Source organism: Podarcis raffonei, chromosome 11, assembly GCF_027172205.1.
Source record: "Podarcis raffonei isolate rPodRaf1 chromosome 11, rPodRaf1.pri, whole genome shotgun sequence".
In the NCBI taxonomy this organism is placed as follows: domain Eukaryota; kingdom Metazoa; phylum Chordata; class Lepidosauria; order Squamata; family Lacertidae; genus Podarcis; species Podarcis raffonei.
The window spans coordinates 18,414,975-18,703,332 of record NC_070612.1 but is presented as its reverse complement, the minus strand read 5'-3'; the positions used below and the strand labels follow the sequence as shown (position 1 = coordinate 18,703,332).

Genomic DNA, 288,358 nt, shown 5'->3' with positions numbered 1-288,358 from the left:
AGAGGTATGAGGAATGTGTATGTGCTGTCATGTGAGGTTGGTGTCCAAATAGGACTTGGGTTCAATTTCCCACTCAGCCATGAACCCCACTTTACAGGCTTAGGCTAAAATAGCTCAGTTGGTGGAGCATAAGGCTCTTAATCTCAGGGTCATGGTTTAAAGCCCCACATTGGGCAAAAGATTCCTGCATTGCAGGGGGCTGGACTAGATGACCTCATGGTCCCTTCCAACTCTACAATTCTATGATTCTATGTTCTTCATTCTTTCATAGCAGAGTTAAACAATGGTGATTGCCCCAAGCACATTAAAACTTGGTTAGACTTACATAGCCTCAGGCTACAACAGAGGCTGTGAGTGAGACAGCTTTGTTTTCAGCTCTGGACAAATGTCATATTTCCACGATTCTGTATTTGTGTTTGGACAAGCACATGATATTATGCAGCTATTTGGAGGTAACATCATTGTTTTGGGTGTCTGTTTTGGAACAAGTTCTGTTAGTAAAGATTCTGAACCATATTTTTGGAGTGGGCCATTTTTATTTCCAGAAGAATCCATTTTTTTATTCATCCTATTGCTTCCATGTGTGCCATATTAATAATTGCAACAGAGGACACAATCAGTGATTCTGGTATCCTTTTCCACCTCAGAATATGAATCAGCAAGCCACTTCCCACAGCCACATATTGAGCCAGAAAACTGTAAAATACACTGGAGCAGCCATTCCGACATTACAATATAACTGCATCCTCATCAAGAGACATAATGTGTCAAGTGAATCAGGATACTGTTTGTAATGACTTCTGAAAATGCATCTGCATTTAGAATCATGTTACCATGACTGGAGCCATTCATGAAAGCTTGCAACCATCTTCCCCTGTTATTATCTTTCTCCACCCCCCGTTTTTTAAAAACATTTCTAGGAACCTGCTTTCCAGTTTGATATCCTAAATGCTTCAGAACAAAGAAAGATGATGACATAAGCATATCCCTTTTCCCCAGGCGGATGGATTGTGTGTGATTTAACCTTTAGCTCCTGCCTGTTGATGGAGGTGAGATGTCAAATATTTCTAAGTGAGTTTTTGGCAAAGGCTCATGTGTCTTTTCATCGGACATCCACAAAGCCAGGGAGGTTTTTACAGGCTTAAAAAAAAGTGGCTGTGCTTTGCTTTCCTCCTCCTGCTCCCCCGCCACCGCCCGCCGCTCTCCCAGGCTACTTCCTTCAGACAGAAACAGGAAAGCCCAAGACAATGAAGTGATCAGCCATGTCCCCTCAGTAAATCTGTAAGTACTTCAAGTGTCACTTCCTGTTTTTGAAAGCTTGTATGGCTTAGGGGCCCATCCCAGAGAGCACAGGGCATTTTCTTTTTGTAAGAGCGGAGCATCCACATTCTGCAGTCTGGATTTTCTCTCCAGAGAAAAGAACACAAGGAGAGCCTTCTGGATGAAGCCACTAACCCATCTATTCCAGCATCCTGTTGCGTGTTGAGGTCCCCAAGTCACCCCAATAAAAACACATTTCACACGTGTTAAGGCTATCGGATGGTTGCTCGAGAGCAATCAGGCAAGGTGCCTCACCGGTCTCTTCTAAAGCTATATTATTGGCGCTAAAAACCTTTACAATGCAGAGTGCCTCTATTCCACGTCTTGCTCATTCACTAGCAGAATCTGAGAATGGCGGTCCTTGAATCTTCCCCAGCAGAGTAGTCTCTTCACCCCCAGCCTACGCCTCCCCTCTCTGCGCGAAAGTCTTCTGCGCAAGGAAGGCGTGGGTAAAGGGGGACCTCCCTCCTCCCCGCTTTGCTCAGGCAAGGTGTCCTGGCACCGCCTTGCATCCTCCGAGCCCTGCACCTCCTCGCCACTAAAGGTGTGGCTTCCTTCCTCCGCTGAGGAGGTGCTGCTTCCCACAATCTTTGGGGGCTCTCTGTAATCCATCCGCCTTTCTCCCACTCGCCCCTGAGCCGATGGCAGTTCCCTGACAACACAGAATTTTATTTAAGGTTTTTGGCACAATTTTGGCCACAGCTTTATTAAAATACAAAATACGTGAGGGGTTGCTTAGGCATTGGCTGCGACTAGCTAACCCTGCATGGGGACAGACTGACATTTGCACACCCGTGAAGTCAGAAAGGGAAAACGTTTTGGGGAGAGCGATGGAGCAGGGCACCTGCCCTCACCTCTCCCCAAATGCTCCCAGGGGCTCTTGCATGGCCCTAGCCCCTTGATAGGGGTTTGGAATACCCTTGCAGCAGCAGCACTGGAGGGGCAGGCACAGCCAATCCATGCCCCTCCACCAACCAATTCATAAAGCCAGTGCCTAACCGCTACCTTACGAGTTGTGATGGTTTGCTACGCAGTAGGCAAAAACCAAATGGCCCCAGCCAATCAGCCAAATGGACAAAATTCCTACCGGGCCCCTGGTCCAAAAGCAGACGACCCCATGACAGGCATAGCAAGGTCAAAGCAAACAACCCTAGAATATAGGGAGGGTGGGCAGGCAATCCGATGCGCGCAGCAAAAAGAGGAAGCTCAACGCTGCGCGCAGGGAGTTTTAACTCTTCTGGCTGTCAATCACAAATGGCAACATCACAATTTCCCCAACGACAAGGGGAGCCCAATCAGAATGGTGGCCGACTAGTTTTAACCCGCCCAGCAACAGTGGGGCGCTGGCCCCCACCGCAACACGTGCTCTCCATGAAGGAGAACACGTTTTCTCACAGTGGCAGGCGAGATGCTTGTGGGAAGCTCACAAGCAAGACCAGAGGACAACAGCAGTCTCCCCTCCCTTGGTTTCCAGCAACTGGTGTTCAAACGCCTCCATTGAATCTGAGAATGCCAAAGCAAAAGCCCTCCAAGGGCTGTAACCAGACAAGGCTGCAGGCCTGAACAAGGCAACCGCTCTCTTCTGAGATTAGTTGCCCAAATTGCCGCAAGGTTTGCTGATTCATTAAAGCAAGGCCTTGATCCTAAACAGGTTAACTCAGAAGTAAATCCCATGGTTTCGACTTGCTTCTAAGTATATATGGTTAGAGCTGATCGCTTTGGAATGAATTGGCTCGACTGCATGCAAATGACTGTTCAAATAATTGGCTACTCAGGTGAGTAGTAAGCAGTGTAATGATGGAGAAGCCTAATTAGTCGATGGAGGTTCCCTGAGTCAAGAATGCTGAAGATAAGGAAATCCCTGACCACTGAACCCGCTGCTGCATTTTCCATAAGTATGTTGTTCTTTGACACTACACTACTCTCTAGATAATATATTTTTTTTACTGACCATTCCTGTGGGTCCCCTGCTGTGGAGTCAAAAAGTTTTTGTGAACCATCCCCCCAAAAAACCCTAACTTAAAAAACAAAACCTACTTTTACACTTCAGCCTCTCCCACTTTGATACATGGCCCCCAGAGGCTTGAGCGTGAGTCAATATGGCCCTCAGCTCAAAGAACGTTAGTCCTCTCTGCCCTAAATTAAATGCACTTGACTGCAAAAATGTAGAAAGAATCTGGCTCAGGGTCAGTTTGTGTTCTGAAGCTAAAAAATCAGCTGTGCTGCTTTGTTTTGCTGGGTGCATTTCATTGCTGATACACTTGCATAGCTGTCAACATTTCCCTTTTTTAAGGGAAATTCCCTTATTCCGAATAGGATTCCTCCCAAGAAAAGGGAAAAGTTGACAGCTATGCACACATGACAACGGGGGGGGGGGAGCATATTGAACAAGAACCAAGGAAATAGGTTAAATGGGACTGACTTTGAAGTTCCAAGTCTCATACACACCGGCTGTAGGTTGAGGCGACTGTCAGTGTGTAACAGAACTGCTGTTCTATACAGTGCAATGTTTATAATGAGTGAGAAGAGATTGAGACCTCCTGGAAAATAATTAGGACATTGGTGTTATTTAAATAAATGGGTCTAGTAATTTTTCTCTGGGAAGTATGTGGATCTAACAAGACAAACGTTCTAATTTATGTTGTTGAATATTTGGTCAGAGGCAGATTTAGGGGAGCATGACCGGTTTGGTCACACTGGGCTCACAGCCTCGGGGGTGCTGCAGGGGGCACTGAAACTGTAAGGCGAGAGGTAAAGTGAGCTGAATTTTGGCATCACACAAGGCATCGCTGAAATTTGAGACCCCAAGTTCCTTCACTGATTTGGTTTTAAATGGGACTTGATGCCACAGATTCATATACTAGTAATCTCATTGTAGGCTTCCTGCTTCCCCCAACACCTTTCTGCACCCAATCCCTTTCAGATCCAAACTGCATGAGTTGAGAACCCTCCTTACGCATTCTCTCTATACCATGGAATGGTAGATCTCAGGCCCAGAGGCAAAATGTGGTCCTTTTAGACCCCTCTCTCAAATATTTACTAGAAGCCTTGCACCCAAGGTTGCTCAGGAAGCCTAAGAAACAATAACAACAACAACAACAACAACAACAACAACAACAACAACAACAACAACAACAACAATAATCAGTACAATTTCAAAATCAGCGATTGATATCAATGCAATTTTGAAAGTCAGTGTAAACAGGAACCGAGCAGGAAAAGCGGTTTCTTGTGCATTGTGAAGCTTTGAAGCAATAGTTACTGAGACCTTCCACAGACACCATAGGAGGCACTGGCAGGCATACTGGTACCCAGAGGTGCCATTTTGGTGGCACCTGTTGGGATTTTGACTACGTGCCATTCTGTGCAGCTTCACACAAAGCAATTAGAAGTTGGCCGAAGGCCAAGAAGACTGAGCAGAGGAGTTATCCGCCTAGAGATATGAGACCTTGGATACAGCTCCACCATTGGTTGAGGTCTCACACAGGCATGATGACTTATGACCTTACTGACTGGATAGTTTGTTGGTCAGTGTGGTGTTCTGAGTTCTGAGAGTTGTTTGGAGTTTGTTAAGAGAGAGCTAGTTAAGATCCGTTTCTGTTCTTGTATATAGTAACTTGTAGAGTCTGCTGTAAATAATAAACACCTATAAGTAACTAAGTTACTAGTAACAGTGTCTTGTTCCTGCTTCGTCCATACTGCCTGCAACTGATTGCTTTCTGGAACTCTGCGCATGCTCTGCTAAGGTCTGGCTAAGGTCCTGCCACAGGTCAACATTGCGAAACCCCAATAGCACCTGCCTAAGGTAATCCAAAATCGCTAATGAAGGAGGTTCTACTATCTTCTGAGATGTTTCTAGTTAAAAGCATCAAGTTTTAAGTGGAGGGAAAGGCCTCTCTTTGTCCCTGGGGAGCCAGAACCAGTAGAGAATAGTGGACAGAGAGTCTGAACTGGTATAAGTTAGCTACTTATGGTACAAGTTAGCTTCTTATTCAGGGGTGGGGATTATTGAGTTAGCTTTCTTGGTTATAATGCTAGTGCTTTTGTTTGTTTGTTTGTTTCATAAAATGTATATACCGCTTGATTTTTAAAAACCTCAAAGCAGATTGCAAAAAGATACAACAACAACAAAAATCAAGGGGGGGAATACAACCCTACTTTAAAAGCATACAGAAGTTAAAATACTAAAACAGATTAAAATTACCTCAACTTCCTTAGCACGTAGATAAGCTTGTCTAAACAAGAATGTTCAATGAGCGCACAGGTCTGTGTAGCTGCGTACACAACAGATCAAGAAATGCACACTCACACTAGTATATGTGTACTAGAGAGAGCCTATGCCTGTGTTCAGTGTAAGATGTGGGTCTCCAACCCCTCGCTGAATAACCCCTAACAAAATTTCAGGATCCCTGGGTTCCTTGAAAGCTCCTGTTCAAGAGATCTTTCCCAAAGACCAGCAGCAGTCCCCTCTGGCAGCAAACAAATCATTTCAAAGCCTTCCTTCTCCATGCCAAAGTAAAAGTAAATCCACCTGGCATTCATTTGGAGTTCTGCACCACCTTCTGCTGGCTTGCCAAGAACTTCCTTCGTTGCACTTAGCTGACTGGTCAGTTGGTGTGTCTTGTGCCTTGCATCCCTGAGGGCTGGCTCCCCCTCCACACGGCCCAACTCCCCATTTTAAAACAATCTTGCTGTCTTGGCAAGCGGATCCAGGAACTGAAAGTGCAAGAGAAGGCAGAATGAATTCCAGGTGGGACTTAACTTTTGTTCCCCTTTTTGGCACGAACCCAGAGCTTTTGAACTGGCTACAGATATATAGATAGATATAATGCAAAACATTACTTCTGGTATTTGAAAGCTTCCTCAGAACAATTCAACACAAAGAGGTACGGAAGACTGTAAATGGTTTGGTTTTTTTAAAGACAGACCTCTTTCCTCTCAGAACAGTGGGCTCCTCCAAGACAACCTGTTTGCTGAGCACCATCCTGACCTATTTGCACAAAGCAATGCAGAGGTTAGACAGTGTCCTTTCTTGAGCGTTTTGTTGTGATTTGGTTGTGAGGAGGTTATATGGCAACGAGCCGTCACCCTGAATTCATCCTGGTTTTATATGGTGGTGTTATATGTCTTTCCATCCATCATGTGTTTATCCCATACTTTTCGGTGCATTTCACCATCACTTTCTGAAACCCAAAACTCCTGGTTGGTTGGTTTAAGTGGATTGGATGTGTCAGGGTGACAAAGCACTTGGGTCCACTTCAATTGCACAAGCCTGCAGATGTTCTTGAATCCTTCCTGCAAAATACTGACAGTCTGAAGGCAACTAATGCTGGATCTGCTCTGTGAACAGAAGTGATACTAAGAGAAGTACTACTGGCAGGTTTGAGGGGGTCCTGGGCAAGGCATCTTGAAAGTAGGGATGCACAGATTTGTCAATTTTGGTTGCCTTCAGTTTCTAATTTCTTCAGTCTTAAATTCAGTGCTCCAGATTTCCACATCAGCTTTTTTTTTAAGTCCCTATGAAAATTCATCAGCATTTTTAGTGCAAATGTATACAAGTTCAGTAATATACACATTTTTGCAAAGCAACTTTCCCTAACATGATGCATTTTTGTATGTTATTGTCATTAATATATGAATTTTTAATGCACACTTTACCCCAGGATATGTCTTTTCTGCAGATAACCCATCTGGAGAACTGCATTGCAAAATTCAGCAAAGTGCGAATTTCCAAGGACTGCTATACTATGTTCCATATATTGTTTCAGAAAGTGTGGGTGAGATAGATTCACCTTTAAATGCCAGCCAAATCAAATTTCTCACCCATCTCTAGGTGTAATGCCATAAATCTGGAGGACCTTCAGTTAGTGAAGGTCGCTCTAAGATTACTGATTATTCCAGAACTCAAATTAAACCTTTCCAGCATTCGTTTCCTGCCCATTTCTGTCCCTTTCCATCGTCAACACTGCCCACAAATTTCATTTTAACATTGATCTGGATCAAGGAAGGATTTTCAGAGATCTCCTCTTCTTGAGGGTTCTCCCTCCTCTTCCCACAGTCCAAAAAATATTCCTGAGAGCCGTGATTTGTGCCAACGGATTGGGCTGAAGAGCTCATTCTTACAGCAAAGAATAGCTCCTGCCCTCCCTGCCCAAAGTCCTGCCCTTCGAGGACTTTGTAATTCACCAAGCTCAAACCACTGGGGTTAAAATAAGCAACACTCCTCAGCAGAACTTGACAAAGCCATCAGGAAGAGAAAACTGACCTTGGTGTCATGGCTATGGACAGAACTATTGACACTGGCAGAGCCAGCCTTTGCCCAAAACTTACCAGTTATTCATTGCATCACATGTTTTATATCCCACCATGGTACTCAAAGCTGTATACATATGGCTGCCAAGCATGCTGTTATCTAGGTGCTGATAAGACCCAAGTCTGCTTAGCTGCAATGAGCATTATCTATTTCTTTTTTATTAACTGCAAAAAATAAAATAAAATTATGCTGCCAACATTCCGGAGGGGGGGAAATCCAATAAAAATTACCATCCATAAAACAAGTTCAAAATACTTCACAGATCAGTAGATCAGATACAGGGTTTCCCAAACTTGGATCTCCAACTTTTGGACTTCAGTTCCCATCATCCCTGACTACGAGCCCTGCTAACTAGGGATGCTAGGAATTGTAGTCTACTCCTCTTTACAAATAGGGACGTGGGTGGTGCTGTGGGTTAAACCACAGAGCCTAGGACTTGCTGATCAGAAGGTCGGCGGTTCGAATCCCTGCGACGGGGTGAGCTCCCGTTGCTCGGTCCCTGCTCCTGCCAACCTAGTAGTTCGAAAGCATGTCAAAGTGCAAGTAGATAAATAGGTACCACACCGGCAGGAAGGTAAACGGCGTTTCCGTGCACTGCTCTGGTTCGCCAGAAGCGGCTTAGTCATGCTGACCACATGACCCGGAAGCTGTACGCTGGCTCCCTCGGCCAATAAAGCGAGATGAGCACCGCAACCCCAGAGTTGGTCACGACTGGACCTAATGGTCAGGGGTCCCTTTACCTTTACCTCTTTACAAAGATACGGATGTTTATTTTTACAGACAGAGGAAGAGGCATTGATGACCTAGCAGGAATAGGAGACCTCTCTAGTTCTGGGGTGGGGACCTGATCTAGCTCTTATGGCCCCTTGTGGGCCAAATTTGGCAGGCAGGCTCAAAGTCACTTCCTATCAGTCCATGGGCGGTGATTTCAACCCTGATTTCTGCAGGGGTCGGCTGTGCAGTTGAGTTCCCCACAATGTCTGTACCTGCCCTACACCTGACATCACATAGGGCATCAGGTGTGGAGCAAGTGGGCATGGATTGGGGGACGTGGCCCCATAGGCCACATTGGGACCTGTGTAGGGCCAGGTTGGGCCTGTGGGCTGGAGGTCCCTATCCTTGCCATATTGTAAGGAAACAAACTCTTAGCATCTCAGCCACCCAAACAATGGAACTCCCTGCCTAGTGACATCAGGAAGAACATTCACTGCTGAAAACATTTTTGTTATATATATATTTATTAGTTTTTAACATATCATTTTCAACAATAATTAAACATACTTTTACATCTTATACCTTTTTTTTACTTCCATCAATCACATCTGAAAATTTTCCAATCTAATCACTTATTCCTTACTTTCACTATTACATTTAAATCTCATAACTAATATCTCTAATCTTTCTCTATTTTGCAATGTTTCATATATTTCTCCTTACAAAACTTCTTGTAGTCCTACTAGCGTAATTTGTTGATTACAGTTGCTCTTCAAATAGTTCGTATATTTCTTCCAATCTTCTGTGAATCTCTGGTCCCGCAGGTTTCGAATCCTTCCTGTCATTTTATCTAATTCTGTGTAGTCCATTAATTTTGTCTGCCATTCTTCTTCGTTGGAATTTCTTCTTGAGGAAACATTTTTGTTAGCCTACCCTGATATGTTGACATCGTTTCATCTGCTTTTAGTTGATCATCAAAGTTAATTATTTTAATGTTATTGTTTTATTCTTTTTGTAAACTGTTTTGAGGTTGCTATTGTTTTATAAAAGTTTCATTAAACAAAATAATATTGCATCGATCCTAGCCCTAGAGGCCTGCCCTGACCTTGAAACAGACCCTGCCTTCTCAAATGAAGGGAGTCCACACATTTGTGTTCAAACATCATCACTTCAGCCAATAGGGTGTGTAATAAAATGAAGCCTAGATCACCGCAGGGAAAGATGAAGGCAGGCAGCACTTGATCAAGGCAAACGTTTTTGCAGACTGTGCAGGAAAAATAAATAGCCAAAAGGGGAAAGCTCTTTTCGACAGTCATGAGAATGTATGACTAGCATTCATTTCAGCTTGACTCAATTGAAGTCGGATCAGTTCATTTCATTTTTTCCCCACTGAGACGGTTGGTTTCCCTGGTTTTCATTTAAGATGTCATTTTTGATACACAGAAACGAAACCGGGATGCAAAGGTTTAATATCACCATGTAAGAAACAACAAAGATATTGGTGAGATAATCCCCTGGTTTGTTTTGGGGAGCGGGGGAAATCTTGTCCGCAAGAAAAAGAATCTTCCACCGCCCATCGTATTTTCTTCATTTTGACACTGCTAATATTCTTCAGGAAACTGTGATGTCATTTCCTCTTTGCTGCCTAGTTACATAAATGCTGGAAAACAGCCATTTCAAACAAGCCTCCAACAGATGGCCATGTGTATAAAATGCCAGAAAGTGAGAGCCGCCACTTACTGTAAAAATGTTCCCCCACATATGGTATAATGTTTATTTTATAACCACCCCTCCCTCTCTCTCTCTCTCCTTCTCTGGGTCTTATGTGGCTCATTCTCCTAATTTTTTCCAGGCACAAATCCCTAGGAAGTGACTGTACAACAGCAAAGAAAAACAAATTAAAATTATTAAAATATAAAATAATCCGAGTAGAACATGGCTTTGCAGCTTAATGTTTAGCAACCAGAATAAACAACCCCAAAGTGTGAGGGAGTTGGTGTAAAATGCTTCATTTGCTGGAGTACTCTAAAACTTAATTTTAAAAGGCCTTACGGTACAATCCTACGTGAGTCCGTTCAGTGGGACTGACTCCCACATAGGATTGAGGCTTTAAACCACGAGAACTCCAGGAAGTACAAATATCAGTAGTAGTGATAATAAAAGTTTACTGTGGCTTTGAAAGTTTGGTGTGCTGAGTAAGTTAAGTTCCACAAACCTGCTTTTGGTGCGGTAAAAATATCTGAAGCATCCATGTGCAGATTCATTGCATGACACACCCCTAAGGGGAAACAGATGAGCTTGCAGCCTGATTCTGGATTGAGCAACAGAGCAGCAAACAGTCAAGACTAGAAGTTATCCACACTATGAGGACTAGATTCTTGTCTGCTTGTTTTAAAGTTGCTAATATTGATATAGTATTGGGACATCTGTTTGTACATGGTTCTTCATAACTATCATGTGCGTTAGATTAGGCCAGGGGTCAGCAAATTTTTTCAGCAGGGGGCCGGTCCACTGTCTCTCAGACCTTGTGGGGGGCCAGACTATATTTTTTTTGGGGGGTGAACGAATTCCTATGCCCTACAAATAACCCAGAGATGTATTTTAAATTAAAGGACACATTCTACTAATGTAAAAACACCCTGATTCCCAGACCGTCCGCGGGCCGGATTTAGAAGGTGATTGGGTCGGATCCGGCCCCCGGGCCTTAGGTTGCCTACCCATGGATTAGGCTGAGAGTCAGGGATTTGCCCAACTCCATGGGACTCTGTTCCTGTTCACATGTGCATTGGTATCATTTCGGAACCGTGCCGTCAAGTAATGCCTTGCATTTGTGAAATGTTACAAATCATATGTCAGGGGAGAAGCTTCTCAAACACAATACTGTGTCCTGTTCTGGGAGCCGCATTTTAAGAAGGATACTGACAAGCTGGAACGTGTGCAGAGGAGGGCAACCAAGATGACCAAGGTTGTGGAAATCGAGCTGTAGGTTGAAGTAGTTGGATATGTTTAGCTTGGTTAAGAGGAGACTGAAAGGAATATAATAGCCATTTTCAAATACATATCAAGGGCTGTCACGTGGAAGATGGAGCAGACTTGTTTTCTCCTGATCCAGAGAGTAGGACCTGAACAAATGAATTTAAGTTACAAGTAAGGAGATTCTGGCTAAACCTCAGGAAGACCTTTCTGACAGTAAGAGCTGCTCAACAGTGGAACGGACTCCCTCTGGAGGTGCTGGAGTCTCCTTCCTTGGAGGTTTCAAAGCCAAGGTTGGATGGCCATCTGTCATGGACGCTTTAGTTGAGATTCCTGCATTGCAGGGGATTGGACAAGATGATTCTTGGGATCCCTTCCAACTCTATCAGATGCACCTATCAGATTTTCATTTGCCTATAGAAAAATTTCAAACATGAATGCATCTTTCTCTCACCTTAACAACAACAACAACAAAAAGCATCTGGTACAACTCCAAAACTGTATCCTACTTCCAATCCACTGATTTTCAGAAGGCCTCAGGTTCATTCATTTGCAACTGCAGCTACATTAAGGTTACCAGACGTCCCCGTTTCCCAGGGACAGTCCCCGGATTTACAAATCAGTCCCCGGGCAAAATCCTATCATTCCTACTGTAGCTGAAAAGCATCCCTGGATTCATTTTTAAAAAAAATAATTTTTATTAAGTTTTCCATTTAACAATCCAATCATATCACATTAACTATTCCAAATTATACCAATACATATTATAAAGTCTGAATATTTTGCCAGATTTTAAATTTTGTTGGGGGTTCCCATGTTTCAAGTTCAGTGAGGGTCCAATCATCTCATATTTCTGCTGCTTTTGATGTTCACAAATCCCATCTTCCAGTCTTCTTGTTGTTATCATTTTTCTTCTTAATAACCTCTGAGTTGTTTCCGCAGGCGAGTTAAACCAAACATTGTTTTATTTCTGTGTGAACTTTGTAAGGCTCTCCTTAAATCACCACATGCTGATCCAAAATCCTGCTCGAGCAGCAGGCGCCATTTTAGTCTGTTCCGATGTAATAAAGTCTAAGCGTCTGCTCATTAATTAAGTGTCCCTGGATTCATGGGGGTGGGGAAATCTGGTAAGCTTAAACTACATTCGAGTGAGACCCTTGTCTGAAGTCCTGAAGATTTGCTGCCACTCATTGTAGACAATACTGAGCTCGATGGACCAATGATCTGGCTCAGCAAAAAGCAGCTTCCTGCTTTCCTTTGCACTTAACTATTCTCCCTGTAAACATTTTTGCCTCTCACCACCCTCAGTTCAATTTCGTTGTGCCTTTCTGCCCCCCATGTAAACATCCAACATTGTTGGTTAATCTGCGGGATAAATAAAAGACACCTTTGCCATGTGTTGTCTCTCTGGCCACGTGGGTAAGCGAGATGATGCTGGCAACTGCCAGTTAACTGCAGCTCATTCGTCTCCCTTTTCTGTGGCAACACTCTTGCACATCTCCAAGGAGACAGGCTGACCCTTCCTGCCAATGTCCCCAGAGATGGAGGAATCCAAAGCAGTGAAATCACAGAGTCTTGCCCTCTCACTACATTACATCACTCAAAGGGCCAGGGATCAGTGCAATTAGCCAAGAGAAAAATGAAGGGGTTGCGGGGGGGGGGGTTGTGGGTAACTTAAAAACCCACAAAAACACCATGGTTCCCTCCCTCCCCCCTTTTCACTCTTAGCATTGTACAGAGATCCTTGGAAAGAGACCAGCATCCCTGGTCGTGATGTACCCTTGCTGCTTTCGCGCATGTACCAGATTGCAAAATAACACATTTGGGGAGATGCTCATTCCTAAAAGGTAGGGCTGTGCCCTCCAACTTTGCAAAGCTTCTCTTGGGATGGGCTGCCTGAACTTTACCAAATATACTAATAAGTTCCATATGCCCTATTTTTTCCTCTTTTTTTGAAGAACACATTTTCAAAGCAGCAAATGTTTTGACGGATCGGCTCGCAGAGGGCCTGAATGCTGTTATACACATCGTTTAGCATTTCACAAGGCCCCCACTGTTAAATTCTGGGAACAGGGCCAGAGTGACCTACCTAATGTTGAATTAACTAGCTCCAAAAAGAGAGCAAAAGGTTTGGTGTGTGGGTGGGGGAGATGGGAGAGGGAGAACTCTTAACTATTGTGTTGCCCTACAGCAGATCTGGAATGTGAACATTACTTTGCAGCGCCGGTCATTTCTCCAGGAGGCAAACTGGATTTGGTGCCTCTTGGCGACTAAGACAAAGAAAAGCTTCATGCAAAAACAAAACAGAAACATCTCTGAGCACCAGCAGAAGCTTTACACATTTTACAAACTATGCAGGATGCTTAAAACCTGATCATACAAACATTCATTCAGAAGAAGGTCCCACCAATTTCAGTGCGACTTGCCCCCAAGGAAGTGGGCAAGTTGCATTACATCTCTCTCCTCCACTACTAGGGATGAAAGAAGGCATCATTTTCCATTCCAACCCATGTTCATTGCATGCAACGCTGCTTCCGTTCTGCTGCAGTTTAGCTTCTGACAACATTATTCATCTCGTTGTCTGCTGTGGTTGAATTTTATGAAATTAATTAATTACGCTATTCCACACCATTCATTTCAATGCAAAGAAAGTACAATGGAAATGGGGGGGGAGTTAATCAGTTACATATTGCTTGAGGACTGAAAGCAACAACAGTTAATACTGGTTGTATTTGCTGGATTGATTTCTATTCCAGACATAGGAATAGAAAGTGAATATTGGCAATTTCTGCTCCTGTTTTCATTTCCATCTGAATTCTCTGGCATCCATATCCACAACCACTCTGAATAAATGAGAGGGCTGCTGTGGGCAGAATGGGACACCACCATCGTTATCCCCCAAAAGATGTGTTCCACTCGGTTCTATTCATCCAGAACATTGTCTCTATATGCGCTCCAATCTTGTTTATGGTCCTTCTCCACTGACATCCTCATTCGGTTGTCATAGTCCCAGGAATTGGTTTGCTGGACTTTCAGAAGTGTGAACCTTGATATGACCCATTTTATGAGAACTCCGTTTATGAGGACAATAATTGTTACTCCAAGGAGGTTCCACATGTCCTTCCTTCACCACTCTTCCAGCCTCTCAAGGGTGGTAGCTCCTTCCTTCCTCTCTGTTAGCCCAGAAAGTTTTTCTTTGGTTGTTAGAGCCTATGTGTGTAGGAGAGATGGTGATCTCTTTTTATTTACTTTGAAAGACCAAAGTAAGCCAGGAGCCAAGCTGATGGCTGGGTGGAGTTAGTTCCAAAAGTGGGTGGAGTCGAAGCCAGAAGTGGAATCAAAGCCAATTCTCCACCCCTAGTCTATATACCTAAGAATAAATCTTCCATAAATGGAATCTGTGTGCTTGGGGCTACAAAGTGCTGGTGACTATCTCCACTACGATGTGTCTTTGAATCTGAGTAGTGGCTTCTGGCCAGGTCATTACTGGGTAGAGCGTGCAAAACAAGCCAGACCTTTGCTCCAAAAAAGCAAGGCAATACTTGTGTTCTTATTAAGTGCCAAACATTAGAGCGGGTGGGTAGGACTGAATGTGTGCCATAAGCTGTATTTTAATGAGTCCTGGGTTGGGAGGAAAGGAAGAGAAAGTGGGGAAGTCTAGCAATGTGAAATGGTCCACTGTGAGCAGCAGATTCCAGAGAGGGCGGCAGAGACCGCCTCCAAGTTGGGCCAAATTACAGTAGATGGGACCTTAATTGTGCAAATAAAATTAATGCACACATTTGATTGGTTCAAACAACACAGCATAGAATAATAATGGCAAAATGAAACAGAAACAGAATCATGTGTACAGTTCTTGTGCAAGTAACAAATAAGAAAGTTATTTATTGTTTTTTCTTGGAGGAGATAGATTAGATAGATAGATAGATAGATAGATAGATGATAGATAGATAGATAGATAGATAGATAGATAGATGATTGATAGATAGATAGATAGATAGATAGATGATAGATAGATAGATAGATAAATGATAGATAGATAGATAGATAGATAGATAGATAGATGATAGATAGATAGATAGATAGATGATAGATAGATAGATAGATAGATAGATAGATAGATGATAGATAGATAGATAGATAGATAGATAGATAGATAGATAGATGATAGATAGATAGATTCATAGGCCTCATCTGCAGAGATTCTGGGTAGCTACTGGGCAGTTGTAGCAAGAAAACAGAGTAAATAAAATCCATGATTCTGTGAACCAACTATTTGGTTGGATGTGCCAGTAGTACTCAGAAGGGCGTTTTGAAAATGTCCTTCCTGACATGTAGCAAATAAACACGTCATGTTATTTTTTTTAAAGAGTCTGGGATGTCTTGTCCTCTAATTGATGTGTTATTTTCTCCATAACTGAAAGATTCCATGCGGACCGATAGCATAGAACACGCACATTTTGAAAAATATAAATAGCAGCTTAAGGAGAGACGGAGGGCTTATCCACACTAACCTTTCCTCTATGCTTTCCAAGTAAGGTCCACATGTTAAAGCTCTGTGTTGAAGTGCTCCTTTCTTCTCTCCAGAGATTCCTCCGCTCTTCACCTCTGAATCAGAGCAAACAGCAATCCGCAGAAAACCATTCATCATGGGGTTTCTCAGGAAAAGCTTGGCAGCAAAAGATAAGTGAGGATAAGCCCTGATAGGCATTGAAAATACTACAGCTACTACTGATAATAATAATAATGATAATAATAATTTATTATTTATACCTGGCCCATCTGGCTGGGTTTCCCCAGCCATTCTGGGCAGCTTCCAACAAAATATTAAAATACAGTAGTCTATTAAACATTAAAAGGTTCCCTAAACAGGGCTGCCTTCAGATATCTTCTAAAAGTCTGGTAGTTGTTTTTCTCATTGACATTTGGTGGGAGGGCATTCCACAGGGCGGGTGCCACTACCAAGAAGGCCCTCTGCCTGGTTCCCTGTAACTTGGCTTCTCGCAGCGAGGGAACCACCAGAAGACCCTCAGCACTGGACCTCAGTGTCCAGGCAGAACGATGGGGGTGGAGACGCTCCTTCAGGTATACTGGACTGAGGCTGTTTAGGGCTTTAAAGGTCAGCACCAACACTTTGAATTGTGCTCGGAACTGGGAGCCAATGTAGATCTTTCAAGACCAGTGTTATGTGGTCTCGGTGCGTTTTTTTTTATTTTTCTCCAAAATTTCCTAATCTGATTATATTTGCATTTTATGTTATCTTTTACATGATGTAAAAAGCACATCTGGAAATCTAGCAGAGTCTAGTGGGAGTTAAGAATAAACAGTCCTGTGAATGCAGCCAGAGAACATGATTTGCCCTAAATGTGGGGTATGCCAAACCTTTACTGTTTTTGATCATAAATAGACCATATGGACCATTTTGAAAGTAAATTGCATTCCACCTTATTTTGAGTGCCTTCGTAGGCACCTGTAGATGTTCCATTCATCCCTCAATGGACGCACAATTGCTCACATGTCACAATCCAACACAGGGCTGGGCAGTAGATAAATAGGTACCGCTCTGGCAGGAAGGTAAACGGCATTTCCGTGCGCTGCTCTGGTTCACCAGAAGCGGCTTAGTCACGCTGGCCACATGACCCGGAAGCTGTACGCCGGCTCCCTCGGCAAATAAAGCGAGATGAGTGCCGCAACCCCAGAGTTGGCCACGACTGGACCTAATGGTCAGGGGTCACTTTACCTTTACCTTTAAGCCCCACTGAATGCAGTGAGACTTACATCTGAGCAAATAAGCATAGGCCGGTGCTTTAAAGTCTAAAGAATTTAAAGTAATTCATCTCATAGGAGCCAACTCTAAGGGGCCACAGGTGCTTGGGCACCCACAATAATATAATTGTGGGGGCTAGGCACCCACAAAGACAATGAGGAAAGCCAGAGAGAGAGAGGCAGGCAGCCAGCCTCTGTGGTGCTGCCTCCAAGAGAGAGTTTAGCTCCACCCTCCACAGCCAGCCAGCTAGGCACCCTTTTTGGGGAGCCCAAGACCCTCCCCATGGAAAAGGGTGCCTCGCTGGTTGCGGAGAGGAGAAGGAGGACATTGTGGATGTGCAACGTCACACACACATGCCTTCATGTAGTGCATGTGCTGCCACATGTCCAAAGTGCCATGTTTTTAGAGGAGCAAGCCCCTCTCCAAAAACAAGACATGATGTCGCGTGTGTGACGTCACATGCACTATTTGCAGGCGTGTGCGTGTGATGTTGCAGGTCCATGTTGTGGCAGCGTGCGCCCACAATCCTGAGGGTGAGATGGCGCCCCGATTCAGCTTAAGTGTCCCTTACTCAATACTGGCTTCTGGGCTTTGCATTAATGGTTGGGTTGCATTTAAATGTCTGTCTGTGCAGCAGGATCAGCAGGAATGATAAATGTGGCATTCTAGAGACCCTTTTATTTACGACAATGCATAGAGCATGGAAGTGAAACCAGACAGGATCTGGTTTATCAGGGCGTTGACTTGGTCAAAATTGCAATGTAAATAATGGTGGCTTCCTTCTTCCCCACCCACCCCCCTGCTAAATCAGCAATAATAGGTGGAAGACAGAAAAAAATAGAAAAGGCAAAGAAAGATTTTGAGAGTTAGAGTATAAGCAGCTATTCATAACTTGCTGCAAAGAAGGCTGAGATCAATCTGAGGACTCACAGAGCTCACAGTCCTCACAATCTGAGGACTCACTTGCATGCAGGAGGTCTCAAGTTCAAACCCCGGCATCTCCAGAAAGGGCTGGCAAAGACTGCCACCTGAAACCTTGGAGAATCACTGCCAATCAGGGCAGACCATACTGAGCTGGATGAACTGTTGGCCTGACTCCTATAATCCTATCATACAATATGCTGCTGCATAGGGAACACAATGGCTGCTGAACCAGCATAACATCAGTGTGATCAGTTAAATCCCCAAAGTTATACTGAAATATATAGCAAGGCATTTTGTTTTAGGTGCAGAGATGGAATCCTTTAAGGACTTCTCCGCACTTTGTCTTTCCCTTGCCTAGAAAGCACTGATCTGAGAGATGTTTTCATGCTTTCTGTGCATGAGCCTAGTGGTTTTCCTGATTGGTGACTGCTCCAATTTAGCGGTGAAAAGAAGGCTTTTTGGAAGGAAAGTGGTGGGACAAGTCAGTGGCGTAGCGTGGGTTGGCAGCACCTGGGGCTGCCCGGAGGAAGGAAACAGATGGAGTATGCATGCACGTTCAACTGCCTAACCGAGTCCACATCACCCAGGAGATTGCAGCCACAGAGAAAAGAAAAGAAGAGTTGTTCCATTGTCTGGACAGGACAGACAACCTGGTTCACATGGAGAAGCCGTTTTCAATGGAGCCCAGCGACAGAAGTGCACAGCTGTATTGGGGCAGCACTGGGTGTTGAAACTTTGTGCCACTAACAATTTTGTGCCCGGGGCAACCACCCCTGTGCCCCCTATGCTGTGCCACTGGAACAAGTGGAAGTGTGGATGAGCTCTCTTACATGCTGACTGGCCCCAACTCAGAAGGCCGCAATGGTGTGATAAAGTTTCTTTACAGTGGTACCTCGGGTTACAGATGCTTCAGGTTACAGATGCTTTAGGTTACAGACTCCGCTAACTGAGAAATAGTACCTTGGGTTAAGAACTTTGCTTCAGGATGAGAACAGAAATTGGGCGGTGGCGGCATGGCGGCAGCAGGAGGCCCCATTAGCTATAGTGGTGCTTCAGGTTAAGAACAGTTTCAGGTTAAGAACGGACCTCCGGAACGAATTAAGTACTTAACCCGAGGTACCACTGTATTTGGTTGTTGGTTAAACTGTAAGCTACCTTCCAGGGCAAAAAGGTCTCACACACACAATAGCAAATAAAACACACAATAGCAAATAGAACGCCATAATTTAGAAACATCTCAACGCCTATCCAAACAACCAGCCCAGTTGTTGTTGTTTTGAAAAAAGCAGTAAAATAGCCACACGTCATCCACAACCAAGTCAAGTTCTTAAGCAAAAGACAATTCAGCTAAGAGCAATTTGAAGCAAATCAGTTCTTATTTAGAAGTTCAGAACTGATGAACGGAACAGTGGAGGAGTCTGTAAAAGTGGATCTGCCTCAAAGGAGCTCCTCACATTTCTAGTGTCCACCAGTCTAACTGATCTTGGAGGTAAACCAGCAAGCAAGGTTCCTGAAGGACTGTTGTACAGCAGATGCTCTTCCGCTGGCTCAGTGATTCATCACTTCTGGGTTAGAACCAGTATCTGGAACAGCTAAGCAGCATTATAGATCTCATTTTTGCGGGGGCAGCAGGAGGGAATTGTGCATCTACAGCAGATTTTCTTTTTCTGCCTGCCTGATACTGAAGAAAACTGGGCTACGTTGAGGGCCAAGCATGCATCCGTCAAGACTCGCTGACATGAGAATGCTAAAGCAACATATGCGTATCGAGAGGGTGCAACCGCCCAAACCCTAATTCCATTGAGATGCAAGCCAAGGAAAGCCCGCACTCTAGGAAAACATTCCCAAAGCATGGGTGGCCTGAAAGGAGCCTGACCACATGGGGATACCCCAGCCAAGAAAAGCTGTACTTGTAGGATTCCAAAACCCAGTTAGAAAGCCTTGGCTTGCTGGTCCTGGTGTGTATGTATGGGCTTTGCAAGGATGCAGCGGCCACGAGATGATGTTTATCTTATGACACAGCTCAGCTCCAGTTCACCACATTCGGTGGCTCCAGCTCACAATTCCTTATGGTTTTACTTTCGCTAAGGCTTAGCCACTTATCTTGAGCAAAGCAACAACGATCGCCTGGCACAGGATTTGACTAACGCACAGCTTTTGGGAAGTGACACGGGTGTTTACACTGTCTCCTCGGCCATTTTCTTTTGGTGATGCCCATTAAACCTCCTGGTGGATTGTCAGTTCCTGCCAAATGCTATGGGTTGTGACCAATGACACCTCCTGAGCAATGTGCCAGGCTCCATGTTTGTTGAGGTCCTGCTGCCTCAAGGAGCACTGGGGACTTTGAGTGTTAGGCACCATCTCCCCATCACTGGTACTGCTGAGCCATTGACTCTCTAGTTCATCACTGTTGACAGACAGATTGTCACTCTCCTAGGTTTCAGAAAGGGATCTTCCTGTAGGTGCCAGGAATTGAATCTGAGACCTTCTTCATGTCAAGCACATGTTCTTTCACTGGCTTCCTTCCTTCCATGAACACCAGTTTTCAGGTAATCCAGACTGCCTTCTTCAAAGCCCCCTTCACTCTTGAGCCACCCCTTTCTCCATAATCTATCCCTGGTGCTGCATCCTTCCTAAGTAAGTGCCTGAATTTTATGAAGTTTGGCTTGATACTGGTTGTTCTGCCCATATGCTTGGCTATTCTCTCCTCCACTCTATCATACCTCCTTGCCCCCCCCTTTTTTTGCTTATTTTGGAGATATTCATCGATGTATCTCAATGCTCCCTCAAAATTGGCACTCTAGTCAAGCAACTTGGACAGAATTCATAATTGCTGCAGTGCAGTGGGGGTCCAGCTTAACTCTATTGGCGCAGATTAAATTGTAATAAGCAAAAACTACCACTTTTATAGACTGGGTAACCAAGACAGCGAAAATCTGTCTTTCTTACTGTTTCTTGCAACAGCTGTCCAGCCTCCATCCAAATGGTGAGTCACTAAAACCCCACACCCTTTCCCCACTACTGTTGGAAAACATAGAACATGCTTTTATAATCAGAAAACCAGCCATGCCACATGCAAAACCATTGCTTATTTTGATGATATGATACAACATTTTGCTCCTCTAGTTCACACAAAATGCCCAAGGTGTTGCTTGGAAGTGAAGGTGATTTGGACCACAGGAAGCTTCTGCCTCTTATTCCCACATTTCTGGAATAATGTACAAAAATGGATGCATGGGCTTTTAAGTGCACATGCTGCCTCTGCTGCGTCCGGTGCTCTTGCATTTAAAATCCACATGCTTTTTCTGATATAGTTTCCTGTCAGAGTGCCCTCCTTTTCAAAGTCCAGCATCTTACTTACCTGGCTTTAGGAAGGCAGCACAAGTTCAGAGGGGGAGGTGTGCCAAATATTGCAGAAGTCACCAAAAAAGTCATCGAGGGCCACATTCAGCCCTCACACCATGCATTGGACTACCCTGCTATAAATGCATGGTGTGAATGTATCCTGACCCTGGGGAGCCACTGCTAGATGGTCCAAGTGTCTGACAGCTTCCTATGGCCCAAATCTCTCTGTGTGTGAAGGATTAGCACATCAGGGGCACACCAGGTATGCAGCCTGGAAGTCATTTTGGACTTACAGCTGTCCGTGGAGGTGCAGGTCAATTCTGTGTCCAGGGCAGCTGTCTACCAGTTCCATCTGGGACGCAGACTGAGACCCTACCTGCCCACAGTCTGTCTTCCCAGAGTGGTGCCTGCTCTAGTTATCTCCCGCTTGGACTACTGCAATGCGCTCTACATGGGGCTACCTTTGAAGGTGAGTAGGAAAATGAGGGTACCCCTAAACTTTTTTTTTAGAGAAAAAGCACTGACTAATCCAGAATGCAGCAGCTAGACTGATGACTGGGGGTGGCCACTGAAACCATAATACACAGGTCCTAAAAGACCTTGATTGGCGCCCAGTAAGTTTTCAAGCACAATTCAAAGTATTGGTGCTGACCTTTAAAGCCCTAAATGACCTCAGCCCAGTATACCTAAAGGAGCATCTCCACCCCTATCGTTCATCCCAGACACTGAGGTCCAGCGCTGAGGGCCTTCTGGGGTTCCCTCACTGTGAGAAGTGAGGTTACAGGGAACCAGGCAGAGGACTTTCTTGGTGGTGGTGCCCGCCCTGTGGAACACTCTCCCACCAGATGTCAAGGAAATAAACAACTACCTGACTTTTAGAAATCATCTGAAGGCAGTCCTGTTTAGGGAACTTTTTAATGTTTGATGCTTTATCGTGTTTTTAATATTCCGTTGGAAGCCACCCAGAGTGGCTGGGAAGACCCGGCCAGATGGGCAGGGTATAAGTAATAAATTGTTGTTGTTGTTATTATTATTTTAGAATCACTAATGTGCTAGCTTTCCACATACAAGGATGTTTGTGTCATGAGGGCACTATTCAGACATCCAGTTTGCTCTCCTTCCTGTGAGGTGGCATGGTCCCATGAGGACCATACGACGAGCCTTTCCTGGGCCTGTTGAATTGCCTCTCTCAAGCTTACTCTTTCTCTGTTATTGTTAAAATGCTCTGTGGTTTTCCAGCTCCAACTTGATGCATGTAGGTTTCATTCATTCCTCTGTTTGATCATACAAAACCAAATCTGATATGCATGTGTTGGAAACAATGCCATGCTTTTTCCACAATAAGTCACAAGAACAACTCCCAGGAAAACGACATAAATTTAGCTAAAGTTCCAACAATGGAGAACAGCTTAAAGCTGACCTTAGGACTTGCTTTGGCTGGATGTTAACTAAAACTGGAACAATTATTGCCAAGGCTATTTGCATGGCCCCGTCAAGAGCAGTGTGTGTCAAATGTGTGACATGGCCCATGTTTTTACCTCAGCGACTCCCCTGCCTCCCCTCAAAAGTTTCCTGTTATTCTCTGGAGCTGAAACGGCAACAATTCTTCTTCTACGCTTCCAAACACTGAAAAGAACCAGCCAGTCTTTCACATTTGGCCCAGAGGTGATCTCGACAAGCAGGACCACACAAGAATAAAAAAGAGCCTTTTGCTGCTTGCCAGTATCCCTGACAAGATTCTTGAGATTGCCGGTGGTTTCTGGATAGCAGAAGGAATGGAAAACTACCTTCATTTCCTGTCTGAAATGTTAAACATTAGAACAACTTAGTAACCCAATGACTAAACTGCAGTTAAAACTTGCTAATACCTGGGCAAAAGGTACACAAACACTACTGTATTATTGCAGACTGCAAGCCCCTCCTGATAAGATAATCACTGGTAAATATAGGGGGGGTGCAATTTCTTTTGTGGTGGGGTTTGAAACAAAATTGTACTTCCCTGAGCCTGCTGTGAAACTAGACTTGCTTGCTTGCTTGATAGCCTGGTTCAAATTGCATCCTCTGCTCATTGGTTGTTTATTTATCAAATCTTCAAATGAGCAATAGGTAAATAAGCAGGTTGTGTGAGTGATTTGTATTCTGAATATTCAGAATTTTCTGTCCAGATTTAGCTATTTTATGCTTGTGTTTTGTGTCCTGGTTTTATAGAATAAAATTAGATGGGCATTCTCTGATACAGTCCCTCATCACCATTACCCCTTTCACTGCCTGCAAATCAGACGCGCCGCTGCGGGTTGCGTTCTTTTCATGTTGCGAACAGCCCTCCGGAATGGATCCTGTTCGCAACCAGAGGTACCACTGTATATAGAATGGTTGTGATCAAACATTTGTTGTAACTGAGCTGAGTTCCACTGAATTTGACTGAGTTGCAATAAAAACCAATTTCGCTGCTTTCGCTGCTTTGAATTAGAGCAAATCCATACCCCCAACTTTCATATGTTTTTGGAAATGGGTGCTGCTTCTGCTTCTCCTTTGCAAAACAGTATTTAGGAAGGGCTGGTTCACAGGAGCAAAGCAGTGTGGAGGAGGGGTGCTTAACCCTTCTTCTCCCTACTGTTTTCCCTCCTGAAACTTCCCTCAGCTGTTTTCCCCTCAATCAGATTTCCGAAGAGAAGAGAGTGGCATGTTATGATATTGTATCACCCCAGGCTGGGCACTGGACTTAGTTGCATCTTCATTGTTGAAGAGAGTCGATCAAAGTTCTCCTAACTTCCTTGATGGTGTGATTTTTGCTTCCTTCCCTACAAACACTCATGGGTAATAAGATCAGCAGAGAGGGCCCTACTAGTTGTCCCACCATCCTCAGAAGCTCTGGGAGGTGATAACCCAGGAAAATGCTTTTCTTTCTTTCTTTCTTTCTTTCTTTCTTTCTTTCTTTCTTTCTTTCTTTCTTTTTTTGGAAGCCCCTAAGCTGTGGAAACTCCCTGCCCACAACTTCATTATACAACTTTTGGCAAATTCTGAAGACACGCCTCTTCACTCTAGCTTTTGACACTTTTTGGGACTACCTTATTTCTGTGGTTGAAGGTTGCTGGAAACTGTTTTAACATTGTGTTTTGATTGTTGAAGCCCACATTGGGACCTCGGGGTGAAGAAGGAGGAATAAATTGTTATGATAATGATACTGATGATGTGTTGTTGCAACCCAGAGAACATGGGAAGGTAGCAAGCTGGAAATGAAATATAAAGCACTCTTCAAGAATGCAGGTTCCCCTTCCAGTGCGTGAAATGTTTCCCAATTGTTTTTGTTCTGAAGAAGTTCCCACTTTCTGTATTGAGCAAGAGTAACTGTCTTCCGTTACTCATCCTACTCCTTCCAAAAATGCAACTTGTACAAAACTTCTGTTTGTTCTTCAAGAAGGGTTTCCTGGAATGAAAGTCATAGGCAATGCAGCAGGTCCAAGAGCAAAGTCATGAACATCTCTTGCCACATCAGCTTCCAGCCTTGCCGTTTTGAAATATTCTTCAAAACATGTCCTTAATATAACAAGCCATGCTTGAGAGCCAGTGTGGTGTAGTGGTTAAGAGCGGTAGTCTCGTAATCTGGGGAACCGGGTTCGCGTCTCCGCTCCTCCACATGGAGCTGCTGGGTGACCTTGGGCTAGTCACACTTCTCTGAAGTCTCTCAGCCCCACTCACCTCACAGAGTGTTTGTTGTGGAGGAGGAAGGGAAAGGAGAATGTTAGCCGCTTTGAGACTCCTTAAAGGGAGTGAAAGGCGGGATATCAAATCCAAACTCTTCTTGTTGTTGTTGTCATGTTGCGAGGGGGGTGGCAGAGGGGAGTTGCTACCAGTTATTCATAACGTGCCATAAAAATTATTTCAAGGATGAAAGGAATACTCCATCTGTCATGTATCAAGAGGGACTATCCCCAATTTCGCAAAAGTCAAAGAAAAAACGATTTATAGGATCATAAAACTAACAAAGCAAGGCTTTGTAACAATTTTCTTAAACACATGTAGAGATCGATGGCTGATGCTTAGGGGTAGAGCTACAAGGTGACTAAGGACGGGGGAGAACATTTGGTTCTATTCACATCTTAAATATTAATCTGCATTTCCCTAAACAATGTGAAAACCGAAGCATCACACTTCACTGAATTTGGCAGATAAGTTCTCAAGCCAACCCAGTTGTCATGGACTGGTTGGATACAGAAGAATGGTGGAAGGCACCAGCTGGGATACCTCCATGGGAAGAAGGCTCACAGTAGAGAAATTGGTAGTGGGATTACGATGAGCGGTCAGAGGGAGAAGAGGCAGTAGACTGGAAAGAAGCTGTGTTGGAAATGGAAGAGGTAACAGGGTTTAGTTAGGAGGGAGAATCTGTGGCAGACAGAAGTCCAGAATCAGAAGTGGAAGCCGAAGCAGGAGAGGAGGGAGGCCAAGAAGCAGAGATGAGTCAGGTTAGTGAAGAAGCAGTGTCTCCCCCTCCTGCTGCAACAAGCTCCCTTCCCCACCCCCCTGTCTTCCAGGACCAGGAGAGGTATGAAGTGGGAAATGCACACTGGCATAGTCTCAGATTGCTTGGACCCAGGAGAGGGGAAGACTTAGGCAGCTGTGGGAAGTGTGGGAATGTTGAGGATGGCAGGAGAGGATATATTGTATATTAATATCCTTCCTAACTTGCACTAGTAAGTTTCTTCACTTAGCAGAGTGCATTCCCCTTCTTACACAGCAGAAAGGTGGTGGCAAACTCAGGTGAGTTTCTTAAGACAATAAGCAATTCAAACTGGCTTGTCCAGACTGAGAGATGTTCTAATATTCCTGGTAAGACCCCCTTTGAATCCCTCCTAAAAGAATAAAGACACCACAGTCTTATTTATAAGTAACAAAAAGTAGTTTTACTCGCGATCAGGCAGAGCACAGTGTGATCCCTGAAGGCTTTAGGCTTAAAGTTACAAACATGTAACAAACGTGTTTTATTGTTGTTAGCCACCCTGAGCCCGGCTTCGGCTGGGGAGGGCAGGATATAAATTATTATTATTATTATTATTATTATTATTATTATTATTATTATTATTTACAAACAGGTTTACCCCATATGGGAGATAACCTGGGGAACTGCTGTGGCAGCCAGCAGTACAGTCCAGGTGATGCAGGAAGCAGACAGGGCAAGCAGGAAGGTTGAAAAGAGAGAAAGGTAGCAGCGTGACTTGGCCTTTAGCAGGTCTGGAAAGGTCACACCCACCTACTAGTCACATGCAAGGAAGGATGCTCCAGGCCAGAAAGAACAGGAAGTTTCGATTGGCTGGACCAAACATTACCTTGCATGTCCACACCTTCAGGCTCTATAACTGTCTCATGGGGCAAGACCTACCAAAGAAGAGTTGCTGTGCTCATTAGGCCTGACATTCCTGAGCAGAGCCTGATTCTTCTAATAAAGAGTTGACTTCACTTACTCTGTGTGATTTATTGCTGACTCGCTCCTGAAAGAACGTTAACAAACCAATAAAGAGAAGTTTCCACCAGAGATCAGTCCGGTAATAGCATAAGGCGGAAATGCATGCACTAGTGAAAGTTTAGCCCGAAGTTTGAGGGAGATACCAATTGTAAGGCCACCTTTAGGGCTGCCACCATTCGTTGACGGGCTAGCAGGCAGACATATAAACTCAAAGCCATTTAACTCAATTTCCTCCTCCACCCAAGTTTCTTGTAATAGTATGATAAGAAAGGAATTAATATATTTTTGGAATTCTAGATCTAATTTTTTACTTTTCCATCCAGCAATGTTCCAACTTAATATTGAAGGCTGGGGTTTCCCCATTCCTCCAATTGACTGTCATTCGGAAAATTGGCTCGACTTTAAAATGGGAAGAGGGGAGCCAATAAAGAAATCAGTTACCTTCCTCTGATGAAAAACCTCTCGTAAAGGCTGAGTGGGATTTACAAGGTCATCTGGCTGTTGAGCTTGGCCACTCGATCTACTAGGAGTAGGACTTTGAACAGGGGCGGACCCCTTTTCCAAAAGAGATTGGTGGGCCACCCGGGGTGGACCAGCTATCTTGTCAGAAGTTTGGACTCTCTGTAGCCTGCTACTGGTCTTTTGGGCTACTTGATTTATGTGGCCTGTTGGATCTTCAATCAGTTCCGTCACTGGTCTTGCTGCTGAATCCATAATACTCCGCGAAGAGGGATAAGGCTGGGCGAGAGGGCTATTTGGGAAGGTTGGCAAAGGCACCTCTTCTCTTGATTGGTCAGTGCTATAAGAAGGTTCCAGGTCTGGCATCGATAAATGTGTAGAAGGGGATTTTTCCTGTTGTGTGTTGCTTTCTTCAGGTATGTTTTTCAATGGACGGTCAAGTAAATCTATTAAAAGCACAGAGGATTGTTCTGCTTGGAGGGAAGGACTGGTAGTTGCTTCTTGGGGTTGTATCTTATCCTCCATTGCCGACATACATTTAGCATTAGATATTGAGAGATCCATATGATCTGGTTCTTCTGGGGAGTCATGTTCGCTGTACGTGAATATTCTGGTGCTGAGCTTCCTAATAAGTTGGGTTTTAAGCGATTCCAGTCTATTAATAATTTCTTTTTGTTCCACCACTGGTAAATCTGCAAAGGAGGCAATGAGTTCGATCTCTTCTGGTGGTGTCATGCCACTTTCCGGATGGTCATTGTTCTTTGCTAGGGGAGTGGAGGCAAAAATGCACATATTAGGGGGAAGTGTGCATAAAAACAATGCATTCATGAAAACAATATGAAAACATGCAGTACATTACAGGAAATTACTTTCAAAAATGTCTATATTTGTCAAAACGGAATACAGAAATGAGTTTATTAGGAGAAATTCAAACTAAAATGCTGGTGAATTTTCATAATGATTTTTTTAATATAGAAAATCGCAGATCACTGCAGAAATGTGGAGAATTCAATTTAAGACTGGAACTTCGACAAGACCTGAAAAATCAGCAAATAAATCCATTCCTACCCAGGATGCCTTGGGTAATTAAAAAGAAAAAGTAGCGAGGGAAACATTCTTAAAGCTGCTTCTCCAGTGATTTTTCTGCTAAATCTCCCTGCTCCCAATGCTTCTATTTCCAACCTAGAGAAAGAGGTGTTGTCCTGAAAATGGGGTGAGGGAGAAATTTTGGGGAGGCATTTTTAGCAGAAAAAGATCGGGCAGTGAAGAGGTTAAGAAGCCCCTTTGCTTCATGCAGATCTTCTGCTGTGGACTGGAGCCTCAATGACTGCATTTTGAAATAAATAAAATGATTGGGGAGGGGCAGAATTAGACATGATTTACCTTGCCACCCAATGTATGTGTACCCGGAGACTAGCCCATTGAGTTCTGGATTCCTCATGGGAAGTGATTCATAAATGAAATCAATAATAATAATAATAATAATAATAATAATGTGACTCATTAAGGAATGGACCATAGTTCAGAGGTAGATCATCTGCTTTGCATCTCCAGGTAGGGCTGGGAGAGGCATCCCTGCCTGAATTCATGGAAAGCCACTGCAAGGCAACATGGACAACAGAGAACAAGATGGACCAATGGCTTGCCTCAATATACAGCAGCTTCCTATGTTGACTTAGAAGCAAGTCCTGTTGATTTCAATGGGGCTTACTCTCAGGCCAGTGGGGTTAGGGTCTCCTAAGGTTTAGGGTTGCATGTTGCATATAGCTTGGCCCTTATGCTGCAGTCTTGTGCACCTTTGCCTAAGGATTAAGCCCACTGAATTCAGCAAGCAAACTGTATGTGAGGTTATTACACAATGTCCCTGTTTTGTGGGATGTTGGAGGGTGCCTCTGCAAATGCCTATAGTCAACATCGGAGTGGGATGGTGAGACAACAATCAATTGCTGATGGTAAGCCCAAACGCACAATGTAAAAACAAGGGAAAATGTAACTGAGAGTGGTTGATGTTGATGTTGGCAGGAGCTCCTGCTGAACAGCAGAGAAATACAGGATGCTCCTGCTGTTTCCTTTTTCTTTGCGAAATACATTTTCTCTAGATCACTTGGATGCATTCCCTGAAGGCCACCTCTGCAAACACAAATAGCCCAATGTAAATTAGGGGTGGTTTCTTCCCCCCCACAACTGGTTCAGCTTCTGGCTTTTGCTGAATCAGGAGCAAAGAACTTTGACAAGCGTGTGCTCAAGATGGCAAGTGATAGCAAGAGAAAGTGGAGCATTTCGGAGTCTCTGCAAAGCCTATCTCTTACTAATAAAGGATAATGGTATTTGGCAAAGAGCAGCTCAGAACCTTAAATGACTGCGCTGCCTTACTGTAAGAACAATGGAAGCAGGGTAGTCCAAGTTGGAAGAGGCAGAGCAGCCAAGTCTCTTGGACTACAGCTCAATTTAGTACGATTGGACGGGTCCCAACACAAATAAATCATGTTCTAGTTAAAGAACCATCTTTGCTGGGAGGAAAGGGAATGATATCGCATGATGCATGCCCTGAATCAGGCCATCCAAAACAGCAACCAAAAAAAAAAAAACCACCGCTACACAGCAAAAAACAGAATGAGCTAGAGAAACTGCAAAATTACGGTTGTAACTTTTTTAGTGATAAGTTTTCTTGTAAATCACTCTGTGGGTTTTTTCTGCAATTAAGCAGTATATAAATTTTATGAAATAAATACATGAAAGAACTGAAACATGAATGGTCAAGGATCACCAACGCCACACATGTGTTTGTGTGTGGGGTGTGTGCTATCCAGTATATTCTACAGAGTGTCAGGTATACCACTATCTTCCTGCTGAGCAGAAGTCATGGAGGTGTGCTTGACGCAATAAGCTCCTGGCCTTCAGGGAACATATTTGCTTCCTTTAGGCCAAGGTATCTGATTTAAGGAAATCAGCCCTGAGTGCTCACTGGAAGGACAGATCCTGAAGCTGAGGCTCCAATACTTTGGCCACCTCGTGAGAAAAGAAGGCTCCCTGGAAAAGACCCTGATGCTGGGAAAGATTGAGGGCACAAGGAGAAGGGGACGACAGAGGACGAGATGGTTGGACAGTGTTCTCGAAGCTACTAACATGAGTTTGACCAAACTGCGGTAGGCAGTGGAAGACAGGAGTGCCTGGCGTGCTCTGGTCCATGGGGTCACAAAGAGTCGGACACAACTAAATGACTAAACAACAACATCTGGCTTAAAGAAGCTGACAGAATCAGAGGGGTTGGTGGATGAGTCCCTCAGGGATGTGGTGGTGGTGGTGTTGGGTGTCAACTCCCACAAAGTCACAGAGAAGGAAGGTCTTGAAAAAGGAGTCACTCTAAGGAAAAGGCAAATGATCACCTAGAAGGGACCCTGGCAATGGCTCCTGGTAGCAGTTAATTCAATCATTAGGGACATAGATAGCTGGATTTGTGGTGGATATTTATTTATTTATTAAATTTATATGCTTCCCATCGTCCAAGGATATTTCTACAATATAAAACTGCAAAGATACATGCAGACTGCATGGTAGATTTCCTGCCTACTTCAAAGGTTGCAATTCTCATGTCACATTTAGATGGTCTGGCAGATAAGGCTGGGGGTGAGTCAGTGGTCGTGATGCATATTGGTGAGAATTATGTGGGGTTATGTACTCCTGGGAGCAAAATATAGGTTACTAGGCAGGAGATTAAAAGTCAGGATATTAATATTTTAAATTCATGTCCAGAATGCTTGGATTTTATGTTCTTAAGTCCGGATCCAACCCAATACCCATGAAAGTAGGTATAACTTTTCATTCTCTTCTTTTCTTTAGGAATTTGGTCCTGTAACTTGCTCGGAGATTAAAAGAAAACATCGCCGAAGTCTTTGAGAGCTGGAAACTGAAAATATGGTGGACTGACATTATTACGGTGTCAAAGGTTGGTTCCTGCTGCTACGTGAATTCCAATCAGCCAGAGCTGAGGCATTTATAGAATATGAATCTTGAAGCAAAGCTGACAAGTTTATTTTTTCAAAGCAGGAGGCAGCTGTCCCAAAGCAACATTCTGCATTAATGACTTCATCATCTCCACTACAGCAAAGAAGCAACGCCAAGTTCATTTATCTTAGGCAGACAGCACTTAAGAATTCAAACCCAAGATTGCATTAAAACAAGTGGATTCAATTAGGGACAAACTGAATCCCCCTTACTGTCTTTCAAACCTCATTTTTTTTGTTTTCCCCATTATGTTGTCCCCCCTTGTGGGCCTTTGTTCTCTGTGACCATCTTTCACTTCCCATTCATTCTGCAGACAATTTGAATTGTGCAGTCCTTCACTTAAGCTTCTGATGTCATCATGCAATCCATCAAGACATATAATGTAGTACATTCCCATTTTTAAAGTGGTTTCTGGTTGGAATCCCTGGCTCTGTTTAATGATGTTCATGGTGATAGCATGACATCATTACGTACCATGAGATATGGTTGTCCTGCAGTCTGACATCATCACACTGTCTCGTGACCAATTCATTTCATGTGATACCTGGGATCAAAATGCATTGATAGCGTAGAATGTCTTTGGGCTCGAGGCATAGGGGAATTGTGCCAAATGGTTTCAAACTAACACCAGTTGGGAGGAAGGATAACAGGGCTGCTTGTTCAACAACAAAAATCTGGATTTAACTGAGCTCTAATGGTGTCTGTGGGTTAAATCATAGAGCCTAGGACTTGCCGATCAGAAGGTCGGCGGTTCGAATCCCCGTGACGGGGTGAGCTCCTGTTGCTCAGTCCCTGCTCCTGCCAACCTAGCAGTTCGAAAGCACGTCAAAGTGCAAGTAGATAAATAGGTACCACTCCGGCGGGAAGGTAAACAGCGTTTCTGTGCGCTGCTCTGGTTCGCCAGAAGCGGCTTAGTCATGCTGGCCACATGACCCGGAAGCTGTACGCCGGCTCCCTCAGCCAATAAAGCGAGATGAGCACCGCAACCCCAGAGTCAGTCACGACTGGACCTAATGGTCAGGGTTCCCTTTACCTTTACCTTTAATGGTCTCTGCAGTTCTGTCACCCCATTTACTAGCTGAAAAATTGGAGGGGGGACATTTTGGTGATTTTCAAGAGTGCCACACAATTTTCAGGGGATGGAAACTCACAGGAGGCCTCCAGTGGCTCTGATCAGTTGGTGACCGCCATTTTTTTACACCAGAATAGGAGCTCCCATGAGACCCCCTACTACTAAATGCAGCCATAGAGAAATAGCATGTCAGATAGGACTTGGCCAAATGCTTGTCCTAGGTAAGGAGAACATTCCCATTCACAATGCCTCAGCAGCAGCAGCCTAAAATGCAAAGCCTTCCACCTGATTTTTGCTGACTGCGGCTCAAGGTGTGTGGCTGGATTCACTGCTAGATTTTGCAATTCACCCTCATGCATTTTGCAACCTGCTGCCTGCTCCTTTCTGGTCTATCAACTCCGCACGTCACGACTTTATGCAGACGAGCCTCAGAAGTTATTGTTTTACTGCAGTGATGAATGAAAAGCAAATAGTTAACAAGTGACTGGAAGTCTCTATAACTTGCTGACCTTCAGAAGTCCATATAATGTGATTTCAGGCCACCAAGTAATAAATAGACGGGGGTAATATTTGCAGACATGTCTGGAATGCCATAACTTGCTCGCTCTCTTACGGGAAAGTCATTAATGATCGTGCACGGAGGTTGACGATTACATGTTTCTCCAGGAAACATGTTTCTCTTGTCACTAGTTTAAATTAAGCTTTTCTATATCGCTGTGAATGGCTGTTCTCTTCATTCTGTTTCCCAAATGAGTTCTGTTCCTGATGGGTTCAGCAGTGCTTGCAAGCCCTCATTCCCAACAAATGAGTCCTCATTCAACAACCGGAAAAGGGTATAGAAACAGCCTCTCTTACGGCGTTTGGATCGAGAAAGAACAAGTTCTTCATCTGAATGGAATTTTTCCCCCTTGTCGAAAGTACAAACTGAACCATTTTCTTTGCTTCTGGCAAGCAGATCGTACTGCTTTGAAATACGAAGACGTTTGGGGGAAAAGGGGGAAATGCGGGGAATCTGTTCCATTAAGGAGTCAAAACACAGGGGAAGACTCCTTCCCTCCTCCTCTCTCTCTTTCCAAATACCAAACCTGCTCCTGAAAACTTTATTGAGTGATTGGAAAGCTTCACCATTGGTCCCCAGTGACTTTGAATGCTGGGCTCTGCTGAGGATTTACTTGGTTAAGAAAAGATGAGATCCTGTTTCATGATTCCCCCCCCCCCAATCCATTCTAGATCAAATGCACAATATTTTTCAGTTCCATGAAAATGCTTGGTAACTCTTTGCAGCTGCCCTGAGGCAGTTGTCTTTAAATTCCATAATATCACTGAAGGCAGAAAGGAGGAGGCAGTGTGCCAGTTTTCGCTGATCATGGCGTTGGCGGTAAACCTCTCCGCTGTGGTCTCCAAAGCCATTCTGATTATTACTGCCTTGTTCCTGCCTTGATGCCAACTCCAGGAAAACGCATGAATCTGCTTCCTATTTAGAACTGGAATGCAATAACAAAACAATCCCATAAGATTATTTTAGAATATCTAGCTAAAAATATTTCCAAGGGAGAGAAAGCAGCCATTGTGGCATGGACCACTAACCCACTCTTCTCAATGGGGTTTTCAGCAACTCAGAGCCTCCCAAGCTCCAGGAATCAGCAGGAGGAAACCTCCCTTAAAGCAACAGAATTGGACAACATATAGATTAGGAGTAGTCAGTCCTCTTACTGTGGAGGCTTGTTGTAAGGATAAGATGGGGGGAGAGAGATATTTAGCTTCTTGGGGAAAGGGTGAGATATCAATGAAGAAAATAAAGCAGCAAGTCATTTCAGTTATACTAAGCTAGCAGTAGTTAAAATTCATTACGAAATACAGTCTGAGTCATGAAAACACAATGGGAAGAATTCAGCGTCACACGCTTCTAATCACTCCATCAGCAAACTTGCCAGATGGAGCAATCCCGACTCTCTTCCCCAATGCACTATTCAGAATGTTCTCCCAACACTCTCCAGAGCCAATTTTGGGGGTGCTTGGGGGAGGAAAAGGTGGAAAGCCCTGCTGTGCAAGCAGAAGTCCTTGAACAAGGCTTCTGCTGATGGAACTAGATTAGCTAGATTAATCCTAACCAATATCAATTGATACTATTTGTTTATCTGTATGCATATATACACATATGCAACCTGGCAACTTTATATGATCCATATTTGTTTTCTCATACTCCCTATAAAAGCATCCAGACAGTTCCCAGATGTTATCATTTGTTGACGTCAGGTGTTGACAATATGCTGATCTCCAGACGTTTTGAAGTACAAGTCCCACAATTTGTCATCGTTGGCTATGCTGGCTGGGACTGTTGCGAGTTATAGTCCACAACATCTAGAGGGCTTCACGTTGGCTACCCTCGCCTTATAGGTGATAGGTGGACCAAATGGCTGCAAGCGTAAATACATCACTCCATTTCTCTGACCATTCCCGAAGTCTTACTCATTTACTTGTGGAATGCTGTGGCATAATAATAGAGGTGACTTGTGACTTGTCAGCTGTACTTTGTTCTTTTTACCAGTACTCTTAAGATCCACCAAACAGAGCCAGGTGCAAAGGAATATTTGTTAGAATTAAAGAACTTTTAGCACATTCAGAGCCTATAATTTTATTTTAGTATGCAAACTGAAATGAGCTCACAGAACTTCTACACAAAAGCCTGCTCCTGGTTAGCTTTCTTCATTTAGGTGATAATAAGTCAGTTTGTTATAGGGACGCGGGTGGCGCTGTGGGTTAAAGCCTCAGCACCTAGGACTTGCCGATCGAAAGGTCGGCGGTTCGAATCCCCGCGACGGGGTGCGCTCCCATTGCTCGGTCCCAGCGCCTGCCAACCTAGCAGTTCGAAAGCACCCCCGGGTGCAAGTAGATAAATAGGGACCGCTTACTAGCGGGAAGGTAAACGGCGTTCCGTGTGCTGCGCTGGCTCGCCAGATGCAGCTTGTCACGCTGGCCACGTGACCCAGAAGTGTCTGCGGACAGCGCTGGCCCCCGGCCTATAGAGTGAGATGGGCGCACAACCCTAGAGCCTGTCAAGACTGGCCCGTATGGGCAGGGGTACCTTTACCTTTTTAAGTCAGTTTGTTGCTGCTGTTAAACAAGTGGGAATCCAAAATCCTCACCGATCTACAGAAAATTACCCAAGGATCTACTCTTCCAAGGGCAGCAAAGTTGGTGACCTGAGTCACTGTAGGATTCCAATCAGCCACAGCTACCATAAACAATGGTTAAGGATGATGGGGGTCATAGTCCAACAACAAATGGAAAGCATCCAATTGGCTATCCTTGTTCTAGTAGATCCTGATCTACCTTCTGCCTACCCCTGCATTAATCTAAAGGGAAATGACTTAGCTATTGGCTTCACTACACAACAAGGTTCAGGTCATGCAAGTTCTTCTACTGTTATAAGCCATATGTTAAATTGGCCTAACATCCTCAGCTTTATTTTATATGCAAGGCTCAGAACCTCGGGCATGAAATTATTTGCCCTTTATTAAATGCTCTTTTTCATTTTAAAGTGAAAGCTTATGGCAGAAACCTCAGCCCGTGCTTTCAAAAGGATGTGCTTGGCTTTCCTGCTTCAGGAAAGGAGCACTTTCAGAAAAAGCAATAGCCTTGGGGTATTAGAGCAAAACACTGAGACATCTGATCCAAACAAACAACACATCTGTCTTCTAGTTAAACACTATGGAATGATGATCAGCTGGATACTTATCTTGTTCCCCCTGTTTGGAAGTGGTTTTGTTTTTGGGAGATACTAAAGTTGAGATAACATCATGTCCAGTTGCCTTTGAAGAAAGAGAAAATATGAAAAAGTTGGAAATATCTTCTGTATTAAAGCTACAATAAATAAGACTGCGGTGCTCAGAATGACCATACTATCTGGGGAAGTGAAGAACTAGGTCAATAAGACCAGGCAGCTATAGGTCCAGTCGAGAAGGTAACAGAATGCCATTTATCATTAAAGTTCTCAACCAAAGCATCTCCAGCACATCATCAAGGGTCCATAGCCCATCCGCAAAGACGATCCTTCTAGAGAAGGGAAGGGGAGCCTGTGGTCCTCAAAATGATGTTGGACTACAACTCCCATAATCCCTGGTCATTGGCTTTGTTGACTGGAGCTGATGGGAGTTGGAGTCCAACAACATCTAGAGGGCTGCAAGTTCCAGATCCTTGTTCTGGAGGAAGGTATATTTTACCACTAGCTTGGATTCCAGCTTGGTCCTCATATTTGCTTTGGCAATATTATCACAGAACCAAACAATATCCAGTCTTTTTCACCTGCACACACAGATGTAGGCTGAACAGAATATGCAACCGAATAAATAAACATGAATCAGGCATTTAAAATGCTGATACTTAGAAACCAGCATGGGATTATATTGATTGCCCAGATCCTTGAGTGGCAAGCCAACCATCGCCCAGCTGTGAGTCGTAAAGGCTGCTTCCTGCAAGGCCCTTTCCACCTGGCCTAGGGGGCGGGACCCAGACTCACCCAGACCTACTAAAGAAGAACCTGGTGAGACCAGAGGGACGTCACTATGCCTGACAATAAATCCTAATTATTGGTTTCTTTTGCCCCATCTTCTCGTGCCTGCCAAACCGCTGTGTCATGCTTATGATAATATTTTATTCTCTTGTTAATTATGCTGTTTTAAATGTGCATTTTATATTTGACTTCACTTAGCATTTTTTTAAAAAATATTTAAGATTTTTTTGTTTTAACTTGTTTGTGTTAAATATGTATTTGAAACTTTTAAGATAATATTTTAGTTTCTTGTTAATTATGTTGCTTTGACTGTATTTTATATTTGTCTTTCTTCAGAAATGTTTGATTCCAGATTGTTTTATTGAGGTTTTAATATGCTGTAAACCGCTTTGAGATTTTTCTTAAAAATATAAAGCGGTATAGAAATGGGGGTGGGGGGAGAGACCAACCATTCTCTGCAACCTGTCCCACCGTGATAGATTGTAAGGTATGCTACCAGGTATTTGATCTTCTTACACCTATTCATTGCCATTGTCTGCTGGTTGAATCATAGAATCATAGAATCATAGAGTTGGAAGAGACCACAAGGGCCATCGAGTCCAACCCCCTGCCAAGCAGGAAACACCATCAGAGCACTCCTGACATATGGTTGTCAAGCCTTTGCTTAAAGACCTCCAAAGAAGGAGACTCCACCACACTCCTTGGCAGCAAATTCCACGGTTGAACAGCTCTTACTGTCAGGAAGTTCTTCCTAATGTTTAGGTGGAATCTTCTTTCTTGTAGTTTGGATCCATTGCTCCTTGTCCGCTTCTCTGGAGCAGCAGAAAACAACCTTTCTCCCTCCTCTATGTGACATCCTTTTATATATTTGAACATGGCTATCATATCACCCCTTAACCTCCTCTTCTCCAGGCTAAACATGCCCAGCTCCCTTAGCCGTTCCTCATAAGGCATTGTTTCCAGGCCTTTGACCATTTTGGTTGCCCTCCTCTGGACATGTTCCAGTTTGTCAGTGTTGGGGGCAAGTCCCCTTTCATTGTATGCATTTAATTGGATTCTGTATTCATTTGCAATTCACAATGTATAGCAACACATGATCATTCGATCTTTGCACCCCGGCGGCGCATATGCTAAAGACGGCCCTGTCTACATTGTAGGCTCACATTTTATATATGTATAAATAAACCACAATCTCCGCTGCCCCTAATTCTGAAGGAAACAAGAACTCTGGAACTCCTGGAATCTCTCACTGCTCAGAGATTGGGGTGGCATGCAACAATATAATTACAGTCAGTCAGTTTGCTGTGTTTTAGCAAACAGCTTTTATACACATGAAAATAATAGTAGTAGTAGTAGTAATAGTGACTTACATTTGGACTCCTTAACCTTTAAATGATAAATCCTTTCCCATACCCGCTTTAAGTTTTATGCAGAGCCTTAGAAAGAAATTTAGATATTCTGAAGGATATGTACTTCTCTACATCAGACCGCAAAATACAAGTCTTTGCAAGAGATGACCTTCTTTTCTGCGATCTTAACAATGGTTGAATATCATTGTTTCTAAGATCATTATAAATAAGTGGACACTTCCCTGATGAATGAAGGAGGGCAAGGCTGAGGTTAACCCAACACTTTGAAAGCAATCTGCCAAAATAATAACTTGCCAATAGGCATGTGTAGAACACAAACCGAAGACCCACTGCTGAACAACTTGGTGTGACAATCCTTAGAAAGCTAACTGTGAGATTCACTCTCAACACCTCTGGAACTTGACCCAATTTTCAATAGTTACCCTAATATCGAAAACAAATTTGGGGGACACACACACACAAGGTGGGTGGTATAAGAAAAATAGTTGTCATTGATGCTATCTCTTTTTCTGTCTTAATTGTAACCCCATTAATATATAATTAGCCCATCATTTATGTTTTTATTAAGGCAGGATTGTACCTTGTTTGTTTCTAAATCCCCTTGGAGAATTTCAATTAACTCTTCCTTTGTGCAGCTAAGTGAGCTCTGATTAAACATGCATTAGCATACAAATGGAAAGTTCACCCCAGGAGAACAGCATCAAGCCCAGATCATGGCTTGTAGCTAACAGCTTAAGTCTGAAAGGCCAAATTAAAAACCCTAAATACAACAACTAATGCAATTTTGAGGGAAGCGAGGTTGGTTCTGACTTGTCCCGGTCTCTAATACGGGTGATTCATTCACTTCACCTCCCTAGAAGTTTCTTTTCAGTCACTGGTTCCAATTCTGAAGCAGATTTTTGCCAGTATGTAAACAGAACTCCCCTATTTTCAGATCTGTGGTTCTTCTTTAACTCCTTCTGCTCCTGAACCAATTGTCCTCCCATTCCACCACCCTTCTGCTTTTCCCCCCTCCCTCATTGAATTCATCCAGACTCTCATGTGAGCCTTTGCGTTGTTCTGCACCCAATGATGTAAGCTTCTCAATTTTTAATTCTCCGATTAAGACGTCTCCTTGTCTGGGTGGCTTCCAATTGTAATGATTCAGCAGCGTTAATGGAAATTGCGTTGTGATGAAAATGGTTTTGGAAAAACAAAGATGCCAACACCAAAAAACCTCCAGTCAATATTATCTGTGTCTACCCTTCTGGAAGTAATTCAAAGGCTCATTCATTCAAGAGAGCCACTTGGCACAAATCCCAGCATTATCAAGATACGGATGGCAAACCATTAACACACTATATACTGTTATGCACTTTGCTAAAGAGTATCCTGGTCTGCAGATCAATGCAGAACAAGGTGGAAGGATGTGGGTTGGAGGGTGGCTACTAAGATCTTTGAGCCTCCTAAGACATTTTGGTACTATCCCCCAGCTTTAAGTAGAGGAGCAGGACTTAGGTGGATTCCTGCTTCTAGACCTGTGTGTCAGGGATAGGAAACCTCAGGCCCAGTGGCCAATGTGGCCCTCCAGTTCTCTCGGTCTGGCCCCTTGGGACTCTGCCCAGGCCTTCTTGGGACTCTGCCCTCCATCATCACTTTTGCCTGACAGGAACATGCTCTTGAACTCCGATAATGCCTCTTTCTTGCTTGAACGGAGGATTGAGAAGGGTATGTGTAGAAACCAGTTTACTGTACAAAGACAAAATGTACATTTGTTGCTGCATCCACTTTTGCTTCTGACTCCACACCCACTACCCGCATGTGGCCCCTGGAAGGTTATCCAGAAGGGAATTCGGCCCTCAGGCTGCAAACAATCCCCGACCCTTTTCCTAAATGTTTCTCTCACAGGGATGAAATGTCAACCAACCACCACAGAGTAAGCCTGGAAAGGAGATATGATAGCCATCTTCAAATATCTCAAGGTCTGTTCCATGGAAGATGTAGCAAGCTTGTTTTCTCCTGCTCCGAAAAGTAAGACCCAAACCAATGGCTTCAGTTTATGAGAAAGGAAATTCCAACTAAACGTCAGGGATAACTTTCTGACAGTAAGAGCTGTTCGACAGTGGGATGGACTTCCTCAGAAGGTGGTGGACTCTCTTTCACTGAAGGTTAAACAAGGTGGGATGGCCATCTGTCAAGGATGCTTTATTTGAGATTCCTACATTGCAGAAGGAGGGTTGGACTAGATTGGACTTGGGGTAGTTCCAACTCTATGATTCTAATAGCTAGTAATCTGCCCAACAAAGCCATAGCCAGCTGGCAGTTCTAGCAATGTTGAAGAGCAGTCTTGGGTCTTGCCGTAAATCTTCCTTCCCCACTACTACACCAGAATCTCTTTGTTTCTGCCCTCTCCAAAAACAATGAAACGACAGCTTCTGCCTGACATCCAGCCTATAAAGGATTCAGCTCCAGCCACGGGCTTAACTTGAGTCTTGACATTCAAGTTTTCAAAAGAGAAGGGAAAAGGAACAAGGGGGGAGATTTGGAACTTGGCAGGCACATGGTGTGTGTGTGTTTTTTAAATGCAGCCTTGCAGACTCCCAAAATACATGCTGAATTCTCAAAATATGCTGAAGCAGGAACTTTGGTTTCTTATAAAATTAGAATGTATTATTTTCGCGTTGCTGGAATTGAACTATCTATCTAGGATGTCAAGGCATTAAGGCATTCCATTTTCTTTCGCTTTCTTTCTTTTTTTAAGAAAAGAAAACCTCTGAATCCTGGTGTTCACAGTAGGAGCTGCATATTATGGCAGTGTTGTTGCAAGTCTTGCTCCAAAGGAGAGAAATGTTTTTGCAGGGTCAGCTTCCAAGTCATCATTAATGTTTACAGTTTCAATAGCAGCCGGCATTGCTATAGTAACCCTTAAAGGCACATTCCTCCAAAAGACCAGTTTGGAAGAGAAACAAATCCTTGTAATCCCCCTCTGCCCCCCACCCTGCTGCCGCCGCAACTCAAAATTCCTAACATGGCAATTATCAAATGCACACTCTTTTTTTGTTTTCTTTTGTTTTTTACAGATAGGTCCACAACAAAATGGGTGTCTTGCTCCAAGAGTGCATCAGTTTTGTATGGAGCTTTGCAAAACGATGTGTTATGGAGCTAATGGAACTATGGAATGGGGGAGAAATTGAATTCCAATCACATTTAAAAGGTGAACCAACCCAATTTGCACTTTCTGAAATAATACACAAAGCAAAACACAGCGGTCCAATGAAAATTTGCACCATTTCCCTACCCCTAAATGGAACCCAGGGATGCAGATGGCGCTGTGGTCTAAATCACTGAGCCTAGGCCTTGCCGATCAGAAGGTCGCGATTTGAATCCCCACAATGGGGTGAGCTCACGTTGCTGGGTCCCAGCTCCTGCCAACATAGCAGTTCAAAAGCACGTCAAAGTGCAAGTAGATAAATAGGTACCACTCCGGTGGGAAGGTAAATGGCGTTTCCGTGTGCTGCTCTGATTTTGCCAGAAGCGGCTTAGTCATGGTAGCCCCATGACCCGGAAAAACTGTCTCCGGACAAACGCTGGCTCTCTTGGCCAGTAAAGCGAGATGAGCGCTGCAACCCCAGAGTCGTTCGTGACTGGACTTAATTGTCAGGGGTCCTTTACCTTTACCTTTACCTTTAAATGGAACCCAACGGGATTTGGACAAAAACCTGTCTCTCTTTTTAGAAACATACCTTTATGCCAGGGGTGGGGAGTGAATTCAGTTAATGGCTAAAACACATAAAAGGGCTGGGGAACCATTTTGAGGCAGAGGGCCACATTTTGTTCTGAGCAGCCTTCTAAGGGCCACATGCCAGTGTCAAGCATGGCCAGGGTCATATGCTGATGGGGCAGCGCATGTAAATCTTGCCTTTGTGCAGCAGGCAAGTTTCTAAACCCCCTTCTCTGTCCTCCATCCAGAAAAGCAAGAAGCGTTATCAGCATTCGACACATTCCCACCAGGCATAGGCCACAAATCCCATTGCCTAATCTGAATTTTAACCATTATTTGAAGTGCTGTTACATCTTCTGTAAAATGGAAGCCAGGGTGAACCTTGGTGGAGAAGACCTATTTTGCACACAGAAGCTCCCAGCTTCCATCTCCAGACAGAGCCGCAAATAGTCCTGCCCGGAACCCTGGAGAGTTGCTGTCAGTCAGTGTAGACAATACTGAGGTGGGCGGACCAACAGTAGAAGTTCCTTCTATGTTAACCATAATTAAGAAGGTGGGGAAATGCAGACGTGTGTTGGGAAAAAATAACTTAGCTGATGTCACTTGATTCTAGAAAAAAAAAGATGAATGGACTGACACTGAAATGATTCATCAGCGAAAGGCAAGAGTGTGGTTTACCAAAGAAGTCTCGGATTCTCTGGTGTACAGAAATGTCAAGGGACTTGTTTCTTCTCCCCATCAAAGGGCGTCTTTAAGATTTTCAGCAGGTACAGTGACCAGCAGGCGCAATGAAGGAGAGGGACTATCCTGTATGGCCTGGCATGTCCGACACAAGCCTTTAGAGCAGCGGTTCTCAACTTGTGGGTCCCCAGATGTTGTTGGACTACAACTCCCATCATCCCTGAGCTCTGGCCTTGCTAGCTAGGGGTGATGGGAGTTGTAGTTCAGCAACATCTGGGGAGCCACAGGTTGAGAAAGGCTGCTTTAGAGAATGCAGAGATGGGAAACCCCAGCCTCAGGTGTAAAATGTGGCCCTCCAAGCCTTTTTATCTGGCCCATAAAATTATCCATGGCCACGCCATATTCCCAGACCGCTTCCCTCACTGCCCTTCCTCTGTTCTCTCTTCCAGTGCCTTTGCCTGGCTGCACTGTGTCCTTGAAGTGTGGTAACACCTCATGCTTACCTCGCTGGAGGTGTGTACAGGTGTAGAAATCTCTGGATTGTGTGTGACTGGAACCTAGACTAATACACAAAGGTAAGAGCTCATTGCTCCATCCACTCTTTGCCTCTGGCCGTTCCCATCAATGGCATGAGGCCCTTGGAAGCCTGGCTGAAAGGAAATGTGGCCCTCAGACTGAAAGTGTTCCCTGCCCCTGCCTTAATGCAGAAGACGGTTCATCTGAACCCCTCTTTTGTTACTTTTAAGCATAGTAATTGCAGGGGCGAGATGGTTGCCAAGGTTCGCTCCTGCAAATTTAACTTTTCCAGCCCGTCAATCTTACTTGCAGCTGACAAGTGGCACCACTGGCAATTCTCTTTGTTGCTTTCTGAATGTTAATACTGTCTAAACCGGCGATTATTCTGCTTGTTGGGATTTCATTCTGAATGAAGATTAGACATGGGTGGGCAAGGCAGGAGAGGATTACGTTTAAGCACTTGTCGGCAACAAGAGTCCTCCGTGCGGGAAAGCTTCCAGCTCAAAAACATGACTATTTTGGAATAATAATAGCAGCGGAATGAAATGTAAAAAAAAGACAAAACAAAACAGCAAGTAGTCCCAGGTTAGATCTCCTCACACCTCAAAGTTCCCTCCTCAAATTTTTATTTTTATTTATATGCGTTGCGGGTCTGAAAAGAGATATGATTGGGTGAAGAGACAGCATCATGACTCCTGGGATGCCACTACTAGCCAGGCCATTGACAGGAGGGTGTCTGCCACAAGGGATCAACCATGCCATCACTGGAGAAGAGGCAATAAGGGTCTGGAAGTTCTTGCCTTCTCTGGGCCATCCCTCAACCAATCAGACTTGAGCTACCATGCTAACGCACAATCCTATCTGGTGGTGCTGTTGGTCATTTCACAATGACAACCCTCATCCATGCTACGACTGTAGATAATGTAGATCATCTGGTGTGTACTACCAAGACTTGGGTGGATGAGATGAGGTGACCAGATTTGACCCAGATTTGCTGCCTGGATACTCTGTACAGCAACAGCATTGCAGTTGTTCTAGGTCCTTCACCACCTGGGGATGAGGAGTGAAAAATTTTACCTGGCCAGAAAGACAAGAAGGGGATTTTGTTGGTGTATTACCTACCCAACTGCTCAGCAGCATCCCTGACTGAGATGACAGAGATGGTCTCAGGTGTGGTGTTGGAGAACCCCAGGCCCACCTTGTCTGATTTAGATCAGGACTTCATGCATATCATAGCAACCATGTGACTGTCTCGGTACATCAATGGTCCAATGCAAGTCATACTCTCAGTTTTGCTACTAGTTGGGTTGGAGGTGGGGGCAATGTCACTCTGTTGTCACTGATATATCATGTCTTGGTGAAGTTTAGATTGATTGTGACTGATCCCCCTGTACAGCAAGAGGATGTATTAAGATGCCGCACTCCTAAAAACTTATGGAATCTAAGGGATTCCTGAATACTCTGGGACATGTTCCTGCTGGCATGCAAGTTGCTCCCATTGAGGCCCTGGGGTGCATTCGGACATTCAGAATATTATGTTTGTTTTCCTGGTTACAATGCTAGCACTTCTGTTCCATTTTCTAATGTTCCTTTCACACTGAAGTACTTGTTACATTATGGAACTGTGGCTTTCTTTACCAATATACCAGCATGCCACACTAAGTTTTATCCACACCAGTAGATATGCCCGTGGGGCGAGGCAAGCTGGGGCATGACGCTCCGTGGGGCCTCCAAGGAGTCTGCCTGCTTCCTCCTACTCAGCCGCCCTACAGCTGAGGGGGAGGCGGCAGGCAGACCATTTGGGGCAGCGCGGAGCCTGTGGGCGCTCAAGCCACCGCATCACTCCCAGGAGAGATGCGTGGCTCGGGCACACTTCAGGCCCTGCGGCAAGCGCCACCCGGCATTTTGACACCCCCCTCAGTGGTGACACCCGAGGCGGACTGCCCACCCCACCCCCTTCCTCCGCCCCTGAATACGGTGCGACACAAGAACGAGCCTCATTGGACAACTTTGCTACTCCCCCACCTTTTCTCCACATAGGTACTTCTGGTCCCCCATGATTCCCTCATGAAAATGGCAGGATAGAAGCATATACTGCCCCAAATGTTGTCCCTTCACTCCCACAATTTTCCTGGCAAAGGGGGTTGCAAATGATTTGGGGGGGGGTCAAATAACATGGATATGAGCACTAAATATGAAAGTTCCAATATAATGTAGAACATATTCCAAAATAATGTAGAAATCAATTATTACGGAAACACTGGGAAAATTGAGTAAACTGCCAACATGGCTGACCTGCACTGTGTGTGTGTGTGTGTGTGTGTGTGTGTGTGTGTGTGTGAGAGAGAGAGAGAGAGAGAGAGAGAGAGAGAGAGAGAGAGAGAGAGATGAGGAATCTCAGGCCCCTCTGGCCTTGCTATGTGGCCCTTGGAAGTTTCCCCAGGCCGCTCCTCTCGCTGACCCTGAGTTGCTCCTAAGTTTTTTTCACTTGCTGCAATGTATCCTTGAACTCTGATGATGTATTCTTGCATTCCCGGAAGGACGATAAAGAGGAGCATGTGTAGAAACTGGCCTGCTATACAAAGGTAAAATTTACAGTCATTGCTCCACGCATTGCCCAGGCCACCATTGGCAGATGGCTCCCAGAAGGATTTCCAGAAGCGAATGTGGCCCCAAGGCTGAAAAGGTTTCCCCAGACGTTCTATGCATTTTAGGCATTAACATAATTGATTTGTATTCTGTTACATCTGACCTCCTTTAGGGGAAAGGGTGACACTTAAATATAATTAATTGCATTATAGCATATAATGACTTAATTAAATGTAATTAAATAAATACATTAAGCAGCAAAGAACTTGCAGTCTGTTATAGACATCGGGGTGGCACCTTCCTATACTCTTTCCAACGCCTGAGAAAAACATTTCAGTTTAGGCAAATGTGTCCCGACACATGCAGAATATTGACGTGTGTTTTAATCTGGATTTCAGCTTATCATTTATTTTGATTACTTTTTTAATGTTTCAAATAACTATTTTTAACTGTTTGCCTTTCAATGTTTTATTCTTCCTGTAAACCACTTTGAGGTTTTTATTTTAACCATGCAGTATAAGAACCTCATGAAGTTGACAATGAAAACCAATAGTATCACTGCAACGTTTTTCAGGTTGCATTGAAATTTGCATTTGCAGCAACGATGCTGGTCCCTTTCAGGGTGGAGGGGGAGGACTGCTAGGGTAATTCGGCCATCAGATTTCACAGGAAGGGGAACATACCACCCCAAATAATCTGCAACTTGATGGCGCAGCATACATTCACATCCTGGATTGCAGTGTCTGCCTGTTCTTCAGATTTACTTGCATCACTTCCTCTTTTCCCCCTCACTTGCTTTTTATAGCCTGATTTTTCTGGCTCTCTGGTGGGGCTTAATTTGAGCCAGGGAAATGGTTTGAAGCACCATAGCCCAGCCTTTAGCATTCTGTATGTACAGATTGGAGGGACATAGGGTGGCCGTTTCTGCATTGTTACCTTTTTACAGGGGAAAGAAAAGTGAGGAGGTCTCACTGCAGAAGTGGAAATCCTTGCACTGGCAGGACATGTTAGCTGGATACAACCCAAAGGCAATTTAATTAAGTCCATTTTTTACTGCCTGGAAAGGGGAGAGGCACTTGAAGGCTTTTCTGCCACAATTATTTGGTTGGATTTGGCCAGAATTATTTGGTTGGATTTGGATTTATTACTACTACTACTACTACTACTACTACTACTACAACGACCTTAATCAAAAGATCTCAGCAGGGAGGTTCACAGAATAAAATACAATATAAAACACAAGCAAATAATCAAACCAAACCAACAAAACAATAACTCCCCTCTTCCCACAGACACCTTTAAAAGGCCATAGAATATTAATCTGCCCAAGACTGATTAATGGAGTTCTCTCCCCAGGGAGGTTTGCCTGGTACCTATGACTATATAATGAAGGCGCCCGGCAAACCTCCCTGGGGAGAGCATTCTGCCAATGGGGAGCCACTACAGAAAAGGCTCATTCTCGTGTTGCCACCGTCCTATATGTGACTTGGCTACTCTGTTCCAATACATTTTGGGTCTGGTGGTGGGGCTCTTCTCTGTACTTAATGGTCTGATGGCAAGCCAGTCCTGCTGTGTTTTGGAGCCCTGATGTACATGTTGTGGAGTGGGCCCCTCCACCTCTTCCCCAAAGTCCTACCCTGAGAGCACCACCATACACATATTCATTATGACATCTGCAGAGTGCATCCATATGTGGGATTATTTGTGTCTGTCATAATGAATGAGCACTGCTTAGAGATGGAGCAGCTCACACATAAACACACAGATTGCTAGTTACTGGAATAATAGAATTGTAGAGTTGGAAGAGACCCTGAGGGTCATCCAGTCCAACCCCCCTGCACTGCTGGAATCTCAACCAAAGCATCTATGATGGATGGCCAGTCAACCTCTGCTTAAAAACCTCCAAGGAAGGAGAGTCCACCACCTTCTGAAGGAGTCCATTCCACGGTCAAACAGCTCTTACCGTCAGAACATTCTTCCTGATGTTAAGTCTCCTTTCTTGCAACTTCAGGCCACTGGTTCGGGTCCCACCCTCTGGAGCAGGAGAAAACAAGTTTGCTCCATCTTTCATGTGACAGCCCTTTGGATAGTTGAAGATGGCTATCATATCACCTCCCGGTCTTCTCATGTCACCGCTGTCCCTCTTATCTATAAAGTAATTCTAGCAGTGTGGACCTATCAATTGGTTTAATATTTCACCAGATATACTCCTGCCACTTCATTGCTATGAACCAAGGTGACTCACCCGAGTTCAGGTTTCTGAGTTTGGTTCATTCCAGGGGACTGTGGCATTCTCCATTGCTTACTGCCCTCCCCCAAAACTCCCCCCACAGGCTACAGGTACAGTAGTTCTCATTTTCTTTTTTTCTTTTTTCTTTTTTAGATGATCTTTATTGAATTTTTAGTTACATACTATGCATACACATACATTATATTTCACATTTGTTCTTGCTCTCCCAAGCTGACTTCCCTCCTTCCTTCTTCTGGCTTTTTTATGTCGCCTTTAACTTTTCACATTGTCTCTGTCCATTTTATATATAATTGTTCTTCTTCAATCAGTAGTTCTCATTTTCATTACTTATTAAACAAGCCTTCATCTTCTTTTTTAATCCTCCCAATTTGCTATAATTATCTTAATGCATCTGCCTTAAATGCTCTTAAAAGACATGTATCTTTGAAGTGCATGTATCCCATGCCATATACCATTGAAGAATGCTAAACCTGTATCATATACTCTTCATAACAGGTGATGGGCACAACCCTGTAACATATTGTATAAGTGTTTAATTCCAACAGAATTCAATGGCTCTACAAGTCTGAAAAAGATTAAGTCTGAGGTGACTTGTTAATATTTAGCAAAAACAAAACAACTACAAGGGTTTCAAAGCTCCAAACCATTTCCAAAGGAGTTATCCCACTGCTGGATCAAAACAGTGGCGCATATTATGAGAATGATATTGTTACTAACCCTGGAGAGATTGTATAGAGACAGCATATACACTGTATGATAGATATCATACAGGCATCTCATAGTGTTATGCCTGGATAGCTCAGTTGGTTAGATTGTGGTGCTAGTAATGCCAAGGTTGCAGGTTTGATCCCCGTATGGAACAGCTGCATATTCCTGCACTGCGGGGATAGGACTAGAGATAATAATCAGGGTCCCATGCAACTCTACAGTTCTATGATTCTATGAAAATGGTGCTGCTCAGAATCCTGGAGATAACATACAGACTTCATGATTAGCAGCCCCCGTTTGTCCTTTAAAGCCTTCTAAGTTGGTGTCCACCACCGGATCTCATGGCAGCAAATTTCACAATCTGATTACACACAGCATGTAGGACTACTTCCTCTTTGTCAGTCCCGGATGAACCCAATCACCAGATGAACCCAAGTTCTAGTATTCTCAGAAAAGAGTGATACAGGCTGCTTTGCAAAGAAGGAAGGTGGGGTTCGAGAGTTTATGGCCCTTCAAATGTTGTTGGGCTGCAACTTTCATCCACTCCAACCAGCATGGCCAATGGTCAAGGATGATGAGGGGTTGTTGTCCAACAACATCTGGAGGCTCACAGGTTCCTCAGACCTGGGATAAGGGATACTGAATTTGGGATGGGGGCTGACCAGGGCTTAGCACCAGAACTTTCTGTTTCATGGCTCAGGGGAGTGCCTCTGAGCATGTGTAGAATGTCTTTCTTTTTCAGCAGCAGTGAGGGATTTGTGGCCTTCTAGATACTGCTGGTTTTCCCAGTAGTGATGTATGGAAGTGAGAGCTGGACCATAAAGGAGGCTGATCGCCGAAAAATTGATGCTTTTGAATTATGGTGCTGGAGGAGACTCTTGAGAGTCCCATGGACTGCAAGAAGATCAAACCGATCCATTCTGAAGGAAATCAGCCCTGAGTGCTCACTGGAAGGACAGATCCTGAAGCTGAGGCTCCAATACTTTGGCCACCTCATGAGAAGAGAAGACTCCCTGGAAAAGACCCTGATGTTGGGAAAGATGGAGGGCACAAGGAGAAGGGGACGACAGAGGACAAGATGGTTGGACAGTGTTCTCGAAGCTACGAACATGAGTTTGACCAAACTGCGGGAGGCAGTGGAAGACAGGGGTGCCTAGCGTGCTCTGGTCCATGGGGTCACAAAGAGTCAGACACGACTAAACAACTAAACGACAACAAGATACTGCTGGAATTCAACTCCCATCATCCCCAATCATTGGCTATGTTGGCTGGGATTGATGCGAACTGGAGTCCAGCAGCACCCAAAGGGTTGCAGATTCCCCACCTCTGTCTACATATATTTCTAATGTTGGGGGCAGAGCAAGAGTTTCTTGTTTAACCCTGGCTCAGCTCTGGAGGACATCAGCCTATAACCTATTGTTTTGGCTGCTTTGTTAGGAAGATTACTGGATAATAGCCCAGAAAAGCTGATTAATGTTGCATCATTGAGCATAAATTGGTTAGGCAATTGTGTCCTGATAGCTGGAAATCTCTGTGTTTTTGAATGAGACACCCATCAAGAGTTTGTAAGAGGCAACATCCCTCCAGCGGAGGAGGGGGTCCAGAGACAAGGTGTGAAAAAGGTGTTTGCAGTTTGGAAGAGAGAGTTAGACACAATGAAAGAAAGAGGAAAAAACCCAAGTTTCCAACTGCAGGTATTGGAGTTAGCCAGAAGTGAGGGTGCAGTCTTGGAGAGCTGCCCAGGTTCCTCTCTGGGGGATCTCCTGCCTCGAAGGAGTGCCAGTTGCCTCCACTTGTGTTGTACTTGTAGATTAGTTAATAAGACACCATGAGTCTGCAGTGCTCTCTCATCCAAAGAAAACTAAGCCCTGCCCGGCCCACTGCTCAGAGATGTGGGGAACATGTAACACTTATAGTAACAGTAGTAGTAGTAATAGTAATAGTAATGAGACAGCTAATTGATGCTTTTGAATTATGGTGTTGGAGGAGACTCTTGAGAGTCCCGTGGACTGCAGGAAGATCAAACCTATCCATTCTTAAGGAAATCAGCCCTGAGTGCTCACTGGAAGGACAGATAGTGAAGCTGTGGCTCCAATACTTTGGCTACCTCATGAGAAGAGAAGACTCCCTGGGAAAGCCCCTGATGTTGGGAAAGATGGAGGGCACGAGGAAAAGGGGACGACAGAGGACAAGATGGTTGGATAGTGTTTTCGAAGTTACCAGCATGAGTTTGACCAAACTGCGGGAGGCAGTGGAAGACAGGAGGGCCTGGTGTGCTCTGGTCCACGGGGTCATGAAGAGTCAGACACGACTAAACGACTAAACGACAACAAGATACTGCTGGAGTTCAACTCCCTAATCCCCAATCATTGGCTATGTTGGCTGGGATTGATGGGAACTGGAGTCCAGCAGCACCCAAAGGGTTGCAGAGTGCCTGGCGTGCTCTGGTCCATGGGGTCACGAAGAGTCAGACATGACTAAACGACTAAACAACAACAACCACCACCACTCTTCAGACAGTTGAAACCTCTATGTACATGGCACTATTTTGAGGGGGTTTGACTTAACCGGGTGTGTAGGAAAAAATGCCAACAAGGTGGTTCTGATTACTTCTTCCCTCTCCCATAGAACCAAAGAAAGAATGGACATTTTTGCAATTTCCAGTGCACAGAACCTAGTGAGAATCAAATCCTATTACACAATCCGTATCCGTGGCTGAATTCTGATGCTATTTTATTTTGTTTTGATTAATTGATACATTGTACTTTTATTATATATTTCATTTGTATTAATGTATATTGTTGTTCACTGCTTTGGGAACCTTGAGTTAAAAAGTGGCATATAAATAAACCACACCATAATGCCGATACACAACTTTTGTATGGCCCTTTTAAGTATTCAAAGTGTTTTGCATGCATTTTCTAATAATCCTCAAAACAAGTAAATGTACACAAAGAGGAATTAGAAGTGTGTTAGAAATTGCATGCAATTTAAATGCAAATTTTTCACCTTTAAAAATCCACAAAAACCAGGACGGAATGGACCAATGACTGAGCACATGACAGGCACGGAACAGAAGCAAGCTGAAAAAACAGCCTTGTAAGGCAGGGATGGGAAAGGCACAGTTGGTGTCAGGTCTTTTATCTCTCCCCCCTCCCCCTTGCCAATGATCCCATGTGGCAACTTTGACAGGTGGTTGGTGCCAAACTTGAATAAACTATTGGGAGGGCCCAGTAAGCCCCTCCCCCATAATCAATCACAAGGCCTGGCTGTACCCACCATTTGAATGACAGTGTCCATTAACTTTGTAGAGGGCCTGGTCCCCGCAAATGTTTTATGGGGAGCAAAGGGACCTTGGCCCCTAGGAGTTGGCTCCTAGCCATCACTTGCACACACACACAAACCAAATATCCCAAACTACAAATGACTTTTAACATTATAACCACAATCCTCAACCCTTTTAGACTACAAACTTACACTCACTGGGAGCAAGCATCACTGAACTGCTTTGAGAAGCCATTAATAGGATTGAGCTGTTACTCATCTACAGGCCCTTTTAAATCCCATTGAATTTGATGGAATACAATGAAGGATGCAGGGATGCGGGTGGTGCTGTGGGTTAAACCACAGAGCCTAGGACTTGCTGATCAGAAGGTTGGCGGGTCGAATCCCTGCGACGGGGTGAGCTCCCGTTGCTCGGTCCCTGCTCCTGTCAACCTAGCAGTTCAAAAGCACATCAAAGTGTAAGTAGATAAATAGTGGGAAAGTAAACAGCGGGAAGGTAAACAGCGTTTCTGTGTGCTGCTCTGGTTCGCCAGAAGCGGCTTAGTCATGCTGGCCACATGACCCGAAAGCTGTACGCTGGCTCCCTCAGCCAATAAAGCGAGATGAGCGCTGCAACCCCAGAGTCGGTCACGACTGGACCTAATGGTCAGGGGTCCCTTTACCTTTACCTTTAATGAAGGATGCTAGGTTGAAAAGTGCAAAGGAAAGAAAGCAAAGTGATTGGGGCTCTGATCCTGAACAGAGCATTTCACAGAGCCAGGTTTTTTTGAAACCATTGAGACTCCCAGCCTGTGTGTGCGTGTGTGTGTGTGTGAGAGAGAGAGAGCGAGCACAAATGCATGTGGGAAGGGTGCCAAACAGGGTCTTTGACCCAGATGAAATAAAGTCTAGTTCTGCCTCTGCATAATCTTCTCAAATACACCCCCCCGAACCCTATAAATTTCAAGGAAATGGCAGAAAGCCCACCATATGAGGGAAGGGCCATAGCTCCGCTGTGGAGAAATGTCCCAGGTTTGATCCCTGGCGCCTCTGGGTAGGGCTGCCCTCTGCCCGAAACCCTGGAGAGCCACTGCCAGTCAGTGCAAATGATATGGAGTCAGATGGGCAATACTTAGAATCATAGAAATGTAGAGTTGAAGGGACCATGAGGGGTCATCTAGTCCAGCCCCGTGCAATGCAAGACTCTCAACCCACACCCCACCCATCCAATCTGAAACCATATTGGATGGACCCTGTTTAGTTTTGCAAACCTGCTGACAGTTTTATTGCTGCACCACTGGGGACTCGGTTTGGGCAGCTCCCTGGGCTCCTATGAATTTGTCCCATTCATAACGTCCTGATCCTAAACTCTGCCAAACCCTTCTTCCCCCACCAGTACCAGCCCCAGCTCCTGCTCCCCCTCCCAACTTGCTCTAACCACTGACTCCTCCAGCCAGGGCCGGATTTAGGTTTGATGAGGCCCTAAGCTACTGGAGGTAATGGGGCCCTTTATCTGTCCAGCTGTCCTTTGTCAACAACAAATTGCTGCTGTTTTTTGTGTTGAATATATGCTATATGGTAATTTATGGACCTAATATCTAAAGCCATTTGCACATGTTGCCATGCAACCAGTCCATGCAGAATGTAGGCACCCTATATATAGAAACGAGCAAACCAGTGATATTTTAGGGAGCAGGCGGGGCCCATTACTGACATCACAGGAGCCTATACAACACAAAACACTGTAGGTTTTATTTTATTTGCTTTTTATATTATATGTTGGAAATGTACATCAAGGGTTTCTTTTCCTTTAATTTTTTTGGGGGCCCCAAGAGTGTGGGGCCCTAAGCTATAGCTTGTTTAGCTTATACGTAAATCCAGCACTGCCTCTAACCACTGACCCCTCCAGCGCGCGCGGCGCCGGACTGTTTCCCATCCCCACTCCCCATCTCTTTCCTCTCCGGGACGGAAGGAGTTAAGTTTGGGAGCGCAAGACACGTTGAGGGGGAGTCGCCCGAGCCGAGGCAGCAAAAACATCGGCGCGCATTCCTGGGCAGTGCTCAGCTGCCAGCAGCTGATTAAAACCATCTCTCTCGCTGTGAGTGGCTCAGGCCGCCGAAGGCTCGCGCGGGGCTCAATATTTAAGCGGAGCCGCCGCTGCGTCAGGGCGCTTGCCGGCTTCCCGTGGCGGGATCATGTGGGGAGAGGCGCGGCGCTGAGGCTGGTAAGGAACGCGCTTTCGGTAGGGGAGGCAGGCAGGGAGGCTCCGGTTTGCAGCGTCTGTTTGCAGCCACGACAGCGGCTTCTCGGAGGCGTCCGAGTGACATGTCCGCGTTTTGCCTTCCCCACCTCCCAGGAGGTATCATGGGGAGGCACGACGAGACCGGCGGAGCTTTGGGATCGACCGGACGAGCTGCCTCGCAGCCGGGGAGCCTCCGAGGGGTGGCTGCTGTCGGCTCGAGGGGGCCTGTTCTGAACAGGGTTCACACGCACACGCACACGCGCAAAAAACATACCCTACACACACGCTGGGTCTCGGTCGGTCCCCAAGGCAGCTGCGCCTCCGAAGGTCTCCAGGTGGCCTTGCCAGACTTGGGAGGCAGGAAACAATGGCTATATTTTGGCCTCTTGAATTGGGAATTTGCATTCCACTCTCTAATGCTGGGTTGCTTTCTGTAAAATAACTACAGTGTTTCCTTAGCTTGCTTTTTTTAAAAAAAATCACCTTGCAGCCAAGAGTGCTGGGAGCTGCTGCTATTATTATTATTATTATTATTATTATTATTATTATTATTATTACTACTATTTGAGTTTAATCTTGCCGCAATTGTATGGTTGAGTAATGGAATGAGTGGGGAGGGCGACAAAGTAGCCAGTTCTAAATGTGGTGTTTTGCCTGTAGTGTAAATGTAGCAATCCGGCTTGAGGCTAATGTCCCTTCCACAGCTACCCCTTTAAGAGACCAGGACTCCCGGCATTTCTTAGGAAGGGGTGCGGGGAGAGCGGAATCCTAGGAAAATAAACAAGCATTGGAAGGGGGCTAGGTCAAGGCAGGCAAATGTATACAAAACAATAAATCTTGCCATTGAAATGGTCGCGCTGGAGAGCTTGGTTTGAGCAAGCTGAATAAAATAAGGGAGCAATTAAGCCGCGGAAAGTCGGAGGAAGCATCCCTTGAGACATTGCTATTCAGTTGGCACAAGGGTATCCTCCAGTCTGCACAGCACTATTCAGGGATGAGTGGAGCTAGAGTGCATCTGTTGTCCAATGTTGGCTATCTCTTGTTTGCATCTGCAGTGCTTCGCTGATTGGTTAGACTTGAACTGGGCCCTGGAAAATGTCATGGGTAATGGTTTTTGTGATCCCTGGCTTGTGTCCTAAACGTGGCAGCTTTCCCTAGAGTAGGGCACCTTCCCAGGTGTCAAATGCTCCTGTAACTTCTTCCTTGCCCAGGTGGAAACAGTGGTCCATTTAAAAGCAAGTGGGGAGACAATAGAAAGTAATAAGTCCCCAATCCCTGGCTGAATGGGTGGTTTAGTGTGTGACTTAACAGCTAACCCAAGGGCTTATCCCAGGAGTTCGTTGGTATAGGGTGGTTTGGAAAGGCAAGTTAATATTTTTAAACCTCTGGAGTTCTGGGATCGTGTTGTCTTTCTTCTTTCCCTCTCCCAGAGGTGGTGGGAAAAATAATTTCCTAGAGGATCAAATATTGGATTTAATACACATGCATCTGGAAGAGAATTTGTAGGGCAAGAAAATATGTACAGCAAAAAAATTTTTTTACAGAACTCTGGAAAGCTGAATGAAATAATACTTGAAGCCATTATGGTTTCAGGGGAAAGGGGTTGAGTCTTGTCAACTATGGTTGTGGGGAGGGAGATATTGAAAAGTATCTGAAGAACTTAGGACTAATGCGGCCAACAGGTTCATGTCTTGTGTATGAAGAAAGGTTTGCCACTTTATTGGCCTCCAGGATCAGCAGAGCATATACAAGCTTAGTTCCATACCAAGAAACCTCACCTTTCATGTCCAAAGCCTTGGCTGACTTGTTGAGGCACAAGACCAGTAAAACATGGCAACTCTAGAAGCATGCAGTCTCAAAACCCTTATTTATATCAATTTGCTTCACTGAGTTCCTTCCACTCGATCAGCAGTCATTCAGTCAGGCTATAGAAGGTGGATCTGCCAGACTTCCCCATCTGCTTTGCTGATAGACTAGTGACTTTTGGCAGTTTCTCCTTGAAATCTTTCTAGTGCCAGAGTTGGTTTCCTTCCTCCCAATCCCTTTTCCTTTTGTAAGCATGGAGAGGGATTGTCATATGCTTGACCTTTGACTAAAGAGCAGGATCAATGTGCTGTAAAGAAATAAAATTGTTGGCCCCAGAAAGCCCTTGATGGAATGCCTTCAGTATCGGCATGTAGACATCATGGGATTCTCTTTCCAGCACTTCATTTGAAGCAGGGTGGTGCCGCCAAACAATTATTGCCCTAAAATAGAAATGCATGTTTCTGCAGAAAAGGAACTAATGGAAGATGAGGAGCAGGTGAGTTGTATTCACAGGTGTAAGGAGGAGAGGTGTGGTAGGCTAATCACCAAATAGCCAAAAGCCATGGCTTCTGTTAATGGGATCAAGTGTAGATGGGCTGAAAGGAGGTTTTCATGTTCCACTTCTAGTAGTTTTAGTGTAACTAATTGGCTGGACTGCCTTTTTTTTGCTATACAGCTGCTTGTTTGAATGAAAGTAGAGTTTGCAGAAGTAGAAGCATTTCAGGCAAAGCTACTGCGACTTGCTTTTTTCCTCCTCCCTCCCAATCCCTATTCCTTTTCTGCTGTATCATTCTTAGATAGCAAATAGGTCAAACACTTATCATGGAGGCTTAAAAAAACAAAAACCTGCTTTGCAAGCAGAAAGTGAGAATGCCTAGACCTTTCTCTCTGCAGGTGTAATGCTTAACTGTGGTTAATAATCATTATGTCTTAACAGGACTGTAGAACTTGCAAGCAAGCCTCTGATCTAGGAGTCCAACTTGACTGAAATCCAGAACTTTTATTACCCCTTTAAGCTTAGGGGTGGGCTTAACATTTCTGCGGCAGATAAAGCAAAGCCATTTTATTAATCAGCTGCCCCTTTCGAGGAGCCATCGGAGATCTTGTAGAGTCACAGCATTCTTTAAGGCAGGGAAATGCCTAGTCATTCCTTCGGCCACAGCAAGGAGATGAAATGTCAAATGGGAACACTTAACCTAATGAGTTATCTTATCACACTCTGTGCATCTGGGATAAGCAGAGTTCATCACCAGGCCAATCTTCGCTTGGAAAAAAACACCCCAGCTCTTACTAAATGTATGTGTGGATGTTGGAAGCATATGCATTAATCAACAGACACCTTCCGAAAGCATGAGGTTTTTAACCTGGTAGTATGCATGTTCATTACCTTAGCCACTGGGGGTGGTTGTGTAGAATTCACCGACTGGTTGGCTAGATTGGTGCTCCCTGAGAAGGAAAAGAGCCCCTAATTAAATGTTCTCGAATAATCCTTGCTTGAGGTTGTTTGTTCCAAGTGGGGCATGTCACTCAGCAGTGTTCTAATGGAATTATTTCAGATGGCTGAGGCAGAAGTTGCCTTTGGCAGAAATCTCGTTTTATGGAAGTAAGGGGACCTCTGTAACGTGGCATGATGCCCCTAATCCTTCTGAGAAGTTGCCTTAACTGGAAATGAGGGTTTTGATGGGATGGCAGCTTGGATTAAGGGTGGGGAGGAGGAACAGAGACTTGCGCTGGGCTGAGACGACTTCCCGGAAAGTATTGAACTGTCCCATATTAATGACAAGAAGCTCTGCAGAAATAGTGTTACTTGATAGGAGAAGGTAGCAGATTGTGTGCTGTGTAGGCCTTGTGCTGCTCCTCTTTAAATATTTCAGAAAACTTGAACTTCTCAGAACTTTACTACTAACCATGTAACAGGGCCAGCTAAGGACAAAACATTGGCAGTCAACTATCCATCACTGCCTGCTCAGCAGTTCAGAATGCAACTGAGTAATAAAATGGGGGGAGCTATTGAAGCATAGGTCTCAACCAAAGGATGGTGCTACTTACCCTGACTGTTACCATGCATGTTTTGCTATATGCTCCAGGATGCACCAGCTGATAACCTCAGATGTTCTGTAAAACTGTCTGATGGCCGCAGAAGGACAGTTTTTCCTTTGCAAGGAACTGTGTGCGAGAGAATGCACCAGTTAGATCTGTTATGTTGAAGCTGGCTTCTAAGTCCAGCCAGTTCCTCTTGCTTGACAGGATAATCGTTGAAATGAAAGCTAACCACAGTACCTACAAATTCCACTTGCAGTTGCAGAGCAGTTACCGGTAACTTACAGGTGGCTGCTGCTAATACTGTATACTCTTGATTGGCTACTGCCACGATCATCCTGAGATTGCAAATTCTTTTAATGCATTTGGTTCACACAACAATGTTATAATTCTGGGGCCCACATGCCTGCAATGAATAGACCTTGCATTATTTGATTCAAGGCCAAACGCAAGAACTTTCTGGCGCTGACATAGCAGGCCATGTGACAAAGGCAGAGCAGAATTCCAGTGATGCATTCCTTCTGGATTAATACAGGCAAATCCTGCAATTTGGTCAAACTTCGTTATGGTGTTCTAAACATAGCTGCTCACCCCAATCTGGAAATCACCCAGGGTATATCCCCTGGTTCTTGCTGCATAATCCTTATGTTTCTTCCCCATTAACTTGCCATAGCTGGGCTTGGAGCTATTGAGGGCTGGGGAGAATAGTCCCAGGCATAGGTCCTCCTTTTGAGAGAATCCTCTGTTTGAAGGGCTGTGGTCAACATCTAAAAGATGAAGAGCCATTGGAAGGGATAGCAACAAACTTGGAAGTTTAGCAGCAGTTAGTACCTGGACAGCAGACTGAACACGTATGCTAGTCTCCTGGTCTCTTTCCTACTGCTGTAAATATATATTGTAGTTCTAAGCTCATGTGTTATAAACAGACTTTACTACTATCATTTAACCCTAAACATTTTTTTCCAGGGGGACCATTTTATTAAGGGAAGTACATGGCTATATACTGTTGAACTCCCTGATTGCTGAGCTTTCTCCATATATAACCTAGAAGGTTTGTGTTACTCTGTCACTGCTGTTGTTGGCTATGACAGCTAAAAATGTGGAACACTTGATAGGAAGCGCTGGCCACATAATCACCCCATGGAAGTGAAAGCAGGACGTGGGAGGTGACCCAAATGGGATTCATCTAAGTGGTTGGCTAGCTCTTAGTGTTCTTACAACAGAGGAAAGATCTCTTGGTGTCAGGGTGGTTTTTGCAGCCAACGCTGTCACAACTGTTTAGCCCTTTTTAATGAAATGACTTGACTCTCTTCCACTGGAGTTTTTTACTTGCTAAAAGACTCTCTAGGCAGCTGTACTTCCAAGAATGTCTGTCCCATGATTTTGACTGGGATGCTTGACTCAAGCTGTGCACACAGCTTACACTTAAAGAACATGACTTCTCCAAAGAAATCTGGGAAGTGTAGTTTAAGGGTGCTGGGAATTGTAGTGCTGTGAGAGGTAAACTTCCCAGGATTCTTGGGGGGGATGCCATGTGCTTTAAATGTGTGGGTGCTTAAGCCGCCTTAGTGTCTAGTGACCTGGGAGCCAGTTCACAGAAGTGCCTTAAAACAGTTAGAAACCATTGGCATCTTTCAATGAGAGATGACTCCCAGTCACCTAGTAATTCTCATGGTAGTGTGATCAGAATTCCTCTGGGTTTGGTGGGATTCTAGGCCTCAAGTTAAAAACCTTTTTTACAGGCAGCTGCAACTGAGTGCAAAATCCAAAGCTGTGCCAGTTGCAACAGACTTTGCCAAGTGTAGTTTTGTGAAACTGCTCTGGGATGATTAAACAGTGTGATAAGTGTGAAGCAATCTAGAACAGCAGCATCTGGGTTTAGTTGTACAAGTCTGTATGTAATATATATCTGGGTGTTAATTCAGCCTCTTCTAGGGCACAAAAGGAAGATAATGGCCCACCTGTAGCAGTGTTGAGCATGTACATCATCCATGTTTCCCTGCCAATATTTCAGGTCAAATATAGGCAAGTCCGCATGACCAGGGCCCCTCCCACAATGAGCAGGAGGACCACAAAATGGGCATCAGTTTCAGGGCTGACTTATAATTATATTGTGATGTAGCTTGCAATGCCTTCTACAAGAGGGGTCCCCCAGGAAGACCATTCAATCCAGAATCTGAAATTGTCCAGCTGAGGCCCCACTTACAGTGCAATGCTGAAAGCTGCCCTTTGCACCCTCTGTTCTTTATCCTTGTACTGTGCCCTAGATCATCCTGTCCTGGTTCCTGAAGCAAGGAATGTTGCAAAATGTACCCATAAACCTAACTTCAGTGGATCTGGTTGTCTTCAACAGAGAAGCTGCACCATGCTGTTGGATTTAAATAGGCTGTTGAAGTGAGTGGCTGGGAAGCACCTAACCCATGTAATGGGGCCTTCTTTGTGGTGGCGCCCGCCCTGTGGAACTCCCTCCCACCAGATGTCAAGGAAATAAACAACTATTTGACAGTCCCATTCAGGGGTGTAGGAGGGATGGTGCGGCCCACCCCGGGTGTCATCCTTGGGGGGGGGTGACAAAATGACACACTGAGGGGGGCAGCACTTACCGCGAGGCCTGGCCTGTAGCACACCGAGCCATGCCTCTCTCCTGGGAGTCATGCAGTGGCTCAGTACCCCCGCTGCCCGAAACAGCAGTGTGGGGCTTGCATCTGCCAGGCGGACTCCGTGGGTGCCTCGCCGTGGTGCCCACGTGTGCAGATCACCACAGTGCCCCCGTGTGGTTCCCCCATGTGCAGATCGCCACAGCACCCTCGTGTGGTGCCCCCATGCATGGATTGCTGCCGTACCCTGTCCCCACTGCTCTGGGTGCCAGAGCAGCTAGCTATGCCCCTGGACCTGTTTAGGGAAGTTTTTAATGTTTGATGTTTTATTGTTTTTAATATTCTGCTGGAAGTCGCCCAGAGTGGCTGGGGAGGCCCACCCAGATGGGCGGGGTATAAGTTGTTGTTGTTGTTGTTATTATTATTATTATTATTATTATTATTATTATTATTATTACATACATACAGGCATGCACCGTAAGATGGCATTCCCGGGGTGGATGGGTGTTGTTGTGTAAAACATTAATAGTCAAGGAACCCTTAATATCTTGCAAAATAGGAACAGTTACCAGAAAATAAGCATTTGGAACATATGGTATCTGTGCACTACAGACTTAAAATAATTTCCTCTGCCCAGGGGATTCCCATTAACTGTGGTCTCATGGCTTCTAGAGAATCATTTGCATTAACTTTAGGTATAGGATGAGGAAGTTTGTGGCAGTCAAAATGGTATGAAATCTATGTGCTGCAAGGAGGTTGCATTTGATAATGATAAACTTGACATAATTTGGTAGGTGCCTTCTAAACCTTTTTTAGATCACTCTTGGCTTTTAACTGCTAGAAAGAACAAAGATGGGAGCAGGCGAAGTTGCCAGAGTAATCCTGGTTTTATGTGGACACCATGTAATTGCCATGCCACAGATGTTGACAGCATGGGGTGCTCTCACCATAAGAAGCTGCCCTTGCACAGAATCAAACCATTGTTTCAATCTAGCCCATTCTTGTCTATATTGACTTGCAGTGGCTCTCCAGGATTTCATAGAGGTTTCCTTCCCAGCCCTGTTTGGAGATGTCAGGGGTTGAATCTGGGAGCATCTACATGCAAAGCAGATGCTTTTGTCACTGAGCTCTTGCCCAGGCATGGGTTTATCACCTCATCTGCTGTTTGAGGAAACAGTGTCATTCAGCTATATAGTGCTTTTTAAGAATACATGTAGTCTAACGCACCTTACAAAAATCAAAATGCAGTAAACCACTTAAAAGTAAAGCTAAGCTGGTATAACAGCCTTACTCAACCTTGGGTCCTCAGATGTCATTGGACTACAACTTACATCATCCCTAGCTAGCAGGACCCAGTGGTCAGGGATGATGGGAGTTGTAGTCCAACAACATCTGGGGACTCAAGGTTGAAAGAGGCTCTGGTATAGTGTACTGCCTTAGATGATATCTTAAGTCATACTTGGAGTAAAGTAAAGGTAAAGGGACCCCTGACCATTAGGTCCAGTCGTGACCGACTCTGGGGTTGCGGCGCTCATCTCGCTTTATTGGCCGAGGGAGCTGGTGTACAGCTTCCGGGTCATGTGGCCAGCATGACTAAGCCACTTCTGGCAAACCAGAGCAGCGCACGGAAACGCCATTTACCTTCCCACTGGAGCGGTACCTATTTATCTACTTGCACTTTGACGTGCTTTCAAACTGCTAGGTTGGCAGGAGCAGGGACCGAGCAACGGGAGCTCACCCCGTCGCGGGGATTCGAACCGCCAACCTTCTGATCCGCAAGTCCTAGGCTCTGTGGTTTAACCCACAGTGCCACCCATGTCTCAATACTCAATAGGAGTAGACCTATTGAAATAAATGAGCTTAAGTTATTCATGAATGAATGTTTAAGTCCACTGATGTAATGGGTCTACTGGTATTACTTGATTGGATACCATCCTGAGCTATGAATCAAGAATAATGTGGCTGATATCTTGCCTCTTCTGGGAACTTGCTAAGTAGACTTAGGAAAGCTGTTCTCTTTTGGCCTAAGTCTCCCCACCTGCAATTTAGGGGATAATAAGGTAGGTGTGCCTTACAGCAGCCTTTCCCAACCTGATGTCTCCAACCCATAGGATTCCCAACCAATTTATGGTGAGCAGCAGGTTAGTCAAGACTGCCTTACAGGATGGCTGTAACTAGATTATGAAGTGTTTCTGAACACTTGAAAGCACTCAGAACAAATGTTTTTCAGTATTAAATATTGGAAATACTAACTAAAAATTAAATCAATTTTTGGTTAGGCATTTGGAGGAAGGTTTCATGTTAGCTCCCCACCCCCTCCCAAAAAAGTAATAAGCAGCTTGTATATTCAACTTACTCTGGGCACCAATAATGGGAATCCTTTGACCCCACTCTTTCAGAGGATGTATGCTAATCGGCTTTCAGGAATAGTGTACAAGAAATGCATTGTGTCTTCAGCATCAGCTTTGCAACTTGCCTGCCCCTTCCCCTTGAAATAGGTAGCTTCAGGAATGACTGTCCCCCTCTCTTTGTCTTGCCTGGACCTATGCATACCATGACACTTAGTAGAATAGGCACAATAGATAATGCTGTCTTTGCAAATACTTGACATAATTGCTAGTGCTATATTCTACTCAAGTGGAATGCAACCAAGTAATACTGAATTCATGCGCATGGCTGAGCAAAGGATAAAACTGTCAGTGTTATTTCTAGTGGGAGGTGCAGTTACTCCTTTCTATTCCGGATCACACTCCTTAGCTGCTGTTTCCAGGACATTGCAGGCCAGATGAAAAAAATGCTCCTTTGTAAAGTACAGTGAATCTATCTTAATACTGAAAGCCAGACCCTATGTAGGGATGGGTAAAGGAGAAATGTAGTTTCCCCCTGGTTGTTGGCAAATAATAACCTATTTTCTAATAGGTAGTAAAGTGCAGGTCTCCCCTTGTTGCTTGATGAAGGGAAAGTCTAACTGGCTTCAGGAAGTAGGGGTAGAGCAGATCCAGAAAACACTTGTTTTTAGAGGTCTTTCCTGTAGTACACATGAAAAGGATCTAGGGGTCTTAGTGGAGTGCAAGCTTAACATGAGTCAACAGCTGCAAAAAATGCTAATAGTCCCATGCTATTCTGCCTGGTCAGACCACGCCTGAAATACTGTGTCCAGTTCTGGGCACCACAATTTAAGAAGGATATTGACAAGTTGGAACATGTCTGGAAGGGTCTGGAAACCAAGCCTTCTGAGGAACTGTTGAGAGAATTGAGAACGTTTAGCTTGGAAAAGAGGAGACTGAGAGGAGATGTGATAACCATCTTCAAATATCTCAAGGGCTGTCACATGGCAGAGGGAGCATACTTGTTTTCTCCTGCTCTGAAAGGTAAGACCCAAACCAATGGCTTCAAATTGCAAGAAAGGAGATTCCGACTAAACACCAGGAAGAACTTTCTGACAGTAAGAGCAGTTTGACAGTGGAACGAATTTCCTCAGAAGTTGGTGGTCTCTCCTTGGAGGTTTTTAAGCAAAGGTTGGATGGCCATTTGTCAAGGATGCTTTAGTTGAGATTCCTGCATTTCAAGCGGTTGAACCAGATGACCCTCAGGATCCCTTCTCACTCTACAATTCTATGATTCTATGAAATTGTGTACCCAAGAAGACAACTTTGGAAGTCCCAAGTAAAAGCCAGCTGAATAGCATGGGTTATTTAAAAGGTGATAGCATACTCCTTAGACCAGCCTTTCTCAACCTGTGGGTCCCCAGATGATGCTGAACTACAACTCCCATCACCCCTAGCTAGCAAGGCCAGAGCTCAGGGATGATGGGAGTTGTAGTCCAACAACATCTGGGGACCCACAGGTTGAGAGCCGCTGCCTTAGATTGTGGCTTACTGCCCTCCTGCTTGCGGCTACTTTGCTGTCTTTTAGGTAATATGTAGTTACTTAAAAACCCAGCTTGTGTATCTCAGATACATTTCTTGCCATCCACGAGTATCCAAAATAGCAACACTTAATCTCTTACCTTTTTAAAAGTCTCTAATGCTTTAAATGTAGTAATATAAAGATTTTTAAGATCCTGTTCTGGATAAATGTATGGAAAGCAGATGTGTCTCTGAAAGTGCTTTTGGTTCTTGGAACTTAAAACCTCCTACCCTGTAGTACTTCATGAATTACAAGTGAGGCCTAGGAGAAGGGCAACTCCACTGGGGCCCTTACAATTTTCTGCAAGTATGGTGAAGGCTGTAAGCCTGGATTTGGGGGCTGGCATAGTCATTGGGCACAGTGAGGCAGTGTCCTTGGGTAGAAGATGGCTGGGATGCTGTGGCAAGGTTTTGGGGGAGAATTGTGTGGCATATGGCCTACCTTGCACTGGAGGAGGATGCTGTTCCATTGCTATCGCTGAGGGCAAGGTAAGGACTGCCAGTCTATCCATAGAATGAGAAAGGGCATCTTGTCCTTCACCAGTGGTGGCTGGCATCCATTGATCAGAACACACAGGAGCCCAACAGTAAGCAGAGCCAGAATCAATGTCAGGTGGACACAACAATTCTTTTCTCCCATTTTCCTCAACACAGCGTTCTACAAGGGCAACATTGAGGCTTGGGAAGAGGAAGTCAAGGCTACCCCCTGGACTGGTTGTGGTAGAAAAGAAGGCAGGTGGGGGCTGGCTGAGGTTGGTGGGCAGTGCCCCATTTGCCCAAATGGACAACCCACCACCGTCCTTCCCATTTGGCAGTGAAACACCTTGGGTTGAACTCTAGCCACATGGCTCATTGATCACCAGTGGTGGGGGAAACCAACGACGGCAACTTGCATAATAAGACATTTTCCCATCTCTCTCTAACATAACTTGTGATGGTAAACAACAAGTACTGATATGAACACAGTGGGCAGATGGTTCATAGAGCTGTTGCTTGGTTAAAGGACACTTAATCGGCTGGCATGTTATTGACACAGTACATCTAAAAAGAAGGGTGTTCTTCTAGAAGGTGTGTGTGTGTGTGATGGGCTGATGCCAGGGGTTAGCATTGTTGGGCGCTTGCAAGCAGAGCAGCATAGCCCTGCTGCAGTCCCTTGACTGTTTCTGCCCACTGTTTGTGTCTTCTCTCATTATACACTGGCTTTGCTTAGTCAATTGTTACCAGGATTTATTTTCTCTCTGGAAGAAGAGTTTGGATTTGATATCCTGCTTTATCACTACCCGAAGGAGTCTCAAAGCGGCTAACATTCTCCTTTTCCTTCCTCCCCCACAACAAACACACTGTCAGGTGAGTGAGGCTGAGAGACTTCAGAGAAGTGTGACTGGCCCAAGGTCACCCAGCAGCTGCATGTGGAGGAGCGGAGACGCGAACCTGGTTCACCAGATTACGAGACTACCGCTCTTATCCACTACACCACACCGGCTCCCAGGACACCACCTGCATTATTTAAGTGGCTTTGCTAACAGTAGCAAGGTTAATACAGCCTAGTTATGTGGAGCCTCTGGCCCAGGAATAGCAAACATGGCATCCTCCAGAAGTCTACAACTTCCATGGACCCCTGCCAGTTTGGCCAGTGCTCAGAGTCGTAGTCCACAGCATCTGGAGGGCATCTCATCAGCTACCCCCAGCTCCAGCCTAAAGCCAAATACTGGCCTCAGTCTAATCGCTGGCACTCACTACAGACCCACACCAAGCTTCCTTTCTCCAACTCACTGTTCTTGTTCCATTCCTTCCATGTTTGTACTGGCATCTGTGGCCACTTGTGCAGCATTGGTGAGAGGCAAAGGGGACTGCAGAGGAATGGGGCTGAGCTGGCAATGGCATTCCTCTGCCACTGGCAGCTTGCTGCATTTCCCTGCTGCACACTCTGAAGGGGGTTTACCCTACTCAAGGCTGAGTTTTCAGCAGACTTTGTATTTGTAAGTGTCCTAGCAGGTCAAGGCACATGAATGTGCTATTGTGCTGCAGATCCAACTCGGCTAGGCTTCATACAAAATCGCAGCTCTTTGGGCATGGTTTTGCAACGTGGTGCTTCAGCCCTACTCCAAACACAATACAAAATATATGTAGCTGGGATTAGGAATAGTGTAAATAACATTCCTTGCTGTGTGTTGAGACTCCTTCGAACAGTTTTAAGGGCTGACTGTTGGGTAGGGTGAGCTAGTAGCTTCTACGTCCCCCAAGCAACTTTCTCTTAAGAAGCTGCTATGGGCAATATTGGGCTGCTCCCCTTCCTCTTCCAAAGGAAAGAGGGGTTTTGGGGTAGCTTCTACCTTCAAAAGTTACAGTGCTTTTTGCTGAGTCCCAGGCTGTGGGTGTTTCATAGGAGCATCCCTATGGGAAACTAAGCTTTGTGCAGACTTTTCAAGGGGCAAACAAGCCCCCACAGTTACAGCTTGCTCAAAGTGGTATAGAATGGAGGTGAGGTGAGTCGTCCTCATCCTGTCAGGTTCAGCTGTTCATTCTTCAGTGAAGGATCTCTTGGCTCAGTGGCAGAGCACATGCTTTCCATATGTGAAAAGGCCACTATTTCAGCCTCTGGTATCTCAGGATACCACAGTATTGGTATAGGCAGGTCCATGGCTTGACTTTGTATTTGGCAACATCCTCTGTGTGCTTGTGTATTAAGCTTCTTTGAGTGTTTGAAATATGGGGTATGCATCTAAAATGAATAAATAACACTTTCAGGAATGCCACCTTCTGGATCCAGTTTTTTCCAGACATTGGAGTGCTTATACTGTACATATGTGTCTGTTCCCTTTAGCTGACTGGAGTAGTTGCAATGAAAAATTCAGAAGTGCAAATTTTGCAGGACAGCTGTGTGTATTCTTTGCATATTGCTTCGCTTCGGGACAGTTGGGAAAGTCCACCTTTCCAAATGCAGACTGAAATACAAACTGAATCGAATTTCTCCCAGTCCCTAGGAAGAACATTAGGGTTGTCTCTTTTCTCCAAAAGGGTTTTGAGAAATGTGGGGCTGGTATATAACTGCATCTCTAAATCCCAATGTATTGAAACCTATTTATCATCTGTGTCTCGGGCAAAAGAGGCTCCTTAGGACATAGAAACCTACTTGTCCTAGACTCGGATAGCTTTGCATCTGGAAACTGGCAAGAAACTACCTGAAAGCTGTTGACTGACCTGCCCAGATAGAACTGGAAAAACATACTTTGGCACTAAGCTATTGGTTGTCGCTGGTGTATTTTCTTGATCTGCTCACCAAAGGAAGTGCCAAGGCAAATGTTGCATGGCTTTATTTTCCAACGCTGGTGCAGCCCATAAGCAATTTGTGCTTGGGATTTATTGGGGGATTCCCGAAAAGTCTTGTGCCTCTTCAAAAAGTGTGACAGGCTTGCAGTGTGCTGGGTGAGCTGCGAGCATGCAGGCTGCAAACATGAACAGGCCTGCTGGTTGTAATTGTACCAAGAAAGGGGACGCAAAACATACAGACCTAGCAATCATGGCTTTAAGACTACCTTTGGAGTATGAATCTACAAAATGTAGTCCTGGAAGATCAGTCTTGCTTCTATTCTGCTTCTCCAGTCATAGGAGCATTTACTCAAATGCCAGTGGGCATGCCTTCAAAAGAGGAGATCCTTCAGGACCTTGAGCGAGATGTTGGGTAGAACTAGACAGAACACTGACTTTGGGTAGTTTATCACCTAGGCAAAACTGCTAAACGGATGACAATTTTTAAAATAAGCACACATAACATAGCTGCATCTGTTTTGAGAAGAAAACAGTCACAAGACACATCTAGAACATATTATGGTTCTAGGCCATGGACCCATGCTCCCCTGCAACCTACTGAAAGTAGCCAGCAGCCTTCTGGCTGCTTCTCCCAGTAGTGTTTACTACAACCAGTAGCTGAAGAAGCAGTTGCGGGGGAGGAAGAAAGTTGTGGGGGCCCTTCCCCTGCTATTCCTCCAAATGTAGAAGCAACCAGTTGAATAACATCTGTGTTCTTTCCTTGACTCATACAACCGTTGGCACGCATGTGGTCATGAGACAACAGATCAGAATTTGTGCTTAATAGAAGAATGGAGAGTAACAGGATTGAGAACTTGCTCAGGTACAGCTACATTCTAAGGAGTGGTCACATGATGTCAAATCACCTTTTGAACCTCTGCCTTGTGCCCTCTTAACACATGGCACAAAGCAGAACTGCTTATTAATTCTTTTTTTTAAAAAAAAACACTGTTAAGGTACATCCCAAGTGGATTTAAGCCCATTTTGTGAACTCCATACAACCATACCTTTTAAAAAAAAGGCAATTGTAGTGTTTACAAAGGTGCTAAGACAGGTAGTAGTTTTACGTCCCTGCAATATTTCAGTTGCAAAGATGATGAGGGACTTGGGTGCCATGGCCAAGCAAATGGGTGCAGAGGTGTAGACCGTATTTGTGCCACCTCAACACAGATCTTCAAGCTGCCTGGCCTCTGACCATTCCCCCCCTAATCTCATGGTGCCTGCTGGTGCAATGAGTTCCTTCAGCTGAAATTAAAGGAGCTTGAGAGCTCTATCTCGGAGGGAAACTGTGTTCCTTGGCCTCTATCTACTTGGCTGAAGAGTATCAAAGGAATCTCAATCACTAAAATATTAACTTTGTGAAGCGGCAACCTTTGTACCCCTAAACAACCTGGTCAGCATTCCACTTGCTTCAGCTGAGTGATAACAAACAGCAAGCAAGAAGTAAGCATTCCATCTTGAAGAGAAAACAGGTCTCTGGAAAAATAAATGAAGCTGTTCATTTAATTTTATTTGATTTTACAAATATTTATGGGTGGCTCCCTCATATAAAATATCCACGTGGCATGCAACAAAAATTGCACACATAATGAAATGCCGTAACATACCTAATTATAAAACTGGCAGTGCGTCTTGAAGATTTTAAACAAATTGAATAGGCCTGTTTTTCTTGATTAAAATGGGGGCTGTGGGAAGTAGACTATGAGGCAGATGGAAGTGTAGCCTTCGTGGTATTCTGGAGCAAGGAGGGGCTTGTACAGAATCCCTTCCAAATCCCACACTTAGGCTTGGAATTGGTCCACCTCTATGCAAAAGCATGTGGATGGCACTGCTGCCGCCATTGCTTGTCCTAACCTGAGCATGCAGCTATCTGGTGCTTAAAACAACTGTGTCCCTTACTCAGTATAGCTATGTTGATAGGGTACCTGCCTTGCATCAGATTCCCAGCGCTGTGTAGTAAGAATAGACTGCATAGTAAAACACTGAATTATATTCTCCGTAATGCTTGTATCTTAAGGTGCAGGGCTTGAAGTGTCTTGTGAATGCTTTGGATTGTTTGAGGCTGTACGTTATCTGTTGAAACATCTTCCACAAATGGCTGAACAAGTGACTCACTGGTCCACTGAGGCAGTGCTATATTGCAGTTTTGCTGTATTGCAACTTCAAGTCTGCAAAGCGGGGCTACTCAAAAGTAAACACACACCCCAAGACCACAAGCGTTTGATGCCTGCATCCCATGCCCTAAATACTTTGAAATACAGCCTCAGCTAGAATTTCTAGGAGGTCAAGCTCGGCAAAATCAACTCTGCCAACACCAGCCGGCATTTCAAAGCTGAACCAAATACCTCTAACAGAAATGAAGGCCAGGTCTCATGCATATGGACATTGCATAGCTAGTAGTGACCTTCCTGTCCTGAAAACTGTAGATGTCCAAAGGCTTGCAGCTGATCAATGCATGTAGAACTAGTCATATGGTGGAGCCTTCCTGGTGCTGTACCACTGAAAGCCCAACCCACCGACCACATTCAAATAACACTCCCATAGTGTAAAAACCAGTGGGAGTGGTAGCTAGGGGATAAGAGTTCTCAAGGAGTGTACAGATGACCATTCCATATTTTAAAGTGGTGCAGACTGCATAATATTATTCCCTGTCCATTACTTCTAAGGAATTGGGATCTGCTGCATTTGTGTACCATAACTTACAAAGTTTCCCTAAACTAGTGGCTAAAGGTAGCATTCTGAAGAGCCCTAGAGAAGCGCAACAAACTCCCTTGCACAAACCAGAATGAGGTCCCTATACACAAGGATGTGCAACCTCAGTAGCTACTTGAAGCAGGTGTCTTGGTGACTGGTTTACTGCTGTTTGATCTCTCCTCTGCAACAGACCCCTGTGTTAAATTCCCTTGGAGAAAGCCCCCCCCCCCTTCAAAACCAGCAGAGTCTCAGAAGTGAATGGAAGACAGGATTATAGCTTGCAATGTTTGTGCCTTGGGTAGGTTAGTTGCTTGCTAACAAATCTGTTAGCATGATGTTATTCTGCTAACAGATGGCAACGAACAGGAGATGGAAGGGCCAGCATCACTGATTCCACCCACGTTCATTCCTATGCAAGCTAATACTAGGCAAAGGCACATGCTTCCTTTGTGCAGCAGAATGTCTGGAGTATCTCCCTTCAGCATATCGGCTGCAGACTGTGATCCACAGTCAAATGAAGTGATTGGTGGATGTGTTTCATGAGAAATACCTTTGAGAACCTTTATTTACCCAGTGGCAGGATGGCGGGGAGTGTGCAAGACTTCTTGGTCCATGTGTGATGGTCTTAAAGTGCCTTGTCCTTTCATATTGGTGGGGCTAGATTGTACACACATTCCCAGCCTCAACAGGTGTCCCCACTTAATCTAAATTCTACCACTACTGTAAACTCTGAATGGGGCCTGCTAAGCTCCCCAGGTTTGTACCCATAACGTGGATGCAACCATCATTCTGGAAAATGAAAGTGTTTGTTATACAGCATGCCAGGATCTTTGAAACTGAATCACATCAAGTCTTCATGAGTAATTCTTCACTGCGTCCTAAACTTATTGTTGAAGGAACATAAGCTCAGTGGCAGAGAACAGAATAATAAAAAAAATTATGTGTTGCCCCTCTGACTGGGTGGCTTCCAGGAAAAAAATATTAAAACAATAAAACATTTTTAGAAATTTATCTATCTATATGTGTTGCATATATGTATATGTTTTGCATATAATAGGTCCAGTTTCAGTCACTCTCCAACTCCAGTTCAAAAGGCTCAAGTAACAGATAAGGACCGCCTTCTCTAGTGCTGTGCTGAATGAACAAATAGTCCTGATATAAAGTATCATTTTATATTCCTGTTTCTTGAGAATTATGCCTTGTAACTCTTCAATGCAACACAGTGGCAACACTGAATTGAATCCCAATTTTTGTCTCCTGAAGGTCAGAGTAGTATGCCTGTCTGCTGCTAGGTGGATTCCAGTCACGTTCCCAAGTGCCGCATTTGCTCCTGGAGTTGAGACTGGCCTCTCTCACCATGTCGAATGAAGCGGAAACAACTAGTGGAAACAGTCCGCCTGCCCAGCAACAGGCACCACCAAAAGCACAGCCTTTCAAAAAGGAGAAGAAGAAAGGTAAGGCAGGAATGGCACCAGGAGGCAGGACACCTCTGCAGCTCCTAGTCGGCAAACTAAGGCCCGTGGGCTGGATACGGCCCACCGGGCTCACTAATCCAGCCCGCGAACCTTGCGGTCAGTCCCTGCGCTAAACAGGCATGGTGCAGAGGCCTTGCCGCACGGAGACTGACTTCCGTGATGCGGCATGGCTTCTGATTGGCTGCAGGAAGCTCCTACAGCCAATCAAAAGCCACGGGTGCCTCTGGGTGGGCAGTGACACTGGCACGGTTTCTGATTCAGAAGCCACGGATGCCTCTGGGTGCCGCCCCTTCCTTCCCGCTGAGGTGGCCAAGCAGGAGGAAGCAGTGGCGGCACGGAGGCTGCCCAGGCCAGCGGCATCTGGGCGCCGCCCCTTCCTTCCCACTGAAGCAGCCGAGCAGGAGGAAGCAGCTGAGCGGGAAGGAAGGGGGAGCGGCGAGAGGGCTGCCTCTGCCACCCAGGCCAGCAGCATGAGCTCTGTGCCCCGCTGAGACAGAGGACGCCAACACCGCCGAAGACTAGGCAGTGTCGGCGGCTGCAGCATGAGTGGCATAGGTGGGCGGGCCTTTCGGGAAGGGGGTCTTTCGGGAGGCGGTGGGCCCAGCCCACCACAAGGTCTGAAGGACAGTGGACCCACCCCCTCCTGGGAAAGTTTGCTGACCCTTGTTCCTAAGGAGTTGCCAATAATTAAGAGTTGCTGAAAACAAGCAGCTGTTGCTGTGGTAAATACTCGATGACAGGCAATGTAGTCAATTAGTTCTCAACATTGCAACCTTATGGTCACAAAGCCTGTCCATCATTAGCCCTTTTGACGGGTTAGTAACAAAATCGTGGAGACTCCCACCTGCCCAACTGGTTTTTGGTTTAAAAGGAGTCATAAAGCAGAGCGTTGAAATAAGCTGACAAGCAGGAGTTTGGCAGAAGGCTGCCACCTAGGGGCTTTGCCTTGGATTGCACAGTCACAGATGGATCCGTGAGTAAGCAGACAGTGAGCAAGGAATCTGCCGCAAACTCTGGCTCTTTACACCTAAAATGTTTGTGAGTGGATTGACCCTACTCTTACCCGAGAGCATTCCACTGCCAGTGTGGGGATGAAACGGTGGTTACACACTGAATGTTGGTATAGCTGATGGTGAAACATACTACTATATTAAATTGCATCGTTAGGAATGAACAGAGATGCAGGTTCTGATTTTTTTATAGCCTGTGCTGGACAAACAAAAGCACATGACCATAAAACTGGTTTTTTCAGGACCAGAAAAGACAGAAGAATTTCTCTTGGCCAGATTTCAAGGTGATGGTGTAAGATACAAGGCCAAACTGATCGGTATTGATGATGTCCCAGAAGCAAGGGGAGACAAGATGAGTCAGGATTCAATGATGAAGCTGAAGGTGAGTCTGTCGTATTTCCTGCCTCTTCATTTTTTTAAGGGGCCAGATGATGATTGTAGCTTCATAGAGGCTAGGGATTACTAATGGCATCCTTGCAAAACTGCAGTTCCTAGAAGCTATTTTAGCAATGACAATTATACAACCTTTCCTCAAGTATCTTAAACTAGTGGAGAATGGGTCCAAGCACATACCTGCAGGTTGCTTATAGTGCCGATTCAGATAATAATATCTATAAAGTGGCAAAGTCGAAAATTTCAGGTTAAGTGGAAACATTGCTAGAACATTATGCTGTAGATGGAACTTGCATGCTGTTTTGGTGCTCAGGTTTGTTCCATTTAGCTTCTTAGGTGAAATGTCACCACCTCATGTCAGAATTTTGTTCATTTCCTCCCGCAAAACAACTTCATTAAGACAAAAGAGTTCTTGCTTATGTATTGAAACAGTGCTGGTAAATTCCTCTGAGACATGACTGTTCATAACACTGTCCTCTCACAGTGTTGTCTGAAGGCCACACATGATGGCTTCATGTAATGAATAACCCTCTGAATAGCCTCTAGGTGTGGTGGTAATGACTGGGGGCTGCTTGTCAACAAACACTTTTGAGTTTCTAAATTTTACTGACCTGGAATGCAAGACAACGGTTGCAAGACAATCCCCCACCCACCCAATCATGCAATAAATCCTAAAATGTGAGGGAACTGGGGAGCAGTATATAGCTGGCATTTGACTTGGCATTTTCATAACTCAGATAGAGGGAAATTCAGATATGCTAAAATGAAGATTGCGTTATCCTCTGGTCAGTGGCCATTTTGGCTAATGGGGAGTTGGAGTCCAACATCTGGGAGAGAAATGGATTCTCCATCCCTTAGCCGTAAGCTGCAATAAGTTTATATTGACAGTACGTCTTGAATACCGAAGTGTCTTTGCTGTTCCAATTGTAGGGAATGGCGGTAGCAGCCCGTTCTCAAGGACAGCACAAACAGAAAATATGGGTGAACATCTCTCTTGCTGGGATCAAAGTCATAGATGAGAAGACAGGGGTAAGTTCGGAGGAGGCCAAGCTGAAACCATTAGGAGAAAGTGTCCATTCTCTTTTCTTTCTTTTTTTAAGTGCCAATCTAACCTAAAACTTGTTGGGGTGAAGAAACTTCTAAAAATGTACTGAACCCAAACAGCAGCTTTCCCATTGGAGACATTTCAAAGAAATGCAGAAACTGGCCCAGGCCAGTTAAGTTATCCATCTAGTTAATTACCCATCCAGGTGAAGTATCTCATAATGGACCAAACTCTAGTGCCAAACCTCTAGTGTGGGGACTGCTGTAGCTTTTCTAGCAAACCTTGACTCATCTCACAGGTCACTTCAGCCCTATCTAGGAAATTGTGGCTGATGAACACCAAGTGAAAATTTTAATTGGGGCATTCTATTTTTCTTGGGCTAAAGGCTATGTAAGAAACAGGCAGCTTCCAGCCCCTACTGGAGTGTGTGTGTGTGTGTGTGTGTGTGTGTGTGTGTGTGTGTGTGTGTCAATGACTTAGTGTTTACTTCTAAGCCGAAGAGTAAAACTTTACCATAAAGCACAAACTACTCCTAACAAAATAAAAAAAAATCCTTCCAGTAACACCTTAGTTAGGCAGTGGTATGAGCTTTGGTGTCCATGCATGCTTCTTGAGATAGAAAGCTCATACCAATAACTAACTTAGTTGTCTCTAAGGTGCTACTGGAAGGATTTTTTAAAAAAATTTTTTTTACTATGGCAGACCAACATGGCTACCTACCTGTAACTACTCCTAACAATCTCTGTGCTATTGCTATAATATTCCCAGTTCTGAGGTACGGTCCAGAGTTGCTTCTGGTCATAGCATATGCACATGCATTGCACACCTCAAACAGGGAGCCTAAAATATTTGAGCTCTATTGATGCTGACTACTTTGTTGAATGGGAAGTGCTGAAACAAAAGCGAACTGGTCTGGCAGCAGTCTTTATGGGGAAGTCAAATTTCCAGGGCACATTTAAGACAGTAAAACATGAACAAGTCGTTCTCATATCAGTGCTCCCTGCTGCACCATAGAACAGGACTAGAATCGTGGGCTTGGAAGAAGGTTGACTTTGGACTTGGGGTGGAGGATTCTTGACTTGTGTAAGAGCAGTTCAGTGGGACCAATGGCATAAAAGGGTAGTGAACTCTGTTGCAGATCTTCAAACAGAAGAATAATAGGCACCTGCCTCTGGATGCTCTGCCTCTGGATTGAGCAAAGGGTGGCCTACAAGACCACCAGTGCAAGGTTTACACATTTTCAAGAGTTAAAAGTCTGGTACCATGTCATCCTCTTTGATTCCAGGTTATTGAGCATGAGCATCCAGTCAACAAAATATCCTTTATAGCCCGGGATGTGACTGACAACCGTGCCTTTGGCTACGTTTGTGGAGGAGAAGGGCAGCACCAGTTCTTCGCCATCAAAACAGCACAGCAGGTAAAACTTTACATCGTGGGACCAGGGGTGGCGATAGGCTGCTCTTCAAAGTAGCATTCTAGGTGCATGTTCAATGCTGCACAGTACAAAATTGCAAATGGAAGCTGTTGCTCCCTACTTAAATTGCAGGATTGACAAAATTTTCACAGAGTGTGGTTAAAACTAGGGAATCGATTGCCACAAGTGTTTTGGCCACCAGCTTGGAAGCTTAGATGTACTGTTAAATAGCTTATCTCTGAGGCTTGGCATTTGCTACATATCTAATAGGTTGCAGGGGTTGGAGAAATGTTGAGCAAGACCAGTGTGGTGTAGTGGTTAGAGACTAAGACCTGGGAGACCAGGGTTTAAATTCCCACTCGGTCGTGAAGCACATTGGGTAGCCATGGGCCAATCACCAACTCTCAGCCTGTTTGGGCATTTGTTGTTGTCATTTAGTTGTTTAGTCGAGTCTGACTCTTCGTGACCCCATGGACCAGAGCACACCAGGCACTCCTGTCTTCCACTGCCTCCCGCAGCTTGGTCAAACTCATGTAGCTTCGAGAACACTGTCCAACCATCTCATCCTCTGTTGTCCCCTTCTCCTTGTGTACTCCATCTTTCCCAACATCAGGGTCTTTTCCAGGGAGTCTTCTCTTCTCATGAGGTGGCCAAAGTATTGGAGCCTCAGCTTCAGGATCTGTCCTTCCAGTGAGCACTCAGGGCTGATTTCCTTCAGAATGGATCGGTTTGATCTTCTTGCAGTCCATGGGACCCTCAAGAGTCTCCTCCAGCACCATAATTCAAAAGCATCAATTCTTTGGTGAACAGCCCTTTTTATGGTCCAGCTCTCACTGCCATACATCACTACAGGGAAAACCATAGCTTTAACTATATGGATCTTTGTCGGCAAGGTGATGTCTCTGCTTTTTAAGGTGCTGTCTAGGTTTGTCATCGCTTTTCTCCCAAGAAGCAGGCATCTTTTGACTTCCGGGTTGGCGCCATTGTTTAATGGCGGATTCCCTCCGAGCTCCGGAGGGAATCGGCTCCGTAGCGTCTGGGTCTGACCGCTGCGGCGAAGCGGAGACCCTTAAAATCACAGGTGCGGATGCCTGTGAACACAGAGACTCGGCGGGCACCATTTGCGCCCCCCCAATCCGCGACGGAGCCTTTTTAAAGGCTTCGGAACGGAGGCAGGGTGAGGCGTGGTGCTGAGAGTACTCCCTCGCCTACGGAGTGAAGCCGCAAGCCATTGACAGAGAGCGCCAACTTCTTTCAAGACCGACTGGACTCTAAAATATAAACCCGTGAGTAATACGGAGATTGGAACGTTAAAAAATTTTTAATTTTGGATCTGGAACGAGCGGGAAGGGGCTAAAAAGGAAGTCACCCCCCCCCCTCTTTGTAAACAATTTAAAGCAAAGGACTGGGCAACTAAGGTCGAGAGAACCTGTTTTTTAGTGAAAAGATCTTGATTTCACGGTTTTGACACTATAAGGATTTACTGGAGGATAAAAAGAATCTGGGGATTGGAATTTCACCCCCCCCCCGAGACCCGGGAACGCCCCAAGAGAAAGTCTGTTGCATGGAAGATTTTGACAGCTGTCAAGAGAGCTGCTAGTCAGCTAGTTGCCAGCTGGAAAAAGAGAACATTGTTTCTGCTGTTTTTGCTGGTTCACTTGGTATAACTTTGTTGAAAACAACGAGGGCTGATACAAAATAACTGGACTTTTGGTTTTGAGCTGAAAGGAACATTAAGGAACTAAAATCCCCCTAGAGGGGTAATAGGGATACTACATTACAAAAATGACTGGAGTATGTAAAATCCAAGCAGAATTGGACAGAGCACTCGTTCTCTTGGGAAACTTGAAAGATGAATACAATGTTATGTCTACAAAGGTATCACTACTACACTGGTCAGTAAACAACAGTTTTGAGCCTGATAAGGACTTGAAACAGGAAGCCTGCTTAACAGAACAAATAAATGAAACTGAAAGTGCAGAAATGATGGAGCAAGGTGCAGTTTTTGAAGAAAATGAAGGAGAAGCAGGAGATGTGCAGGAGTTAAAGGAGAGTTACAATATGAGGCCTGACATGATGATAAAAAAGGACAATAAAAATTGGATGTGGAAAGCCTGGTCTGAATGGGAGCCTGGAAAATGGAGAGATCTCCCTTGGAGGAGATCTGAAGACCTGAGGATTACAAATCTGCGGAAGGTGAAAGCTGGAGCCTTGGGGATATCTGGATCTGTAAGAAATTTGAAACAAGAGTTGGAGCCCCCCACAGGCTTTGCTTTTAAGTATGGAAGACTGGCTGGAAGCAACAAGGATTCTGCTGGGCCGGAGCCCCTCCGAGACTGGGGGTTTAACATTAAGGACCATCAGAGACCGGCAGAAAGGAACTGAGAGAGATAAAAGGGCCTCAGATGTGAGGTCTCCAGGCTAAATTAATAACATAAAGACTGATGGACATTGGTCGGGGACTGGAACCGGGAAAAGGGTGGGTGGAGGTTGGGAATCCAAAGGGCACATAAGGATAATTTGTTTTCTTTTTTTTTTTTTATTTAGTGGTAAGGAAATTGGGTAAATCGTGGAAGGGAAATTTTGGTCGACTTTAGGAAAAAGGTTTAAGAACAATTAATGAGGTATAAGTATTGATGTGTGTTTTTAATAAGGTAAAATTGGTTTCTTCTTTTTTAAATTAATTGAAAATAAGATTGTTAAAAATAAATGGAGGAAATGGAAAAAAGAAGCAAAGTAAAAAATGGTATGTTAGAATAAATGTATAAGTTAAGGTAAAGAAATAAGTTAAGGATTTGCTGAACCGACAATTTAAATTGGAATACAAGAAGGGGAGGTGTGAGGAGGTCTGAGAAATAAGGTTAAGAACAATAAGTATTAGTAACTTTATGTGTTTTTTCTATTTTTCTTTTGTTGTTCAATTTTGTTATGTATTTTTGTATTTTTCTTTTGTTTTGTTTATTTTTTGTTCTTGTTTGTTTCTTGAAAAAGCTAATAAATATTTAATTTAAAAAAAAAAGAAGCAGGCATCTTTTAATTTTGTGACTGCTGTCACCAGCTGCAGGGATCATGGAGCCCAAGAAAGTAAAATCTAGGGAACTCTAAACACAGCAGGGAATTGGAACACTGGGAGAAAATGCCCCTAGTATAGGCCTTGAATTCTTTTCCTTGAATTCTATTCCACTCCATTTGGAAATGAGCTGAACTGTGAATTCTGCCACAAAGTGGAAATCTAAGTCCTGCCCACTCACTCACTCACTCACTCACTCACTCACTGCCTGTTACTCTCTTCTAGGCTGAACCTCTAGTAGTCGATCTGAAGGATCTATTCCAAGTAATCTATAACATGAAGAAAAAAGAAGAGGGTGACAAGCGAAAGGTAATGCTGCCTGTTAAGTTTTCAGATTTTTAGGCTGTTCAGTAGCCATACCCAAGATAAATGGAACCTATTGATCTAAAGTGGCAGTGACTGAACCATGAACTTGGTTGATCTAAGATAAATCTGACATGGCTGGAAGGAGCCTGTCTAAACTTGGCAATACTACTTACTCCCAGATAAGTCCACTCTTCAAGTACAGAAGATCAGTCAACAAGGTAATGGGGTAAAAAGGAAAATGAATTCATCTGTTTGGGTTGGAAGATCTGTTCCAGGGTGAGGGTGTAAAAAAGGAAGTAGGAAACAAGGTCAGCAACCCTAAAAGTATCAGTCTAGCCTGAAGGAAACTGAGCACAGGTTAAAGGACAGGCTAGGAGCTTGGAGGTTCCTCAGTCTGCTCCTTCCCATGCAGAGTTGCCTGCAGTGCAATCTGAGTTGCATCTCAGCAGTTCCAACATGTAAATATGATATCCCTCCTCTTAAGGGAAGGGACCATAGCTTGATAGTGGAGAACATACCTTGTACCAAGCAGATCCCATCTATGAGTTGTTCATACTCTAGTTTAGGTAGCAGGTGATGGGCAGACATCGGCCTTGGACAATGGCTGGGCAACTGCTGCCCATCAGAGTAGACATGGACAAATATATAAAGCTTTTCTATAAATGTTGATGGCGTGATGTCTTTTCTTCCCCTTCAGAATGAAGAAGCCAATAAACCTGTTGAGGTAAGAAACAAATAAGTCTTTAGGCCTGGAAATCAAAAGCAATTGCCTGTTAGACTTTTAAGTAAATTTGCTGTTTACAAACAATGTGAAAATGGGGGAAAGCTTATTCTTACTGAGTATCTGTGTAGCACAGACCAAAACACACTCACTCTCTCTCTCCTTTGTTCCAGAATGGCAGTGATGAAACAGCTACTGAACGAGCTGACAAAATAAAGCTGGTATGTGATTCCTTTTTTCTTCTGTATTATGCCTCCCCCTCCGCCCGCCATTGGACCAGCAGGGAATCCATGTGGTTTCCAGACAGTCACCCACCCAGGCACTGACCAGCCCTGGTTGACTTCAGCAAAATAGTGGCCTCTTCTGCTTTGAGACCACACCCAAGGTCCCTAGAGAGGTTTCACATATGAGCAGCCAGTCGATTGACTGAGCAAACTGAACTACTACAGAGAGGTAGACCACAGAGACTTAGGCTTCCAAGCATGCTCTTGGTTAGATTCAAATGACCTTGTAGGCTGAGGTGTATGATAGATTTAAATTTTCTGTCCATTTTATTCTTAAAGGGTGTGGAGCAGATGGATCTGTTTGGAGACATGTCTACTCCTCCTGACCTGAACAGCCCCTCAGTGAGTAGACTTGGCTTTGTACTGTTGATAGCTTTTTAAATGACTTAGTGGTAGGAGGAATCTTCTAAGGACTGTCTTGGATACTTAGGGGTAGTTTCAGATGAGCAGTTGACTACCTATCCATATGATTGAACTTTTGTATATATAAATGTGAACACAGTCCCACCCCCCAGAGTAAGGTGCATGAAATTGGGCCCGTTGCCCATTTGTACCTATTAGGAATTGCCATGTTGGCAGGATGGCACTGGCTTAGTAGAGGGGTAGCTAAAATGGTGCCCTTCAACTCCCATCATCCCTGACCATTGGCCATGCTCACTGGAACTGGTGGGGAGTATCTGGAGGGCACCATACTCGTTACCTTAGTTTAGTGGAAGAGAATATGCTTTAGAGATTGGCTCAGCCATACTAAATACACTATTCAGGGATTCGAAGTCGTCAGAATCAAAGCTGTGAATCAGTATTTTAAAATCCCTACATATATGTAGCTGGATGCATTGGGACAGGGAATATATGCAAAAGTACAATGTGCTTCTCTAAGATATTCTGAGCAAGGGTTGAGAAGGAAACTGGAAGAAGTACGAAGCACTGAGAATCCTGGTTGGATTTATGTGACCACAATTGCCGCCATGTTCAGGCTTCCTAGTCAGATGCCTTTGGGAAGATTGCAACTCTTGGGCGCAAGTACTTGTGGTTTTTCCAGACAGGCCGCCATGGCATTAGGGTTCCTATCCATGAGGAGGAGGAAGTTGATATCCTCCTGGGCTGAACCTAAATACAAAGGTAGGCCCATGGGGGTTGGCCAAGAGCAGACTGAGGTTAGTGGTTTCCATTTGCCCTAATGAACCAGACTCCACTCAACATTGTGTAAGCATTCTTCCTTTACCACAATTTCAAAATTGATGCTCCTGATCTTCAAATCTCCTGGTTGATTGTCCAATAAGTGCACAAAATTCTCTATAGGGTTACCTATCAAATGCGAGGGCACGGGAGTGTGTAGTTCATAGGTTTCTTATTTTAAGAATTGCTGGAGTCCATTGCCATTCTGCTTGCTCTGTGATTTTTAATAAGCACATGAGACTCTCTTGCACATTGTCTACAGTGTCTCTTCTGCTAATCAGTCTTCTCTCTCAAACCTAATAGGAGGAGGATAAAGAGATCCTGTTAGTGGATTTAAATTCTGAAATTGAGGCCCCTCCGACTTCTCTCAAAGAGGAGGATATTTTCTTGAATGACATCGCGCCTCCCCTACCACTGTCCAAGCTGCAGCCACCTTTCTTGCCTGACAATGCTTTCTCTGCAAATCTCAGCTTCTTCCCCACCCCAAATCCTGACCCTTTCAGGGATGACCCTTTCACGCAACCCGACCAATTGTCGCAGCCCCCAATTGATTCTTCTTCTCTGAAGCCTCCCAGCCAGAAGATGGGAAGTGTTGTGACTAGCCCCATGGGGAGCGGTGGTATGAATGGGGATGTAGACTACTTTGGGCAAGAGTTTGACCAGATCTCCAACCGAACTGGCAAGCAGGAAATGCCGGCCAGCCAGTGGCTGCTTGAGAGTAAGCCTGCCCAACTAGCCGCGAGGACTCCAAATGGGGTGCCGGAGAGAGAACAGAACGGCTTCCCTGCCACATCCCCAGTAAATGTCTTTCTGGAGAGCTCTTCCAAAGGATTACCGGTGCAAAATGGATTACGGCTAGACTCCGATAGCAACGGCCAATTGATGTCGCATGACTCTATCACGATTAGCCCACCTCCCCAAAGCACCAAGCCAGGAAGAGGAAGGAGGACTGTTAAGGTGAACAATGGTGCATGCACAGAGTGGTGACATGCATGTTTTCCTACTTGGACTAGGTGAAGGGATTTCCCTCCCCCTTCCTCAACAAAACCTCTGCTGGCAGAGAACTAGCTTGGCTTCGGTCCTCTTATAAGCTGTCGGTCATAGCCATAGCAAACCTTAAACTCTGTGGCTTGGCTTTCTGTGTACATCAATCATTCTTTCTAATCCTAACTTTCCTCTCTCCTCCTAATGCTGCCATGTCTCTGTAGCTCTGGTAAGTAAGACGCTTAAACTCCTAATGCATGTGTTGAATGTAGTTTTGGGGAGATCATTGGTGTAGTTCAGTAACCAGGTGTCAAGGTATTGCATCAGCCTTGCATAAAATATCTCTATTTGGCTGCAGCCCTTCTTCGTTGCTACCATACAGAATTGACAAGAGAATATTGTTGATCAAAGGTGGGTAACTTGCTGCCCTCCAGAAGTCGCTGGACTACAAAACCCATTGTCCCTGACCGTTGACCATGCTGGCTGGGCCTGATGGGTACTGGAGTCTAAAACGTCAGGTTCTCCATCTCTGCTGTAGATGGGAGCCCACACTCACCTTTAATAATAATTGATTTAACATAGATGCACGCTATAGGATTCTTCAGCCATTCAGCCTATAGGACAGTTTGGTGGGGTTGTAGTGCTTGTAATAGCAATCTGGGCAATGTTTAACTTCCTGTACATATATAACCATTATGCCTGATGTGTCTTCCCCACCAACACATTTCCAGGGTTCAGCCAGTAGTGACCTGTTTGGCTCAGGCATCTTTGCTCCTGCAACAAGCACTCTGACAACTGCAGTGCCGCCTCCACCTGCACAGACCAATCCTCTAGACCTCTTCAACACTAGTGCTCCTGTAGCAGCATCCATGCCTGTACTAGGTTAGTGAAGTCTGTTCTTTCCTTGAGGCAGGGATGGGGAATCCTGTTCTCGGACTACAAGTCCCATGAGCACCAGTCAGTGTGGCCAATGGGTTGTGGGGTTGTGCTCCCAACATCTGGAAGCCATGTTGATGGATCTGTGTGTACCTTCATTGCAAAGCAATTTAATGTCGACAGTTTTCTGGGAATTTCAAGTGGGAGAACACTGTAGCTACTCAGGTGCTAATAATAATAATAATAATTTATTTATACCCCGCCCATCTGGCTGGGCTTCCCCAGCCACTCTGGGTGGCTTCCAAAAAAAATATTAAAATACTGTAATACATCAAACAGGTTTGCAGGTTTCCCATCTGATTGGCCACTGTGAGAAGTATGCTGGCCTAGATAGGCCTATTCCCTGATCTAGCGGGGCTCTTGTGTCTTTAATACAGATAGATATAAACTTTGTGCTGGTATGTACAATAATAATAATTTATTACTTATACCCTGCCCATCTGGCCAGGTATCCCAGACACTCTGGATGGCTCCAAACAGAATATTAAAAACACAATAAAACATCAAACATTTTAAACTTCCCTAAACTTCAGATCCTGAAGCTGAGGCTCTAATACTTTGGCCACCTCATGAGAAGAGAAGACTCCCTGGAAAAGACCCTGATGTTGGGAAAGATGGAGGGCACAAGGAGAAGGGGATGACAGAGGACGAGATGCTTGGATAGTGTTCTTGAAGCTACGAACATGAGTTTGACCAAGCTGCGGGAGGCAGTGGAAGACAGGAGTGCCTGGCGTGCTCTGGTCCATGGGGTCACAAAGAGGCAGACACAGCTAAACCAACAACAAAGCAGGGCTGCCTTCAGATGTCTTATAAAAGTCATGTAGTTGTTTATTTCCTTGTCATCTGATGGGAGGGCCTTCCACAGGTTAGGCACCACCACCGAGAAGGCAGTGGCGTAGCGTGGGGGGTGCAGGGGGGGCCGGTCGCACCGGGCGCAACATCTGGGGGTTAGGGTTAGGGGGCGCAAATCCAGGGGTTAGGGGGCACAAATTACTTGCCTTGCCCCGGGTGCTGACAACCCAAGCTACGCCACTGCAAGAAGGCCCTCTGCATGGTTCCCTGTAACCTCACTTCTCTCAGGTAGAGAACCAACAGAAGGCCCTCAAAGCTGGACCTCAGTGTCTGGGCTGAACGATGGGGATGGAGATGCTCCTTCAGGTATACTGGGCCGAGGCTGTTTAGGGCTTTAAAGGTCAGCACCAACACTTTGAATTGTGCTCGGAAACGTACTTTTTTTCCCAACTAAGGTGTTTGTGGAGTTGCCTGATGAGAGAGCAGCATAACTTAATCGATGTGTGGGCTTTTTCTCCCCAGGTGGCCTTCCCACAACTGCTTCTCCAACACCAGCCTGGGGTCCCCAACCTGCAATCTTCAACCAGCCTTCTTCAGCCTTTCCTGTATCTGTTCTGGGTGTTCAGCCAGCAAGCTTCCCTCAGCCTCTTGGCTTTGACGCTGCTCCACAAGCTCCCAGCTGGAGTCAGCCACCATTGTCCTTGGGAGCCCCGATCCAGGCTCCAGCTCCCGATCTCTGGGCTCAGCCTGTACGGGGTCCTCCTCCTAATGCGTGGGTCCAGCCCTCCAGCACTGGCAACCCTTTCCAGCCCGCCATATTCCCACCTCCGCTCGCATCCCAGGGCCCGTCTCTGTTGCCTACTAGAAGCCCTCCTCAGTTGCCTCCCAGAACTGGACCTCAGAAGGAGTTGCCCAAGAAGGAAAGCGACGCCTTCACTGCTTTGGATCCGCTGGGTGATAAGGAAATAAAGGATGTAAAAGCCATGTTCAAAGACTTCCAGCTGGCGAAACTGCCCGCCGTGCCTGCGAGGAGGGCAGAGCAGCAGCAACAACAAGGTCTGTCGGAAGCTTCTGGAGCCTTTGCCAGTTATTTCAGTAACAAAGTGGGGGTTCCTCAAGAGTTGGCTGACCACGATGACTTTGAAGCTAGCTGGCTGGCTACAAAAACTGGTGGTAAATCTGCTATATTCCTTGAGGGAACCTTAAAGAAGGCGCCTTTCTCCTCCCCTCACAGAATACGCATACAGTGGAACCTCGGTTGTCGAACGTAATCCGTTCCGGAAGACCGTTCTACTTCTGAAACGTCTGACAACCGAGGCGCAAAGGGCTGTTGGGAATTTCCATTGAGAAAATTGAAAAACATGCAGCGGAAGCCGTTTGGCTTCCAAGGCATGTTCGAAAACGGAAGCATTTACTTCCAGGTTTTCGGCATTCGGCTTCCAAAACATTCGGCTTCCGAGGTGCTAAAAAACCGAGGTTCCACTGTATTTTAGTGGACATGACGCATATTTTTAAGTAGTCTCTGGGGCAGGTGGATGTGTGCTTTAACCTGGGATGGGCAGATGGTTAGCATCTTCTTTTTAGGCTTGTGGGCATGTTTGAAAACTGGAGGAATAATTGTGGGTGCCATGCTACACCACAACTGAAGTAGAAAGCTTGCTTCAGTGACTAATTTCAGGGTGATGATGGTAAGAGGACTTTATGGGCCCCAGAGAAGGCCTCTGTGGGCACAGTCCGTGTCCCCCCCCAGGTGCCATATTGGCTGTGTAAACTAAATGGTGATGTACACTGATACACCTGCAATGTGTGCCCTCAGAAGAAAAACACAGCACTTGGTGCCAAGTGTGGCTGTGTTTGCTGTGTTATGTGAGATGGGTGGCTTACAGTGTCTGGTGGTTTAAAAATAAGTCTGTTCTGCATTGCAGTGCCACCAAATCCTGTTCTCAGGCCAAACGCTGTGCCAACTGCCAAGCCTGCTGAAGACCTATTTGAAAACCCTTTCAAGACAGACCCTTTCGCTGTTCCATCGCTAAACTCGGTAAGTGGCAGAGCAAACTTCACTTCTATGTATCTGTGGCTGTACTTCTGTTGGCTGTAAATTATGGACTACTTCTTTCTCCAGAGTTGAAGCACTCCTGGGGTCCTATTGCCTTCTAACAAAAGCTGGCATTGCCCCCAGTTAACGCTCCCAAGTGCAGGTGGCTGGATAACTGTAAAATTATCTGTCTTGGCCCTTGCTATTTGAACATGACAGCATGGTCAAAAGTGTTTATAGTGTAGCTTAAAGCTGGCAGTCTGTACAGATAACAGTGTATTAACACCAACCGCTATGGCTTATTCATTGAAGGCTCCATGCATATTTTTTTAAAAAAGAGGATAGATGTAAGAATAATCTTCAACCCATGGTTAGAATGGAAGGCACACTGTTAGCCAACAGCCTGCAGACTGCACTGATCCTTGACCAAAATAATTGGCAGGGGTTGTATGTTTGCATAATTCAGTGGCATGAGCAACACTTTGCTGTAAGACTAAACCACCCATAGCATATGGTGCCATATTGGAAGGGTGTGGGAGAATAGTTTCTGAAGGTGCCTTGAACGGAACGGTTGCTTGCATTGTCCGTCACCTGCAAGAGATCTGTACTCTAGATATTGCAGCTAGGTTCATGTCCCAACCACAACTCTCACTTAAGAAGCATGAAATGCCTCTAAACAAGCTGCTGCGACCTTACTGGTGATGTGAGAAGCTTAGATCCTGCAGATCAAACAAGATATTTGCCAACTCGACACAGCTGGCAAGCATAGGGTATTCAAGTATTTGCAACTTGCCTGCAGAAAGACTTCCCAATTGGGCGTAAATAAAGCAGTCTCCTTCTTTTTAGACTGCCGTGCCGCACCAGCTGGCTTCTGCTCCATTTGGCGATCCTTTTGGAAACCCGTTTGCGTAAGCTTGATAGGTAAGTGTCTCTTAGAGGGGTGGCTGTTGATCCTGAACCTGACACGATCTAAAAAAAGGCAAAACGGGGGTCAGGCTCAGAGGTAAAAGAGGCAACTGTGTGGATAGTCAGTGTGGGTTAGCGCTTAGTGTTGAGCTGGGATCTGGGAGACCAGGATTCAAACCACCACTCAAGCCATAAAGTCATCTCCAGGGTGACCTTGGGCCAGTCACTATCTGTTAACCTGACCTACCTCACAAGGTTGCTGTGAGGCTAAAATGGAGAGTGGGATGATGCCTGCATGCCACCTTGAGCTCCTTGGACGAAAGGTGGGATCTTAATGTACTAATAAATAAAACTTGTTCCGACTGGCTTGAGCTGAAGGGCCAAACTACAGTTACACTAATGCAGCCTTCCCAAACCTATTACCTACATTCCAGTTGTGTTGGACTATAACTCCCATCAGCCCAGGGAAGCACAGATGGGAGTTGTAGTCCAAAATACATTTTTTTGCAAAGTGTGGGGTGCTATATAAGCACTCTTCCACCAGATGCTGCCAATCTGGATTGTGGCTCCCATGCCTGGGAGTTTCTCACACTGGAACAAATTACAGCTTGCCCCTGCAAAAGCAGGTACAGGGGTCCCAATTAAAAGCAAATGCTTAAAGCCCCTTACCCTTACACCAGGGTCTATCCAGAATGTGGTTCTCATCCTGGCTATTTATGAAAGCAACCTTTTTTATTTAAATTCTGTTAAGCTGCCCTTCAGCAAGAGTTATGGAGTAGTGTAGAAAAGTATGAAAAATAGTAATTCACACAATGTATTGATAGCTTAAAGCTGGCAGACTTAAACATGGTGAAGTACTACAATAAAAAATAAAATAAAACCAAAACAACTAAAGCAAGACTAGAACAAACAAAAAAGAATCTAAACCTAAAATTCCAAGAATACCTGAGCCAAATAGACACTGCTTTGTAAAGGCCTTTTCTGTTGCAAGAAACAGAAGCTGATGTTTTCTAGAAAGTGTTCTCAGAGCAGGGATTCTCCAGAAGATCTTAAAACACAGGCAGGCTAGTGTGAACAGCTGCTCCTTCAGTAATTTGGTGTCGTGTCATTTAGGGCTTTATAAATGTTGGGACCGTGAGCTCCTTACATTGCACACAGATGTGAACAGGCTACCAAAGTCACAACTCTGGCTGTACCAATGGACATTCTAGTGGTTGAGTCCTGCACTAAGGGGCAGTCCCAAAGCATTATAGAAAACCAGCTGTGAGGTCATCAGAGTATGGAGCTATCCACAAATGGTGGTAGCAGGCAAGCCAGGTCAGCTGGTAAAGGATCAAGAAGCACAAAATATGCATACTGCATTGGTGGGGAGTAAGCCTTGCCCAGAGCAGGATGGACACCAGTTTTGGCCCTTAATATTGCTCAGTAGGGATATGGTGCTAAGTAAGGAGATGACTATTAGCTCAGAAGATCTGCTTCGCATGTGAATGGTCTTTGGTTCAGTCCCCAGCATCTTTAGGTAGGCCTGGAAAAGATTCCTTCCTGGAAATCTTCCTGGCAGCTGCCAGACTGTGTAGAATATACTGCACTATCTGGACCAATGGAATAATAATAATAATAATTATAATAATAATAATTATAATAATAATAATAATTTATTTATACCCTGCCCATATGGCTGGGTTTCCCCAGCCACTCTGGGGAACAGAATATTAAAAACATGATAAAACATCAAACGTCAAAAAACTTACCTAAACAGGGCTGTCTTCAGATGTCTTCTAAAAGTCAGATAGTTGTTTATTTCCTTGACATCTGGTGAGAGGGCGTTCCACAGGGCGGGTGCCACTACCGAGAAGGCCCTCTGCCTGGTTCCCCGTAACCTCACTTCTCGCAGTGAGGGAACCGCCAGAAGGCCCTCGGCGCTGGACCTTTGTGTCCTGGCAGAACAATGAGGGTGGAGACGCTCCTTCAGGTATACTGGGCCGAAGCCATTTAGGGCTTTAAAGGTTAGCACCAGCACTTTGAATTGTGCTCGGAAACGTACTGGGAGCCAATGTAGGTCTTTCAGGACCGGTGTTATATGGTCTCGACAACCACTCCCAGTCACCAGTCCAGCTGCTTAAGTAGCTACCTACATACCAGGTACAATTACAACAACATTCAGTGCTATCTTCATAGCAGCCATTTACAGGACTACTATATTTTGAGCCACATAGTCCAAAAGCACCCCAGCAAAAAATAAAGTGATGGTAAAGATTGACTTTTTGCATGCTGCTGCTGCTATATCTACTCCCATTTGCACATCCCATTCTTAACACATTACTTTTCAGTAGTTCCACATAGCAAACCCCAAGAGAGCAAGTTTCATGTGACTCAGCCCAGTGGTGCTAACCATCTCCCTCTCGTTCTCTTGACCCAGGAATGAGTGCAAACCAGCAGAGGAATAACTGGACTGCCCATGGTGCAAGGATGTGATGAATAACTGGATACCCTCCCCTGTTACTGTCTTCACTCTGCATGCATTATCTGCCTCATTCTTCGCCATCCACTTTTGGATTGCAGTACGGTGCAATGAATCCTTGGATTGTAGCCATCGGAAGCCAAGGAAGGAATCTGCTAGAGACCAAACTGGAATTGGGTGGTGAACTTCAGCCCAAGTGGATTTAAGTAACTGAACACTGTGGTGTCTCCTAGGCCTTCAGCCAACTTCACATTTTGTCAAGGGTTGGATGAACCTTGGCTGTCAATGGGGCTTTTATTGAACTTCCTTCTAGGATGAGAAACTGCACAGACTAATATTCACCTCCACACAAGGGGAAAGAAACAAGATATGAATTCGCAGCACTGAGTCACCTAGAACATAAAATGGTCTCTTGTACATCTCCCAGCCTTAATTGCAAGCTTTAAAACCGGACAGAACTCATTTTCACACCCTCTCTGCCTCCAGCAATGTCAAAGTGAAAACATGTTTGAATTGTTATGAAGATCATTCAATACAATCTTTGACTTGTAATGGGGAGGTTCCAAAATGACTGACTCTTAATGTCCATGCAGGCTGGCTGTTGTCATAGTCGAGAGACACACAAGCAACAACTTGGAAGTGATTTTTTTAAAAAATGCATCTAGTGTGTTGACTATTGACCCTCTAGCAAGATTCTTCAAACCAGGGTTGAAAAAGGATGGATGCAGAAATAGATGGGTGTCCTTAAAAGAAGGGGATGGGTCCTGTGAATGTACTATCACTTGTAAAAATTGAAAAGCAACTGTACTTGGAGCAAGCAAAAATTGCAATCATGGCAATCAAGGTTTAGTATAGCTAGAACTCTATGCAGAGTGACAATGCATTAAAACAAGGGGCTTAATAACAAACTGAGCAGAACTGATGCAAGAGCATTGTGTGTGTCTCCTTTACAGCATTTATCAGCGCAAACTTGAAAATGGTATCCATGTTTAAATGGCTAGGTAAATGCATAATGGGAGATCTGCTTTCTAGTAAACACTTTGTCTGTAGTGACCTGTTCTGCCGGTGAGTTATGCAATCTGCTCTGTACATATTCTACTGCACTTTTCCTGTAATGCAAAACAAAGCTATCAATTTATATGTATTTGTCTCTGACTGGAAATGTAGGAATTTTTGGATTGTGTTACATTGTAAAAAGTAGTCAAATACTCTGACAATTAAATGTAACTTCATTTCAAAAGTGGCCTCTGCCTCTAGGGAGTTCGGTGAAAACTTTCAACGTGGTTTTCCAGAAGCACAACTCTTTGCTTTCATATGATAGTAGTTTTATTTGGGTAACCTGAGTCTAAGTCATTGAACAGGTGTGTAAAAGCATGTGTAACTAGAAGCTTATAAAAGCCCAGGGTCCTTGAATCGCCTAGAATGTAGACCCACATTGATAGAGTACTGCTTCCCTCAGTGCGCCAGTATGCAATTTAGGCGGGTGCAGCGTGTCAAATCATAAGCCAACTTTTTGGGACCAGGGCACATTTGTAACTCTGAAAAGTTGTGGGTGCCAGTCATAAAATGGCTGCCATAGTAAAATGCCACAACACAAAATGGCCGTCCCACTTTACCATGTCAAAAATTGGGACATGCATCTTCTGGGATTTCCCCCCGGGTGAGTCACATGACCTGTACCGCGATCTCACTCCCCCCAAAAGCACTTTTTCAGGGCGAGAGCGGGGTGTGAGAACACAGCACCAAAATGGCCTCCGTGATCTTGTGAGAAAAGGGGGGTGTCCTGTTTTTTCCAGGACATTTGGGTATGTGCTCCCCACTAGCCACCTGCCCAGTTAGGATAGGAGTGCACCTACATCAGCCACTGCCATTCATGGGGGAAGCTCCTTGCATCTCTGTTGCTAAAGAATGGATGGGACAGTAAGCTAAGCCTCCTAGAGCAAAATATACATCAGGAGGCTTAGTTTGGTCAGAATTGAATATACACTTCCATAGTATACTACTTCTGGTAAATGAGTCACCATAGCTGCATTATTTTTAGCTCTCCTACCCCACTATTGGGGTCCAAAGAAAATTGGATGCAGTCCACAGGATGCTGGGAAACAAAGTCTGTATGCAGGCTTAATTGACAACAGCAATATGCTGCTATTGAAAATATGGCTCTCAACTAGGTTCTCGCTGCTGCCTCAAACTTGGGGTAAAGGCTTGCAACATAGCTGGTGGTACAACAGTTAATATTTGGCTTTGACATCCATGTCAAAGTGTTGGTGCTGACCTTTAAAGCCCTAAACGGCCTTGGCCCAGTATACCTGAAGGAGCGTCTCCACCCCCATCGTTCTGCCCGGACGCTGAGGTCCAGCGCCGAGGGCCTTCTGGCGGTTCCCTCATTGCGAGAAGTGAGGTTACAGGGAACCAGACGGAGGGCCTTCTCGGTAGTCGCGCCCACCCTGTGGAACGCCTGCCCATCAGATGTCAAGGAAATAAGCAACTATCCTATTTTTAAAAGACATCTGAGGGCAGCCCTGTTTAGGGAAGTTTTTAATATTGAATGCTGTATTGTTTTTAACACTCGATTGGGAGACACCCAGAGTGGCTGGGGAAACTCAGCCAGATGGGTGGGGTATAAATAATATATTATTGTGTGATGTGCACCAAGATTGTAGTCCAGCAACATCTGGAGGGCATCAGGTTGGCAAAGGTCAGTTTACACAAAGGGCAGCTTGGTGGTAGCACACAAGCTTTCCATACAAAGATCCCTGGCATCTCCTTGGGGGAAAGGGCTGCCCTCTGAAACCATAGACAGCTACCACCAGTCAATGGAGATAATATAATGTTGGATAGATTTAATAGTCTAGCCGGGTAGAAAATGGCTTCCTATGTGCTGTCAGACTGGTAGTAATTCACTGGGCTCTCCTGATCCTTTCAACTGGAGACATTGGCAATGGCATTTTGATTTTTTTGTGTGTGTGTAAACCAGATTTAACCCACGACTGTGCCAAAGTTCTTTCCCACTATGGCTGTGGGAATCACAAGGTTCTCTTTTTGGAGCATGTTTCCTGAGTACCCTGCACTGTTGGAGATTCCCTCCTCACCTGCCCTTTTTGCCTCAAAAGCTTCATTCTAAGCTACAAAAAAATTTGTTCGAAGTTGCTTCCCCAGCTACTGAGTTCAGGATGAAGTAAGTGCCACAAACAACCAGCTAGTAAATGTTTAATTTTTCTTTTGATTGGACGTGATTGCTAAAGAATCGGATGTTCCTCTGTATCTCTGAAAAGTAAACAATCTTACTCCAAACAAGGGCATATTTAAAAGGGACTTTGTCAAACCTTCTGTACAATCAAGTTAAGCTTAAGATTCACCACAGAGCCTAGGACTTGCTGATCAGAAGGTCGGCGGTTCAAATCCCCGTGACGGGGTGAGCTCCCGTTGCTCAGTCCCTGCTCCTGCCCACCTAGCAGTTTGAAAGCAGTTTGAAAGCAGTCAAAATGCAAGTAGATAAATAGGTAGCGCTCCGGCGGGAAGGTAAATGGCGTTTCTGTGCGCTGCTCTGGTTCACCAGAAGCAGCTTAGTCATGCTGGCCACATGACCCGGAAGCTGTACGTCGGCTCCCTCGGCCAATAAAGCAAGATGAGTGCCGCAACCCCAGAGTCATCCGCGACTGGACCTAATGGTCAGGAGTCCCTTTATTCCTGCAGAAGTATGCAGGTATGGCACAGTGGCTCAGAAGGGAAGCCAGATCTTGCAGTGCCTTGAACTAACTCTAATCTCTGCTGCTTGATACTCTGTGGTGGATTTATGGCAGGCGTCCTCAGACTTGGCCCTCCAGATGTTTTTGGCCTACAACCCCCATGATCCCTAGCTAGCCGGACCAGTGGTCAGGGATGATGGGAATTGTAGTCTCCAAACATCTGGAGGGCCGAGGTTGAGGAAGCCTGATTTATAGCATCTCAAATGTGTTTTCATTGGCCTCTGTGCCATGTACAACTCCCTCTTGAATCAAGCAAATGCATGGATCCTGCTCAGCGATGCTCCAAGCCCCACCAATCTAACCTGCCCACTCTCTTTTTGGGGGGGTGAATATTCCACTAACCGTGGCACGTTCTGATGTCTGGTTTCAGCATTTGTGTAACTCTGGAAGTGTCTACTCAATTCTGACCAAACTAAGCCTCCTGATACTGTATGCATATTGCTTTAGGAGACTGACTTTGGTTAGAATCAAGTATACACTTCCAGAGTTAAATATATTGCTTCTGATAAGTGAGCCTCCATGGTAGCTAGAGGGCTGTGGAAATTTGCATCCCAGGCTTTTTAGACTCTTCTCCCCATGTATTAAAGGTAAAGGACCCCTGGATGGTTAAGTCCAGTCAAAGGCGACTACGGGGTTGCAGTGCTCAATTCACTTTCAGGCTGAGGGAGCCGGCGTTTGTCCACAGACAGGCTTCCGGGTCATGTGGCCAGCATGACTAAACCGCTTCTGGTGCCCTAAGAGAGAATATTATGAAAATGATATATAGGTGGTACGTGACACCAGTCAAGCTTGCAAAAATCTATCATTTGCCCGATAATAAATGTTGGAAGTGTAAAGAAAATGAAGGAACATTCTTTCACCTTTGGTGGACGTGCCCAAAGATTAAGGCCTTCTGGGAGATGATATATAATGAAATGAAAAAAGTATTTAAATATACCTTCCTGAAGAAGCCAGAGGCTTTTCTCTTGGGCATGGTCGGCCAACTGGTGCCAAAGAAGGACAGAACTCTTTTTATGTATGCAACAACAGCAGCAAGAATTCTCATCGCAAAGTATTGGAAGACACAAGAGCTACCCACCCTGGAAGAGTGGCAGATGAAGATGATGGACTATATGGAACTGGCGGAAATGACTGGCAGAATCCAAGACCTGGGAGAAGAGGCGGTGGAGGAAGACTGGAAGAAATTTAAAGTTTATCTTCAGAAATACTGTAAAATTAATGAATGTTAAAATTATGTTTGGATTGGCAATAAGTGGTAATTAGCAACAAAAGTTAACAAGAATATGTAAAAAATGAATTGATAAATGGAGGAAAATATGGAGTTATAACATGCTATGATATGGAGTTAAGATAAATGAAAAAGGGTAAGAATTTGCTGAATTGATTATGTAAACGGGAATACAAGAGGGGGAGGTGTGAGGAGGTCAAGGAAACAAGCAAATGAATCTAAAGATATCAAAAATGGATTTGCTTTTCAATTTTTTCTTATCTATTTGTTTTTTGTATTTTGTATTTTTTTTTCTATGAATTTTTGTATTTTTTGTACTCTTTTTCTATTTTTTTTTATCTTTCTTTGTTGTTTTCTTATCCTGTAAATCTCTGTTTTTTGTAAAACCTTAATAAATATCTTATAAAAAAAAATAATAAACCGCTTCTGGTGCAACAGAACACCATGACGGAAACCAGAGCACACGGAAACGCCTTTTACCTTCCCGCTGCAGCGGTACCTATTTATCTACTTGCACTGGCATGCTTTCGAACTGCTAGGTTGGCGAGAGCTGGGACAGAGCAATGGGAGTTCACGCCATTGTGGGGATTTGAACTGCCGACCTTCTGATCGGCAAGTCCAAGAGGCTCAGTGGTTTAGACCACAGCGCTACCTGCGTCCCCATGTACTGTCTGAAACCAAAGGGGTGCATCAGTTGCCAGGTGTGATTCCCGCCCCCCTCCCCAGCTTTCTTACCCCACTATAACTAGCAAAAGGTTTGGGCTGGCTCATAGAAGACCCTCTCCTTGTTTTTTCTTAGGTGCCCAGGGTGCTCAGCACTTAACGGTAACGGATAATGCTGGTTCAGCACTAGGGACTTGTGAAATGCTCCAGTTAAGTGGTCTAACTTGTTTTTGGGTGTGCCTACTGCGTTCTTTTGTTCCGCATTCTTGCAAAGGTTCCTGATGTGCTTTGCTTTTATAATAAAACAGTGCTGCTTTGTTCTCCCCCCCCCCTTTGTGCATAAGAACGTAGGGGGATGGCTTACATCAAGCAAACCATTAGTCCCCCCCCCCAGATCCAAATTGACCAGGCTGACTTACAGGCAGTGGGTCTGCAGGTTTTCGGATGCAGGGGATTCCCAGCCCTACCTGGAGATGTCGGGAACTGAACCCAGGACCCTCTGTATGCAAAGCACACACTCTGACCCTGAGCTACAGCCCTATTGTGTAATGCGTGGAATTGGAGAGAGGAAGGGCAGGTGTGCCTGGGCTTTCTCTTCTACCCTTCTCTCTGCCTGGGGAATGCCCAGACCAGCTGATTTTCCAAATTCTTCACTGTCAACGAACTCCAGGGTGCTTCCCGAAAGTCAGCAGCAAGCTCTGCCTCCTTTTGGCAGGGGTTTTTGTTTGTTTTTCTGCTAATCAATAACAAAAAGGAAAGGACAAAAAGCTTCCCGTTTGGGTGCTATGGTTTTGGTGTCGCAGTCGACAGCAGCACCATGAAAACCTTACTGCCTCTTATAGCGGCACTGTGCATCTTAGGAGCAAATGGCTTTGTGTCACCAGGATGGAAAAGGTAAGTGGACTTTAAAATGAATACATAAATAAAATAAAATCTGCGTCACATTTCCCACAGCAAATGTAGAATTTGCTCTGATTTCTCTTTGGAGCCTGAGGATAGCGAATCTGAATTATATCCAATTTCAGCATCAAGGTAGTATATGAGACCGCAGTTCTGCGTATGCTTAGATTGTAATCAGGACCAATGAATTTAGTGGGAGTGGCTTCCAGTTCAAACATGAAAGGAAGATCCACTGTAAGGTTTCCCAGGAGGGAACATGGCTCTTGGGATGAAAAAAAAGTCCTGTATTTTGGACTGCCCAATCTAGTTTTAAAGATAGAAGCATCATAAGAGAGGAGAGCAAGGACCTTCAAGTTCTCCATCAGCGGTGAGTGCGTGGAGAGCAGACTGAGAAGGCGCCAAGTCAAGTCACCTCATTGTCGCAGGCTTCCCCGCTATAGCATGATGGGCTGTAAATATTTCTGCCTTTGCCTCTGTGTCCATAAAAATCAGCATATGCAAATATATGTCCCTTTTCTCGTCTCTTTTTTGGTGATGTCTTTCCCCTAGTATGGGGCCTATTTCCCCCCCTTCCCCAATAACATTACATCTGATTTTTAGTTTACTGAATAGTACTGCATAAAAGCATCTTGTTGTTCTATACTAAGAGAGCGAAGAGACGTGGACGTCAGGCCCATCGATTGCTTGCTGAGCCGCTGGAGCGAATGGGGACCGTGCAATGCTTGTGCGAAGGAAAGAGTAAGTCATGGGTTTGTGACTGATAGTTAGCTGAGCAGGCTTTTGTTTGAAACAACAACAATGTGTTTTAAGGATAAGAATGTAAGATTAGCCTGAGGATCAGTGGCTCATCCAGTCCGGCATCCTATTCTCACAGTGGCCACTCAGATGCCTGCAGGAAACCCTCAAGCACAAGAGCAATTTCCTCCTGCAATTCCCAGCCCCTGCGATTCAGTATCAATGGCAACTAGTTCTTGCCATTGATAGCCTTATCCTCCATGAATTTGAATTTGTCCGGATCTCTGGCAATGGCACACTTTGTGGAGCTCCAGTTTATATTGTGGTCTATCATAATTGGTGATGGCTCTGCTTAGTTCAACCCTGAAGTGACTCAGTAACTCCAAACTCCTGACAGTAAAGTAAATGGTAATGACTTTTTGGGGGGCAGGAGGTAGCTTGTTTTGTTTTCTGACTTTGTAGAGCCACTGGATAATAATGAGCTTAGTGGCGCCATCCATAATCTGAATTGGAACAACAGTAAGGTACAAATTATTAGGGCTGTTGATACCGTATTTTTCACTCTATAAGACGCACCCAACCATAAGACACACATAGTTTTATAGGAGGAGAACAAGAAAAAAAATATTCTCTCCCTCTCTGCGCAGTGCCTCTCCAGCGAAGTGAAGTCAGAACATCAAGAGGGATCGTTGTGCAGTGAAAGCAGCGATCCCTCTTGCTGTTCTGGCTTCTGGGATAGCTGCACAGCCTGCATTCGCTCCATAAGAGGCACACACATTTCCCCTTACTTTTTAGGAGGGAAAAAGTGTGTCTTATAGAGCAAAAAATATGGTATTTTTACCTCAGCGCAGGGCATCTGTGATGCATGTGCCTTTTCCAAACCTGATGTTCCAGTCCTATCCTCAAATTATCTGGCAATGTAGTCAGCGTATATTTGGTGAATTGTAGCACAAAGAGTGCCACCTACTGGTGCACTGTGCTATACTTTTAGGTTTCTGTGTACAACAGTCTGCATACTGGATGTTCCTACAGCCCTACCATTAGGCGAGGTGAGGCAGCCACCTCAGGCAGCAAATACTGGGTGACAGGTAGTGGTAGTTTGCCTTGTGCTCCTTGAGCTGGTCTGCTGCCTTCAAGTATGCCAAGTATGCCAAAGGACACTGTCCCTTTGTCACTGTTGAAGTAAAATTCAACTGCTACGTCTAATAATAATAATAATAATAATAATAATAATAATAATGTTATTGTTATTACCCCACCCATCTGGCTGGGTTTCCCCAGCCACTCCAGGCAGCTCCCAACAGAATATTAAAAACACAATAAAACATCAAACATTAAAAACTTCCCTAAATAGGCCTGCCTTCAGATGTCTTATAAAAGTCAGGTAGTTGTTTATTTCCTTGACATCTGATGGGAGGGTGTTCCACAGGGCGGGCGCCACTACCGAGAAGGCCCTCTGCCTGGTTCCCTGTAACCTCACTTCTCTCAGGGAGGGAACCGCCAGAAGGCCCTCGGAGCTGGACCTCAGTGTCTGGGCTGAACAATGGGGGTGGAGACGCTCCTTCAGGTATACTGAGCTGAGGCTGTTTAGGGCTTTAAAGGTCAGCACCAACACTTTGAATTGTGCTTGGAAATGTAGTGGGCTTCTGAATGTGGAATATGAGGGCAAGGTTCCATCTTGTCCTTTGCTTTAAGCAGCAAAATGTCTTCAGGCATTAGCATTGTAGAAAAAGTAGTCATTGGTATTTTCTAACCAGGCATGCCTTTTGATCAAAGCACCAAAGAATGGAGACTCCATTGTGGAGGTGCGATGAGTAGGCCTCCCTTTAATTTTGTGCATAATCTGCCCCCCAACCTCCTGCTTAGTTTCCGTCAAAGTTATTTGGCATGTGCCACACCGTCCTTTTGAGCACCTGTAATTCTTCTTCCTTTCTTTTCTAAAGTATCGCTCGAGGAGTGTTGTGAGATTCGGACAATATGGAGGGAAGCCATGTATTGAAGCTCTGGGAGACAGACAGTTCTGCCAGCCAGACACCCCCTGCCCTGAAGAGCTACCAGATTGTGGCAATGGCTTCATGTGTGAAAATGGTATGCAGTTCTTTTGCATTATTCTTTGAAACTGAATCCCACAGTGGATTATACTGGAGGTCGTTAGTTGCCCATCACAAGGCACCATCTTGTCATGATTTAGCAGCTCTCTGAAATACTCTTACGGAAGTCCCTTCTCATACGCATTCACCTGGTGCGTATTTCACCTGGAAATGTTGAGCTCGTTTTCCTGATTGTAATGCCAGCGCTTCTGTTCTGTTTTCTAACATTCCTCTCACCCCTAGTGTGTTGCGTAATTGTGGCTTTTTGGCCAATGTTGCCCTAATTTTCATTCGCACCAGAGGACATGGTGCCACGCAACAGTCAATGTTTTTATTGATTTTCCAAATTTTAGCAAATCCATCCCAAATGATCCTCACCCCCATGCAAACAGCAGGAAAGAATTGTATGTTGGTATACCACCCCATATGTTGTCACTTCACTTCCACAAACAGGGTTTTTTTTTCCTGGAATCAAGTAACATGAAAATTAGCTCATTGTTCTCTGAATTGGTATTGTACATTTTTGCTGCTTTGGTTGTCACTCCTAATCAAGATATTGTCTTCTATCATTATCATCATCATCACCACATATACCACCCTTCATCCTCAAAGGACAATTATACATGTGTGTGTGTGGTTGTATTTGTTTAATGTCTACATTTTCACAGTGACAATTTTTCAAACGTCGAAAGGGTAAAGCAGGTTTTCATTTCCTTTATGGTCAAAAAATCCACCAATGGCACTGAGGGGAAACGCAACTAGGTTTGGTTCAAGCCAAAAGACTGAGAGCAATAAGAACTTTAACAGCTAGAGATACGGTTCCTCTTTCTACACTTAGGACACTGTATAAAGAAAAGGTTGGTGTGTAATACGGAAGATGATTGTGGAGACTTTTCCGATGAAGACAATTGTGAAGGTGATCCTCGTGCACCCTGTCGTGACCGTATAATTGATGTATCAGAGGTTGGAAGAACAGCTGGCCGTGGGTAAGTTCTGGGAAGTTCTTGGGAGAATGATGGGAGATGTAGCAAATCTACTGGCAGGGCCGACCCTACCGTTAGGCGATTTGAGATGCCTACCTCTGGTGGCGGACACTGTTATCTTATGAGGAGCAGTGGCAGCAGGTCCCTTGCCTGTTCCTCATGAGTACCATGGCCATTCTGCTCTGTTAGAGGGCAGGTCTCTGTGTGCCATGTGACGTGCCCAGCACTCCCTATGATAGCTAGCTTGCCCTCCATTGTAGTAAGGATGAATTACAGCTGTACCTCAGAAGTTGAACGGAATCCACTCCAGAAGTCCGTTCGACTTCCAAAACGTTCGGAAACCAAGGCACGGCTTCCGATTGGCTGCAGGAAGCTCCTGAAGCCAACTGGAAGCCACGTCGGGCATTTGGGTTCCAAAGAACGGTCGCAAACTGGAACAGTCACTTCTGGGTTTGTGGCATTTGGGAGTCAAAACGTTCAAGTCGCAAGGCGTTTGTCAACCAAGGTGCAACTGTATATTTGAATGGTATATCAGGTTTTAAGTGACCAAGACCCTGGAAAACCCTAGTTTGTTGTGTGATTTTGTTGCAGTGTCAACATTTTGGGCATGGAACCGAAGGAAAGCCCGTTTTACAATGAGTTTTACAATGGCGTCTGTGACAGAGTCCGCGATGGGAATACTGGAATATACTATCGCAAGCCATGGAACGTTGCTGTGCTCAATTATGACGTAAGCCCCTTTGTGCAAAGTGTAGAGTGTGCATTTGACTCCACTGGAGTCCTGAAGCCATTGCTAATTTGTCTCCAGCCAAGGTTTTTATTTTAAAAAAATGTTGTTGTTGTTTACCAATAATATTGCTGCTTTATTGTTTTGGTAAACCGCTTTAAGGCTTTCCACAATCAAGCGGTAAACGTACATTTTATGAAATTAAATTTAAACAAAGGGGTGAGCGCCTTTGCCTAAGGTAAAGACATCCCTGCCCCGTCAGCCACCCTCCTGGTGCATACACAAACAGAAATGAATCTGACACTAATGAAGCTGTGCTGATGTGAACAGCTGGGGGAAAGAGCTGTGCAACACATCCAGGGGGCGGGAGCAAATTTGCCGAGCTCTAAGGCTGTGATAACCACACTCTTGCATACACAACTCTGCAATGGTATCAAAACTCCGAAGGGTCACTTTTGCATGAAATGAGACCTCTGAAACATCATTAATTCTTTCGTGTTTTGAGTTGATACCCTAATCGCCAATCACTGCCACACTAAAGCTCTGGATAGGTGTATTGTTTTCTGTGAGGCTTCTCCAGCACAGAAAAGCAGCATAAAAGGCTTAAAAACGAATCAAGAAGTTGTAGACAATGGGTGTTTCGCTCTTGTCTTCTTTTGGTCCAATGAGCTAGACGTCAGTCATTGCTATGGCTAAAAGGTAAAGCACTGAAGGAGGCTAGTTTCTCACAAAACAATTGAGAATAGCAGCTGCACATTTTGTATTATATCTCAGGTATTACAGATGCTGGAATCTAGGGGGCTTTGGCTGATCTGAGGGCAACCAACCTATTCTTTCCACCACTGGGGGGATGCCCATTATTCTACAAATATATTTTAGTTTTAAATATTTTGTTAAAACTCATACAGACTGAAAACTCTTGTTTTTAACTTGCCGGTGACAGGAATTGTTTGTTTGTTTATTTATCAGTTCTCTCCCACTCTGCCCCATCTTTTCCCCCTGTTTTGTTTTGGATCTTCTATGTTTTTGTTTTTGTTTTTACTTTGGGAATGTGCTGGCCTTTGCTTATATTTGCTTTTGCAGCCGGATAAATGGGTCATTACAACAAGTGTCCAATTGTTAGGGTTTAAGCCTCGTTTTAAATGTATTTGGCTTTTTAGTGTGTTTTTAACTGTTTTTAACTATTCTATGTGCAGACTGCCTTGAGACAGTGGTTTAGAAAGCTATTAATAAATTAATAATAATAACAAATAAGCAATAAAGTTGGTGTGAAATAATAGATAGATAGATAGATAGATAGATAGATAGATGATAGATAGATGATAAATAGATGATAGATAGATAGATAGATAGATAGATAGATAGATAGATGGATAAATAGATAGATGATAGATAGATAGATAGATGATAGATAGAATGAACTTTCAGAGAAAATGTGGGGACAAAATGAATGAATGAATGCACTTTATTTTAATCAATACGCTTTTCTCTCTGTCCTGAATCTGCTGCCGTACATTTTCAATTATTGGCTCTAAGTTTCTAATGTTAGAGAGTGAAAACCATTCCTTCCATTGGGCTGCATATATTCCAGGCAGATTGCCTACTAAATTGCCTGCTATATATTTTTTCTCTCTTTCTAAGACAAAAGGAGACAAAAGATTTAGAAATGAAGTCTACGAGAACCAGGTGACGGCAGTAAAGGAAATGTTCAGCGAAAGGCATAGTTCTGCTCACTCTAGCTTTTCTCTCAAATTGACGCCCACAGAGGTAGGAAATGGCACATCCGTCGGCTTCAGTTTGAGCACGAACACAGATGCATCCTCCAATGAAACTCTACATAAATTCTTAAAGGATTCTAAAGGAAAGGTAAGCTATCCTAAACAAACAAACAAACAAACAAACCCAAAATGGAGAGCCCTTCTGTGTTATTTGGGGGACTTGATATTAGCACGCTGTTAGGAGTGTTTTATTTATTTATTTATTTAGCAAAGCTTGTACAGTGGTACCTCAGTTTTTGAATGTAATCCATTCCGGAAGACCGTTCGAGTTCTGAAATGTTCGAAAACCGAAAACTCAATATCCGACAGCTAGGCCTCAGGATCTTTCACTCAGTGGAAGCTGTGTGGCATTTTCGACTTCCAAGGCGTGTTTGAAAACCGAAGCATTTACTTCCGGGTTTATGGCGTTTGAAAACCGAAATGTTCGTCAACTGAGACTTTCGAAAACTGAGGTACCACTGTATGCGGCTTAAGATACGTTTGTGTGTGTTTTCCTTAACAGTATAAAATATTTATTTAAAAAGCAATAAAAACAGACTTTCTTTAAAAAGGAGACACAATGAAACAATCAAAATATAGATGACATCAACAGGTTTTTTGAAGGGATACATGTGAAACTGAACAACCTCAGCAAAATTGTCTAATGAAAACAAATTCCCTGCCACTTTGGGCCTTTGATAACTGTAGAGTAGGCGGGAATTCACTAGTGAAGCTTCACCAGGCGATATTCAATTTCTATACAACCCTTCATCCAAAGATGTACATCACCCTGTGATGTACAATATAAAAATACAAACCATAATAAGAAATGAAAACAATAACGCATACCAGGGGTCAGCAATTTTTTTCAGCAGGGGTCCGGTCAACTGTCCCTCAGACCTTGTGGGGGGCCGGACTATATTTTGAAGGAAAAAAATGAACGAATTCCTATGCCCCAGAGAATTACCCAGAGATGCATTTTAAATAAAAGGACACATTCTACTCATGTAAAAACACAGTGATTCCTGGACTGTCCGTGGGCCGGATTGAGAAGGCGATTGGGCTGGATCTGTTCCCCAGGCCTTAGTTTGCCTACCCATGCCATACACGCACAGTTTAAAGGACCATAGTTTCTTTAATTGGCCAAAGGCCGGGGGGAAAGGAACGTTTTCACTTGGCACCTAAAGATATGTAAGGAAGGCACCAGGTGGACCTCCCTGGGGAGAACATTCCACAAGTGGGGAGCCACCACAGAAAAGGCCTGCTCTCATGTTGCGGTGCTCTGGACCTCTTGCAGAGGAGGCACATGTAGAAGGGCCTCAGATGGTGATTGCAGGGTCCAGGTTAGTTTATATGGGGAGGCAGTAGAAGCTTCAACCGTTCTGCTTTAAAGAGGAAAGTTGAAGAGGGATGGTTGATAGGTGTGACTTCTGGGGCAGCATTCTAACATGCTACCCTTATTGAGCACGGCAGGTTTTAATTTTGAGAAGGAGTCAAGCCCCCGACAAGTTAACCCACTTGCGGAACAATAGTGCTTGAAATCCTTTCCAAAGGGAGGATGCCACCAAATGGAAGACTTCCCTCCATAATGTCGGACACATTGTCACCCTAGAGATGGGAGAACATCTGGTCCTCTCGTTTTCCCACTGGCAGAAGGTTAACCCCATCGTTCTGCGTTACAGCATCAAATATTTTTTCACGTGAAAGGAAACATCGAACTGGGAACCTTTCAAATGCGAAGGCGTGACGTCCGCCTGACCGACACGTTCCTTGAAGATGTAAAATATCTGCCCAGTGCATACGACAAGGGAGAATATTTTAAATTTTTGGAAATGCACGGAACTCATTTTGCACAGAAGGGAACGGTTGGCGGGAAATATGAACTAATGTATGTACTGGACAACCAAACAATGAGTAGTGAAGGTAGGAACTGTTTCATTAATTTCAGAGGCTATACTATACTCCAATCCAATTCAGGCTTGGTGCTACCCTATCTGATAATAATACTGAACTATGGACAAAAAAACCAAACAAACTAGCATACATACTTTTATATAACCAATATTTATGGCAATAAACTATCACAAAAGGAACAATCCAAAACCAATAAGTGATTATTTGGTCTGTTTGTGCAGCCTAAAGCAAAGTCACTGCTTGTAGAGAAACTAGCAAACCAATCAGCTGGTGTTGCCTTTGATGTATTAGCAAAGCTGGAATTTCCATCACAAGAGCTGTGATGCGTACTCTTATATTAGACTAGTCCTCAATTGCAAAATTGTGACTAATGTAATATAAAGACAGGAGGCGAGAAAAGCATAAAAAATGTGGCACTAGTCATTATGACAGGGACGCGGGTGGCATTGTGGGTTAAACCACAGAGCCTAGGACTTGCCAATCAGAAGGTTGGTGGTTCGAATCCCCATGATGGGGTGAGCTCCCGTTGCTCTGCCCCAGCTCCTGCCAACCTAGCAGTTCGAAAGCACATCAAAGTGCAAGTAGATAAATAGGTACCGCTCCGGCGGGAAGGTAAACGCCGTTTCCGTGTGCTGCTCTGGTTCGCCAGAAGCGGCTTAGTCATGCTGGCCACATGACCCGGAAGCTGTACGCCGGCTCCCTCGGCCAATAAAGCGAGATGAGCACCGCAACCCCAGAGTCGGCCGCGACTGGACCTAATGGTCAGGGGTCCCTTTACCTTTAGTCATTATGACATGACTGGATATCACCCATAAATGAAAATTAAAAAGTCTTTGCTGCTTTTTCTTATGGGTACAACTTGATTGCCTTTCCGAATATAATTTCATGGTTCAAGAAATTTGTTAATGAGCCTTTCCCTCCTTCCATCTTTTATTGAATGTCTGTTTTTAACTCTGTTTGCAGGAGTCACCGTCGAAGACGTAAAAGCTTGCCTGGGTTACAATACAGATTTTGGTTTAACAGCTGGCACATTTGAAGTCAAGCATACCGACAAAGGGAATGACTGCAAAAGTAGCAAGATTAGAAATAGTAAATATATCTATATATTTAAAGATTTGTGTTCAAAATACACAAAAAGGGGACTATATATTTGGGCACACCCACTTCTGAAAATTTCATGTCCAAGCTGGCAATGGTGGTGGCAAATGTGCCCCTGTTGCAAAGGTGGCCCTGTGGCAAGGAGGTGCACTTTCAACACTCATTTATCTTTACATCATCCATTCCAAAACAAATTTAAAAGATGAGTAAGTAAAGTGATGGACTATGCTGAATCAGCAAAGTTAACAGCTAAAATAAGAGAACTTAACAATGACTGTTTTATGGAACAATGGAAGCCTTTTTTGGATTATTTAAAGAAATAATATAATATGATGAATTCACGAGCAGGATTGGAACTATTTATTGCATTATGGTTATGATATAAAAGAGGGAAGAAAGGGCGCAGCAAAGGAGTGGAATAGAAAAAACAACACCATGGAAAATGGGATGGGAAGTCAATAAAACCAAATAAAAATTTATAATGTAGTGAAACAATGTGAAATTTGTGGAAATTTAATCAAATACTTTTTTTAAAAAAAAGATATTTTAAAAAGGAGATTGCACAGTAGCACAGATTTGAGTGTCCCACAGTACATATGTTGCCATGAATTTAGCAAAAAGGGGGGATTTGTTTGTTGTTCTGGGCCCTTCCAGATGTTTGTCTGCATAAGAAAGTCAGAATGATGGTGAGACAACATCCCGAGGGACCTTGGTCCATCCTTGTCCTGTTTCTTTCCTCTGCAGAGGGCAACACCAATAACAAAGGAATTATCCACAATGTGATATCTCTCGTTCATGGAGGGAAGACTGAAGTTCTGGTTAGGCTGAAGGAAAAGCTGTCGCGAGGTCACAGCGTCGTTGATGTGGAAGACTATGTCCAGTGGGCAGCGACGCTCTCTGATGCTCCCACAGTGATACAATATGAAGTAAGAGGGTTTTCTTCCTAAACTGATGTGCATATTGGTATGTGGGAGAGCAGACATGGCTCATCCCTGGTGAGGATGCGCATTGCCCTTCCCTTCTCCTCAGATCTATTATTTTATGAGCAGGGAGGGGTAATAAACACCATTCCTCCTCAGCTTGGATCTGCTGCAGTTGGTGACCAAGTGCCTTGGTTTGTGTGCAATGTGCTGGGTGCACGTGTAAGAGAGTGTGTGTGGCAACATCTGCTTTCCACCATAAGCACCACTGGCATGCGCATCTTCAGACGGTTGGCCGATAGCGACTAAGGTCCTTAGGCCAAAATATCAGGCACCCCTGCTGTAAATGCTGCCCCCTTGAAATAATAATAATAGTAATTTATTATTTGTACCCCACCCATCTGGCTGGGTTTCCCCAGCCACTCTGGGCAGCTTCCAACAAAGATTAAAAATACATTAAAATGTATGACCTTTATTTATTGCTGAACCATGGCGAGTGAATAGGCACGTGTTATGTTTCCAAGGTAAGCACAATTTTCACCTGCATATAAGAGCTAAGGAATTTTAGGTGCTTTCCGTGCTAGGGTATTGTGAAGGAATTGGACTTTGCTGTCCGAGACTCTGTTTTACCTGAGAACACCCTTTCCTCACATGGTAGAGAACTCAGGGTAGCTAAGAGGAGGCTATCACAAATGTCAGGGAAGCTTTGATCACGCTTGTGCAAAGAGTAAAAAGGTAAAGGTACCCCTGCCCGTACGGGCCAGTCGTGTCCGACTCTAGGGTTTGTGCGCCCATCTCACTTAAGAGGCCGGGGGCCAGCGCTGTCCGAAGACACTTCTGGGTCACGTGGCCAGCGTGACGAAGCTGCTCTGGCGAGCCAGCACCAGCGCAGCACACGGAAATGCCGTTTACCTTCCCGCTATAAAGCGGTACCTATTTATCTACTTGCACTTAAGCATGCTTTCGAACTGCTAGGTGGGCAGGAGCTGGGACCAAAAGACGGGAGCTCACCCCGCCGTGGGGATTCGAACCGCCGACCATGCGATCAGCAAGCCCTAGGCACTGAGGTTTTACCCACAGCGCCACCCGCGTCCCGTGCAAAGAGTACCACTGCTGTAACAAGTTGGATTAAGGTATTTGCATTTCTTTGCAGCCGTACCCAATTTCTACTCTCATACCGGTGACGATACCCAACTCCACCGTAAAGAAGCAGAATCTCGACCGAGCTGTGGAGGACTACGTTGCTGAATATAGTGTTTGCAAATGCCAGCCCTGTCAAAATGGTGGCACTGTCATGCTGTTGAACGGAAGGTGTGAATGCGGATGCACCCCTTACTTCAAGGGAGAAGCCTGCCAGATACCCTCAGCGTTTTTTTCACCAGGTCAGCAATAGATCAAGAATTGAGGGTTCATTTCCATATTCTATTCAGGACACGTGAGCTGCGAAGATAAAGCCATTATCCCACCTAACCCTGTTCTAGGGCTCTGCTCATACAAACAGTGATAGAATTGTTCCTGGACGATGCTACTGCAACTGATACACCTGCAAAAACCCCTTTGCATAGAAAAGCAGGTGTTATGAAGAATATAGCTTCCTCCAAGATATTCTCTGGGCCTTCACATCTCTAAACCTGGAACCAAGAAGCTCTACCAAACTGGTGGAAAACAGCAGGGTTGGGACACAAGGCTTAGGGCCCTCATATTTATGGGACCACCTCTCCTGGTATGCCCCACAAAGGACCTTAAGGTCCATGAATAACCATAGTTTAGAGGTCCCGGGCCCTAAGGAAGTCAGACTATCCTCCGACCTGTCCCATCCTCTGTCCCATGAGACTAGGGCCTTTCAGGATTTAACCTTCTTCCATCGGGCCTGATCTTTTATTTCCTTCTCTTCCCCCCCCTCCGCTTTTATGAAGATTAGCCACTTTGAGACCCCACAGCTAATTCTCCCCTGGCCGCCTCACTGGCCCAAGTAGGACCAATTCAGCCAGCTAGCCCTGGAGATTATCTTATGCGTATTTATTTATTTCCCCTAAATTGATTTCTGAATTTTGAATTTTATTGTTATTCATGTTTTTATACTGTATTTTATTCTGCTCTTACAATTGTTTTAAATTTGTTGTTAGCTGCCCTGAGCCCGGTTTTTGAACCGGGAAGGGCAGGGTATAAATAAAAATTTATTATTATTATTATTATTATAGCGGAGAAGTTGGGGTTCCAGAGGCATTAGCCATTGTGTCAGGTAGAAAAGCGCCCAGGGGAGGAGTTGTGAGCAAAGGGAACAAGTGGTGGGAAGGGTTAAGCATTCCTCTCCTGCCCAGCCCTTCACTTAAAACGACACCCTGTCCCATTGCTTTGTAGCTGTTCTGTGGAAGCAGAGATCCCCTATCCACCTAAGAAACACCCCTATCCCAAATTGCACCCTGACTGACCATTTGGGCTTACAGACACGAAGGCAGTTACTTCAATATTGAAGTAACTGCAATGCAAGTTTGTTTGTTTATTGCTTTGATGTTAAGACTCAAAATATTTTCCACTCCAATCTTTAATTCAGTCGCAACTGGCACAGATGGGGGCTGGAGCTGCTGGTCTACCTGGTCGGCTTGTGTGCAAGGAGAACGCACTCGGAGAAGGCAGTGCAATAATCCTGAGGCTCATGGGGGCAAGGACTGCGCAGGAGCTGACTCGGAATCGGGCTACTGCGCTGCTGACATTAAATAATGGTGTAGAAGACGCAAAGCAGGTTTGTAGTTACTCAGTGGGTGTAATAAATAGAAGTCCAACTTGGGTGGGGCAGGTAAATCCCCCAGATCAGTATGCAAGAGGAGAGGTAAGATTGTTCCACTGGACAAGCAGAAATGCTTGTGTTGACAGAACATCTGTGTTAGCACAATGTTGACTTTTTATTGTGGTTATTACAGGGCAACCACAAATTACATTCTAGGTCATGAGTGGGGTACCTTGAGCCCATAGGCCTCGCTCATGAAGCCAGGGGCAGACTTGGGTCTTTCACATTTCAGCAGAGTTCCATGCAAGGCCAAGCTCTGCGCCCAGTGTGGAGAAACTGGTAAAAGGTAAAGGGACCCCGACCATTAGGTCCAGTCGTGACCAACTCTGGGGTTGCGGCGCTCATCTTGCTTTATTGGCCGAGGGAGCCAGCGTACAGCTTCCGGGTCATGTGACCAGCATGACTAAGCCGCTTCTGGCGAACCAGAGCAGCGCACAGAAACACTGTTTACCTTCCCTCCAGAGCGGTACCCATTTATCTACTTGCACTTTGACGTGCTTTCGAACTGCTAGGTTGGCAGGAGCAGGGACCGAGCAACGGGAGCTCACCCCATCGCAGGGATTCGAACCGCTGACCTTCTGATCAGCAAGTCCTAGGCTCTGTGGTTTAACCCACAGCGCCACCCGCATCCCTGCGGAGAAACTGGTACCACTGCCCTAAACCTGCCTTTAGCAAAACCTCCTAGGCCTTCCCATTTGGCTCTCAAAGCCATTTCAGCCAAGCCACTTGCCCCTTACCTGATATCATACAATGTAGGCTTTTAAAAATAAAATACCATGTGCAGGAGAGAGGGATGGCAGCCAACAGCATCCCCCGGTGGAAGAGCCCTTACAAGTTTTGCCCACTGACTACATAGGTTGCATCGAAACCGTACATTTAAAGCACATTCAACACACATGGTTTCCCCAAAATTCTGGAAACCATAGTTTTCCCTTTGTGGAGCCGTAATTCCCAGCACCCTTACCAAGCTACAGTTCCCAGTGTTCTTTGGGGGAAGCCATGTGTTTTAAACATGCACTGAATGTGTTTTAAATGTGTGGAGCGGATGTGACCTTTGCAGCAACTTACATGTGCAGAATTTTGACTATGGCGTCAATCTCAAGTTAGCTGAAAGCCGCCAGCCTGCTTTGGCACTGCAAACGTAGGGGATCTCTGCGCATTATATCAGCCGCTCCTGCACTGAAGATTCTCCGGTTAGTTGATCTAGCTGACTGTGTGTCTTTTCACAGGTGCTTAATAGGAACACAACACAGCTGAAATGACCCTTGGATCTCCACAGCAAAGTTCAAGCTGCCAAAGAGATTTGAAAGATAAGCCAGAAAATCTTGGAACCTGGTGTTAATTTTTCTTTCTTTCTTTCTTTCTTTCTTTCTTTCTTTCTTTCTTTCTTTCTTGCTTGCTTGCTTGCTTTCTTGCTTTCTTGCTTTCTTGCTTTCTTGCTTTCTTGCCTTCCTTCCTTCCTTCCTTTTTTTTTAAAGAGTTGAAAATAAATTTCAGCTGATGACTGGCTCAGCACAATACATTTGTATTATTTATTGCTGACACTTTTGTATTAAATTTGTGTGCCACCCTTTCTCCAAGTTGCTCAGTGCAGGGCTTTGATAGATTTGTAAAATCATTTATATTCTGCTTTTTTGGACCTCTCAAGCAGCTCACATCCAAGCACAAAAGTAATACAACAGAAACCAATCAAAATACAATAAAACTGAGAACAGAATAAAACAGCGAAGCATAATCACCAAGGAGAGACAATGGATTTAATTGTTATTATTATTCTTTTTTGCTGACTAAATATTAGGTGGAAGTCCGAACAGCTCGTTTAAAAGGAGGGAAGCCTGACAAACCTCTTTAGTAGGGGTAGGGAAGCTTTTCCAGATTGAGAGCCACATTCCTTTCCTGGACACCTTTTGAAGGCCACATAGGTGAGGTGAGAGTGGTCAGAAGCAAAAACGAGTACAGCAATAAATGCCAATTTTATGTTTTTAGTGCTCTCTCACACACCCCTTTCTATCCTCCATCAGCCCAAGCAAGAAACATTACCAGAGTGCAAGGATACATTCCAGCAAGGCAAAAACATTGGGGTACAAAGCAGGGTTCCATGAGAGTTCCATGGGCCAGACTGAGCGTTCTGGAGGGGCTACATTGCTTTCCCGGTCCTGTTCCCCACTCCTGCTCTGTAGAGAGGGAGTCCTATAACCTGAGTGCTGCAGCAGAGAAGTCCTACCTCATGTCCCAACCAAGTGTCCCTGCAAGAGAATTGTTTTCTTCCTCAAACTTCTGCAAACTTTGGGGTTCTTTCAACCCTCCCTCTCTTGTGTGAGCAGCACCTTTTTTGCCATATAAGGACAGGCACTCAAAGAACAAATTTGCTATTGGTATATAAGATGCTATCTAGTTGGGCCTTTGAAATAGTTCGTTGTTGGGAGGAAGAGGAAATAAGAATCTATGAACAGGGAAAGAACCTCTCAGCCTGTATGAGAAATTGCAGTGGAGGATGTTTGGGAGAGAAGTTTTAGGTCAGGGAGGAACGGAGAACCTATGGCTCTTCCGATGTTGACGGACTACAGCTCCCATCACCCTTGACCATTGGCCATGGTGACTGCAGGTGATGGGAGTTGGAGTCCAGCAACCTCTTGAAGGGCAACAGCTTAACTATCCCTGCTTTAACATAGTAAAAGCCAACTTTCAACTGCTTCGTTTTTATCCAACTTCTGTGCTTTTCCCCATCACTAAGTTTAGGCAGGCATTTTGCCAGCATGGAAGATGTTTTCTGCCCACTTCCTGGTGCCATACAGACGGCAGCTCATTAAAACACCATTCCCACCAATGAAGTCCCTGAAAAATCCTACTGAAATTTGCAAAGTTATTTTACAGTAATGGGTTTGTGAATTGTTCAACTGAGCTGAACAATGCTGACATGGGGCAAACTGGGGAGGGGGAAGCAGGGTGGGGAAGCAACCCATTCTGTAAGAGAACTGTAACATCATCTACATCAAACGGTGGACATGAGTCACACTCAGTGACATGCTTGTTGAATGTCTTTCTTATTTTATTTGGCTTTTGTTTCCTTAAAAAAGCCTTAGTGACCAGAATTACTGTCCAGCTGGGATTAAAAATCTGGCATCTTCTTTCTCTTAACAAAGTAGCACTTTGTTTTTCAAATACACTTGTGAGGGTGTGGGTCTCTTAGGACGAGTCAGTGTGTTGAATGACTTAGAATTTAAATTAAAAGTTGGCTGCCTATAAAAATAACGCGACATTGACAGGGTTTTGTTTGTTTTGTTGCCGGCTTCCAACTCTCCAGAGTTCCAGAGGTGGTGCTAGGCAAATATGGCTTCCATTGGAAAAGAGAACACTACAGAAGACTTAAGGATTTTTTAAAAATCTGCTTGATTTGCAAATTTTTACAGATGGTGCACAAATGCAAACATAGGCAGCTGCCTTATAGTGAGAAGGGATGTAAGATGGCAGCGATTTTCATTGTGATATGTATTCATCACAATGAGTGCTGCTTCCTTTCTGCTGCAGTTCGGTTTCCGCCAAATACGACGTTATCTACAACCTAAGCTTAAGATATTCAGGAGCAGGTTTTGGACAACAAACTGGATATCAGAGATTTTATTATCCTCCCGTGTTTAGCTGTTTGTTCTTTGTAATATTTATTTGAAGAATTCAGAAATAACACTTGTTTGCATGTATATTTTCTTAAGAACTGTTAACAAACATTAACGGGGTTTATCCGAAGTAAACTATTACTGGTTTTTAAAAACATCTTTTCCATTTGCAACACGAGCCACCAGATACAATCAAAATTGCTTCAAAATCACATTCATGTGCAAATGCCAGGAAAAATGAAAATGTATTTGCTTGGCAAAGAAATTTGTCAAATCAGGTGGCATTCTGTGGGAACAGTGCTCCAAAAACAGGGGGCTGCCACTAAAAAAATTAACTCTCTTTATTTAATTTGATTTGATTACAGGTAACTAGTAACACATTTAACTTCTGCACATTCAGATTTACACACTTGGCCAAAAAAAAGAGAGTGTGGAAAGGGGGGAACATGCACCCAGAAAAAAAAGACTTTGGCAATCCCACCTGCCCTTGAAAAATGTGTTATCTGCAAAGCTGTGTTAATTATATATATGTTGCAGATCTTTTCCTGCCCTAGGACTAGCAATTGCTTAAGGAACATAGACCCTGTCCATAAGATAAGCTTTTCCCAGCTTTCAGGGTCACCACACATTCCTCAATGGAAAGATGCGACCCCAGCTATTCCCCCAGAAAACCTTCAGACAATAAATAAATACATCACAGCAATGTGCATAGTGTTAAACTTTGTGCAATGCATTGTGAGATTTTTGCTCCATAGTGCACTCACGCCAGGTGTCAGAGAGGGGGGGGGGACACTTGAGGAATGTGATCTTGTGAATTCTGATAAGAAATGATCTGATCCAAACCTCCCAGACTAACATGTGGGTCTGGACTTAAAGCTGTCACACTTTCTGAATGATTTGACACCAGTCTTCGGCTCAAAAGAAACACCAGAATACATTTAAAGTCTGTGTGCATCTAGAAATGCATCTAGAACTGCATATTTTTGAGAGCAAAGATTTGTGCGCATTTTTTAAAGTGTAGATTAATGAATAAATGGGACTTATGAAAGTGTGTCAAGCCCTGGAAATAAAACTGATTTGGATCCCCTCTTCCTAGATCTTCTAACCCATACCTTAGTAAGAACCCACTGGAAAAATGGGGCTGGGGAGAACAGCTAAATTGGGAAAGCAGAAGCTTGTAGAAAGAACAACACACGCCAGGGAAGGTATCTGAGATGCATTTGTGGTCTGGGGAGGAAGAGGGAGGAGAAAGGGGAGCTGCCTTCAACAAGAAGCTCTGGTTCAGCAAAATGCTTATAAACTTTCACACACACACACACACACACACAGAGCGGGAGAGAGAGAGAGAGAGAGAGAGAGAGAGAGAGAGAGAGAGAGAACTAACTTAAGGTTAGGGTGGGAAGCTGGGAGAAACCAAAATTAACAGGTCCACCCATTCCTCCATCAGGATACTATGGACTAATTGGATACTATGGACTAAAGACTTTATTTTTATCTTAATGCAACCTCTTGTTTCTTTTACTTCCTCTGTCTTGAATCCCTCCAACAGAAGTCTTGAAGTAGAAACTTTGAAGGTGGCTCTGTATTTTGCTAAGGAAGGATAACCACTTCTGCATGCCCCAAGCTTAAAGGGGAAGTAAGCGGGAAGTTCAGATTTTGGTCCCTTTGCTAGCGAGACCAGAGGGCTTGGTAATAGTATGCCCCGACCCTCAGTTTAATGTCTGAAGCTCTTAGACAAGGGTCAGCAAACTTTTTCAGCAGGGGGCCGGTCCCTTGTCCCTCAGACCTTGTGGGGGGCCGGACTATATTTTGGAGAAAAAATATGAACCAATTCCTATGCCCCACAAATAACCCAGAGATGCATTTTAAATAAAAGCACACATTCTACACATGTAAAAACACGCTGATTCCCAGACCATCCACGGGCCAGATTTAGAAGGCAATTGGGCTGGATCCGGCCCCCAGACCTTAGTTTGCCTACCCATGCTCTTAGCCATCTAGCAGCTGGGGAGCAAGGGAATTAAATGGGAGGTGGTGGAAGTCTGTTAATGAAGTCTGTTAATTGAGGAAGTGTGGGGCTCCCAGCCTCTTTACCTTGCAGCGAAGAGATGGGAGTGAAAGCCCCTTTTGTTACAAGGTGTGTGTGTCAAACAGTTGGAGAAAGCACCTACTCCCAAGATTACCTTTGCAGGAGCTCCGGGGTGTGTTCAGTTCACAGCAAGTGTGTTCCTCCCTGCTTTGTCAGTTATCCATCTTCCTGACCAAAATGGAAGATTCAGGCAGGACAGCAGCACAGCTGTCAAGCGTCCCTTATTTGGTGGGACAGTCCCTTAACCCAGGGCCATGTCCCGCTGCTGTCCCTTATTGATGATGTCCCTTAAATAAGCTACTGAAGGTAATGTGGCTCTTTATATGTCCAGCTGTCCTTTGTCAACAACAAATTGTTGCTTTTTTGTGTGTTGGATATATGCTATATGGTAATTTATAGGACCTAATAGGTATCTAAAGCCATTTGCACGCAACAAAATATGTATTTTATCAAAGTAATTGTTGATCCCTTATTTTGGCTGCTGATCCCTTATTTTTGAGGCTCCTGGTCCCTTATTTTCAAATCTGTAAGCTGACAGCTATGGACAGAAGGCAGATATGATCTTCCTTTTGCATGGGACGGGCTGAGTTACAATCTTCTTTCCATTTTGCCTTAACCTCATCTGCGGCCAGTCCCAGAAAGGGGACAGACTGTTCAGCAAAACAAACAAACAAAACCCCTGGCCCTCCAGATGTTGCTGGACTACAACTCCCATCATCCCTGGCAATCAGCCAGACTTGCCAGGGCTGATGTGGGTTGTAGTTCAGCAACAACGGAAGGGCCCAAAGTTCCCCACTCCCACAACAGAAGATGCCTCAAATAGATGATCTTTGAGAATCTAGGGAATTATTTTTTTACCTTTATCTGTTCATCTTAAAACGAACCAGCATACAAAAAACTTCTCAGTCACTCAGCAACCAGTTCTTCCTGGAATTGCTTGCAAACTCAGGTGGTTATGTTTCTTTCTAAAACTTTTCCCTTTGATATTAAACTAAAATAGCAGCTGCTGATTTCCTCTCAGAATTCAGACTCTGGCTCACTACGTAGACCTGTGTCTGTAGCTGTCTGATAAATCTGCAGTATTTACCCGCACGCATACAAATCAAACTGTTAGGCCGTGATTTACCTCACTTAGAAGTCCCCGAAATGAATGCAAAATATGATGCATTTCCAGAGATCTTGACTAAATATGAGGTGAAATCCAGATCATGGTAAGCTTTGCAGGGAGAGGGCATGTTGGTTGGATGTGTGTTTTTCAAACAATACCTGCCCCTTCCTTCAGTGCCACACAGCAAAATGCTACTGAAGCTGGAAATAACTTTGGAGGGGGAAGCATTCTGGGACTGCTTTTCCAGGAAAGAAAAGCCTCCAAAAGAAATATCACTATCTTGCGATATCTGGCCTAAAGGGAGTTCTCTTGCTCCTCTTTTATTCCAGTGGGCTCTTGCAGAGAAACATCTTTGGGATCCTCCAAAGGTGTTGGGAAGGTGTTTTTGTGTGTGCGGATGTTCTCTGTAGCATGTCTCAACAAATAATCATACCCTAATTAAACTGATAAGAACAGATACTACACTTGATCTTAGCCAAAAGGCCGAGAAGCGATAACTTGCTTCTTGCGATAAATGTTTTTATTTGTACATTGGGGTACTTTTATAGCTTTGTTTAGAGTACGTAATGTTTTAATAATATAAATGTTTTAAGTCTTTTTTTATCAATTCAGTATATTTTCTTTTAATTGTCAAATAATTCTGTGTACATTGCGGCAGCCTTTGGCTATGTGCAATAAAACTGACTGAGACATACCTTAATTGTAAATTTATACTGGACCATGTACAAGGGATGGGGAGAGGGGGTGGGGAATGAGTCAGTTCACATTGAAGTGCAAACCGACCTGATTCCCACTTTTCAAAACAATATGCGAAATTTTCACTTCTCCAAATTTTGCAGTGCAAATAATGTGTACAAAAATGCATATACTGGTGTGCATAGATTAGTGAAAATAACATAAAAGGTGCATTGTGTTATAGGAAATTGCTTTGCAGAAAAGTATATACAGTGGTACCTTGTGTTACGTACTTAATCCGTTCCGGAGGTCCGTTCGTAACCGGAAACCACTCATAACATGAGGCGCGCTTTCACTAATGGCGCCTCCTGCTGCTGCCAGAGCGCGACTTCCGCTCGCATCCCGGGCAAAGTTCGCAGCAAGGGGCATCTACTTCTGGGTTAGTAACCTGAATCATTTGTAAAGGACGTGGTACGTAACACAAGGTACCACTGTATTAGGCAAAGACAAATGTGTATATTAGGAGAAATGCACATTAAAATGTGAATGAATTTTCGTAAGATTTTTATTTATTAAAAAAAATGCAAATTGATGTGAAAATGTGGAGAACCAAGGTTACAGTAAGCCTGGGAAAATGAGAAACTGAGAGCAATCACAAATGCCAGACTGTCCACACATCATTCTGCCTCATTAGTTGCTCTGTTCAGCTGTTGATTGACAGCTGCTGGTGGCGAGCGGGCAGATGATTTTCAGTAATCCCCCCCAAAAAAGCTCAACAACTCTGGGCCGCCACCCCTGTTTTCTAAATTTAGAGTCCCCCAAAATAGGGGTCGTCATATACACGGGGGCGTGTTATACACAGAAAAATATGGTAAATCAACTATCCTGTTGCAACTTCTAGAAAAGCAAGTAAAAAAACAAACAAACAAAAACGGGAAATGTGTGCATTAATATAGTGCTAGAGATTTTCTAGTTATTCGTGTATTCTCCCGCCCATCGTGGCTGGGGCAACCCAGTCAGATGGACAGGGTATAAATAAAATAAAATAATTACTATTACAGTGGTACCTTGGGTTAAGAACTTAATTCGTTCTGGAGGTCTGCTCTTAACCTGAAATTGTTCTTAACCTGAAGCACCACTTCAGCTAATGGGGCCTCCTGTTGCCGCCACGCCGCCGGAGCACGATTTCTGTTCTCATCCTGAAGCAAAGTTCTTAACCTGAAGCACTATTTCTGGGTTAGCAGAGTGTGTAACCTGAAGCGTATGTAACCTGAAGTGTATGTAACCCGAGGTACCACTGTATTTGTTTGTTTCTTTATTTCCCAGTTCCTTTGCCCCTCCAGCTCTACAAGGCATTTTCAGGTTACTGCTACAAGCCGTGCTAGTTGCTGGATCAAAATATGCAAACTAAGGATTGCACTTGTTTGGTTTTTCCTACGAAGGCTGGATTAGAGAAGAAAAAAACAAGCCCACTTCCTATTTTCAAAGTGTTAACCGTTCCAGGCAAAAGGACAAAGAAAAATTTCCTCTTCTAACACTACGTTTTTCAGCAGGCTTGTGATCCCACAAAGAACTTTGTTGTCATGGTAAGTGCAGACTTTTCTAATTTTCATCGGTTTCGCTGAAATAGTTATTAAAAACTAAAGTGATAAGACAGCTTTAAGACTGTTTTGCAGCAGCGGTCATGAGTGGCAGATGCATGCGTTTTCGTTTCATATCTTTGAAAGGGCAGCTGTGTAGCATTCTAAGAAACTCTTTCAGCAAGACCAGCCGATCAGGCTGCACGCAGCTTGTGATCTACTGAGCCAAATGCTGTCCATCAGCCACACCCTGGTGCCTCACCTGCAGAAGGTCCATGGCCCAGTGGCAGAGTGCATGTTTTTCATTCAAAAGGTTCCAGGTACAGTGTCCAGCATCTATAGGCATGGTGGGCAGAGACTGCTGTCTGAAACCCTGGAGAGCTGCGGCCGTTCAGGGTAGAAAATACTGAACTAGGTGGACCAATGGTCAGAGTTGCTGCATGGCAGTTTCCTATGTTCCTGTGACAATGCCTTTTCTTTTCTTTCTGCAATTTGAGACAGGCTGCACCAATGCATTTCTCAAGAGCCTGGTGGTCCACCATCCGTACGTAGCTGGTGGGCTGCACACGTCTCCATAGATCACAAGTTGTAGATAAAACTGAGTTGTGTTGTGGTTGGAGGAGGGGCGGTAAATGTGCCCCGCAGATGTCCTGGACTAGAACTCCCATCAGCCCCAGTCAGGATGGCCAATGGTTAGGGACGATGGGAGATAAAGTCTACAACATCTGCAAGACACCATGTAGGCTACCAATAGGCTGGGAGTTGGGCTAGGAGTATGGAGCTCAAATTCCTACCTAACCATGAAGCTCATGGGGCAATGCATATCCTCCAAGTGTCCCTATTTTCCAGGGCCAGTCTCGGAATTACAAGATTCCCAGCTTCTGATTTGATCCTGGAATGTCCCTATTTCCCCCACCAGTGCTGCCGCTGCTGAGCTCAGGGCGGAAGATGTCCTGAGCAGTGGCAGCTGCAAGGGAGCATTCGGTTGCCTCTCCTTGGCCTCCCCATGGCTGCCCTTGTCAGCCTCCTCCCTTGGGCATCTTGTAGCAGCTGCTGGAGAGCAGGCGAGGAGGAAAAGAGGCTATGGTTGCCGAGGCCTCATATGATGCACTGGCCCCGTGGTGCAGGTGGAGGACAGGGCCAGGGTGGGAAGAAAGAGGGAGCAGAGCAAAGTACAAAGAGTCTAGATTTTTTTTAAAAAAAGAAATGCTTTGTGCGTCTGCATCTAATCTTTGCCCCTTTCTAAAATGAACTTATTAGTGTGCATTTTTTTGTCTTTTTGTAAATCTACCAAATAATTAAATAAAATAAAAATGGGATTAAGAGGTTTTCTCAGGCTGGTGGAAGGTGTGTGTGCTGGTGTAGTGGTGAAGGAAATGTTCTGCAGGGGTTGGGACGACAAAACTGGGAGGTCGAGGAGGGTCAGTTGCAGGGGAGTGAGAAATGTCCCTATTTCCCCCTGAGGAATGTTGGTGGGAATGGGTGGTCGTGGACTAGGATCTCCCTTCCAGCCTAACCCACCTCCCAGGGTTGGTGCTAAGGTAAATGATCTAGAGCAGGCATGTCCAAAGTTCGGTTCTGCCCGCCCCCCATCGATTTAATCTGGCCCCCGTGGCAGTATATGCTCTAGGGTAAAATCACAACAACTTTGGTCAGCCCTCACACATGTTCACTTCATCAAATCTTGCCTCTTTGGAAAAAGTTTGGGCACTCCTGAATTCTAGGGGGTGGAGGAGAAACAACTTACAGTGGTACCTCGGGTTAAGAACTTAATTCGTTCTGGAGGTCCGTTCTTAACCTGAAACTGTTCTTAACCTGAGGTACCACTTTAGCTAATGGGGCCTCCCGCTGCCGCCGCGCCGCCACCACGTGATTTCTGTTCTCATCCTGAAGCAAAGTTCTTAACCGAAGTACTATTTCTGGGTTAGTGGAGTCTGTAACCTGTAACCTGAAGTGTCTATAACCTGAAGCATCTGTAATCCCAAGTACCACTTTACAACCCTTTGATATCCATGGAGGAAAGATGAGATCTAAGTATAATTCTTAGAAACGTGATACGTTACTGAAGAATATCAATTAGAGAAATACCTTAAAATTGGTGGCAAAGTGGCGTGACTAACATTTGCATTACTTCTCTGCATAGTTTTTATGTGATTTCCCTTGACAGAGCAGACGTAAGGGGTTTGCAGATAAAATGATTAATCAGCCCGTCTTTTTGTACGATGAGACCAAATGTAAATATAAGATAAAAGCTGTCTCCAGTACAGTACTGTTTTATGTACGCATTGTTCTTTTCTGGGGCTGAGGCTTTGACTGGATCGAGAAATTGCCTGTGGACCTGCAGTCTTCAGACCTTCCCCTGAAGATCCTAATCAGCTCTGCACCTCTTCCACCTAACTCTGGGAGTTGAGAAAGAGTGATGTAACTGCATGCAGTGACTTCATGCAGTGATTCTCTATGTGTGTGTGTGTCCTTGAGTGTGTGAGAGAGACTCTTATCAGTGTCCACCATAGTCTGTGCTTAGCAGAGCATTATAGAGCACCGCCAACGGCCAGGCATTGAACCAGCATATTGTAGGAAGGATTGCAACATGGGCAGGCATCTTGCTCATGGCCAAAGTAAGCTGCTTACGCACCATACATTCAAAGCACATTCTCAGCCCCTCCCTCCAAACCCTGGGCACTGTAGTTTGTGAAGGGTGCTGAGAATTATAGTTCTGCAAGTGGTGAACTACAGTTCCCATGTTTCTTCCCAGTGTGCTAGAAATGTGCTTTAAACTTATGGTGTGTGTACACCTGTGGACATTAGGTAGGAGATGCATGAACATCTCTTTTATGGAATCAAACTGCAATTTATGTTCTTCACCCATCCACAAGAATAGCCAGCTTTGATAAGTAGGGAAATACTTTTTTAAAAATTTATTGATAAGGACTTTCTTGCCAAAATTCTTGTATTTGATCTCTACTGGCCCTTGAACTTCAGCAGCAATCCTGCTTTTACAGTGAAATAGCATCAGATAAGAACAGCCAGGGCGATCTCAGGTGTGGTGAAGCCCTTGCTTCCAGGTTGGATGCAGCCTGCAGTTGAGTTTCATCAGGTTCTCAGAGCCCCCTCCTGCCTATCATCTGCGCAGCAGGGAGCAATTAAGAGGTAAAGGGGGCTTTGATATTCTGCAGTGTGTGCAGTTTAGACATCTTCCTCTGCACTTTTTAAAGCCTTGCTTCACAAGGCTTGATTCTATAGCATCTAGATCAAGGGAAGTAATAGTGCCACTGTATTCTGCTCTGGTCAGACCTCACCTGGAGTACTGTGTCCAGTTCTGGGCACCACAGTTCAAGAAGGACACTGACAAACTGGAACGTGTCCAGAGGAGGGCAACCAAAATGGTCAAAGGCCTGGAAACGATGCCTTATGAGGAACGGCTAAGGGAGCTGGGCATGTTTAGCCTGGAGAAGAGGAGGTTAAGGGGTGATATGATAGCCATGTTCAAATATATAAAAGGATGTCATATAGAGGAGGGAGAAAGGTTGTTTTCTGCTGCTCCAGAGAAGCGGACACGGAGCAATGGATCCAAACTACAAGAAAGAAGATTCCACCTAAACATTAGGAAGAACTTCCTGACAGTAAGAGCTGTTTGACAGTGGAATTTGCTGCCAAGGAGTGTGGTGGAGTCTCCTTCTTTGGAGGTCTTTAAGCAGAGGCTTGACAACCATATGTCAGGAGTGCTCTGATGGTGTTTCCTGCTTGGCAGGGGGTTGGACTCGATGGCCCTTGTGGTCTATTCCAACTCTATGATTCTATGATTCTATGATTCTATGATTCTTTGATTCTATGATTCTATTCTAAGAATATCAAAGCAGGAGGGAAAGCGTTTCAGCAGAGAGGTAGTCTTGGGTTCCTGACAAATATGCAAAAAGTGCTCGTGCATTTTGCAATCGTATGCATGCAATTTTCAGGACGAAATTGCACTTTGAAACGTGAGGCTTTCTATAGGTGAAAGGAGAGTGTCCGCTGATGTCTTTTGCACTCTGCTGATGGGATCTCCGAGCTCTTTTTGCATTTATTTATTTATTTATTTATTTATTTATTTATTTATTTATTTATTTATTTATTTCAGTCAGGGCAGGGAAAGAGTATTGGAAAACATTTTTGACAAACTTTGCTTTAAAAGAAAAATTACTTTCACATTTTTTAAAACTCCATTAATTCAATTCCAATCCCTTTCCCCATTAATCTATGACATTTAAAGCAAGACTCCTCTAAAGATATGCATTTAAATATGTATTTAAATACATATATTTAAATACATATATTTAAATACATATTTAAATGAATATTTTCTCTAAAATACTATTTAAATGCTTGCGGTACTTCAGAAGGCATATTTAAATAATGTGTTCAAATATGTACTTGCTCTAAAAATAAAATAAAAAATTAGATTATTTTTGAAAACCATGTAAAGTTTTTCTTACAATCAATGGGCACATACATTTTGTTAAATAAATTAATATATTAGTATTTTCACTCAAAATACACATGCATAGTTTGGGATATTTAAACTGCCAAGGATTCTTGACCATATGCAGATTCGTCCCTTAACCTGAAAGGTAAACGTGAGGTCATATCACAGAGGAAATCACAGAGACAAAATTACCCATGTATCCCTGTGAGTCACCACGTTTGAAAAGATGCCTTTTTAATGGGAAGGGGCATTTTTTGTTTATATTTACTGAAGTTTAAAGTTGAAAGATAACACTTAAACCAATAGGAAGATCAAGCAGGTAGCACTACAATAGCATCATCGGGTAGAATAGACTCCTAAAACATTCAACTCAATAGGTTATATCCAACTCAATTGTACTCAGAGCAGACCTGTTGAAACTAATGGACCTAATTTCCGTCCTGTCCATTCATTTCAATGGGTACTCTTGAGTAGGACTAACATTGCACACAACCTTCTGCATTGTAAACCGGTATGGCATAGTGGTTAAGAGTGCCAGACTAGGATTTGTGAAACCAGGGTTCAAATTCCCACTCAGCCACGATGCTTATGTGATATAGAAGTGCCCCATTGGAGGTTTACGTGATACTTCAGGCAGTTTGTTTAAATCTACTTTGCATTTGCTCAGAGCAGGAAGTGGATTAGCTGTGTGAATTCATGGCCATGGGCAAATGTGTTGCACAAATAACTGCACAGATGCTTTACCTATGCAAATTTACGATGGAATAGAAGGTACAGCCTTGTTCTGGAATGAATGGGCTTCTTAACAACATGTCAGGCGGAGGACTCTGGAGTGTAATAATACTTAATATCTGTGTAGCACTTTTTTCCTTGAGTGATCAAAATAATGCACCTGCATAATCTCAAGAATCGTTACAACTGTTCAGCAATGCAGGCCAGCTCTGTTTCCTCTGGAGATTACAGATGGGGAACTGAGGTGAAGGTCATCATCGCTTACCTAAGGCCACCTGGTTAATTCGTGACTGAGGAGAGTTCATGTACACTGGTTAATACTACATAAGTTTCCCTGTATATTATTCTCCTCAATTTCTTTTACATCTTGATTTCCAGCTAAATTAAAGGCAATAAAGAAGAGAGTGATCATATCACATTAGTACCTGCTATCCATCTATCCCTATCCAGCAACAAGGCCTATTTTCTGAAAGCTCTTTCAGACAAATCTGAGTTTTACCTTGGTGGGGCAGGGAGTGCCTTGTTAAAAAAAATGTTAGCATGTTAGAGAAAAGGTGGGATGTATATAAGGTAAAGGGACCCCAGACAATTAGGTCCAGTCGTGGCCGACTCTGGGGTTGCGGCGCTCATCTCGCTTTATAGGCCGAGAGAGCCAGCGTACAGCTTCTGGGTCATGTGGCCAGCATGACTAAGTCGCTTCTGATGAACCAGAGCAGCACACGGAAACACTGTTTACCTTCCCACCGAACTGGTACCTATTTATCTACTTGCACTTTGACGTGCTTTCGAACTGCTAGGTTGGCAGGAGCAGGAACCGAGCAATGGGAGCTCACCCTGTCGTGAGGATTCGAACCGCCGACCTTCTGATCGGCAAGCCCTAGGCTCTGTGGTTAACTCACAGCGCCACCCGCGTCCCTTGGGATGTATATAAACCACCTTTATATATGGACAGTAACTAAAGATTCTGCCGTTTTTCACTCCTTGGGATGGGTGCCCCTAGCATTTCGCTGCCTGAGGTAGCTGCTTCTATTTGCTTCATGGATGGGCCGGCCCTGCCCCCAGGCCACATCACTCGCCAGCCCTGCTTCACACCCTCCTTGAACTCTGATTTACATTTGTTGCTCCCCTCACTTTGGTCTCTGACCCCACCCACCACTGGCATGTGGCCCTTGGAAGGTTGCCAGAAAAGAATGTGGCCCTTGAGCCAAAATGGATTCCCCACCCCTTCCTAACAGTAGGGTTAGCCCTGGTTGCAGCACATAATAGGGAGGGGGGCTTGAAACTGGAAGCGGGTAGGGGGAAGCCTAAGTATGCAGACTTTTGAAAGTTTAGCCAATGAATGCTAATAAAAAATTAACTTCTTCTGTTTGGTATCTCCTAGGGTCAAGCTATACCACACTCCTAATCCTAATCTAGGCCCTTCAGTTACTCCTCAGCAAATAAAAAATACAGAGCTGTAGAAACATATTGCATTTAATTTGACCCCTATTATTTGGGAGAAAATGGCAACTATCATTTGCCAAGCTCTTTTCCATTCATACAGTTTGTTGTAGTCAGTAACAGAAACATCTCAAGAAGTTCAAGGCAAGGTGAGGAGAAGGTTGTCCCAACAGTTCTCTCCTGCCATCTCCAGGAGCTGATGGTTACTGTGCTCTTTGGTTTGGGACTCCTTGCCTCTTCCTTCTCTCAAGGTGCCCCAAGAATTGTCTCGTGAGTAGACCTGGTGGCAAAAGTAGACGTGCTTCAGCCAAGCTTCATCCTGTTGTCCCTGGAAGCTACAAGGAAGTATAGCCTTAGGACATCCCAGTTTGAAGGATGGAGGCCCACATCACACATTTGTAGAGAGTCCTTTACAAGTGTTAGCTCCAGAACTTTGTAAATAAATGTACGCCTAGTCCTCCTGGCAAGGAAACCGCAAGGCTTGCTTAACTGTTAGCACACACTGAATATTTTTGTACGTTCTCCTTCTGTGACAGTAAAACAGAGGTTGAGAAAAGAGAGAGAAGTTCGGCAGTGTTGGCTAATGTTTCATCTTCCTCTTTCCTTGCCCTTTCTTCTCTCTCTCTTTCATGTCAGCTGATGTAGGGCTTGAAGGGGAAATAACAGTGTGTGAAAAGCCTTAATTTGACTAGTAAAGGACAAAGAGAATGATTCAGGGTGGCAGAAAGTATTGCAACAGCTTCGCATGCTTTGGAGAATGGAGTGGTCTAGGGTAGCTTTTGCCAAGCGCGTGCCCTTCTGTATGATCTTGTCCTTATGTTATTTTACAAAGAAATGACTTATTTGGAAACGGAACGTGGGAACTCCTCTCAACTGTGTTTGGTCTGCAGCTTTTTAGTAATCTGTTGATTCCATTTGCCTGAATCATACACAGAGAGAGAAAAAGGACCTTAGTTTTATCCAAAGGCAAACAGCTCTTATTTCTCTTTTCAGGACATCATAGCCAAATAATGAAACCATATGCAAAACCCAGCACTGAAGTTTATCAGTAGCAAGACAATGGTGTGTTGTCTTAGCTGTAAAGCAAGTCAAGGCATGCAAAGTCTAGCAGGAAAGAAACATCTAAGAAGATATCTGTACATAGTGGTAGAAATGACAAATTTTCTCATAACTGGAAAAAGAATGAAGAGCATGCAGATCTGTTGTTGTTGTTGTTGTTGTTGTTGTTGTTGTTGAGCCCCATCTGAAAGCAATTAAGCTAATGTCTGGCGGTTGTACTGGGCAACTATATAGGTTCTTCCAGTCAAAGAGCAGACAGTTAATCAACCCAGCTATTAAGATATTTGCTTCTAAAATCATCGCTCAAATGCTCTACGGGGCTGAGATATGGGGAATTGGCTTCAGATCTGAACTAGAGGTTCTACAAAATAATTTTTTGAGGCAAATTTTGGGGCTTTCCTTGTGGGACACTGGCTGCCCACCTCAAAGCTGAATTGGGCCTTGCGTCGCTAGCAGCCAGAATTGATCTAGCCCATCTGAGATACAGGCTCAGGCTAAATGCCTTTGAGGATCATACTTTTACTAAGCTCTGCTTCCAAGGAACCCTGAACAGAAGTATTCCATGCTGCAACATTTTGTTGCAGGCCTCCCTTGGTTGTCCCTACTGCAGGAAGAGTGTGTGTGCTAAACAGGAACAGTGTGTGTGCTAAGCAGTCCTGCGGGGACATATCTCTACCACCCTGAAATGCTCAAAATTAACTCGTGGCTCTAAAAATACCAACACATTATGAAATAAATAAATAATCCTAGGATCTAGCCCTAAATGAAGCCCTAAATACTGTAAATGAAGAACTGCAGCCTTTTCTTGTTCCAGAAATCACATGGACTTCGCCTTTCTTTCTGAAGGCACATGAATTCACATACCAGTTCCCTCTTCTGTTCCCGCTTAAATATCATGCTCAGCACTCTGCCTCAGTTCGGAGACATTTTTTAAAGCTTTTTTCATGAAAACTCACCAGTATTTAAGTATGCATTTCTTTTAATATATACATATGGGTATGCAGTTTTGCATAATAGAATGCATTTGATGTTATTTTCACTAATGCATGCATTTGTATGTGTATTTTCCCCAAAATATATGCATTTTTGCATGCATTTCGATTGGTTGGAGAACTGCATCGCAAAATTCGGAGAACTGCAAATGTTGAAGATGGCTGTGTTTCAGTTCATGCACTGCTTCAGGAAGTGCGAATTAAGTAAAACCGAACCGAATTCTCCCCCAGTACAGTGGTACCTCGGGTTACATACGCTTCAGGTTACAGACTCCGCTAACCGAGAAATAGTGCTTCAGGTTAAGAACTTTGCTTCAGGATGAGAACAGAAATCATGCTCCGGTGGCGCGGCAGCAGCGGGAGGCCCCATTAGCTAAAGTGGTGCTTCAGGTTAAGAACAGTTTCAGGTTAAGAACGGACCTCCGGAGCGAATTAAGTATGTAACCAGAGGTACCACTGTACTAGCTGCTGCTGCTGCTGCTGCTGCTACATTTACTACAAACGAGAGCCAGTGTGGTGCAGTGCTTAGAGTATCGGATTATGACCTCACTCAACCATGAAGCTCACTGCCAGTCACTGCCTCTCAGCCTAACCCTGTGAGGATAAAATAGGGAGGAGGATAAGTATGTATGCCACCTTGAGTCCTTGGACTAAAGATAGGATTAAAATGGAATTTTAAAAAATTATAATCAGAATAATAATCTAGCAAACAAAGCTATTGCTATACTTACCTGGCAAGGGAGATAATCGCGAAGGTTGGTTTTCCCAGGGTGATGCTCACTCAGTGCAATCCAGGTGTGCTCACCTCTCCAATGCAGGGAACCTGATGGCATAATCTGCAAATAAAAACAGAAAGTAATGTAAAATCCTAAAGTAGGAAAGACATTGCGTCAGAAAGTGCCAGTAAAAGTGCTGCAGGGCAGAGCTGGCTATGGTGGTGGTGACGATGGTGATGGGTGGAGGGAATGCCAGCAGTTTCCAAGGTGAGAAATGAAAATGCAACAAGAATGCCCCTTAACACCATAGCTATAGATTGTTGCATGCTCCAAACTTCCCCTAGTGTTGAGGAGGTCCAATTGCAGCACTGTTGTGTTCAGTGTTCCTCCCTTCGGATGAGGGAGTCCTTAAGGTTAACAGCATGTTTGTAATGTAGGCTTTCTTCGCTCACAGATATACAGGTAGAGCAGGTTTGGTCTGCTACTCAGTTCCTCTGCTCTGCCATACTGTACTTTGCTGCTGCTTACAGACAGACATCCATCTGCCCACCACCTGGTAACTCCTCTTCTTGTCACTTTAAAATGTCCTATAAATCCAGTACCATTTCCTCAGTCTGTCTGAAATTTCAGAGCTCTGATACCTTTGAGGAACAGGAGACTGTTCAGATAGAAAACACCAATGTTACAAGCAACAGAAGCCTACCTGGGTCACCCATCAGTGGCATGGGATTTATGGAAATAAACAAACTAGCTCCAAAACAATAATAAAATGAGCGCAATTGTGATAAAGAAGGGCAGCATTCAGCTAGGTTTCAGAGTGGATCTGTTGAGACTAATGGACCTTAGCTAGCCATGTTCATTAATTTCAATGGGTGTGCTATGAGTAAAAAATTAGCTGAATAAATTAAATGATTTAAACTTTTAATAGTGGAAATGAAAGGAGTAGTGAAATGATTTCTTCCCCCCTCGCAAACTCCTGTTTACTTTCTCATAAATAAGTGAATGGTTGTGGCAAAAGTAAATCGCCCATGATTCATTGTCATGTTCCAACATTTACATGATTTCTAGACTGGTATAAATAGAAACCTTGCAGGTCTTAATGTCTCATCCTTATGAGGTCAGCCTGATTTGATAACTCTTCAGTTGGCACATTCTCTTGTGCTTCATGGACCACTCTGCCTTGAAAATCGACAGGTCCGTGTTTCAAAACGGGATGAGTGTGTGGCACATGCTGACCTGCACATTCATTGCCTCACAGGGCTTTTATGCCAAGCCTCTGACTTCATGCTTCTTAGACTGGTTCATGTTTCAGTCTACAGTGCCAGTTTACAGCTTGCAACAACCTACAAGCATAAGAAAGTCAAAAGCTCTCTGCTGCAGTCAACATGTGTGCAGGGTTCATGTTGGTGGGTAGAATGAAATGTGAGGTAAGGAAGGCTTGAACTCACCTCACAAGGCTGTAAGGATGCCAACAACACATGCACTATGAGAGGACAGAACTGCTGGGTTTAGCAGTATCACTTGCTACATACATTTTAGGTCATAATATCACTTCTTTGTTCCGCAAATACGTTGGGAAGGGGGAAATTTCAGCAGACATAGCAAGGCCAGATCCAGTCAGCAAAACTGCTCGTCTGCAGCAAACGCCTTGAAATAATACTTTAACCACAACGAGTATGTAGCAAAATGTTGAACATCTTTAGCCATACAGGAAGTTGAATGCTGAGATATCTCTAACCAATCAGGAGCCTCACAAGCCTCAGACCAGGAAACCCTTTCCAAGTACAGTATATGCGAACATTGCTGCAAACAACTTCTCACTCGGCTTCTTCATCTTTATTTTTAAAAAAATCTTCTTTGTGCATTTGTAGGATGGCAAGACGAATGTGAAGTCCATCATGGCAAAGTTTAGCAACAACCCAGCCGGGGAGGTTGACAGCCGGCAAGGCAGAGCAGCAGGACAGCCGTCTTTGGTAGCGAGGACTGCATTTGAGAAATTTAACCACCTAGAAAATGCTGCTGCACCTCCCAGACCCAGCAACCTCCACAAATCTCCATCTTTTAAACCACCTTTGGGCACCAAACCTTCTGTTCCTGACACATCGGACAAAGACCCAAAGCCACCCCATTTGAAGAGCAATGCAGTGGCCAGCAAGGTTGCTGCCCTGGCGCAGGCAGCTAACAGGGAAACGAATGAAAAACCTGGATTTCCTAGGCCTTTGGGTCCCAAACCTACCGACGGACTGAAAGCTGAATCCAAGCCATTGTTCCCAAAGCCTCCTGACAACAGATTGCCTGGTTCCACAGCACCAAAAAATGAACTCAGGCCGCCGGGGCTACCCAGGTCGAATTTTAAACCTGAACCTCAAGGAAATGAGACAAAGCCTGTGTCTCAAATGGCGGCTGGATTTAAAGAAAAAATAATCGCGGCTTCGCAGGAGAATGACCCCAAACCTCCTTTTCTGAAGCCAGCCCTTGGGAAGAAACCAGGTCTACATCCTGTCCCCAATGAAGAGGCTCCCAAGAAATACCCCTCCTTGAATCCGACTTCTCCAAGCCCACTAGGCCTCAAACCCAAACCCAACTCATTTCTAATTGCCAAGGATGCCGAAGGAAAGAGAGACAATGGGGTGGATTCCACAGCCAGCCCTTTCCCTGGTGTAGCCTTGAGACATGTCACCGACAAGAGCAACCTGTCTCCGGCCCTCCCAAAATCTTACGGGCAGCCGGGCAACGAAGAAGCAAGGCCAAGTGTGGCCAAGAATATTTTCAAAGTCTCTCAAGAGGATTCTGGGTCAACTTCTGGAGCACCTAAATTCACTGGTCTGCCCAGGGCGACCACGACAGGACCTTGGGATAGTAACTCTGAAAAAGAAGAGAAGGACAAGAATTTGCCGAAACGGAAGGCAATCCCTCCACCAGTCAAATTAGGTCTGGCCCCGCAGAAACCCAGCAGACCTCCAACGGTGAACCTTGAAAAATTCAGGAAATACGCCGAAGAAAGTGAGTTACTCATCCCCTGTTTGCTGTTGGTTTTATGCAAGGTGGGGAAAAAGCTCCTCTATGCTGGTGGAGGGGGGACATAATAATAATAATAATGAGCCATGTAAAAATATTTCCCCAATACATCTTGTACTGAATTGTGTTTTATTACGTAGTAGGGAATGTTCCATTGTCACTGATTCTCTCACTCTGTTGATTACCTGGAGCTTTTGACTGGGCCATGCTAGATATTTATTTCATTTGTTTACCAAAATGCATATACTGCTTGAATTGTAGTAAAAGAGATGGGTGCAATTTTACCCTGACTGCACTTTTTAAACAGGGGAAACAGCATCCACAGAGCTGATCGGGAGAGGAATGTGTTACCCTTTCCCCATTTGCCATTTCCCACTCCAAGCTGCCCCTAAGGACTCTCCCACCTTGTGAAATTCCCTTCTTAATGTGTGTTCGCCTGCACTGGGAACTTCGTGAGGGAGGAAACCCTGCTAGACATGGCGATTTGGAATGATGGAACAGTAGCAAGAGAAAAGGTTAAGCACCTGCTCACTCTATGCCGACACCCCCTCTGACTTTCTGATGCCAAATAATCACTTTGGATATTGCTTTTCCTGATTAGAAAGCGGTCTTGAGGAAAAGTTATATACATTCAATGATTTTTTTTTTCCAGGCAGAGAAAGGCTAAGTAGAACAGTGAAAGGTGGGTGACACAGCCTAGTTTCTCACAAAAAATGGACAATACTATGCATACATTTTGACTCGTACCTCAAGTTCTATGAACGCAAAAAACTCTGAAAAATGGGGCTTCTGGTCCATGTGGGGGTGGGGGGGTGCAACTGTCCCTCTCCCACTCTTGTGGGTGCCCATGTATGCCTCTATGTGTAATATGTAGCCTAGACCACCAGCAGGAAGGCTAGAGGTAGATATGGGGTTGAAAAGTCCAGTTATGTTCATTCATCCTAAGGGGCAGTAGGGTGGGGGCAGAGGGGAAATCAGTATACAGTGGTACTTCTGGTTATGTACTTAATTCGTTCTGGAGGTCCGTACTTTAACTGAAACTGTTCTTAACCTGAAGCACCACTTTAGCTAATGGGGCCTCCCACTGCTGCCACGCTGCCACCATGCGATTTCTGTTCTCATCCTGAGGTAAAGTTCTTAACCCGAGATACTATTTCTGGGTTAGCGGAATCTGTAACCTGAAGCGTATGTAACCCGAGGTACCACTGTACAGCCTTTCTGAACCTGTCCCTGTTTGGAATTAAAACAGGAAAGTCTCAAAGCTTTCTCATGTAGAAAGCTTCCTTCATGTTGAAAACAAAAGTAAGCTAGCACATCAGATAGAATTTTAGGGAAGGTTGCCACAGGGGATTTTGGATGTGTGGAAACATTTAAATAATGCCATGCCCCATCTATGTTCTGAACTGGGGCAGTTCCAGAAGGATCAACCATCTGCCTTTTCCAAATTTGTGAACCCCCATTTTACTGCTTCAGACTTACAGCAGTCTAGGTGGCCACAATATTAGAACTGAAACCAGGACAGAGCTCCTGTGCCTGCGATAGCTGAATGGCAAGTAGAAAGCCGGCCAGTTTAACATTCCCCCATCGTTGCACCTCCATAATCCAGAACACCTGTTGAATGCTGTATAAATGCAAGCTACTCCTTATACTAACTATCACTTTAAGCTTCCTATTTTATGCTGCATCATTATCTCAAATTAAATGCACAGAACCTGTTGTGTTCCTCCCTAAACTTTCACTTTCAACTTCTTGTTCTTAGTTTTATTTTATTTTTACTTTTTTCGGGCACTTATTACATAACTTGCTAGGCTTGCTGTTGAATCGCTTTCTATAATATTTCTAAAAGTTTGTTCTTTTTGTCTATTGAGAGGAAACATACAAATACACTTTACCAAAAAGTGTGTTTCTGGATGCTATTGACCCCAGGAGGGCGGGGGGAGGGGAATGGGCACTATTATTATTTATAAACATCCATCACCGTGAAAGATGCATAGCCATACTTTTGTTTTCACCATTATAACAGTTTTGAGCTGCTTTTAATGCATGTGCTGTATAAGTCACTTTTGAGTTAAGAAAAAAAGGCAACTTATACATGCAATTATGAATAATTTAAATATCTATTTATAAGTGTATTTCTACATGTGTAGCGTGTATATGCTGCTGGGTTGCTACTTTCCTTTTTTTAAAAAAATATTGCTAGAACTAAGTTATTTAAATAATTTTCATTAACTATTTGTAAGAATTAGTTTTAAAAAATATGTTTATAGTTATTAATTGATTGAGTTAAATTTGTATGCACATTAATTTTGCAAGTAAATTTATTTAAATAAGAGATGGGGGAAGTGGGTGGATTTTGTTTTAATTGTGTGAGATGACTGCTCTTCACTTGCTTCTTCTATTGTCATGTACGTATTAAGTTTGAACTTGTTTTAACTTCACTGTTTATCTTGCCCCTGTATCTTATTTATCTCTATTGCTTTCTCTCAGCTCTCCACCTTAGTCTTACCACACTCTAAATACTAATCTCACTTACTAAACCCCTTATGTATGGATCTTTGGCACTTTAAATACTCAGCTGTCTCCTTTTCGTCCTGTTTTAATGAAAGCTTATCTCTGTCCCTTGGCCTTTCCTCCTTGATGTACGATTTGATTGCTTTTCATTTTACATTGATATTGTATATAGTCTTTGCCGTGCTCCATCCCAAACACCAGGTCTGACAACAGCTTATGGGAAGCAAGCTGAAAAAGAACAGGGAAGGGTTGAACGTCATTGCGCGTCGAGGTCCCCAAGACACCCCAAATAAGAACACAATGACACTTGATTTTTGTTTAAGGTTTTTGGCATAATTTTGGCCACAATTTTATTAAAAATACAGCAATGTGAGTGGTTGCTTAGGCATTGGTAGCGACTAACTGACCCCGCACGGGGACAGCTCTGACATTCGCACCCCCCGCAAAGTCAGAAAGGGTAAGTCACCTGGGGAGAGAGACGGGACTGGGAACCATGCCTCACCTCTCCCCAGAATGCTCCCAGGTGCTCTTGCGTGGCCCTAGCCCCTTGCCAGGGGGTTCGGACAAAAGCATGGCGAGCCCCTGGGTTCCTTTAACAGAAAACCCTTGAAGCAGCAGCAGTATTTTGGAGGGGCAGGCACAGCCAAATCCATACCCCTCCAGATTTGCTACGCAGTAGGCAAAAACCAAATGGCACCAGCCAATGAGCCAAATGGACAAAATTCCTACCAGGCCCCTGCCCCAAAGCAGATGACCCCATGACAGGTCAAGCAAACAGCCTAACATTAGGGAGGGAGGGAGGGTGATCCGAAGCACGCAGCGAAAGAGGAAGCTCATCACTGCGTGCAGTGTATTTAACAAACAGGGCTGTCAATCAATAAATGGCAACATATAAATCTCCCCAGTAACAGCCCGCCCCTGCTTAAAGATGGCCAAACTCTTTTACCCAGCAACAGTGAGGTGTCTTGTCAGCCCCCACTGCAACACATGCTCTCCATGAGGGAGAACACGCTTTGCTCTATTCAAAGTCCCCTACAACTGCATTAAAGTAAAAAATAAAAATGCAGGGAGATCCAAATCATTGCTCTTTCTATGGCACACGCTCACACTTATATATAAGAGGCGCAACAGATGCCAGTTACCAGCATTGAAAGACCTACATCTAGCAAGATGGCAACAAAATACAAGCGCCTGTGTTTTAAGTAGCATGCAAGAAAAAGGAAACTTCTGCAGATGCAGTAGGAAGTGGATGTTGTTACAATTAAGCAATTTGGGAACTTTTTTATTTTTTAAGAAACACCGACGTGCAAACATGCGCCTACTAAAGTTCCCATGGTAAGCTGCTGTTGTTTTAAAATCAAACTGCAAATTGCTGTGGGAATGAGAAGACGACTGGAAGGAAAAGAGAAAGCGAGAGAAACTGAAATGGATAGATTCAACCTTCCCTATCTATCCTTCATGCGAATTGCAATGCTAGGTTCCTCCTGTGTATAAAAATGGAGCTCCCTGTGATTTCCCCCTTAAATATTACAGTGGTACCTCGGGTTAAGAACTTAATTTGTTCTGGAGGTCCGTTCTTAACTTGAAACTGTTCTTAACCTGAGGTACCACTTTAGCTAATGGGGCCTCCCGCTGCCACCGCACGATTTCTGTTCTCATCCTGAAGCAAAGTTCTTAACCTGAGGTACTATTTCTAGGTTAGTGGAGTCTGTAACCTGAAGCATCTGTAACCCGAGGGTTAAGTACTTAATTCCTTCTGGAGGTCAATTCTTAACCTGAAGCCTCCCACTGTGCCGTGCCTCAGGAGCACGATTTCTGTTCTCATCCTGAAGCAAAGTTCTTAACCTGAGGTACTATTTCTAGGTTAGTGGAGTCTGTAACCTGAAGCGTCTGTAACCTGAAGCATCTGTAACCCGAGGGTTAAGTACTTAATTCCTTCTGGAGGTCAATTCTTAACCTGAAGCCTCCCACTGCTGCCGTGCCACCGGAGCACGATTTCTGTTCTCATCCTGAAGCAAAGTTCTTAACCTGAGGTACTATTTCTGGGTTAGTGTAACCTGAAGTGTCTGTAACCCGAGGTACCACTGTATAACTTTTTTTCCCCTTGCAGGCTCCAGCAAACCCCATGCGGCAGGTTTACCCCCTGTACTTCCACTGCCTGTTTCGACCCTGCATACCACAACCCAGGTGCCTCCACCGCCTCCTCCCTCAGCTTCCCATCCATCAGCACAAGCTCCAGTACTTCCCCCAAGAAACATCAAGCCCAGGTATGTCTCTGTGTGAAATCTGTGGGGGGGGGGGCAGGGAGGAGGTTACATTCCGCTCTCATTTCACAGGGAGCTTCTGATCTCACATCTATCAAAGTGTCTTCCCCGTACAGTCATCCTGAAGTACCTTGTCTTTGGCACACATCATGCCCCTTGTTTTCTTTCGCTGCTTTGTGATGAGGATGCTATCCTTGACACGGTCAAGGGACACGGGTGGTGCTCTTGGGCTTGCCGATCGGAAGGTCAGCGGTTCGAATCCCCGCGACGGGGTGAGCTCCCATTGCTCTGTCCCAGCTCCTGCCAACCTAGCAGTTCGAAAGCACACCAGTGCAAGTAGATAAATAGGTACCGCTGCGGCAGGAAGGTAAACGGCATATCCTTGAACCCTAGAGGCCATGCAAAAGCCAAACTAGACATAATGCGCCAGTAGCCACCACATTTCTTTAATCATCCACCTCTGGACCCCAGATGTTCTTGGACTACAACTCCCATCATCCTCAGCCAGCTAATGTATTTGTGACTATATTTAAAAAAATGGGCATAAGTGATTTTTATGCAAATGACCACCCTCTTTCACCTCTTCTATAGCGATGCTTAAGCAGCCCCCCTATTCATGCCAAAGATGGGGGTGGTATCTTTTCCCCCCCACATGAAAGTGGAAAGCTAAATATTTCTCTGCCTTATCTCCCCATAGTTTGTCACCTGAACTTACTGGCAGTGAGCAAGGCCAGGAGAAAAATAAATTCACTGGGCAAGTGAGGACAGTGCACAGAGGAAGGAGAAAGTGTTCTGCCCTCTCATTCACATCACTTTTCATGTTAATATACTAACAATGGAGTCAGGTGCAGAGTAATGATGGCTTTGTAGCCAAAACATGGCTACTGGAAAACAAAAGGGAAAGATCAGCATGATCAGCATAATGCCAAGGTTTGCAGAAGGGAAAGGGGTTAGGGAGGGGGAACACTAGGAGGCAAAAACCTTTAAAAAAACAGCCCAGAGCACTTCACACTGCAACATTTTATTGCAGGTCTCCCTTTGGTTAAAATAAGAACCACAACCCCCTCTCCTTTATATGTGAATATGTGATTCTAGAAGAAACACACGATCAAATAAAAGTGGGCACCATTTTTCTCTAGTTTGGCCCTAGGGCGAGATGTTCTCAGTCGGTATTCTAAGTACAGTGGTACCTCGGGTTAAGTACTTAATTCGTTCCAGAGGTCCGTACTTAACCTGAAACTGTTCTTAACCTGAAGCACCACTTCAGCTGCCGCGCCGCCGGAGCCCGATTTCTGTTCTCATCCTGAAGCAAAGTTCTTAATCTGAAGCACTATTTCTGGGTTAGCGGAGTCTGTAACCTGAAGCGTATGTGACCTGAAGTGTATGTAACCTGAGGTACCACTGTAAGGGTCAAAGATAAGTCTATGAGGCCAAAGTTTTCTCCAATCGCAGCAGAACATCCGGCCAGGAAATATGAGTTTTGAGAAGGCATTTGAAGGGAGGGAGAGAGACTGAGAGAGACACAATCTAGTGCCTGGCTTTTTATCGATAATCCTCAGGCCTGCTTCACGCATGGAAGATCTGAAATGGTAGTTACTTGAGAATGCAGATATGCATACTTTGTGGCAAGCAAGTCCTGTGATATAGAGCTGCTGATCAGGTGATTTTTACTTTGCAATAGCAAATTAGAAAAAGGAAGGGCTGTGATGACATTGCAGAACATTTCTGAAAACACATGAAAAGCTGCACATACATACATACATCATTTTATTTGCATGCTGTCTTTCCATAGTTCAAACCATGCTCAAGGCGACTTACAACATGGAAAAATACATAATTGCAAACATATTTTGTTATGCAAACATAACAAAAGTAGTCATAATCCATAAATAAAACATCAAGAAATACACAACCAAACGGAACAATTTCTGCATAAACTATGATAAGATAAATAAAGATACAAAAAATAATATAAATAACAGCAACAACCCCATCCCAAAAAAAATAAATGGTTACCCAGCCCAAGAATCTTTTCAGCAATTTCAGCTTTTGTAGCTGGAGTCAATCCAGGCCACGCCATCCCATGCCAGGTCTGCAAGGCAGGGAGCAAATCTTCCTGGACTCACAGCCAAGAACTCTCACACATTTTGATTGCAGGGGAGCACAACTGAGGAAAATGCTATTGCACTTGTAAGCTTCCCACTGGCATCTGGTTGGCCACTGTGGAACAAGATACTGGACTTGGTGGACCTTTGGCCTGATCCACCAGGCTCTTATTATGTACTTACACACATGCACTCACTCACATATGCCTTGCTATATGATGCTGTCTGAATGCATGGAAGAGCAGGATTGTATGTTGCTGAATGGCCTCAATGGATTCAGTGTATGAGGCCCAGTGCCAAGGGCCTTCTGGCAGTTCCCTCCCTGCAAGAAGTGAGGTTACAGGGAATCAAGCAGAGGGCCTTCTCAGTAGTGGCGCCCGCCCTGTGGAATGCCCTCCCATCAGATGTCAAGGAAATAAACAACTACAGTGGTACCTCAGTCTAAGAACAGTCCTGTTAACAAATGATTTGGGCAACGCACTCCCGCAAAACCGGAAATAGGTGTTCTGGCTAGCAAACTTTGCCCCAGAAGAGGAACGGAAGCCGGCCGGTGGAAGGGCACTGGCGGCGGGTCATTGGGGAAAGCGCACCTCAGTTTAAAAACGCTTTTGGTGTAAGAACGGACTTCCGGAACGAATTATGTTCGTCAACAGAGGTACCACTGTATCCAACTTTTAGAAAACATCTGTAGGGAGCCCAGTTTAGGGAAGTTTTTCATGTCTGAAGTTTTATTCTGTTTTTAATGTTCTGTTGAAAGCCACCCAGAGTGGCTGGGGAAACCCAGCCAGATGGGTGGGGTAGAAATAATAAATTATATTATATATTATATATTACATGGTATATGTCTGAAAGAGACCGTTGTCTTCATTGAGGGCTCCCCAGATGTGATCAAGACCACTCTTTGGTGCATCTAGCTGTGGCAATCCTTCCCAATCTCTGCTTTCATCTCCAGATTTCTTGCTGTCGCTACACCCGTTAGAAAAAAAAAGAAAATAAAACCTGCCAGGGAAAGGTGTCAGATTCAAACTTAATAAGACTGCAGGCCTGTATTCCTTTACTTAGGACTCCTTGGGATCAGTGGGGGCTACATCTGTGGGGATGTCAGGTTTGCATTTTTGGGTATTGGTTTAAAGTGCAGAGGTCTTTCCTATTCTAATTAATTCAAGCAGGTTCTGGAAGCTTCTCTATGTGATACAAGCTGGTACAAGCTAGAAGTTTCTAGCTAACAAGCAAGCTTCTATTTTGCCTAGAAACAAGCAGAGAAACTGAACAGCTGGTTTAAACTGGTTCTGTTATCTCTTTCACTCAAGGTCATGCTGACTATAATACAGTAATAGGCCAGAAGAAGCCTGGGTTTCACTTTCTGTTTCTCCTGCTGGTGTGCTGGTCAGTACAGTGGCATCTTAATCTGTTCCGGGAGCTGGTTCAACTCCTGAAACTGTTTGAAAACCAAGGTGTGGCTTCCGATTGGGTGCAGGAGCTTCCGCATTGGATATTTGGCTTTTGAAAAATGTTTGCAAACCGGAACACTTACTTCTGGGTTTGCGACGTTCAGGAGCCAATTTGTTTGGGAGCCAAGCTGTTCGAGTACCAAGATACCACTGTACATAGTATGCTTAAGTGCTAAGGTTTTAGTCTTATTGTAAGTTTAAGTTAAGTCTGCTGCAGCTGGATTTCTTGTGGACTGTACCAATCCTGAAGATGTTGGATTGTGACTGTAAAGCTCATTTGCCTTCAGTAGTAAAACAAAACAAAAAAAACAATCTGCTGAATGAAGTTAATTGCCTCTGAGTTATTATTGGGAATCCTGCATCGTGTTTTATGTTTTTACTCTGCTAACTATACGTTGGGGTCTGCTCTGGATCAATATGGAGCAGAATTCATTGCATGGAGGAGTGGGGAAACCTAATTTCATTAGAGGGTGTTTTTGTCCCAGCTTCTGTCAACTGAACCAGCTGAATCTGGCCCATAGGCTTCATAAACCTTCTCTGATGGCTTGGCTTTCAGTCAAAAGAGTGTTACGGGAATTGCAGTTGCATCTTTTTTCTCTTTGAACCTGTTCACCTTTTTCTTTTCATAGGGACAATGAAGAAAGCTATGATGATGTTGAGTTTGGAGGTAAGGCTAATCCATTTTTGTTAAGACGGGCATTAGAAAATTTGTAAGTGGGAATTGCAAGAAAGCGTTAGAATGTGGAGTGCTCCTGTTCGGGTGCCAGCCACCCCCATTTCCACTATACTCCATTCCCCTTCCACTGTTTTCCATTACTGCCTCCCCCTTACAGGCAGCCCATGCAGTATTTCATGCGTTCCATCCATGCTCAGTCCTTATCAGACTGGTTTTTGGGAGAGGCTTTTCCCCTAGTGCTTCTGAGAACCTAGTGGTTCTCGGGCAATACCTCCTGCTTGTGCATGGATGGTGCCATTTTGACTATGTAAGGATAACTTATCTCCCCCCCACCCACCTGTCAGTCCCCTGGTGATGTCCCAATTTTGCCTGCATGGCATGAAATTAAGCTATGTGAACAAAGCCACAGCCCACAAAGTGCCAACAAACAGCTGGTTGTTGGGGCTGGCAAACTCCAGTACACAGACATTGGCACAGGGCTTTGATTGGCAGTTATATATGACATGAGGTGCAGTGAAGGTGGGCATGACTGACCTAAATGACCTTGTGGCCCAAATAGGATGACGGTGATGGCTGCTGCAATATGGCCTTATGAATCGGAATGTCCTATAAACCTATATCATTACTCCCTCCTCCCAGGTAACCCTAATAACACTGTATTTCTGTGAGGAAGAGCTGGTGATCTCCCAACAGAAAATTCTGAATATTCATACACCTTGCCCAACTACAATACCTAGAATTCCTTGAAAGAAGCCATAGCTGTCAAAGTCTAATAATAATAATAATAATTAATAGCAGTCAAAGTGATATAAATGTATTGATAAAATACAGATAATGAGAAAGTTAATCAAATAGTATTTATACAGAGTATAATTTATAAGGATATAGCATGTATATATAAACCTTATGCCATGTATTTATAGCATGTAATACATAACATAATATATAGTTGGTTTTCAGTATGTAGTCAGAACGCGGGAATTAAAATCAAGTTGTGGTGCTTGAGGTGCATACTATAGCACGGGCTTCCTCAACCTTGGCCCTCCAGATGTTTTGGGCCTACGACTCCCATGATCCCTAGCTAGCAGGACCAGTGATCAGGAATGATGGGAATTGTAGTCCCAAAACATCTGGAGGGCCGAGGTTGAGGAAGCCTGCTATAGCTGATAAGCAGCTGGCATGAAATATATTCATTTGCTACAATTTCATTTCAGTTTTGATCAACTATAGATTACGCCATATATTTAGTTTTATGTGGAAAGATACTGAGCACTATAAATATATGGCATAATCTGTATTTGAGTTAGACAAAAATTCTCGCAAGTAGAAATACCCAACTTTGTCCTAGGCAACGCCATCCTTTGCCCAACACATTTTGTTTAGAGGGCAATCCATAGACTTTCTACCCTCTTATTATATACGGATATGATTATATTATATACAAAATCTTCCCTGCAACAGAAAATTAACAATCAATGTTTGCCTTTTGATTCTTCAGGAAATGGGGATGCAGATGAGGTCAGTATCACCATTCACAACATATATACATGCAGCACAACGCTCTTCCATTAATACCCACTTTCATGAATACAGAGGGGTGCCGGGGGAGGTTCTGTTACCGGTGTGTCTGTGGAAAGAGGGGAAAGGGAGAGAGATTGTTTCATTTGATATCTGCATTGGGTTTTAATATTTTAATGTTTTGCATTATTATTTTGATATGGATGTTTCACACCCTGGGACCTTAAGGTCGAAGGTGGGTTATAAATCAAAGAAGTGATCATTGATAGTAATAAGCAGTGGGAACATTCATTTGTCACTGGATCAACACATCTTAATTTGGGTACACAACTTGTGACCCATAAGCCAAGCAAGGGGTGCAGAACATGTGTTGTGATCTTCCACAGGGTTGAGGAAGCTGTGGTTCTGCAGATGTTACTGGACAGCAGCTCCCATCAGCCACAGCCAGCATTGCCAGAGATCATCATCAAACCTTTTATTGGCATCACATACAAACATCCAAAACAAATCAATATAGAATTACCACTTCCCCAGTGGCACAAAACTTTTGCTAAAAGAAAAGAGGCAGAGCAATCTATCGTCACATCTCTAGGTCTCCAGGGAGATCAGACGTCTGCAGTATATTTCGATGACAAAAAACCAAACAGAGATATTTAGCCACTAACTTGGTGAGCTCCTGATCATTCCCCAGTAATAGAAAATGTATGACCTCCAACTCTGGTTTCCATTTGGGGATGCAGAGTTGATCTAGAAATTGCTGAGGGAGATCAGCATATAGTTTACAATTAAGAACCATATGTGTGAGGGTTTCCACCAGGTGGTCTTCACATGGGCAAGTTCTTTCTCCTTCCACCCTGTCTGAGAACCTTCCCCAAAGGAGGTTTGATGGGTTTGAATTAAACCTGGCCAGAGATAATGCATTTCTTTCTTGAGGGTTAAGCAGAAATTCAAGGTCATTGTGGTTAGTTTCATGTGCCCAAGAAAGTTGAAAATAAAGAGGGGAACATGTTTTCTCTGCTGCTACTGTTTGTTCCTGGCGTTCAGTATCCCACAACCTAGTTTTTATTATAGCCTTAGCAGATGGTAGGGACATCGATCGCAAAAGTTCAGTGGCCGGAGATGATGGGACTTGTAGTCCAGCAACATATGGAGGGCCACAGGTTCCCCCTACCCTGGTCTACAAAGTGCTTGACGGCCTTATTCTGTTTGTAGTCTCTGGAAGGGCTTATCTGAAAGGAGATTGTAAAGGACTGCAATGAATGGCTCAGGGTGATTGAGAAGTTGTTGTGGCAGTAGATGCAACTCAGTGACATTCATGTGTTCATTATACCCGGAATGAACACCTGGAAATGGCTACGGTCTGGGCAATATTTGATATTCCTAAATAGCAGAATGGTCAAGCTCTAAAGAAGACCTTATTTCATACAACAAATTGGGTTTGAAATAACGAAATGCCACATACAATTTGCTGTCCTAGTACTAGTCTTAAAAAGAAATGGTTGCACTTGAACTACGGTATAATTTCCCCTTTCTCATTCATTTCTTGACGCTTTTTTCTTTGTAGAGTCTCAACAGTGAAGGGGAGACATATGAAGATATAAACGAAATGAGGTAAGAAATATGCAGCTCTCCAGATATGGTGGTTCTCTGATTATTGGGATCCCACAACTGAAGTGACAGAGAGACAAAACATAAACAGAGTAAGAGGACCTGAGAGTTTGCGTGTAATAAAACCCCTGCGTCCAGTCACGCTTCCCTTGCGTCGCTCTGCTCGGAAGCTGACCTGGCAGGAGAGCAGAGTAGCAGCGGTCCTGTGTCCGTGTGAGATAAGGGATAAATAAAGTCCAGAGACAGTTCGGTTCTTATCTCTAGAAGCGTTTATTTACAAGCCATAAAACAGTCACACTCCATCGGAACTTGGTGACATTCTCAGCCGTGCTCCAAAAGCACACTCGCAGCCTCTGTGCCGAGCTGCTGCTCAGTCGGAAGTGAAAGCAAGTCTGAAGGCAGAGAGACGCTGTGACTCACTGCTCTGCGACAAGCTCCTCCTCCTCCTCCTCCTCCCAGATACAGGACACCACGGAGTTTTGACCCTGTCAGTTCCAAACTCCACACCCCCTCTTGTCCTGCATCTGGGGACAGTAGCCATCAATGCTTTCCCCATACACAGACCCTCACAGAACTCCTCGTGCTTCTGGAAGGTTAATGGTTTTGTGAAACCATCAGCGAGGTTCTTGGTTGAGGGACAGTATTTCAGAGCAACTAGCCCCTCATGAACGCTCTGACATACATTCTGGAAACGTATGTCCAAATGTTTGGTCCTCGCCTTAAATTGCCCTGTCTCAGCTAATTTGAGGCATGGTTGATTGTCTTCATGCACCACAATGGGCAGACAATTCTCTCCACAGATTTCCTTGACCAAACACACATAGAACTCCAGTTCTCTGCAAACCTCTGATAGCGCACTGAACTCAGCTTCAGTAGATGAAAGCGCTATGAGACTTTGCTTCCGGGACCTCCACCCAATCACTGAGTCCCCAAACTTCACCACTAGGCCTGACACTGATTTGCGGTCCTCAAGGTTAGCCCAATCCGAATCCACCCAGGCAGTCAGCTTGACATTGCCCTCAGCTGACATCTTGAGGCAAAAGTCTTTGGTATCTTGCAGGTAACGTAGCACCCGCTTAACACCATTCCAGGCCTGCACACTAGGACTTGAAGCCTCTCTACTGAGCAGATTGACAGCAAACGCTATGTCTGGTCTGCTCCACTGTGACAGGTACAACAGACTACCCAGAGCTGACTGAAAGAGTTCAGTGTTTTCGAACACCACGCGTTCTACTTGCTGACACTCCTTCACGTATCCAGCCTCCATGGGAGATCTGGCACCTGCACATTCAGACATCCTGAACTTCTCAAGCAACTGTTCAATCTTACCTTTCTGGCGAAGCAAAAAGCTTCCATCACTTGCTCTTGTGATCTCTACGCCTAGATAGGACTTGACATCTCCAAGTTGCTTCAGCTTGAACCGCTTTCCAAGCTCCTTAGCAAACTTCTCTACCTGTTCACCCGTCCGTGCCATGAGCAAGATATCATCAACAAACACCTGAGCCACTTGCTGTTGCAGGCCTGAATCTCTAATGTAAAGACAACTGTCTGCAAGAGATCTCTTAAAACCTAGCTCTTCCAAGGCTTCATGTAGGCACATATTCCAATTCCTGGCAGATTGGCGTAATCCATAGATGGATTTGTGCAACCGCCACACGACGCCTGGCTCACTGACTTCAAACCCTGGAGGAGGAAGCATGTACAACTCCTCCTGGAGATCTGAGTTCAGGTAGGCGACATCTACATCAAAATGGTTCACCTTCCAACCTCTCTGTGCTGCTATCGCCAAAAGCGTTCTCAAAGTCTCCGTCCTTGAGGTCGGCGAATAAACCTCTGTGAAGTGGACACCCCTTCTCTGTGTGAATCCACGGGCCACTAATCTCGCTTTGTACTGTGGTTCTCCTGCTTCTGTGGGTTTAAGACGGTAAACCCATCTGCAGCCCACAGCTTGCTGGTTAGCCGGCAGCTGTGTGAGTGAGAACACTCCAAGAGACTCCATTGAGTTCATCGCCTTCTGCATCGCCTCATGCCATTTGCTGGCTTCTTCCCGAGGCAACTTCTGAACATCCTCAAAGGATTCAGGTTCACATCTAGCCACACCAACCCAGACACTTGTGGCTTCATACCTTTCAGGTGGCTTCCCTTTGGTTGATCTTGCTGACCTCCTCAGCGTGAATTCTGGAACTGCGCCTGATTCACCTGGATCAACCCTACTATCCTTTGTGTCAGAAACATCCCCCTCTGACCTGCTGCGCCGTTTAGGGCGAACAGCTGGTTCTGCTGGCGAGGATGGTTCACTCCTTAGCTCAGACTTGACAGAGACCTGTGGAGGGGTCCTGGGACTCCCTTTTGGAGAGATACGGAGCCTCTCCCTTGGAGATCCCGGCTCTGGACTCTGTGGCTGTGGACTGTGCACATCAGCAACAGGTTCAGCCTCACCCTCCTCCTCTTCCTCATCTGAGTCTACCAGAACATCCGGATTCCCGTGAAGACGCTTCCACCCACTCTGCTCGCAAAACTCAGCACTGCCGCTAATAAGCAGCTTGGACTGGTTGCCAGTAGGGTATGCGAAGCGCCACGCCTTTGAACCCGGCTCATAGCCCACAAAGATCATCTTCCTGGATCTTGGCTCACCTTTTCTGCGCATGGCCTTTGGAATGAGAACCCAAGCCGTAGACCCAAAAGTGCGCAGAAAATGCACTTTGGGCTGCTTCCCATGAAGCAGAAAGTACGGTGTGTCTCCTACACTTGAATTGAACACCCTGTTCTGCAGGAAACATGCTGTCCTATAACTCTCAGCCCAAAAGCGCTGTGGCAAACCCGAGTCTGCCAACATAGCATTCGCTGATTCCTGTAGTGTACGAAATTTTCTCTCTGCAACCCCATTCTGTTGCGGAGAGTGGGGGGCCGTCAGTCGATGACTGATACCCTTCTGCCTGAAGAACGATTGCAGCGCAGAACCTGTGAACTCCCCCCCCCGATCAGATTGAAAGGAAATCACTTTGGTAGAGAACCGTAGCTCAACCGCTGTGATCCAATCCCTGATCAGCGCAGCTGCCTCTGACTTCTGTTGCAGCGCAAAAACCCACGAATGTTTAGAAAAATCGTCAACCAGAAGCAAAACCCATTTTGATCCAGCTAAAGAAGGTGTCGGCATGGGGCCCGACAAATCTGCATGGACAAGTTCAAAGGGTTTACTGGTTTTCCTCTCAGACCTGGGGTATGTGCATGTTGTGACCTTTGATTGCTTACAGGCTTGACAATCTAGGTATTTGTCACATGCTTTGAACCTACACCCAATGGTGTTGCCTGGGGCTTTCCTCACATATGACCACCCTACGTGCCCAAATCTCCTGTGCCATAAGTGTATACAATCATGGTGTGGTGGGACATTAGCACACTGCCCTTGGGCGTCTTCAATGGACTCTCCACTAGCCCCATTTTCCACCAGCCCCATTTTCCCACCAGCCCCATCTTCAATGGGCATCTCCACCAGAAAGAGCGTGCCTTTTCTCTCGACACTGTAGATCTTCTTCCCATCCCTGTAGAAGGAACACAAATTGTTAGAGAACAGAACATCGAACCCAGCAGCCATAAGAGCTGGCACACTTAAAAGAGAGTGGGCAAGCTCCGGTACCACATAAGCTTGCACCCAATGATCTATAAAAGAACAATAAAGAAAACCAGATTCAGTCAGTGGTCTTTGAGACCCATCTGCTAAGGTAACATAGCGTCCAGTTTTAACTGTCTTGCAGTTCCTCAGGAGCCCTTTAGATGTCACCAGACAATGCGAGGCTCCTGAATCGACCACGAGGGATAAAGAGTGTCTCTGGCTGTTTTCCAAAGATGCCGTGGCGTTTCTCGCACTCCCATCGGTTGCCATGGCCACAGCCTCTCTCCGGCTAAGGCTTTTGCCTTTTCTCAGAGACGCCATCGCAGCTGTGAGGTGATAAGACGCCTTGTCTTTGTTTTTCTCCTGGCCTGCTGCTTTCCCACGTCTTTGCTGGGAACCGGCCCTGGGAACCTGCTTTGTTGACATTCCACGCTGGCCGGTGTCCTTGGCAGCCTGGGCCTCTAGCGGATGCTTCCCAGCGCTGTTGGACGTCGTCTCAAAGCACAAACAACTTTCGAAGCTTTTGGCTTTCTCAGAGCTCTTGGAATGGCCTGCCTGGCCTGCCCCCCCACTCCTTCTTGGGGTGCAGCCTGTGCCCTCTTCCACAGCTCTCAGCTGCTCTCCAGCACACAGTCCATCACACAGACGTGTCGAAGCAGAGAAACAGCTTCCCGGAACAGCCCCCTCTGGTCTGGCTCCCACTGCGGCCTGACTTGCCGTCTTCAGTGCCTGCCACGCGACCCAGGGCTTGCTCCCTTGGCCCTCGGCTTCCTCCCGGCCCTTGGCTCCTGCTGAGCTTTCGCACAGACTCCTCAGCACCTGCCAGGCGGCCTGAGCCGATTTAACGCCCTCCAGGTGGGGCAACAGCAAAGCGTCCACACTTGCTTTCAACAGGCAGAGCTCTCTCTGCTCTCTCTCACTCAGCAGAGCAGTAGCTTGCATGGGTGGGGCCGGCTCCTTCTGGACTGGACTCCAGAGCCCTGTGGCCACAAACCACCCCCTTGCTCTTCTTGACCAGGCCTCCCAGTTGGCCCCATTCAGCCTCTCACCGGGGTAGCTCTTTTGGCTCTGCTGTGCCTGTGCAGCAGCCATTCTTCCTCCCCCCGGGGCTTCAGCGTACTCACAAGTTTGCCAGCAAGCCGGACTCTCGAAGCAGCCGTCCCTCCTGGCTCTTGGCTCCGCTCTCCGGCATCTCCTGGCAGGAGATCACAGCAACTCACCGCTGGCAGCCTTCTCCCTTCTCACACTTGTCAGGAAACACGTACTTCCATAACCTTTGCGTGTAATAAAACCCCTGCGTCCAGTCACGCTTCCCTTGCGTCGCTCTGCTCGGAAGCTGACCTGGCAGGAGAGCAGAGTAGCAGCGGTCCTGTGTCCGTGTGAGATAAGGGATAAATCAAGTCCAGAGACAGTTCGGTTCTTATCTCTAGAAGCGTTTATTTACAAGCCATAAAACAGTCACACTCCATCGGAACTTGGTGACATTCTCAGCCGTGCTCCAAAAGCACACTCGCAGCCTCTGTGCCGAGCTGCTGCTCAGTCGGAAGTGAAAGCAAGTCTGAAGGCAGAGAGACGCTGTGACTCACTGCTCTGCGACAAGCTCCTCCTCCTCCTCCTCCTCCCAGATACAGGACACCACGGAGTTTTGACCCTGTCAGTTCCAAACTCCACAGAGAGTACATGGCAGATACCAATGCATAACCGTGGACAAAAGATCCAAAACCTGGATTTGCAGCTTTATCATCTTCTAGGCCAGGGCAGGGCTAGCCAACATGTTGTCCATCAGATGTTTTAACCACAGTTCCCATCAGCCAATATCGTCAATCAGGGATGATGGAAGTTGCTGTCCTGCAACATCTGGGCTAGATTGAGAAGGTATTGGGAAGACTTCGCTTCCAGCAGCAGAAGAGGGAAGAAGAAAAGTGGCTTTGCCTTTATCTCCCTTGTAGCTTCTAAAACTCTTCTTCTAAGGGTTTGTGGGCACTCTGGAACAGTTTAGGAGGGCACCAGCAAAAATTGATCTTCCTATGTTGGGCAAAAGATTCCTGCATTGCAGAGGGGCTGGTGGAGTAGGTGACCCTCATTGTCCCTTCCAACTCTACCATTCTATGATTCCAGCAGTCTCTAAAGGTTGAGTCAAAGGCCTTCTGCACATGGAAGGAACTCTTCCATTTGTGGACAGCTAAGCTTTGATCCAACCCAGCAGCAACCATTGAGCACATGGCTCCTGATATGGTCATCTTTCAAGAGAAGTGAAAAAGAGGCCCAGATGTTTGTCCTCTGCTGTTTCTTGAGTTAAGTATCAATCACTTTTTATTTCACAGACCTACATCTAGAGATGAGGAAAGGAAAAAGGAGAAGGAAGAAAGGAAGAAATCTGAGAAAGAACAAAAGGAGAAAGAGAAAAAAGAGCAGGACATCAGGAAGAAGTTCAAAGTAAGGCTTAAACTAGCAATTTATTTTTAAGAAAACTTTAATGAAAACAAATACATTATCCTTTAGCATTGTTAAAGATACTCTGTTTGTAGAGATGGGGAATAAATTCAGTTCAGTTCACATTTACAGGTGAACTTTTTTAATTCGCACTTCCTGAAACAGCAAGCAAACAGACAGCCTCCCTTCAAAATTTGCACTTCTCTAAATCTTGCAGTGTAATTCTCCAGGAGACTAATGTGTGAAAAAATCTATATACTACAGTAAAGAGTGCATATAAAAGAATGCACTAGTGAACTTAGCATTAAAAAATGCATTCTATTAGGGAAGAATTGCTTTACAAAAATGCATACATTAGGGCAAAATTACATACAAAAAGGTGAGCATTAGGATTAATTTGTACTAAAATGTTGGTGAACTTCCATGGGATAATAATAATAATAATTGCAAACTTACATGGAAATGTGGAAAACTGAATTTAATATTAGAAAAAATAAGCAGATTTGCCCATCTCGATCCATTTGACCCTTTTGCTATTTTATTAAATAATAATAATAATAATAATAAATAATAATAATAATAATAATAATAATAATAATAATAATAATAATTTATTTATACCCCGCCCATCTGGCTGGGGTTCCCAAAGCCACTCTGGGCGGCTTCCAACAAAATATTAAAATACAGTAATTCATCAAACATTAAAAGCTTCCCTAAACAGGGCTGCCTTCAGATGTCTTCTAAAAGTCTGGTAGCTGTTGTTCTCTTTGACATCTGGTGGGAGGGCATTCCACAGGGCGGGCACCACCACCAAGAAGGCCCTCTGCCTGGTTCCCTGTAAGTTGGCTTCTTGTAGTGAGGGAACCGCCAGAAGGCCCTCGGAGCTGGACCTCAGTGTCCCGGCTGAATGATGGGGGTGGAGACGCTCCTTCAGGTATACAGGACCAAGGCCATTTAGGGCTTTAAAGGTCAGCACCAACACTTTGAATTGTGCTCGGAAACATCTGAATGAAGGATTTGGAGCTGAGCATTCATGTCAAGAAATTTAAAGCATGTAGTTGGAACTAGCAATCCTGAATTGCAACCCACTTCAGTGGCAAACAAGTTGTAACTGGTGCCTGTGAAGGCACTCACACAGCCTGATACTTTGCAGTTCTGCTCAGATGTAAAGCCCATTGACGTCAACAGTAGTCTTAATCGATAAAAGCTAAAGGTAAAGGACCCTGGGATGGTTAAGTCCCTTCAAAGGTGACTATGGGGTTGCGGCACTCATCTCACTTTCAGTCCAAGGGAGCCGGCGTTTGTCCACAGACAGCTTTCCGGGTTATGTGGCCAGCATGACTAAACTGCTTCTGGTGCAACAGAACACCGTGACGGAAACCAGAGCGCACAGAAATGCCGTTTATCTTCCCACCACAGCAGTACCTATTTTTCTCCTTGCCCTGGCATGCTTTTGAATTGCTAGGTAGGCAGGAGCTGGGACAGAGCAACACCCCGTTGTGTGGATTTGAACCACCTACCTTCTGATCGGCAAGCCCAAGAGACTCAGTGGTTTAGACCACAGCACCACCCACATCCCCTCGTCTTAATAAGCAAGTGTGTCTAGGAGCTATGCTTTGACTGCTGTTTATTTTAAGTGCTATGTCTATAACAATCAAATGTGTATTGAAAGCTTAACAATTAGCTACAAGCAAATTATCAATGACTGGTTAGACAATTCTCAGAAAATTAATTCAGATGCATATAAGTTCTGTAGCTTCTTAAAGAGGTATTACATGGGAAATATTGGCATCACCAATTCAATTAGTAGAACTCATATTACAAAACCCCTAAGTAGAACTTGCCATAGCATTGATCTGATGTGTTCCCTTCTCCACTGCAAGTTGATTTCAGATATCTTTCATACCATTTCTCATTAATGATCAATGAGGAACACTTCCGTTTTCCAGCCAAGGTTGTTTTTGCAGACTTGTGTAACAAGAAGATAATGCTATGCATTAAAAATAATAGACAATTGCCAATCTTTAATTTTAAAGAATCAAATACTGAGTCCTTAAAGGTAAAGGGACCCCTGACCATTAGGTCCAGTCGCAGACAACTCTGGGGTTGCGGCGCTCATCTCGCTTTATTGGCCGAGGGAGCCGGCGTACAGCTTCCAGGTCATGAGGCCAGCATGACTAAGCGAACCAGAGCAGTGCATGGAAACGCCGTTTACCTTCCCACCGGAGTGGTACCTATTTATCTACTTGCACTTTGATGTGCTTTCGAACTGCTAGGTGGGCAGGAGCAGGGACCGAGCAACGGGAGCTCACCCCGTCACAGGGATTGGAACCGCCAACCTTCTGATTGGCAAGCCCTAGGCTCTGTGGTTTAGACCACAGCACCACCTGGGTCCCACTGAGTCCTTAGTGTCTTTATAATTCCATTGCAAAAATGTCTGAAACAGTGATGGGGAATAGCAGGGGTTGAATGTGGATCTCCAGTCCTCTCTACTTAGCATCAAGACTCAAATCTGCTCAGGATACATGTTCTTTCCCTGACTGACACTTCTTTGTGCCCTCAAATAGACGTGATTGTGATAATGCCTCTTGCTTGCCTCTGACTTCTGTGCATCTGGAATCAAAACTGGAATTGTGTGTAAGAATCACATTGTGCCTCTGGCTATACCCACTATTTGATTCTGGTCCATGGACACATGGGAACCAGAAGGTTGGCAGTGAGGGAATGCAACCCTCAGGCTGAAAAAGGTTCCTCACCCGAGGTCCCAACTCCAATTTGTCAGTTGTTGTGGTTTGTCCATGCCTGTTTCCCTCTCTCTCCCCCCTCTTTCTCTTGTACAGTATTAATCCTGACCATATGTGTAATGCTGATTTACACCCATTTCTTATCCTACTTCTGTGTAGCTCGTGGGCCCCATTGAAGTCATTCACCAGGCCCGAGCTTGCACAGACTTCAAAGGAGGGAAGAATGACCTGACGTTCAAGCAAGGAGATAAAATCGAAATCATCCGCATCACTGACAATCCAGAGGGGAAGTGGCTTGGAAGGTCAAGAGGCTCCTGTAGGTATAAATTATGCAAATTTAAGTGAACTTATTTTAATATGTTTAATCAGAGTAATTTATTCTGATCAGAAAATTTGGGTTCACTCACCATTTGGAGTATTTGAAATGCCGCTAGTCTACAATTCTTGGCCCTTGAAGATGTATCAGTATATTTGTTAAAATACTTGAAACCTGCACAACAAAGAAACGAATGGCAATTTGATTTAAAAAAATTGCACACCATGCAATGAACACCATTCTATATTGCACAGTGGTTTTTAAAGGGTGTGTGTGTGTCTGTGTGTGTTTAATGCAGCCCTTATGATGTCTTGTTACAAGTTTAAAAGAAAACAGCTGCATCTTAGTCATGAAATGTGTTGGGCTTTTGCTTTCTAGATGGCTACATTAAAACAACCATGGTGGAAATTGACTATGATTCGTTAAAGCGAAAGCCACGGCCTTCTGTCAACATTCAACTGAGGCAACCAGACAGTGACCAGGAAGTGTATGATGATGTCGGGGAACAGGATAGCGTCAGCAGGTATGTCAAAAGGGATGGCCACACCTGTGTCCAGTTCTAGTGTGGCTTGCAGTGCAATCTAGCCCACCCTTCATCAGAACAGGAAGTGATGAGGAAATGGTTGTTTAGCATTAGTAAGGTGAACATTTATTGTAATTTTTAAAAACCAAGTTATGGTTACATTATTTTTAGATTAGTAGTGGTCTGCAGGGCAAGGTAGTACAGGGAAAGGAACCCTGAACAGTTAAGTTCAGTCCTCGATATATTTCTGGACTACAACTCCCATCAGCCCCAGTCCGCATAGCTAACTGGAAAGGATGGTGTAACTCCCAGCAAGAGCTGGAGGACACCATATTGGCAACCCCTGACAACAGGCCTGATCCAGCAAAGCAATTGTTACCTTATTTATTCATTCATTCATTCATTCATTCATTCATTCACGGATTACCAGTTTGAATCACATTTGCCATTTTCTAGGCAATTACCTGGCTTTATGTAGGTTATAGAATATTGCAGACATTTGGGTGTGGGGGGAAAACATGGACTTTTCAGTGCATTCCTATATGTACGTGTGTTCTTTGGATGTAAGTCCCACCATGTTCAATGGGGCTTACTCCCAAGCAAGTATGTTAAGAACTGCATTATTTATTGCACTGTCTTCTCCTTTGACTTCAACCATTTCCCCTCCTCTTGTTTTCTCATGGCCAAAGTGGAAGTCAAAGTACTGCAGGAGGTAAGTTCTGCTGTTCCTATCTATCCAAATTTTGAGGTTTGTGGGTCATGGAGCCCATCTTTTAGCTACTTCCCAAGGCATCATTTGGGGTATGACCAGGGTTTGTGATATCTACCAGCAATCAGCAGACAAGCCATATATAGTCAAAGAAAAATAACAGTCCCCAAGCCTTCATACTTCCTCCTTCAATATTCATTTCTAAACCAATCCTGTAAGCACCAAGGTCAATGCCACTTTCAAGATTAGCAAATCAAAGATACAACTTTTTGAGAATCTTCCCCTCCATCCCTGGTCCCTCACCAGCACCAAGATGATCCAGAAAGGCTTGTCCTCCTGATAAAGCAAGAATGGGAAAGCCACACTCTCCAGAGGTTGTTGGACTCCAAATCCCATCAGCACCAGCCAGCATGGTCAATTCTCAGGGATGAAGGAAGCTGTAATTGAAATAGTGCAAACAATATCTCCTGCTTTTTCCCCCAGTAGAAGCAGTACATACCGTTGAGGGTTGTTGTTGTACTTATTATTGACATAGCTGTCAATGTTTTCCCTTTTTTAAGGGAAATTCCCTTATTCTGAATAGGATTCCTCGCAAGAAAAGGGAAAAAGTTGACAGCTATGATTATTGATAATTTCAGTATTAATGTTTTATTTTACTTTATGTGCATTTTGGAGGTAAGTAGCCTAGAGACAGTTTGCATTAGGCGACATAAACTGAAACAATAGTAATCGAAGTAGTAGTGATAATAATACTGCCCTGCTTTTGCCTTTTTTAAAATTTTAAACAGGATTCCCTCCTCCTCCTCCCTCTGATGACGTTTATGATGGGATCGAGGGCGATGATGAAGCACAAACAAGGTAAGCATTAAAAGCCAACAAAATAATGAAAAGCAGATGGAGAATTCTTGTTTAATTCTTCTTTAAAAGATTATCTCATGATAAAAATATTAGCCCTCGATTAATGCATGATAAAATGGTATCAGCTGGGTAGGGAGTGTGTCTTAGAAGGGTGTGGAGATAATGTTTTTACCATGGAATTAATTGCTTTGGGTGTTGTTTTAATGAGTCTTTACTGTTTTCATCTCCTTCACATGGATTCTATTAAGGCATAGCCTTTTTCAACTTCTTTAATTCTCAAGCAGAAGCCAGTAAGCCAGAATCTGAAGCATGGACAGATGTTTGTGTGGCATCCAAACAATGGCACATCCGACTCTTTAGACCCTAGTTATCCATTCATTATATATTCGCCCTCCATAGAAATCCACACTGATGCTGGTGAATAGCTCTGATCCTGGGATCACAGATTAGAGCCACAGGACAGATCGGGAGGTCCATGTACTAAGAACTTGGTCCAGCTGTGTTTGTATGAGGCTCACACTTCATGCTGTTGCAAAATTCGGGTGCCTCCCCCTCTCTCTGCTGAGTGGTGACAAAGAGCCCATGGGATTCCATGCACTCACCCAGGGTCTGTGGCCCTTTGGAGAATTGAGACACGGTGGAGACAGTCGTAGCTTTAATAAATATTATTTATTCGCCTATTTACACCTTCGGAAGGGGAAGGGTGGCGCTGTGGGTTAAACCACAGAGCCTAGGACTTGCCGATCAGAAGGTCGGTGGTTCGAATCCCCGCGACGGGGTGAGCTCCCATTGCTCGGTCCCTGCTCCTGCCAACTTGCAGGTCGAAAGCATGTCAAAGTGCAAGTAGATAAATAGGTACCGCTCCGGTGGGAAGGTAAACAGCGTTTCCGTGCGCTGCTCTGGTTCGCCAGAAGAGGCTTAGTTATGCTGGCCACATGACCCGGAAGCTGTACGCCGGCTCCCTCGGCCAATAAAGCGAGATGAGCGCCGCAACCCCAGAGTCGGCCACGACTGGACCTAACGGTCAGGGGTCCCTTTACCTTACCTTTATTTACACCTTCAGTCTGCAAGGAGGAATTCCAGATCTTACAGCATGTTCCTTTCAAGAGGGGCTTGTACCCCACAGCAGTGCTTGTACCCCACAGCCAACCACCCTCCTTCCTCCTCCTTCCTCCCATCAGCCCTTGCTCCCAGACTCCCTTTTCCTGTCACCTCAAGTGTACAGTTTCCTGGCAACCTTTCAAATCCCTGTATCCTTCACACCTCAAGGCAGGGGGAAGGAGTTCTCTTGTATTGCAAATGGACCTCTATTGTTCTTTGATGGCCCCAGCTCAGTCAGGTTGTTCTGCGTAAGCTAGCTCAGGAATTCCTCTGCAGCTTGTATTCTCCCTCCATATCCCAAACAATCAAAATCCTAGCCTTTATCAGTATCTAGGATTTAGGGGGCTTAGCATTTAAATTTATAACAATACGTTTGTTGCAGCAAATACTGGTGTGGTTGTGTGTGCTGTGGTGGTGGTGCCCTGAGATGTTCTCCTGAAGAACATCTTTGCCAACCTGGTGTTTTCTGGACATTTGGGACTACACTCCCCATCAGTCCCAGCCAGCACTGGCATACTGGCTGGGACTGATGGGATTTGTAGTCCAAACCAGTCAGAGGACACCCGATTGGCAAAGGCTGTCCTAAAGAATGCAAGTATGAATGGACTTGAAGGTCCTTTTTAATTTTTTGGGCTGTTGTTGTTGCTGCTGAATGTGAATCCAATGCCCCAACCCAAAGTCATTTCAAATATATTGTGTTTCAATCTGCAATGTGATAATTGCGTGCATACTCCAAAGGTCTGTGCCACATGGTGAAGATAAGAGTGACTCCTGGCCCCGTGGGCTTTTGAAGAATCTGTTGAAGGGAAAAGATTTCCCCAAGAGAAGTATACGAGAGGCAGCAACTAAAATCAATGTGACAGAAGATAATGGAGGTTCCTCGTAAGAGACTGCTGTGAAAGAAAGAAAAATAACCGGTTCACTAAAACTAATAGCTAATATACGTGTTGATCATGTGCTACTAACAGCTTCTCACAGCAGCCTAACCAGCTACATAATCGTACCACACGGCAAATAACCAAAGCTATGAAACCACCACATCCCTTTTCAAAATTGGGCCATGCTCTGTCCTTGAATACCTCTTAGCTTAAGTCATAGGTACCTGTTTGCAGAAACAGCTTCACCATGAGGCGAGGTAAGATGGCCAACTCAGGTGGCATTATGGGTGGCAGAGTTGGAAGTAGGCAGATCTGGCCCATGGAACAAAATCTGTTGGCTTTGTGTGTCTCCTATTTATTTCAGTGGGATCTGCAGAAAGAAACTTTCCGGTAGAGCATGACGCATGATCATCAATGGAAAGTGGGGATTTCTCAGGATTCTACCTCAGGGACCTAAATGTCTTCGGCTGAAGCTATGTCTGAAAAGCTAGGTCATGGCCCAACTTCTGTTCCATTGCCGGCAGTTTTGTTGATGTGATCCAGTCTTACCCATGACGAACAGTTTATAATTTCACATATTTAAGGGACAACAAATTAGTTGCAGTTGAATATGTGAAGGAAAGCACACACCCTTTCCTTTTGTTATCCAAGATAAAGTGGCCTCAACAATTCTTCCTTTTGTCATGATGTACACAGCCATATCCCATAATCATTTATATCCTGGGATAGGAACTGATCATCTGATTGCAGTGCTTAATGAAAGTTATTTTTGTTTGTTTCTAGCAGGACTTCTTCAGCAAAGCAAATAGGAAAGGGTAAGTAATAAGATCAAAAACATGTATCAATTATTAAGCTGTGATTGAGTTCCTATAATCCTCAAACAGAAGCTTCCTTCTACACAAAGGTCAGTTTCACACACGTTGCAGTAAGCCAGAGTATAGGACAAATTTACAGATTATGATTAGGATCATTAACCATGATCCTATGTTTGGATGACAAAAGAAGTCAAACCTTGGCTTAGCTGCTAAGGATGCAGGAAACATTTGATCCAGTTTGCATTTGAAGACAAACCTACCCAAAGCGTACTTTCCGAAACAATGTGTAAACTGAACTACGGCCATCCTTTGAAATTTGCATTCTCCCGAGCTTTGCAATGCAGTTCTGCACCCAAGTAATGAAAAATTCAAATTCCGAGGTAAAGTATGAATAAAAATGCATATAATGAGGGAGATAACATACACAAATGCATTATATTAGGCAACATTATTATTAATCAGTGTTGTTGTTTTTAATGCCCTTCATCCTAAAGTCCTTTAAATTTAAATTTTAAATTTAAATTTAAAAAACTGCTTGAAAGAGTTTAAAAACTTAGAATAAAAAATACACTCACAAAAATAGGGCGGCCTTAAACATATTCATCGCAGGTATCAAAGGACAGGGTAAAGAGGTGAGTCTTTAACGTTCGCCAAAAACTGTATACAGTGGTACCTCGGGTTAAGTACTTAATTCGTTCCGGAGGTCCGTTCTTAACCTGAAACTGTTCTTAACCTGAAGCACCACTTTAGCTAATGGGGCCTCCCGCTGCTGCCGCGCCGCCAGAGCACGATTTGTGTTCTCATCCTGAAGCAAAGTTCTTAACCTGAAGCACTATTTCTGGGTTAGCAGAGTTTGTAACCTGAAGCGTATGTAACCTGAAACGTATGTAACCCGAGGTACCACTCTAATGAAGTTGGCCAGATGCACCTCTGTGATGAATAGGAGTTCCACAACTTAGGGGCTGCTGCAAAAAAAGCTTTGGGAGCCATCCGTCTGAGGGTGGAAGACAAATCCAGAGGCTCCCCCATTCTAATCCAGATCCTGAGAGGCTATGTAGGGAAGGAAGTTTTATTTGGTGGTTTATATATTTGGGGCTTCCCAGTAGTGATGTATGGAAGTGAGAGCTGGACCATAAAGAAGGCTGATCGCCAAAGTATTGATGCTTTGGAATTATGGTGCTGGAGGAGACTCTTGAGAGTCCCATGGACTGCAAGAAGATCAAACCTATCCATTCTTAAGGAAATCAGCCCTGAGTGCTCACTGGAAGGACAGGTCCTGAAGCTGAGGCTCCAGTACTTTGGCCACCTCATGAGAAGAGAAGACTCCCTGGAAAAGACCCTGATGTTGGGAAAGATGGAGGGCACAAGAAGAAGGGGACGACAGAGGACAAGATGGTGGGACAGTGTTCTCGAAGCTACCAGCATGAGTTTGACCAAACTGCGGGAGGCAGTGGAAGACAGGAATGCCTGGCGTGCTCTGGTCCATGGGGTCACGAAGAGTCGGACACAACGACTAAACAACAACAATATTTGGGGCCTGAGTTGCAATGATTATATATTATTTTTCCTTTTTTAAAAAACAAACAAGCAACCCACCGCTTTCTGATTTCAGATTCTGGAGACAGTGATGTCTATGATGATGTAGAGCCAACTGACTTCCCTCCCCCGCCAAAAGAACTTAGGTGAGTAAACGTATAAAACAAGGATGTGTGCAATGGCCTATTGAGGGATGGGGAGACACTGATCTGTTTGCTGTTACTCAAGGGCTTCATGACACGTGTTATAAGTGACAGGATTCACAGCTATGGTGCGGGTTTCTAGAATGGGTCAGCAAACTTTTTCACCAGGGGCCTGGTCCACTGTCCCTCAGACCTTGTGGGGGGACCAGACTATATTCTGAAAAGAAAAAAAATGAACGAATTCCTATGCCCCACAAATAACCCACAGATGCATTTTAAATGAAAGCACACCTTCTACTCATGTAAAAACACCAGGCAGGCCCCACAAATCACCCAGAGATGCATTTTAAATAAAAGGACACGTTCTACTCATGTAAAAACACGTTGATTCCCAGACTGTCTGCGGGCCGGATTTAGAAGGCGATTGGGCTGGATCCGGCCCCCAGACCTTAGTTTGCCTAGCCATGTTCTAGAACTTTAAATACTAGACACAGCCTAGGATGAAGAGAGGAGATTGAAACTTCTCTTTGCAGCTCTGCAACCCGACGCTTAGAAAGTTTAATTTGCTTTAGTTTATTCTATTGTGGTTTTACCTTTTTTTTTTTTTTGTATGCTTTAAATTGTAATTGTGGATTTTTAGTGATGATTTTATTGCCTTGTGGTTTTTTGGAAAGCACATTGAGGGTTCTCCCCCCTTACAATCAAGCAGTATGTAAATTTTATGAAATAAACAAACTGGCAAGTATTAACCACTCTCAATCTTAACCTGTTAACTGCCATTTGTCCAGATTTTAATTTGTCTGAATTAATTTTAAGATGTATTTTAATTAATTGATACCTGTTGTTATGTATACTGTTATTTATGTGCTGTTAGCTGCATCGAGCCCAGCTCCGGTCGGGGAAAAAATAAAATTTATTATTCTTAAACTGTGATCTTGGTAAAACATGCCCTCTGCCACTTCGCTGTGATTTATCATTAGAAAATTGCCTTCAGTTGGGTCAGTGAAAGTTCCTGGCCCATAATACTAATTGCCTTGAAGGGGAGGGAAAATTTAAATATCTGTTCCATGCATACTGCATTCTTGATGAAATCCTCCGCCACATTTGGTGCTTATTTTTTTTTCCAAAAAACCTAACCATGTCATTAGCAAAAGGCTAATTAATTATTTAATTAATTAGCTTGTCCTTTGGCTAGGCTTTAATTGACAACCAGTAAAATAAAAACGTGCCTAATCTTTATATTGGCAATCTTGATTTTTCTTCTTCTTCTTCTCCTTCTGTTTTGCAACCTGACGCTTTAGCATAGCGAAGTCCCTGAGCATTGTGAGAGCCAAATCAGATGACCGTGATTCGCAGAAACTCAAGAAGATGGAGAAAGAGGAGAAAGAGTTCCGAAAGAAGTTTAAAGTAAGACCTTGTTTTCGTAAAATTGTTTCTTAAGGCAGCGGAGCTAATGGCATAAACCAGAGCAATAAAACTATGCAAAACACTAAAACAGCATAAAACACCAATCAAAATGAGAAACATGTCCAATTTTGTGAAATTGCCAAAGCCACAAATCACATTACAAGCCTTAATGAGGTTTACCAAATAAAAAATAAAAATAGCTCACCTGCCTAAAATTAATTTGGCAGCTGCCTGTCTTGATAGACAAGGGAATTGCGCCTCTGGGGGTGAAGTCAAACTGCACCGAAGTGACCTCCCCGGGGTGCAAGCCTGGGCGGTGTATACGGAGGTGTATGTAAACAACAAAAAGTAAACAACAACAAAACCAAGGCCTCATCCGGATGACCTGTTTATATAGCATTTATCCTGACTTTAAATTCTGGATTTTTAACTCTTTTAAATTCTGGATTTTAAACTGCTGTAAGCCGCTTTGGGACCTGCTAGTATAATAAATCCAACGAAAACAAAAGCAACACCAAATGAGGAGGCTTTCTGAATTTAAAAAAGTTGAGCTTCTGCCATTAGGTTATGGCCATAAATATTCAGTGTGCACCCCGTCAAACTCAGTGTGTTTTACTTCTTTGTGGACTATATTTTTAATTTAAAATGTTACACAATGACAAGAAAGCTTTTATGAAAATCTGTTTGGGAGAATGAGCATTTATCTTCACTTCCCCTGGGGGAAAATGTGTGAAAGTGGTGCACTTCCCCATTCTAAATACTATCAATGAAGCTCATTATGACTACGAGGGGAAGTTATTGGTTGTCTCAGGAGAGCATTTGAGGGCTGGATCCAGAGGAAGTGCAAACCGTACTGTTTAGATGGTTGCATGTCATTCATGTAGCACCCTCCTGTGAACAAAACCAGGTACAGTATCCGTAACTGTAGGCCTTGCATTTCTGTAGGCCATACCTTTTCACTGGTATATGTTAATATGTTAATATTTATACGCCACACATCTTACTGGGTTTCCCCAGTGTGGCGATCACACAGGGTCCCTGGACGTTTGACTGTCCATTGATCCCTGTGCCACCACTGTAATTGCTTCCCCGCTGCCACCAACCCGTTTCTCTCGGGTACACACGGAGTCCAGACAGTTGTTAACATTAAACCAAATAAACAAGTTTATTTTATAAGGATTAACAAGTTTATGGTTTCTGATAATTTTTCTTGTCAGTTTCTTAATCTTAGTTGCCTTACCAGCCTATACCTTCCTAATAACTTCTAACTGATTATCCCAACTGTCTATCTGACTCCTCTTAACAGATTCTCTCACATCAAACTATCCCAACCCACAGACTTATCCTCCTCTCTCCTCTAACACCTGACTGACTCCTTAACAACACTAACTCTAACTCTAACTCCTCCCCTTGGGTTCCCACTTGCCAATTACTCCACACTCATTTAACCCTTTCCTTATGACCCAGTATGATGTCACCTAGGAGGGCAAATGCCACACCCAGCCACTCTGGGCAGCTCCCAACAGAACACTAAGATTAAATCTTCAAACATTAAAAAACTTCCCTAAACAGGGCTGCCTTCAGATGTCTTCTAAAAGTCAGCTTTCAACATATATAAAAGCACAATAAAGCATTAAATGTTAAAGAAAACTTCCCTGTACAGGATTGCCTTCAGACGGGGTTGGATAACTCCATACCCTCCAACATTTCTCCAGTGAAAACAGGAACATCCTAAGGAAAAGTGGGACATTCCAGTATCAAATCAGAAACCAGGACAGTTTCTCTAAATCAGAGAAGTCCCTGGAAAATGAGGATGTTTGGAGTGTCTGCTCTAGTCCTGGAGGCAGTACATAACCATCATGATTCTTGGGTGTTGCTAGCCTTATCCACCATAAATTTGTCTAATCCCTTTCTAAAACCAGCTAAGTTGGTCATCATCCCTACCTGTTTTGGTAGTGAGTTTCCATAGCATAACTATGCACTGTGTGAAGAAGTATTTCCTTTTGCCTGTCCTGAATCTCTTCACCATTCGGCTTCCTTAGATGGCCCTGAGTTCTATTACGATGAGACAAATGGGGAAACTTATCTCCATGCACTTTCTTTGCACCATGCATAACTTTCCACCCCTTTGCCATTTTTCTAAGCTAAACAGTCCTAAACCTTGAGGTGTTGCTCCATCTCCATGTTCATTTCGGTTGCCCTTTTCTGTACTCCCCCCCCCCCCAGCTGTTCCACATGCTATTTAATATGTGGCAAACCCCTTGCTATTTTGTGACTGTTAAACACTTGCACTTTTAAGAGCATTATGACCCAATGATGGGACAGGCCTGCTTTGTGAATGGGGACAGAAGTCATATTCTTTCGCTTCCTACCAGGCATAAGGGCATTAACAACCATGGAATCCTCTTTTAAAGCCATCCAGGTTGTATACATCTTGTCTTTCCCAGCTCTGTTCTTTGAGCATCAGATTTCTATAGACTCCATGCCAGCCCACTGGGTTTTGTTCTGGCTCACCTACAACATCAATGCCAGTGGGCCCAGTATCCTTGAGATTTAAAACATAGCTTGAGCGTGTCTTCTGGGAGCCAATGTGGTGTAGTGGTTAAGAGCAGTAGACTCTTAATCTGGTGAACAGGGTTTGCGCCTCTGCTCCTCCACATGCAGCTGCTGGGTGTCCTTGGGCTAGTCACACTTCTCTGAAGTCTCTCAGCCCCACTCACCTCACAGAGTGTTTGTTGTGGGGGAGGAAGGGAAAGGAGAATGTTAGCCGCTTTGAGACTCCTTCAGGTAGTGATAAAGCGGGATATCAAATCCAAACTCGTCTTGTTTGTAAGAAGAAAGTGTGGTTTTAACTTTGCGCGTAATGCTTTTTTTGTGTGCAATCAAATTTTATTTTGATTTTCACAGTATGAAGGTGATATCCGAGTTCTGTATACTACAACCATATCCCGAGCACCATCTGCTAAGAAGAGAGGCTCAAAAGACTTACAAGTGAAGCCAGGAGATTCGGTTGAGGTTATAAAGAACGTGGATGATACTAAAGTCCTGTGTAGGAATGAAGAGGGGAAATGTAAGTACCAAAACATAAGGACAACCTGCTTTATGGTACACAGATAGCAAAAGGTGCAGAGGCTCTTTATGTGTCCCAGAACACTGGGATCTAGATAAACATTACAAGCGATTGCCCCAAATCTTGTTCAGATTAGTCATAGAACTTACTCTGAGCAACTGCTAACAGAACTCTAATTTCCCCTATTATTTTTTAATATATCCTTGCAAAAATCCTGCATATTTTCTTCTATCCAGGGCATGTCTTTGAAAGCAGGTTCAAGTAATTCACTGTAGAATTAAATAACACACTAGCTTCTGAAATTAAACCAACAAAATACTGTTCAGTGCACTTTAGTGCTGTTGATTTTACTCAGTCCACCTTGAGTGAAACCATGTTGCCTAAGTGACCTGCTAATAGTTTCAGTGGGCGCATAAATAATTGCACAATTAATATATCATGCATGTGCATTATAGTTGAGGGAGCAAGCAAGAAGAGACAAATATAAGCTTTCTCAAATGAGAGATTATTTCTGGGCTGCAAGGCTGCAAAACCATTGGATTCTAGAGGGCTGCAACCAGCCTTAATATAGCTCTGATCTGATCATTGTGTTAGCAATAGTAGTTGTGCTGCTGGCTAGATCACATCCAGAACTAAACTATCAATAAAGACAGTTTGCCAGCATCTTTGTGCATAGAAAAGCCAGGTTCCAACATTTTGTCAGGTTTCAGTGTCTCTAAGAAATGACCGTATGAGTGATGCTGTGTGCAGGTGAGAAGGGGCAGGACTACAGATAAAGGCTTATGCTTAATTCTCAATGGATGGGGTCACCAAGCACAGAGAATAGGCTTGGTCTCCAGTGTCAATGTCCAATGTAGGGATGCGGGTGGCGCTGTGGATTAAACCACAGAGCCTACGACTTGCCGATCAGAAGGTCGGCGGTTTGAATCCCCGTGACGGGGTGAGCTCCCGTTGCTCAGTCCCAGCTTCTGCCAACCTAGCAATTCGAAAGCATGCCAAAGTACAAGTAGATAAATAGGTACCACTCTGGCGGGAAGGTAAATGGTGTTTCTGTGTGCTGCTCTCGTTCGCCAGAAGCGGCTTAGTCATGCTGGCCACATGACCCGGAAGCTGTACGCCGGCTCCCTCAGCCAATAAAGCGAGTTGAGCGCCGCAACCCCAGAGTCGGTCACGACTGGACCTAATGGTCAGGGGTCCCTTTATCTTTTTAACTATCATGCCCCCCTCCAAAAAATCCTGAGAACTACAGTTTACCACTCACGCCCCTACAGCTCTCAGCTGCCTTAAACCATGGTTCCCAGGATCCTTTGAGGGAAGCCACAACTGTTGGAAGTGGTATAAGGGAAGGGTACATAAATAAGAATGCATTATCAATAAATACCTAACATTTTCTAACTTTCCAGCAAACCCTGTGCAAACATGTCTGAATGAGTGATCAATAAACAGCCCACAAGACCTCTCCTCCTCCTCTCTCCCCCTCTCCTCAGTGAGAGTATGGGTTGTGGAATGACAGGAATGTGGAGTGGGGCTTGTGACCTTTCACTTTATCTGCCTACAAATGTCTTAGAAAGGGGAAAGAGGTAGCATTCCCCTGAGGTCTCACAAAGGATGTTCGGTCGCTTCTGCCAACAACAGGATATTTTGTGAAGAAGGATAAGGAGTTCCTCCCAGTGTCTTCCTGGGCAAAGGTTCCTCTAATGCAGACTATTATTATTATTATTATTTTCATAACAGGCAAATTTCCTTTATTTTTCTATATATCCAAGAATATATATATTCAGGCACGTTCAATTTCCATGCAAATTATTGAGACTCTCTTCCCGCAATGCACAAACCCCACATTTATGTCCAAATGTGTATAATGAAACTGTGGCAATTCTCATAATTGCTGTAACCTAGATTTTTAAGAATTTATATATATTTTAAATATGAGGTGCTGCTATTGGATTTTGCCCTTCTTTTCATTCCGCTCAAAGCAGATCAGCCATATGAGAGCAGAAAACTATTTAACCCCCCCCCCCTGCACAACCAGACATTCTTCACATTTTTTTTGATAGTGAAACTAATGACAGATGATGTGGCATGGCTATCTGCAGAACAACTGAGCAAACTCCACCCTCTCTCACAAGGCCTGAACATCTGCCTTGTCAGCTTCCACAGAAATTGTCGGCAGCTGAGGGGGTTCGTTATTATTTCTGGTTTCGTATCCCACCCTTTCCCAGGGGCTCAGGGTAAAATGCAGCATTTGAAATCTTTTAAATAATAATAATAATAACCATAACCAATCCCTGAGCCATCGCTCAGCCAGTAAAATAGCTAGGAAATAAGGCTGCCATTTCCAGCTTTTTTGCCCGGCCCTATTGTTAGGCAGTGTGAAGTACCTGCCTCAGGCCACAGATACTGGGAGATGGGGACATGATGGAGGGCAGAGCTGGGTGCGCAACATGTGGCTTGCCCTGTGAATCCTATAATGCCCTCCAAGCCCGCTCCACCCAAATGTAACCAAGGATGTTGTCCTGTTACCCGTGTGTTGAAATAAGACCCATCTTCTGTCTATGAAATTCTGAGGGAGGGGCCATTTTTTCCTTCCTCTTGGGTAGCAAAATGCCTTGGAGGCAGCTGTGCTTTGCTTGGGCCACACTAAGTAAAGGTAAAGGTAAAGGGACCCCTGACCATTAGGTCCAGTCGTGACCGACTCTGGGGTTGCGGCGCTCATCTCGCTTTATTGGCCGAGGGAGCCGGCGTACAGCTTCCAGGTCATGTGGCCAGCATGACTAAGCCGCTTCTGGCAAGCAGAGCAGCGCACGGAAACGCCATTTACCTTCCCACCGGAGCGGCACCTATTTATCTACTTGCACTTTAACGTGCTTTGAACTGCTAGGTTGGCAGGAGCAGGGACCGAGCAACGGGAGCCCCGCAAAGCCTCCTGAGCGAAGATAGAGGAGCGCTCCCTCTTAACTCAGGATGCTTTGCGTTGCTTTCTTATTTCTTGTTTTCCTCCCCTAAAAACTAGGTGCGTCTTATGGTCCGGTGCATCTAATAGAGCGAAAAATACGGTAGTTCCACTGGGACACATTTGACTGCGCATCCCTCTCTTCTCCCCATGAATGCTCCTTGTTCTGTGGGCTGCCTATCGCCTTTGGAATAGATGGAGGGAGCATAGGGAGAGGAGAGGGCGGGGAAGTCCTGCTGCACAAGCGGAAAATCCTTATGCTAGAAGAACTACTCTTTTGGATACTTCCCCCATGACAATTCAGTTTATAACCCCCTGGAAAGAAACTTGCACCATATTTGGTACTCTGTTGCATTGTAAAGACCTGTATGTAGAGTTCTGGATTTCAGGGTTTGCTAATGTGGGTGGTAAGCAGGCATTACTCACGCAAACCTCAAACAACACAAACATCCCAGTGGCTTTTGCTTCTTTGGGTAGTGACAATATTGCAATAACCACTTTGCACACACACACACAAAACTAACATGGGTTGTCTTTGAGGGACTTGCCAGCTCACACTCAAGAAAGACATCCTCTCTAAACAACACAATGTGATTTATATATTTTGTGCAGCCTTGACACTAAAAATCGATGATTTGCTCTGAAAGGCTTGCTAATGGCAGAGATTATCTTGATGCGAGACCGGAAAGGGGAATAGAATACATTCGTTATGAGCTCATTTCCCCAAGGGAGTTGTCCTGAAGTTGTGTTATTGTCCCTCCTTTAAGGGGAGGTCTTCCTGCCTTGAAATGAATGACAGGAACTCAGGTTTCAAAGGCCACCGAGGGAGTTCCATTATCAGGTTCAGAATGTTTGCCTTGCTGTTTTCAACTGCTGCTGTGGAGGAAAGAAAGTACAGTATCATTCATTCTTCCTATTTTTCCAGATGGGAAACTGAGTCACAAAGGCTGCAATGTGCAAGGCAAGCATAGTCCTTTGAAAAGTCACTCTGAAAGTTCTGAAGGAAACGGGTCGTGGAATTCTGCCACGGCCCTTAGCACAGTAGGAACATGACAGACAGATTTTATTTTTGTACCACAGCAGTGACAGCAGTGCAGTTGCTGGTTCTCACTTCCATGCAGGAGAAAGCAGCCTTGCTGCAGGGCACAGAATCCTGTCCCCTGTTTTTAAAAATCATTCTAGCGCTGTGGATGACGAGAACGCAGCCTGCAGAGCAACCAAAGATTGGGGAGGAGAAGGGGTTTTTAAAAAATTTACTCAGCGTTTATTAAGGTTTATGATAGCAAGTTAAAATATTTCCAAGCTCAATAGGTGATGGTATAGAATACCCTTGATGTACATTTCTCAAAATGCCTGTCGCATCCATTCAAACTTGTCCTGTTCTAGACAGTTTTTGCTCTGGCAGACAGATGCATGAGTCTTCAGGACACTTATCAGCACTGAATGTGCATTTTCCTTTCCAAGTTTGCAAAACCATCAAAAGAAAGAGGTCAAAGAAAGTGCAATGCATTGCTGTGGGGATGGAGGAACATCTTCTGTCCCTTTTTGCAATGAGAATCGTTGCGCAGCATCACTTTTTCACTTTGAAGGGCTGCATCCGGGGCTTTAGGCTGTTTGCATGTAGAATTGTGAGTCACTGACTGGTAACTTGTCAGTTACGAAATGCAGTGGAGGCTAGTCCATCAGGTTGCTGCCCCACCAACCTTGGTCTGCTTGCCTCTTGCCAGGGGGTGGCTATGCCTGTCATTAGCGCCACCTACTGCTGGCCTCCCTGCCTTCCACCCTATCAGACCCGATGGCAGCAGCCATCACTGAGAACAGCCCTTTGCGTGATCTGTGGACAACGATGATAAAATATAGAAACAAGCTTCTGAATGGGTGGTGGTGAGGTATTTGCCGATTTTTATTTCACGAACCAGTGCTTTATACCTCCTATAATATGCACCTACGATCTTCCTTTCAGATAGCAGGGTGTCAGTTCCAGCTAAATGACAACACATTTCACAGGGTAGGGGTAAAATCCTAGATGGCACACGTCCTTTCTGCATTATCGTTTTCACCTTCCTGCCTCGTGGTTTTCTTTCAGCTCAGAAGAGTGATACCAGCTTCAGCTGATGATAACTATGTACTTATAATTTGATTTTACAGATGGTTATGTCCGGAGAAGCTGCATAGTGGATGAGTAAGTGCAATGTTTTCATCTTGAAACTTTTTATAATACAGTATTGTCAAAGCTAGTGAAACAGTTTTGCTTCCCAAACAAGGAACACACACACACCCCGGCAACACTATGTAAATGAAGACTTTCCCATAGAATATTGCTAAGTTGTTCCTCTGGAAAATTTCACAGAAACAAAAGAAATTATCAGAATTGAAAGCCTGGTGTTTTTCCTGTTGATTTTTTTTTTTTAATAGGGATAGTGTTAATCATCACTTTCATTGTTTATTGGCATAATATATTGGGTAAAATCCACTCAGAATTTATCCTGTATTGAAATGAACAGCATATTCAATGCAATAGCTCAGTTGGTAGAGCATGAGGCTCTTAATCTCAAGGTTGTGGGTTTGAGCCCCACATTGGGCGAAAGATTCCTGCATTGCGGAGGCTTGGGCTAGGTGACCCTCCTGGTCCCTTCCAATTCTACATTTCCATATTCAGTATGTCTTGCCCTGCACCTGTTGACCTGTTGCCCAATTTCTTCTTCTTCTTCTTCTTCTTCTTCTTCTTCTTCTTCTTCTTCTTCACATACTTTATCTTAAAAACATTTAAATGGTTTCTAAAACAAATTAATACCTTTTTAATATATACCGTACTTTTCCATGTATATGACTAGGTTTTTTACTCTAAAATAATGTTAAAAAATGGGGGTTGTCTTATACACGGGGGTTATCTTCCCCCATTTTTATGAATTTGCGTCCCCCAAAATAGTTGTCATGTTATACACAGGGGCATGATATACACAGAAAAATATGGTAAGTTGAGTTGCAGTGGGATCTGATTCTAAGGGGTCATCCTTTTTGAGGTTTAATGTTTAACTATGTTTTTATACATGCTGGAAGTTGCCGAGAGTGGCTAGGGCAACCCAGTCAGATGGGCGGGGTGCAAATAATTATTATTATTATTATTATTATTATTATTATTATTATTATTATTTATGCACACTTCCACTTGACCTGCATTTTGATTCTTTTGTGTACCAATTAATTTTCCCCCGGGTCCGAGAGCTTTCCTCATTGTTCCATGGCTGTGCCTTTTGAAAATATGATCTTACCCATTGCGTAGGATCTTATCAGATGCACAGAAAAGCCAGAAAAGAGAGGCTTTGCTTACCTGAGCTTCAATTTAGGTAAGCTTAGATTTTCTCAAGGCTCAGCCATGGAACAATGAGAGAATGGACCGTGGTCAAATGGTCCAGTATCCATGGAATATGGTCAAATGGGCCATGCTTTTCTATAAGGCAGCTTCCTCTGTTCCTAATATATGTGAAAGTGACTAAACCATATGATTTCCTTTTTTCTTTCTAAACTTACAGTGATGAAGAAATATATGATGATATCGCTGATGAGGGTACGTTACACATGTCCAACAGAATTGTAGTCATTTGGGATTGAGTAAACAGAAGTATTTTATTTTGGTTGTGTTCTTTTTATAACAAGGGTAGGCTTTTTTCATACTGTATTTACATTTACATTTCTCCCCCACCCCCACAGGTTGCATATATGACAACGATTAGCTGTGGATTTCCCTTCAGCCTGAGCTTCATCTACTCTGAATCACCAAGTGGTTGATGCAAGAGTGAAATGTATTCCTCACATTGGTTGTTGTCTGCATAGGTACAAAGATTTGGTTAGGCTATCTCGCCAGCTTCTGAACTGTAAAGCAGGTCTCACAATGAAGGCATTGCAATGTTGGTGGGACGTGTCACTATTTTCCTCGATCAGGTTGAGGAAGCAAATCTCTAAACCACTTCCCTCTTCCACCAGTATGGTGAATATTAAATTATTCAGGCAACCACCCAGTTCTCATTTTGCAAACTTATTTTGTTTGTTTCCTCAAAGCATACACTTCTAAAATATTTCACAGATGAAATTAGTCACACTTATGTGTACTTGCTATACCCTGTTCTCACACCTGAAGCATCCTGGGCCTTTTACAGCTCTTCTCTATCAGTTATACATTGTGTTCATTTGCTCACCAGTACCGTACTTTTCCGTGTATAAGACAAGGATTTTTTTACTTGAAAGTTATGTCCCTGCAGGTGATGACAGCGGTCACAAAATTAAAAGACACCTGTTTCTTAGGAGAAAAGCGATGGCAAACCTAGACAGCATCTTAAAATGCAGAGACATTACCTTGCCGACAAAGGTCCGTATAGTTAAAACTATGGTTTTCCCAGTAGGGATGTGTGGAATTGAGAGCTGGACCATAAAAAAGGCTGATCGCCAAATAATTGATGCTTTTGAATTATGGTGCTGGAGGAGACTCTTGAGAGTCCCATGGACTGCAAGAAGATCAAACCTATCCATTCTGAAGGAAATCAGCCCTGAGTGCTCACTGGAAGGACAGATCCTGAAGCTGAGGCTCCAATATTTTAGCCACCTCATGAGAAGAGAAGACTCCCTGGAAAAGACCCTGATGTTGGGAAAGATTGAGGGCACAAGGAGAAGGGGACGACAGAGGACGAGATGGTTGGACAGTGATCTCGAAGCTACTAACATGAGTTTGACCAAGCTGCGGGAGGCAGTGGAAGACAGGAGCGCCTGGCGTGCTCTGGTCCATGGAGTCACGAAGAGTCGGACAAGACTAAACAACTAAACAACAAGAATGTTTAAAAATTGAGCTTGTCTTATACACGGGTAGTGCTGAGGGGGGGACGAGTGATTGGTTGGTGCCGCAAGCCAGAGATTGTCAACGGTGGTAGTGCGAGTGATTGGTGGCTGTGGAAATGGCTTTTTTTGATTTGCTGTTGCAGCGGCAATTGGGTGGGCGATAGGCGGCTGCCGCCGGCGAGCGGTCAGACATTTGGTGACTTTTGCGTTGCGTGTGATAGGAAGCCTTGTTCAGGCAGGTGATTCTCAGCAATCCCCCCCAAAAAGAAGCTCAACAGCTCTGGACAATCTTCCCCCATTTTCTTCATTTTGAGTCCCCCAAAATAGTCTTTTTGAGTCTTATACACAGGGCGTGTTATACACGGAAAAATACAGTAAGTTCTGGCTTTAGAAGCGGGCTGCATTAGCAAACTGTCCATAGAATCATAGACTTGTAGAGTTGGAAGGGACCACAAGTGCCATCTAGTCCAACCCCTTGCAATCCAGGAACCTATCGCCCAACATGGGGCTTGAACCCACAATCCAGAGATTAAGAGTCTCATGCTCTACCAGCTAAACTATCCTGACCATGATAGTTTTGTTTGTAACAAGAACTGAACAATCTTGCAACAAGTTCTCTTTGAGTTCATTTAACCCCCACCCATTCTTGCCTTGCTAGCTGTCTTGTCGCATGAAACGAAGCAGCGTGATGGCTTTTTGCATGCATGCATATTAATTTGCATCACACACATAAAATGCTCTGACGTTCTAGGCTCTGGAGATAGGGACTAAAGCCTGAAGAATTTTAATGCAGTTCAAACTGATACAAATCTTGAAACCCATCCCCAATATTTCTCCAAAAGGCAAAATAAGAGAGACAGTTTTTTCACCTCCTCCCACAAGAACAGACAGGTAGTGGAAAAGTAGGGGCTGTTCTGTTAAATATTGTTGGAGAATATGCAAATATTCCTCTGTGAAGGTCTGCATAGCCCCACTCCCTCTGACTTGCTTTGATCTACCTCTCCCTCCCCAATAAATGAACACTTTGAGATGGACCATTGGCTTTTTCAACTTCTAATGCACTTTGCGGGGTGGGTGGGATGGAGGAAGGACCTGGGCACTGTATTGTTTATTTGAACTGTTTATACTAGTAGTGCTGTGGAATATGTGAGAAAACATTTCATACACAGTTCAGTCTCCATCATAAGAGATTAGTCTCATATCAAAAGATGCCTGTGGCTTTGCTAGTTGACAGAAAAGACTGGGCGCAAATGGTTCCTCATGCAGCAATACTTGTTCAGCAGACAAAGACCACACTACTTTGAGTGACAATGAACGTCAAAGTCTGCACAACGGAAATTACAGGTTTTTAGTTGTAAAGGTTGCAAGATGATAGGGGTGCGTTTGCATCCATATGCATAAGTGGGTGCCATAATTAGCACTAATGCTGATCAGGAGAGAAGGGAACAGGGAGGGAGCAGGCATCATGTATCTAGCCCACAGCTTCCCTACCGACAGCCGATAAACCGTTTTGCCTTTCATGGGACTGGGAATACCTGTTCAGAACTGGCGTCTGGGTCAGATGAGAAACCACACAACACGCAAACACACACGGAACACAACTGCATGCAGTTTCTCAGTGTAGAGATACATGCGCTGAAGCTCCTTGCTGACTCAGAGTGACAGAGGAAATGTGCCACCCTAACAGATAACCAAGGAATATGTTTTCTAAAATTAACTTATTGTGCTTGGTACAAAACAAAACTTCTGTGGAGTGTTTTCATTGAACATTCATGACTGTAATTTATGTTGTTTTCAATCCTTTATTTTATGCTGCGTTCTGAGATTCCAGCCTTGGCACCCATCACTTAATTATAGTAGCATCTTGTTATGCTAATATATATTAATCTTCTGTTTTTATTCTCTGTAGATTTTGTTTTCTCATGCTTTGGGAAACATTAAAGATTTTATGGGTTTTCTAAACGGCAGCATTCTCCTTGTGCATTTTTTCACTCCGAGCTCACCCATAGTTAAGGCATCGTATTCGTTGGTTTTGATTAACCCGTCCTCCTTCTGCACAGATGCTAGGGTGCGGCACAACACATAATATCAACAAGCTGCACAATTAAAATTATGACACAGAAAAGAAAAACCCCACATTGCAATAACAAAACAGCCGCAGAGTGGGTCGAACAGTAAAACCCTTCCAATAGTTTAGCCATATTTGTCAATTGCTGCTTCTGGGATACAGTGGTACTTCAGGCTACATACACTTCAGATTACATATGCTTCAGGTTACAGACTCCGCTAACCCAGAAATAGTGCTTCAGGTTAAGAACTTTGCTTCAGGATGAGAACAGAAATCGTGCAGCGGCAGCGGGAGGCCCCATTAGCTAAAGTGGTGCTTCAGGTTAAGAACAGTTTCAGGTTAAGAACGGACCTCCGGAACGAATTAAGTACTTAACCCAAGGTACCACTGTATCTGGCAAAGCCATCCTGAAGAAGAAAAAGTAGAAGACAGATGTTCAATAAGTATGGCTGGCTTGCCCGCTAAAGGAAAGCACTATTTGGAATGGAAACATGGCCGGGAATGTGGAGTGATATTGCTGTCTTGTTCCATCGCAGCCTGAGGCTCACAAGGGGAAGGTGACAGCAGCAGAGCCAAGCTTGGTCCAGGCATAGCCTGTCAGAACCCTGGACAGAGCACAGTTGAAGGTGGTGCCTGGAGCATTCGCACCCACACAAGGGAGAGCTGTGCCCTTAGCACAGGGGAGGGGAACCTCGGACCCCGAGGGACAAATGCAGCCTACCTCTGCACACCACTCACGTTCCTCCCCAGGTCACATCCACCCTCTCCCGCATCCCTCAATGGCCCAGTTTCATTGGGCCCAGTCCTGTTGCATTAGCTATGGACATTTTTAATACTCGTCCGACTGCAAGTGCAGCAGGATGCAGGAACCACGCCAAATCATCTCTCCTTCGATTTGGAATGGGGTTTGGTTTAACTCTGGGGGTTTTACCAAACAGTTGAAAAAGAGCAGAGTTATTTCCGAGCCCAATTGTGAGCGTGTAATGATGAAGGTCCCATTGCATTTTCAGCAACAACACTGGGAATGCAACAGGGTCCCACCCTCTGTGAACCTGCCTGAGACCAGCTAATATCACTGAGCTTTCTGGTGCCTGCAATTTTCTGTATTTCCGTACGTTGCAAGGTTGAAAAGGGTTTTAAATGAAAACCAGTCAACAAGCAGCCTAATGACACTTTAATAGATTAATAAGAACATGAGAAGAGTCCTCCTGAATTGGGCCAAAGGCGCATCTAGTCCGGCAGACTGAGATTTGGAGATATGCTTCAAGGTCCAGACAATGGGAAGTCCCAAAAAATTAATAATTATAATTTGGATGATAATTTGGTCTTTTTATTTTAGTTTTTAATTTTAATTGGATTATGATTTTATATGTTAATTGGATGTTTATTTATTGGAAAATTAATAAAAATGATTTAACAAAAAAGGTGCATCTAGTCCAACATCCTGTAGCCAGTCAGATGCTTATAGGAAGCCGCAAAGCAGGACCCTCAAAAGCATTATCTCCACTTGTGGTACCCAGCAATTAGCATTCAGAAGCTATGGCAATAGAAATTAGCTATTATGGCTAGTAGCCCCTTATCCTCCATGAATTGCTCCAATCCTTTTGTCAAGCCATCCAAGAGAATGGTCATCTAGCAGAAGCAAACTGCATGGTTTAACTATGCTCTGTGTGAATGAATTCTTTCCATCTTTTTTTCAAAGTGGAAGATACAAGGCAGATCTCCGTGTCTGAACTAACTTCCATGGGAAGCGAGTCTGAGAAGCAGGCAAATAGTGGTGGGAAGAGACAAAGTTCTAGGACTAGGTCTTGTTGATAAAAATGGACAAATCAACAGGTCTAGATGGCATCCAGCGGAGAGTTTTTAACCCATTTTTTTTTTGCTGATCTAATAGAAAACATGTATTGGTATGTTTTTTCTTCTCCTGCCAACCTAGCAGTTCAAAAGCACAAAGTGCAAGTAGATAAATAGGTACCACTCCAGCGGGAAGGTAAATGGCGTTTCCGTGTGCTGCTCTGGTTCTCCAGAAGCAGCTTAGTCATGCTGGCCACATGACCTGGAAGCTGTACACCGGCTCCCTTGGCCAATAAAGCGAGATGAGCGCTGCAACCCCAGAGTCGGTCACGACTGGACCTAATGGTCAGGGGTCCCTTTACCTTTACCTATGTTTTTTCTTAAGTTCAGTCCCCATACTTGAGACCTGGAAAGTGTAACAACAATTTTTAAAAAAGAGATCCATAGGGTATCTGGGAAATTACAGATCAGTTATCTTAACATTGCTGCAGGAAACCCAGCGGGATGCATCATTAAAGATAGGATGTAGACGAACAAGTCTTGCTGAAACAAAATCATTTGTAAGAACTCATTTAGGGTGGCACCACCTGAACTTTGGAACTTCCTGCCTATTGAGATCAAGCAGTCACCTCCACTGTACTCCTTTTGGGATCTGCTAAAAACATTTTTGTTTAGGCAAGCCTACCCAGATGCTTAGAAAGTTGAGGTAATTTTAATGTTTTAGTATTTTAACTTCTGTATGTTTTAAAGTACGCCTATGATTCCCCCCCCCTTGATTTTCTTGTTGATTTCCGTGCCTTTTTGCAAACCACTTTGAGGTTTCTTACAATCAAGCAGTGTATAAATGTTATGAAACAAACAAGCAAACAAATGTGTTTACACAAACTGCACCAGTGGCATCAAATGGGTCAGGTATATGTTTCAGCCAATAATGTTTGGTGATGTTGAGAAGTCCACATGGATTTTGTGAAAGCTTGAAAATTAGACCTGTTACCTGATTAGGGATTAAAGAAATGTTAGTTGATTATTTATACAAGCTGTATATTAATTTATCAGTTAAATTTGCATATGCATCAAAACAATATTTCTGAAATGAGAAAAGTCCAAGCAAGTTAAGACTAAACTAATGATCTTAAACTAAACTTTTCCATTATTTTGTAGTGGCTCCTTCTTGTGTGGGTTTGGAGAAAGACTTAACTTTCCATGAGGGATCCACTCAGTGCTTTTTTTTTCCTGGGGGGATGCAGGGGGATGCACACCCTTAAACATTTTGTGAATCTTTGTACTTTTGTCCATTTATTGTATTTATTTTCCCCGATTTGAACTATAAAATGGTGTTCAGTCAAAATGAGAGTACCCCTAAACATTTTTTTAAGAAAAAAATTTGCTGGATCCACTTATTTCCTTTGCCCAACTTTGTACACCATGTCTAAGCATGCAAACACTTAGCAAAGCTGCTGTGGAAGTGCATTCACTGCAGTTCTCCCCAGAGTCCAATTTGCAGACAAGTGTCGTGTGAGTTTGGGGCAGAAGCTGGCTATGCACTGCTTGGTTTGTGACATCACAAGCCCACAGTGGTAAGTCTCCTCCCCACCCCCTGTTGAGTTTTGCAAATGCAACAAGCAAAGGGTGAATTGGCTAAGCTTGCATGTGGTTTAAAGAAACGAAAAGGCCACCAACACATCTGACCTATGGGACAGATATGAGTTTTCATTCAGTGTTCAATTCATTGACAGATACAGCTATCAAAACAATGGTAAAGGACAACTAGGCGTTAGGCTTTCTCCATGGGAAGTGGGATAGGGGTGGGGAATTCCCCCTTTTAAGTAACATCAGTATGGACATGTGTCACTCTGGCCAAACAGATTTTTGCAAGTTTCTGAAACAGTATTAAAACCCTTGGAACCTTTTTACTAGAGGCAAAAATGGAATAAGCAGAGATATATTTTTCCAACAACTTCCAGCTCTTGGGGTGAGAAAAAAGCATTTTAGCTGCCTTAAATCTCTGTGTTGGAAAGTAGAAAAACAGTTTCAATACTGTAGTCAGGCACAATTATTCTGAGTGTCAACAGGAAGCAGATAGTCATTTTTTCAAAGAAAAACCAGTGACTTCAGAGTAAAACCACACACCCCATAAAGTGTGAAACTGCACACACTATTTGTTAAAAGTTGTGAATTGAATTTAGTGCCTTTCATCTGGGGTTTTTAAAATGCTATTTGCACAGCACATAGGGCACATTACACTTCACACAGCCTTTAAAATGTAAATTTAAAATGCTTTTAAAAGCAGACTAACCATTTGTCATGTATGATAATGACTTAAGATGCAATGCTGTGCGTAGGTTGTTACTTGCACTCCTAGTCATGGGTCTCCTGCAGGTGGCATGGATCCAGTATTTAATCCATATTTTATGAATGTCCCCTTAGACTGTGGTGCCTTGAGAACACGTTCAAAGAAGCCAGAGACTACCAGTGTGGATACTCCCGCAGGGGGATTTAAAGAAAACTCTACTCACTTCAGGGGCATAGGAAAGGGGGATGGGGGGACCCAGGTGCCATCATGGAGGGGGGGTGACAAATTATCAAGGAACAATTACTGCCCTACTAGGGTGGTTCATAGGGACGTGGGTGGCACTGTGGTCTAAACCACAGAGCCTAGGGCTTGCTGATCAGAAGGTCGGCGGTTCGAATTCCCATGACGGGGTGAGCTCCCGTTGTTCGGTCCCAGCTCCTGCCAACCTCGCAGTTCGAAAGCACGTCAAAGTGCAAGTAGATAAATAGGTACCGCTCCGGCGGGAAGGTAAACGGCATTTCCGTGCGCTGCTCTGGTTCACCAGAAGCAGCTTAGTTATGCTGGTCACATGACCCAGAAGCTGTCTGCGGACACACGCCGGCCCCCTTGGCCAGTAAAGCGAGATGAGCGCCGCAACCCCAGAGTCATCCATGACTGGACTTAACGGTCAGGGCTCCCTTTATCTTTACCTTTAGGGTGGTTCATAAAAAACTTTTTTTAAAAATGCCTGCTCCAAAGGTCTTATCTTACTGCACCTAGCGATAATATAGATACATATGAAATTTCATGCATATCAGTTAATATCTTGACCCTCCTCCACAAAAATAGCTGACAAGAAATTTTCTGCACTGGGTACCACCTGACCTTCCTACGCCTCTGACTCACTTATCCTTTGGCTGAGAGAGGGTTATATGCATATCATTCCTGCATATATGTTGGGCAGTGGCCATTTAGATCTTCAAGCCTGTTCTAGGAATCATCTCTTCAAATAAATAGCACAAAATACAGAGATGCAGCGGAGTGTTATTCCCTCACCATGAAGTCACTGTCTGCAGCCAATCACCAACGTCTGTTTACAGCAGGGATGTGGAATCCAGGGGCAAAATGTGGCCCTTGACATTTCTCTTTCTGGCCCTTAGAACTCTTCCCAGGCCATACCCCACACTGCCCTAAAACCACTGGGAAACCGACACAGGGAAGGCATTAAGAGGCACCACACCCACTTGAATATTTTTTGTAAAGGCCTTTCACAGCAAAGAGCTGTTGTTTTCCTTTTATCATTTCTGCCATGGTGAAATTTATTTGCGTCATTCCTTAATTTGACATAGCCGCCCAGAAATATTCCCTGGGTGGCTTAGCAGAAGCAAAACAATGTTTAACAGAAGTATAGTATTAAATCCAACATTTTTGTTCCTGGATAAAAATGTGCGGCTCTGCCTGCTTTTTGATGCCAAGTGTACAGTGGGACCGTGGAAGAGCATTCTTTGTAGGGGATATGACATGCCCACAACCTGTACTTTCCTGAAACAACTGAAAGGCATTCTTCCCCCCTTTTGTCTTGATGAGCTTTTTCAAGTGGGTTTTAGGTCTTCATTTTTGTACCAAACAGCTCTGCCCTAGGGGTTCATTGTGTATCGCTTTTAAACCATTTTCCAGCACCATTTATAAAGCTGATTTTAACGTACAGCGGCAAATAGCCTCAAGAAATTATAATTAATTTGTTTATACCCCACCCTTTCCCCTGACAGGGACTCAAGGTGGCTTACAGTTAAAAACATAAAGTGCTGTTTATACATGTTTAGAGGGCAGTTCATAAACAACTAACAAGAGCAGACATTTAATATGAGTTTTGTTGGGGGAGGTAGGCTGTAAGGGAGAACCTTCTGACCCTTGGAACTAGCGAGTGCTAAAATAGAAACCAGGCAAGCTTCCCATGTCAGGGTGATCGCCTGGGTCATTAAGCAAAAAAAAAAAGGGGGGGGGAAGGGGGGTTAGTAGTTAGAAGGGTAAGGTCATACCCAACATTTCTGAGATGAAAATAGGGACATCCTACCATACCCTCCAATATTTATCTGATGAAAATAGGGACATCCTTAGGAAAAGTGGGATATTCCAGGATCAAATCAGAAACCAGGACAGCTTCTGTAAATGCAGGACTGTCCCTGGAAAATAGGGACACCTGGAGGGCCTGCAAAGCCAGAGTTCAAGGTTATGTTACAGTGATGTGACCTAGAAGGTAAGAAGCAAACTGTATGAAAAGTCAGACCAACAGTTTCGGAGCAATGTTTGATTTCTGTTTGAATCCAAGACTGCAGCTATCGGGGGCAAAAAAAACCACTTTTGGAAAGCATTGATGCTGGTTTATTTACACCAAGGTTTCCCAAAGCTGGGTCTCCAGCTGTTTCTGGGTTTCCCAAAGCTGGGTCTCCAGCTGTTTCTGGACTACAACTCACATCACCCCTCCATCGCAGCCTCAGGTTGTGTAAATCAGGGTTTCCCAAAGCTGGGTCTCCAGCTGTTTTCGGGACTACAACTCCCATCATCCCTAGCCGACAGAACCAGTCGTCAGGAATGACGGGAACTGTAGTCCCCACAAAAGCAGGCGCCCCCAACTTTGGGAAACCTTGGTGTAAATAAACCACGCATCCAAAAGACACCACAGTCTCCGCTGCGCCTCATTCCCAAAAGGAAACGGGAATCTGGGGGGGAGGGGAAGCGCCAGGATCAGCTGGAATCTCGCAGCAAATAGGTTTCCACAAGGAGCAAGCCGAGGGGGCACAGCCGCCTGCCCCGAGGAGAATACAAAGGCGGCGACGGCACCCCACCCCAGGGCCTCAACAACGGCCTCACGGGCTGCCTGGCACCGGGAGTGTGCCGCCCGCCCTTGCCTTCCCACGGCTCCCTATTCCTCGAGCGAGAGCGCGCGGCTGCTGACTGCTCGTGAGGGCGGGCGGGCCCGGCCTCCCGCGCGCGGGCAGTAACTAGGCAAGCCGAGCGAGGCGGCTTCCTCCGCTCTCTCGCGAGATCGGGCGAGGTTTCCGGTGTTGTGACTGCGGGGCCGTAAACATGGCGGTGAGTCTCCGCGCCCGCTCGCTGAGGCACCTCCGCATTCGAGGTGAGGAGGAACCCCCGGAGGGGTGGGGGGCTCGGCCTGCGCTTCGGGGGCGGTGGGTGGGTCGGTGCCCGGCTCCTGCCTCCCCCTCCCCGGTCTCAGCATCCCGCTCCCTCCGGCCGCCGGGCTCAGCCTCTTCTCTCCTCCTCCCATCAATGACCGAATCTCGTTTTCTTTTCTCCCCCTCTTCCCCACCGCCCAGGCCGGAACGACAGCGGCGAGGAAAACGTCCCCCTCGATCTCAGCCGAGGTAATGGAGCGGGAGGGGGGGAAAGCGGGGTGGGCACCCTGGTGGCGAGCGCCTCCCACAATCCCGCCCCCCACAAACTCCACATTCTGGGGGGTGTTTTCAGAATGGGAGCGAATGGAGGCTGGGGCTCAGGGGGGAGAGGGGAGCCCTTTCCTGACATCCCTGAGATAAGGGGAGCGATATGTCTTCCTCCCAGCAGCCGGTCCCCAGCAGGAGGGAGCGGGGAGAATACTTGCTCCAGGATGCGAACATTCCTCCCATTCCCAAGGCAATGCACATTTATTTAGGGGATTAAGCCCCATGGAGCTCAGGTGGGGATGTTAGATTGGGAATGAAACCCCTTTCTGTTCTGTGGGTCTTCCTGGCAAGCATGGGCTGCGAGGGCTAAATTATTAGATCTTGTTTTCATTTAAGATAATAGTAATAAACAAGATGATAGGCTGCTCGCTGAAGCATGGTTGTGGAGCATCTTATGCAAGGTTGGTCTTGAAGACTGTCAGGGTCCCTTCCATGATCCTCTGATTCTTCCTCCTTGAAATGGGTCTTTCCTCTTTTTAAAAAATGTGTATTACAGGCTTAAGTGCTGCACTTCTCTTTCCAACTAGAGAGGGTGAGAGTGACTGTGAGAAAGCAGCTCCCGTTGTCTCCCTGTGTTTCTCGCTTTCACCCTCGTTTTTTATCACTTTGGCCAGGAGGAGGAGAGGTGTTCTGTTTCTGTTAGCAGAAATAATTTGACTTTGTGTTCAAATCGTGAGAGTGGAAAAGAGAATTTGAGGAAATAGTGAAAAGCAAGTAGTTGGCTTTGGAAAAGCACAGGGCCCACCGGGCAAGCACTGGAATCCCACCCTTCATGTGTTATGGGAAGAAGAGAAATCTTAAGTCACAAGGGGAGATGGCGAAGTCTCACTCTGGTGAGCTGTTTCCTGACACATGGGGGAAGGGGAGGGGGGGCAGGAAAACAACAAGCAGCTGATGGATTATTGGCAGGTATGTTGCTCTCTCCACCCCCTAGACTTGTTTTGTACAGCTTGCTGTGCTGCAGGTTCATTATTTCCCGTCTGCTGGCTGCAGATGGGGCTGTTAGCAGCGTTTGAGCTTTTCAGAGCTTGGGCATTGATGTAGCCAGCAGTATGTAAATTCCAGTGGTCTTTCCAAATCCGGTTCTCTCCTACATTCTGCTTGCAAATTGATTCTGTGTTGTCAGTGATCTGCTTGGAAATATCCACCACTAGCCAGAGTTTGTAGATACTTAGGGTTGAAGTCATGACTGCCTGTCCCTATAGGCAAGCTGACTTCTATTATACTTGGATACAGATCTTAAGACAAGGTGGCAGTTAGAATTCTTATCACAGTGAAATTTTTGAAAAACAATTTGGATGCTTTGTATATTTCCCATAAGGGTTTTTTTTTTTTACTTCAATTACAGGCATATACAGAATAAAACTGTACAGAGGTGTAGCATAATATGTTGCGTATATTAACTGTTAGTGCACTGTGTAAAGAGAAAACAAATACCAACAAACTTTTCATTGCTGCATTTTAACAAAAATATGTTAAAATATTAAGTTTATGTTTTTGATGAAACAGTGAGTAGATATATTCGAAAGTATTAAGAGTGCTGCATGTTATGGATTCCAGATAATTTGTACTGCAAAATAGAAACTTTGTAGTAATGACACCATATATAAGTAGACTGGGTATGGTACTTATAGAAGTATGTAATTGGTGCTTTTCCACATGAAAATAAGGTAGCATTGAAATAACTGACAAAATAGTGTGTGGTAAACATCAGGCCGAAAGCACATTTTGAAATCTATAATGTTTCAGTGTCATATTCAAGGCCCACTGGAGGCCAGAAGTCCCCCAGTAGGAAGATACCACACTATTCATTTGATTCATGTGTTTTCTCTATCTGAATGTAACTAGAATAATGTGAGACTGGAGTACAGTACCGCCGTGGTAATATCTGAATTAGCACTAGAGTGAATTGGACAATAGGTGTTGAAGAATTGTAAGAGTTAAAATTCAGTTTGAAATTCAAAAGAAGATTGTTTTTAAAAAGCTTGTTCTTACATTGCAGTTTGGTGTTTGCCCAATAAGCATATTTTTTAAAAAAACAACAACACTGTTTTGTGCTATGCTGGTTACTATGTGCCCATTTTCTACATTACTGGGAAAATGCATATTTACATATTTATTTATGAAGGTCCTAAGATGCAAGTAGCATCTAGGGCAGTCTTTGAGCTTTCACTTCAATATTGTTTTTGTGTTACTTTGGTTTGTTGCATTAGGAAATTCAGCCCATGACATCGGCATGTTGTAGTTGCCAGTTCTGGGGACACTAAGAATTCCTTTTTTTCCAATGGCTTTTTGTTTTGCTTGTGCCCATGCAGGCCTGCTTGCTCCCATATTATGTTAGATCTCCTCTTGCCACAAACAGATAGGCACATCAGTTTAACTGTATGTGATATAGAATTGTAGAAATTCACATATTTCTGTTATCTTGTCTATTTCTTCAAACTCATTTGAGAAGATTAACCTGAATTTGCATCCCCTGGGAAATAGATGAATTTATTAAGCATCCTGTGATGCCATACCATTTCTAAAGCCAACCTATGGCTAGTTAGCATTAATGTTGTCCCTTGATATTTGAAAGTGAACTCTGCTACTACCTGTGTTTATACAGTCAGCTCAGTGATCCTTGGATAACAGCCCCTAAACTCATTCCCAACCTCTGATCTGTTTTTACTTTCAAGAGGTGAATGAGAGGTTGAAGTAAGCTAAAAATGATTCAGTGGCACGTGGCAGGATGAAAAGCTTTCGGCTTGTCTCTTCTCCTTAATCTCTGGATAAGTAATCCATGTAAACAATAGCCGACTTGTAGCTCTCGTAGATGGAAAGAACTGAGTTACGACACTCACGCTGTGGAAATGGTGGTAGCACACCCACAAGTGACCTGAGCCTTTTGCTATGCTTCTATGGTTTTGTTGCTCAAAAGGAGAGAAAAACATCTTTATTCTGGAGTCATTTATTGACTTTATTCTGGGTGGGCTCCCCTTTCAGTAACTTCTTTAGATGAGACTCCAAAACAGGAAAGAGGATGCGAGTTACTTACACATTTTCTTTCTACTATTGCATGCCATGTGAAAAGTCATCTCCAATTTCCTGCATAACTTTGACGTGCATAGCTGAATGCAAGTCATGACCAATGCAGTGTGGTCTCCCAAGTCCCCAAGCAATCAGTGTTTATTGAGCCCCTGGTCAGCTGACATGCCTGACTGGCGGGCTACAATTGTCTTGGTGGATCAAACGTTTTCCAGCCCTGCTTGAAAGAAACACAATAACTTTTGAATGACTGAGAAATAGTCAAGGGCAGGCATAGGCAAACTTGGCCCTCCAACTGTTTTGGGTCTGCAACTCCCATCATCCCTAGCTAACAGGACCAGTGATCAGGGATGATGGGAATTGTAGTCCCAAAACAACTGGAGGGCCGAGTTTGCCTATGCTTGGTCAAGGGGAAAGGAGCTGAAAGTTTGGGATAACCACCTCCGAATACTGAATGTGTAAGCAAGCTCCAGACTGCCCATTTTTATTCAACATCCCAAAAGCTTAAACAGTTTTTAGAAGAATTGAGGATCCCTGCTCTTAAGCAAAAAACATCACAGTTTAAATGGATAATTGTATCAATGCTGAAATAACATGTTTTTTAATTAGACAAACATACTGAACCAAAATACCTATTTGTATACAACAGATGATAAATAACATAGATGAACCTGGTAATATATATATAAAGAGATACCAAAGGTTTCAAACACATTTCAACCTCAAAATGTCATTAGTGGGAAATTGTACAATTTAAAAATAAATCTCTACATGCAGGATATTATAGAACCCAAACATTTTGATTAGGTATGGATACTTATTTCAAAAGTAGGAAATCTGTGGCCCTTGAGATGTTGTTGGACTGCAACTCTCATCAGCTCCAGCCCGCATGGCCAGCTGTTAGGGATGGTTACAGATATGGAGTGCCACAGGTCCCCCACCATTAATTTAGTTTATTAAATCACATATTATTGTATACTTTTTAATTTAACGTCTTGGATTGGTTTAGTTTGGTTTATGGTTAACACTAGATCATATTTTTGTTTTGTTGAATTTATCAAGCAACATCCTTGATGTGAACATGGATGATTGATACTGAAATATGTAGGATTTCACAATTTGTGTATATAAATTTGATCACTTGGATATCTGTCACGTCAGAACATTAGTAGGTACCTTGTCCAAATATAATCATGAATATATACAGTCTGGCATCATAGGTTAAAATCCTGTTAGTTGCAGTGTGGGTTGAATGCCTCTTAAGCCTCTCAAAGTTCAGAACTTCCATGATGGATTACATTAAGAGTATGCTATGTTGCAAATGAACTATTGTTTTATGTTGTGAAATATCCTGTTAGAAACAAAAATCCAAAGGAACTGTGGGAAAGATTCTACAAATGTGGTTGCCTTCAGAGTCCTGGAATCTTTTTCTGACAACAGACTGAACTATCTCTCTTCCTTCCAGTTCTTTGTGCCTCACAGAAAACGGGTGAATAGGGATGTGTATCTTACTTTATGTGGTCCGCTACCGTATGGAATCCTGTGTGCATGTTGGGAAACCTGGAGAATGTTCTCAGCAAGCCAGAATATGTGAACTGATGACTTAAAGTGAAATAAATTTGAATATCTGAGACTATTTCAAGTGTTATTGATCTCAGTTTCATATTTAGTAGCATTGGTTCTCGAATTCTTTATTAGAGAAGACATATTATGATGTGGAAGACTTCCCCTTTTCCATGCCTTTCTACTCCTTTCACCTGAAGCAAACAACATGTCAGCTTTGCTGGGTCTTTGGCCAACCTTTGAAAATAAGTGTTTTCCATTATACAGTTCACATTTTTTTAACACTGATATGAAGATTACTCTTGTTGAAGGCAGAGAATTTAAATGCTACCAAAGAAAATAATCTTCATATTTGTAGACAGTCCTTCCTACAAAAAGCTCATTGGGGTAATCTAATTTCATCTGTACAACAGTCCTCTGAGGTAAGCTAGGTGGGTAAAAGATAATATTATGTCTGATTGGGTATTTGAACCAAAGTTCTATTCCAAGTTGACTACTCTGCTCAAAGAGTAATCTTTGAATATAATGTGTTACAATAGAATACATGTACACACACAAGTTGGATGTGGACCAGTAAATTGAAGCTGAATCCTGAGATGTGTTCTGAGTTATTGAGTCTAGGAAGTGGGAAGACTTCATGTTCTGGCTGTGTTTGCACTGGGAAGAAGGAGTAGGTCTGTAGTTTTAGGGTTTTCTTGGATCCAAAGCTGCCACTGGAGGCTCAAGGAGGCTTGGTAGCTAGCAGTTTATTTCCAGCTTTGGCTGGTTCGCCAGCTGTGGCTTATTTTGGAGAGAGATGCCTTGGCCATTGTATTCCACATTCTGGTAACTTCCAGACTGGTCTATTGCCATGTGATCTACATGGGACTACCCTTGAGGACTATTGGGAAACTTCAACTGGTTCAAAGTGCAGCAGCCAGATTACTGGCCAGGGTTCTATTTTGAATTCATATAACCTCCGTTTCAAAATACCTGCACTGGTTGCCAGCTTGTTTCTGGGCCTAGTTCATGATTCTCACATTAGTGTTTAAAGACCTAAGCTATTTAGACTCAAGTATCTGAAAGACTGCCCAGAAGAGCTGAAAATGGTTCTCCACTTCTGGCTTAGAACTTTTGGCTCCATTGCATGCCATAAATATCTACGCCATTGGGTTACAACACTTAATAGCTAAGCTGGTAAGTGTGCAATTGCCTATTTTGTGAGGGAGTTTTCTGTTGGAAGAGGCAACACCAATTCTCTTCACGTGCCCTCAGTATACACACCAGAGTAGTTTGAGAAGTTTGAAAGGAGTCTACACCCCCCCCCCCAGCACTTGGTTAGCATCTCCAAGACCCGCCGCTCTTTCTCTTAGATGTTAGAAGCTTGAATTCCATACTTAACCAAATTAATGATGTAAAATAATAAATGGAATACAGTGGTACCTTGGGTTACATATGCTTCAGGTTACATACGCTTCAGGTTACAAACTCCGCAAACCCAGAAATAGTGCTTCAGGTTAAGAACTTTGCTTCAGGATAAGAACAGAAATTGGGCTCCGGCGGCGCAGTGGCAGCAGGAGGCCCCATTAGCTAAAGTGGTGCTTCAGGTTAAGAGCAGTTTCAGGTTAAGAATGGACCTCCAGAATGAATTAAGTACTTAACCCGAGGTACCACTGTATAGACTTATTATTTATAAACATCCATTGTTAATTACTAGATACGTGCTACTTATATGAATTTCAGCATAAATGTCCAAGTAATTTTGAATACCACCAGAAGGAGTTTGCAGATAAGTGCTACTCTGACTCCCAACTCGATTTTATAAAGCTTCACCTTTCTTTAAAATTTAGGCATATTTAACTTGAAAGCTTATTTAATATTCAATTGGTGGTTTCCCTAATTGATACAGTAGTGGTTTTGCTCAATACCAAATATTTTTCAAGCTCCTTTTCTCACCACTTCTCAACCTTTAATGCTTTTACACAGTATAAATGGCCTGTTCTGGTTTTCTTCTAAGTTGTGTAACTTTTGTGGCATAGCAGGACTGATAATGAGATTAAGCAGGCATACAAATATTTAATACTGTGTAACTCTTACTTTGGTTGCTGTTGAAAGATTCTGGATTTTCAGACCTTGTGGAGAAGATTTTGAAAATAAAACTGCATTCTTTTTTGTATAACTTTTGAAATACAACCAGTGCGTGTTTCAGGATTCTTTGCAATCTGAAATAGATGATATATTTTAAAAAGCAGGATGTGAATTACAAGGAAGAGTGAGTAGCAGTTTACAGCTGGAGACCATGATTAATCACAGGAGTATTTGCTGTGTTGAAGTGGCCAGTCCTGGCTCAGCACAAACTGAAACCAGGAATCCAGGTCCATTTCATAACAGGCTTTAAAAATCAAATATACGCATTCTTTCTCTTCTGTATGCATCCTCATATACATATTGATACATGTTACACACATGCACTATACCACTGTCTGGAAGATGTTGGAATACAAGAGAGGAGCAACCTATAATTGGAATTTATTAATGAAAGAAGAAGAGGGCATTGTGGGATGGGAAAATAGCAATAGTGTTTGATAGGAATCTGGGGAGGTTGTACTACTGCAGCAAAATAAAAAAGTTTATTCTGCATGGGAAAGCTCTTTTATTAAATACAAATATATTTGTGTTTAATATCTTTAATAGTTCTAGTTTATGAGAAAATGGCTTCAAGAGCCACAAGTTCTGCGCTTGTTGCAAAATGTAACTGAAAAGCATGTATAGTGCCTTGGTTATTTAAAAAAATGTGTATAGAGGATATCATTGGCACAGCCTTTCTTAGCCTTGAGTCCCCAAATGTTGTTGGACTACAACTCCCATCTTCCCTGACCTCAGGCTTAAGAGCTTCACTCTCCATCCTGCTGCAGTCATGAGGAGGAGATTAGTAGTTTTCACTTCCTTTTTCAACTAACTGCTGTTTAGGACATAAAACTGTGGTTAGTCTACTCTTCACTGTGGTTTAGGGCAGTGGTAGGGAACCTTCTGAGTTTTTTGGACTCCAAGTCCCATCAGCTAATGATTCCTAAAGAAGTGATAAATAGCCATCAGCTCTCAGATGCCACAACAGTTCTCCTTGGCAAGTGGTTCTCCAGGGTCTTCGGATAAAGTCTTTCCTTTTGCTTGACCCTTTTGACTGGAAATAACAGTCTTGGGGCCTTCTGTGTGGAAAGTATGTGCTCTGTCCTTTCTAGTTATGAGTCTTTGATAATGAAAGGGAGTAACGTACAAGCATTAACATTCTCGTACGAATTTGATTTGCCCCATCTCTTCAGGTTAGAATCGGAAAATAATGCTTTGCTTTTACATGCAAGCTGGAATTTGTTTTTCTCCAGGATGTGCTCATGGTGGGATATGAATTTGCTGTGATTGGTTTTTCTTTTCCCCCCTTCTTTTTCTGTAAAAGCTGTGGGGGCAGACTTCATTACTGAGGTATGCCAGACCTCACCATAACATGCCACATACACTTTGAAAGGTTTCTCCCCAGTGATTTTTGTGTCAAGAGTGTTTATTACTTACCCAGAGAAGGAGAACATCCTTAGTTTTTGATTGACATTCTCATTTGACCACGTTAGAATGTTTTTTATTTTCTTTTCAGGAACCTTATTGAGGAAGTATCTTGTTTTTTTAATTCATGAAATCAAACATTCTAGAGAAATCTTTGAGACACTATGATTTGGTACTTGAGATGCAATACGAAATCACTTGTACAGCTCAAAGCTTTGAAAGCTAGGGTAGCTGTCACCAATATTATGCTGAAAGCGCAAAACAAAGGAATAGGAATCAGTCAAATTACATTTTCAGCAATGCTAAATTATAGGGAAGCAGTTTGTTCCCATCTATTATATGCCCTTGAAATTAAAGGTTATAACAAACTGTTAGTGGTACTTATATGCCAACACTATTCTCTTTAATCTTGTGCTTGTGGTTTGTACTACTTGATCTTGAAACGGGATGAAATGTTCTCTAGAATGGTCCCCCCTGGTAATCCTGAGCTTCTCAAATGGGATATGTGACAATCTATTCCTTCTCCACAGTATGATTTCCTCCACCACCGTATTCTGGTATGCTGTTGAAGAAATTTCAACTACAGTAGTGGCATTTGATGGCTTTTGCTACATCACTTCCTGAAGGTGATATCCAACTTTAGGCATATTCATAGCAGAACTACTAAAACCAGTTGACACAAGTCCGTTGATTTTAATGAGTCTGAGCTGAATATGACAAAGGTTGGATATCAACCTGAATACTTCCACTAAAATACCTGCTGCTTCATAGTAATTGACCCCTTTCACGCAAAAAACACTGTGTAAACCCATAAAACAAAGAATAGCTCCCCTAAAATTGGATAAACTCCCTAATCCAAAACTGGCGCCAAACATTCACAAAGGTGCATGTTGAGATATGTTAGAAAATAGACCCCAGCATTTTTCACTAAGTAGGTATAATTTCAGCAGAACCTTAGTTAGGCTGTTTCATGAAATTGTCAACCAAATGGAAAAAAGCTTCATTTGACACTTTCAATAGTGAAGCCTGTTTAACATATAGGGTAGTCCATGTTTGTTACTTACAATTACATTGCTAGTAAATGCCCAAATGGTGGGTCTTTCAGCTTTGGAGAGCTCTAGCTGGAATTCACCCTTTGGGTATGATCCAGACACTTTCTGCAAATTAGGTTTGGGTACGTCCTCATTTGGGCCAGGAAACAGAGACCTGTATTTTTTGAGAGAGAAATCTCAATTAGCCTTCGCTTTCCTCCTGGACTTTAAACTATTAGCCTGCTGCTATCAAAATGTTTACAACTTCCTTAGAAGCAGAAATTGATTAAAAAAGACAGGATAGGTAGTATAGTAGTTGCTTCTCTAATCTGTGCCTACCAATACTTTTTTCTCTCTTGTAGACCCTTCTGATAACCTGAGAGAGATTCTCCAAAATGTGGCCAAATTGCAAGGGGTTTCAAATATGAGAAAGCTAGGCCACTTGAATAACTTTACTAAGGTAAGAATTTTTATAATAGTTAAAGCATTTGTGTGTTTTTTTGTTTTTGTTTTTTTGCATCATGCCAAATCAATTGATTCAGTTGGAAAACTTGTGAGTGAATGATGTGGCGATGGGATGATAAAAGTGATGAAGGGAAAGTGATTAAAAATCACTGTATCCGTTCATTAATGTTTTGCTGAATATTACTTACTTGGTCATCACAAGCTTTGTGCTACAGGAACTTGAGCCAGAACTTTAATGCAGTGGGTGGTATTCAGCTACATTTTACTCTGACAAGGTCCATTGAAAGTCATGGACCTATCTTTTTAAATTTCAGAGGGTCTGCTCTGATTACAATTTAGTTGAGTAGACTTCTATGCAGTGAAAGAAATGGTTGAAGTATCTTTGACAGAAAAAGTATTCGTCATTTTGGATATGGATGGAAATAGGGAAAGACATGTATGGAAAGACGTGTAACAAAAGAACCAAAAGAAAAGCATATTGAAAAATAGGTACAGTACATCAGAAGTACATGATCTTAGGAATACTATTTTGGATAGAGAGATTGTATAAATGAACTGCCATTGATATCTATTTTATTTCATTGGTTGTAAACTGCTTTAAGGTTTGTTTTGTTGTTTTACCTGTCAAAGTCCTTTCTTTTTCATCAAACCTTTTAAGTGGACATTTTAATTCTAGTCTGTACCTGCACTGAATTTGAGTTGCATATATATATGATCATACCTTGGATCTCAAACACCTTGGCTCCCGAACGATCAAAGTCAGTGTTCCAGTTTGCAAACTATTTTTGGAAGCCTAATGTCCAACGGGGCTTCTGCGGCTTCCAATTGGCTGCAGGAGCTTCCTGCAGCCAATCAGAAGCCACGCTTTGGTTTCCGAATGTTTTGGAAGTCAAATGGACTTCCAGAACGGATTCCATTCCATTTCCAAGGTATGACTGTATTGTCTATGCCTTGTTAATGCTTTGAGATGTTTCATGAGAAGAGATTCATAAATGGAATTAAATAAAGTAATGTGCACCACATTAAGACCAGAAATATTGAAGTTTGGCACTCAAGTGTAATTGTGCTAGCTGCATTTTTGGAAATTACGTTTAAATGGTGGAAAGGGAAAAGTTTGAAGTTTTATCCTTTTAAACAGTAATCTCCTCAGACATTTTCACTGAATGCAGGCCACTAGCTTTTTAGAGTTTCTGCGTGATGCAGTGGTTTGACATATATCCCAATAACTAAATCTTCTATTTAGGGGAAAGACAGAGGGAACTAGTGATACGATCGCTAAACCATGTGAGTGTCACACACTTGTGTCTCTCGCTTGTCATGATTTCACTGGATCAAGTAACAGGCATAGCTGACTGCTGACCAACAGAACTTAAATAATATTTGTAGAATTGCTTTAGCTCATTTTGACAACATACCTAGCAAGCAGTTGAGTTACCTAAAAATAAAATTAAAAAGTGTTTGGTCCCTTTCTCCCAAAATGATCACAGGATGGGGGGAAATGGACGTAATGGCAGAAAGCTGGAGGTCATTTCCATGCTACGAAGGGTCATGAGGAGATGGGGAGCTTCTCTAATTCTTCATGCAGTTTGGGGGAGTCATTTCGTGTACTTTTGTGCTGGTGGGGATACATTAATTCCTCATTGTTTATTGTATTCTAGTTATGGATGGCCAGGCAATTTACATTAAAAGCAGAGTTGTTTTCCCCCAAAAATGCCCGTTGTCAGAAAAAGGAAACCACAACAAGCCACCTTCATCAGGAAGGTTTTTTTCAGTTTCTTTGTGGCTGTGTTTTAGTTTTTTATTTGCAAAAAAATAATAATAATCTGTGCACATGCTGAGTCCTTCAAGAAACCTGTTACCTTGTCTGTGGGTGGCCCTGTTTTGCTATTCTGCTGTTTGGCAGGGGATCAGGAACTGTGCAGTTGGAAGGAATGATAACTTTTCTCCTTTTTCTTTTCACGGTGGCAGCAGCAGTGACGCCTGATAGTTCTAACTGTAAGCCACCGTTTATGTGATGACTCAGCCCTGTAGCTTGAAGCATGGCTAGGTGCCATCCTGGAAATTTTCACACTTAAAATATGTAGCTTCAATATTCGTGTGGCGAAATGGTAGAGTGTTGGACTAGCACTTGGGAGAGCAGGGTTCGGATCCCCACTCAGCCCTGAAACTCACTGGGTGACCTTGGGCCAGTCACCATCTCTGAGCCTAACCTATCTCACAGGGTCGTTGTGAGGATGAAATGGCGAGAGGGAGAACCATATGCACTACCTTGAGCTCACTGGAATATAAAAGTGGAATATAAATGTAATAAAATAGAAAAAAAATATACAGTGGTACCTCAGTTTACATACGCTTCAGGTTACATACGCTTCAGGTTACACACTCCGCTAACCCAGAAATAGTGCTTCAGATTAAGAACTTTGCTTCAGGATAAGAACAGAAATCGTGCTCCGGCGGCGCAGCGGCAGCAGGAGGCCCCATTAGCTAAAGTGGTGCTTCAGGTTAAGAACAGTTTCAGGTTAAGTACAGACCTCCGGAACGAATTAAGTACTTAACCCGAGGTACCACTGTATCTCTACACTAAAGGTAATATTTTTGGTATTTCCAACAACTACTCAGAATGCGTTGTACATGCTAAGTATTGTCAATAAGTAACAGTGAGTTCACCATATAGGTTTTTAAGATACCATACTGCCTTTTTGGTTATTTACTGGTTGTAAACTATAGAGATGGGGAACCTCATGCCTGGGGGTGGAAGGTGGCATTCCTGGCCTCTGTTTGACCCTTGGGATTCTCCTCAGTCTTATGCCCCCATCCCCTTGCCAGATGCCTCACCTTCAAGGAGTGCATTTCCCTGGCAGGAATGTGTCATTGAACTGTGATAATGCCTCTGGCTTGCCTTGATGGAGGGGTGTCTGTAGAAACCTCTGACTTTTATGTGGCAGGAATGTAGATTACCATAGAAAGGTAAGACTTAACATCTGTTATTCTGCCCATGTTTTTTCCTCTGACCTGCTCACCATTGGCACTACACTGGTACCTCTGGTTGCAAACAGGATCCGTTCCGGAGCCCTGTTCGCAACATGAGCAGAACGCAACCCGTGTCTGCGCGGGTCGCGATTCGCCACTTCTGTGCATGCATTTTGTGCGTCTGCACGAGCGATGAAACCCGGAAGTAACCCTTTCCGGTACTTCCGGGTCACCGCAGGACGCAACCTGAAAAGACATAACCTGAACCGAACGCAACAAGAGGTATGACTGTATAGAATTTAACCCTCAGGCTGAAGACATCCCCCCCCCCGCCACCCACTGTTGTAAACCAACATCCCACTTCCCCTTTTCCAAGTGTTTTATAGTAGGATGACACATTCCGGCCCCCCATGAAAAAATGATTTTTTAAAAGGTGCTTGCAAGTTAAAGTTTGTTTAGTGGTGTATAACCCAACCCTTATTTTTGCAGAGCTGACAAAATGCTTTTCACTTGCATTTCACTTTTCTAGTTTCTATCCCTTTAAGACATTCTGCCACTTACCTGGAAACCTTTCTGTTAGAAGGTGACCTGCTTATCTGTGTTTTTAACAGCTGAATCATATAAAGCAATCTTTATCCTCTTGGCAGCCTGTATTTATAGATGTATAAACTAACGCGGTAGCAGTGAATTTGCACTTTTGCAAATGTCGAGAGTGGCAGAGGTTGGCTCCATGCACTTCAAAATGAATAGTGCTGCAGAAATAGATTGGACAAAGATGTGAAACTATTGTCATGAAACTAATTTCAGTCATTTGAATTATCAGCATATTTTATTTAAAGTACTTATTTTTTTAAAAAATTTAAGGTTTGCTAAAATGCAATAAGATCTTAACACATACTTCTCTTTCAGCAATACTTTGAAAATAATTGCTTAGTTTGGTTATAAGACCAGAAAGCCAGGGAGAGTTTTGAGTAGCTTTGGAGAAAAGTGTGTTTGACTTGTTACAAAACTCCTTACCCGGCCAGTTGACATACACATTTTTTACTTGCAGCTTCTTTGTAATGCTGGTCATACTGAAGAAAAGCTAGGTTTTACTTATGAAAACATCATCATATGGTAAGTCTCTCTCTTTTTATATTGGAGCATTATTTGGACCATTCATGAAAGATAAGCTAGTGTTTCTGTGACTGTTGTTTCAGTTGTAAGTTAAACTGCATTTTGGATGCCAATGTGTTGAGGTCATGATACAGATTGTTCTGAGTATGTGGCAGGTGCTCTATCCATTGCAGAGTTCTTGATTCTGATAATGCATTAGAAGCTGAAGACCAGAAACATTTCAGCCATGAGCAGTTCTTGTGTTGGAGGAAGGAGATACTAGTCTAGGCTCTGGGCCCCTTTTGTCATTTTTTGTTCCTTAACTTCTACCCAGTAACATTTTTTCTACCCAGTCTTTGGTCATAGGGATGACCTGTAGAAATGCTTGGTGTGAGCCTGGTAGCTTGTCTCAGATGGCACAGACAGGCTGCTGTTTGCCAGGTTTTCTACTCAGTGTAGAAAATCTGTGAGCAATTTATCAACTCAAAAGTCTGATTTTACAAAGTTAGCTAAAGACCTGCAGGATTTCTTAAAACTATTGCATTGAAATTGTGTTAAAGTAATATGCTTAATATTTTATAAGCACAAATACGAAAGGTGCTTTTTGTAGTGGAAAATGTCTGTAAAAATCTCTTATCCAGTGAAGAATCTTGATATGCACAATACCTGATATGCAAAACAACTACCTGACATTCAGAAGACATCTTAAGGCAGCCCTGTTCAGGGAAGTTTTTAACGTGTGATATTTTACTGTATTTTTGGTTTCTATGGAAGCCGCCCAGAGTGGCTGGGGAGGCCCAGCCAGATGGGCGGGGTATAAATAATAAATTATTATTATTACTGTGTTGTTCTCTGCTAAGTTTGTGTATCAGAAAATATTATTTATTTTACCATTAGCATGGGCAGCAGTCCACATCTCATTTACTGCTAAATTCAGTAGAACTTGTACAGAATAACCCTGCTCCATTAAAATCAGTGAGAATTTAGCACTTGTTGTCTATAGCAGTTAAGTGGTATACAGTTGTACCTTGGTTCTCGAACGCCTTGTGACTCAAATGTTTTGGCTCCCGAACACTGCAAACCTGGAAGTAAGTGTTCTAGTTTGCGAACATTTTTGGGAAGCCAAACATCCGACGCAGCTTCCGATTGAGTGCAGGAAGCTCCTGCAGCCAATTAGAAGCCACACCTTGGTTTTTGAAAGTCAAATGGACTTCCGGAATGGATGCCATTCAAGAACCAAGGTATGACTGTATAGTAAACAAATATAGTGATATATTACTTTCATGGGCAATGAAACCACCCAAAAGGTTATGGATCACTTCTGTGTGATCAACTTCCTGTTACCAATCACTACTTCAAATCTGAGTGCAGGATTATTTTTATTTTTGGGGAGGTTGTAGACTTGAAGTGTAATCTGATATTTAAAGCAAGATGTGACATTGCAGCAGCTTGTGATAATTCTTGCGATAATTCCTAATATTTTAGCAATTATTTAATTTCTACTTTAGGTAGGGAAGTGGCTAGTGGACTGGATCCAGTTCCTACCCTACCTTTAATTATCATTTTTAAAAAGTGCAAATGAATCCAGAGAAGAGAAACTAGCACCTCCTACCTAATTATTGGTATTAAAGAATCATTACATTAACAGATTGCTAGAGCTATTATCTGTCTTTGAACTTCTCAACTAAAAATCCAGTTAATGTGTGCCAGCCGTAGAAAGAATGGATTCCACAGTCAAAGGGCCTAAGGCAGATAATTCCCTGAAATAGCTACAGAGGTAAGCAAAAACAGTCTGTCACTAAGCAGTGTGATCAGAATAGCTTCCCTAACCCTGAAAGTGGTGAACAATTGGCCTCTGTTTGTGCAAGCGGGACCATCCAGCTGAGCTTTTGAGACGCATAAGCTCTTTAGCACTGATTTTTTTTTTAACCAAAGAAGCTTCAGAACAGGAAGTATTGGGCCACACACATTCCACACACCCTAGCCCAAATAATGACATCACAGGCTGAGATGGTAAGTATTGTTTAATATTCTCTGCACTGTTGGTCGGATTTTACAAATTGGCATTGGTGGGAGCGTCCGGCCAGCTTTGAAGTGGAAACCAAATTACTTATTACTAAGCTGTTGAAAACTTGGTGTTCACAATTGTGTAACTATTTAAAATGAGGACGTGCTCTTCATGGAAACAGGCAGTCTTAACTTACTTTCATTATTAATATTGTTTTCAGCAAGGAGAAGAAAATGCGAAGCAGTGGAGAGTTTTGCTTACATCTTGGGTGTTAAAATGTCTAACATGAATAGCTATGTACTTAAGCATGGATCAGTTCCTGTCTTGCAGAAAGGAAGAGGGAGTCTGTTTTTAGCAAAAGGGGCACACTTAATTATTTAAAGCCTGAGTGATTTTCTTATCATTTGCATCGTAGTTTGCGATTAGCTTTACTGAATGAAGCAAAAGAGGTGCGAGCGGCAGGGCTGCGAGCCCTTCGATACCTTATCCGAGACTCCAGTATTCTGCAGAAGGTGTTAAAATTAAAAGTGGATTACTTGATAGCCAGGTAATAATAAATTGATACTGTATTTGAAATCTTTTTCCTGATTTGGATAATGAATCACCGTTTATATGACTCTTTGAACCTTTTCGTTTGAGCAGATCGCAACCTGTTACATTTAATATCCATAGATGCCTGCTTTAAGTGACGTGAAATAATAAGGGTTGTATGCAGCTGCGTCACTCAGCTGATGGTCAGGCTTTCTTTGATGGAATGAGGAGAGAAGAAATATTTAGCAGTTCCCTGCCCACCCTGCAGCCTCCTGTGTCTCCCTGCATTGCTCTGGAGGGGCTCCCCAGCTCTCTGGAACAGTTTTAGGAGAGGCAAGGGGCTTTAAGGTGAAGACAGAACGACTGAAAATTATTTTACTCCCTGTTCATTGATAGGAGCCTCACCACTAGCTGAGTGACGCTGCTGGCTACGATCCCAAATGCACAACTTTTCAAAATAAACTTATTTTGCAATTGGAAATGGGAGAAACACGACTAATCTCTAAATATTGATTGCATAGCCTGGTTTTATTGAAAGATAGCCTCAAATATATTGTTGCATTGGGTTTAGCTGGTTGCACAGAATTGTAAGTTGAGGGGCTTTGGTGCAAGTGGCTGTCTGGACTGTTTTGCACCAGTCATCTCAAGAACTTGAACCTTGCCGCTATATGTTCTAAAGTAAAAAACAAATATATCTGGGAAATGCACGGCTGTTTTAAAATGCACTACATTCTGCCGCCTTGAACCCTAATTACAGTATTTCCTCCTCATTTTTATGCTTTTAGGTGCATTGACATACAGCAGAGTAATGAAGTAGAAAGGACACAAGCACTTCGTTTAGTCAGGAAGGTATGTTCGGAAACAATAGTATAGTTCGATTTTCCAGTGAATAACCTAAAAGCAAATTCTGTATTACCGTGGAAGAAGCAGTGGACATGTTGGAAACAATGTGTTGCTTTAATGCATAAAATGGCTGGAGTATTGCAACTGTGTTGCAAACAGGGTTGTAAAAATAAAAACAAAGTGTACAAATGCAACAGCTAGTTACTATCCATAAGTTCCATGGAGACTCCCTGTGAGTAGGGCAGTTTACTGTTTCTTCTTCCCACTGTTGTATTTGAGGGGGAGAAACACCTTGTGGTGGTGAATCATGCCCTCCCTGACTCGCTTCTGGTGCGCTTGCTGATGCCTGACATTCATGCACTTGAATGGGGTTGCATAGGAGGCCACACATGTAGGTCTAATGGGTGCAATCTTGATATTCTGTTTTCGTAGTGTATAAATTACATGGATTAGGCTTTTGCACATTGTGCTGTATGTGTGGAGGCCCTGATGCAAACATGACATCTATTGTGCAGATGTCATGTGGTGGCAGTATGGATCTGCATGATCCTTCTCAAATACAATGGCTGCATAGAGGTATGGAGACCCTGGGATTATTTGCTTTTCTAAGAAAATGCATGAGCCCTGTGCTGCTGTTTCGTTTCCAGCTTTGCCCCACAATTTATCTGCTGTGAACACTTCAGGACAGAAGGGGCCATTCTTGGTGAACACCATTTAGCCATGCATTAGAAACAGCTTCTTGAGTGCATATCTGCTACTCCCTAGTTTAATTAAACCAGAAGAGAACTCTGCATGGTCGTGCAGTAGATTCTTTATCTTAGTATGGCTTCTAACCTTTTACAGTACATATTCATCTTTATGTATTTGTCGAAGAAACTGTTTAAAAAGAATGTGGAAGCAAAAGAGCAGAATACTGAGCCCAAACGTGCAGGTGGGAGAAAGAGTTTGATACGAACATATAGCAGAACCATTAGTGTTGTTCTGTAATCCTACTGTAATGTTGCCGTGACAAACACATCTCTCCATTTCTTTTTGCATTTCTTTGCAGATGATCACTGTGAATGCTTCATTATTTCCTAGTTCGGTTACCAATTCCTTGATAGCTGTTGGAAATGACGGCCTTCAGGAGAGGGACAGGATGGTTCGAGCATGTATTGCAATTATCTGTGAACTAGGTAAGAAAGTTGAAAAGTATTATAGTTTTGTTGCATATTTTAATTATGGACATTTATATTTCAGTGTTTTAATGGGTTTGCTTTATTGTGTGCTTTAAGTATGGTGTATTTTTAATTATTTTGAATTTTAATAACGTTGTATAATTGGTTTCTATCTTTTATAAATGGATTAGAAGCCTATTTTGGCATTAATTAGTAAATAAGTAAATAATGAATTTTTTTCCTGAGCATCCAAGGAAAGGCATTTAAAATATATTTTGACTTTAAACAAAAAAGGTTTTAAGCTGAAATCTGAACATTTTCTTGGTCTGAAGCTGAACATAAACATAGAAATAAGATTAGATGAGAAATACGGTTAATTGGTTCAGTTAATATCATTCTCTTCTTTCAGCAATTCAGAATCCAGAAGTAGTTGCACTTCGAGGTGGTCTAAGTACCATTTTGAAAAATGTGATTGACTGCCAGTTAAGCCGTATAAATGAAGCTCTCATAACGACCGTCTTGCATCTTCTCAATCATCCAAAGACTCGACAGTATGTGCGTGCAGATGTAGAATTAGAGGTAGGAACTTCCTTTTCTTATACAGTCTTAGTGTATCAACACTGGTTGCATTCCAAACCCCACTTAACTGGGATTAAGCCCCACTGAATTCAATAGGATTTACTGAACAGACATGCTTTGGGTTGTTGCCTCAATCCCGTAATCTGTATTATCCATATTTTCTTTTTAAACACACCCTTAAAAATAAGCCCTCAATTGGCAGTACTTTCTGCCAGGTCTGTCAACAAGTACAGTGGTACCTCGGGTTACATATGCTTCAGGTTACATACGCTTCAGGTTACAGACTCCGCTAACCCAGAAATAGTACCTCAGGTTAAGAACTTTGCTTCAGGATGAGAACTCCAGTGGAGTTCGTGCTCCAGTGGAACGGCAGCAGCAGGAGGCCCCATTAGCTAAAGTGGTACCTCAGGTTAAGAACAGTTTCAGGTTAAGAACAGACCTGCAGAACGAATTAAGTACTTAACCCGAGGTACCACTGTAAAAGTTGCAAACATGCAAAAAGATGCTGCATATATTCTTTTTCAAAAGGTAAGGAATAATAGGTCGTTCTAATTGGATGTCTTCACTTTACTCTGCTTCATAGATAATTTTGCTGGCTGTATCTTTGTTAAGGTCAGAAGCAAATTCTCTTTTCCATATCACTTAAGAAAGAACTACTTATGTTGGAATAGATAGTATTTTTTTCAACATTTAAATGGTGGATAGTAATAAAGATGTTATGGGAATGACTCCAAACTTTTGTTTCCTTACGGCAGCGGATATTAGCGCCCTACACAGACTTTCACTACAGGCACAATCCAGATACTGCAGAAGGACAGCAGAAGTAAGTACAGTCTCCATTAGCTGCTACTTGATAACACTGATATTCAAGTACTTGAACTTTCTATCCTGGACGAGGGCTTTTGCAAGCCATTCTCTGACTTTTGAGGGCACACTTTCATGAGTGATACTATTCCCTGCCCCTCCAGTACTGAGCACTCCATGTACCATTAAGCCATCTGTCCCATGCATGGCAATTTTCATTTTGACAATCCTCAATAGCATACCATATCGTATTCTTACCATACAATTGTCACAAATCAGAGATACCAATTTGGTGTTTAATAAACACGACCAATTTGGTGTTTAATAAACACGACTCAGTTTAACATGGATATTTATTCGCAACATTGTTTTTTAGGGAGGACCGAGAAGCACGGCTGTCTGCTAGTAAAATGGGAATTGTTGCAGCATTTCGATCGTGGGCAGGTAAGAACTTGGTTTAACCTTTAGAATGATGGCATACTTGGAGTGTAGAAAAAAGGTATATGTTATTGGAGGGGGGTGTGTGTGTGTGTGTGTATGCATGCACACTCTTGTGTGCCTCACGTGAAAATGGGTGGTTTACAATATTGGGAGATCTGCTTTTCGTGGACCACATTTGTGGAGGGTGGCTGTAATTGTTCTGAACAACCATTTCAAATAGATGCAACAAGAGGTGAAGTTTGAGAACTGATTGGCAAATTAAAAATGAATGAATTATCTGGTCAAAACGCACATACCTAAGATTTCTTTTTAAAAATCAAATGTGGTAATTAGAGCTCTTTTAACTGTTAATGCTTTAAAATTGTGCATCCTGTCTGAGCCCAATTAAGTTATCAGGGCAGCTTGCAGTGAAATAAACATATTTAGGTCAATTTTAAAATAAAACAGCTGCAACTGCAAAGTTGAATCAACCAATACTGAAAAAGTAACAAACATAGCCGATACAATAAAACCACTTCAGCTAACATTTAAAAGGTCTATGAAAATAGATATCCCGGGGGGGGGGGGGATTGAAAAAGGCTATGTAGACACCAGACAAGCCCCCCCAAAGAGAACATTTCATAGATAGGGCACCACAATGGAAAAGTCACCTGCATTGGTAAGCACATGACTAATCCCAGAAGGCTGTGGAGTTTGGAAAAGGGTTTTCATCTGTTTTAGTGCATGAGCCAGTATTTGGGGAAGCAGACAGTATATGCAACTTGCTGCTGAAATTGGCCTTCTTATCACTGGATTGAAAGACAGTCAGTGTATTGCGACTTTTAAAAAAGATTCAGGAGGAGCTAGAATTACTAAACATATACGGGAGAAAAAATATTGCTGAGGAAGAACAAGTATCGGAATCAGTGCTGTCTTGTCGATCTTTTAGAACTGAAACATGACAAAGTAGCTGATAAAATAAGAACAAAATAAATTGTTGCAAGAGCATTAACAGGAAGGTTTTCGCAGCAACACAAAGTCATCAGGGAGGGGGTGAGATGAATTCTAGGGAGAGATTTCCACAACCCAGAGGTAGCCTTAAAAAGCCTCTCGTTCTTGATAAACACAACTCTGAAATTGTCTGGACACAGAAGATAACTTCTTTAGAAGTTCTGATGGGAGGCTAAAGCTTTGTCGTTGGCAAAAAGACAAAAACAAAGGGAGATGTGGTGGAGGTTTATAAAGTACTTCACCTCACAGCTGTGTGTGCAGTTCATTGCCATAAGATGTGGTTGTGACCATTATCTTAGGTGGCCTTGGAAAAGGGTTAGGTGCATTCATGGAAGTTCTAGGTCTATCAACAACTATTAACCATGATATCCAAATGTTATTTCCGTGTTCAGAGGCAGTCAACCCCTGAATACCAGGGGCTGGGAATTGACCATAGGGGAGGCTGTTCATGTCCTGTTTGGAAGCTAGCATCTGGCTGCACTCTTGAGAACAAGTTGCTTGATTCTTAAGGATTCTTAAGTTTCAATAATTATCTAGTATGATTCCCATTTTTCGGTAGCATCACTATGGGCAAGATTATTATTTTATTTTATTTCGTTGCTTCCTGGCAAAGCGAATCTGTTGCTCTCTTTGAGCTATATTATGATGATGATTCCATGATAAAAGAAACACATTTTGTTCATTGTCCTAGAAATCCTGTGAAGTTTATGCTGTGTTATTTTTAGACCAACTGTCTGTTGTTCAGCCTGTGGCAGAAGTTTCCCACTGGGTGTTTGCACATGAGTTTGCCATCGTGTAATTATGCATTTTATTTTGTTTTTAGGCATTATTAGTTTATGCAAGCCTGGGAATTCCGGGATCCAATCTCTCATTGGAGTGCTGTGTATACCTAATATGGAAATAAGGGTATGTGTTTGACTTCTACAAGATGAATTCCGAGGGCTTGTATGCTCGCTCTTCTTGTGTAGACAGATGTACAAATTCTGTTTTCTCAGAAATCGCTCTGTGTGTATATATCTATATTACTGGAGGTTGTGCACACATTGGCCCTCTGACTCCATGGCATGACTGACAGCTGGAAGTAACTGTGGCTGGAAGTGCCACAAAGCTACTAATGTTCCAGTGCAGTCCTCAGAGGCTACAGAACCTCTCTCAAGAATGAGCAGAGTTGGGGAGCTGTAAGTTGAGGAAGACAGTCACTTGGAAATAAGGGCAGGAGAGTTGGGATTAATCCTTCTTGGCTGCGTGAAGCTACAGTGTTGGAGCACAGAGGGTAGGGTCTCTGACACAAGGAGAGTAACAGCTGACTATGGGTTAGATTTCCCTGAAGTGGCATCATCTGACCCAAATAATCATGAAATGAGAGCACGAGATAGGTTTTAGAGCAAGAGAGTTAACAAACAAAACCAGTTGAGGGTTTTTTATACTGTTGGGATAACAGCTGGAAGAGTAAAGGATGAATCTATATATACCCCTTAGTCATCTCATATTATTTGTAATGTGTTCACTAGGCATATGTGACTTGCAACAAGCCTTATTGCTCACTAAAAAGGTAAAGGTAAAGGGACGTCTGACCATTAGGTCCAGTCGTGGGCGACTTTGGGGTTGCGATGCTCATCTCGCTTTATTGGCCGAGGGAGCCGGCGTACAGCTTCCGGGTCATGTGGCCAGCATGACTAAGCTGCTTCTGGCGAACCAGAGCAGCACATGGAAACACCGTTTGCCTTCCTGCCGGAGCGGTACCTATTTATCTACTTGCACTTTGATGTGCTTTCGAACTGCTAGGTTGGCAGGAGCAGGGACCGAGCAACGGGAGCTCACCCCGTTGCGGGGATTCAAACCGCCGACCTTCTGATCGGCAAGTCCTAGGCTCTGTGGTTTAACCCACAGCGCCCCCCGAGTCCCTTATTGCTCACTACAAGATATTAAATGCTAAAACTCTATGAATGAGCAATGCTATTTTATTATGGTCATGCTTCCAAAAGGCAGAAGCTTAGGATGTGTCTATAATGTTAAATTATTTGTGACAAACTGTTTAATGCAACTCATGCTATGGAAGACTATTTTGCTTATTCCTTCTGTGTCCTCTGTGCCACTATGGGAAGAGGAGTGGACAGCTGTAGGGGAAAATGGTATCATCAAAAGTCACCCCTCACACCCCAGTGCAAATTCATTAAATTTCTATTGGTTTTTAAAATTCTGTTCCTTTTTATGTTTATAGCGAGGACTGCTTGAAGTTCTTTATGATATATTTCGCCTTCCTCTTCCTATCGTGACAGAAGAATTTATAGAAGCACTTCTCAGTGTAGGTTAGTATTGAACTTGCGTGTTACTCTTCATTCATTGGGAAAGCTTATCAAGTCCATTCCTGTAATGGCTTCTGCATACTTGAGCCCTGCAGTTCATTGCTGGACTTAGTCATGAGTACCTTACTTTAGAATTGCAGTAATCAGAAGCTTCTTCTCCGTCTAAACAGCAGAAATATGTCTGCCACTTAGCAACAAGGATTTTTGTCAAATCTCTGATGGAATACTCTTTCTCAGCACGGGTCTGGCAACACTAAATGCTTAACTTATAGTTGAAGCCTGAGTGACTTCTGAAACACCCCCATGCTCTTCCAGATAAATGGCAGTGCTAATCCAGATGATCTCAGTGATGGAGCTGGGTTATATGTGCCTTAAAAGTATAGTCCTTAAAAGTATCTGGGATCCAGGTTGTTTAGTCAACACAACCTTAAACAGTTGCACAGGCTGCCATAAGCTACAAGTTTTAGCAGAGGTGCTTCATGCTGTCAGAGAGCTGCCCCCACCAACAGTCTAACTGCTGCTTTCCTCACTTTCTGGTGCTTCTGGACCAGACCCACGAGCAGCCCCACATTGAGCACATTGCAGTAATCCAGCTTCAAGTTTCTCACTGCATTGGCCAGCCTATCCTAATCCATATACAGTCGTAGCTGGCATGCCAGATAAAGCTTATAAAAGACACTCGTAAACACAGATATCACTTGGATGTCTAATGATAAAGGTGTATCCAGGAGTACCCCCAGGCTGGGTACCTGCTCCTTCAGAGGGAGCACACCTCCATTCAGAACAGGCAGTTGACCTATCTTATGGAGCAATCATACTCACTGAGCCTCCATCTTCCCATGTCTCCCACCCAGTTTATTGTTCCTCAGCCAGTCGACAGTTGCATTCAGGCACTGGTTCTGGGCTTAAACAACTACTGCTGATGCAGGTGTTGTGGAGAAATAGATCTGTGTGTCATCAGCATATTGATGACCCTGTGCTCCAGATCTTCTACTGACAGCTTCGTATAGATGTCATTCATAGCATATTGTGGACTCCCTCTATCGATGAAGATTCCACTTCCAGGTTTAGTTATCAGAAAATTTAAAGTTAAAGAGGGTTTAACTTCCTTGCAAGGTTCCTCATGATTTCTCCCTGCAAGTATGCTTTATCAGCCTGGCTATCTCCTCGACACCCAACAGGCTTCTCTTACGTTGTGACTGTTCTGTTGTTGCTTTTTGTGCATCTGCAGGTCAAGTGTACACATGAACAATTCGGCGGTATCTGGTAAACAAGGGGAAAAGGGATGCCATAAAGCCAAGCAGCAGCTTGAAGTGCTTACTGATTAATTCATCTGCTGCTTGGCCTTCATGGCATCCCTTTCCCCCCTCTCCATTAATTCCTGCAGTGTTCACTTGCACATATGAACTGCAGATGGTGCAAACAGCAGAGAAAAATAAGAGCATAAACAAAAGTATTACAAAGTTAAATAAGAGGTGGCAAAGGGCAGTGGTGCGGACAAATGCTAAGATTTTGTTTTGCAACAAGGCTGAATGTGTCATGCCTCTGTCCCCCCTTTTGCTCTGATATGCTCAGGCAGTCCCCACACTTCTCTGTACCACCTTTCCACTCTTATGAGGATGTACTGCTAAGAGCTGGGCTTTTTCTGGGTATTTCACTAAACCCCCTTTATTCCTGCCGCCACCACAGATGCTATTTATCTGAATACTTACCCCTAATGTAGCCAAGAATGAGGCATGTGGTGTAATGAAACTAATTTGTTAAGCATAAATAAAAAGGTTTCAACATGACTTGCGTACATAAACATACGGCTTCAGTTTTCTTGCATTTACAAGAATGGCTGTTATAAGGTGGTTCCTATACAGTAAGCCTGCAACTTGTGCGCATTCAGCTTTTCACGCGTGGTAAAATTAAAGAGGGGGAAATGGAAAGGGGGCAGGGCTAGAAGGGATGTAAGAAATCCACATCATCCCTCATATACATGGTCTCTCATCAGGGATGTTGCATTAACAGAGAATCTTTGAGGTTCCTTCCAACTCTCTGGTTCTGAAACCTGAAACGTAAAGTTTTATTAAAGTGTGGAAAAAGTATATTTTACTTTCCTTTAGAATAGGCGCACCTTGTATACTTTCATATGTCACTGACTTGTATGTCTTTCTGAGATAAATGTGAGATTATTAGTGCCTACTGTAATTTAAACCTGATACCATTTATTATGTGATTAACTAAATGGTAGCTTATGTCTATTTATGTTGCTATAAAGCACACACGTTAGCATAGAAATCAAGAGGAACAAGCAGGAGACAAGGAGAGTGAAATAATAATACCAAATCAAAATGAAAGATGACTAGGAATTATGGTACCGACATACTCCATTGCTCTTGTTAATTAAACTCAGAATTTTCACTTGATGGCTTTCTTGTAGATCCAAGCAGGTTTCAAGATAGTTGGAGACTTTCTGATGGTTTTGTAGCTGCAGAAGCTAAAGTTATATTACCTCACCGAGCCAGATCAAGGTATTGTGTTATCAAAAGCATTAGTGCCATTTCTGCCTGCTTCACTTAGATAATATGAAAGAGAACATGAAGCTGATCTCAATTTTCTTTTGCACATTTATCTAGGCCTGACCTCATGGACAACTACTTGGCGCTGGTTCTCTCTGCTTTCATTAGAAATGGACTCTTAGAAGTACGTTCAGACTTTCATTTAAATGACAATTAGTTAACTCTATTGTAGTAGGTTCTGGGCAAAGCAGAACAGTGAGATGGTTACAATAGAGTTTCACTTCTTACTTACTCCAGGGTCTAGTTGAAGTAATCACAAGCAGCGATGACCATGTATCCGTCAGAGCAACAATCTTACTTGGGGAACTTTTGCATATGGTAAGGAAGACTTTGTTTCATGTACTGATGGTTAAATTCTTTACTTTGGGAATCTTCCAAGGATGGAAGAAAACAAAATAATTTTAAAAGGAATATTTTACTTAAGGAAGAAGGTATAGTTACCCAAAGAATTCTCTGGTTCCCTGGAAGTGTGTCCTTGCCCCAGTAAAAGATGCAGTAGGTTATAAAAAGGTCATAGGATCATAGAAATGTAGAGTTGGAAGGTACCCCGAGGGTGATCTAGTCCAACCCCCTGAAATGCAGGAATATCAACTAGATCATACATGACAGATGGCCATCCAACCTTTGCTTAAAAACCTCCAATGAAGGAGAGTCCACTGCTTATCATGGGAGTCTGTTCCACTGTCAACAAGTTCTTACTGTGAGAAAATTATTTCATCTCCTTTCTTTTAACTTGAATCCATTGGTTTGGGTCCTATCCTCCAGAGCAGGAGAAAACAAGCTTGCTCTATCCTCCCATGTGACAGCCCTTTAGATATTTGAAGATGGCTATCATATCTCCTCTGAGTCTCCTCTTTAACAGACTGAACATACCCAACTCCCTCCACTGTTCCTCATAAGGCTTGGTTTTCAGACCCTTGATCATCATGGTTGCCCTCCTCTGCACATGTTTCAGCTTGTCAATATCCTCCTTAAATTGTGTTGCCTAGAACTGGACACGGTACTCCAGCTGTGATCTGACCAAAGCAGAATAGAGTGGTTCTGTGACTTTTCTTGATTGGAACACTATACTTCTGTTGCTGCAGCCTAGAATAACATTATCTTCTTTTGCTGCTGCATCACACCGTTGACCCGTGTGAAGCTTGTAGTCTACTAAAACCCCCAGATCCTTTTCACATGTACCACTGGCAATCCAGGTGTTCCCCATCTTAAATTTGTGCAGCTGGATCTTTCACTTCCTTCCTGCTGCTATGATTCAAAACCCTTCTGCCTTGCTGAGAACTACCAGAAGGACTAGGGACTGTGTAAGCATGGCTCCTGCCCAGTCAAGTTTCCTGTTGACTTGTCTCAGCTATGGAAACTCAGCTAGTTCACTGATGGATCCTCGCTTTCTTCAGTTCATTACCAGCCATCCCTGGATGGCTATTTAATGCTGGCTCAAGAGAGCACAGTCAGCTCTCATATTGGTTTACAAGCTCCATGTTCATCATTCATTATTTCTGTAGGTTGTTAATTTTGTACTTTTAGAATTAAGAGCCCCAGCTATAAAAGTCATTCTCCAGAGAAGCAGCTGAATTAGTCTTTTGCAGCAAAAGCAAAACTCTAAAGATTAATATTTTTTATAGCATAAGCTATAATAAATAGCTTACATTCAACTTCATTAGACACATGAATCCACTGCTTGTTGGCTTCTTTAATGCGGTTTGCTAACTGATAATATCTCAAGGAAGTGGGTTTTCCAAGAGAATTGTTAGAAATCTTGTCTAAGCCTGCAACATATACAAGGAGTTAGCAAATGCTTTTTCTACAGTTGTCAAATTCAGTTGTTTGGAACAAACTTAGTTGGTCTCTAAGGTGCTACTGGACAATTTTTTAAGTTTTTTAATTTATGTCAAATTCAGTATTTACTTAAAAAAAATCTGTATTAGCTTAATTGTATCTGAAGTGGAAAGAGAAAGGAAAAGCGATTTCCTTTTGGCAGAGTTCTGTTTGTATACCATTCAAGTTAAATAGGTTTTCATTGGGTGGGACCTGGGCTGTATCTGTGATGTTTCTTTTCTTTTTCAGGCAAACACCATTCTTCCTCATTGTCATAGCCATCACTTACACTGCTTACCAACTTTAATGAACATGGCAGCTTCTTTTGACATCGCAAAGGAGAAGAGACAGTAAGCATACATTTTAGTAACCTGCTGAAGTTACCCTAAATTGGCATATCCAATTCAGTATAGCTGCACCTATTCTTCCGGTTTTCTAAATGGGTGGCTTTAGTGATTTTATATATTTGAAATTAAAAGCCATATTATCCAAAGAATACAGAGCAGTGGGCATGATAGTAAAAACAGTTATCAATGGGTACCATGTCTGAAAGGCTTTCAAGATAATAAAAAACCCCCAGCAGAAACAGGACGAAGAGCAGGAAGAAACAAAAGCCATGAAAACAAGGACACAAGTTTCTCTTCTTCTTTTGGCTAATAAACTAAGCTATCTACTATGTACATTGTATGTACATAAAGTCCACCTTCCATAAAGTGGGGAAATTAAGAATTTTTCTTCACCCTGTGTTTTCTGTATTATAGATAATTAATCTAACTGACCTAGTTTACATGTAATGCAGAGCCAAGCCATTTAGGTTCCTGGAGTGAAGATTGTAGCCACTGACCTCCTCCCCCAGTTTGCTGCTTCTGTGCTCCCCAGGGCTAAGCCATGGGACTAAGCCATGGTTTGGTGCTCCAGATGAACCACAAGCTATAATCAGGGGTAGTATTAAATTAATTCAAAGTAGGTGCATTGAAAGTAATGGCATGGTCAGTTTAGGTCCATTCATTTCAGTGGGTCTAAGTAAAAGTTAGTTGAGTACAACCCCAGGGTTCGTCCGTGGTTTACTGCTTGTGGTACAGGGGAGACAGTCCACAAGCCCACGTTTGGATGTAATGCTTAGGTTGAGAGGAGCAGTGCAGCCATAATCTACACTTTGGGATCCTGCACATTTGTTCATTTGCATTAAGCCATGGTTTAGCTTTGCATGAGGTGCTCTCTGGCCCAGTGCTTGGTGCCCAGTGTTACACGCACAGACTTCTGTCGCGGAGCAGATTTGAGGGGACATATAGGTTGCTGTAAAGGGGAGGAAGGGGAAGTTTTGTAGCACAAGAGCAAGTCCATTCCTTGTGTATGGGCAGTTTTGGATTCGACCTATGGTCTTCCTTACCAAGTGTGTTGACTTAGGCTTGGAAACAAACAAGCAAACTTGACGTTTGTCAAGTTTCCCAGAATCAACATTTAGCAGATATCTCTACCATTGATTTCTAAATTAGGATTGTACCCAAAATTTCTAGCTGACGAATTTACTCAGGGATTTTGCTTCCTGTAAACCTGAATATTTGTCTTGCCGAAACAGCTCTTGATTAAGACAGATTGTGCTTGTTTAAAATGAAAACAATAAGCATGATTTTCTAGTTTTCTTGTTCTGAAGTTTTCATTTGTTTTCAAGTGTGTTAATATTTCTGTTTGGACTTCACGTGCAAGTCCTCAGAAACGCAGTACAGTTTATAATATGTTCTGTGAAGCAACGTCCTGTACCCGCCAAAATTACAAGCCATTCACAAATTTTATTGGGCACCCTACCATTCATGCAATGAGTGATTATGCCAGCAGCACTGGTTCAGTAAATTCATAAGCCTTTTGGTATCTTTATTTCCTTTTTTAAAAAAGAAGAGAGAGAGAGAGAGAGAGAGGGAGAGAGAGAAATAATTGTGGTTCATAGTGTGAGGGATGTTTTGATATATTCAAGACTACTTACTGTAATCTGGTGTTTTTATCATCTTTACCACTCATTTATATCTTCATAAGTTTTTCCCATTTAAATACATAATGTACTGAGAAAATACCTATTAGGAATCTATTGCAGTGTTCATATAATTGATCTAAATGTTTCCCCAGTTGACCCCATTTTTAAAAACATTTTCTTCATCAATACAATAAAGAACTACTGCCAGTTACATGAAATCACTTTAAACCCTGGCCTAACCAATCTGTACCAAAATATAACTGATATAGAACAATTGTATAAGGAACAATTGAATGAATAGTTATTATGACAAGTATCGGGTAACGTAAAAATACGAGAAAGCTCATTTTATCATATACCTTGGGGTGTGGGAGTGGAATCCCAAATCTGTTTGTAACAGAATGTTCAGAGTGTAATCACTATTTAATCCAGTTAATAATCTGATTTCAACTATTTTTTCCCATTGAAATAAAGGTTGCATCTTGCTCAAATCAGTAGCAAACCTCTTAGTGGTTTTCATGGTTCTAAGTTATCTCTAGTCAGGTTCAAATTCTGGATTTTCCCTCTTCTTAAAGCCTGTGATCACGAACCCCAAAATGGTGTGATTACGCTTTAATGAATGAGTTGTGGTTTGCTCCAGAATGCTTGTGATAAACTTTTACAGTAGCCGTTTAAGTAGTCAAATGGAATGTTTTCCTGTCCTAATTTAAAATTGGGAGCGCTCCTAAAAGGAACAAATTTAGGCTCAGTTTATATCTGCCTAAGATTAGTTTCTGTAAAAGGTCATCTCTGTCCATGGTTGAGGCTTGGTCATGCAACCAGGAGCATACTGGCTCCTAGATGCCTCCCCACCATTCTTCCTGTAGCTGTGACAGGCAGATGCAAAGGGGGGCGGGGCTGTGTTGTTCAGGCCATTGTTAGACTTTGAAGTCATCTTCTAGTGCAAAGATCCCTGGGAAATGCAGTTTGACTATATTTCATATCCTTTCAGATCCTTACTAAGGCAGTAATCTTATATAAAATTTTGACTTGTCAACTTTCCCCCTTGGTAGACGGGCCAGCGCTGCACTAAATTGTCTAAAACGCTTTCATGAAATGAAGAAACGAGGACCGAAACCTTATAGCCTTCATCTAGATCACATTGTTCAGAAAGCCATGTCAACACATCAGCGAAGGGATCAGTATCGTGTGCAGAAAGACATCTTTATTCTAAAGGTAGCTATTTTATTTCAGTGTCTGTGATTTTCCTAATTTTTTTTTGTAAACAGCAAATAATCTTCATTGATTTAAACTGAATTTCCAAAATAAGAGTTGCTAGGAATTACGAGTTTAAATGAAAACCTTTCATGGGGGGATAGGGTGGGGAAACTGTTGCACTAGAAATCTGACATGGCTTCTGAGTGCAGAGAGAGAAAATGTGGGCATACATTTTGGTGGTGGTCTGTCTACAGTTCAATATATTTTAATAATCTGCAAACTTGTATATTACTTTCTAATGTTGATGCAAGTGTTGCAGCAGTTTGAACTTTGATTTCTCTTCTTCCTTCTGCTCTTCAAGGATACCGATGAAGCACTGTTAATTAATCTAAGAGACAGCCAAGTTCTTCATCACAAAGAGAATCTTGAGTGGAATTGGAATCTGATAGGGACCATACTAAAGGTAAGCTGTTAAATGGCTCCCTAATTAACGTCTGAGGATTAAATTGAAATGAAAGGAAGTGGCATACAAGTCTTACAAAACTCTCTTATCTATTTTGCAGTGGCCAAATATCAGCGTAAAGTTCAACAAAGATGAACAGTGGAACAGGTATTCATATTTACGAAAGGGGGGCAGTTCCGTTCTGCCTTGGCAGCTTGCTTTTCCTCCTACAACTGCTTCTGGGGGTTCTTGACACTTGTAAATTGTCCGTACAGTCGTACCTTGGAAGTCGAATGGAATCCGTTCCAGAGGTCCGTTCAACTTCCAAAACGTTCAGAAACCAAAGTGTGGCTTCTGATTGGCTGCGGGAAGCTCCTGCAGCCAATTGGAAACTGCAGAACCCGTGTCGGATGTTTGGGTTCCAAAAGAAAGTTCGAAAACCGGAACACTCACTTCCGAGTTTCGATTGTCCAGGAGCCAATTTGTTCTGGAGCCAAGGCGTTTGAGATGCAAGGTACGACTGTACTTGAAGACTAGGACCCTCAGTCTCCTAACTCTTAGTCCAACACTCTAACCACTACATCACACTGGCTTCTATTTGCTGTGTGTGCTTTTCCAAAGGTGAAATCTTTCATTATTTGCTTTATGTTTTTTACCATCACTTGCTAAGAAATGTGACACATTTCCTGAAAAGGTGCTTGCATTTCTGTCTTTTCCCCAGTTACAGTTTTGAATAACCTGGCCTTTTGCGTGTTACGAATTAGAAAAGGCAATTCACTGAATTGAATTAACTCTCTTGGGGAAAAAGGACAGGGATGCCGATCTCGAGTTTCCCCTGCCTAATTGAGTAAGATGGATGGTTACAAAGAATATGACCTTTCTCCTGATGGCACCCTATTTATTGACTGCCTCAGCAAGAGTTGCTTCCCTGACACCAGTTTTTTTCTTTTAAGCACCAGGTCAAGACCCTTCTTGTTTTCATAGGTTTTAAAAAATTGTACTGGGTACATCTCTCTGGTGCATTACATCTTTGGACCAAGTTTCCCAGTTACTAGTTTTATATTGGTTTTAGCTTCTGTCCATGAGCTGATTTTAGATTTGGCTGCTGGAATTTTTATAATTGTTTTTAAAGTTTTTTTGTGTAAAGTTTTGAATTGTAGCTATATATTTTTAATGTTTCCATATATTGCACATAGAACTTAGTTAAATGGTAGCGTGCAAATAGAATGAATGAGCAAATAAATTAATAAATGCATATTGCTTGGGTTTTTTTTTGTATTAGGAAACTAATCTGCTCTTCCATCAGTAAGCCAGTACAATCACAAGCAATACATAAGCTAGCAGGCAGGGAGCAGGCAGGCTAGTATGGGAAGAGAATGTATTAACTTCACTATGACCCTATAATAGCATTTGCATTTAAGTACAGGTGCTAACATTTGAAAACATAAAGCCTCTTCGCCATCTCGTAGATAAAACAGTGTGGTATACACATTTGCCTGAAGCTTGCAACAAACTTTTCAGCACCTCATATGTCTGTTTAATGTTAGATTTATACGGCGACTGATGTATTTTTACAAGCCCAGCAGCAAATTGTATGCCAACCTGGATCTGGATTACGCAAAGGCCAAACAGCTCACAGTTGTAGGTTGCCAGTTAACTGAGTATCTCCTTGAATCTGAAGAGGTAAGATTCATTTTGTTTAGCTCTAAGTAACTACTAGCAGCTTCTTGTATTGTTGGCATTACCTTTTGGCGAGTTATTACCTTTATTGCATATTCTAAAAAAATTAGAAGATTCATTAGACCAGGTTTACCATGTCTAAAGGAAGTGCAATTGGAACATTTAATTCAGGCTGGGAAATATGAGTATTTGCTGGTCAAAATCTTAGAAAAAGAATGGAGTTTATAAAAATGTATGGCTTATCCCATTGATATATAAAGTTGCGGGGGTGGGAATGTAACACATTAGTAAGAGCCCTAAACTGTAGCAATTCATTAATAAAATAAAAATGGCTTGATATCCCTGGAGTCCTTCATAGTCTTTACCCTGTTCCTTAACCTTGCACCGCAGGACATCACTAGGTAAGCCGTATTCAATGGGTGTCTAGTTACCCTCATCCTGATTGGCCAGTGAATCACTAACTTTAACCGACTCAGTTAACAGAGCAGTAGATCTCTCAGTTTTATGGGAGGAGAGATCTAGCTGGTTACCAAGTCACTTCTCAGCCAGCTCCCAGGCGCTGCCTATCCTCGCTGCCTAAACTCTAGAGCAGACATGTCCAACTGGTTGATTGCCGGTTCCCCCCAAAAAGCTCAACAACTTTGGTCAACCCAATCGGTAGATCACTGCCAGTTTTTTTATAGTGGGAGTAGATCTCAGTCTCTTGGGTGTTGGACATGCCTGCTCTAGAGAATGAACAGATGCCTTTGGTTCAGAACACACCAGATAATTAAGTTTATTATTCAGAACACACAAGTGTATCCAACAGTGTCGTTCAGCTGATGGTCAGGCTTAACATTAGCAGAGTGGCAGGGGAAGCAATTTCCAACAATTCCTTTTCCACCTGCAGATCCCTGTGCCCCCTAAATCTGCTCTGAAGGGTCTCCCGGTTCTCTGGAGCAGATTTATGAGTGGTGCAAGTGTCTACAGGTTGGAGAGGTAATCGCCAAAAATTGCATCCCTCTTCATTTCACTGAAGGAAGCCTTATTAGCTGAACAACACCTCTGGAAACAAAGCATAGAGGATAAAATTGCAGCCCATTAAAGAAACAAAGAAAAATGGTGGTTATAGATCCTGAGACTTTTCCCTAGCTGGAATATTAAGACACCTGATTCATCCCTTATGCACTGTAGGAGATCTATTACAAGAGGCAGTAGTGGATTCAGGAATCAATGTCAAAGTCTCCTCTACGTTCCTTTGTCTGCAAACCAAAGCATCATGGACTCTAGGAAGCATAAATAGTTAATTGTAGATGAAGATCACTTAATGAAAAATCTAGCTTTCATATATGTGGAGTTTTGCCTATGAAATTTACACACTGGCCTGATAGGCTTCAGGATACTGGGAGGGGATGATACAGAGGTCAAATCAACATGCCCTTTTGCCCCTCAGGAAGGAAGACAGGAAGGAAAGAAGGAAGGAAGGCAGGTGCAACAAAAGGTAGATACAGACTTAAAATTATCTCAACTTTCTGTAGCCTAATGCCTTGCATTCCTAATTCTCTGTGACACATAAGGGGTAACAACTTAAAGGTGTTCGTCTTAGTCTATTTTCTTCTTTTGTTTTTGTTTGACAAAATTCAGAAGCTGGTGGAAGAGGGAAAGGACCAGAAGGTGTTATGTTCACTTTTGTAAAAACCTGTTCTTGAGCTGCTTCACTCGTCACCTGCCACTGTTAAGCGCTCACAAAACCTGGGACTGCCTGAGGCTTATTTACTCTTGTGACAGCCATAATCCCCACAGGAGTTGACTTTTCAGCTTGTGACAAGATCATCTGAGGGCAGTATCACAGCAGATTCTCCCCACATTTCAAAGTTTACACATTTTGCAGCATTTTCACAATGAAGGGTTTTCTTCTGGTTTTAATTTATTGGGTGCTTTTCAGTTTGATGGTTGCTTTCTTTCTCTTGTGCCCAAAGAAATGTAAATGGGTGTCTTTTTTTCAATGAGGCAGGGAAATGCTGCCAAAGGAACTGAAGTTTTTTCCTTTCTCTTTGAAGCAGGATGGACATGGTTACCTCGAAGAGTTAGTGAAAGATATTGTACACTGGCTCAATTCTTCTTCTGGACTGAAACCAGAACGCAGCCTCCAGAACAATGGGTTACTTAACACTCTTAGTCAGCACTACTTCTTGTTTTTTGGTACGCTTTCCTGTCAACCCCACGGAGTGAAAATGCTTGAAAAGTGTAACGTGTTTCAGTGGTAAGCATTATCTTCAGTTATAAGAATCTTTTGAACTACTCAGATCCTGGAAGTTTTAATATGAATTCTTTCATTGTTCTTTAAATTTCTGTATAACTAGACATGGTTAATTGACCCTAATTTTACATTTTTTGAAAAAAAGAAAAGAAAAAGATAAATAGATTCCCAAAGGAACTAGGTTGCATATACTGTTAAAAGTTGAATGAGCTCATCCACACCATCTATATTTCATCTACATTATTAAGAATAGTACTAGATTCAAAAGTGTGCAATTAGATTTTATGAAAGTGACAGTACATTTTAAAAAGATAATATGCAAAACATTTCCCCAAGTCTATAAAGTTTTTAACTAATCTATAGACCAAGCATGCTATCATTTTTCAGGAAAAGAAAGCTTTCAGTGCTGAAAGCTGGAGAAAAAACTCCAGTTTCCATTCAATAGAAATAAATTTATATCCTATTGGACTACATGGTCTAAACCACTGAGCCTCTTGGGCTTGCCGATCAGAAGGTCGGCGGTTCGAATCCCCGTGACGAGGTGAGCTCCCATTCCTTGGTCCCAGCTCCTGTCAACCACGCCCCAAAAGTGCAAGTAGATAAATAGGTACCACTCCAGCGGGAAGGTAAACGGTGTTTCCGTGCGCTGCTCTGGTTTCGATGCTAAGTTGCGCCAGAAGCGGCTTAGTCATGCTGGCCACATGACCCAGAAAAACTGTCTGCAGACAAACGCTGGCTTCCTCGGCCTGTAAAGCGAGATGAGCACCACAACCCCAGAGTTGTCTGCGACTGGACTTAACTGTCAGGGGTCCTTTATTTTTACCTTTTTTAGCAGGAGGGAGAAATATTCCTGGCCTGAAGAACTTAGTTTAAAATTTGATAGTGGAGAAAGGCAACCAAGGAAGGAAAAATGGAGGCACTTTTAAAGTTAGTCCAATTCCCATACAGATTTACAATTAAATGTTTCTGTCTTTTTCCAGTCTTCTTAATCTTTGCTCCTTGAAGAACCAGGATCACTTACTCAAACTGACTGTTTCTAGTTTGGACTACAGCAGAGATGGATTAGCAAGAGTCATTCTTTCCAAAATCCTAACGGCATCTACAGATGTAAGTGACAGCTCCTTTAAATGCCTACATTCTGAAGATTATATTTAAATGGATGTTTTCACAGGGTGGTGTTACGGATAGAACGTTGGCCTAGGGAGACCTAGGTGTAAATAGGTTTTTGATCTCTGCCCTGAGCTTGTGACTTTGGATCAGTCACTTTTTCTCAGCCTCAGTATAATCTCAAGGCAGTATATCATTTGCATTTAATGGCTTGTTAAATGAATGGCTCTAGGTGTTTTGCATCAATACGTGTGAGCTAAAAGTAGGGAGAGGTATAAGTGCAGCCACACCACCTTGACCTTCTTGTGTTAAGTGGTAGGGTCTGAACATGCTTAAAAGCCTCCTTCAGAATTTTCCGCTCACTATGAGAAGATTTTAAGTGGAACCTGCACTCTCATTGATGTTGGTGTGCTTGTGTGTGTACCCCTGACCACTTCCCACACTGTGTATGTTCAAGCTGAGTGCTTGGAGAGAGCATGGATCTGGCTTTCCGTGTGCAAAATCTACTTTTCTCTACTGTGTTTCCCTTGCCGTTGATCGATTTGCTTGTTTACTTGCTTCGTAGAGCTGTAGGCTATATGCCACAAAACACTTACGAGTACTGCTGAGAGCCAACGTAGAGTTCTTCAGCAACTGGGGAATCGAGTTACTGGTCACCCAGCTCCATGACAAGAACAAAGCCATTTCTTCTGAAGCACTTGATATCCTCGATGAGGCATGTGAAGACAAGGTGAGAATCCTGCCATCCATTCTTGAAGTTACTGTGAGTGAATACTGTTGTGTATCAGTTTATTGAGAAGCACGTCATACTTCTCATGCAATGGTCTTAGGCCTGGGCGATATATCATCCAGGACCTGTCTGTGATGTCGGCTTCATTCAGCGGTATACCACTGGTGAAACTGCCACTGCTCCTGAGTCCCTCTGCTAGCGACTTCCTCCTGTGGGTATTGCTTGTTTTAACTGCTCAGCTGAAGAGTGTGCGGTTGCTGCTCCCCTCCGAGCAGTTAAAGGGTCCCTCAGCCCAGCACTGGCTCCCACCCAAGCGGGGCAAGCACCAGGGATGGGGAGGCCTCCCCATTATTGTATATATTGAAATGTCCTGCTAATTCCTTATTGATGGGAGTGCCAGTGTAACCAAACTGATTTCCTGAGACATAACTGCCCTCCCACTCCCTGGCTCTCTCTTTTAGGCAAATCTTCATGCTCTTATTCAGATGAAACCAGCGTTGTCTCATCTTGGAGACAAGGGCTTGCTTCTGCTCTTAAGGTAAACACTAAATATGTTACTTCATATGAGAACAAACCAAATTAACTTGCATTTTCCTAATCGGTGAACATGTTTATAAATGGTATATGATGGTACTTTTTCAGGTTCCTGTCAATCCCAAAAGGGTTTTCCTATCTAAATGAACGAGGCTATGTGACAAAACAAATGGAGAAATGGCAGAAGGTACTTTTAAACAAATCCAAATCTCTCTGTGAAATTCATAACTTGTTATGCTGAGACTTTGCTTGGCTAAAGCCAGCCCTTTAGACTTCCCTAGAATGAATGTGCTAGCCCCATCCAGTCATGGTCCAGTTGTGTTTCTTCATTCAGAAGGTGAGATAGAGCCACTTGCATTGCTCTCAGGTCTGTGGACCTGATGGGTTTTTAAGGGTTCCTGAATTTAGGCATAGTGCTCAGCTTCATTGCATCTGACAGTCCTGCTTTTGTTGGGCCCATTATGTATAAACTATGTATAAACTTTATGTATAAAGTTAGGCTTACAGGCCTGATCCAGAACCAATTTTCCCACTGGAATTAGATTCTCTTTGGATAACTTTTGTTCAAACTGTACTTTATACAGCTCTGTATCTAGGAGGAAACAGCTCCCAGGGAGTTTAAGTTAAGAAGTTGCAGGAAGGAGGATTCCAGGTGTATATTTGAAGATAAGCACTCGGGATGCTTTAGAGGAAAAGGACACGGGGCAGATTTACAGAGAAAATGCAGCAGGGAGGAAAGGCTGAGCTTTGCCCAGAATAAAAATGCCCACACCAGTTTGCTCTCACCCAGAGCTGCCTTTGCTTAGAAAATGTGGCTGCTGGAAATGATTCAACATAACATGCAGTTTCACCTTTTTTGAAAAAGGCTATTTGGGCCAAAATTTGAAGAGGAGAATAAATCCTTTGGCAACATAGGAAATGACACTTGAATGTATTCACTTACTAAATGGGGTAGAGATCTGCTCCATCATGGAAGAGAACTGTACAGAAGTGCTGTGGAGAGGAAATTGACAAGTTAGAAACAATTTCCTCATTTATATCAGACAGGTTACTCTGTAAAAATGAGAGACAGAGAATGTTCTAGGGATAATAGGGTTTTAGCCATTTCCCAGTCTTGCCAACCATTATTCTAGAACAAAAGGCTCTGCATCGTGAATTAATTAATTTATTGCAAAGTGTTTAGACAGCTAAACATCAGAATATCCAAGAACATGAAACATCATGAAACAACAAAACATAAAAGCATAGTAAAACTTCAAACATATTCAAAATGCTATTAATGGACAAATTAACGATAATGCCAAACTAGTAAAGATCAGGTGAAGAAAAATGGTTTTTTGTATATACCAAAAGCCCACAGTTGAAGGAGGAAGGGAATTCCAGAGAACTGGTGCCACAACACTAAAGGCCCTGTTCTATGTAGCCAAGCCACCAGGCATGTAAATAAATATTTTCATTCCAAAATAGCTTTCGCCATTTAATCAAACGTTTGACTTCAAAAACCTGCCGTGGTTCCCTTGGAATTATGAAAATAAGGAGGTTTTTCTCATTTGGATCACAGTGTCGCATAGTACAGTATTATGAATGCAAAAATCTGCTGGAGATTTCTCTCTCTCTCATGAGCTCTGTATCCCATCATCTTAGGAGTACAACTTAAAGTATGTCGATTTGATAGAAGAGCAACTCAATGAAGCACTTACCACATACCGCAAACCTGTTGATGGCGATAACTATGTTCGCCGGAGCAACCAAAGGTAAGCTAAGTTGCAAACGATCTTGATTGGTTTGCTAAAGCAATTGCTACATATGAGATGACTGTGTGACTGCTTTTTGAAATAGCCATAAGGAATAAAAATTGAAATACTTTATTGTCACTTGTACAACTTGTATACAGTGAGATTACACGAGCACCCCCCACTCAGCTCTCTTAGTCTTAATTCCCCTTGTTTACTGATGCACACCCACCAAACCCGAAAGTCAGTTGCCCTGTTGTTATCTTTTCATTCAGCAGCCTAACAGCCCACGGATAGAAGCTGTTCTTTACCCTGTTGGTGCGACTAATCATGCTTCTATATCTTCTGCCCGAGGGCAGGAGATCAAGAAAGTGCCGGCCAGGGTGTGAATCATCCCTGAGAATTTTCCTCACTCTCCTGAGGCAACTTTCATCCAGCGGATTCACGGGACAGCCCATAATATCTTGTGCTGTATTCACCACCCTCTGTAGGCACTTCCTATCGGTTGATGTCAAACCAGCGTACCACACCGTGATACAGTATGAAAGGACACTTTCAATTGTTTACTATGCAAACAGACCATTTTTCTTTCTGGCAGATTACAGCGGCCACATGTCTATCTGCCGGTTCACCTCTATGGACAACTGGTACACCACAAAACAGGCTGCCATTTGTTGGAAGCTCAGGTGAGGAAATTTAATATACCTGATTCAAAATCAAGGTAACATTAAATACATTGCAGCCTTCTTGGAATTGGTCCCCGCCTCCAATTTGTTTGGATGTTACTGGTTCAGGGTTGTGTGGCATATACAACCTCATTGGGAAATTTGGCTTGGTTTTTTTCTCTTCCTATTTAGACTGCAGAAGAGGAATTCCCAGGTCATGCATGCATCCTTGTTCTATAAAATAAGCTTGCTTTGGCTAGGGATTAAATTTTCTCACTTAGCTGGAGCACATAGAAGACTCTTTTTCACTGATGGGAATAGCGAGTGAGAGATGTATAGACTTCGCTTGCAGAACAGAAAGCAAGGGTTGTAGCCAAGGTAGCACTGAGTAAAATGTCCTGCTAGCACAAGGATTTTCACTTGTGCCGCAGGAGTCCCCCTCCCTGCATACCCCTGGAATTTATGCTAGGGGTTCCCCCAAGGTCATGGCTTCAAGGTCATTGGGCAAAAGATTTCTGCATTGCAGGCAGTTGGACTAGATGAACCTCATGGTCCCTTCCAACTCTACAATTCTGTGATCTATGAACCTTCTAAAGCAGATTGGGGGAGGGCAAGGGGCGGAGGTTTGCTGGGCAAGTGGACTTAGATGCTGCCCCAAGTACTTTTTTGGTAATCCCACGGGAATTGACCCAAAGAATCATGAAAGGGGCCCTTCTACAGTGGAACTGCTTTGGTCTGCCCGAGGATCCTATTGCCTTTTAGTCTTTCTGCATTTCTAGGCTATGAATATTGACTTCTGGGGTAGGATGTCAAACACTGGTAGGTGGTGGTATCTTCCTCTACCAACTGTCACCTAGCTGCAGCCATTCCATAAGGCTGCAGCAGAGAGAAAGAGAGAGAGAAGGGAGGCAGGGCCACAATATCAGCTGTGCTGAGAGATCAGAAACTTTTGGCACCTACTTTCCATGAACTGTTTCCAGCTGGAAGGGAATGCGCTTTACAGCACACAACTTGTGCATGGATTTGCTTTTTTTTCTTCCTTCATTCTCAGATGCTATATCTTAGGACTAGCTGATTGGGTCTGAAATGTGCAAGATACTGCTGTTCTTAACTTTATGTGATCCAATTATGTGATCTTCTCAATTTTGAATTGAAAGAAGAAAAGAATACTGGCTTATTTTTATAGAAATTGAATTACCATATTTTTCGCTCTATAAGACGCACCAGACCACAAGACGCACCTAGTTTTTGGAGGAGGAAAGCAAGAAAAAAAATATTCTGAATCTCAGAAGCCAGAACAGCAAGAGGGATTGCTGCGCAGTGAAAGTAGCTTCTGTGATAGCTGCCCAGCCTGCATTCGCTCCATAAGACGCACACACATTTCCCCTTACTTTTTAGAAGGGAAAAAGTGAGTCTTATAGAGCAAAAAACACAGTACATGTTTGTGTTTTTAAATATTTCTTCTTGAAATTTTAAAAAAAGCCTTATTTAATGACCAGAGCTGTTATCGTTGTTCTGTATATCTGCCTTTAGTTTTACCATTGGTACTCTTGTTTAAATGGTTGGTGGTTTTTGAAACATTAGTTTTCAATTTTTTTATATTAAAAAAAATAACTAAACCTATTTGTATTTTGCTCTTAGCATTTATGTAAGTTTGAAAAGCAATTCAGCAGATTTGAAGAATGTTAAGCTTCACATTGAAGCTACTTTGTGATTGATCTTTTTATTCTTTAGAGTATTGTTCCTGACCTGAGTTACACTGTTCGTTCCCCCATGCTGGATAAATGGGAAGGGATTAAGCAGCTGAAGGCAGCTCTCTGGGCTCTGGTTAGTAAAAAAATTAAAAAATCCACCATGGTGTTTTCTGCATTTCTGCAACCAAAATAACAGTAATGGCTCCCCCACAGATCTGTTTTTGATTTTTGGATGTTGCAAATTACAGTGGTACCTCAGGTTACAGATGCTTCAGGTTACAGACGCTTCAGGTTACAGACTTCGCTAAACCAGAAATAGTACCTAGGGTTAAGAACTTTGCTTCAGGATGAGAACAGAAATCGTGCGGCGGCAGTGGGAGGCCCCATTAGCTAAAGTGGTACCTCAGGTTAAGAACAGTTTCAGGTTAAGAACAGACCTCAAGAACGAATTAAGTTCTTAACCCGAGGTACCACTGTAAATGGCCACAGATACAGCAAATAATTACTAAGCACTTAATACACGTTATTTCCCTGAATAATATAGATTTGTCTTGACTACTAAAAGTAGGGCATTCATGATTTGATAATTATCAAATTATAATCAATTTTCGGTGTTTGAAGCCACGAGTCTTTTTCCTTTTAATCCAAAAGAGATCTCAAAATGTAGAAGGTGAGGTACATGAGGGCACTGCATCTAAAGACAGACTCTGCTATGTGGAAGGGAGCAAATGAACCCAACCCTATATTTCTAGCCAAATTAACAATCATATTTGTGTGTGTGTGTGTGTGTGTGTGTGTGTGTGAGAGAGAGAGAGAGAGAGAGAGAGAGAGAGAAGAATATAAAAGATTTAAAGTCATTTCTGTGAAGTTGGGAAAGTAGGTAGACTGTAACAAGTTGCTATTAAATATTTTTAAAGAAAAGGCTTGAATTGGGGTGAAAGTGACTCGGCTGTAGGTATAAAGAAATTTATAGCTTATACTGTATACAAAATATCTTAAATTTGTTCATCAAGTTCTAACCAATACTCCTTTGTTATATGACATGGTATCAGCCAATAGCAAATTTGATCACAAATTTACATTACAGGGTAATATTGGATCTTCAAACTGGGGTCTGAATTTGCTTCAAGAAGAAAATGTCATCCCTGATATATTAGCACTTGCCCAGCATTGTGAAGTCCTATCTATTAGAGGGTAGGTATAACATGGTTTGAAATTGACTTTTAAAGGGTTTATAGGATTTTTATTTTGCCCTGGAGTCTTTAAAATGATTCTATGCCATCTGCTGCTTCATTCTTTAGAAACGGTATATAATTTTAAGATGAAGAAAGGCACAACACCCTTTTTATTTTAAAAAAAAATCAGGTGACTTACTATTAAAATAGCAAGTTGCTGCTTACTATTATGTTAATAGATTTTCTGTGTGACATTAGTTTTGCAGCCTTATTTATGGGTGTGGGTGTGGGTGTTTTGCAGTCATGATTTGTGGAGCATACAAAGAAGATGGGGACAAAACTGGATGTCTCCTACTGTATTCAGTGATAATAATTTTAAGTAATAGAGGCATGTAGTGAATGGAATAACCCTCATATCTGTTACATGCCTAGTTCTACTCTGTATCCCCTTAGAGAATAAGGCTGCACCCTTATCTAGGAATAAGCCTCCTTGAACTAAGTGAGACTTAATTCTGAGTAGCCATGTACAAGATTACACCTCAGAGTTGTAGGCCAGCTTGCACAAATGATTTGTATTTTTTATTTCACATGTATATTGACAGCAGAAGTAACATTTCCTGAGGGGAGGGGAAAGAAGCTGGAGAATTGTTTTGGTGGCCTGAATGTGAAATACATATTTGTTTGAACTGGATTTCTGTTTTATAAACATAGGACGTGTGTCTATGTGCTTGGCCTGATCGCCAAAACAAAACAAGGTTGTGACATTCTGAAGCATCACAACTGGGATGCAGTGAGACACAGTCGTAGGCAGCCTTGGCCAGTCGTCCCCGATGACATGGAGCAACTCTGCAACGAACTCTCCTCTATTCCCAGCACGCTTAGTTTGAACTCTGAATCTACCAGTTCAAGGCATAACAGTGAAAGTGAATCTGCGCCGTCAAGTAAGTATGCATAGCAGTGCCAGCACAGCTAGTAAATTCCCTTTGGGGAAAAAGCAGATCATGGGTCGGGCCAGTGAAATCTATAGAAGGCACCTCAGGGGTCATCTAGTCCAACCACCTGCAGTGAAGGAATCTCAACTAAAGCATCCATGATAGATGGCCATCCAACCTCTGCTTAAAAAAGCTCCAAGGAAGGAGAGTCCTCAACCTTATGAGAGAGTCTGTTCCACTCTTGAATAGCTCTTGCTGTTAGAAAGTTCTTCCTGATGTTCAGTTGGAATCTCCTTTTGCCTATCCATTTTGAGAAGGCATTAACTTTCTAATCTGAAGGTATTCTGTATAGCCATACCTCGGGTTACAGCCACTCCAGATTGCGTTTTTTCGGGTTGCGGACCGCTGAAACCCGGAAGTACCAGAACGGGTTACTTCCGGGTTTCGGCAGTCGCACATGCGCAGAAGCGCTAAATCGCGCTTTGCGCATGTGCAGAAGCACCGAATCCCAACCCACACGTGTGCAGACGTGGGTTGCGAACATGCATCCCACACGGATCACGTTCGCAACCCGAGCGTCCACTGTATGCTTAATGGATAAAGACGAGGTTTATAGAACGTGGCTGGGTATCCTTTGATAAATTCAGAAATGGTTGGGCTATAGGGACGCGGGTGGCGCTGTGGGTAAAAGCCTCAGCGCCTAGGACTTGCTGATCGAAAGGTCGGCGGTTCGAATCCCCGCGGTGGGGTGCGCTCCCGTCGCTCGGTCCCAGCGCTTGCCAACCTAGCAGTTCAAAAGCACCCCCGGGTGCAAGTAGATAAATAGGGACCGCTTACTAGCGGGAAGGTAAACGGCGTTCCGTGTGCTGCTCACCAGATGCAGCTTGTCACGCTGGCCACGTGACCCGGAAGTGTCTGCGGACAGTGCTGGCTCCCGGCCTATAGAGTGAGATGAGCGCACAACCCTAGAGTCTGGCAAGACTGGCCCGTACGGGCAGGGGTACCTTTACCTTTACCTTTATAGGGTGTCCAGAATGTCACTTTGCTGATCAGAGGCACTTTGATTCAGCTGAAAGCTTTCATCAGTGAAATTTCCACTTACTCCCCTCCCTACTATACTGTACAGTCCCCCAACCCTTTGGGGCAGATTGCAGCTGCTGGGGGAAGGAGAATTGGCAAAAACCTCACCCTCTATGTCCTGCTGGCAGAAACCTCTGCTGGGTCTAAGTGCCTTCCGTCAACAGAGAGACATCACTGGGTAAAGCCCCCTTGGAGATTCTATAAAATCTTTTTTTAGTTTCAGCTTCCAATCATTTTAGATCATGCTTTTATCTGGTGTAAATGAAAAAATAAAACACTGATTTCCTTTGCATAGAATTAGATCCATTTCTTCTCTAGGGTGATAGTATAAAAGTGAAGATAAAGACTGGACATGAGAAAATTCTTCCTTGAAAGTTAGAAACTCTGATTTAAGATGGAAATGGGAAACGTCAAAATATCTATTAGGATGGTTTGAGTATCACATTATATTTAAAGAGCAGGCTCGGGATATAGTGGAGCTAATCAGAAAAGTCAGGTGTGGAGAGTAAATACTATCACCAACTAGATAATGTGAAGTAATGTCTTGATATAAGAGAGGCACATTCATTTTAGAATTGATTTTAGCCTGCGGCTGTTGCTGGACTGCAACCCCCATCATTTTGCCGATGTTGACTAGGACAGGTGGGAGTTGATGTGAACAAACACTGACCCCTCAACTACAGTATGAATTACATTTCCAAAGCATAGTTTGGCTCCTGAAGACCCCTAAATTCATGTTAAAAGGAGAAACTAAGAGCACTAACATGAAAATTTTGATTGCTCAAGAAGTGATTAAGTGTTGAGTACCATTGTTTTATTTCTTTTTTTAAAAAGGCCAGGTTCTGTTGATCTTACATATAAAGTTTAGTGGCACATAAAAGGATACTAAGCACATTCCCCCTACCTAAAATAGCCTTCAGCCATTACAATTCAGAAATGTACATGCAGTTGGCTTTCATAGACTTTTCAGAGCTAGTTTTAGTTACCAAATATTCATAGACCAAAAATATTTTAACAATGCAAGCTTTTATTTAAATTTCAGGCATGTTTATTTTGGAAGATGACAGGGTTGGCAGCACCTCTACCAGCACGTTTTTCCTAGATATATCTGAAGATGCAGAACAGAATTTCTACGACCGATCGGGACCCTTGAAAGATAAGGATCGCAATCCCTTCCCCTTCTTCACTTCAAGCAGGCTTGTGAAGAACCGCATTTTAAATTCTCTAACCTTACCTAATAAAAAACATAGGAGTAGCAGTGATCCTAAAGGTGGCAAACTATCTTCTTCGGAGAGCAAGATGGGTTTGAGGCGAAATCGTACAGTAACTGAGCCTTCCAGCAGCATGGATTTTGCACGAGGCGAGGACTTCACCCCTATGTTCCGGGTGCCTAAAATCCACACTCTGAAACTAGAGACGTCATTTGTCGGGAGCAGACACAGTGAAGATGCAGATAGCACTCCAAGTATAGGCGAAAATGACCTCAAGCTTCCCAAAGGCCTCGGCCACGAAAACCACCGGGAAAATGCCAGCCGGGAAAGACTGATAGGAGAGGTTTCTACGCAGACTCACTTCAAAAGCCGCAGCTTGAGTTTCAATACGGATACCACCACGAGTGGCATAAGTTCAATGAGTTCGAGCCCTTCGCGGGAGACTGTGGGAGTGGACACTACAAACGTAGACACGGACAGTGGGAGTTTAAGTACTGTGGTGAGTACCAAGACAGTTAAAACACTCCAGTGCTCAACCCCACAGCCTAACCACCTCCCCCTCTCAAAATCAAATTCTGTCTCCCTGGTACCGCCAGGGTCCTCGCACACCCTTCCTCGGAGAGCACAGTCACTTAAAGCTCCTTCGCTCGCTACAATAAAAAGCCTGGCTGACTATAACTTCAGCTACACCAGTTCGCGAGATGCCTTTGGGTATGCAACACTCAAACGCTTGCAGCAGCAAAGGATGCACCCCTCTTTGTCCCATTCAGAAGCCCTGGCATCTCCAGCAAAGGATGTGCTCTTCACAGACACAATTACTATGAAGTCTGGTAGTCTAGACTCTCGACTGACACCAAACAGGTAAGCACTTCTTCTTTCCTCAAGTTTTCTTCATGGCGTAGCTAAGTAATGTTCTCACGATTCCAGCTGTTCAACAGGAAAAGAATTACCGTATTTTTCGCTCCATAAGGCGCACCGGACCACAAGGCACACCTAGTTTTTAGAGGGGGAAATCAAGAAAAAAAATATCCGCTTCTCCCACAGCTTTTCGGGGCTGCTGGGGGAAGCCCGGGTCCCGCCCCCAGCCCCAAAGAGCAAAGAAGTCAAGACAGCGAGCAGGATCCATCCCGCTCGCTGTCTGGGCTTCTGCCATAGACAGCTAAAGAAGCCAAGACAGCGAGTGGGATGGATCCTGCTGCCTGTCTTGGCTTCTTTAGCCGCGCGCAGCCTCTCCGGCCGGGAGAGGCTACGCACTGCTATGGCAATTCCCCCACATCCCGCAAAAGCCCACAGGAGCTGCGCACCCTTTAAGGAGCGCACGGCTCCTGCGGGCTTTTCTACGAGGAGGGAGAAGGGACTGACTGGGCCGCATCAGTCCCTTCTCCCTCCTGGGGAAAACTCTGCAAGAGCCGCACGGATCTTGTGTGTGGCTCTTGGGGGCTTTTCCTGCCTGTCTTCCCCCTGCCTTCGCTCCGTAAGACACACACACATTTCCCCTTACTTTTTAGGAGGGAAAAAGTGCGTCTTATGGAGCGAAAAATACGGTAGCCAGGAATTTTGGGTGTGACCGAAACAAGTTTAAATGTACGCAGAGGAGAGCTGCATTCACAGCCGATGCTTCCTTTGATATGTTTTCCATAGCTTCCGCCACCTAAGAGGCAAACGGCCGTTCAGTTTCAACTTCAGAGAAAGCTCCAGCAGCATGAGAATTCCTTTTTTCAATCAGTCATGGCCTTCCACTTCAGGCAAGGGCCTATACCAGTGAATTCCTAGGGCATTCCTAGCACTCCGATCAACTAGGCTTTAGGGAAAATAGCAAACTCAGGGCCTCCTTCCAATTCAGGGAGGGCTGTTGGATCCTATCGTAAAAACTCCCAGTGCGGCGCTCGAACCCCCAACCCTAACATTAAGAGTCTCATGCTCTACCAACTGATTCACAGTCTCAATTCAGGAAGGGCTGCTGAAACCTATCATACAATCTCAGTTGCATTGAAAAACCAACCCTCCTGCTCAAAGCAATTCACTCTAAAATAATAATTTTAATAATCAGGTGGGGTTTTTATTGGTTCAGAGCAATGGAAAGATTAACTGAACTGTTTTCAAAGTTAGTTTCTGAATGAGAATGGAATACGAAAGTAGAAAATACAGATGATGCTAGTCTGGAACAGAACACAAATTTACCTCTTAGAAATAGTTTCTGCTGGGAAAGCCATCCATAACAGTATATGTGTTGCTCTCACAGTATGTCTTTCAATTATTAATAAACAGATAATATATAAGAAGGTAAACTGTATATTCACCCAAACTAGCCGTACTTTAAAAATGCTGTCTGTGTTATTACAGAGCAGAGTTGTGATTTTCAGGTTATACTGACTTTGGTTCCCTTGATGCTGTTACAGGTTCATGAGAGCTTTAAGTTATGCATCATCTTTAGATAAAGAGGATTTATTAAGCCCTATTAACCAAAACACACTGCAGCGTTCTTCTTCTGTTCGTTCCATGGTGTCTAATGCTACTTACGGAAGTTCAGATGATTACATTGGGCTTGCTCTCCCCGTTGATATCAATGAAATATTTCAGGTATGTACACTGTGTTTGTCTAAATTTTCATGCAGAACAACATCAGAATAATGAATCTGAGATGACAGATTCCCTCATGTGAAATCACTTCATGTTCACGTGAGAGAATTTGGCATCTTAGATTCATTGTTCTAATGCAGGCATGTCCAACAGGTAGATCGCGACACCTGTGGTAGATCACTGGTAAATCACTGGCTCCCCCCAAAGAAGTTCAACAACTTTGACTCCCCTAAAGAAAGCTGAACAACATTGCCCTCACTGCACCCCTAAAATGGGGCTTTTCTCAACAACTTGGACCTGAACCCCCCAAAAAGGGGGTAGATCACTGCCAGTTTTAAACTCTGTGAGTAGATCACAGTCTCTTGGGAGTTGGCCACACCCCTGTTCTAATGAATATATCCTCTGGAAGCTACACTTACTCAGAGAAGGAATTGGCATGGAGTAATTTGCTTAACTTACTTGATCAACTCTAGCACGATTTTTTAAACCCTTATTTGAAGCCTAAATTCACATATTTACTGGTTATCCATTTATTTCCAAGTCAAAGCATTAGTCATCATCCTTAAAGCCCTATAAATGACTTAGGTCCAGGTAATTTTGGGACTGTTCTCTTCCAGACCACCAGATCAGTCTGCCCACTTAATAAGGAGACCTCCCTTTGTGAGGCAGATAATGTGTTTATGATTGGGTTTTACACGTTTCTATGTTTTATGAAAATGGGGGGGGGGTTTAATGTAGGCTGCTCTGAGTAGTGAATTCGCACTCAAATGCTTGGAAGAATGGCTATTTACCAAAAATAGAGGGCTTGTTCACGTTTCTAAAAACTCATCCGTATAATTTTTCACTTCAAATATTTCAGGTAAAGGAAACTCCTTATTTCCAGAAGAAGACCATGCCTTCACTTGACGAACGAGGCGCTAAAGTCTTTCCCCAAGATGCTGGAGGTACCTTTTCCTTTCCACTCTCTTTTGTTCTACAGTGGAGTCTTCACATTTTTTTGAGCCTGTGGGGTACCTTTTGGAATTTTGCCAGTGCCAATTTATTTTTTTGCACTGCTGACTAATTCTAAAGAGCGAAATAATTCCCCAAAAAGTCAGACACAGGGTTGAATGGCAAAAGCTGGTCTTCTGCCACACTTATCATTTATATTTCTTTTTCTGTCGTTTAATTGGAAGCCTCTCCAGGTGTGCCGAGTGGCTCTTCCGAGATGGTGAAGAGTCCCTTCCAGATGCTTCGCCAACAGATCAGTCTTACAGAGATAATGAACACTAGCCGCTCGGACGCTTCTCAGTTCCTTGAAAGTATGGAAGACACGGGGCTCCAAGAGCACACGGAAGAGAATTGCCTTTATTGTGTCTGCACGCACATTTTGGGCTACCAGCAAAACAAAGTGAATCCTTCCTATAGTCACACTGGTTAGTACAGCTGGACCTCTTTCAGTCAGAAGTCTAGCCATAGCTCCTATTCACATACAAGGATATGGAGACTTGCAGACCTGTTTTGAGCTTCTCATACATCATGAAATAACTTTCCAGAATGTTTCATAGTCCTGAGACCCAGAAACCTACACTGAAATTTAATGTAGGGTGTCATATTCTGCGGGAGTTAACATTGCTATGGTTCACAGTTATAATTTATATTACATTAAATTATCTCAGCTGAAATGAAGCTATGTATTTTTCTTCTTTGTAAACCACTCCGTATGTTTTTTCAGAATTTTCAGACATTCCTTATTCTGACTGGTGTGGAAAGCCCATGCACAATCACTTGGATGTGGTCCCCCATTCCTCAAAGTTTTCTGGGATTTCGGGATGCAGCGATGCTGTATCTCATGGCTCAACCAGTAGCACCAAGAGTACGGATATTGTGATAGGTAAGTGGTTTTGTCATAAGCATAACAACATGTGACTGTTTTCCTACCTCTGGTAAGAAGTCAAATATTTTCTTTAAGGCACTTGCAGCCTGATTCTGAACATTTTGCATGTTGGTATTGCATGAACATGCTCTTCATCTAACTCAACTTAGGACTGCAACCTTTATTAGGTTTTTCCTAACATTACAACTGCCAAGTAGTTGAAGGTGATGCCTGTTCTCTTAAGGGCCATTCAGCCAGCATTTTCCCACTTTGCCCAACTTGTGCTCACACCCTACACCTCTGTGCATGATGTTTTGGCTGACACAATTCCTTCATGTTGTCCTCTGTTTTCCACTATCTCCTTTATTGCATGTAGAAATGAAGGTCCAGACCAGGAGAATCTGTGTTTGTTTCTTCTTGCCCCTAGACGTTGACTCCATATGTAGTGTTGAGGCAAGGGAATAACATCTGAACGAGTCCTTGGCCTAATGGCAGGCATTGTAATGCATGTGTGGCACTTCTCAGTGAATACGCATGCAACTGCCTGCGATTTTGATTCTGAAAAATGTCCTTCCCCCTCAAGGTGTAAAGTCAATCCCGGATGATACCCCTGTATGCCGCATACTACTGAGAAAGGAAGTCTTGCGATTAGTGATCAACTTGAGCAGTTCAGTAGGAACTAAAGGACATGAAACAGGTCTCTTGACGTAAGTAGCACTCTCTTCTCACTCTCTTTCTGCAAATAGTCTGTCAGCAGTGGATGAGGGAGGCAGAGGAAAGGGGGATAGATGTTGTCATGGATCAGTATTGATCCAGAGCCAATTCCAACAGCCTTTACCAAAGGTGTCATGGGCTTTGAAGACACTCAAACTCAGGATGCAAGGGAGAAACATGCAAAGAGGAAGGCACACTTGGCAAATCCACACTGTGATCAACTCCTGCCCGGAAACCAATGTTCCCCACTGTGGAAGGACATGTGGATCCCAAATTGGCCTCCACAGTCACTTACGGATTCATTGTTAAAACCGTGTTTATGGAAGACAATCTTACTCAGCTGTGAGTGATCGCCAAAGAAGAAGATAGTTAGCAGAGTAAAAACTTAAACACCTTGCAGGATTCCCAAAAAATAGACCAGAGGCAATTGTAGCTTTCCTGCTACTGGAGGCAAATGAGCATAAATGGTCACAAATCCAATACCTTCAGGATTGGCACTATCCATAAGAAATCCAGTTCCAGCAGACTTAACTTAAACTTACAATAACTTATAATAAGTCTAAACCTTAACACTAAGCATACTATGTACAGAACACCACACCAGAAGGAAGAGAGAGAGAGAAAGTGAAACCCAGGCTCCTTGATGTTACGAAAAAGGAGCAATGCAGCAGCGAGCTCCAGATGGCTGGAAAGCCAAACAGGATGTTGATGTTTGGGACTGTACCGTGGGAACAAAGGAACAGTCTATTCAATGTACTGAGCACCGGATGTTAGCTCAGAGTGTCATCTGACCTGTACTGGAAGTACATGGGAGGAGTTATTCTCTCTCTGCTGTTGGTGTTAAGAGAGTGCAGACACGTTTCTCTGTACTGCTGGAAGGACAGAAATAAAGGCATGTAAATACATTTCTGTCTGTCTCTCTCCCCTCCCTGGGGATGGCAGGGGAGGAGTGGTGTGTTCTTCTCACGTTAGAGGAGGATCGCCGATTGAGATCTCGCCTGATCTTGCCGGGAGTCGCAGACGGGGAGGTCAACAAGGAACTCAAGCCGGGTGCCTGGAGAGTGGCCAATTCCTCTGACTAGGCTTGATTCCTACACTTCTGGCCTTACTTTTATAGTCATCATGACCTTGACTGAAAGAGATAACAGGACCAGTTTAAGCCAGCTGTACTCAGCCTCTCTGAAGGAATAGCCCAAACATCAGGAACCTTCTGCTTGTTTCTTTCACGCAGAGAAGCTTCCAGAACCCTCTTGAATTAATTAGAACAGGAAAGATCTCTACACATCAGATCAATACTTTCTGCACTAAGAAATGCAAACTGACAGATGTAGCCCCCTCAGGCTCCTCACTGATCCTTTGGAGTTGGGAAGAGTGGGGAGGAAGGATGAGGGTGAGCTTCTGGCATCATCAGCTCTTACCAAAGAGGACACAATGAGAATATGTTAGAAATCATTCATGCTGATTGGGGTGGAGGGAGTGGAGACTATCCCATTTGCCACTCTAGAATCATAGATGGGTTTGTAGGCCTTGACAATTGTGGCAAAGCCTTCCTTTGAGAGATGGCATTGAAACCGTGAGCCATCAGCCAATCTCTTAGCAAAGGTGGTTGCTGAACTTGGTTCTAGAGTTAATAAAATTACTTACCCATCATGGTTTCAGTAGCTGTATAGCCACCCAAGTGTGAGCTGTCAAGTTCATGCATTGTCTGTGGTAAGATTGTTGTTGGCGTGTTCGGTTCATATCAGATCTGCTTTTGACACAACAATGTCAGTGTAGCATCTGCAGCAGTTGAATCCAACATCTGGTAATGGGGATATGACCATCTTGGCAAAACTGTGTTCCTGCATTCATCACATGCTGCAGTAATTGTGAGCATATGCCCTTTGAGATTCGGATTAGACTCGTTTAAGCCTTTTCAGTTCCATATTTGCCTTTTCAGTCTGTATTTTTGTTCCTCTTTCACTTGAATTAAGATTCTTATGTCCTGAGATTTGTCTTCATAGATTTGCATGGAATATCAGATAACTGCCTCGGCTTCCTTTCCTAAAGGTTTATGGTATTAGGTTTTGATGGAACAGTTAAATCATGGTGCATGAATTGGTTTCTTTTTCTTTCTGATTAGAATTAAAGAGAAGTTTCCCCAAGCATTCGATGACATATGCCTTTACTCTGAAGTGTCCTACTTGCTAGCGCACTGTACATTTCGATTACCATCCCGAAGGTTCATACAAGAGCTCTTTCAAGATGTCCAGTTTTTACAAGTGAGTTGAAGTGAAATCTAGCTAATTCTTGATAGGCTTCTAATACGACTTTTGTCTTTTATGCTAATTTACTAACATTCTATCTCGTTACTTCCAGATGCACGAAGAAGCAGAAGCCGTACTAGCAACAAATCAGCAAACAGCTAACCCATCGGCTGAATCCTGACCCCTTGCTTTTTGTGGTGTGGTTAAATATGAAGTCGTCGGTAGCCTCGGATAATAACGTCTAATTGACTGGGCGAAGAGAAGAGGAGCATTCTGGGTACAAGTAACAGAACCTCTCCTCCATGGAACTTGCTTTCCCATCCATCCATCTGAGCCCCCTGGGAATTGTTAAAACAATGAAAGTAGCAAGTACCAAGATATGCAAGGAGAAAGAAGCACTGAACACTTGCACAGGTTTTCATTTCACTTATTTTGAAACGCAGCATCGTAATAATAGAGGACAGCGTGCAGGGACGTGTTGTACATGGTTGGGTTTTTTTTACTTCCGTTCAGGACAGAGAGTGATGCCTTTTAAACCCTGGATCTCGGAGCACCTAAGGCTCTATCTCCATTGTCACCAATGGAGCTGCTCGGACTGTGGACGTCAGGGGATTAATGATGGCTTTCTGTGATATTTTTCCTAATCTTTGTGAAACACTACTTGGAGAATTTCTGATCTCTGAGAGAGGAAGAGGATCCTTAGTAACTTGGGGTAGTCTTAAGTTATTTTATTGTTACAACAGCAAAAATCCTTATTTGTGTTAGCAGTCGGTCTAGTTTTGTTGCAGTTACATGTGATAATGTGTTAACTGAATCAATTAAGGAACTTCACTACAGTTTGATTTTTTAAAAAAAGAACAAATCATTTCTCAGACCCCTGGGATCAGAATTTCCCTGTACATATAATAATGCATGTTGTTCGGTCGGGTTTTCTACATTAATGCTCATCTAGTATGTAAATTGTCTAAATGTAAACCTTTTAACAAGCATGACTTCCATCAAATAAGGGTGCATACTTTATCAAGAAAAACTAGGAAATATCTACCCATTGCTGCTTTTGATCAGGAAAGAGGCAAGAAAAAAAAATACCACATTCCATGTCTTTAATTTTTCTCCTTACCGCTTAGCTTTGATTATACATGTGAAAAGTTAATTGCAAGATAATACCGGTAATGGTAGTGAAAAGCCTTAAAGGTGCAATGCAGAAATGAACACTCCTTTGCTTTAATCCATTGTTCTTTCACAGATCCTTTGCACAGATGATATGATGGTGATAATATATAGGTCAGTTCTCCCCACACCCTTAATGCGATTCCTAAATTTCTAGAAGTGCAGACTTGAAACGCGTGCATATTGTCCCCAGACCGAAAGCCCCCCCCCCCCCAGAATCAAATAACTTGATATATGCAAACCTGTACATACAAATGCCCAACCACTTTCATTACAAAAGACTGACTGTAGTGGATTGAGGTTACTCTGTAATTTCTTGTGTATGAAAATAGTACAGCGGGACTGTACTGGCAATCATATTATGTCCAGCCACCCCCCCCCCCATTAAACAAATTCAAAGATTTGCTTATCAAGGTGTAATTAGCTCAGTTTTGCATATTCCTTACCGCAGCTTAATCAGTGCGCTAATTCTTTTTGTGGTAGGATTTTGTTCCACGTTATAGAACGTTAAGAATATTTGAATTTTTCATTACGCAATCCAATCTTGGTTAGGCTGCCTCCACTGCCATTCCAAAAAGATGGTTTTGCTCCACAACACAGGGAAGACTGCAAAAGTTAAAAGCCAAACCACCTCTAAGAGTTCTGCTTTCCTTAGTAGGAGACTGGCAAATGCTTACAGCCGACACTTTTTTGTCAAGCTCCTTTTTGCAGTTCCTCGTGAGCCCTTCTTTCACTTAGGCTCCTTGCCCTTCCTGTACAGGGCAGATGGAAGAACGAGCAGTTCTTGACCTCTGGAAGTTTTGGATGCACAGCACCCGAATCCGCTTCTTTTTTTCTCCTCCCACATTCACCACGGTGGCTCCTCTGAGAGCATCTTCCCCATCGCACTATGGCTTAATTTTGCCAAAGCCTCTTTCTCCTGGCTCGATGAGCTCAGTGTTCAACTCCAGCTTCCGTGTTTTCCTTGCATTGTCTACACTGCCATTCTAACCTGCCATTGGGGAACAAGTAATTTTAAAGGAACAGGAGTTGTCTTGGTGGCGTGCTCATCTTCACCTCTTCTGACTTGATGATGACTTTGGTTTCAAGGAATGCGACACTGGGTGGGGTTGCGGGGCATGTAGAGGTTTTGAGACCTTCTTTCACATACGATGATGGCAGTGGGGGGGAGGTTGGTGGTGGGAATAAGAATACGTTACCAGGTTTTTGAAGTTACTTTCCCCCCATTTGTTGCCTTGTTAACTGGAAGGTGACAGGAAGGAGCAGAGGGCCTGTAGAGGCAGTTGTTACCTCCCCACCCTTTAACCAGATGTCTTATTTTCCTTGAGTTGTAGAGGAATGTTTGGTGTGGCAGTGGAGGTTCCTTCTAGGAGTTGGCCATTTCCCCCTTCCTATAGTATTACTTGTTAAAACTGCTTTCATCGGGTCATGTGGCCTTCACTATAATTTAATTGGTAGAACCCTTTTAGGCCTATGTAAATGGAGGGTTCCCAGCAAAATTAGTTCCCTCAGGTTTTTTTCCATTTCAATCAAAGCTCTTTGGAACAAGTGGGTGGGGGGCTTCAGCTGAATTAATGTCTACCTATTAACCACATGGAATCCATTAATCTTATCCGCCAGTATTTACAGATATATCGTTTGGGCTTAAATACAACTCCTTTGCAAAACCAAAATGCTAGCTACAGTAGACCAAATAGTGGTGTAAACCCCAAAGGAGTGATGTAGTACTCACAGTTAAAACAGGACAAAAAAACCCCTGATCTAATACAGTAGTAGTGAACACTACCTCAGTTAGGATAGAGTAATTAAGACCTATAGATTGCTGACTCCAGCTGGAGTTAATTCATGAACTCTAGTTTACATTTCTGCTTCCAAGACAAAAGGTAGCTGAGGCTTTTTTAAAAAAATAAAAAATAAATAAATCTATATTTAACAAAATAAATTGTTCAGGTGGTTAGGCTTTCCAACCCAGCTCTTAAAGAAGGGGCGTGAAAAATGAATAGGGAAAATTAAACAGCAAACTTGGATTGCAGCATCTACACCCAGAAAATTCACCACTGCCTTTAAGTTCAAAGAACTCTGACTTCCATCCTGACCATCACCAAGAAAACTGCAAAGTAACATCAAGTGAATTTTTCAAATAAATTTAAGGAAAGAAAACATATTTCCGTAAGTGTTGAGGATGTAATAATGTCAGTACTGAGTGTTTCATATATGATACCTTGCGTTTACTTTAATTTGTCAATTAATTTGATGTGGCAGAATATATTCTGGAGTGTAACACAATGGGTTTTCATTGAAAAGCTGTGTTTTGAATTGAGTACTCCTTGGCCAGTCACAGTAGCATCTCATTCGGTTGTGTACTTGGACGACCTTTAATCCATCAAGCCAAATGCAAAAGCCCTGAATTGTGAACTGCCGGCTGTTTGACAACCTCATAAGTCTCAGAGATACAGAAAAATCAGAGGGCGGCTGTATATACCTGGTCGGTTGCATTTGGCTTGGAGGATCACAAATTCTACAGGGTAGCCTTAGGTGCTCCTGAACAGGAATTGGGCACCAAGCCAAACCATAGGAAACGTCCCCAGAAAAGGAAAATACAATGGCACTTGAGGAAACCCAGCATCACAGTTTGAATTATGTGGGTGGTGCGGACCATGCCCCCATACTATGTCCCACTGTTGCTTTTGCAGAGGGATGGGAACTGCGGGATTGGCTCAGTGACTTCTGAGAGATCAGTGCATCCGATCCCTGTAGAAACCCTTGTGCTAAAGATCCCCTTTCTGACATTGCGAGGTATGTCACAAAGGAGATTCTAAGTGCTTCAGAATGGACCCTTCCAGTGCATGGGGGACTTGTTTAGATGCATCTATCTCACTCTCATGCACACACACTGTCCTGCCCTACTTACTGCAGTAAAAGTTGGACGGAAGGGATTTTAAACAAGGATCCCAAAGTTCTCCAGGTCTTTTAGAGGGAAAGGGGAGCATGTAGTATTCCAAAAAGCTGCATTTGACAGAACACTTTTAATTGACATCCTTTTTCTGCTTTTGTTCAGTGCATTCCAAATATAACTCTGTAGGAGTTCTGTTTTCCCCACGACAGATAAGTTAAGGATTAGATATTGGCTGTGACGCAGACTGTTAGATCTGAGTACCTCAAGTTCAGCACCTCCATTAATACATATGGCAGCAGCCTGATTGTATGATAGGCATAGAAAACCTTTAGCTGTTATTAATTCTCTATGTCTTTAAGAGGTCTGATCATCAGACAAAGAAGTGTTAGCCCCTTGCAATATAGGTTTGGATTCCGAGTTGGTCCTCTGCTCACATAAGCAGGGTGATTTCTGCCAGTTCCCTCTCCATTTGCCAGTGGCTCCCCCTTCTAGTCCCAAAGGCCCCTCCAACTCCCAGGAACAAATTTTTTGAAGGGGCAAAGGGAAGCTGGAGTCAGGAAAGCTCAGATCTTTGAACTCAGTCCACAAAAGATCCAAGTCACATTGTCAGATGTGTGCCAAAAGGCCCATACAGTCCTAAAAAGACCTTGTTCATAATATCCGCCATATAGGCTGCTGCTGCTAATTAGGCACCATCGGTTTTCATTCCTCTAGAATATTTTCAGTATTCTAGAAAACGGGTCAACGCGTTCAGAAGTTTGCTTTATCCGACACATTCTAGAATACATGCCAGGCGGCAGAGAATGTCCTTCAGTAACTCTTTGAATAGCAGTATAAGGAAGAAATAAGATTCTGGAAGCATTTTGGTGGCAGCTCAGCTGCTTGCGTTTCTGGCAGCACTCTCTATATAAAGATTTTGCAAAGCTGATGCCCCACTTGTGAAGTGAATGTAAGTTTCAGAGGGCATGGGGTCCGACCCAAAGAGAGGCACTTCTAAATTTAGGGCTTAATTCTGGCTGAATATTGCCTTAAACATATTGATCCTTTTTCTTTTTTGCTTTTAATAGGAAAAGAAAATTCTTATTTTGAGATTGCCTTCTGTAACAATCCTTGTTACCACACCCTTCTGCTTGCCCTCCTGTGCAGAAAAATGTGACCGTGCAGATGGGCATGTGTTTTCCAGTTAAATGTACCTCACTATTAAATGCTGGCTAGCGGTGATGGGAACATGATAGAATCCCTACTAGAAATTTTCCTTTTCTAGAAATGGCAACAGCCCTGTCTTTGTTTTTTGTTTTGTTTTTAGACTTCTCAGCACAAACATCCAGATTTGCTATGTAATTATCATTTTTTAATTCAGTCAAGAATGTGGTTTTTATTTGGATTTTTTTCTTTTGTAAAATAGTTGGATAGCGATGCCACAGCATGCAGAAATTGCACTTTTTTTGCTTGACCTGCTTGTATAAAATAGACACTATTTAATTTGAAAAAATGTAATTTATGCCAAAAAAAGAGAAGAGCGAGAGAACTTGCCATTCTGCCACTGCATAGGTTAGATTAGCACAAAACGCAAGAAGTTTTGAGGGGGAGGGGCAGTATTTTGTAGGTGTAATTTGTGGGCGGGGGGCGGGGAGATGTGCTTCAATAGTGGCTGCCAATAACCCAAACTATGTGTGATGTTAGAGATTATGTAAATTAATCATTCTGAGGAGTGGTAGAAGAGAGTATGAAAAACTTCAAAGCTCATTGTCTCCACCCCATGTGGTCATATTTCCTCTTTTTTTTTTTCAGTTGACAAGCTGCTACATATTTGGAAGTTATATTGTTTGTAGGTCACTGAATGGACATTGAAATCTGATTTATATTGTATACCTGTAACATAGAAAGAAAGAAAAAGTATTTATATATTTTCTGTATGAATATTTCATTGAGCTGTGTATAATTTTGAAGAGGCTTTGTCCCCAATTGGATCTGCCCATCTGGATTCTTGATCTCTTTTTTGTTTCTCTTTCCTTTTTTGGATTTTTGTTTTGTTTTGTTTTGTACAGTGTGTACAGTTCACATCTATGAACATTAAAAGCCTCCTGAAGCATTATCTTATCAAAGGGATGCATTGTTAATAAAATGGACTTTGAACTTGCTCTCTTAAAGTAAAACGCCTGATGTTTCACCATCTCCGAGCCCCTCTGCACCGTTTGGTGCTGCTGGGTACCAAGCCAATCACCTTACTGCAAATTTAAATAAATATTCCTTTCATTTTTGCAACTCAGGTTTGCCACTGAATTGAGACATTAGCCCTATTCAGATGTTTGCCTGCCAATGCGTGGAGGAAAGTGGTGGAGGGTGGCAGGTCCTGTCTGTGTCCCTGCTCCCTTGTAATTCTAATTTCATTGAACAACCAAGTAGAGTTGTTGATGTTTAGCATTTGTCTTGTCTTTTGACCTTTTATTCGCTGTGGCTTTCTCCCTTCACCCTTCATTTTTAGTTTTGTTTTAAAACTGACCTGGAGTTTTCCTTTTGCCCACTAGGGGGCATTGTAACCTAATACTACGCAACTGACTTACCTGGGAGTCAGACCCAGTGGTCCATCTAGTTCAGTGTTAACCACACTGGCAGACAGCAGCCGCTCAGGATCTCAGGCAGGGGCCTCTCCCTATCTGGAGTTGCCAAGGGTTGAACATTGGTCCAGATGCTCTACTACCCCTGAGCCACGACCACTTCAGCTGTAGCTGGGATAATGAATTAGGAAACTGAAGATATTCGCAGGTCCTGCTTTTTATAAGCACAATGCATTTCCAGGAAATCCAGGTTCATTAGGTGAGCGTTCATGTTCTAATGCAGGATTTGTTTGATCTCTCTCTCCTCCCTCTACATGGTTTCTTTTTGAAATCGCTACAGCCAAAGGGAATAGCAGGTTTGTCAGACCTCTCGTGCTCACTGATAGGTCCAACTTTTCCTTCTCTATGATTTGTCTGATCTTGGTCCCCACTCACTCTCTTTCCCTTTGGTTTCTGTTCAAAAATGGTCGATGGCGACCCACAAAGCACACAAAAAAGCAAGGAAGTCGACTGTACAGATAAGTGAATCTGTGGAGTGTATACCAAGGTTTGGGCATAATTCTTTAAGTGCAGATTGGTGAATTTTCAGTTAGCGGGACCTGCGTGGACAGTAGTATGAAAGTTCTTTATCTGAACCTTGTGCCAGTAGCTTCCAGCAGTATGGAGGTCGGAAGAGCAAGAGTAGTCAACATGGTGCCCTCTAGATAGGTTGCAACTATCCAGAACGCGGCAGCTAGACTGATGACTGGGAGCGGCTGCCGAGACCATATAACGGCAGACTTGAAAGACCTACATTGGCTCCCAGTACGTTTCCGAGCACAATTCAAAGTGTTGGTGTTGACCTTTAAAGCCCTAAATGGCCTTGGCCCAGTATACCTGAAGGAGCGTCTCCACCCCCATCGTTCTACCCAGACACTGAGGTCCAGCGCCGAGGGCCTTCTGGCGGTTCCCTCACTGCAAGAAGCCAAGTTACAGGAAACCAGGCAGAGGGCTTTCTCGGTAGTGGCGCCCTCCCTGTGGAACGCCCTCCCACCAGATGTCAAAGAGAACAACAATAACCAGACTTTTAGAAGACATCTGAAGGCAGCCCTGTTTAGGGAAGCTTTTGATGTTTGATGTATTACAGTATTTTAATATTTTTTTGGAAGCCGCCCAGAGTGGCTGGGGAAACCCAACCAGATGGGCGGGGTATAAATTATTATTATTATTATTATTATTATTATTATTATTATTATTATTATTATTGCAACTCCCATCATCCCACACCATTGGTCTCCAGGCTGGCTGGGGCTAATGACAGCAGCATTCCAACAGCTGGAAGGGCAGGCATTTTTGTTTTGTTCCTTTCAAAACGAAAAGCGTCCTGGAGAGGCTATGACTTGGGCAAGAAAAGTAGCTGGTGAGAGGAGCCAATTAGATGAGCATTTCCTGCGGAAAGCCATCTAATTTGATTTTAATTTGACCCTGACTTGTTTTTTAGGAGGCAATATAATTATTGCGTGATTTTCTACCACAGTTATTGATTTGATGTCAGCCGCCCTGAGCCCAGTTTCAGCCAGGGAGGGAGGGATACAAATAAAACTTACTTACTTACTTACTTACTTACATATTTATGTGAGCCTAGGGACACGGGTGGTGCTGTGGGTTAAACCACAGAGCCTAGGACTTGCCGATCAGAAGGTCGGCGGTTTGAATCCCCGCGATAGGGTGAGCTCCCGTTGCTCGGTCCCTGCTCCTGCCAACCTAGCAGTTAGAAAGCACACCAAAGTGCAAGTAGATAAATAGGTACCACTCTGGTGGGAAGGTAAACGGTGTTTCCATGCGCTGCTCTGGTTCGCCAGAAGCGGCTTAGATGCTGGCCACATGACCCGGAAGCTGTACGCCGGCTCACTCGGCCAATAAAGCAAGATGAGCGTCACAACCCCAGATTCGGCCACGACTGGACCTAATGGTCAGGGGTCCCTTTACCTTTACCTATTAGACTCCTCAGGAACCAAAAGATTGCCCACTCAGTGTCACTTCGCTCTTGAATTTTATGGGCATTTTCTTGCAACACATGGAAAAGTGCTTTTGAAACTATTGAGGAGTTCTCAAAGAGTTTCAAAAGCAACTCAAGTGGAAAGCATTTGAAGACCTGCAGGCTCCAGTAGAACGGTCCGCGATCTAAGTCAACATTTAAAGAAATCCCAAATGGTATTATTTAAATGCAAAGAAAGCAGTAAGGCGCAACTTGGTTCTGGACTGAATTTAATTGGGAAACATACAGTATGACTGGACCAGCCTTGTTGAAAAGTTGCAAGCATTTCCAGCTGAATTCCTTAGAAACGTGCATGCTTTTTGTGGAATTCAAGCTTGCGCTATGTTGAAAGTTCTGTCTGTGCAAGCATGTCAGTTTACCAGATGGAACAATTCCCCCTTCCATCCTCCATTGCGTGTTCTAGGGGGTCTCACAACCCCCCCCCCAAGCCAATACAGGGGGAGCACACGGGAAAGCCGTGTTGCGCATGTGGAAGGCTTTGCCTTCTGCTGATGGCGTTCATTAGGCAAATCTTGACCTAAGAATGGTACACCTTTTAAAAATATTATTTTATTTTTACCCTGCTCTTCCACCCCCCAGAAGACTCCCAAACTGGCATACAAATATCAGTGCAAAGGGATTCTCTTCTCTCTGTGTAAAAGACACAACACAAAAGGAAAAGGGACTGGGAGGGAGGAGGGGACGAGCATACGATCCGCCTTCCCTTAGTGGCTCCTCAGATGGTTCCTGCCACCATTCCTCTGCCTTCAGCCAGTCCTTGACAGCAGCTTTAGGAAAAGCCACAATCTCAAGCCAGCTCCATGCGATGACTTGACACAGAGTGCCCTGGGATCCATAGGATCCAAAACTTCTCCATTCCCCTAACTGGATCAGCCTCAAAACCATACCAGATTGAAAATTAAGCCATACCATGCTTAATTTCCCTGCCTTTGTGCTCAGTAGGAATTAAGGGTGAAATGGAAGAGAAAATGAAGAAAAAGTTGCTTCTTTCCACACTGACCAAAAGGAGCCAGCAGGGGCCTGGGTGCAGCAGAGTAACCGCCACCAAATCTCTCTCTGCCGTACCGTAAGTTCGTGGCCTAAATGTGTGAACCAAGCCGAAAGCAGAAGAAAGAGCACTTTGCAAATTCTTCCACCGAGATGCACTGTCCCCATTTGCACTATGAGGAGAAGTGTTTGTAAGGATCACCACCTCTGTTTGTTTCCACATTAGGTAAAAAAGATAAAGGACCCCCGGACGGTTAAGTCCAGTCAAATGCGACTATGGGGTTGCGGTGCTCCTCTCCCTTTCAGGCCAAGGGAGCCGGCGTTTGTCCACAGGCAGCTTTCCTGGTCATGTGGCCAGCAGGACTAAACTGCATCCACCTGTTTGGCTTCAGTGGCTAGGATATTGATCTAGAAGCAGCTCCTGTACAGAGCTCAACAGTGTATAGCAGTTAAACACACCATTTCATCATCTGATCCAGGTGTGCTTGCTTTGGACTCTTGGGGCAGCTGGGGTTTGTAAACCAGTGGCTGGCTGGGTTCAATAGAATCCACACTGAGAGGCACTTCTGTTTGAGAGAGAGAGTCTAAATCGCCTTGACTCGTTCCTGGCGGGTGGCTGATAGCGGTGCTTCCAAAACCAAAGCGCTCGAGCGGCTGGTAAGATGTCAAAGGTAAGTTGGGTTTCTTGCTTGCTGCCTTTTGTGACAGTAGAGTCTCGCAACCTTGTAGTTTAAAGTAGCTCCAATTTTCCACAAAAATTGGAAGTGGAGGCTGCTTGCTGACAGGACCTGGACACGTTCCTATCAGCTGTAATTTGCTGGGAGGGGTCTCGCTTATTTCCATGGGTCCGGACTTCACCTGTGGAATCTACAGAAAGCAAGAAAATTAAAACCAGACTCATAAAGCTGAAGATAAAGAGCACTCCCTAAAAAAGAATGGGCTGGATCCAGACTAAAGTGTTCTCCAGCCACTCCTTCCATTTCTGTGGTAGATGAGCATGAATTTAAAACATTTGTTCCCCCTCCATTCTCATTACCTTCCAACTCATGGAGGGCAACTTGCTCAGGCCGCTTCCTGCAGTCAAGAAGGTTCCTTGTGCATTTTAAGGTAAAGGGACCCCTGACCATTAGGTCCAGTCGTGACAGACTCTGAGGTTGCGGCGCTCATCTCGCTTTACTGGCTGAGGGAGCCGGCGTACAGCTTCCAGATCATGTGGCCAGCATGACTAAGCCACTTCTGGCGAACCAGAGCAACGCACAGAAACGCTGTTTACCTTCCCGCCAGAGCGGTACCCATTTATCTACTTGTACTTGGACGTGCTTTTGAACTGCTAGGTTGGCAGGAGAAGGGACCGAGCAACGGGAGCTCACCCTGTCATGGGGATTCGAACCACCGATCTTCTGATTGGCAAGTCCTAGGCTCTGTGGTTTAACCCACAGTGCCACCCGCGTCCCTCTTGTGCATTTTAGAACTCTGGAAAATCAGAGTTCAGGGAAGCATGTAGGGCAAAAGGAACACTGGGCTAGCATATTTGTTTCTAGAGCCCCACACACTATTGCCCAACACACTCGGAACAGTTAGGCATGTTTGAGTCCAGCTGGATGTGATATCAGTGGGACTTAACATGACTTAACTCTCATTGGATTTCCATTAAGTAAGAATGGTTGATGAAAATCTTGGAATATGCAGAGATGGCAAAATTGATGGCACTGACAAAAGGTATGATTTTAGAATCTTTTAAAGAAGACTGAAAAACCTTTTCTAGTCTATATAAAAAGTGATTTCCCATACGTTAAGACCACAGTGGAGTTTGAAGTGTTTCTTAAAATGCAATTGTATGTAATTTGGGTTAGAAACATCAGTATTGGGTGAGGGGGAAGTCCCTAGTTTTGTTGAATTGGAATATAATTGTTGAGTAACAAATGTAACTTTCTGTATGGAAAAAAGAATAAAATATTATTATTGTTTTAAAAATTCAATTAAACAAAAGCACGACCAGCTTATGGCTTGTAGCCAACTAAAGGGTAACACCAACACAATGACTTTTAGCTGTGCAATGTAACTCCTTGCTCTAAATCTGCTCTGGGGCTTTGGGGGGGAACCCTGGAACAGATTTAGGGGCACGATGGGCAAAGAGTCACATTGCACACTGTCAGAGCTGCCCGAGGTCCCAGCTCACAGAGGACCAACGCTGCTTCGTTGTTTAGTATAAAAGTCTTTATTGAAGTTCAGTTTCACTTCCACAGCCGCAGCGTGCAGCACTACGTCTCAAACTTTAGACCGCCAAAGCTCCGTCTGAATCTCCTCCCCCCTGACACCAGTTTAAGACATCTAGCCTTGCTCCACCTCTTCCTTTGTTCTTTCCTCCTCTGGGTCCGCCTGCCCGTCGGGGTCTCGCCCTTCCTAGACTCTTCTGACGCTGAGTCCCCTGACTCTTCCCCCTCCCTCCGTCGGGCTTTAGGACCTGGCTCCCAATCCGGGTTTCCTGCTGCACATTTGAACTTGGCGCGCGCGCCCAGCGCGCCTGCACATTTGAACTTGGCGCGCGCGCCCAGCCTCCCACTTTCCTTCTGACCGTTACACTGCTGTCACTGCTCCCTCCTTCGGGGAGGCTAGCTGGACCTGACCTCCCCTCCGTTTCCCCACTTTCCGATGGGGGCGTGGTCAGCCCTGACTCATCTTCTCTCCCCGCTGGAGGAGAGGCTGGTCCTGACACATGTGACTCTTCCCCCCCACTGCGCTCTGGTGGGGGAGCTGGTCCTGATCCCCCACTGCTGCCTTGGGAGTCCCCGCTGGCCCCTTGCTTCTGGTGCGTCCCCCCTGGGACCCCCCCTTGCCCTCACCATCGGCGCCCCCTTCTGGGAATCTTCTGATTCGCTGGAGAAGCTCATGGAATCTCTCGGGTCACTGTCATACTCCCCTACGCTCCCCTCGGATTCCTCTCCTTCGCTCTCCATTTCCTGTCTCCCCTGTGCTTCTGCTCCTGAGCCCCTGACATCCATCCCCCCCTCGAAGCCCCCCTTCCCCCCTCCCCCTCTTCGGGTGTGGGTTCCGGGTGCTCCAGTGCTGTGGGTGTGAGTGCGGGATGCCGTTCTCTCCCCCTGGTGTGCAACCGGCCAGTGGGATCAGGCCCGCCCGCAATGGGCTCGTCGACGTCAATTTCCTCTGCTTCCATTTCTCTGCTGTCGTGCTCGAATCCAGGATCCTCCCCCAACACGTCCATGTCCTCCCCTCCTCCTGGACCCTCGGGTGAGGCTGTGTGTAAGGGCCCCCTCAGCAGTTCCCTGCTTCACCCCACCTCTGGTTGAGTGTCCCACCAATAGGAGCGGTCTGTGACAAACCCCGAGAGTGACCCCTCCGGGGAACTTGTTTCTGGCGTCAGCTCCTCCGCTGATGAGAAACCCTGGAACGTACTGGCTGAAAGTGTGGGTGTGAAAAGCCAGTCGTCGAAATACTCCGCTGGCATGGGTCTGTGTGGGAAGATTGAATGGAACTCGTCTTTGAGGTAGTGCTCCTCCACGGCATAGCACGATACCCACTCGTTGGCGCTGGCCGGGGTACCTTCCCTGGCGAGGAGATATTCAACTCCCTCTTCCCCCCATCTCGAGTCCAAAATCTCCATGACCTCGTAGAGTGGCGTCGCCCTCTGTGACCCCTCCCCTGTTGGCGATGTGCTACGTGGGGCTGGTGCGTTCCCTGGCGCCTGAAACCTGTGAGGTGCCTTGTAGGGTGTGAGCACTGACCTATGAAAGACTGGGTGCATTCTGGAGCCCTCCGGGAGTGTCAACCGGAAGGCCACTGGATTGATTTTTGCCGCGACCTGGTAAGGTCCCAGCTGCTTGTGCCCGAGCTTCTTCTTAGCTAAAGTTCTGGCCGGCACTGCCTGGGCTGCTAACCAGACCCAGTCTCCCACCTGGATGTCTTCCCCGACCCTCCTGTGCCTGTCCGCCTGCGTTTTGTAGGCGTGCTTCGCGAGTTCCAAGTGCCTTCGGAGTTGCTCGTGGACCTCCTGTAACTCTGCTGCTAAGTGCTCTGCCCCCCGTGGCTCCCCCTCCCCCTTCGTCTCTAACCCCGGGAAGGTTCTGGGATGCCGCCCATTGTTGGCGAAGAACGGTGTCACCCCTGTAGACCCGTGCTTCGTGTTGTTGTAGGCAAACTCGGCCAGCGGTAGGTAGTCCACCCAGGTCGAGGGCTGTTGATTCGCGTAGCATCGCAGGTACTGCTGCATGATGGCGTTGACCCTCTCCGCTTGTCCGTTGGTCTGCGGGTGTCGGGCCGACGCTAAGTTGATCTTGACGTTCAGGATGCCCAGCAGCTTCTGCCAGAAGCTCGAGATGAATTGGCGGCCCCGGTCGGACAGGATGGACCGCGGCAAGCCGTGAGCTTTGAACACGTGGTCTATGAACAGCTTGGCGGTCTGTTCCACTGTGGCCACCTTCGCGCACGGAATGAAGTGCGCCATCTTGGTGAACAGGTCTACGACCACGAGTACCGCTGTTTTGCCTCGCGAGCTGGGCAGATCTGTGACAAAGTCCAGGGCCACTTTCTCCCACGGTTCGAGCGGCGTCTGCAGCGGTTCCAGCAGACCCGCCGGCTTCCTGTGTACTGGTTTGGCCCTTTGGCAGGTGTCACACCTGGAAACGTAATCCGCGACTTCTCCCCTCACCTTGGGCCACCAAAAGTCCCTGGTGACTAATTCCGCCGTCTTGTCCTTGCCAAAGTGCCCAGCGCTGGGCGTGTCGTGTAGCTGCTGCAGGACTTTCACGCGGAGGTCGTCTCCCGGTACGTAGAGAGCCCCTTTGCGGATGAGCAGTCCGTCGTGTATCTGGAACTCGTCGTCCTTCGCTGTGCCGCTTCGCACCTCCTCCATCTTGGATTGTGCAAACGAATCCGCCTGCAGCGTGCGACGCACTGCGTCCAGGTCCACGGCGGCTGAAGCGCACGCCCACGCTTTTGGTGCGAAAATGTGTTTGGCCGCCGCCGGTGCCGCTTCCTCGAGATACTGCGGCTTCCTGGATAGCGCATCCGCCATGACGTTGTTGTCTCCCGGGATGTATTCTATCCGGAAATCGAAATCCGCAAAGAACTCTGCCCAGCGGATGTGTCTCTGGTTCAGGAACCTCGCCGTGCGCCAATACTCCAGGTTCTTATGGTCCGTGCGTACCTGCACTGTGTGTCTGGCTCCGACAAGGAAGTGCCGCCACGCCTTGAAGGCTGCATGAATGGCCAGCAACTCCCTGTCCCAGATGGTGTAGTTCTGCTCCGACTTGCTGAGCTTCCTAGAGTAGAATGCGCATGGCCTCCAGTCCTCTTGCGGATCTTGCTGCAACAGGACCGCCCCCACCGCTCTGTCCGAGGCGTCCGTTTCAACCCTTATTGGTTTGCTGGGGTTTACGTGTAGCAGCTGTTCTTCGGACGCGAAGAGACGCTTGAGCCTCCGAAAGGACTGCTCCGCCTGGTCCGTCCAGGTGAACTTCTTCTTCTTGGAGCTGAGGGTGTCCGTGATGGCCGCCGTCTCCTTCGCGAACCCCTTGATGAACTTGCGATAAAAGTTGGCAAAGCCAACGAACTTCTGGACCTCCTTCCGATTGCGCGGGCTCTTCCAGTCCAACACCGAGCGGACCTTGGTGCTGTCCATGGCGAGTCCCTTGTCGGACAGCTTGTAGCCCAGGAAATCCACCTCCGTCATGTCGAACTGGCACTTCTCCAGCTTGGCGTAAAGTCTGTGCTCCCGTAGTCTCTGCAGGACCTCCTTGACGTCCTCCTTGTGAGTCTCCTGCGATTCCGAGAAGATCAGGATGTCATCTAAGAAGCAGACGCACTTCTTGTAGAGGAGTCCCGCTAACACGTGGTGCATGAAGGCTTGGAAACAATGGGAACCATTTTGCAGACCAAACGGCATGACTCAATATTCATAGGTGCCTAAAGGCGTAAACATGGCTGTCTTCCACTCATCGCCCTCCCGCATGCGTATAAGGTTGTACGCCCCTCGTAGATCCAACTTGGTGAAGATCCGTCCCTTCCTCACCGTCGCGAGCAGGTCGTCAATCTTGGGCATGGGGAATGCTGTGGGCTTTGTCCTGGAATTGATGATCCTATAATCCACTACGAGCCTCCGTTCGGGCGTGTCCTTCTTCTTCACGAAAAACACGGGACTGCCCCCCACTGCTTTGGATTCCTGGATGAATCCCCGCTTCAAGTTGTGATCTATGAACTCCCTTAGTTCTTGCATTTCGTCTTCAGACATGGAATACAGTTTCCCAGTCGGCAGCGTCGCCCCCGGCAGGAGGTCAATCCTGCAGTCGTAGGGCCGGTGGGGAGGCAGCTTGTCTGCTTCCTTCTCGCAGAAGACCTCCAAAAAGGCCTTGTACTTGTTGGGTACCGCTTGTACCATGCCTAGGTGTAGCTGCTGTTCATCCCCTTGCCCCTCTTCTTCCCGGCAGGTCTGGACGCAGTGTTCTGCGCAGTAGGAAGAGCAGAAGGTCAATTGCCGCTGGTACCATGCTAATGCCGGGCTGTGCCTATCCAGCCAACTCATGCCCAACACTATGGGCGTGTCTGACAGGTGGGTGACGTTGAAGCTGATGACTTCGCGGTGATTTCCAATTTGCATCACCATAGGCGGTGTTTGCTGTACCACCTCTCCTCCCAGTATCTTCCTGCCATCGACTGTGACGACATTTAGGGGCATCGTGGCTGGCAGGAGTGCTATGCGATGCTGCTTGACGAAGTCCACTCCTACAAAGTCTGCATTGCTACCAGAGTCAATGGTAATAGGGACCTCCAGGGTGAGCCCATCGGGCAGCTGGAGCGATGCTGTGAGTTGCACCACTGGTTTGGGTGGGAGGGGGTCTGTGGGCTGCAAAATCTCTGGGGACTGCTTCACTGACTCGCCTGGTTGAGCCCCAGTGCTTCTGCTTCCAACCAGGCTTCGTCGTTTCCCTGCAGCTGTTCCCCTTGCTGAAGTGCTCCCCTTACTGTTGCTGAGGCTGCAGTGTGCTTCTGGATCCTCTGGGGACACCCTTTGGCCATGTGCAGTGCACTGTCGCAGATGTAACACTTCCTGCTCCCTCTAGGAGCCTTCGTCTTGACTGCTCCTGGTGTTTGGGCTCTGCTTGCTGTCTGAGCCCTGGCACCACCTATCTCCATCGGCTCTTCTCCCCTCCCCAGTGGAGGTGTGGATTGCGCGCGCTCTGTCTCTCTGGGTAGGAAGGGAGTTGTTCTGGCTGGTGTGTTTGCCCTACGTCCCTCCTCCCTGCTCCAAGGGCGGTCTTCTAGGCGCACCCCTATTGCGAGCGCTCTTTGGACTACTTCTGTGGTGCTTTTGGGTCTCTCTCCCCTTGCCAGCTCATCTTTCACGGCCCCATTCAGCCCCTCCCAGAACAGATCCCTGACGGCAGCGGAGTCCTTCTGCCAGCCCAGCACATTTACTAACGCAAAAAAGCGGGAGTGATATTGTCGCACCGTTGCTTTCCCTTGCCTCAGCCCATGCATTTCCCTCCTGGCCACATCCACATCTACCGTTGATTTAAAACAAGCGTCCATAGCTTCGATAAATGCGTTTGAATCTTGGAGGGCGGGATCATTTTCGCGCAATAAGGTGCGCAGTCACGATTTAGCTTCCCCATGCAGATGAGTTATTATGAAGCCCACTTTCTCCTCCTCATCTCTAAAGTCCTTACGAAGCAAATTGAGCGCGAAAACTATGTCTGCTCTGAAGTTAGGATACTGCTGCAGGTTCCCGTCGAAGTGGGCTACTATGCTGCCCCCCCTCTTCCCGAGGCCAACTCCCTCCGGCTTGGGTCCTGGCAGCCCCTCCTTGTCCCAACGGTCCCACCTGGTCTGCAGATCCCGGCAGAGCGCTGCTGCTGCTTCTTCTCTTTTCTTGGATGCTGCTAATTCTGAGTAAAGCGTCGAGACTGCATTCTGCAGTTCTGTCACCTTCTCCTCTGTAGTCATCTTTGCCTATCTTCGTGAGCTCGCAAAACACCAAGTTTTGCCCCTCACTGCGCCAACTCACGCTGCGAGGGTTGAATACTTTTTGAGACGGAGCTTACTGTCAGAGCTGCCCGAGGTCCCAGCTCACAGAGGACCAACGCTGCTTCGTTGTTTAGTATAAAAGTCTTTATTGAAGTTCAGTTTCACTTCCACAGCCGCAGCGTGCAGCACTACGTCTCAAACTTTAGACCGCCGAAGCTCCGTCTGAATCTCCTCCCCCCTGACACCAGTTTAAAACTCTAGCCTTGCTCCACCTCTTCCTTTGTTCTTTCCTCCTCTGGGTCCGCCTGCCCGTCGGGGTCTCGCCCTTCCTAGACTCTTCTAACGCTGAGTCCCCTGACTCTTCCCCCTCCCTCCGTCGGGCTTTAGGACCTGGCTCCCAATCCGGGTTTCCTGCTGTCCCGCGCGCCTGCACATTTGAACTTGGCGCGTGCGCCCAGACTCCCACTTTCCTTCTGACCGTTACACTGCTGTCACTGCTCCCTCCTTCGGGGAGGCTAGCTGGACCTGACCTCCCCTCCGTTTCCCCACTTTCCGATGGGGGCGTGGTCAGCCCTGACTCATCTTCTCTCCCCGCTGGAGGAGAGGCTGGTCCTGACACATGTGACTCTTCCCCCCCACTGCGCTCTGGTGGGGGAGCTGGTCCTGATCCCCCGCTGCTGCCTTGGGAGTCGCCGCTGGCCCCTTGCTTCTGGTGCGTCCCCCCTGGGACCCCCCCTTGCCCTCACCATTGGCGCCCCCTTCTGGGAATCTTCTGATTCGCTGGAGAAGCTCATGGAATCTCTCAGGTCACTGTCATACTCCCCTACGCTCCCCTCGGATTCCTCTCCTTCGCTCTCCATTTCCTGTCTCCCCTGTGCTTCTGCTCCTGAGCCCCTGACACAAACCTAAAGTAGTTGTGCCAGCTTCACTGTTTATAGAGTCCTCTACTATCAGATTTTGATAGTGATTTTATCTTACCTTTAAAAGAGCTGCATCAGGATGGGGGATTTTCAATGAATTCTTCACACTAGAAAAGCAAGGGAGGGGAAAATAAGAAAAGTAAGGCAACTTATTTTGTTGCTTAAAACACAGCAGTGATAAAGTTATTTGTCATGTCAAAGAACTAAATCCACAATGGTCTTCTGAGAATCAGCTGAAACAGTCAAATGCAACTGGCGTGTTTGTCCACAAAGTTAGAAATGTACCTGCCCAGGTACGCTGTGCGCTAGCCTCCTTGCTCTGCTCAGAGTAGGTAACTGAAGTTACCTGGCTTATCAGGGGCAGCCTAAGCAAGTTTGTTTTGTTATTGCCCCACCTTTCCCCCAAAGAGCTCAAGGTGGTGAATGTGGTTCTCCCCTTCCCCATTGCTAGCCCAACATCACCCAGGTGCCAGCCAGAAAATAACTGCTGCTGCTCCACAACTGGCATCAAGCCTTGAAGCAGCACTTAAGACTTACCCTGTTAGGGTCACAGGAGCTGTTCATGCTCCCGCTCCTGGGCCATGACCACAGTTCTGAACCATGCACATATATAGTCACTGCACGTATATATTGCACATATATATTGACTATATAGTTTATAGTCAATGATCACCTCATAACTTAATAAGCCAAGATATGAAACCCCTTTCCTTCACCCACAGTTAATAATAATAATAATAATAATAATAATAATAATAATAATAATAATAATTAATAAAACAAATGTCATTTCTATCCTGCCCTCCCCGGCCGAAGCCGGGCTCAGAGAGGCTAACAACAGTAAAATAATACAGGATTCTAAAATCAATTCATTCTAAAATCAGTTTAACCAGGTAGCCTCTAATTAACCATCGTTTCTCATTTCATCTAAACCAGGAAACTATGGTTTGCAGCTGTCCAGGCTCTGAGCCATCTTCCCTTAGTGGCTCCCCAGCTGGTTCCTCCCCCCTCCCCATTCCTCTGCGTCCAACCAGTCTCTGACACCAGCTTTAAAAAAAGCCAGGAACTCAAGCTGGCTCCAACCCTGACTTGTACACAAGCTGGCAATTAGTTTTCCAGTTTGGTTGAAACAAGAAACCGTGGTTAATCAAAAGCTTCTAGGTTTGTTTGTTTGTTTATTCACACCACAAAAGGAAGAGCAGAAGGGCTGCACAAGCAGGTAGAAGTCCCATTCACCACACATTAAGTCAAGATACCCTCGCAAGACTGAATGTATTGCCCTCGGCTGTACTTGAGGGAGGATTTCTACGCATTCCACACGAAAACGCTTATGTCCCTGTGGAGATGGGCATGCGCCACCGATTCGGTGCTGCCTTCTGGCTTGCACTCTTTATAAAGACTTGAGGAATGAGGTTACCACCCCTCTTTTATTGTTCATTCCGGGTCACCCAGCCACTGCCACAGTGTCCTTTCTCCTGGCAGATCAGGAGGAGCAGATGACAGCAAAGGTTGCAAGGTTTTTAGCTGGCGTAATTGGAATAAGGTCCACTATTTGACCGATTCAGGACCCTAAAGTGTGTTTTATATAATCAACTTTTTATTTCTGTTCTTTGTATATTGCACTGCTGTTTTGTTGCTATGGCCGATGGCTGATGCAAATAAAGATTCATTTCATTCATTTCAAGATACAACACCCCAAAATGGGTCAGTGGGAAACACAGAAAAGAGAATGATGCATAAAGGGTGAAAGGATCACTTAAGAAAGCGAGGTAGTAGCGGTTTGATGTACATAAGCATCTGTGTTATGTTTTTAACTTCATTATTATCCCACTTACCGATCCACTCACAACTGGGTCAGTTCTTATCTGAAGGGCACTGCACCAGCAGTATTATACAGTGGTACCTCGGGTTAAGTACTTAATTTGTTCCAGAGGTCCGTTCTTAACCTGAAACTGTTCTTAACCTGAAGCACCACTTTAGCTAATGGGGCCTCCTGCTGCCGCCGTGCCGCCAGAGCACGATTTCTGTTCTCATCCTGAAGCAAAGTTCTTAACCCGAGGTACTATTTCTGGGTTAGCGGAGTCTGTAACCTGAAGCGTATGTAACCCGAGGTACCACTGTAATCATCTTTTAGAGAGATGGTATGATAGAAGGGAGAGCACACAACCAACCCCCTCTACACTTTGAGTGAAAATGTCGAGGGGGCCATGGGGGCTACAGAGCCACAGGACCTTCACTGGAAAGAACTGTACATGTAGGGCACCCCTACACATGAGGAGAGACCCTGACTGGACCAGGGTCCCTCCTCACATGTAAAATATTAATTTAATGAATTGTGCTGAACTCACCATTCACTTTTCCAGACGCACACAGCAAGTAGGAGCACTGATGGTACAATCACAAGTGGCAGAAGATTCTGCAGCCACCTATTTCCTGTTGAATAAAAAAATAAACATAATTAGGAACAGATGCAGTACCCAGATCACCCGACGTTATTTTAGATTGGTTTTCAGTACTAGGAAAAAAAATAGGGCCATATAAAATTCAAGGAAAATGGGAAGGGTGGTTCTGTAATATGCATGCCAGATGTGGAATTGACATACATTAGACTTTAAGAAGGCAGATGGGAGAGATAACATGGTTAGAAACACTCAAAGGGAAGGGAGTCCAAGATGGAGGGAGTTTCTTAAAGGTGAAATATTGAGGGCACCAATGCAGACAAATCAGTCTTCCATATCAGGGCGGGGTTCATGACTAAGGACACATCAAACTTCTCTCCCGCTATGACTCAATATAAGACAACTTCACATTGTCAAAACACAGCAGCTGATTAAAAATGACAGAATGCTCACAATTACCATACACATAAATGCCTTGTTAAAATATGCAAGTAACATTTAGTCCTCCAGCCAATGTGCCCAATGATCAGGGAACAACATCTGGAAGCCATTGCATTAGTTACCCCTGCTTTAATAAATTAAGTGACTTTTAAGACTTACCATCATCAGAGAGTGTCAATACTTGTCTGAAGTTCTTAGGGAGAGCTTGTGAGCCGACACTGTAAGCTTTAACTCCAACCTCATAATGTGTGCTGGGCTCCAAGTTCCTCACTGTAAAAGTCTTAAGATTTGGATCTTCAATGGTATAGATGCAATGCGCTGGATGGTCTACATTCAAAAACAAAGGCAATGGCAGGTAAACAAGCTCCTTTCTTCATTCAAGCTCTTGTAGCCACCCAGTATAGAAGAAATGAGGAGCCTGTGTTTTTTGGACTCCAGTTCACACCAGCCCCAGTAAACCTGGCCAATGGTCTTGGAGGATGGGAGCTGGGTGGCCACAAGCTCATCATCTCCATAATATAGGTAAAGGGTAAAGGGGCCCCTTGATCGTTAGGGCCAGTCGTGGCCGACTCTGGGGTTGCGGCGCTCATCTCGCTTTATTGGCTGAGGGAGCCAGCGTACAGCTTCCGGGTCATGTGGCCAGCATGACTAAGCCGCTTCTGGCGAACCAGAGCAGCACAGGGAAATGCTGTTTACCTTCCCGCCGGAGCGGTACCTATTTATCTACTTGCACTTTGACGTGCTTTTGAACTGCTAGGTTGGCAGGAGCAGGGCCGAGCAACAGGAGGGATTCTAACCGCCGACCTTCTGATCAGCAAGTTCTAGGCTCTGTGGTTTAGACCACAGCGCCACCTGCATCCCAAACAGCTCATTTGTATAAAAAATGTTGCATTAATACATGGTGGTTGTTGGCATCCATCTGTCTCAGGTGACAATGGAGGAGTGTGCCTTTGGGGGTGAAGTCAAACCATTGGAGGGTTACAGTGCCTGCTATGGCTGTGGAGACTGATATGGGACAGACATGTTTTGTTACCTCTGTAGCAGGTGAAGGTGTCCAGCTAGGTTGGCAGGAACAGGGACCGAGCAACGGGAGCTCACCCCGTTGCGGGGATTCTAACCGCCGACCTTCTGATCGGCAAGTCCTAGGCTCTGTGGTTTAACCCACAGCGCCACCCGTGTCTCTTCTCCATAATATAGGGCCACACAAATGTAGATTTGTGTGTGCATATGATAGAAATCCGAATGAAAATCACAATGCTTTTCGCTGATGTTGGGCCACCTATTCAGCTACCAGTCACCTGGATCTGGCCTTGCAGCACCATTTATAACTGAGGTGGCCCTTTCACTGATACAGTATGAAACCATAAAAAGCATCCATAATACAGAGCTCAGCAGAAGAAAAATACATGCCAACTCAGGGACAAATAGAAAGTAGATTGGCATCCAGAGATAGAACTCCAGATTGTTTGCAGTAAATACGTAAGTGTTTTGAACTCCCAATGGTTTAACAGCAGCAACAGTGAAAAGGCTTCCACCATCCCCAAATTAGACTGATCAGGGAGGTGGATAAAATCAGGACTGTAAGAGACTGTGTGATCAGAAGTGCCCTGTTTGTTCTAAGGCCATGCACACCCCACCCCTGAACCAGGACACAATTTCGTACCTGGGGCAGGTGGTAGATCTCTTGGTTCTAGAAAAACAATAACACAACCACATTTTTCCCCTTCTACCAATTCCTAAATGACATTTGACGTAGTAATTGTGTGCTGCACCCTATTTGAGCATCATACTCATGTGTAAAAACAGTGTGTGAGTAGGACTGCACAGCGTACCCTCCCCCAATGCACCAAGTAAACCCTACCCTGGCAACTGAGCATGTGGTGTGAACATTTGCAGAAGGGGGAGCATTGTAGTAGGACAGCGCTGTGAAACTGCCCCCACCTGACAGTGGTGTTTACCTGAATGGTGTGAGGTCAAAGAAATGCAGGATCAGGGCACAATGTGGGCACACCAGGGGAGCTAATCTGACACTCCTGTCAGTGCATGTGTGCAGCCCTGTACTCTCTATGACCTTCCACTGTCCTGAAAAGTGTTAGCAATACTGCTGTTGGGGAGGGAGGTGTGTACAACTGCACACAAAGCAGTGTTAGAAACTGAGATATGAAAGCTAGGAGCTAAATGGCACCTTAAACCTAGGTTATGGGCGCAGCAACGAACTGTCTAGGTGTGCTTTTTTATAACAAGAATACGAAGCTGAAAATTAATGAACTGCAGCTAAAATATTATGTTCATTTTTCACGTGGTCTAGTCCTTCCCCTGCCAACCCCCCTAATATTCTTAAGAGGCTCTCTTCTTCAGTCTTCAGAGAGTAGCTGGAAGTGGGGAGGCAGAAAAAGGTCCTCCTTTCCTTCCACTCTGAAGTTTCAATCTGAAATCTTCGGTGCAGTATTGCGCCCAGAGCTCAGAATCTGCTTGCGCTACTGAAATTCCCTGTCACAAAATGTGCCTAGAACAATGGGAGTTTCGAACACTGACACAAAGCCTTCCATGTGATCTGGCACTCTGAGCAATCAGCTGGGACACATGAAGTCCTCTCAACGTGTTGGTCTTGTATGTGTGGACACAGAGGGAGGCCACACATGATGATGGGGAAGTGGCTACTTGGTACAGAGCTCCCCTGTTGGTTTTAAACATGGGTGTGTTGCCTGAATACAAGATGTTCTGGGTGTTGAACCAATTACCTGGAAGTAATGTGCAGTTTCCATGTTCCTTTTTCACGTAAACATAGTAACCTCTGATAAAACCTGGGTGGGTTTCATTGAGATGATCAAATTCCCAAGTTAGGGTAAATGAATGGGAAGTCACTGTGTGTGTTTTCAGATTATCAGGCTCATGCGCTGGGTCTGGAAGAAAGGAGGTTGATAAAATGGTTATGTGCTTCTTGGACTGCTCATCTTTGACCTTGGCTCCATGGTCAGATTTCCATTTCTAAGTTTGCATTTTGAGAACATCACCAATTTAAAAGGAAACAAGGATATTGAGCCAACTCTTTCTCAGAAGTCCTCACTATCTTTAGAACTGTGCAGAATAGACATCTCACCCCTGTTTCCCAAGACATACAAACTCTAAAAGAAAACCCCAACTTAGGGTCAAATCTCAGGATTTCACCTAGACCCTGTTTTTCAAGTTTCTTTCTGCTAAGCAGCTCTGTTGTTTTACAACATCAGCACCATACAGTGGTCTGAAGGCACACCATGCACCAACCTGGCTGAAACTAAACAGGGTTTTTTGGGGGAGCCGGTAGCACATAGAATAGAGGCCACTTCATAGCCTCTTGCATACTATCTTGAGTTCAATGGGGAAAACACAGGGTATAAAGGCAATAAATAAAGGCAATCTAGACAGCATCTTACAAAGCAGAGACATCACCTTGCCAATAAAGTTCCATATAGTTAAAGCTATAGTTTTCCCAGTAGTGATATATGGAAGTGAGAGCTGGACCATAAAGAAGGCTGATCGCCGAAGAATTGATGCTTTTGAATTATGGTGCTGGAGGAGACTCTTGAGAGTCCCATGGACTGCAAGAAGATCAAACCTCTCCCATTCTGAAGGAAATCAGCCCTGAGTGCTCACTGGAAGGACAGATCCTGAAGCTGAGGCTCCAATACTTTGGCCACCTCATGAGAAGAGAAGACTCCCTAGAAAAGACCCTGATGTTGGGAAAGATGGAGGGCACAAGGAGAAGGGGACGACAGAGGATGAGATGGTTGGATAGTGTTCTCAAAGATACAAACATGAGTTTGACCAAACTGCAGGAGGCAGTGGAAGACAGGTGTGCTCTGGTCCATGGGGTCACGAAGAGTCGGACACGACTAAACGACTAACAACAACAACAAAGGCAATAAACAAATGCACTGAAGCATGCACTTGCATGGGCTACAGTGGCGTAGCGTGGGGGGTGCAGGGGGGGCCGGCCGCACCGGGCGCAACATCTGGGGGTTAGGGTTAGGGGGCGCAAATCCACGGGTTAGGGGTGCAAATTACTTGCCTTGCCCCGGGTTCTGACAACCCACGCTACGCCACTGATGGGCTACAATCAGCTGCAGAAGAATGCTTCCACAAACACTCTCAGAAAAACTCATTAGTATGTGATTCAGCACATGCTTAAGTGTTCTACTGAGTGCCCCAACTCCTTTGGACTTTGCCTCCTGTTATAATAATTACAGAAACTGTGGCCTCCTACTAACTATGTGGCCATGGGCACACTTTGGACATAGCTGCAGCTATTCTGGTTATAACACCAGGGGCATTGTTTGCCAAATAGCAGGATTCTCCACACAAAAATCTGACAGATATGTCTATCTTCTGTCCAGCAAGCAGTGTTGATACAACTCACCATGCGCATTGGAACATGTCCATTGCTTGGCTTCTGAAAAAAACAGGGGCTCCACAGTACTTACTGGGAACCACTGCTCTAGAACTAGTTTTCAGAAGACTTGTTCAGCACATCATTTTCAATGTAGTCAAACATCACCACTGGCTTACCTGATTCATTAAGATATTTAGTCTTCTTTTCCAGTAAATGGGCTCTATCATCTATAGTCCCATACACCCGGAAAGTGTATCTCACATGAGATTCGAAAGCATCTAGAACATAATACATTTCAGGTAAGTATCTCTAATTAGAGATTGAAGTCAGATTGCATTTACTGAACAGAGCAAGCTATCAACTGAAGGATGTGATATTTAATTAATGGAATGAATAGGAATAAGATGAAACTGGATGCGTTTTTGCGCATGAGGAATTTGTGTCCATTCTCCCTTCAGCTGTCTCTCACATTCCGCCATTCATATACATCAATATACATCCAGTCTCACAGATTATTATTCAATAAATGTATGCACCGTGTCATAGCATTAAGCCATCAAAGTGCAGCGTGCAAGACAAAATCAAAGCACAAAAAACAGAACTTCTGGAACCAATCAAATTATTTCAGCAAACCCTAAGAACAATTCAACCATATTTTGATACTCTTAAAAAACAATAAAACAATTTATGCAGATATATGGGTGAAACAACAGCTGCACCCATTCCTGGACAGGGATAGCCTCTCCCATGGTGATCCAGGCATCAAAAACCTCACATTTAGTTTACTGTAGTGGGGTTGCCCTTGCACTTAATTCAGAAGCTACAGCTAGTATAATAATAATAATAATTTATTATTTATACCCTGCCCATCTGGCTGGGCCTCCCCAGCCACTCTGGGCGGCTTCCATAAAAACCAAAAATACAGTAAAATATCACACGTTAAAAACTTCCCTGAACAGGGCTGCCTTAAGATGTCTTCTGAATGTCAGGTAGTTGTTTATCTCTTTGACATCTGCTGGAAGGGCGTTCCACAGGGCGGGCGCCACTACCGAGAAGGCCCTCTGCCTGGTTCCCTGTAGCTTTGCTTCTCGCAATGAGGGAGCCGCCAGAAGGCCCTCGGCGCTGGACCTCAGCGTCCGGGCAGAATGATGGGGGTGGAGACGCTCCTTCAGGTATACTGGACCGAGGCCGTTTAGGGCTTTAAAGGTCAGCACCAACACTTTGAATTGTGCTCGGAAACGTACTGGGAGCCAATGTAGGTATTTCAAGACTGGTGTTATATGGTCTCGGCGGCCACCCCCAGTCACCAGTCTAGCTGCCGCATTCTGGATTAGTTGTAGTTTCCGAGTCACCTTCAAAGGTAGCCCCACGTAGAGTGCATTGCGGTAGTCCAAGCGGGAGATAACCAGAGCATGCACCACTCTGGCGAGATAGTCCGCAGGCAGATAGGGTCTCAGCCTACGTACCAGATGGAGCTGGTAAACAGCTGCCCTGGACACAGATTTGACCTGTGCCTCCATGAACAGCTGTGAGTCCAAAATGACTCCCAGGCTGCGCACCTGGTCCTTCAGGGGCACAGTTACCCCATTCAGGACCAGGGAACCCTCCACACCTGCCCGCCTCCTGTCCCCCCAAAACAGTACTTCTGTCTTGTCAGGATTCAACCTCAATTTGTTAGCCGCCTCCAGACACTCACACACCGCCTTCACTGGTTCTGATTTAAAAGAGAGGTAGAGCTGGGTATCATCCGCATACTGATGAACACCCAGCCCAAACCTCCTGATGATCTCTCCCAGCGGCTGCATGTAAATGTTGAAAAGCATGGGGGAGAGGACAGAACCCTGAGGCACCCCACAAGTGAGAGCCCAGGGGTCTGAACACTCATCCCCAACCACCACTTTCTGAACACGGCCCAGGAGGAAGGAGCGGAACCACTGTATGACAGTGCCCCCAGCTCCCAGCCCCTCAAGATGGTCCAGAAGGATGTTATGGTCGATGGTATCAAACGCCGCTGAGAGATCCAGCAGAACTAGGAAACAGCTCTCACCTTTGTCCCTAGCCCACCAGAGATCATTAACCAGTGCGACCAAGGCAGTTTCAGTCCCATGATGAGGCCTGAATCCCGACTGGAAGGGATCCAAATGGTCCGCTTCTTCCAGGCGTGCCTGGAGTTGTTCAGCAACCGCTCGCTCAATCACCTTGCCCAGGAATGGAAGATTTGAGACTGGGCGATAGTTGGCCATCGTGGCCGCATCTAAAGATGGTCTTTTAAGAAGCGGTTTAATAACCGCCTCTTTCAGCGGGTCTGGGAAGGCTCCCTCACGGAGGGAAGCATTCACCACAGGGAGGGAAGCATTCACCACCCCACGAAGCCCATCGCCCAGTCCTTCCCGGCTAGCTTTTATAAGCCAGGATGGGCAAGGATCCAGGAGACAGGTGGTTGGCTTCACTCGTCCAAGCAGCCTGTCCACATCCTCGGAGGTAACAGATTGGAATTGATCCCACTCAACTTGACTAGACAAAACTCTAGCACTCTCCCGCCCCGGCCCTGCTCCCACGGTGGAGTCTACTTCTTCCCGAATCTGAGCGATTTTATCTGCAAAAAACTTTGCAAAATGTGCAACTAGAGTGCTGAGTGGTTCATCAAACTACACATGCATTACTTTAGTTTTTAAGGATCTGCACGCTACACAGGTCACTTGGGCCTCTAATAATGATTGATTTGCTCCAAACCAGTGCTATTTCTCTAGGAAAAGAGGTGCCAAAACTCCCTCCCTTGTTCTCTTAGAATGGCAAACCTGGGAGGTGCTGGAACAGAGTTCTGGCAAGTTCTGGCTGAAAAAAAGCCCTGTCCCAAACGATGTTTCTGCTCCAGCAGAAGGAACGCAACCTCATCCAGCACAGGCAGACATTTGAATTCTTGGACCTGGGAACCACCAACCCTTAAGTTCTCTGTCTTCTCAGTGTTCAGTTAGCTAGCCCTCATCCAGCCTATTATTGCATCTAGGAAACAGTTCAGGACATGCTCCTGACTCAGATGTTACAGAAAAATACACTTTACTCCAGACCTTATGACCACTCCCGTAACAGATGTTAAATAGCATTGGGGAGAATATGATGCCCTGAAACACCCTGTAGTTAAACTGCCAGGAAGCAAATGCTACTGTCTGGAAGCATCCCTATCAAGCCATCTGCCCCCCACCTATGGGGAAAATCCAAGGGAATACTGCAGTCAATGGTTGGTGTATGTGTGTATACACACACACCACTGAGTTATTGATAAAAATTGGCAGCTTCACCACTGTACCCCCATCTTTCTCCTGGAGAAAGTCATCCATCTAACCAGGCAAGGCCAATTCTATCCCCAAGTAAGACCAAGAATAAAACGGATCCAGATAATCACTTTCTTCCAAGCACAGCCGTAGCTGAACTGCCACTGTGCTCTTGAGCAACAAAGCTATAAGAAGTTTCAATTCCTCATCAGCTCAAGAATTAGTCATTCAATGACAACGGTATGCTGTTCCTACCATGTGTAATAAGAGCACTGGAGTCATTGGGGTCGAACTTCTTCCACTGAAAGTCACAAAGATGGGACTTTGGGTTGTTGCACCAGTCCACAACGTAGCCATCAAACCTGCTTTGAGACTGCCAAGCAATATAAATGCCATGTTCTGTGTTATTCTGTGTGTCTTCCATGCTGCAATTCATGTTTCCTAAAAAGCAGTATATTGTAGCATTAGTTAAGAGCTTTGAGTGCTCTCTCACCCAAAGGACACTGAAATTTGTGGTGTTGTCCCTGGAACACTCAAGGAAGCGAGGCGCATATCACAACATGGAGAGCCAAAAGTTGCAAACTCAAGTATTTTGTTGCATCAGGTTAGACAAACTAACGAGATAATGACCACATCTGAATGTCAAGCTGAGCATGTGAATGAGCTGCATTGAGTCACGGGCTCATCCCTTTCTCCTACTCCTGTGTGGCCAAGAGTGAAATTTCTACAGCTTTCACTGCTGCTTGCTTTTAACCATGGTTTATCATGTTGTCCAGAGAGACCGTGGTTAATATTAGCAATGGTTAGGTCAAAACACAGGTGAACAATCTATGGCCCTATGAACAATCTATGGCCCAATCTATGGCTGTGGCCCAATTCCTGCATTTGACTAGGAAGTGAAAAAATAAGAAAGGAGTTGCAAAGAGAAGGTGGCAGCAGAAAGAAAGTAGGGGAGCACTTTTATTCACTTGTGACTACAGCACAGATTGCCCTCAAAGGAAATGTGGCCCTCAACAGAAAAATGTTGCTGACTCTTGGTTTAAAGCAAACCTACTTGATACTGTAGCACCCTGCTTGTGGTTAACGCTTAGCTGGAATGAAATATTCAACGCAGCAATAGAGAAATTAAAATAATAATTTATTTGCCAGACAAATAAATGAGAGACACAGTGGTATATGGTTACCAAAGCTCTGCCCACTCCAGCCCTGATGGCCAGCACTTATATTTCCTCAGCCCAGCCCCCTTGCTCCTCCTTTGGCTGCCTCTATCCAATCAGCCTGGTTGAAATTTCTATTGTTTGCTAGAACCAATCATAAAAGATACACCCATTTCCTATTACCTTTTATGGGAGACAAAGAGCTATATTTCCTTCTATCTATAAATGGCAAACAAGTAGCCATATGTCTTACATTTGCCTCAACAAGGCACCTTAATTACCAGATCACCTCTTGCCCTTTTGCCCTCCAAAACAGATGGCTAACGGTTTTAAATTTTTATCTTAAACAGAGGTCAGAGATCTTGGGTTCACATTCTCACACACCATCAATGAAAGATCTCCTTCTTTGGAGGTCTTTAAGCAGAGGCTTGACAACCATATGTCAGGAGTGCTCTGATGGTGTTTCCTGCTTGGCAGGGGGTTGGCCCTTGTGGTCTCTTCCAACTCTATGATTCTATGATTCTATGAAATAAGAATCTAACATAAGAATCTAACATTTCTTACTTTCTAAATCCTTTGCATAATTACATTTAAGCCAATATATTTCATACATAACATATATAGATTTTTAGAAGCAATGGCCTTTTCAAAGTAAAAACTTCTTCAGTTTACAACCCCCTTTCCTGGCCAGCTGCTTTTCCCATTAGCTCTTGCACTTTAACCTGTGGCTCAAGTCTCTAATGGGAGACACATGGTATTATATTTTGTTAAACAATGAATCCTACTATTTACCAACTCTTAATTAGTGCTTTTGCAGCTTGATTATATTCTGTAGGGTCAGTAACCTAGTAACCTTTGCTCTCAGCCTGTAATTCCCTTTTTACAACTTTGAGAATTTTGGCTCCTTACTATAAATAAATCAGGGGGGCCTTTGTCCAGGAGGATAAACATCTGCCAAAAGTCTTTTAGACAGCTGGTCTTCTGCCTGGCATTAAAAACACACAAGCATCTGCAAATATATATATATATATATATATATATATATATATATTAAGCTCATTTTAAAATACAAGTCTTGATCAGATGCCTCAATACTTTGTTTTCTGAAGATAGCTTCTTCAAATTTAACCACAATTGACACTGAGTGCAGTTTTGGTTCCAGACAACACAGCAGGTTGTGGATGTTATGTGCTTTGGAAACAAATTCTCAAATTCTTCCTCTCAACCACTCAGGACAAGAGATGAGAGGGAGTGAATGAGGTGAAGAGGAAGCTGGGTTCATTAACGTCTCTCTAAACCACAGCTTGGCTCACACATAACCAGTCACTAAATCTGTTACAACCCCATGTGTACGTGTAAGAGAAATAATACAAAATTGATTTTTTTAGCAAGGAAGTGTTACCCATCTACTTGGGATGTGGTGGCAGGAGAAAAACACACAATTTAGTATTTTAATGCACAGGATTAAGAACCCCACTTCTGAGTGAACTCCAAGACAGCCAGAAGCCCAATGTTTGTATTTGCACAGTCATGGCAGTTCCACAAAGGAAAATTAAAGAAGGTGGAGTTCTAGGTGTACAGGGGTTCTCATACATTTCTCAGATCTGGTAGGCATAACATTATCTCATTGGGACAAAAGGAAGAACCACATATTGGAACAAGTTTAGCTGTACAAACCATCATCTTCAGCTGCCGAGATGACAATCACAGCAGGATGAGATGCGTTCACAGAGTTCCTTGCCAAGACGCTGATTTTGTAAGATGAGTTACCAAGGGAAATGGTGCAATTATTCAATGTGGGGCTTATGTCACTGCGATGTGTTTCAGTAGGTTCCTCTAACTTTTCCCACAATATCTCATACTTTACAATTTTTCCGTGAGCATGGAAGTCTGGTGATGCCTATTGGGAGGAAAACAAAACAATGTCCTTTTCTACAACGGGACCAAGTTGCTTTTGTTGACTATTCTTTATTCGAAATGTTAGTTTTTCTTTTGGTATTTTTGTCTTGAGAAATCAGAAGCTGCCAGTTGAGAGCTGCATGCAGGATGAAGTGACAAGACCAGTGAGTCAACTGGGCAGGCAGATTTTGGAACAACGACTCTCTTGCATAATGGCTTTTGAGTCATTTTATTTTTGAAAAGGGGGGGGGGGGAACACCCATAGCAAACCCCTGCCCATTATCAGGGAACATGGTTCCATCCTGTTCTCTGAAACCAACAGCTCAAGTTGGAAAGAATTCCAAGGCTGTGTACACACACCTGTTTAACTCTGCACCCAGTGTGTTCCCATTGCTGGTTTGGAAACTGGTCATACAACGTTGACCAGAATCTGTATCAATCTTATTATAACGATCCTGCTGCTGCTGCTGTTGTTGTTGTTTATTGAATTTATATACCACCCTATACCTGGAGGTCTCAGGGTGGTTCACAGAACAAAATCGAAATATAAAACCACAAAATATATAATCAAAATAAAAACAGTAACCATTCTGCCCCCCCAAAAAACTCCACATTTTAAAAGTATTTTAAAGGGCATTGTTCCTAAAGAATGACTGTGTTTTGATGTGCTTCCCCGCCAAACCAGATTCAATGCAAATTAAGAAAAGGAATGACATAGAAGCCTTGAAAGCTGGTCAAGTGTACACAGCCTGAGTCAACCTATTTATCCAACTACCCCAGGAGCAGCATTGGTTTTCGAGGACTGTAGGCAGATATTTTTCTCATTCCCTGCTACTGGATCCTTTTAACTGGAAACTGCAGGGATTAAACCTGGGAACTTCCACATGCAAAGCATGGTCCCCACCAAACTATTGTCTCTCCCCAATGAGATGGTACCCAAGCTCCCATTGTGGAATTCTGGATATATGGACAGCAGAGCACTAAGGGGGTAAGAAGATTTGCTTATACTGGTGAAGCCTCCTGGCCAAGCTTACCTATCCTTTCCTTTTGTTAGGGAGCTACATTTTGTCAGGATCAAAGGTTCTTCTGACACTCCAGTTAACAAACTCCTTAAAAAAATATGCTAGTAATTTCCCAGGGAGCCTCACACAATCAAACAGTAACAGAACAATGATTTGTAATGCACAATGTATATGTGAAGTAAAGTAAAGGTAAAGGTAAAGGGATCCCTGACCATTAAGTCCAGTCGCGGACGACTCTGGGGTTGCAGCACTCATCTTGCTTTATTGGCCGAGGGAGCCAGTGTACAGCTTCCGGGTCATGTGGCCAGCATGACTAAGCCGCTTCTGGCAAACCAGAGCAGCGCACGGAAATGCCGTTTACCTTCCCGCTGGAGTGGTACCTATTTATCTACTTGCACTTTGATGTGTTTTCGAACTGCTAGGTTGGCAGGAGCTGGGACAGAACAACGGGAGCTCACCCCGTCGCGGGGATTCGAACTGCCAGCCTTCTGATCGGCAAGCCCTAGGCTCTGTGGTTAAACCACAGTGTCACCCACATCCTTTATCTAAAAAAAATAGTCTAAGCCTTGCAGTTTTTAGTTATTAGCAGTGGAAGGGGTGAAATCTCTCATCATCACTGGCTGCATGACCAGAAAGACTTACCTTCCAAAATATTGTTATGCTACAGTTCTCCAAACACAAGTAAATGTCTCTCCAAATATCCAGTTGCCCTGATGGAGCTGTAAACCAAAGCACATAAAACAGGGTTATACATTGTGGAATGGAGCTCATATTATAAAACCCAGGTAGGGAAAACAGCTGAACGAGGCTTCTTAGTCACTAGTTCCAACAAAAGATCCTAAACCTCTTGTAGTGTGTGCAGGAATAAACTTGAGTGCTGGACATGAGTGTGGTTCAGACACACACCTTATAGACTTAGGACCTGGGAACTATTACGAGTATTCTAGATGTCCCAGTGGAGGAAGAGGGAGAGCAAAAACCTTGCTGCCACTGCTGCATTATGAGGTCCATGTGGATGATTTGCAGTCAAATCTAACATTGCTAGTTAGTATGTGAAGGAGTTAAGGATCACAGAGTTCTAATTTGCTAGAGTAGGCTCAGTGATGTCACATCCCCTCTTCTCCTGGAAGAGGGGAAGTAAGGCTTGCTTCCTGTTCCTGTTCTCTCTCTCTCTCTCTCTCTCTCTCTCTCTCTCTCTCTCTCTCTCTCTCCTACATATTTCTACCCAATAATGTTCATGCCTGCATTTGCTTATTGTGGCTGCTTAAGGCAATGCATGACTATAAGTATATTTTAAACTTACTTCAGTGTGTGGCTTGTTTCACTGCAAAACAGCTTCATGCAGCTGAACACATTATTAAAAGAAGGTTAAATGACCTATTCCTATGCTTCTTTAATCTGCCTAACGATAGGATTTAAGCTCTGCTACTAGGGCTCTTTATGTGCTAGCCTCCGTGGTTTTAAAACAGGTACCAGCCATTATTTTCCTTTGTTAGTTAACCCACACAAGTGGGTCTGTAGAAGATTAAATAAATTTACTGTATCTTCTTCCCAATGCCCATTATAGGAAGAAGGAGAGGGAGAGATTGGGGAGGAGTGGGTCATCTACTCCATACACTTTTTATTCTTTTGCCATTTTTCATTCTGCACATTCAAAAAGTGAAAAAGTCCCCTTTTGACCATTTCCACACAATTTTTGTAAAATGTGGGCAAACAGCATCCTGCAGAAGAGGATTATAAACCTGGTCACCCCAAACTTCTTCCCCACAACATGAAATCCTTACCAGTTTCATTTGTTGGGATAGTTTTACTTTCGCTCCATTTGCTCCATTTCCAAAAATGTCTAGCCGCACCACAGCGTACTTTTAACGTGTAGTTTGTAGATGGCTGCAACCCATCCAGGATAATTTGGGGGTGTGAATCTTTACTGTACTGCACTGTAACGATTTTCTGCAAAACATGAACATTAAACATGTTTAGGGTCAAACTAAACCACAGAGCCTAGGACTTGCCGATCAGAAGGTCAGTGGTTCGAATCCCCGCAATGGGTGAGCTCCTGTTGCTCGGTCCCTGCTCCTGCCAACCTAGCAGTTCGAAAGCATGTCAAAGTGCAAGTAGATAAATAGGTACCACTCCCACGGGAAGGTAAACGGTGTTTCTGTGAGCTGCTCTGGTTCGCCAGAAGTGGCTTAGTCATGCTGGCCACATGACCCGGAAGCTGTACGCCGGCTCCCTCGGCCAATAAAGCAAGATGAGCGCCGCAACCCCAGAGTCGGTCATGACTGGACCTAATGGTCAAGGGTCCCTTTGCCCTTTACTTACAGCTTTCTATTGTTAAAAACCTTTTGTTGCATTTAAAATAATGTGTTATGCAATACATCCATCCACATTAGAAACTAGAAAAATTAGAAAAGGAATCAAGTTTCAACCAGGACTTTTGTGTTAGATCACACACTCCAACACTGGTCAGCAAGAGGTCCTAAGATAGACCTGGCTAATGGTGGGACATTTGTTTATGACATGGCTGTGATGTTGGTTTTCAATCTGTATATTTCACAGGGTCTTTAAGGAAAGAAGACTTGCTACGATTATGCGTGCTTATTTGCTTTGGTTGAAAGTACCAACTTTTTGTGCTCACAGCTTTAACAATGAATGCTATAATCACATCCATGATTACATGGAAGCCAGCCCAACTCAATATAGTAGTCTCATTCACACATCATAATCAGCGTTGGCTGGTCCACTGGGGCAAATGAGGCAGTGCTCCACCAACCTCACTCTGTCCTCAGGCAGCCCACACCTGCCTGACTTCTTTTTTGCACCCAGTCCTGGCTATCAGCTCCTTCTTCCTTAGGCTCAGTGTTGCCATTGCAGAACTAAGTTGGGAGGAGGATGGGAGCAGAACTAGAATTAGTTGGCTTTGCTTGACGTTGACTGTGGCTCCACCTATTTCTGTCCTACCGGTCACAATGGGCATCAGTCACACCACCGATCACAGTAAGCCACAGTTTACGGCTTACAATGAACAAGCAGATGACTCCCACTTCACTCCTCCCCTAATGCAAGGAACACGCCCCCCACTGTGGCTTGTTGTGAGAATGCAGAACTACTGTGGCTAGTTCAGGAGAAACAAACAACCAGGAAGCCAATAACATACCTAGGCATCAGGCTGTGGTTTGTTTCAAGGGAAACAAGTCTCAATTGCACATTTGGAAGTGACAGCAAGTCAAATTTCATGGGCTGTCATGGGTGCTTTGGTTGAGATTCCTGCATTGCAGGGGGTTGAATTAGATGATGCTTGGTGTTCCTTCTAACTCTACAATTATGTGATTTTATTTTGTTTCTATACTGCTTTGTATTTTAAAGAAAAGAAGCGAAATCTCTCCTGTTGCTGTAAGCCATAAACCATGGCTTCCCAAAAACTTGGGAACAAGTGTTTTCCTTTGTAAGCACTATATGCCACAGTTCTGTGGAATAAGATCTTGACACACAGGGGTCCCTTCAGGAGCTGAAAGTTTTGTGCCACATTAAAAAAAATAAATACTTTGCTTTTGCAGACTAATCTGGCTATTATTTTTTTAAAAAAACAACATTGCATTTATTGAATTTTCACACAGAATACAGCAAGAACCATAACACTGTTAATGTTAAATTTAAAGCATAACAAATATAAGGAAAGAAAACCAAAACAAGTCTGTAAAATGAATGGGAGTAGGACCTTGACCAATACAGTGTTACAAATTCTTGCTTTCCCAACCACAGCTGCTTGTGTGTGGACAGGGGACTTAACAACACCAGGTTTCATGAAACAACACCAGGTTTCATAAAATTTGTATGCCTCTGAACCTTTTTTTAAAAGTGTACATTTTGTAAGTAAGCTTTTCCTTTAGCACTAGTTTCCATACTTCTTAAAACAATCATGCAAAAGATTGCCGTCTAGTGTTTTCTAAGCTCTCCGCCATCACTATAGGTTGAGCAATTAACAGGAAAGCCACAAATGTTATGAATCTGAAAAAGACTACCACACATTTCTTTGTGCTAATCATGTTTGCTTCTTACCTGTTCCCCATCACGAGAAGCACCATGAATTTCACATAACAGCGGCAGGGCTTCGCTTATTTCATTTATCTGCCATTGTAACTGGATGGCAGTAGCGTTTGTATAACCTGCAAGGAGTTTGTAGGGGGCTGCAGGATGAACTAGTTTGAAAGGGAGAAAGAAAAATGTACACTTCTGAAAGAGCAATTCAGTGAATTTGGACAGTAAAAAAATGTGCAAGAATAACTCTGAATTATTTCAGGATAGTTTCATAGAATACCATGATAAAAACTGGAGATGCCTCTGCTGCAGTTTGTAATCTGTCTTGGAACATAAATTCAGATAAGAGGAAGTGAGAGTTCTACTGCTGCTATTTATAAATACAGTGCCTTTTTCTTAAAAAAATGTTTAGGGGTACTCTCATTTTCCTACTCACATTGAAATACTGCCCCTCAATGAAGCCAAACTGAGATTCACAAAATGTTTAGGGGTATGTGTCCCCCCAGAAAAAAGCACCGTATAAATAAATATATGTTAGTAGATACTTGGTGGGTAGGTCTGCTTGTCTCAGTTGTATTTTGGTTCTGCTAGTAGTCATTATAGTCCCTATATGTTAATTGTTTTAGTTTTATGTTACTGTTTTCAGAAGGATAGCTTATCAAATTATGTCAACATTCATTGTTAATATAAATGATATGCCTTGACTATTATTATTTTATTCATTCAGCAGCTAAATGTAGTTCACCCTACAGGCAACTGGGGGGGAAATTCCATATTGTTCTTGTTTTGCACCCCGTTTAAGTTCTGGAGGCAATTAAGTTGTGTATCAGGCCAATGGCACATCTAGTCCAGAATCCTGTTCTCATAGCAGCCAACCTGTAAGGAAAGAGCAGCAGGAAATTTGGAGCTGGATCTTTATCACATACTGAAACTGGGAAATACCAAGGGGGCAACTCAGTGCATTGCAAGCACCGCCATCTTGTGGGTTAAAATTAACACAAGCATTTAGCTTGGCCTTATCTTACTGGTAGAGCACCTGCTCTGCATGCAGGAGATTCCAGCATCAAACCACAGCATCTCCAAGTAGCCCTTCTGAAACCCTGGAGAGCCAATGCTCTTCAGGATAGACAATATTGAACTAGATGGACTTGGCGCTCAGCAGAAGGCAGCTTTCTGTGTTCCTACTTCTTCTGCTTCCATTGGTAGCAGTAGGAGTATCATCCTCTTATCACTTGGGAGCAAACAGAACAGGGTAAAAGGGGGCTATTTGCTGAGATTTACCAATCTGAAATTTCAGCTTGCCCAGAATTCTCTTTGTGGAAAAGAACTGGATCACCTAAGAGTTCGTTTTACCCACTTGGGGATGTCAAGTTGTAGCTTAAATTTTTGTTTAATGTTTTGCCCCAGCTGCAACATGCAGGAGCCTATTCTTTATTTTCAGATGGTGGTAGAAGGTAAAGTGTAACACCGATAGAGAAAATAAACTCTTACCTCTGTGGGCTACATCAACAGTAAGATTGGTAAGTTTCTCTCCAATGCAATTTCTGGATGTCAGTATTAAATTGTATATGGTTTGCTTGCCAATCTTGAATGAACAGGATGGGGAAGAGGTCAAGCTGCAATACGTTTCATTGGAAGAACTTTCAAGACATGGTGGTTGAGGTTTCGGAGGGGAAGAAAAGAGAGTTTATTGTTCTTCCATCAGAAATAGAATATTTGGACCATAATAAGAGTGTAAATCAAAGTTTAAATAAATGCATACATTTCTCCCACCCACCACCCACACCACCCCCAGAATTTTTCAACTTTCAAATTCCAAAAATGAGGGGAGCTAAAATGTTGTAACTTTACTTGAGATTTCAAAATATATTTTAGTTGAATTACTATAATTTAGTTTTGCTTGGTAAGTAAAATGTGTGTAAAAATGCATAGAAATCATTTAAAATGATTGCCAAGTACTTGCAGTTTTTTTATATATTATTATTATTATTATTATTATTATTATTATTATTATTAAGCATTACTTGACATTTTCAGAAGGTAAAATTAAAATTCTTTGGTTTTTCGAAAGCTGTTTATTTGCTTCTTCAAACGTAGACTTACCAAGCTAAATGTTGTCTAATCACAAAAAGAATAGCAGAGTTGAATTCCTCACACTCAAAAACATATTTTAAAGTCCCCTCACTTAAGAAGTTTGCAAAAATTAAGTTTCACCCTCTAAAATGACACACTCTACCACCTCCACTACAAATTCCTAGTTAGCACTAACTAGCTTTCCTTCTGAACCATGTCCTTTAAGCCGCAGCCAGTGTGACCATTAGTCAGGGCTCTCAGAGATGATGGGAACGGTATCTTAACATCATCTGGAGGGCTATAGCACTTACTGATCAGCACTTAATGTTCCCAACCCTAACCCTGCGGAAAGCCATCTAATTAGACTTTAATTTGATTTTGACCTGTTTTTAGGAGGTAATTTAATTATTGTTTGATTTTATACTAATGTTATATATTTGATGTTAGCTGCCCTGAGACTGACTTCGGCCAGGGAGGGTGGGATATAAATAAAAGTTCTACTACTACTACTACTATTTATTATTATTAGTATTATTATTATTATTATTAGCCCCTCCACCCCTAGGGCACAAAGGTAGTGTTTTCTCTACCTAAGTCCTGTGTGCAAATAATCCATTTGATCCAACCCTCTGGTCATCTTCCAGGACACTTTCTGTCCCTGTAATTCATTTTGTCAACAACTCATTTCCTCTAAAAAAAGGTATACTATGATGGCGGGCATAACTGTTGTCACTTCCTAAGGATCTCTCCTGTCAGGATCAGGGTTTCAGAACACTTACCCGTCAGACAAGGTGAAGCTTGCTGGACATAGCAACTCAGCATCCGTATATTTAGCACCAGGGTGCCAGGTACACTCTAAGTTAATCATGTCTTCTGTTTTGCAGGCTAAGTCTTTGGGTTTATCAGGCTGGTCTGTTGAAACAAGACTGGGTTATAATGTTTTCCTCTTTCATTTCATTCTTTCAACCACCTTTGAAAACAATTACTCTTAGGGTCAGCTGTGAGCACATCATCAACTGACTACCAATTTTGCAGATCAAATCAATCTGATCTGATATTTTTGCCCCCTTTGATAGAGCTGGTCATGGTGACTTTCTGGATATTCATTTATTAGGATAATTTATATCATATCTTTATACTTTGCAGACTTTAACTCAAGGTGGCTGATAATGTCCAAAGAACAGAACAATCATCAGCAGTCTTTTTAAAGCTGAAAACTGCATGGCAAATTATTAAAACACCCAATTTAGGCCCAAAAAACATGGGGAATTAAAAAGCATGTGTGAACAAAACTCATCACCAGATGTAGGAACTTAACAAGACATGGGGCACAAACTGAGGTGTGACCACATAAACAACTCTCTCATTCTTCCCAACTTAACCTAGCACCCATCCACACGTATCAGGATATGGAGAAGGGCCTCTCCATATCTTGGGGTGTGTGAAGAACGGAAGGAAGCAGTCCTTTGGAAAGAGGATGAGGAACGTCAAATGTCTCTCCCCCTGGTCTTCATCTGGCCCACAGGACTCTCCCCAGACCAGGCACCTCAGTGGTCCTCCTCAAGTTCTCTTATCAGATAGAATGTCCCCTTGAACTGTGATAAGGCCTCTTGCTCAGAGGATAAAGAGAAGCTCTGGTCAGGATGAAAGAAGGTTCCTGACCCCTCCTTTAGGACATGAGCTCCTCTTCAGATATTCCTGTTACAAAACTTCATGAACCTGGCCAGGAAGTATAAAAAGCTGCTCAGATGGACACAATCCCCTCCCTCAATGGAAACACCAAATATTTTCTGCTTACTGGTCACAAAGAGAGATGCACTTTCGGAATCACACTGGATAGTGTAGCCAAGTCTTTTGGAAAGGGGAACATTTTTCAAAGTAACTAATACTCTTCGTTGCAGTCCAACGTTCATCTGCTTATCACCAAAATAAAATTTCGGTACACTCTTATTTTCCGCCCCAATGCAGCAATACTTGACGTCAGAACCCATTTCAATGAACTTATTACCCTCTGGCCATAAGAAATACCAGCGAATGTTTACGACATCCAGCCCTGAACAAAGAAATGGGGGGGGGGGGAGATTTGTTTGTACATATAATTGTGACAATGAAACAGGCACCCTTTGAGGCATTCCAGCCCCACTCCATAAATTAAGAGTTTTAATTTAAAAATAAAAAAATAGTTTCCAGGGCAACAATTCCTACCAGAGAATAAACACAATGAACACAATGAGGCTTACTTCTGAAGAAGTATTATAGGATTGCGTTTCATTCATTGTAACTAGAACTCACTGTACATTTGTGTGTGTGACTTCATCACCACCTCAAAGGCTTCTTTCTATGAAAGCTCAAGCTGTTAAGTACATAGGACAGTCCTAAAAGTTCTACATGGCTCTGAGCTTTTTGCGGTAACAAACCACACAACAAACCATCTGGAAGTTATTGTTTCATCTCAAAAGTTGTCTCAGAAGTTTCCTTGATATCTCTTGGGGGGTTGGGGAGAAGAGATTGCTCCCATGTTGTTATTGGCATTCATCTGTCTCAGAAGACAATGGAGTGCGCCTCTGGGGGTAAAGTAAAACCACTGGAGAATCACGGCGCCTGCTGTGGCTGCAGGGACAAGAAACTCATAACTGCTGCCTCCTGCATTGTTTTGCTTGCATTAGCAGCATCAAAGTGACCTCTCCTACACAAATCGGGAGTGGAGTCCCTAAGACAGTTGGATGGTGTCTTGTACACCTCCTTCTGGCAACTCCTGCAGCCAAGCTGGTGCCAAATGTATTGCTCTGCTTTCCTTTGGACCACATCAGCGAGGCTGAGAGGGGGGTCATTCATTGTCTGAGCAACCCAGGACCTCTGCTCACTGCCTAGGCTTTTGCATGGGGAGGTCACGTTCAGTTTCACTTCACCTCCAGATGTGCATTCCATTCCCTCTCTAGACAGACGGATGCCAACAACGTACAGTGACACCTCGGGTTACATACATTTCAGGTTACATACGCTTCAGGTTACAGACTCCGCTAACCCAGAAATCGTACCTCAGGTTAAGAACTTTGCTTCAGGATGAGAACAGAAATCATGCTCCGGCGGCGTGGCAGCAGTGGGAGGCCCCATTAGCTAAAGTGGTGCTTCAGGTTAAGAACAGTTTCAGGTTAAGAACGGACCTCCAGAACGAATTAAGTACTTAACCCGAGGTACCACTGTAATGGATTTAATAGCTTTATATATGAAATTTCTGCAATGGTTGTTTTTGTTGTTGATGTTTTCATTCTTAGATCGCTTTGAGATATCTTATGCAAAACAACTCATAAATGGAAAAATAAAGAAATATAAAGGCAATAAAGTGTTGCCATGTGCACACTATAGTTATTTAGATAGTGCCTTGGTACTCTACAGTACACAATAGGTTAAGTCTAAGCCTCAGGGGGGTGTCCCACTTTATCGTTAGCGTTGCGGAAGCAGTGGAGGGATGTGGAGGCAAACGAAAGCAGAGGAATAATATATATGCATTTTTGTTATACTAACTTAGGCATGCTGTTTTGGAATTAGGGAGTTGGGTCAAAGGCGTCATGGAAAATGAGGCTTTTGATTATGGATTTGAAAGAAGAGTGAAAGTTGGCATAAGTTGAGCTGACTGCAATTTCCTGTATTTCCTGCTACTTAATTATTTTTATAAGTATTTTGTGAAGAAACACCCACTGATCCCATGAATAGAAAGTGCATGTGGTAACGAAATCTTTGTTCAATTTAAAGGGGAACACAGAATGATGAGGCAGCATTTGTGAGCCATTATGGTTTTGCTGTTTCTATAAAAATAGAGTATTTTCATTCCAAAGCTACATTTTGAAATGACTCTAATTAGTCCTAGGGATGGAAGCAGTGTCAGAAGGAAAATGAATTGATATGGATTATATATGTGTGTGTGTTTGTGTATAACTTTGTACTAATGTAACATTTTTACATGCAACTGTATGTAATTTTTACATTTAAGCTGTCTGTTGTTGCTTCGGTTTTCTGTACACCGCTTAGAGATATTTTCAGTATATTGAGCAGTAAAGAAATTAAATCATCAAGCAAGGAAGGAAGGGAGCAAGCAGATAAGATAGGTTCTGTTTGCTCTTAATGCAAATCGAACACATCAACATTTCCCAAAAGGACATTAAAAATGAAGCACAAAATTCTTTCAAAATTCTTCCAAAATCTTTCAAAATTCACACTTCCTTGGATTCTGTAATGCTGTTCTCCAATAAAAAGGTAAAGGGACCCCTGACCATTAGGTCCAGTCGTGGCCGACTCTGGGATTGCGGTGCTCATCTTGTTTTATTGGCCAAGGGAGCCAGCGTACAGCTTCTGGGTCATGTGGCCAGCATGACTAAGCCGCTTCTGGCGAACCAGAGCAGCGCACGGAAACGCCATTTACCTTCCCACTGGAGTGGTACCTATTTATCTATTTGCACTTTGACGTGCTTTCGAACTGCTGGGTTGGCAGGAGCTGGGACTGAGCAACGGGAGCTCACCCCGTCGCGGGGATTCAAACCACCGACCTTCTGATCAGCAAGTCCTAGGCTCAGGGGTTTCACGCACAGCGCCACCCGCATCCCTCTCCAACAAAACGTTTGTGTAAATGTGTAAATAAGCATGCCTTATATTTGGAGCAACTGCTTACAAAAATGTCCTTGCTATCTGCCAGGCTATAGGCTCTCTGTCCTTGCATTCAACAGTGATAATACAGTTCCCCCAATGGGCATTTTGCTCTTTCCGACTTAAAGGTGACAATGTTTGCTCACCATCTGCTATCTTCCATGGGCTCCAGTTGCTCCAAACTTCAGAAAACCTCACCATGCTCCTGATCCTTACTGCATGAGCTGCACACTCCAAGGGTATTTCAGAGGTCCAGTTCCATTGCAGATGTCTATTTGATTTACTGACAGTGGTCGTATAATTCTCCTAAAAAGCAGGCAATTGAAAAGGAAAACAGTGAGGCAATATATATCTTAGTTGAATAATTAGGGACAACTCTATCAGTAGAGCATGAGACTCTTAATCTCATGGTTGTGGGTTCGAGCCCCATGTTGGGTGCGAGATTCCTGCACTGCAGGGGGTTGGACTAGATCAGGACAGGCCAACCTTTCAGACCAAATGGGTCTGAAAAGAGTACTTTGACACAGAACCCACAGGCTGGACAATACATGGTTGCACAATAGGGGAGGCAGCAAGGCCAATATTTAAAGCCCACTCCAGCCCCCAGCCCTTGTGCTGCCTTCCCAAAGAGATTGAGAAGGAGGTGCAAGGCTCTGGCATTGTCCTAGAGTCCTCCCACTTCCTTCCCAAAGCTGGGAAAGCACTAACCGAGCACTAAGTAAGATGGTGGAGCACTCTAGGACTCTGTCAGAACCCTCACACCTCCTTCCCCAAACCCAGTGCCTCAGCTACCTGTGAGGGAACATCAAATGTTGCCAAGAGCTGCCCAAAAAGACATTGAGGCCCTTGGACCGTGAGTTGGACCATCATGGACTAGATGATCCTCATGGTCCCTTCCAACTCTAGAATTCTATAGATTATACCCTTTAGCTTATGAAATGTGCAGGCATCTGTATATGTGGAGGAGTGACCATTCTAAAAATAATAATCATAGGGCTGTCTCTAATGTTGCATGAGCAGAACTCAAGCTCACGCAATAGATCTTTCCTTATTCCTTATTCTGCCTCCTCGTCCTCTGCGGAAGCCACTGCGCCTCATCCCTCCAAGAGATCAGGGAGACCTACCGCAACATTTTTGGCTGTGTTGCATGAGGTTGCAGTTCCGGGAGAGGGGGTGTCTACTGAACTTAAACACTGGCTTAAGATTCCTCCGCTCAATTCCAGGCAATTCCTCCCTCTCTCACTGCAGCCCCATGTGACACAGACCACACTATTCAACAGGTCTCCCTACAACAATCCGGAAAGTCTTTCTAGTTTATTTATTTATTTGTTGAATTTATATCCCACCTTTGGCCGCGTGTCTTCTCCCCCCGCCCCATTTAATTCCCACAACAACCCTGTGAGGTAGATTAGGCTGAGAGGCAGTGACTGGCCCAAGGTCACTCAGTGGGCTTCTTTGATTTTCTTGGTTAGCCACTTTTGGTGAAAGATAACACTGGATCGCATAAACGAATAAGCCTGGATCATTTCCAGACTTCCAAGTGAATGCATGGTGACTGTCAACATACACCAGTGGTGCCTTTTGAGTTTTCTGACTTTTGCAAAATATGCCTGGGAATTGGCAACGTTCACATACGAGTTGAGGCAGTTGCTAATTTTGGACATTCAATAAAACTTACGTAAGACCAATACGTTGAAAGCTACCTCCACTAATATCAGCTCGGTTTAGCAACTCGGTCAAAGATCTAGTCACACCCACCCACACGACTTATCTCTTATGTTCCACTTGTTTTCAGTTAGATAGGTTAGGCAGATAATACTTTCTACTTTGTCAGATTAAATGATAGCTTGAAGTGTGTGTTAAGTGTGTTCAATATACCTTAAATTTCTGTAACAAAATCCACTAGATTTGCTTGATCCCTCAGCATTTCATTTATTGCTGGACTATTCGAAAGCACGTCAAAGTGCAAGTAGATAAATGAGTACAGCTCCGGCGGGAAGGTAAACAACTTTTCTGTGCGCTGCTCTGGTTCGCCAGAAGCGGCTTAGTCATGCTGGCCACATGACCCAGAAGCTGTACGCCGGCTCCCTTGGCCAATAAAGCGAGATGAGTGCCGCAACCCCAGAGTCGGCCACGACTGGGCCTAATGGTCAGGGGTCCCTTTACCTTTACCTATTGAACACTGGGTCTACTTTTAAAAGGACTAACCATTAGCTTAAATACTGAATTATTTTGATTATTTTAAACAACTTTATTCACAAAATTTACAGCCCATGCTTGATTATGTGCTAACAAAACCCAAGGAGAAATTGACAATGCCCTACAGACCTGGGTTTTGTTTGTTTGTTTGTTTTTTAAAAATTGTACACAGCTGCTAGCAATTTTGCACGGGGGTTCTGTTCCTGACCCCTGCTTGTGGAAGTGCTCCCTGCCCGAAGACACTCCCCCCCCCCATTACACCCTTTTCATGCTGTGTTGACTGGCATTTTCGGGTCACTTTTCGGGTTCAGTGCAATGCGCATGTGGGTGATCACATGTCTTTTGGACGCGCATTAATCAGCCATTGCCTGAATGTGAAAGCTTTGTCGTTCCTCAAGAGCAAATGAGGAAGGCAATTCTTTCATAAATATGCCTCCATATCCCAGAAAATAAGACTAGAGAAAAGATACTACAGTGGTACCTCCGAGTGCGAACAGGAACTGTTCCAGAGGTCCGGCCGGAACCTGAGGTTTTCGCAACCGGAGGAGAAGCGGTAGACGCTTCTGCGCATGTGCGCGTGACAGTAAACCGCTTCTGAGCATGCACGTGTGGTGAAACACTTCCGGGTTTGCCGCTTTCGCAACCCGAAGTTTACATTACCCTAACGTAAGCCAAGGTGCTACTTTATTTAATTCTATGATTCAGCCCTTTTGCATTTACAATTCTGGGTACTTACATCAGTTTAAGGAACTGGCTAAGTATTGTGGCAGGCTTTAAGAATCCTGGGTTTCAACTCAATATAGAACAATAATTTTCCCCAGCCTATATTCAAATGTTTTGCTTTTTCTAATGCAGCCTGGTAAGTATATTTTGAATAACAGGCATAGAAGAGAACACATATGTATGTGGCTTATCTGGTTTTCATAGGAACATAGGAAGCCATCTAAAACTGAGCCAGACCATTGATCCATCTAGCTCAGTATTAACTACATTGACAGGCAAAAGTTCTAGGCCTTTCCCACCTATACCTGGAAAGGCCAGGGTCTGGGAATTTCACGAAAAGTTGGGAAGTCAATAATCTTCTCTTCGGTTTGATTGACTTGGATATTAAAAACAAGATCTGTTTCAGAGTAGTATGCTTCAGAATCATCGCCAACATCCCATTTCACTGATAGCTGCTGAAGACGAATGTTCATGGAAATCTCAAGGTTTCTAGGTTGAAACAGATTACGATCTAAGGGAGAAAAGAAAAGACTCACTGACACTTCAGGATCTGCTGAACAATCTTTAGGGTAACATTTACCCAAGAATAGTTCCATCAACAGTGGCGTAGCATATACAGTGGTACCTCGGGTTACGTATGCTTCAGGTTAAATACGCTTTAGGTTACAGACTCCGCTAACCCAGAAATAGTGCCTTGGGTTAAGAACTTTGCTTCAGGATGAGAACAGAAATCGTGCTCTGGCGGTGCGGTGGCAGCAGGAGGCCCCATTAGCTAAAGTGGTGCTTCAGGTTAAGAACAGTTTCAGGTTAAGAACGGACCTCAGGAACGAATTAAGTACTTAACCCGAGGTACCACTGTAACCTGGTACTTCTGCTTTGTGTAAAATAACTAAAAATCCCTGCACTTAAGGAAACAGATACCTAGAAAATGTACCTCATTTGGCCTGAAAATATGCTTTACAGTGCAATTATTTACTTGTCTGCTCAGAAGTGTGCTCCATTGAATACAGTGGTACCTCCGTTTACGTACTTAATCCATTCCAGAAGTCCGTTCTTAAACCGAAACCTTTCTTAAACCAAGGCGCACTTTCCCTAATGAGGCCTCCCGCCACCGGTGCCCTTCCACCGATCAGCTTCCTTTCTTAGACAGAGGTAAAGTTCTCACACCAGGACACTATTTCCGGTTTTGCGGAGTTTGTAAACCGAATTGTTCTTAAACCGGACTGTTCTTAAACCGAAGTACCACTGTACTATGCTACATACACGTAAGTAAGTAGTACCAGTTTTCTTTTTAAAAGCAGGAAATTACCAATCCCAGTTGGTACACACACTCAAACACACATTGTTGCCTTGCTATATATGTACTATTTCTTTTCAAGGAAACAAGCATTCATATACATACCTTGATTTTCAAACAGGCCAGAATGCAATAGTACATAGAGAACTACCATCCAAAGCACCAAATGCTCCATTGGTTATACCTGAAAAAAACAAGCAATACATTTCTTTTGGGTAAATCCTCTGTTTGGAATCACATTCAACAACCCCAAATTAATTTTCAGACAATGTAATAAAATGATCTGAACCACTGTCTGATACTCTTGGACAGAAATAGGGTAGTCCCTGGGCTAATCTTGACCCTCCAGAGATTCAAACTGGCCTGGCCATTTTTATTTTAAGCCAGGCGCACCCACCAATCAAGTGATGTCACCTGTCAATCATATGGTGCAATGCCACACCTTACCAGGGCAGCGCTGCAATTGATTTGCTCAGTCAAGCCTCCCTGAAAGAGACTTTCCTCTCAGACAGTTTTCACTTAGGAGCCAGAATATTTGTTGCTAGGGAGTTGTTTAAGGAGTCTCTGGCCACTGTGAGCACAGGACTCAACTGCTGGATCACGCCAGTGGCACAACTGTAATTGAAAACTAATAAAAATTATTACAGAATGAAGCGGTCATGTTGAGAAACCTTAGTTCACTATCATCCATGCAGAATGTATAATAATATAACTCCAAGGATGCCAACAAGCAGGACTTTCTATCTATAAAAATCACTGAATAAAATTATCTGATACTACCTTTTTAAAAAAAAAAAAAAAATGTGGTATTTATCTAGTTGTGCATTCTTTTTAAATTGAGGTTAAAACCAACTTTTTCCTGCTTTACTGTATGTGGTAAACTGCTCCTTTATGCTAAGCTGCAAGCCAACCTAATTCATGTGTCCTGCACTAACACAAAGACCAGAATGCAGCCCTTGGTCAGGCAGCAGAATTCTCTGGGTTTAGTAACACAGTTCTGGTTCAAAAAACAGGAGCATAAAAATGCATTTACAGGAATACTGTATAGCCCCCCATTTTAGGGAGAAAAGCGTACGAAGTGTATATTGACCAGTTAACTGGGGTTTGACAGTTCATTAGCACAGATGGGCTCATCATGCCCTTACTTCTGCCAAAAGACCAATATTGATTCACTGGGAAAATACCGTATTTTTCGCACCATAGGACACACTTTTTCCCTCCTGAAAAGCAAGGGAAAATGTGTGTGCGTCCTATGGAGCGAATGCAGGCTTTCGCTGAAGCCTGGAGAGCGAGAGGGGTCGGTGCGCACCGACCCCTCTCACTCTCCAGGCTTCAGGAAGCTATCTGCTAGCCGTGGGAGACCCAGCTCTCCCACGGCTAGCGGAGTGCTGCATTAATCCCGAAGCTTGGGGCGTGCGGAGCTCAGCGCGCCCCAAGCTTCTGGGTGCCGGCAAGGTCTCCGCTAGCCGTCTAGCGGAGACCTTGCCGGCACCCAGAAGCTTGGGGCGCGCTGAGCTCCACACGCCCCAAGCTTCGGGATTAGCGCAGCGCTCTGCTAGCCGTGGGAGAGCCGTGCGGCTCTCCCACAGCTAGCGGAGACCTTGCCGGCACCCAGAAGCTTGGGGCGCGCTGAGCTCCACACGCCCCAAGCTTCGGGATTAGCGCAGCGCTCCGCTAGCCATGTCTAGGCTGCGGATAGTAGCCTGCTTCCCGGAGCGTCGGGCACCCTGAAAGCAGAGCGCCCGGCGCTTTGGGAACACATCCACAGCATGGGGAGCCTTGCAGGAGTTCCCCGCAGGGCTCCCCACGCTGCGGATAGCAGCCTGCCGCCCAGCGCGAGGGTCGCCCTGAAGCAGAGCGCCCCTCGCGCCAGGCAGACATCCGCAGAGTGGGGAGCCCTGCAGGAGTTCCCCGCAGGGCTCCCCACGCTGTGGATAGCAGCCTGCCGCCCGGCGGGTGGGGCGCCCTGAAGCAGAGTGCCCCTCGCGCCAGGCAGACATCCGCAGCGTGGGGAGCCCTGCAGGAGTTCCCCGCAGGGCTCCCCACGCTGCGGATAGCAGCCTGCCGCCCAGCGGGTGGGGCGCCCTGAAGCAGAGCGCCCCTTGCGCCGGGCAGACATCCGCAGCGTGAGAAGCCCTGCAGGAGTTCCCCACAAGGCTCCCCAAGCTGCGGATAGCAGCCTGCCACCCGGCGGGCGGGGTGCCCTGAATCAGAGCACCCCTCGCGCCGGGCAGACATCCGCAGCGTGGGGAGCCCTGCAGGAGTTCCCCGCAGGGCTCCCCACGCTGCGGATAGCAGCCTGCTGCCTGGCGGGTGGGGCCCACTGAAGCAGAGCGCCCCTCGCGCCAGGCAGACATCAGCCAGCCCCACAAGCTCAGGGGACAGCAGGGAGGCGCAGCGCCACCATCCCGCTGTTCCTCAACCTGGTTCGGTTTCCCTGACCTGCTTTTGGGGGGGAAATAAAGGGAATTTTTTTCCCCTTTATTTCCCCCCCAAAAAACTAGGTGCGCCCTATGGGACAGAGCGTCCTATGGTGCGAAAAATACGGTAATACTTTTGGCCCCCTTTGATCATTGGATAGAAGATATGACAACTCTTGCAGCCTATGAATGGATTGCTTTTAGACACAGATTGTGTATGGATAAATTTTTAAAATTTCTTTCCGTTTTAATTTCTTGTCTCATGAAAAAATTCAGTAAAATATAAGTATTCATTTCACTGATAGAACAAGAACAGTTTGCAGTCCTAAACTGGCATTTGGCAAATATTTCCCTGATATAACTTCACAGTGATGTAGCAGTGTTTTGCTTTTGCTGTGTCTGTTCTTGTTTTTATGAATGTCTAATGAATGTCAAGCGTTCTAAAAGCTAACCAAATACTTTTTCTAAAAATCAGAGAATGTGGAGGAAGGAAGGTTCCTATGCAGAAACGAAGATGCAATGACCATACAGAGCTTTTGTTCTGGAATGTTTTGTTTCCCTTCAAACAAAAGTAAACCACAGAACCCATATGCGTGCACTTAATGCATAGCAGATTATGTTGGAGCTCCACTAGATTTCAATGTTTAATGGGCTGCTGTGTGATAGATTCCAGTAAAGACAAGGAAGGAGCAGCCAAATCTATTTGTTATTTGTTTCAGTGCCAGATGTGTCAAATAGCACATGCATATAAATCACCTATTGGATGCAAATCAGAATGGTCAGCCAGCAAAGTAAGGTTCAACATTAAGATACAGCATCCCATCTTCTGAATTGGTCGTGCTGATGGAAGTTAATGAAATATCTGCCAACATCAGCCTGTACTGGAAATGATAAGACAGTACAGAATACCCGGCAAGCATCCCAGAAAAATTGGGACATCTCATTTTTTATCGTGAAAGAACAGGGGCCATTTTGGTTGCTGTGATCTCACATGATTTTGCGGTGTGATCACACACACACACCATGGGGAAAGTGCTTTCTTGGGGTCTGTGATCTCCCATGGCAACCCCAAAACATGTGTTTTGGGGCATCATGCCTGGAAAAGCACTTTTTGGGGAGTGGGCGAACCACCGTGAGAGATCACGCAAGGTCATGGCAACTGAAATGGTCCCTGTGCTCTCACAAAAAAATAATAATTGTGAAGATGGTGTCCAGGATTATGGATTCAAAATGTTATGGTAGGGTATAGTATGGTAGAGTGGCTAGAGCATTGGTGGGGAACCTGTCACCCTCCAGTCGTAGTTGGACTCCCAAATAGCATGGTCAATGGTCAGGTATGATGTGAGTTGTAGTTCAGAAATGTCAAGAGGGCCACAATTTTCCCACTCCTGAGCTAGACTTGAGAACCAGGACCAGGGAGACTTGATTTCAAATTACTACTCAGGTGTGATGTACAGTGGTACTTTGGGTTAAGTACTTAATTCGTTCTGGAAGTCCGTACTTAACCTGAAACTGTTCTTAACCTGAAGCACCACTTTAGTTAATGGAGGCTCCCGCTGCTGTTGCGCTGCCACTGCACGATTTGTGTTCTCATCCTGAAGCAAAGTTCTTAACCTGAAGCACTATTTCTGGCTTAGCAGAGTCTGTAACCTGAAGCGTATGTAACCCGAGGTACCACTGTATAGTGCTCACTCTCTCTCAAGCCCACCCAACAGGTTTTTGAAACTAGGAGAAGCCAGCATGCAGCACCCTGAGCTTTTGGGAGCTAAGATGGAATGTGATAGTTGCAAACATAAAGGTGAAGGGACCCCTGACTATAAGGTCCAGTTGTGACCGACTCTGGGGTTGCGGCTCTCATCTCGCTTTATTGGCCGAGGGAGCCAGCGTACAGCTTCTGGGTCATGTGGCCAGCATGACTAAGCCGCTTCTGGCGAACCAGAGCAGCCCACGGAAACGCCGTTTACCTTCCTGCCGGAGCGGTACCTATTTATCTACTTGCACTTTGACGTGCTTTTGAACTGCTAGGTTGGCAAACATATTCACTATTTTTTCAGTGCATACCATAGCTCTCTATATTTACAGCACTTTGATGTTTCCACAGATGTTGCAACAGTTAAGCAGCTTCCATTAATACTATGCCCCTGCACTGATTTGCAATAATGTGATAAATGTTGCAATAAATGTTGCAATAAAATGAAACCGTGCATTTTAAACAAATGGGATGTAGCAGGGTTACAAAACCACACAGCTATATGTTTGATTAGTACACAGTCAGCCTCTGTCTATTTTACTGGTCAAGGGCATTATTAGGGCCAAGTCCCCAGGTCTTTTATGCTAACCCCAAGCCCCAATGCACCTTTCCATCCTCTTTTAAAAACTTTGCTTAGAGCTGAGAACAATGAAAAGCACGATGCTGATGAAAGTCCAGCCAACCACCAGCTTAATTTGCCCAGAGGCATCTATAAATATAAGTTAGCACATACAAATGTGTACCAGAGCCCGTGGCAGCCTTTGATTAACCGTTGGGTAAGGCTGATTTGTAAGGGACGCGGGTGGCACTGTGGGTTAAACCACAGAGCCTAGGACTTGCCGATCAGAAGATCGGCAGTTCGAATCCCCATGATGGGGTACGCTCCCGTTGCTCGGTCCCTGCTCCTGCCCACCTAGCAGTTCGAAAGCACGTCAAAGTGCAAGTAGATAAATAGGTACCGCTCCGACGGGAAGGTAAACGCCGTTTCCGTGCGTTGCTCTGGTTCGCCAGAAGCGGCTTAGTCATGCTGGCCACATGACCCGGAAGCTGTACGCCGGCTCCCTTGGCCAGTAAAGCGAGATGAGCGCCACAACCCCAGAGTTGGCCACGGCTGGACCTAATGGTCAGGGGTCCCTTTACCTTTAAGGCTGATTTGACCACGACCCCTGTCCCCTCTGTAGATCTTCACTCACTCCGTTGTTCCCAATGTAGGTCTTTCTTTTCCTGCAATATATTGCCACTCACCCCTTCTTCCCTGGTGTATGCAGGGGCACCATTTTGTGGGTTTGCCTCAGGTGCCAAAATGTATTGGTCATACCCTAGTCATGGGTATGTATCACATGTCCCTTTGATTCCCTAGCAATGCACATTACCAACGCACAACCAGGGGTTGTGTGAATCAGAACATCTGGGTGGGAGTCTAAGTTAGTATGGTCATATGACCCATCCAGCCATTTTTGCACAGAAGTTACTCCACCAGAATCCCAAATAATCATCCCAGAACCAAAGATACTGCAGTGCGTGTCACCCATGGAGGTTATAGCAGTGAAAAAAAGGAACACAGAAACAGTATGGCCCACGTATCAACAACTACTAATGGAAGGAGAGGGTGAGATAAGATTAAAACCCTTTGAGGAGATTAGCAGATACTGCAATAGCTGGTTGCAATACCACCAAGTAGTTCATAGATTTAATCAGGATAAAAAGAAAGGCTTTGAAGAAAAAGTGTCAAAATTGCAAAGTGAATTAATACAACCTAAAAAAAAAGACCATCTCTAAAATGTATAACTTGCTGTTAGAGTGGGAATTGGAGGATGAAATAACCAAAGAAGTAAGGATAAAGTGAGCAAAGGATTTTGGTCATACAGTCCAATTGGAAAATTGGGAAAGGTTGTGGAAGGTGCATATCAATTTCACAGCCTGTTATACGATAAAAGAGAATATGATGAAAATGTTTTAGCGCTGGTACCTCACTCCAGAAAAAATTAGCTAAGTTTTACAAAAAGCAGTCAAACTTACGCTGGAGATGTAAGAGGGAGGTGGGAACCTTTTATCATACAAAGTTGGGATGTAAAATTGTAAGGAAATTTTGGAACGAGGTATATGAGGAGCTGAAAAAATTATTCAAGATTTTGTTTGCCAAAAAGCCAGAGGTTTTTTTTTTTGTTAGGCCTAATATCAAATGACATTCCCAGAGATAAGAAAAACGTATTCCTTTATGCAACAGCAGTGGCCAGAATACTGATCACAAAGAACAGGAAGGGGGAGAAAATACCATAATTATTAGAATGGCAAAGTAAACTCTGTGAGTTTGTGGAAATGGCAAAATTGATGGCAACTATTAGAGGCCATTCAAA

The 288,358-nt window shown here is 44.0% G+C and overlaps 5 protein-coding genes and 1 pseudogene across 10 annotated transcripts; 4 read left to right on the top strand and 2 right to left on the bottom strand.

The window, feature by feature from the left end:
* The first annotated feature begins 53,979 nt into the window (after nucleotides 1-53,979).
* DAB2 (DAB adaptor protein 2) lies at nucleotides 53,980-90,795 on the top strand. 2 transcript variants are annotated; one of them, XM_053407711.1, is made up of 15 exons: nucleotides 53,980-54,169; nucleotides 71,805-71,995; nucleotides 73,269-73,408; nucleotides 74,350-74,448; nucleotides 75,750-75,881; nucleotides 79,174-79,257; nucleotides 79,952-79,978; nucleotides 80,149-80,196; nucleotides 80,539-80,601; nucleotides 81,742-82,395; nucleotides 83,154-83,304; nucleotides 84,673-85,323; nucleotides 86,076-86,188; nucleotides 87,032-87,106; nucleotides 89,511-90,795. In XM_053407711.1, exons 2-14 carry the CDS (start codon nucleotides 71,899-71,901, stop codon nucleotides 87,095-87,097), a joined length of 2,325 nt encoding a protein of 774 aa, XP_053263686.1. In that variant the 5' UTR covers nucleotides 53,980-54,169; nucleotides 71,805-71,898; the 3' UTR covers nucleotides 87,098-87,106; nucleotides 89,511-90,795. The 2 variants fall into 2 exon arrangements, with proteins under 2 accessions (XP_053263686.1, XP_053263688.1); XM_053407713.1 differs by having other exon boundaries at nucleotides 53,982-54,169; nucleotides 84,673-85,206.
* A 5,125-nt stretch (nucleotides 90,796-95,920) lies between these two features.
* On the top strand, nucleotides 95,921-110,502 carry C9 (complement C9). 2 transcript variants are annotated; one of them, XM_053407714.1, is made up of 12 exons: nucleotides 95,929-96,086; nucleotides 96,740-96,830; nucleotides 98,771-98,915; nucleotides 99,756-99,903; nucleotides 100,492-100,630; nucleotides 102,269-102,493; nucleotides 104,067-104,307; nucleotides 105,262-105,387; nucleotides 106,141-106,322; nucleotides 107,470-107,698; nucleotides 108,871-109,059; nucleotides 110,334-110,500. In XM_053407714.1, the coding sequence occupies exons 1-11, from the start codon at nucleotides 96,010-96,012 to the stop codon at nucleotides 109,035-109,037; spliced, it is 1,770 nt and encodes a 589-aa protein (XP_053263689.1). In that variant the 5' UTR covers nucleotides 95,929-96,009; the 3' UTR covers nucleotides 109,038-109,059; nucleotides 110,334-110,500. The 2 variants fall into 2 exon arrangements, with proteins under 2 accessions (XP_053263690.1, XP_053263689.1); XM_053407715.1 differs by lacking the exon at nucleotides 107,470-107,698 and having other exon boundaries at nucleotides 95,921-96,086; nucleotides 110,334-110,502.
* Nucleotides 110,503-116,289: 5,787 nt separating this feature from the next.
* On the bottom strand, nucleotides 116,290-116,410 carry LOC128423789 (uncharacterized; annotated as a pseudogene).
* Nucleotides 116,411-117,988: 1,578 nt separating this feature from the next.
* FYB1 (FYN binding protein 1) lies at nucleotides 117,989-172,596 on the top strand. 2 transcript variants are annotated; one of them, XM_053408319.1, is made up of 19 exons: nucleotides 117,989-118,176; nucleotides 129,443-130,574; nucleotides 135,211-135,367; nucleotides 139,550-139,587; nucleotides 141,095-141,114; nucleotides 142,679-142,725; nucleotides 148,660-148,771; nucleotides 151,672-151,828; nucleotides 152,207-152,351; nucleotides 153,041-153,063; nucleotides 153,849-153,918; nucleotides 155,758-155,901; nucleotides 156,684-156,712; nucleotides 158,325-158,394; nucleotides 159,693-159,798; nucleotides 162,706-162,868; nucleotides 167,970-168,003; nucleotides 169,355-169,389; nucleotides 169,533-172,596. In XM_053408319.1, exons 1-19 carry the CDS (start codon nucleotides 118,174-118,176, stop codon nucleotides 169,553-169,555), a joined length of 2,508 nt encoding a protein of 835 aa, XP_053264294.1. In that variant the 5' UTR covers nucleotides 117,989-118,173; the 3' UTR covers nucleotides 169,556-172,596. The 2 variants fall into 2 exon arrangements, with proteins under 2 accessions (XP_053264294.1, XP_053264293.1); XM_053408318.1 differs by having other exon boundaries at nucleotides 156,681-156,712.
* A 7,211-nt stretch (nucleotides 172,597-179,807) lies between these two features.
* RICTOR (RPTOR independent companion of MTOR complex 2) lies at nucleotides 179,808-239,959 on the top strand. 3 transcript variants are annotated; one of them, XM_053407646.1, is made up of 39 exons: nucleotides 179,808-179,921; nucleotides 180,121-180,168; nucleotides 189,761-189,858; nucleotides 193,885-193,949; nucleotides 196,352-196,483; nucleotides 197,253-197,316; nucleotides 198,359-198,485; nucleotides 198,877-199,046; nucleotides 199,802-199,869; nucleotides 200,227-200,294; nucleotides 202,105-202,187; nucleotides 203,503-203,590; nucleotides 206,013-206,103; nucleotides 206,209-206,275; nucleotides 206,389-206,469; nucleotides 208,219-208,319; nucleotides 210,991-211,153; nucleotides 211,497-211,598; nucleotides 211,699-211,745; nucleotides 213,125-213,260; nucleotides 214,690-214,737; nucleotides 215,300-215,499; nucleotides 216,477-216,603; nucleotides 217,169-217,333; nucleotides 217,795-217,871; nucleotides 217,976-218,054; nucleotides 219,512-219,621; nucleotides 220,199-220,286; nucleotides 222,000-222,092; nucleotides 223,047-223,153; nucleotides 223,846-224,075; nucleotides 226,189-227,218; nucleotides 228,757-228,937; nucleotides 229,797-229,881; nucleotides 230,113-230,352; nucleotides 230,652-230,810; nucleotides 231,376-231,499; nucleotides 233,629-233,767; nucleotides 233,865-239,959. In XM_053407646.1, the coding sequence occupies exons 1-39, from the start codon at nucleotides 179,873-179,875 to the stop codon at nucleotides 233,931-233,933; spliced, it is 5,199 nt and encodes a 1,732-aa protein (XP_053263621.1). In that variant the 5' UTR covers nucleotides 179,808-179,872; the 3' UTR covers nucleotides 233,934-239,959. The 3 variants fall into 3 exon arrangements, with proteins under 3 accessions (XP_053263621.1, XP_053263620.1, XP_053263623.1); XM_053407645.1 differs by having other exon boundaries at nucleotides 215,297-215,499; XM_053407648.1 differs by lacking the exon at nucleotides 214,690-214,737.
* A 2,647-nt stretch (nucleotides 239,960-242,606) lies between these two features.
* On the bottom strand, nucleotides 242,607-282,036 carry OSMR (oncostatin M receptor). Its single transcript, XM_053408452.1, has 17 exons — nucleotides 281,937-282,036; nucleotides 280,840-281,045; nucleotides 277,759-277,918; nucleotides 274,770-275,024; nucleotides 273,751-273,883; nucleotides 272,390-272,538; nucleotides 270,920-271,059; nucleotides 268,645-268,810; nucleotides 267,503-267,579; nucleotides 265,617-265,839; nucleotides 263,038-263,223; nucleotides 259,687-259,788; nucleotides 257,883-258,044; nucleotides 255,301-255,468; nucleotides 254,650-254,734; nucleotides 252,360-252,408; nucleotides 242,607-244,268 (listed from the first exon to the last, which is right to left on the bottom strand). Exons 1-17 carry the CDS (start codon nucleotides 282,004-282,006, stop codon nucleotides 243,834-243,836), a joined length of 2,766 nt encoding a protein of 921 aa, XP_053264427.1. The 5' UTR covers nucleotides 282,007-282,036; the 3' UTR covers nucleotides 242,607-243,833.
* Between the last annotated feature and the right edge of the window lie 6,322 nt (nucleotides 282,037-288,358).

Bases quoted from the DNA above. Each gene is read 5' to 3' on its own strand.
- FYB1 (XM_053408318.1), top strand. The intron at 152,352-153,040 runs GTATGTCAAAAG...TCATGGCCAAAG, and splicing joins GAACAGGATAGCGTCAGCAG to TGGAAGTCAAAGTACTGCAG. The intron at 169,390-169,532 runs GTACGTTACACA...CCACCCCCACAG, and splicing joins TGATGATATCGCTGATGAGG to GTTGCATATATGACAACGAT.
- DAB2 (XM_053407711.1), top strand. From the start codon at position 71,899: ATGTCGAATGAAGCGGAAACAACTAGTGGAAACAGTCCGCCTGCCCAG. The intron at 83,305-84,672 runs GTTAGTGAAGTC...TTTTCTCCCCAG, and splicing joins AGCATCCATGCCTGTACTAG to GTGGCCTTCCCACAACTGCT. The intron at 85,324-86,075 runs GTAAATCTGCTA...TCTGCATTGCAG, and splicing joins GCTGGCTACAAAAACTGGTG to TGCCACCAAATCCTGTTCTC.
- C9 (XM_053407714.1), top strand. From the start codon at position 96,010: ATGAAAACCTTACTGCCTCTTATAGCGGCACTGTGCATCTTAGGAGCA. The intron at 100,631-102,268 runs GTAAGCCCCTTT...TCTCTTTCTAAG, and splicing joins TTGCTGTGCTCAATTATGAC to ACAAAAGGAGACAAAAGATT. The intron at 107,699-108,870 runs GTCAGCAATAGA...TCTTTAATTCAG, and splicing joins CTCAGCGTTTTTTTCACCAG to TCGCAACTGGCACAGATGGG.
- OSMR (XM_053408452.1), bottom strand. From the start codon at position 282,006: ATGGAGCATTTGGTGCTTTGGATGGTAGTTCTCTATGTACTATTGCAT. The intron at 277,919-280,839 runs GTATAGGTGGGA...CCTGCTTTTTAG, and splicing joins CCAGACCCTGGCCTTTCCAG to GAGAATTATACGACCACTGT. The intron at 263,224-265,616 runs GTTTGTACAGCT...ACTGCTTTTTAG, and splicing joins CTCGGCAGCTGAAGATGATG to GAAACATGAATTGCAGCATG.
- RICTOR (XM_053407645.1), top strand. From the start codon at position 179,873: ATGGCGGTGAGTCTCCGCGCCCGCTCGCTGAGGCACCTCCGCATTCGA. The intron at 202,188-203,502 runs GTATGTGTTTGA...TTATGTTTATAG, and splicing joins TACCTAATATGGAAATAAGG to CGAGGACTGCTTGAAGTTCT. The intron at 229,882-230,112 runs GTACCTTTTCCT...TTTAATTGGAAG, and splicing joins CTTTCCCCAAGATGCTGGAG to CCTCTCCAGGTGTGCCGAGT.